The sequence below is a fragment of the Somniosus microcephalus genome, chromosome 7, assembly GCF_052327205.1.
Source record: "Somniosus microcephalus isolate GS21.2 chromosome 7, FLI_Smic_1.0, whole genome shotgun sequence".
Lineage (NCBI taxonomy): Eukaryota > Metazoa > Chordata > Chondrichthyes > Squaliformes > Somniosidae > Somniosus > Somniosus microcephalus.
The window spans coordinates 47,725,356-48,013,713 of NC_140993.1; the positions used below are offsets into that span (position 1 = coordinate 47,725,356).

Below are 288,358 nucleotides of genomic sequence, written 5' to 3' on the forward strand. Positions count from 1 at the left end.
ACAATGAAGGGATGGCCAACACATGGCGACTCACTGTTGCCAGCATTCTCATCCAGAAGAGAACAGCTGTCAGTATGCCAGGGGACCTTGATGTGTGGAACCCGAGTGGTAATTCCACCCAAGTTAAGGGAGAGAGTGCTCAATGAGCTTCACGAAGGCCATCTGGGAGGGGTGAAAATGAAAAGCCTTGCTAGGGCTTATGTGTGGTGGCCGGGGATCGATCAGCAAATCGAGGACCTGACAAAGAGCTGCTCAGGATGCCAGAAGGTCCAAAATGCACCAGCACATGCCCCTCTACACCCATGGGAGTGGCCCTCATCTCCATGGCAATGGGTGCATATTGATTTTGCTGGTCCATTCATGGACTCAATGTTTTTAATAGCCGTGGATGCGCACTTGAAATGGCCTGAGGTGATCAAAATGTCCTCCACCACCACGGAGAAAACTATTGCAGTCCTACAGACCATTTTTGCCAGGAACGGCTTGCCAGAGCAGATTTGCTCTGATAATGGACCACAGTTTGTGTCCGAAGAGTTTCGAAGATTTATGAAAAGGAATGGGGTAAGGCATTACACATCTGCCCCGTATCATCCAGCCACAAATGGATTGGCTGAGAGGTTTGTACAAACCTTTAAAAAAGCAGTAAGGGCCATGTGCGATGACGACATTCCACTGCAGCATAAGGTGGACAATTTCCTGTTAGCCTACAGAAATGCGACACATGCAGTCACCAACCAGACCCCGGCCATGATGTTCTTTAACCGAAGGTTGAGATCTCGTCTGGATTTGCTCAGACCAAATGTATGAAGAGATGTTGAGAATAAGCAATTCCAGCACATCGATGAGAAGCCGACAAGGAGCTTCAATGTAAGGCAACCAGTCTTGGCCCGCGACTACCGAACAGAGAAATGGCAACCAGGAACGATATGCACACGGCAGGGGCCACTAATGTACACAGTGGATGTTGGGGAGAACATGGTGAGACGTCATGTCGACCAGATCCTAGAGTCACAGGAACGAGTCAACCCCATGACTCGCGCACCTGGTGATGAACCCAACATACAGGTAGCATCTACCCCAGAAACAGTAGCATTGGAAGCTGATGAACCAACTGACGACAGGGGGCCTCCGCACCAAGAACAAGACACTCAGGAAAGGCGCTTTCCAGAAAGGATCAGGAAGCCGCCCCAAAGACTGAATTTATAAATGGACTATTTTCAGTTAATGTGCATGTTACAAGTGTTAATTGTTAAATGAATGTTATGGTACTGTCAATCTAAAAGGGGAGGAATTGTAGTGTATGTACCTTTAAGGGGAGAACTACTTTTTACAGCTCCTGTATACTGTAGTACCGCAGTGACCACACCTGTATATAAACCCTGAGTAGGGATCTGTACGTTTAGTTTTAGAGTAACCCTCATCCAGTAAATACCTGTTGATTGTTCCCTGCAGTCTCGTGTCTAGTTATTGAAGGACACACATCAAAATACCCGGATCTAACAACATCCAAGTGGCACAATGGCATTTTTGAGCTGCAATGGACTATTTTGAGGAAATCCTTCATCGGGACTGGGTTGCTGCTCCTTTCAGAACGTTTCACCGTCAAGGTATTGCAGGGCTGATTTTAGACCTTTGCCCCCAAGAAATGCACATTCCCCCAAGCACAGAGGTCAGGGAATAAAGGTGGCATACACCCGTTATACCATGTCTCTGAACCACTTACATTGCCCCAGGATTTCCAGGATTCGCCAGTAGGATGGAGCATGGACAGCGCCTGCGATAGGCACAGACCAAATGTAGAAATGCTGATTAGGAGGGGCAATCCCAGAGGCACACCCAGAATGTGCCTGACACTGCGTTAGTTTTGCCAAGGTGAAGTTACATCCAAGTTTCCGCACAAACGCACTAGGATAAGCTCGAATGTAAATCTCCCATGAATCAGCGTAATCAAGCAACATAATCAATTGTAATGGATCTGTGATTAGAACAGGGGATTCTCCTGCATCACAGAGGAGTGGGATTGCTAGGAAATGAGCTGTATTTCAACTTTTTTAACTAATTGATGATTTCTGCAGCAGGACAGGCCTGTGGCTTCAAGTGACTGCTGTCTTCAATTAACAAATTGATGTTTCTGCAGGAGCAAAGCGCCACCCCTCCCCAACGAGGGCAATCGTCGGAAACTCGCCTTTCCGACCTGGGGCATTGCCAGTTTCGGGCGAAGGGTCTGTTGAATTCGCGTAAAAGATCGTGGATACAAGCGTAAAGTAGTTGTGGGCGCAACTGACTTACGCAGAAGATTCCGCGATCTTTTGCGCTGTTTCATTTGATTCCGGTCAGATTAAGCGATTATCTGGGCGGAAATCTTGCGGAGACTCCCCGGGCCAATTGCTACTACCCTGTGCCAGTAACATCATGGCCCCAACTTTTTTAAAATCTATATCTGGGGTCTGGCCCATAATAGTGCTGGAGCAGCTAAGCAGCACTGCTGACTTGCAACCGGTGCTTCGGATAAAGGCTGAAATGTCCAGTTTTATTACTGGAGAGTCCTCTGCTAATAGGACCACCCTTCGTTGACACATCTCCCCCTGGCATCGAAAGGTTCATTGTGCCCCCCCCCCCCAGCCTTCTTGCAATCAGTTGGAGGCAACCATTAAAAGTGCCTCCAGTCGCTGCTGGCGCCTGTCACCCAAGAAGACGCTCCCAACAACTCATGCATTAAGAGCCAGGAGTGTCACAGAAATATTTACGCAAGCTGGCTGTGCATTACCGCTCCCATAATATTTGCGTTGATGGAGCAGGTCCCCCCATCAGTGAAGAGCATCAGAGGGATGAGCTTCAAATGGGCCAGGCGACCTTTTCCTGACCTGATTCCTGGAATCTTGTCACATTGCAGATCAAGTGTTACACAGGGGTTGCTAAGCAACCTCAGAACGGCGTGTCAGTTTCAGAACGTTGAAACACACTGCTGCTCCGGACCAGAATGGATGGTTCGGGATCCTCTTGTTGGTCTGCAAAGGGGCCCTTTTCTTTAAAAAGTTTGAATTAAACTCGACATCGGCAAGGGCCTTTGTGCCGAGATATCTGCAGGTCGATTAAAATCGGTTCCGACCAGCCTGTCGCTGTATTCTTCCAACAGCGTTGCGGAAAAACGCTGGAAGTACAGGATCGAGGTGGACCCCAGCAACGACGGCAAAAAGACATTGAAGCTGAAGGGCAGAGAGCTGCTGGCGCTGCCCCTGGAGATATTCGACCTGGGGGAGCTGCAAGTGCTGGAGATGAGCCCGGAACGCGAGAGCTGCCTGAATTATAGGGTGGGCATCGTCCCTCGGGAAATCGGGCAGCTGGCCAACCTCACCGTGCTGAAACTGGACACCAACGAGCTGAGGGAGATTCCGCCCGAGATCGGAGCGCTGCAAAAGCTGGAACGGCTGACCCTCAGCAACAACCAACTGAGCCGCCTCCCCGCCGAGACGGAGAGGTTGCAGAAGCTGCAGAGTCTGCATTTGGCCAACAATAACTTCCAGGAGCTCCCCGTCCAGGTGTGTCAGCTCCGGCGCTTGTCCTTCTTGGACGCCAGTGACAAGATCGAGTCCATTCCCCACAGCATCCGCGACCTGGAGCGCTTGGAGACCTTGCTCCTGTACTTCAACGCCTTGCGGAGCCTGCCCGACTCCATCTGCACCCTCGCAAGCCTGCGCACCCTTTGGCTGGGGAAGAATCACCTCCGGAGCCTGCCCACTCACTTCGGGCATCTGGTGAACCTCGAGTGGGGCCGCAGTCACTCTTCCTCAAACTTCGAGGACAATCCGCTGGAATCTCCCCCTCCTGAGGTATGCAGGGGTGGCCCTGAGGAGATCCGCCGCTACTTTGCGATGTGGGATGAATGAGGACCAAATGCCCGGCTCAACAACGCTGGAAACTTTGCATCGATTATTAATAGGGCTACCTACCTACCTACACTGAACTGATAAAATCCCACATAACAACAGAAAATGCTGGAAACACTCAGCAGGCCAGGCAACATCGGTGGAGAGAGAAACAGAGTCAACGTTTCGGGTAGAAACCCTTCTACAGAACTATTCTAGGAGTTCTGTAGAAGGGTTTCGACCCAAAATGTTGACTCTATTTCTCTCTCCACCCTGCTGAGTTTTTCCAGCATTTTCTGTTGTTATTTCTGATTTCCAGCATCCACATGATAAAATCCCACCATTGTTAAATAGAGCCTACTTGGGACAGAAGAAATCGATGTCTATGCATGGAACTGACAAAAGAGGACTGAAAAAATAATCAACAGCAGTACAGCAATTGAAACCTGGAAGTTCTGCTGTGTCATGTCGCCCAGGGTAATGTGTATTTGGTTCAGTAGGTCACACTCTTCGCCATGACGCTGGGGGAGAAGTTAAACTTGTGCCTGTTTCCAGGGCAACGTGAGCCAACCGTGCGCCCATGAAGAGGCCCGAGCTAAATTCGGCATCAGGCCCTCACTTGAATTAAACTGGCAGGCGATGGACATCAGTCGAGTGTCCCGGTCGGTGCAGCTTGCCAATTGATGCCTTCGGAATTTTGGCCCGCTCCTCACAGGTAGGGGCTGGAGGGAAACGAGCCTCGGTTGGCAACCAGCGTCCCATTGTATTTCTGCACCTCCTAGCTCGGCGGGAATTAAACTATAAAAAAAAGTTTTCTTACCATTTTCCGGGCGGCCTTTAAAAGACCGCTGGTTCGGCCCTTGAAGACAAATGGGTGGAGCATACGCAGCGCAAGCTCCGGTCATTTGAAGGCTAATTTTGCATCGGGTTCCTCCAGCCAGCATTGGGAGCCAGATTTGTATACGCAAAGTGCTTGTTTCAGGCGGGCCACCTAGAAGTCGCCGACTGCCAAATTACACTTGCAGGGGAGATCGAATGCAGGAGGCCACAACCCAAAATTCATTACCCCAAAGTTAATTTTTTTGCCGCCTCCTACCATGTCTACAAGCTGTACTCGAGGACTTGAGTGCACAGGAACATAAGTCGGCCATTCAGCATCTCAAGCCTATTCCACCATTCTATTAGATCATGGCTGATCTATACTTTAACTCCATTTACCCTCTTTCGATCCGTATCCATTGATACCCTTCCCTAATAAAAATCTATCATTCTCCATCTTGAAAATTTCAATTGACCCAACATCCACAGCCTTTTGTGGGAGAGAATTCCTATTCCCACTGACCATTGTGTGAAAAAGATCTTCCTGATTTCACTCCGGAATGACTTAGCTCCAATTTTAAGATAATACCCACCTGTTCTGAATTCCCCCACTAGAAGAAATACCTTCTCTGTATCTACCCTTTTGAATCCTTTTATCATTTTAAACATCTTAATCAGATCATCCCTCAACCTTCTAAACTCAAGGAACACAAGCCAGGTTTTCAAACCTGTCCTCAGAATTTAATCATTTATTGTGTGGCATTATCTTGGTGGTTTTTCACTGTACCCCCTCCAAGGCCAATATATCCTTCCCGCGGTGTGGTGTCCAGAACTGAACCAAGTGTTCCAGATGGGGTCTTGACAAGACTCTGTATAAAAGCAGCATAATTTCTCCCATTTTATATCCCAGCCCCCTGGAGATAAAAGCCAACATTACATTAGCTTTTTAAATTACGTTTTGTCCCTGTGCACTGGCTTTAAGTGATTTGTGTACCTGGACACCCAAATCCCTTTGCTCCTCCTTTATAAATTGTTTTTTGATTTGTCTTTCATTGATCCAAAGTGGATGACCTCACAGTACATTAAACTCCATCTGCCACTGTTTTGCCCAGTCACGTAATCTGACTCTGTCCCTTTGTAACTCCCTGCTGCCATCTACATGACTTACTGTGCCTCTTAACTTAATGTTATCTGCAAACTTGGTCATTGATCTATATGGTGAAAAGCTGAGGCCCCAGGATAGAACCCTGAGGGACACCAGAGATGTGAATATGGACTTACAATAGGCATTTGATAAAGTGCCACATAATGGACTTGTTAGCAAAATTTAAGACCATGGGATTAAAGAGGCACTGGCAGCAAAATTGGCTAAGAGACGGAGGGGGGAAAATTCAGTTGATTTGCGCCTCCCGTTAGTGCTGTAAGAGGGCGCTAACTGAGCGCAAAGCAACTCGCACCCGGGCGCAGCGCCACTAACACCTCCCGCGAAATTCAGCGGGAGATTAGCGGCGGCAGTAACCATTAGCGGCCCAAGCGATGACGTCATCACCGTGTGCAGCGCCCCGGCCGCGATCTTCGGTAGCGCCCCCGACTTACTGACAGCTGGGGCGACGCAAATTAAAAGGGAGGTGCCGGGCAGCCATTTTTGTTGCTGGCCACCTGCCAGCACCTGCCCCCGTTGCTGTCCCCGGCCTCCTGTGAAGCCCCCCTGCGGGGTGCCAGCTGCGCTTTTGCCGGTACTCCGATCCCTGGTGGCTCAGCGGGGCCCCGGTTGCACTGCACTAGGCCCCTCCCCTTTAATAAGGGGAGGAAGGCCTGCAGTACTGCAGCACATAGCACCACGATATTCACTGGCAGCACCCCAAGAGGGAGGTGGGCACTTCCAGTAACGCGTCACCCTCCCTCTTGGGGCACTACCAGTGAATTTTGGGCACGGGGCGCTATTTTTTTCATGGTGCTAGACGTAGCATCCCGGCGAAGTTAGTGCCCCACAGCGGGTGCGACCCAATTTTGAGTAGAGAGTAGTGATGAATGGTTGTTTTTCAGACTGGAGGGAAGTATATAGTTTTGTTCCCCAGGGGTCAGTATTAGGACTACTGCTCCTGTTTATATATATTTATGATCTGTACTTGTGTATAAAGAGCATAATTTCAAAGTTTGCAGATGCCACACAACTCGGGAATGTAGTAAACAGTGAGGTAGACTTCAGAAGGGCATAGACTGGTGAAATTGATAGACACATGGCGGATGAAATTTAATGCAGAGAAGTGTGAACTAATGCATTTTGGAAGGAAGAATTAACAAACCAGATGGTACAATTTTAAAGTGGGTGCAGAAACACAGAAACCTGGGGGGTCATATACATCTTTAAAGGTGACAGGAGAAGTTGATAAGGCTGTTAAAGTATACAGGATCCTGGACTTTATAAATGGAAGTGATGAGTACAATAGCAGGGAAGTTATGCTAAAGCTGCTCGAGCCTGTCCACCATTCAATGCGATCATGGCTGATATGTGACCTAACTCCATATATGCCTTAACACCTTTGGTTAACAAAAATCTATCAATCTCAGATTTAAAATGAACAATTGACCTAGCATATTGTGTCCAATTCTGGGCACCACACTTTAGGAAAGATGTCAAGGCCATAGAGAGGGTACAGAGGAGATTTACTAGAATGGTTACAGAGATGAGGGACTTCAGTTATGTCGAGAGACTAGAGAAGCTGGGATTGTTCTCCTTAGGGCAGAGATGGTTAAGGGTAGATTCAACAGAGGTGTTCAAAATTATGAGGGGTTCTGATAGAGTAAATAAGGAGAAACTGTTTCCACTGGCAGGAGGGACAGTAACCAGAGGACACAGATTTAAGTTCAGTGGTGATACCAGAGGGGAAATGAGAATTTTTGTTGTATGCAGCATATTGTTATGATCTGGAATGCACTGCCTGAAAGGGTGGTGAAAGCAGATTCAATAGTAACTTTCAAAAGTGAATTGGAAAAGGAAAAATTTGAAGGGCTATGGGGAAAGAGCGGGGGTAGTGGGACTAATTGAATAGCTCTTTCAAAGAGCCGGTACAGGCACGATGGGCCAAATCACCTCCTTCTGTGGTGTATAAACAGCACTTGTCACTTCCCATAAATCACTACTCACATTTGGATGTTTGGTCTGAATAGAAATCGAGCTTGACTATGATGCATTCCCTGACTGAATAACCTACTGGCTCTCACTGTTTGACTTTGATGACCAGCTGGACAATGTTTCAGTGGCCTATGAATTGTAGCACAGAAATAGTCAGCACCTTAAAGTGAGGAGGGAATGATTGGCAAAGAAAAAACGTTTTTTTTTTAAAAACTGCAAAGCATGGGGGGAAAAGGAAAACCGTACATGGGAGAGAAAAGGAAAGAGTTTGAAGGGAAAGTAAATTAAAATGAAATGATGGGAAAAAGGGTACCAAGGATTATGAACATGGACACTTTAGGATTTTGCCTGCCTCACCTTTTACTAACAACCTCAAGGTCACGTGAATTTGTATAGCTAATAAATCATTAGATCATTCTCATTTGTTGAGAACAGATCTTTTTCAGACTGCTAATCCTTAGAACACTATGCAAAGGAAAATCTGATCAGCTCGTATCAATAACAGATTTTTTAAAAAACATGGTGAACTGCTCCGAGTATCGACATCGTCAACATCTTGGAGTTGATTTTAAAGCCCCCTCACCCAGCCAGTGTGGTGTGTGGGAGTGGTTAAAATCATCTGAGTCCACTTACTGGCTTGAGCCCACACCGTTCCCACCTGGCGAGATTTTATCTTCACCGCCATTAAATTTGGCTGAGGCTCCCGCCAAATCTAAACGACGCGGCCCAATTGGGTAAACTGTGCCATGACCCTATTTTAACTCTCAAATTCAGGAGGACTGCACGGTGCCCACCCAAACAGCTTTACCATGGTGGGAGTTTGTGAATGGCCAGAATAGGCCAAGATAAGTTAAATAATTTTACTATTATGTGGAACCCATGTAGGGCAGAAGAAGCAGGAGATCTCCCTTGGGCCTCACAAGTAGTCCTAGCCCCGGCCTTATCTGTTCCTTCCCCGAGCAACATCGACTCTGCAACCCCCATCCCTGAGCACTTCCCTTATGCCGGGAACTGTTCCCTTGGTCCTCGCTCCTGCCACAACTGCCGATCCCACCCATTAGCCCAGACATCACTCCCACCAGCTTAGAGTGTGAGACAGATTTACCATTTACATGTGTCAAGATGTTAATAAAGTAAAGTAACACGTGTAAAAGATAAAGCATCTCCCCACTACTTCCATTGTTACCCCATAAGTGGCAACAACAAAGACTGCCCCAAGCTGAGACAAGTACTTTAATAGGCTAGTCACTTGTTCCAGTTATTTTTAAAGAGGTAGATAAGAAAAAACAACAACAAAAATGAAATCTGTGAAATAAGAGTTTATATTTCTTGCAAAGAATGGAGCATTATTAGGAAACCAAAGAAAATGCAACACAGCTATTACCAATGACTCACTAGGTTTTTGTGGAAAAATGCAAGGGCAATCTACAGAATGCAGAGATATTCAGTATATTTAATGATATAGAGGTGAAATTGCTGTTTAATGAAGAACAGGAGAATGCCTGCTTTTCCTTAATTATTGTTCTGCCAATGAGATCGCTTAGGAACATAGGAATGTAGAAGAAAAGACCATTACGTTCCAGCTGACCGGTCCCACTGTCTAGGAAATACTGTTTCTCACAATACCCGTGAAACATGAGGTTTCTGAAAATATCAGGTTGTTAATTATGGAGAAAAACACGCATTCATTTTGTATTCATCAAAAAGAAAAATGTTACCACTGAGAGTGCACTGTCAGAAAGAACAGCGTAGGAGCATAGAAGCACCACTTGCTTAAGAACAACCACTTTGAACACCTGAAATGCAGTTCTATTTGTCAACAAAGTACATTTTGTTTGGTGAATACGCTATCATAAAGTTCTTATGTCCTGTATGGTGATTTAAAACTTCAAACTTCCTCTGGTGATCAGGAATTCAAATAGCCGTGGTTCAGATAGGCAGTATCAACTCCAGCAAAACTCTTGAGAAAGTGAAGCTACTGGTACCAAACAGTTTAGGATCCTGGGAATCAAGATGAAGAAATTCTTTAAAACGCTTGGGAGTTAACTGAACCCTTGATGCAATCGGAGCTGTAGACCAAGAGGTAACTAGTCGTAACCTCTGTATTTGTTTTCTGTTATTTTGATGGTCCTTTCATATTCATAGATTTCTTGCCACTACCCATTCCCATGAAGAGGTGAGGTGGACCCATGCAGGAAGCTGCATCACAGATACCAGGAAAGCCTCTGAGCCCAGGTGTGCCAGGATGTCCTTGTTCACCAGGCAAACCAATTTCACCACGGGTACCATCACGCCCATTCTTGCCAATACCGGGCAAGCCTGCATCACCTGTAATAGAGAGAATATGTAGTCAGATCCTTTTAGTACAGAGAGTTGCTGGTTTTAGTTTTAGTTGCCGAGTTGCTTGAAAGTGAATAGAGATGAAACTGGATCCCAAAGCAGCATTTTTTCCCCTAAGTTGTGAAACCCATGTGCTGAGCCAAGTGCTATAGTGTTAGGCACCACCAAAATTGAACTAAACATGCTGGGGTAAAATTGGTCTTCAGAGGTAGTATAGATTAAACTAAATTTGGGTGGGGTGTAAAACAGTCTGCCGATTCACTGTCACCCATTTTGCATAATTGCTGCAGACGAATTTCACCCCCAGCCTCTCAATGATAATGACTGGTTACAGGCCTTGTAATTCTTGCATTTGAGCATTTAATAGATTTGTAAGAAATTCCCCTCAGTCTACCGGGTGGTATTAGCCACAAAATAATTTCAAGGCCAGTGTTTTTAACATTCCTACATGGAAATGTCAGTGAAAGTAAGATAACATTTCCACAGGTATAAAATCACAATGACAGAAAATTCAAAATTTAATTTTTTGAGTTGCAAAAATTTTCCTTTTTTTTTAAGATAAAAATGGACCAGAAGTGTTAGATAGAAAATGTCACAAATATTTCTGATGTATAATAAACATCTCCTTTTGACTTCCCTTAACATATTGTATATATGCATGAATTATGTGTTGATATACATTTAGATTAGTGTAAACTCATATTTCCACTTTTGAAAGCCCCTCATCACCATATATCCTTTGGAAGGCTGGCTGATCACACTTCCAGACATCTAAATGATTGCTTTCTAAACTCCGAGACTCGCTCAGGACAGAAGGGGCATCGGACCACAACTTCTTGCAACATCAGCAGTCACCACAGGGGAAAACGTGTTACTTCAAAGAGAAACAAATGGACAAAGTTGAGGCCAATTCCTCTCTTTTGATGGTTGAAGAAACCCTCCCCAGTTTCCATTTAAAATCCAAGCTTGGTATCACCAAACCACGACTTTTTGATTCCTCCAGTATTTCCTCCTACTCTTTTCAACCTTGGTGACACTGCAGCCATGTCCAATCCTGTCCTCCCTCAACATCCACACACTTTCTAAGAGAAGAGCACATTTCCAGTTATGAAGGATAAAGTTGCTAGTTAGCTGGGATTATGAGGAGTTCAGGCTCCCACGGTCTCCTGAAGTCTCGCTCAGTTGCCTCAATCATAGAGAAAAGAATTGGTTGCAGGGTTTTTTTTTGTATCTGTTTTTGGCCTTTCCCAGGAGATTGTATAGTTAGTAGATGAGGGTCAACATTATAATTGTACCACATATCTAGATGATATAGGCTTGACATCCTGATGGTCTTTTCTGTATTTAAGGTCGCTGGATAGAGATCATCAGCAGGAACCCTGGCTGATTTCCTGCCCGCGCCGCCCCCGGCCCAACCTGGTCAAATGTGCTGAGACCAATAGTAGATTTCCTGTTGCCACTCTGGTTTAGAACAGCTGATAGCACAGACTGAGGATCAAGATTAAGAGATCCGGATATTCTTTCCTACCCCCCGCCCCCCAACCCCCCCTTGTCCAGATGTTGGACAAGTGCAGCATACAAAAAATGCACTGTGCCTGTCCAGGCCTCAGAATGCCTAACTTTGGTTGCACTCATGGCACATGCCTGCCCCCTGGCAGGGATTTGTGACTAGGAGCAGGAGCAGGAACACAGGCTTAGCTGCAGATCTGAGAGGCCTGGTGCTGCAGGACTGGCTGCCAGCCTTGGGGCCTCAGGCAGATGTTCTCCAACAGCAGCCAGAAGGTGCTCCAGACCGAACGATTGTAGGGGAGGCTCCAAAAGCAGGTATACTTACAGTCTCCGCTCCTATCCCTCTCTAAAGCACCTGGGTGGTGGGCATTCCTATACGGGATCAGATCTGCTATCACTTCCGGTGTACAGAAATAACAATAAAAGCTCATGGGGAAAGGCTGCATGTAAGAGCCCTTATATACAGCAGAGAAGAGACCAACTGAACAATATGGTTCACGCGTAGGACCAAACTCTTAAAGGAACAGTCTCCATAGTGGTTTCCCCCACGTGATGGTCAACTATTTTTGTAAACTACAGTTGATCAAATGAGGAAGTGTGACAAAATGGATTTTTGTCTGTGCTGAGTCGTTTATCTTGTATTTTTGAATTGCAAGAATGAACATGTAGCTAGCACACTGGATATTTCTCAAAGGAAAACACATCAGTTTAGTAACAGTCAGATATATCCAAGGACAATAATTAATTCCAGGAGTCAATTGGCTAATCTTGTTGCAATCAGTCCCTAATTCACATTAACATTTAACCTAGGTATGGAGCAGGAAAAGGAGCATTCTGGATCCTAGAGGATCTGCTTTGGGGAATAATTGGTTACGCTGAATCAGAGAAAGATATCTCGTGTGAGCACCCAAAAATGTGACTAGAAGAATAATGAACATTAAAAATATTAACACAAGACTTTTTCTAGGCTCACAGCAAATGTCCAGCCACCTGCTTTACTGCACCTGCAAGTCAAATCTAAAGGGATTTCTTGAGTTGTGTTTCTCATTGTTTTCTCAGCTTAGAATCATGTCTTGTGGTGTGTAAATCCTGTTTATCTATTCTGCTTTGTGATCTGAACACTTGAATCATATGCACCCAATGATCCAAGGTTTCTCTGATGAGATTAGAGCTCTCCTGTTGACTATAATGAAAAGGAGACCTGATTGAGATCTGAGCTCTCCTTAATAGAATGGAATTTTCTCATGGACCATTTTTCACTCGAATGAAAGGGTTGTAATAACAGAATTTGTAACACTGAGGTTTCCTGTATTAAGTGTTTACCGGGCGGTCCTTGTGGTCCTGGTGGTCCACGTAGTCCTATTCCTTCTTCTCCCTTCTCACCCTTTTCGCCTGATGTACCTGTCATGCAGAAAGTCAGAGTTCAAGCTCAGTTCTAATAGCAGAGATCGGTATGAAAACAACTTGAAATCTTTCCATAGCTATTCATTGAAACTTAGAAAAAGTTAAGAAATGAAACAAGAAAAGATGTCTTGGTCCATCATCCCATTTTTTCCCCCCCAGAGACTGACCCCAAAAATCTGCGACCGTTATGCAGACTGCTGCCATAAGTCTAGTGGGGCTCTGCCGGAATAGCCAAGACCTGGATGCGGCGAGTCTGGGCTTTAAGCCGAGGATTCCATGATGGCCTAGTTGGGGCAGAGCCACCTCTCACCATTAGAAGGCCATTAATGTCATGAGGGTTGTGAACTCTGGAATACCAGTGTTGGCCCCATCCAGACACTCAATTGGGACCCAATGTAACGTCAATGGAGGTGCATTTGGTCACGCCAGGTGTTCCTTCCAGGAACTGGGGCCCACCTAGGGGTTCAAGCCAGAGTGGAGGCCTGAACCCCTGAAGAGGCAGACTCAGAGGCCTGCAACTGATGTCACTTTATGCGGTCTCTTTTGCTGAGGCGCAACACAGATGTATGCCCCCAGTACCAAATGCCTGTCTCTCTTGGCTCTACCCCCAATCCAAGCACTTCAGTGGAGTCAGAAGCAGCGACCAGGGGTGGTTGCATCCTGGTCTTACACCCTGGCACCCCGTGGATTTTTGGGCCCACTATTGCCTTATTGTGGAGTTCACCAACCCATTCAACCACCTAGAGTGAAAGATCTGCAACATTTCCCTATGGCCCTCATAGGTAGTGAACAGAAGCTGAAGAATATCTCTCACAACTTTGATCATTCTACACCATTGACTGTGCTGTAATCTTTGGTCATGGGGATCTACGGTTATGTGTGGAGCATGGACAGTAATATATTAATTATAAGTCAGCAGGCTAGTAAGCTACCTGGCATTATCCATTGCCACGTGTATTTTATATTTGACTTTTCTACTACCACAGTTGGGGAGAGGCTAGGAGGATACATGTTTAGAGTTGCTCCAGGGTGGAATTCAAAATAAGCTTTGCTGCCCATCCCTCACGTAATCACCATCAAGTTTGTTATTCTCATCTTTTTGGTCCTTCTGTAATACACACCATACAGGCATGTGATACCAGCAAGTGACTTCCTCCCAGTCGTTAGCCTGTACTATTTTAGAAGCTGATTGCTTGGACAAAAGTGGCCCAGGGCAACACTTAGTGGGGAAGCAGCAAACCTGTACCTCTCCCAACAGCACAGTCAAGATCAGCACATTGCCATGGCTCCCTTCCAGCCAATCAAAGTGCATATTTACCACTCTTGTCCACAACAGATTTTGTCTACTACAAGTCTATTGACAGAAACGAGGTACACTTTATGCTAAGTAGCTTACTGAAAGCTTTCATAAGTGATACAATGGGTTGAAATGGTTTTCCTACCTTTTGATCCTGGTTCACCAGGGTAACCTTGGTGACCTTTGATACCTTGTGAGCCAATAGCACCTGGGTGGCCTGCAGGTCCTGGAGGTCCAGTTGGTCCTGGAGGTCCAGTTGATCCAGGACGGCCTGGTTCCCCAGACACTACTGGCCGTCTTAGGCTGGCAGACAGCTGAGATATTTGCTCTAAAAATAAAATAGCATAAATGAGAGCTGGCCTCACAAACTGAATATTAGTCAACCTTATTAGTTATTAATATGCACTATTTAATGCAATTTATGTTCTTTCAACCATTCTTATCCCACACGAAGTTCCATTCACAGGTCACCCCTATTCCACTAATGGCTCCCCATCTCCCAGCTCTCTGATTGCAACACTTTTATCCTGGTTTACAAATCCCCACATGGATTTGCCCATCCTGTATCTGCAACCGACTCCAGCCCGACATTGATCTCCACTCCTTTAATCTTCCATCTATGGTCTGTTGTGAATCGGCTACTTCCTTTACACCACCATTGATAGTATAGCTTTCAGTCATCATCCACACTCTTTCCCTCCCCCCAGCCTATTGGAATTCCCTTGATGAAAGCTTCCTTGCCATATCTCTTCCCACTTTCAAAAGCCTCCTCAAAATCTGCTTTTTTCAATCGTGCCTTCTGCCACATGTTCTAAGCCTCCTCCCAAACACCTACTCGGTGTTTGGTTCGCCCTCCCCCACACCACCGCCTTGGTAAAATGCATCGAGACATTTTTCTACTTTAAAAAGGTGATTTATATCATTTGTATCGCTTGTGGGACTTGAGCCCACAACTTTCTGTACCAGCATTAAACCAAGGCTGACCCTTGAAGAAGAATTGCTTTGTGTGGTGAAATTGTAACCTGGTTCAGTTTAAATGTATTTTGAACTTAACGGCAGGACCTCATTAGCATCTTATTACTCCCGTTTCCTGCCCGGCAGCCGGCCAGATTGAGAGGCTGGCCATCTGCTGGGCGGAAAAGCCAGCATTAGAAGGCCACAGTCGAAGACCGCGGAGGACGGTTCCCGGCAATCGGAGAATGGTGGCGGGGGTGGGGCTCGGAGCATGGCAGCGAGGAGGGAGGGAGAGAGAAATCGCGGGGAGGGTAGAGATCGCGGGGAGGGTAGAGATTGCGGCAGAAGATTTGCTTGGAAGGCCGGAGGAAGCACTCCTGTTCCTCTTGGCCCACAAGCAGTGCTGGAAAAGCACTTAGCTGCTGGATCTGGCAGCTCACGCCTACTTTTAGCTGCCGGGTTTCCCGAGACCTGTGAAACCCAGCCGGCAGCCATTAAATGTAAACGGATCCCAAAATCCGAGGAAAGGGGCCTCATTTAAATATTATAATTACGGACCCGCTTTTCCAGAGCGGGTTACTTAGACGCCCCCAAATGTGGTTAACCCGGAACTAGGCGTGTTCGCAGCGGGTTGGGTTTGACATTTTTACCGATTTAACATCCCCCTCCGACCCTTTCCCATCAGTCATGGTGGGGTTAAAATTCCCTACACTGTCTATATTGCTAAACATATTGAAGTGATTAAGTTCATTTTATTTTACTGAGAAACCTAGGTGAAGAGCCACGAGTTGTAGTACAGGACACTACTATGGTTCAGGAGGGTAGCGGAGAGGCCAAAGTAACCCTGGAAGTAACGATCAGGCAACGCTGAACTTGTTTTTTAAAAGCATATTGGTTATAGTAAGGAGGGAAGCCTGAGGGAGGTAAGGAATTCCATTGTCAGCTAGATGGTGCAATGAATCTTGATTTCAACAAAGTGAGAATGTTCCAGTAACCTTAAACGTTCTTTGTAAATCACTTCTGCTACACCCTTGTGTTGAACCTGTGTCACTGCTTTGTGACTTCCTCGAACTCATTATTACTTTTTCTGCAACAACTATATGGTCCACTACTGACCAGATTCATTCACGTGGTAGTTTAACAAGAAGGGAAGGAAGCAAAGCCTTTGAAAACCAGTTGAATTCATTACTTTGGAACAATATTGTTGGAGAATGTTTACTCCCCAGCATTTTGGCCAGTGTTCAAGGCTTACCCGTTTTTTTTTTAAAGAGCAGATTTTTCTCCTTTGTCCATAGTAGCAGTTATTTGTTAGAGGCTGTAATTGGAAAGCTGCCGGACCCCTGACAGAGGAGGATGCTGGGAATGATTAGGGTTGGGATCGGCCTCTGCTCAGAGAATAGTTTGAGAGATTTTTCTGCCCCTCCTCCCAATCACCTCTTCAAGGCAGGCTACAGCTCCAAAGTGCCAGCAGCCTTCTGATGCTTCACCCAAGTTGCCATTCTTCAGACGTGAGCCTAGAAATTAAGTGCCCGCAGGCTTTTCAACATGGGGAGGAGAGGGGAGGGAGCACTGTAGCCCATCCTGATGCTACCCCCATCTGACCTCCACACCCAAGTACTTCTCAATACAGGTCACTCGCTAATGATCGGGAACAGGAATCTTTGTTGATTTTTCCCTGCCCCAGCTCAAGGACACTCAGCCATGAACTCATTGAACAGGCTCGAGGGGCTGAGTAATCTATTCCTGTTCCTATGATACCAACTGAAGCTGCCCTACCATTCCCCTGGCTACAGATCAACTAGCTTAGACTGGGACACAAACTTAGATAAAATCACAGAAAGGATTAAAAGGAGATGCTAGAAAATAATTTCTTTACACAGAGGAGGGTTAGAACGTGAAATTCTCTGTCACAAAACAGGCATCCCTGGTGTTCGGTGTTGCTAAAGTTAGATTACAGCAAATATTGAAGGCCACCAGCAGAAAATGTAGTGGGTGGGAATATGCCTGCCAATTTTATGCTCCCATCCATCCCAATCTCATCAGGAAATTGGAAAAGAGAGAGTGAAAAATAGAGAGAGCGAGAGGCCTTGAAATTACACTGTGCTAATAGAGCATACACATGCTTAATGAATTCACATGAAATTCATCTGGCAGTTACTTTAACAGATTGAAATGCCGCTATTAAAATAGCAGACAATGGAATTTTATACAGCTTTGCCAAGCATAATATTTTCTCAACATAATTTCAAGGCCAAAAGGGTCAGGCAGAGGGAGCACCAGACAGCTGGAGGGACAGATCTTAAACCCCTTGAAAATGAAAACTCTCAAAGTACAAGCTGAAGACGGCACCCACTCACTCACCTTGAATCATGCTCATACACACCTCCCTGATTCGGCGCTCACTTGGCTCTTTGCCCTGTGGAAGAAGATTTAGTTTAGCAGCAAAGGCACATTGGAAAGATTAAACAAAATAATTTACTCACCGCTTGCCCTTAAAGCTGCAGCACTGAACTATTGGGGTGAATTTTAAAAGGATTTTGTTGTCAATATAGTCGGGTTACATTCAGAAGTTTCTAGCAATCCTGTGACCTTAGATGAGTTCTAATGCATGACAGCTATGAGAAATAAAGTATTTAATGATAGTTTTAGCAAAAGCGCACAGTGTATTAACACAATCTCCTTTTGCCTCCGAGGCCTGACTTGGAATCCAGTCCAGACTAATGGGATATATGCAAGGATGTTATAATGGTCAGTCACAATCCAATTCCTGGTAGAAGTAAATCCACAACACAAAACTGCCTATAATTCAGCACAATTGGCAATAAATTTACAGAGTAGATTTTCCTCTTCAGTACCCAGACATAAAGGATTGGCAGGGCATAAGTATTTATCGCCCAGGCTGGAAGAGGAAAACTTGCCCACAGTCTCAATCTGCCTCCAGCTCTTGTAGTGCCTGATGTTGGAATGATGATAGTGGAGACCAGAAACACGAAGGTTAGATGCAAACAACTGGTTGTCTTGCCACAGAAACTTAACAAGTGGTAAACTTGGGTCAAAGCCAAAGAAATATGTTTGAGTACCATTGACCTCAAGGGTATCTCAAAAACTGCTCAGAAATTATCCAGGGCCCTAAACATTCCTTCCAGCTGAAACAGTGATTTACTTGCACTTCTTTCAATTTAGCATACTGTATTCGTTGCTCACGATGCGGTCTCCTCTACACTGGGTAGACCCAATGCAGATTGGGTGACTGCTTTGCGGAAGACCTCCATTCAGTCCGTAAGCGTGACCCCGGGCTTCCGGTCACCTGTCATTTTAATTCACTGGACCACTCCCACTCTGACCTCTCTATCCTTGGCCTCCTACACTGTTCCAATGAAGCTCAACATAAGCTCAATGAACAGCATCTCATCTTTCTATTAGGCACTTGCCAGCCTTCTGGACTCAACATGGAGTTCAACAATTTCAGATCATAACCTCGGCACCCATTTTTTACGGCAGCTGTTGTTGATGATTCTGCTATTCCCATTTACACCTCCTCTAGACCCATCTTCTGATTCTTTATTTGTCCCATTACCATCTCCTTTTGCCTTGTACCATCATCCCTTTTGTCATTTAATCTCTCTTGCCTTCCACCCTCTTACAGACCTTCCCTTTTGTTCTTTCCTCTGTTCGCCCCCTTTCCCTGCCTCTGTACTTGCTTAAAACCTGTTACATCTCTAACTATTTCCAGTTCTGAGGAAAGGTCATCGACCTGAAATGTTAACTCTGTTTCTCTCTCCACAGATGCTCAATATTTCCAAAATGTTCTGTTTTTATTTCGGATTGCTAGCATCCACATTATTTTGCCTTTGCTCAGAAAATCATTCTCCACAGGTAACCTTAACCCTCCTAGAAACAAGGATCTCCACAATTAATTAATGGGCTGTGTCTGCTTAAATCTGTAGCTGCAAAATATTTGTACAATCTTGCCTGAACAAAGAAACTATATTATAGATTATATTATAGAGAATGTCCAACATGGCAGCATGACAACTCTGGGTTGAGATCCTATTGATAAAGCACTCAATCTTTGTAGATGCAGTGCACACTCTTGCAGGTTATATCAGCTCCTTTTCTCGATATGCCACAACATTTTTTACATTCATTTCATTCTTGGGTTGTGGGTGTCGCTGGCAAGGCTGGCAGTTGTTGCACAGCCCTAGTTGCCCTGAGAATGTGCTGCTGGGCCTTATTCTTGAACTTTCTTAAATGAGCTGGCCTTGCAATATGGGACAAGGTTAGCTCACTGCAGAGCAGGTACATGCAGCATTTGAGGAGCAGTGGGCTCAGCAGCTTTGCACCAGGATTGTAATATCGATCCCGTAATGTACCGAGCACATCTTCCCTCGGACACTTACATGTTTACCCGGTGAGCCAGGGAGCCCGGGAACCCCTCGTACTCCTTCCAATCCTCGAGCACCGACTGCACCTGGAGGTCCCTGAAAACCAGGCCGCCCACGAGGCCCCTGCGGCCCAATCGGGCCGGATTCACCAAGAGTTCCAGACTATGGAGGTAAAACCAAAAGGCTTGACTCTGGCAGATGTGTACATTCTACTTTAATGCAACAAAACAAAAAGATAGAAATGCATTTGTAATCAGACTGGCAAATCTCAAATTAAATTCTAGATTGATTTGTATCTGATTGACAATGTAGGTCAAATATTCTGGTTTCATTTTATTCGACCCACAGTTGCACTTAATTTGTAGCTCTGTATAAAGTTTAAGACTTGAATACTGTTCCACAATCTGAATAAACCTCACACTCCAGGGCAGATTAAAGAAAATGTTCACTAAGATAATCTCCATACAATCATCCAATGCTTCTCAGTTCTTTGCAAAGCTTTTTTTTTTAAATCCCCGTTTGGATATCCAACCCATTAGCTCTCTCTTCCTCTCCTCCCTTTTTGTTTTGTTCAGTTCCATTAATACTTCACTTATCTTCCAGTTTCTAGTTCTGATGCAGGGTCTACACCCAAAATTTTCTCCTTACAGATGCCACCTGACCCGCTGTGCATTTCAAGCATTTTGTGCTTTTACCTCAGATTTTTGGCATTTGTAGTATGTTTCCTTAAAATTCCAAACCTCTATCGCTCTCCATTGTAACCTTTCTTGTCTTTCTGTTTTATTGATGCTAAAAAGCTCATAATTTAATTTTTCTTCAAAGCTGAACATCCTCCCTCCATCCCCATTATGTTGAAATTGAGACTAACCACCATCTCCTTCTCTAGCCCATGCATTGAGGAACTCAAGTCTGTGGAACTCTACCTGCCTCAGTGTCGGCTTCCTTCTACAATCTGCAAGCTTTTAAAACCCAACCTTGGCACTATCTAATCATTAGGAACATTGGAATATAGGAACAGGAGGAGGCCATTCAGCCCCTCGAGCCTGTTTCACCATTCAATGAGATCATGGCTGATCTGCGACCTAACTTCATATTGATCTTCGGCCCATATCCCTTAATAACTTTGATTAACAAAAAGCTATCAATCTTAGATTTAAAATTAATAGTTGATCTAGCACCAATTGCCATTTGCGGAAGAGAGTTCCAAACTACTACCACCCTTTGTGTGTAGAAGTGTTTCCTAATTTCACCCCTGAAAGGTCTGGCTCTAATTTTGTAGACGATGCCTCCTAGTCCTAGACTCCGCAACCAATGGAAATAGTTTCTCTCTGTCTACCCTATCTGTTCCCCTTAATATCTTGAAAACTTCGATCTGATCACCCCTTAACTTTCTAAATTCTAGGGAATACAACCCTAATTTGTGTAATCGCTCCTCATAACTTAACCCTTGAAGTCCAGGGATCATTCTGGTAAATCTACTCTGCACTCCCTCCAAGACCAATATACCCATCCTAAGGTGTGGTGCCCAGAACTGCTCACAGTACTCCAGGTGTGGTCTAACCAGGGTTTTGTATAGCTGCAGCATAACTTCTACCGCCTTGTATTCTAGTCCTCTAGATATAAAGGCCAGCATTCCATTAGCCTGTTTGATTATTTTCTGTACCTGTTCATGATATTCTAATGATTTGTGTACCTGCCCGCCCCCCCCCCCCCCCCAAACCCCAAGTCTCTTTGGACCGCCACTGGTTTTAGCTTTTCACCATTTAGAAGGTACCCTACTCTATCCTTTTTAGGTCCAAAGTGGATGGCCTCACATTTGCCTACACTTAAATCCATTTGCCACTTACTTCTTGGCTTCTCTTCTTTAGAAGGAAAAAGAAAATTGGTGGGGAGCGGTCAGGTTTTATCGTATCTGACCTTGTACCTCATGCTTAACAAAACACCATCACCACCAATCTCGAAACAATTAGAACCAATATTAAAAGGAAATCTCGAGAACTGTTTGTCCCCATTAAGTTGATACATACCTCTCCTTTCTTGCCTTGAACACCAGGAATGCCCTTTAAAAGACAAATACATAATTTTCCTCAAAAATATGAAACATCTACAAGAGAGCAATGCTTACACTGCAACAAAACCATGGGGGTAATATTTGCCTCCTACTGCATGAGGGAGCAGATCGCCCTCCCATTGCAGAACCGGCCCGATTTTCATCTCATCGCCGCTCGCCCAGGTGGCAAATGAAAATTGTCTAAAGACCCCACTTGGTCTTGATTCCCTGTGTGCAGTGCCATGGGAGAAATATACATGGAAGCTGCTCCTTAATTGGAAAAATGGGAATGTGTAGCAATTGCTGCCGCGTTATCTCCAAATAATAGCGTAATCCCGGAAATTATTACTGGACACTCAGGAAAAAACGGTATGCCAGGTGAAGATCAATCTTTAAGAATATAAAATCAGTGAGAATCGATTCCTTCCCAAACACTCAATGGTAGCCAATAATTCTCCTGTAATTGCTTGACTGAAAAATTTCAGTTTGAGCAGAAGTTTTGCTGGGGAATTTCATAGTGCAGTAAATGCCAAGAGCCACCAGGTGGAGCAAGAGTCATGGACCTATGTTTACAAAGGCTCAATATATAGGACTTGGGGACTAGGTTTGGGGAAAAATTCCATTGGTTATCACCTCCAGTTAGCGTCTGGCAGGGGCGCTAACGGGGCGCTGATGAAGTAGCGCTGGGGTGAGGCGAATCCAGAGAAGCACGACAAATCCGCCCTCCCCCGTAGCGCCGCCACTACGAGTTACTGCCGGGGACCTCAGTGCCAGGCAGATCGTGACATCAGTGAGCGTGCAACGCAACAGCGATAGGGAGAAGAGGCATCAAGCAGGCAGATGCCGGCTCCAGGGGTGCTACTTAAAGGGATCATGAGTAATGAGACCGGTGTAGGTTGCTCAAAGGTGTCACTAAACAAATGGGGATATTCAACCAGCCCGACAACTTGTGAATGTGGAACTGAGGCACAGACTATGCAACATCTCCTGCAATGCCCATCGTTAGAGGAACCCTGCACTGTTGCAGATCTTGCCGAATCCAACAACAAGGCGCAAAAATGTGTCCAGTTCTGGCTGGGCTATGTATAGACTGTCCGTGGACATGATAAGAAGACGACTGCTTCCTTGTCAGTTTGACATTGAATTAAGCTGTTGCACAGTCATTTAAAGGTTGTTTAGTATCAGGAGTGTTGTAGCTATTAACAATTAGTTACATTTATTCTCACAACATATCAAAGTGTGACACTTGCACTGGCAGTCGACCTCGCCGTCCAGGATCTACGGTGGAGGGAGCAGAGGCAGTGAGAAAGATTGGAACATGTGGCCAGAGGGAGAAGGGCCATGAGGGCTGCTTGAGTCGTCCAGCTCCTTCTCCTTGACCTGCTGCTGCTGGTTGAGATGGCTGCACAACCAGCAATGGTGAGAATGAGGTTCTGCAGCATCAATGAACCTCCCCTTTAAGAACTGGAAAGAGTCTGTGGCAATGACGACTTGTGTTTAGACTGCACCCGATATTGGTCAGCACTTCGAGTTTAACGCTACTGAGGTAGGCCATTAGCGCTTGATTTAGTGCTCCAATCCTTTCTTTGTGCAATGAGACTTAATTTTGGGTGCAGTCTGAAGCATTAGCGCCTGGCACTAATTCTCAAACTTTTCAAATGTTACCACCCATTCCTGGGCTGTAATGAATTTAGAGTCATAGGGGCCGATTTCTTGGAGCCGTCAGGTGGGCTTTCAGGCGTGTTGGGGGGGTGGGGGGGGGGGGCGGAAATCACAAAAATAGGGGGCCGCATCCCCCCCCCAACCCTGCCTGATTCCCCGCCCCGTCCGATTTTCACCCAGGCGTTTCTGTCTGACCCGAATCAGTCCCGCCCGCAGCAGGCAGGAGTGGTCTTCAGGCACCTTAATCACCATAATTGGCATCTATAATGCCATTTTAAGGGACCCTTGCTATTTTCAGCCTTTCCCCACGCCTGGTGGGAACCCCGCTGATGAAACCTGGCGTGAACAATATCGGATTGCTGACTATCAGCTGCAGGTCAATCAGGAAAGAAGAGATTTAATCAGACATCATTTTTAGGTTGCAGGACCTTGTTGTTTCAGGCTTGGGGCAACTTGTTCCAGGCTTAGGCACAGCTGTGGAAGGTTGGAGCCTCACACGCTTCTCCAGTGTGAGCTCCTGGGAAGACCCTCTCGCCACCCTCACTCAGCGCTTCCTCAACTGAGGCACCTACCAGAAGCATGGGAGGCCTTTTTTTCCTTCCCCTCTTGATATTAGAGGACCTCCAGCCCCATTCGCAAAATGACACACGCCACAACTGCAGAAGTTGCCATCAGAAATTTTATTTACAATAACCAGCTGATGACATTGTTCAAATAAACACATTTCACCCAAGTGACTACCCTTGTGACTATTAGTGCTTTATTTTCCTCTTACGCCTGCTCCTACGTAGTGGTTCACCTGTGGCTTCAGCAGATGTGGAGGCCCCTTGCTCACTTTCCTGCTGCTCCTGTCTCGACACCTTTGGCGGGCGTCCTCTGGGATGGCGAGCCTGTGAGGGCTCGCCAGCAGTTTGCTGCTCCTGCGGCTGTGCAGGGGTTGAGACCTCTATCTCCTTTGGGTGTGGACTCCGGCGGGGCTCTGACCGAGGGCTCTGCAGTGGCATGGAAGTGTGAGCACTTGGAGAGGAGCCCCCACTTCCTTGAGGTCTGCCACCAACCTCCCTCTCATGGGTCAGGTCCCCCTCAGTGCCTGCAAGTGGCTTGAGAGCAGCTTGCTGCACATCAGGGGGGCCATGGGGACCCGTTTCTACAATGGCAGTCCTACTCAGAGGGCCTGCCATGAAGGTCTGGTTTCTCTGTTCAATAGCTGACCATCGCTCCTCCAGAGATATCAGTCTATTCTGAACACTCACCTTGTTTTCAACACTCTGGCGACTTAGCTCCTCCATGGCCTCCTCTACTGTAGCCATCCTTTCCACGGAGGTTGCCATCCTTTCCATGGTGATGCGTTCATGCGCCAATGACTCCAAAAAGGCTCTGCTCATGTTCGCTATGGACTCCTCCATTCGCTCCACACTCGCAGTGACCCTGGAGACAAAACCTGCCAGAGACTCCTGCATCTGTGCATGGAGATTCATCACCTCTTCTCATGCGGATGGACCCAGAGGCAGAGGGTTGACATGCAGCTGAGCTGAGCTGGCAGAGTACTGCGCCCTCCGACGAGGGCTTTCCACTGCTGTCCCTGTCTCCACCATCTGCTGATGCTCACTTGTGAGCTGTGATACACCAGGTGACAACACTACTCTATCTAGCAAAGGTCCCACCGAGGTGTGAGTGTCTGCGCTGGTGCTGGGTGCGCTGAATTTTGCTGACGCTGCGCCCTCAGAGGTTGGAGCTTCCTCTGAGGAGTCCAGCTGCTCAGCCTCTTCCTCCTCCGCAGTGGGGACGGGGGCTCTGGATGGTCCTGTGGGGGTGTAAAGGAAAGAGTTAGAGATGTGATGCCAAGGTTACATGCACATTGGATTTTGCAGATGTTCATAAGTCCAAATGATATAGCTTCAGAATCATAACAGTGACTCATGCTATGTCAATGAGAGAGATGGAAAACTATTCTGTCACCAGCTTGCGGGACTGCCCCTGTCTCTCCTTTCCCAACTTCCGCAGCCACATCAGCCCCGACAATTTCCAGCACTCCTTCCTCCCAGGGGGTCAGGTGGGCTATTGAGGGTGGGCCTCCTCCAGTCCTGGCTCGCTCTCTGTTGTTGTGAGCTCTCTTTTCCTGCAATGAGGGAGACAAGTGGAGTTTGAGTGAGAATGAAGGAGTGAGTGTAGAGATTGCATAGCATAGATACTTAGAGGAAGACAAAGATGGTGTGAGGCTGCAAGACCAAGGGCCCTGTGTGTTGTCAGTTGTGTTCAAAGCATCAGAGTGAGAGTGTGAGGGCTGCATGGTGGAATAGTTATGTGAATGTGAGCATAGAGAGAGAAGGAATGGGTAAGGGTGCATGGATGTGACTGTGAAGTGGGATGTGGAGGAAGAGAGTGCTAAAGCTGAGTGCTGGTGGGGAAAGGCAATGGGGATCAGTTTGAGGGTGATGGAAACTTCATACTTACTTTTCCTGTACGGTGAAGGTCATGGAATCGCTTCCGACACTGTATCCAGGTTCTTCTGGTGACTCCCAGCAAGTTGACATCTGCTGTCACCATGCAGCCTTGGTCTCAGTGGGAGGCCTCTTCCTCCCTGACCTAGGGAAGAGGACCTCCCTGTGGGCCCTAACCCCATCCAGTAATGCCTGCAGTGAAGCTTCGTCGAATTTGGAGGCAGCTCAGGGTCTAGCACTGGCCACAGCTGCTGCAGACTCCTCTGCCATCCTGTGTGGTTCGTTTGGAAGCCTGCAGAGGAAGCGATGCTTGCTGTTTCTGACTGGAAATAGTCAATTAGCAAGGGTTCCCACATGCTGGAAATGAATTTGCCAATTGAGGGAAAATTGCATCAATCTAGCAGACCCATTTACATTCATGTGGGAACCCCGACATTCGGGGAACCCGACAATTCCCCACACCTGCAGGAAAATCGGCCCCATAGAGTCATAGGGCTAAAAATTCAGTTGGGCGCCGTTTGGGGCGCCAAGCTCGCCGGAATTACCGCTGCGAGCGGAGCCACTTGCGCCATCCGGATATTCAGTTTCTGCGCCCCAAATGGAAGCGGGCCACTAATCGAGGCTTCCCGCGCCCCGCTTGGGGCGCTGAAACTGAATATCGGCACGCTAAGGGCCGCAGCGCCACACGCTGCGGCACGGCAGGCTGCGGTACTGCAGGCCTTCCTCCCACTGTTAAGGGGGAGGTGCCTGCAACAGCGCGATCCCTGCTCGCGAGTGCCGGCAAATGAGCCCGGCACCAGGGAGAAGTGCCGGGCTCTCGGGAAACAGCCGGCAATGCCGTGGGGGGGGGGGGGGGTTGTAGGAGGCCGGGGACGGAGGTGCTGGCAGGCGGCCGCCGAAAAAGCGGCCGGCCGCACCTCCATCTTAACTAGCGCCACTACCGCCACAGGTAGGCCCCTGTGTACCGGTCGCTATTTGCGGCCGGCGCTGAAGAGGCGGGCGCGACCAAATATGGTCATCGGGGCGGGAGCGGGGCGCTGCGCACACCGATGACATCATCGGCGGCGGCGCAGCGCTACAGGCTAACGCCGCCATTAGCGCCCCACTAAATTTCGCCGTAGGTGTGGCCAGTGGCGCAAAAGCCACTGAGTGCCCTCTTTGGGCGCAAACTGGTGGCACAGGCCACTGAATTTCTAGGCCATAGAGTTATACAGCACAGAAAGAGGCCCTTCGGCCCATCGTGTCCGCGCCGGCCATCGGGCCCTGTCTATTCTAATCCAGCATTTTCCAGCACTTGGTCCATAGCCTTGTATGCTATGGCGTTTCAAGTGCTCATCTAAATGTTTTGAATGTTGAGGGTTCCTGCCTCTACCACCCTTTCAGGCAGTGAGTTCCAGATTCCAACCACCCTCTGGATGAAAAGGTTTTTCCTCAAATCCCCTCTAAACCTGCTGCTCCTTACCTTGAAACTATGCCCCCTGGTTACTGACCCCGCTACTAATTTTATCCAGATCATTATCACGGTGCTTGGTCAACACATTAATTTCTCCCCCTTTAACTTATTTCATAACTTACCTGCTCGCCTTTTTCTCCAGATTCGCCATTCATACCTGGTTTTCCCTTTTAAAAGTAAAATTAAAGAGATTCAATCAGGTAGTGCCCGAGTCTATCGGGGATATGATAGTGTCATTGCAGATAATCACCAGTCACAGGTGTATAAGCATTGGTATATTTGAAGGAAGTCACCCTCAGGATTATCAACCATCATTTCTTATATACATCTGAATTTTATCCAGATCATTATCGCGGTTCTCAGTCAACGCATTAATTTAGTCCAAGGTGTTTACTATGATGGATGATGAATAAATCAATTCTAATATTGCAACAGTGACTACACTTCAAAAATACTTCATTGGCTGTGAAGTGTTTTGGGAGGGTTTGAGATTGCAGAAGGTGCTATATAAATGCAAGTCCTTTCTTTCCTTAATAACAACAATAACTTGGACTTATATAGTGCCCTTATTATAGAAAATTGTTCCAAAGCACTTCACAGAGATATAATTTTAAAAAATGGATGTTGAGCCAAAGTAGGAGATATCGAGAGAGGTGACCAAAAGATTGGGCAAAGAGATGTCTTTAAGGAGGTATTAAAGGAAGAGATAGAGGTGCAGGGCCCGAGGAGTTTAGGGAGGGAATTCCAGAGTGTGGGGTCGAGGCAGCTAATGGCATGATCACCAATGGTGGGGGAGGAGGAGATACACAAGAAGCCCGAGTTAGAGGAATGGAGAGTTGTGGGGTTGTAGGGCTGGAGGAGGTTACAGAGATAGGGAGAGGCAAGGCCATGGAGGGACATAAGGGTACACATTTTAAGTTTGAGGCATTGGGGATGAGGAGCCAATGTAGGTCATCAAGGATTTGAGTAATTTGTGAGCAGGATTTGGTCGAGGATAGGATGGGGCAGCAGATATACTTAACTCTAGCACAACTCTCTCGTGGTTCAATTGGTGAATTCACCACTCGGTATACAACCGGGTTTTAAGTGGTGATTTTGCAATATCGAGGCTGTGAATGGCTAGCTGTCTGGCCCAAGTAAGCCCACAACAAACTGAGATGGCATTGCCCAATATTCCAGGATAAGGTCATTTGAAAAACTCAAAGGCTTGGATTTTCCAATTGGCATTAACCTGTTAATAATGGATGAGCAGCACTGCCGATGAGGAAGCATTGAGAAAGCTGCACAATGCTGCAAGAAGCCCAATTACTTCAAATGTGGAGCTTTAACAAGGCTTGTGTTAACCAAGAGTGCAGCCTCAAAACAGGCAGCTGTGTATTTCCCCACATGGGACTTGCTGCGAATTGGGCACACTACCCATTTCACAACCCTTGTAACCAGCCAGCAATGCTTCGCACCACTAGTGGGACTTTTTGCGAAATGCCCCCTATACAGTCCAGAGATGTTCCAGGTTTGATCCTCATTCTTTGTTGAGTTCACTGATCTCAGCAGTTACATCTGTAGAGGTGCTTCAATTGGTCGTAGCACCCCTGGGGTAGGGAGGGAGAAATAAAAACAAATCAGACCTCCTGATTACTAACCAGTGACTCCCACTGCAAAGTGCACGTGTGTTGACATCAACTGAGGATAGCAGGAGGCTTGGCTGTAATGCTGACTATCCTCTCAACACTTTAATGTCAAGTTTCAAGCACGGAGAAGAGCCACTTGGATGAGATTGGGCAACAGCTGTATTCTTGCATGAGTCAGCACCTTTAGGAAAAGGGGAAGAAACTGGGTTGGGAAGGGGGGGAATTTACATTCTCCTCCTTTAAAATCAAAACTTAACCATGGATAGGATTCTGCGATGAACAATAATAACTGAAAGACTTTCATCAGCTTTTGCTGGTTGCCTTTCTGAATGCCAACACCACTGAATGGATGCACAATTATTTTACCTCATTTCCTTTGAGACCATGAATACCAGCAGAGCCCTGAAAAGACAAAACAAACGTGAGTTTACAGTGTCTGATTAAACCATTAGCAATGACCTAATGTGATCATCAGTTTCTGGGGTTGATCAATCAGTGCAGGAAAGAACATGGCCTTGAAATGATATTCTGGGGATAAACCCTTCAAAAGAACACAGTTCTGATGATGGCAGTCTGCATCCGTGGTGTTAGCTTTTGTCCCCCCTCTTTTCAGTGCTGATGGATTGACTTTCACATAAAAAAAACCCCACAGGTGCAAGTTAAGTCCAATTTTCCCCATTTCCTTGCCTTTTACATTGTGATCCTCATCCTTGTTTTCCAATCCTTCCATGGCCTCGCCCCTCCCTATCTCTGTAATCTGCTTCAGCCCCACAACCGCCCCCCCCCCCCAACCCGGAGATATCTGCGCTCTTCTAATTCTGCCCTCCTGAGCATCCCTGATTATAATCGCTCAACCTTTGGTGGCCGTGCCTTCTGTCGCCTGGGCCCTAAGCTCTGGAATTCCCTGCCTAAACCTGTCCGCCTCGCTACCTCTCTTTCCTCCTTTAAGATGCTCCTTAAAATCTACCCCTTTGACCAAGCTCTTGGTCACCTGCCCTAATTTATCCTTATGTGACTCGGTGTCAAACTTTCTGTCTTAAAGTACTCCTGTGCATCGCCTTGGGACATTTTACTACGTTAAAGGTGCTATATAAATACAAGTTGTTGTTGAGAGCCTCTCACCATTTTAGCTATTTGCACATTCTTCTGACCTTCCATTGAGGTCTATCCATTGCCTCACTACGATGATCTGTTATACCCTGAACAAGTTCCTGCTTTTCTATTAAGCAAGTTGCAGGTGTTGCATTATTGGCAATTTTAGAAATGGGCATCATTTCCTTCAGTCAGGAAGGGGCGTGCAAAATGTTTCCCCAGAAAACGCTCATTTTTTTATACCACATTTGCTGCATTTTGCAGTTGAATTCATTAGTGTCCGTTGTAAAATGTACCGAATGCTGCACTGCTTTCTGGGCGGACAGAAAACTTTCTTGCACAGAAATTAGTTGAATCCAACTCCCGTATGACCAACTCGAGTGCAGCACCATCCATCATCGGAATGGCCCCACATGCACTCCAAAGCGAGGCTGCTGCCTACGGGCACCAGGTCAAGCCCTCCTCCCATTTGCAACAATTACTTCAACGTTAGCGTCTCCAAGAATTATGTCCCACCATTTTTAGTGGCTGATAGGTGAGCAAATGCTTCTCTTTTGAAATTAAAAGTGGGTATATAGCATCTACCCTGACTACGCCCTGGTCCCAGGTCTTTCAACCCATTAACTTCCTTTCTGTGAATGGAGAATGCATAAAAATAACCCAGAAACAGGAGGTTCAGTCCAGCCAGTCCGTGTTGGTGTATTCTCCACAGGAGCATAGTCCTAATCCCATGAGAGCAGTGGTCCCAATCTCATGAGAGCAGTTGTGTGCTCGCTCTGTTCCCATATTCCTTCGTTCACCTTTTCTTCAACCACCAAACTAACCTATTCTTAAGTGTTGACATGCTTCATTAACTAACTCTGATAGTTCATTCCAGAGCCTCAGAATCCACTGTACTGTATATAAAAGGTTTCTGCTGGTCTCTGTCCCAAATCTCTTAAATTTATTATGTCTACATCCCCTTGTTCGAAACCCCTCAATCACTGGAAACAGTCTGCTTCTACCTGCTCCGTCCCATCCCATCATAATTTTAAACAACACTATCAAATCACCCCTTAGCCCCAATTTTGAGAGTCCTTCTTTGTATTTGTATTTCCTCTATGAATCGAGTGTAGCATTCTAGTGAACCTGCACTATACTCTACTGCTTTAATGTACAAGTGGGACTCCAACTTAGTCTTAATAAGATTTTTCATAGATTCACCATTACATCTCAACTTTTATATTCTATACTAAAATGTTTGCATATCTTTAAAGGGCCTTAACTGCTTAGTTGACTAAAAATTGAACCAACATAACAAAAACAGATTATCTGGTCATTATCACATTGCTGTTTGTGGGACCTTGCTGTGCGCAAATTGGCTGCCATGTTTCCCACATTACAACAGCGACTCCACTTCAAAAGTACTTCATTAGCTATAAAGTGCTTTGAAATGTCCGGTGGTCAAGAAAGGCGCTATATAAATGCAAGTCTTTCTTTCTTTCATAGTGTTTATCTTAACACAGGTGAAAAATCTTACGCTAACCTTTAACAAATGCATAGAATACATAAATTGTACAGTATATTCTACCACTTTTTAACTTATTAATGCCTTACCTTATCTCCTCTTCCTCCAGGAAAACCAAGAGGCCCCTGAAGACCTGGACGACCACAGTCACCCTTTGATCCCTATTAATCAGAAAATACCAATTAGTTGGAAAAACAAATGAGCTATGGTCGCAAGTCAATAAGAAGCCACACTTGTACAGAATGTGGATCAGAGATAGAGTCAAAGCATAGTAGCCCCGATCTCCAACCCACATTCCTTGCAAGTGTGACTAACCATTGGAAACATGGAATCATGCAATTATACAGGCTCGAGGGGGTGAATCTGTCCCTATGTTCTTTAAATTTTAAAAGAGTTTGGGAGGCACAATGGGTTAGCACATTTTCTTTTCACCTCTGGACACTGGGCACAGGCTTGATGAGTCAAGTGGCCTGTTGTGTTGTAACATTTTATAATGTACTAGCCCAGCACAGACTATAGGATGGAAATCTCCTCTGTGGGCTGTTAGGTTGCTACATGAGATAAGTTTGGGCTGTGCCAATCTAATTCCCAGTCAGTGTGGATCTGCAGCACAAAACCTTTCAAAATATGACAGGAGGCCCATCTCATTAACAAAGCTCTGCCTGCTTGAGTGTAACCCCCGCCCTCCCAAGGAATCCTCAAGAAATCTCTGGGCAATGCAAAGAAGGAGGAGACCCAGCAAAATGGGTCTCCATCCCTTTTCTTCTGTGCAAGGGAACAGATAGCAATTACAGGAAACTCTCTTTTTACCGGCACCTAAATAACCAGAAATCTCTCTTAACCGGCAAAATTCAGGAGTAGGTTCAGGTAAGTTTTACTTCATATTAGTGGCTGTGTAACCGGGGTTCCTGCACCTGTTGCCATGCAACAGGGACGCCTGGATCTGTGGCCGTGTACGGGGCTCTCGTACCTTAGTAAGTATACTTCTCTGTAATCCGGACTTTTTGATCAACCGGCACCACGCCGGTCCCGTCAGTGCCGGATTAAAAAAAGAGTTTCCTGTAATATTAAATTAATAGCCTGGAGATTTTTGCTTGGTTACCCTTGGGACTCTGGTATAATTTCATAGTTTTCTCCTCTTTAAAGTCATGCCTCAGGTGATTAAATAAACTATAAAACACTCCAGGATAGCTCCCCCAATGGTCCAGTGAATTATTCCAACTGAGCCACACAGACGATGAAGATCCCTGGTCCAATCTTGGGTTTATATTGAGTTTGTTGATCTCAGCGGTGGAAGCACTGAAATTCATCTTAATGCTTAGGTATGGGGGTGGGGGAGAAATTAATCTAGGGTTCCCACTCCTGATTTCTATCCACTGACTCCTGCTGGAATTGAGTGTGTTTGAAGACGTTCGTGTGAGGATAGAATCAGGTTCGGCTGTGATGATCCACACCTCTCAGTGGTAGCACCCTTGCCTCGGAGGCAGAAGGTCGTGGGTTCAAGTCCCACTCCAGAGACATGAGCACAAAATCTAGGTTGACGCTCCAGTGCAGTACTGAGGGATTGCTGCACTATCGGAGGTGCAGTCTTTCAGATGCAACGTTAAACTGAGATCCAGTCTGCCCTCGGAGTTGGATGTAAAAGATCCCATGGCACTATTCCAAGATAAGCAGGGGAGTTCTCTCCGGAGTTCTGCCCAATATTTATCCCTCAACCAATATCACTAAAACAGATTCTCTGGTCATTATCTCATTGCTGTTTGTGGGATCTTGCTGTGTTCAAATTGGCTGCCGCGTTTCCTACATTACAACAGTGACTACATTTCAAAATTACTTAATTGGCTGTAAAGCGCTTTGGGATGTCCCGAGATTGTGAAAGGCACTATATAAATGCAAGTTCTTTCTTTTTCCTATTACATGATCAAATAGTCTAGCGACACTCAGTCAATGGCTACTTGGATGCTGATTGGCTGTGGCCTTACAGTCCTGCCGCAGCACAGTATTGCAGGAACCCTCTTTGCTGCTGTTTTAAACTTCAAAGAAAAAAATCTCTTTTGAAAATGGTGCCTACGCCAAGGCAATCGATACACACTTGAATATGTCCACCCTTCTATACCCTTCAGTCACATCTGGCAGGAAATCTAGGATGACACAGAGACAAAAGGAGGTGGGTGGGGAGAGGGAGAGCTGGAGAAATGCTTCACAAGCAATTTTCCACCACGTTCGAGTGGATTCACACCACTTCCTTGGCATAACTCCAGCAGAAAATCATGGCTTCAGTGTTCATAAAGATAAGTGTGACAAGTTTCTCAACAACTTCATTTAATGTATGTCAGTTCAGTTGAAACCTGGTTTTACTTACAGAAGAGCCTGGCAAACCAGGGGGTCCAGCGAGTCCTGACTCTCCAGAATTTCCCTGTAAAAAAGCAACATATTAATGTTTAGTAATGTAAAAATGCACACTTTGTATTGCAAGTCTTCCAATAGCACACATAAGACTTTCCTCAGGTAAAGTAATGGTTGAGTCTGGCAAATGGAAACTGAAGGGATATTGGGGCTGGTTTTATTATCCCGTCCGTTTTTAGGCACAGGCAGGATCTTAAATCTGGCGGAAATTAGTTCTGCCGACTTACCACCTAATTTGTGCCTTGCTCCATTATGTGGTCAGTCCTTAGGAGGGCCTTGGAAGTTCCTATTCGAAGCAGCTGATAGCTTCTTTAAAGGTATTCAAAAGGCCCATAGAAAGTGTCTTTAGTCCTTATCTGGACACTTCTTGACTAACTATTATGCTGGAATTGTGACATGCCATCCTTTATCACAGAAATCACAGAAACCTCACAATGCAGATAGAGGCCATTTCGGCCCATCGAGCCTGCACCGACACATATCCCACCCTATCCCCGTAACCCCACGTATTTAATCCCCTAACACTAAGGGTCAATTTATCATAGCCAATCATCCTAACCTGCACATCTTTGGACTGTGGGAGGAAACCGGAGCACCCGGAGGATTTATATGGTACTGCATGAGTGAGCAAGAGCCAACATCGTCTGTTTGGCCACACTTTGTCAAGATGGCACCAACCATTTCTGCAGGGCCTGTGATCTGTTTTCTCAAACGGGGTTAGGTGCTAGGTCACTCCGTCACTTGTCTGCAGACCAATGTCTAAATTCAGGGTTACCTTCCCCTTCATTTTTCCGGCTAATTTTAATCCTCTGCCATTTCAGCCTTCAGAAATGCTGCTGGTGGGTTTAGATGCCTTTTAAGGCTCTCGAAAAGCTTGCTAAAATTTTGTCTCCTCACTATGATACGACCCATTAATTGTCCCCATCCCTTTAAATTTCGCTTACATGCAATTTTCCTCTCCACTAGTGTCTTCCCTAAACCAGTCTCAGTTGGCTCTTGGAGCTCTGACGAATTATTCAAATTAGCATAGACTGGAGAATTGAGCGCTATTTGCACTTGACCATTCTGGTGGATTAGCTTCTGTTCTTAACTGTTTAGAATTAACTCTGACTGAAGGACAAAAATTGACCCTGAAGTCCGAGCAAAACAGCTGAGCTGCTGACAGTGTCAATATAATTTCACGGCATGCCAACCGATAGTGTAGTTGGACATACTCCATTACATGGTTGGTCACTGGCATATCCGTTTCATCAACTACAGAATATTTAATTATCATAGAATTCTAGAAATGTAGGCACAAATGGAGATCATTTTGGCACATCATGCCTGTGCCACTCCATTCTCCTGTCCTTTTCCCACACTGAGACTTCCTTTTCCCACACTAATACTTCGTGGGCTAAAAATTGAGTAGTGCCCCAATTGAGGCGCTGACTTTGCCGGGGCGCTCGTGCCGGAATTTGAGTGGTTGTGCCCCAAGAGGGAAGCGGGGCGCTACTGGAAGCGCCCTGCATCCCTCTTGGGGCGCTGTGAGTCAATATTGCGGCGTTATGTGCTGCACCGCGGTATTGCAGGCCTTCCTCCCCTTCTTAAAGGGGAGGGGCCTTGTACAGCGCGACCTGGGGCCAAGCTGGGCCCTCGAGGATCAGGAGTGCAGGCAAAAGAGCCCGGCACCCAAGAGAAGTGCCGGGCTCTTGGAGCGCAGATGGCACTCCGCGGAGGGGGGGGGGGGGGCGGTCAGGAGGCCAGGGACGGGAGCGCAGGTAGGTGCTGGCAGGCGGCCAGCAACAAAAATGGCCACCCCGCACCTCGCCTTTAAATTGCGCCTCCCCGGCCGCAGGTACGCCCCCCCTGACCCCGTTGGACACAGCATCCAGCGGTAAATCAGGGGGCGCTCCAGAAGATCGTGGCCGAGGCGCTGCCCACACCAATGGCATCATCGCCAGCAGCGCAGCGCCGCAGGGCACTACTGCTTAGCGCCACCACTAACCTCCCACTGAATTTTGCGGGAGGCGTGGGCAGTGCCGCGCCTGGGCGCTAGTTGGTTTGCGCCCCACTTAGCGCCCTCTTAAGGCGCTAACGGGAGGCGCTACCAACTGAATTTTTCCCCCCATATGTTTACCCAACTCCTCAACATTAATATTGTCAGCCTTGGCTCTGAGTCAGAAGGTTGTGGCTCAAGTCCCATTTCAGGGGCATGAGCACATAATCTAGGCTGATACTTCAGTGCAGTACTGAGGGAGTGCTGCCTTGTCAAAGGTGCCTTATTTCAGACATTAAACGGAGGTCCCACCTGCCTGTTCAGGTGGACGAAAAAGATTCCATGGTACTAATTAAAGAGTAGAGGGGTTCCAGTCAACATTTATCCCTCAACCAACACTGCAAAAACAGAATATTCCGGATTTTGCGGTCGGTATGACAGCGTACTCTGAGTGTACTGCCTTTGAAATGGACAGTAAGTTCGGGATAATTCCGAACTTACGATCTGTCAAGTTCCAACTTGACAGATGATCCGCATCGACATGGAAATCCTCAATGCTGGCACAGATTTGGACTAATTGCCCACCAACTGCCCAGCAATTACGCCTGAAAATGTTAAAGCTGGTGCAAACAGGCAGAGCAGCCTATTTGCACAATGCAAGGGGATACCCGTCAATAACGAATCTCCATTTTGATGAAAATCCTTTCCTTTAAATGGTTATTAGCTTTCTGCAGACTTTGACACTTAAACAGGATTTAGAAAAAAAATCAATTCAGCAATGTCTATTATTGCATTATATGTTCCTCCACAGCATGTTTTATTGTGAGGGCTCCACAGCAATCATACTTTCTCCATTTTTTCAAACTGGAACCAGCTGGTCATAAACCATCTACAGCCAAGAGGGTAGACAAGGGATTTGCTCCCTGGCCTTTCTCCAAAGCCACTCCATTTGAGTCACTGGAAGGTGTACAATCTGATTGGAGCACCGGCCCATGTGATCCCAGGTATCTTTCCGTACACAGTGCGCCTCTGGGTTCCGTGGGCCGCTACGCTGTGCTCAACTCCGCAGCGCCCGAGAGAAACTTTTCATTTAGGGCCTCGCAACAGGTAAGTGCGCATTCAATTCGGATGCCGGCAGCGTAATCCTTAATTATGCCGCCGACCGCAAAATCCGGGCCATTATTGTTACTTACCTCATTGTTGTTTGTGAAATCTTGCTGTGTGCAAATTGGCTGCCGTGTTTGCCGACATTACAACAGTAACTACACTTCAAAAGTACTTCATTGGCTGTAAAGCGCAATGGGATGTTCTGAGAGCATGAAAGTTGCTGTATAGATGCAAGTACTTTCTTTACTTGTGGTAATGTGTTCAATATTCTAATATCTCTTTGCATGAAAACATTTCTTGTAACTAAACTAACTTTGTTAGTTGAAAAAGGGAAGAGCATGGTGTTCACTGAGATAGAAGCACACAACTGAGAAATGGGACAATGAACAGAATCTTTTGGAGATTTTGTTGTCCTTCATTCATTCAACTGCAATGTGTGACACAAATCCCAACAGACTTCCAGGACTGCTAAGTCCTAAGAAATTAGTTTGCTGGACTTAGTTCAGTTTGATAGCAATAAACTAACTATAACCTTGACAACATATAACTTCCATTTAAAGCCTCATTGCCATTAAGTGACTGCCAACATACACCACATGGACTGGCCCTTGCCAGACCCAACCTAAAGACCATAGATAATACTATAACTAGGGCGAGCATCATCGGGAGAGGATGGTAGAATAAAAGGAAGGAAAGGGCGGGGGGAAATGACTTGAGGTTGCTATGTTCTTCAACGCTGCAATAATGGGCCTATGCGATTCCTGGAATCGGCCAAAATATTTACTTGGCTGAATTGGATCAGATAAAATATTCCAGTCTCGCTCCCAGTTGGTCGATTCTGAACTCATGGGCTTATTATACAATCAGAGTATACACAAGTAATGCAATAACTCAGTTTGCATGCCAGCATCACAAAGGATCCCAATTCTTGGCTTGACACAGTGCAAATGGATGACCCCACTATAAATACAGATACTTCAGAATAAGGCTGGCTGTATTGATGGCACGCTCTTTTTTTTTTAAAAAGCAAAACCAAAGATCCCACTCTAACCAATTTTCTCATCTCTTTCCTGAAACTGGTAACTCACACTGGGTTCTGCAGGGGCTGGCTATCCTCCAGCTCATTATGCAAAAGACAATCTTTCAGCAAGTGCTGGAAGGCAATTTGTGTGTGGGAGACATCACAGCCAAGCCTTGTCCTGTCCACCTGTCATCCATGTATGTGCACTTCCCAGCATGAGTTACTGAATAGAAGCTGTTATTCTTCCCTCATTAGCTGATACTTACTCTTCCTTAGCCTAAGAGCATTTGAGACCAAATGTAGCTCCTCAGCCACTGCCCTGGCTGAAATCAGCTAATTCTAGGATCTGGTCTATATAGCCCAGTTCCAAATGGGCAAGTTACTTACCAACTGAGTCATTAGGGCCCATGAAAGTTTTTGTTTCACTGTAACACTAATAATTCAGTCTCTTAAGCATTACCTATTGTGATAGAAGATTAATGACATTCCTTCCATCTTATGACACATGGTTGAGGTACTAAATGAGTACTTTGCATCTGTCTTCACCAAAGAAGAAGATGCTGCCATAGACATAGTGAAGGAGGAGGTTGAGGAGATACTGGATGGGATAAAAATTGATAAAGAGGAGGTACTAGAAAGGCTGGCTGTACTTAAAGTAGATAAGTCACCAGGACCGGATGGGATGCATCCTAGGACGTTGAGGGAAGTGAAGGACGAAATCGTGGAGGTACTGGCCATAATCTTCCAATCCTCCTTAGAAACAGGAGTGGTACCAGAGGACTGGAGAATTGCAAATGTTAAACCCTTGTTCAAAAAAGGGTGTAAAGATAAACCAAGCAACTACAGGCCAGTCAGTTTAAACTCAGTAGTGGGGAACCTGTTAGAATCAATAATCAGGGACAGTCACTTGGACAAGTGTGGACTAATTAAGGAAAGCCAACACAGATTTGTTAAAGGTAAACCATGGTTAACTAACTTGATTGAGTTTTTTGATGAGGTAACAGAGAGGGTTCATGAGGGCAGTGCGGTTGACATGGCGTACAAGGATTTCCAAAAGGCGTTCGACAAAGTGCCACATAATAGGCTGGTCAACAAAGTTGAAGCCCATGGAATAAAAGGGACAGTGGCAGCATGGATACGAAATTGGCTAAATGACAAGAAACAGAGAGTAGTAGTGAACAGTTGTTTTTCAGACTGGAGGAAGGCATACAGTGGTGTTCCCCAGGGATCGGTTCTAGGACCACTGCTTTTCTTGATACATATTAATGACTTGGATGCAGGTGTACAGGGCACAATTTCAAAATTTGCAGATGACACAAAACTTGGAAGTATAGTGAACAGTGAGGAAGATAGTTATAGACTTCAAGAGAACATAGACAGGCTGGTGGAATGGGCGGACACGTGGCAGCTTAAATTCAATGCAGGAAATTGCAAAGTGATACATTTTGGTAGAAAGAATGAAAAGAGGAAATATAAACTAAAGGGTACAATCCTAAAGGGGGTGCATGAACAGAGAGACCTAGAGGTATATGTGCACAAACTGTTGAAGGTGGCAGGGCAGGTTGAGAAAGCAGTTAAAAAAAGCTTACGGGATCCTGGGCTTCATAAATAGAGGTATAGAGTACAAGAGCATGGAAATTATGATGAACCGGTATAAAACACTGGTTCGGCCTCAACTGGAGTATTGTGTCCAATTCTGGGCACCGCACTTTAGGAAGGATATGAAGGCCTTAGAGAGGGTGCAGAAAAGATTTACGAGAATGATTCCAGAGATGAGGGACTCCAGTTACATGGATAGACTGGAGAAGCTGGAGTTGTTCTCCCTAGAGCAGAGAAGATTGAGAGAAGATTTGATGGAGGTGTTCAAGATCATGAGGGGTCTGGACAGAGTAGACGGAGAGAAACTGTTCCCATTGGCAGAGGGGTTGAGAACCAGAGGACACAGATTTAAGGTGATTGGCAAAGAACTTAAAAAAAACTTTTTTTATGCAGCGACTGGTTAGGATCTGGAATGGTGGAGGCAGATTCAATCACAGCAAAAGGGAGTTGGATAAGTGCCTGAAAGAAAAAAATTTGCAGGGCAACGGGGATAGGGTGGTGGAGTGGGACTAGCTGAGGTGCTCTTGCAGAGAGCCGGGGCGGGCTCGACGGGCCGAATGGCCTTCTTCCGTGCTGTAGCCATTCTATGATTCTATTGTGGCGGTCCCATTGGTTGTCCTTCACATTGAGTTACATAATTCCCTTTAACTTAACTTACTTATGTATGTATAACTTACTTAATTGTATGTACTTAACTTACTTATTTGTATAACTTACCAGTTGGGGCTGTTGCCCCTTTAACTTACCTGTTGGGCCGTTGCCCCTTTAAGAGGCGACCTAACGCGCTGACGTCACGCATCACGTGACGCATGCGCGTCGGCCGCCGGCCCGACTCGGGTTTCCTAGACGGTCGCTGGCACAGCCCGGCCTACCGCGACTTCAGCCGCATCGGCCAGCAGGCGGGAGCGAAGCGATCCTCCACTCCCGCGGCAAGTACCGGCACAGTCCAGCCTTGTAACCTCGGCCTCAAAGGCCAGCCTCCGTACCGGGGAGATGTACCGATGCAACGGCGCAGGTCACGTGACCGCCTAAGCGCACGCGAACGTGCTGACGTCACGATGCGGTCACGTGACGCCCAAAGCGCGGGAATATAGAGCAGAGCGTAATGAGGTCATGACGCTCCCCACGGGACTGGAAACTCAGTCCTTGTGGAGTCCCCGCTGGGACAAGACCTACAACATGGTGCTCCTGCAGTCAGCCATCTTACCCGTTACCTTACCTGCTGTAATTATCCTGTTCTGGTAAATAAACACTTATTTATAGTTCGTCGAAGTTAAACTCTTTCATTTAGTGGCGATTTACACGAACTGCTACACTATTGTACATTTTGAACAAATGCAAGAATGATACAGGCAATGCCAATGTTAACTACTTACAGGAGAGCCTTGCAGTCCTTGGGATCCCCTTTGTCCTGGGGTTCCTGGGTCACCCTTAGGAATAAAAGCACCACAGTTAACAAGTAGAGGAATATCAGAAACAGTGCAAGTGGTGTAAGATGTCATTTTACGGCCCTATCTGTTGCATTGTGGGAAGGTGCTGAAATTAAAGATGGCTGTCAGAGTAATAAGTGAGTAATTTTCTTCAACTTCATCCTTTTCACTGTGTTGAAATCAGGATTTTTACACAGTCTGCTACTCTACCTCATTCTTTCCTAGGATCTCAAAACTGTAAAATTCCTTTTTTTTTATCATTCTTTGGCATGTGGAAATTTAGTACCCATCCCTAGTTGCCCTAGTGAAGGTGGTAGTGGGCCTTCTTCTTGAACCACTGCAGTCCATGTGGTGAAGGTGCTCCCACAATGCTGTTAAGTAGGGAGTTCCTTCGCAGGTTGTCTCAAGGGGTGGAGCTGCAGAGAGGTGCAGAGACGTCACACAGGACGTGAAAAGAAAATTTGAAATAAAGATCAAAAATGGGCCACAATAATTTAGCCAATGAAGGGAAGGTCAACAGTAACCATCATTCCTTTAGTCATGGGGGGTCTATGGGTGACAGCATGGAGTCGGAGTTTGGGGAGCCCACCCTGGTGGGGATCACGGGACCCTGCTGCCCACCCGCACTCCCCGCCACCCCACCTCTCTGCTATGGACCCCAGCTTACCACAAGGTGGTGTAATTATCAGGATAAGGTGTGGAGTCGGATTTTGACCCAGCGACAATGAAGGAACGGCGATATATGACCAAGTCAGGATGATGTGTGACTTGGAGGGGAACTTGGAGGTAATGGTGTTCCCATGTCCCTTCTGCCCTTGTCCTTTTAGGTGGCGAAGGTCGCATGTTTGGAAAGTGCTGCTGAAATAACCTTGGCATCTTGTTGCAGTGCATCCTGCAGACACGACACACTGCAGCCACGGTATGCAAATTTTGTTTAAGCTTCTGTTTACGATCGTGGATTAGGTCCTGGATGTTGTTGAGCTTCTTAAATGTTATTGCAGCTGTACCCATCCAAGCAAGTGGAGAGTATTCCATCACACTCCTGACTTGTGCCTTGTTGGTGGTCGAGTCAGGGGATGAGCAACTTGCCAGGAGAATACCCAGTCTCTGACCTGCTGTAGTAGCCATGGTATTTATGTGACTGGTCCAGTTGACTTCCATGAGTCTTCCTTTCTTTCCACTATCTACAGGATTTTAAACCCCAAACCTGGCATCACCAAGTTACTTCTTGATTTACTTCACCTTCTCTCCTATTCCTTTCAACCTGGGTGGTGTCCTGTATTATATGTCTTGGCCTTTCAGCTACGTTTCTTAACAATAAAAATAAATTAACTGATGGACTTAGATGCTATGACAAACCACAGGACCACAGATTGTACTCACACTGTGCTCTAACATTTGTTATAAATATACACAATGGTATCAAAGTAAAATCAATGCTAGCGATGCAAAATCAGTGCAAATGAGATGAAATCAGTGCTAGTGACAATAAACGGTACAGCTGAAATGTCAGATTGGACTTTGAGCAGACACAATGATGTCATCATAACAGAATAATATGATTCACAAGATGTTAAAAAAAGAGATAACCTCTTGAATCCCCATCGAGTTCAAAGATATTCCCATATCCTTGGAATGACTGGTTTTGTTTGTTTGCAATTCATGCGCTGTGACATTGAGAAGCAGACTAATTTTACAGTGTTAAACCTACTCCTGCCCTGCAGTGAAACCTTAAAGAAATAGCTGGCTCAGAGAGTATGGAATCTCCCTGGACATGTTGATGCTCTGGGGGTTAACCTGCACAGTGCGTTCAGAGTTTGACCCGCAACCTCCGGCGTTGTTGTCCTTCAGACTGCCGCTTGACCAATGTTCAACTCAGGTGTTACCTCCTAGGTTATTTTTCAGGAGTTGCCCTGAGTCAACTACATAGTGCAGGACTGGAGTCACATGTAGGCCGGACCTGGTAAGGGTGGCAGGTTTTATAACAATCGGTCAGCTGGTGCTAGCCCACATATTACCAGATTTTTGAATTCAATGTCACAACTTGCCATGGTAGGTTTTAACTCAATAGCCTCTGGGTTGCTAATCCAGTAGCATAACCACTAGGCTACCGTATGTTCCTGCCCCATTGCCACATCTGACAAGAAACTGTTTGAGTAGTTTCTTTGACAATGGCTAACGTAAAAGTTAATAAGGGAGTTATAAATTCTCTAGCAGTTATGTTTGTGAGTAGCTAGGCCATATAGAACAGAAGGGCTTAGCTTCGATCCCCATTGTGTGCTGAGTTAGCTGATCTCAGTCAAGGTTGGCCTTAGCTGCTCAGGGTTAGATAGACAAAATCAGGATGCCCACTATCCAGCACCCCCTACTGGAATTGCACGTATGTAGTTGTTGGGAGTGGACAGGGTCACGCATGATGAATAGTCACTTGCGGGAGCTACCCATCAATGAGTTAAAATCTTAGGGTGGGGAGGGGGGTAAGAAAATTGTCTGAACAAAGAGGAGAAAGGCATTTAAAAAAAAAATCTATCTCATTATAGCTCCTTGGATGTCCAAGTATTTATCTGCAAGAATTCTTTAAATGATTGAAATGATACTTACAGGCTCTCCTGGGGTTCCAGGAGGTCCCATATCTCCCAGCTCACCAGTATCACCCTGTAATACATATGTATTATGATATACATAAGTGAGAGTTTTACATTACACTACACAGCTGGAAAAATGTATGGAAAACAAAGTAAAAGAAGAAAGGTGTGAGCAACAGAACAGAGAGAACATTAAGTGGGAGAGAGAAGTAAGTGAGCGACGCGTCCGGTCGCAAAGCCGGTAGCGCACCGTTATCGCCCCCCGGAGGTGCTAACGGGAAGGCACAAAGGAGGCAAATTTCTAGCCCAAAGACCTTAGTGATGGAAAGACTGGAGTGAAAGAAATTAGTGAATGAGACAAAGTGAAAGAGAAAACAGTTTGAAAGCAAAGTTTGAGGAACAAACTCAATTTAATTCATTACCACACAAATGCAATCCTGACCTCCTGCTTCAGGTCTTCTTTCTACTAATTAAGCACCTTGGGACACTTTACTGCATTAAAAGGCACTATATAAATGTAAGTTGCTGTTCTTTTTGTTTCTACACCCACCTCTATCTTTGTCTTTTTCAGCCAACCTCAATGAAACCTTTGGGAACATAACAGCACTGTGGGAGTACCTTCACCACACGGACTGCAGCGGTTCAAGGCGGCGGCTCACCACCACTTTCTCAAGGGCAATTAGGGATGGGAAATAAATGCTGACCTTGCCAGCAATGCCCAGATCCCATAAGCAAATAAAAAAATCTCTCATCTTTCTAGTCTCCAGCTCTCTGATTTGTACCTTGACTTTACCATCTTCTGACTTATTTTGCATTTTCCATGCTCATTTCTCCCATTCATGCCTTGTTTTTAACTAACCTTTTGCTTTACTAACATCTTTTCTGTTATACCTATTATATGCCCTGCAGATGTGATACTGTCCCTTTTGCGCTACAGCCCAAGACAAATTTCTCCCCTCTTATGTATTGTTCAGTCCTATTCAGGAACGAATCACTTCCCAGTGTCCTGTTCTGATGAAGGCTCCACATCCTAAACAATAACCGGTCTTATCTCTTCCTGCCCACCTTGTGTAAGAATAAATATATATATGTTTTGTATGTGTGATGGACTTGAGACTATTAATATAAGATGTATGTAACAAAGATAAATTTGATGTGTATGGATCTCCCCTGGGTAAGGCAACGGAGCGAAACTTAACAAAGGAAACCTGCATAACAGGATAACCTCCCACAGAGACACCATCGAAACTCACCATCGAAACTCAAGAGCCACTAAAAGGGGTCAACAAACAATTAACTTAATCAAGAAATAACAACAGAAAATGCTGGAAAAACTCAGCAGGCCAGGCAACATTCGTGGAGAGAAATTAGAGTCGACGTTTCGGGTCAAAACTCTTTATCAAGACTAAAGAGGCACAGGGAATGAAATAGATTAAGAGGCCAGGCTGGGAGAGAACAAAAGAGAAGAGACATTAAGAGGTATTCAAAACAAGACGAGATGGTGATAGGACTGGGGGAGACAAAAGACAGCTCTAGATTAGGTGTGAAATGCATTGGCAGAATGGGAGACAGCTGCCATGTGGGAGAGAGAAAAAAAAAGGAATGGGGGGGGGGGGGAACCAAAACAAAGGTGTGGATAAAAAAAATAAGTGAAAATGTAATGGGGGCCGAGGTTATGATCTGAAATTGTTGAACTCGATATTGAGTCCGGAAGGCTGTAAAGTGCCTAATCGGAAGATGAGGTGCTGTTCCTCGAGTTTACGGTGAGCTTCCGTGGAACAATGCAAGAGGCCAAGGACGGTGAGGTCTGAGTGGGAATGGGGCGGTGAATTAAAATGACAGGCAACCAGAAGCTCGGGGTCACCCTGACGGACTGAACGGAGGTGTTCCGCAAAGCGGTCACCCAATCTGCATTTGGTCTCCCCAATGTAGAGGAGTCCGCATCGTGAGCAGCGAATACAGTATACTAGATTGCAAGAAGTACAAGTAAGTCACTATTTCACCTGGAAGGGGTGTCTGGGGCCCTGGACAGTGGGAAGGGGGGGGGGGGGGGAAGGTATAAAGGCAGGTGTTACATCTCCTGCGCTTGCACGGGAAGGTGCCAGGTGAAAGGGAAGAGGTGCTGGGGGTGATAGAGGAGTGGACAAGGGTGTCTCGGAGGGAGCAGTCCCTACAGAATGCTGAAAGGGGAGGGGAGGGGAAGATGCGTTTGGTGGTGGGATCACTTTGGAGGTGGCGGAAATGGCGGAGGATGAAGCGTTGAATGTCGAGGCTGGTGGGGTGAAAGGTGAGGACAAGGGGAACCTGTTGTGTTGGTACCTTTCTACCTAGACACAATTTAGGACTCAGAACCCAGAGATTCAAACATGAAGTGCTTTATTGGAAGGAAAGGAAGTTCTGGAAAGTTCCGAACAAAGAGAGCTAAACTTAACCGAGAACACTCAACCATTTATCTCCTGTGACAGCGCCACCACAGGTGGGAGGAGAACACACAATACATAACATTTCCTCCCCTCTTAAATGGAAGGTCCACATTATTCCTCAACAGGTAAGTTACTTTCAATGCACTCACTAACCTAGGGTAGAGGTAGACTGCCTCAAACCATGACTTTACCCTGGGGTTTATTCTGCCCCAGTCTTGTGGGTAAGTCACTAAGCCTACAGATCCAAGAGTCTTGGAGGCCGCAGCTCTCTGACAGGATACCGGCGGTCATCGCTGGCTTCCACAGCAGTAGGCATTGACACAGGCCTAGATGGAGAAGGTGCCTGTGTCAGTCGAAAGTCAGGAGTTTGCACAGTCTCTTTGACTTCCTGTGTTGGAGAAGAGCACTGTGGCAAAAGATGCTGGTTTGCGGTATCATCCGGAAACAGTTCAGGCCAACCAGCCGTTGGAGCCTCTGTGGCTGTCTCTGCTCCTAGCAACAGTTGATCTGTGTGTCTTCTCCAGACGACGTCCTCAGCAGTCTCAACCGTGTAAGACACAGGGCCCGTCTGCGCGATCACCGTAGCAGGAACCCATTTCGGTCCAGTGTTGTAGTTTCGAGCTAGGACGTGCTCTCCCGGATGAAACCGTCTTTCCTTGGCTCTTTTCTCTCTCTTTTCAACTTGAGCTTGTTGTTGACGATGGACAACCTGCTCTGCCCTTGGAGGTTTGAGTAAGCCAAAATTTGTCAGCAACTGCCTCTTCATCATGAGCGAAGCGGGGGAAGTTTTGGTTGTGGCATGCGGCTTGTTCCTGTAGGACAACAGGAAGCTGTTCAGACATTGGTGGATTGAGCCCTTACCTTGCGATGCCTTCAAGGCGTGCTTCAAAGTTTGCACGAACCTTTCTGCCTGGCCGTTAGTAGAGGGATGATAGGACACAGACCTGATGTGTTGGACACCATTCACATGCAGGAAGGTTGCAAACTCCTGTGATACAAATTGTGGACCGTTGTCACTTACAAGTTGTTCCGGTGAGCCATAACGGCTGAATATCTCACCAAGTTTCTCAATTGTTTTCTCTGCTGTGGTAGACCTCATCACAGCAACCTCCGGCCACTTACTACGAGCGTCCACAACCACCATAAACATCTTCTCTTCGAAAGGACCGGCGAAGTCCACATGTACTCGCTGCCACACTTCTGCAGGCCAATCCCAGGGGTGTAGGGTTGCCAGCTGTGGAACATTCCGGACCCTTTGACATGGGGAACATGTTTTGGCTTTCTCCTCAATATTCCCATCGAGACCTGGCCACCAGAAGTAGCTTCTTGCCATTTCCTTCATCCGAACCATCTCACTGTGGCCTGTATGAAGTTGTTGCAGTATAGGTTCCCTCAGAGGTGGCGGAATGATGACATGGCGTCCCCAAAGAAGACAACCTGCCTGGACGGAGAGCTCATTTCTTTTTGAAACGTAAGGTTTCAAACTAGGAGAATCTCCTATAGCTCTCCCTCAAATGACACCATCCATTACCTCAGACAGGACTAGATCATTGTGGGTGTACCTTCGCACCTGAACTGCAGTGACAGGTGCTCCCTCCACTTGTCTAAAGTAGAAGATGTCTATCTGACGAGGCTCTGGGGGAGCAACAGGCAAGGGTAGCCTTGAGAGACCGTCTGCGTTGCCGTGCAAGTCTGATTTGCGATATTTGATGTCGTATGTGTGTCCTGACAACAGTAAAGCCCACCTTTGCATCCTGCTTGCAGCGAGTGATGAAATTCCGGTGTGGGGCCCGAAGATTGAAGTCAATGGACGGTGGTCCATCAGGAGTGTGAACCTTCTCCCAAACAGGTACTGATGAAATTTTCGAATTCCAAAAATGATTCCCAAGGCCTCGCGCTCGATCTGCGCATAGTTGCTCTCGGTCTTGTTCAAGGTGCGTGATGCGAAGGCGATAGGTTTCTCTTCACCCGAAGGTATGATGTGGGATATGACTGCTCCCACACCATATGGTGATGCATCACATGCTAGCTGCACGGGTAGCTTTGGGTCGAAGTGTGTCAGGACCTTCGATTTCAGCAATGCTTTCTTTGCTTGGGCGAAAGCTTCGTTGCACAGTTCAGTCCATTTCCATGTTTTGCCTTGACATAGCAACTAATGTAACGGCTTCAGCAATGTTGCCAAGTCTGGAATAAACTTCCCATAGTAGTTAAGTAGCCCCAGAAATGAACGGAACTGGCTCATATTCTGGGGTGCTGGGGCCTCCACGATCGCCTTGACCTTTGATGGCGCCTTATGCAGGCCAGTAGCGTCAATCACATGCCCCAGGTACTCAACTGAAGACTGAAAGAATTCACATTTGTCTTTACGAACTCTGAGTCCGTACTCTTTCAGTCGTTGTAGTGTCGCATCCAAGTTCAGAAGACGATCCTCCTCATTTGTCCCAGTGACAAGGATGTCGTCCAGGTAGCACTGGACTCCTGGCAGTCCACTCAAAATCTGATCCATTGCTCTTTGGAATAGAGCAGGGGGTCGACGTAATTCCAAACGGAAGGCGACAGTACCTGTATAGCCCCTTGTGTGTCACAATTGTCAGCAGCTCCTTTGATTTGTCATCGACATGCATTTGTAGATAAGCCTGGCATAAGTCTATTTTGCTGAACTTTTGCCCTCCGGCCAGGCCCGTAAAAAGATCATCAATGAGGGGAAGAGGGTACTGTTCCGCAGACAGCACCGGGTTAATAGTCACTTTAAAATCCTCGCAGATTCGAACAGATCCATCCTTTTTCAGGACAGGAACAATGGGTGTGGCCCATTTGCTCACGCGCACAGGCTCCAGCACTCCATTCTCGACTAAGGCCTCCAAGTTAGCCTCAACTTTTGGCCTAATTGCATAGGGTACAGGTCGGGCTTTGTGAAACTTCGGCTTGCTGTCAGGTTTAATGTCCAGTCTCACGCTGATCTTTTTCATGCTCCCAAGTTCCCCATTGAAGAGTTCTGCATGTTTGTTTAACACTGCAGTCAGACCTGACTCCCCTTTTGACATCATGCGGACTGCAGGCCAGTCCAGCGTGATTTTCTCTAGCCATGCACGTCCCAGTAGCGATGGGCAATTTCCCTTTACCACATATAGTGGCAGTTTTGCAGTCTGTCCGTTCAATTTAACTGTCACCTCAATGACGCCTCTCATGGCCACAGGTTCGCCGGTATACGTCTTTAGCACAATGTTTGTTGGCTGAAGGGTAAGATGCTTTAGCATTTTGTTGTAGACAGTGTCTGAAACAAGGGACACAGCCGCACCTGTGTCCACCTCCATCCGCACTGATTGTCGCTCCACCAGTGGTGACACCCAGTAGCCATTTGAATCACCTGCAACCGTCAGTGTTCTGGACCGATGGACATTCTGAACATTTTTTTATGTGTGTAGATAGCACCCTCTGGTGGCGGTTATTGTGTTAACAGTTGTATGCTGGAAAGGTCATCTGACTTTTCTTCCTGTGAGAGGTCATTTGACCTTCTTACCTTTCTTCCTGTTGACCCCAGGAAGCAGTTTTTACCAGGAAGAACCTGACTTGAGTAATGGAGAATTCCATGAGGGATTTTCAATCCAGTGTAATCTGACTTCATATGTTAGGCCAAACGCAATATCTTTTCACAAATTTGTTCAAGTAAAGCTTCAAACAGCGAAATGACTTCACGAGGAATTATTATGAATGAGTGTTTAACTTGCTGGATAGCTAGATAGGAGCACGTCTAGCGCGGCCAGTACAGTGAAAAGATATCAGTGAAAAGATAGCAATACGGCTAGCTGTGAAGAGCGGAGCAGGAGGAACCCAGAGTAAGCCCTAACCTCGTAGAGCACATCTACCTCACATCAACATGTCAGAAGATAATAACGAAAATGCTTTGCAGCAAGTAGAAGACCTTAAACAGGCAGACGAAACTGTAGAACGTGACAATCGGTCTATAAGCACCGGTTAACTACAGGTCACAAGTTGGCTCACGGTCATCGGGTGGTTCTAGAGTAAGCATAGCCATCGCCAAAGCACGGGCTAAACTAGTAGCAGCTCAAGCCAGAGCTGCGCATACGGACAGTGAAATAGAAATAAAAGTAAGTCAGGCCCGTCTCCAAGCTGAACCCCAAGCAGAACAGGCCCGGCTCCAAGCAGAACAGGCCCGGCTCCAAGTGGAACAGGCCCGACACCAAGTGGAATGCCAGGCTGAACAGGCCCGGCTCCAAGTGGAACGCCAGGCTGAACAGGCCCGACACCAAGCTGAACTGGCCAGTCACCAAGTGGAACGCCAGGCTGAACAGGCCCGTCACCAAGTGGAACGCCAGGCTGAACAGGCCCATCACCAAGTTGAACGCCAGGCTGAACAGGCCTGTCTCCAAGCCACATTGGAGGCTCTGCAGCAACAAAAAGAGATAGATGCTGCATTAGCCGAGACACAAGTATTCGAGGTAATTTTGGAGGGAGCTGATCCCGAGACAGCTTACAAACCTTTAATTCCCGTTCCGTGGCAGAGCCCACGACTGCGCACCATAGATTACGTGAGCGACCATGCCGACATACAGTTTACAGGAGAAAGGGATGGAGGCCCGCACATCTCTACAGACGCAAACACTTTGTATAACATGCCACAAGTTGCCAACCAAGGTCAAAGCAGACGGCGTGCCTCAAGCCGCAGAGTCTCCGCCAGCAGAACGGAAGACACGGTGCAAAGGAATAGGACGCCGAATAGAGAAAGTCGGAGGCAAATCCCCTCTCGGTCCCTTGAGACCCCCAACAGAGCCCCCAGCCAAGGCAACCCCGGCACAGGTCCCAGCACCTACGACCTCGCCAAATACCTTGCACGCACCCAGCTGGTGGCTTTGGGGTTAATCAAGTTTGATGACAGGCCAGAGAATTATCGGGCTTGGAAGTCCTGCTTCCACGATGCCATATCGGGCTTAGACCTGTCGGCAGGAGAAGAGCTCGGCCTCCTTATCAAGTGGTTCGGCCCAGAGTCCGCCGGACAGGCCTGCAGGATAAAAGCGGCCAATGTGGGGCAGCTGCCAGAGGGGTTGAAGGCGGCTTGGGTGAGGCTGGAAGAAAGCTACGGCTCGCCCGAAGCCATTGAAAGGGCTCTCTGACAGGTTGGCGAACTTTCCGAGGTTGACGAGTAAGGAACCCCAGAAGCTCCGCGACCTTGGAGATCTGCTGTCGGAACTCGAAGCCGCAAAGCAGAACGACTACCTACCCGGTCTATCGTACTTAGCCACTGCCAGAGGGGTAAGTCCCATCATTGAGAAGCTTCCATTTAACCTGCAGGAGAAGTGGATAACGTTTGGATCAAAGTTCAAGCTAAAGCACAACGTGGCGTTCCCACCATTCTCTGCGTTCGTTAAATTCATCCGTAAAGAAGCCAAAGCCAGGAACGACCCCAGCTTCAACTTCTTCTCCTCCCAACCAGCACTTGCCAGAAGAGACAAGTTCGACAGACATGGAAAGACACCAATGTCTGTCCACAGAATGCAAGTGTCCTCAACTGAGCACACAAAGATTCAGAAGAAACCTGAGGATATGAGCAAGCAATGCCCTATCCACAACAAGCCTCATCCTTTAAAGAAGTGCAGAGGCTTCAGGGAGATGTCCCTGGAAGATCGGAAACAATATCTTAAAGAGAACTCTATATGTTTCAGGTGCTGCTCGTCCACGAGCCATCTCGCCAAGAACTGCAAGGTGGATGCAAAATGCACTGAATGTGAAAGTGATCGGCACGTTTCAGCACTACATCCAGGCCCAGCTCCTTGGAAGTCAGAAGCGCCTCCTCCCGCATCAGAGCACGGCGGGGAGAGAGAGGGAGCTGCTGGTATGGAGATTACATCCAGGTGCACCGAGGTGTGTGGAGAAGGAGTGAGCGTAAGAGCATGCTCCAAGATATGCCTTGTTGATGTGTACCCTGCAGGATGTCGCCAGGAATCTGAAAAGATGTATGCCATACTAGATGAACAAAGCAATCGTTCTCTAGCAAGATCCGAGTTCTTCAACATCTTCAAGGTCAAAGGAAGTCCGTCGCCTTACACGCTGAAGACGTGTGCTGGACTTTCAGAAACAGCCGGCAGGAGGGCCTGCGGTTACGTTGTTGAGTCAGCCGACGGGAAGATTAGTCTCCCCCTTCCTACACTCATCGAATGTAATCAAGTCCCCGGCAACCGTTCCGAGATTCCCACTCCGAATGCAGCTCGTCATCACCGTCATCTGAGACGCATTGCAGACGAGATCCCACCTCTTGACCCGGATGCAAGCATACTTCTGTTGTTGGGAAGAGACATCCTGAGGGTACATAAGATAAGGGAGCAGATCAACGGTCCACATGACGCCCCTTTCGCCCAAAGGCTAGACCTCGGCTGGGTCGTTGTTGGAGATGTGTGCCTCAAGGGCGCTCACAAGCCATCTCAGGTGAGCACACTCAAGACTTCCATCTTGGAGAATGGTCATCCAAGCTACCTTACCCCATGCAGTAGTCAGATCCGAGTGACAGAGAAGTTCAGTCATACGGCTCAGCCTCAGAAAACCCCAGCGCTGATCTCCGCAGACAGCACACAGATGATGCTCACTGGAGAGAACCCGTGTCAGTCAGTCTTCTGTCGCACCGCCAACGACCACAAACTTGCTCCATTGATCGACGACATGAGGTTCCTCCAGATTATGGACAATGAGGTCTCTCGCGACAGCTCTAACAGCTGGGTTGCACCCTTACCCTTCCGGAACCCCAGACAACGGCTGCCGAACAACAGGGGTTATGCCTATAATCGTCTTAACTCACTCCGTCGCACTCTAGAGAAGAAGCCAGAGATGAAAGCACACTTCCTAGAATTTGTCAAGAAAATGCTTGTCAACGATCATGCAGAGATAGCTCCTCCACTCCAGGAAGGCCAAGAGTGTTGGTACCTCCCTTCCTTCGGAGTCTATCACCCCAAAAAGCCGGAACAGATCCGCGTGGTGTTTGACTCCAGTGCACCATATCAGGGCGTCTCTCTCAACGATGTACTCCTCACAGGGCCCGATCTTAACAACAGCCTCTTGGGAGTGCTCATGAGATTCAGGAAAGAGCCTGTCGCCATCACTGCCGATATCCAGCACACGTTTCATTGCTTCGTGGTGAGAGACCACAGAGACTTCCTCCGCTTCCTGTGGTATCGGGACAATGACCCTAATAGAGACATTGTGGACTACAGAATGCGTGTCCATGTCTTTGGGAATAGCCCATCCCCTGCTGTCGCCATATACGGACTAAGGAGGGCTGCCAAGGAAGAAGACGACGACTTTGGCAGTGATGTGAGAAGGTTCATCGAACGAGAGTTCTATGTCGACGACGCACTGAAGTCATTCCCGACCGAAGCAGAGGCCATCAGTACCCTCGGACGAGCCCAGGAACTACTTGCACTATCCAACCTCAGGCTGCATAAGATAGCCTCTAACAGACCAGCAGTGATGGAGGCATTCCCCCCTGAAGATCATGCTAAGGACGTCAAGGACCTAGACCTCTTCACTGATGACCTCCCCCTACAGCGTAGCCTAGGGGTGTCGTGGAACATAGCAACAGACACGTTCACGTTCCAAGTCCGAGACGCCAAGAAACCCTTCACACGTAGAGGAGTGCTCTCTACAGTCAACAGCCTATACGACCCTCTCGGCTTCTTAGCCCCCGTCACCATACAAGGCAGGCTGCTCCTCAGGGAACTCTCCACACGCGCTGAAGAGTGGGATTCACCTCTCCCTGAAGAGATGGAAGCAGAGTGGGACAGATGGAGAGACTCACTCCAAGACTTACAGGAGATCCGAATACCTCGCTGCTATTCGTCTTTCTCTCCCTTAAATGCCCAATTCAAAGAGCTTTGTGTCTTTGCAGATGCATCCGCTAAGGCCATTGCAAGTGTGGCTTATCTGAAGGTCACCACTCAAGAAGGACAAAGCAAAATCGACTTCGTCTTTGATAGAGGCAAGTTGGCGCCCCAGCCAGACCTCACCATACCCAGATTGGAACTGTGCGTAGCAGAACGCAACCTACACCCTCACAGCAGTCTAGGGAAGCTGCATCCTATCATTGACATCGACGGACCATCTCTGAGGTGGTTCTTCTTTTGTCGCCAGAGGACTCCAGTGACAAGTAGAGTTTGGACTATGTGGAGTCGTTAATGACCCCAGACGGGGAGTGTTCTGGACCGATGGACATTCTGAACATTTTATGTGTGTAGATAGCACCCTCTGGTGGCGGTTATTGTGTTAACAGTTGTATGCTGGAAAGGTCATCTGACTTTTCTTCCTGTGAGAGGTCATTTGACCTTCTTACCTTTCTTCCTGTTGACCCCAGGAAGCAGTTTTTACCAGGAAGAACCTGACTTGAGTAATGGAGAATTCCATGAGGGATTTTCAATCCAGTGTAATCTGACTTCATATGTTAGGCCAAACGCAATATCTTTTCACAAATTTGTTCAAGTAAAGCTTCAAACAGCGAAATGACTTCACGAGGAATTATTATGAATGAGTGTTTAACTTGCTGGATAGCTAGATAGGAGCACGTCTAGCGCGGCCAGTACAGTGAAAAGATATCAGTGAAAAGATAGCAATACGGCTAGCTGTGAAGAGCGGAGCAGGAGGAACCCAGAGTAAGCCCTAACCTCGTAGAGCACATCTACCTCACATCAACATGTCAGAAGATAATAACGAAAATGCTTTGCAGCAAGTAGAAGACCTTAAACAGGCAGACGAAACTGTAGAACGTGACAATCGGTCTATAAGCACCGGTTAACTACAGGTCACAAGTTGGCTCACGGTCATCGGGTGGTTCTAGAGTAAGCATAGCCATCGCCAAAGCACGGGCTAAACTAGTAGCAGCTCAAGCCAGAGCTGCGCATACGGACAGTGAAATAGAAATAAAAGTAAGTCAGGCCCGTCTCCAAGCTGAACCCCAAGCAGAACAGGCCCGGCTCCAAGCAGAACAGGCCCGGCTCCAAGTGGAACAGGCCCGACACCAAGTGGAATGCCAGGCTGAACAGGCCCGGCTCCAAGTGGAACGCCAGGCTGAACAGGCCCGACACCAAGCTGAACTGGCCAGTCACCAAGTGGAACGCCAGGCTGAACAGGCCCGTCACCAAGTGGAACGCCAGGCTGAACAGGCCCATCACCAAGTTGAACGCCAGGCTGAACAGGCCTGTCTCCAAGCCACATTGGAGGCTCTGCAGCAACAAAAAGAGATAGATGCTGCATTAGCCGAGACACAAGTATTCGAGGTAATTTTGGAGGGAGCTGATCCCGAGACAGCTTACAAACCTTTAATTCCCGTTCCGTGGCAGAGCCCACGACTGCGCACCATAGATTACGTGAGCGACCATGCCGACATACAGTTTACAGGAGAAAGGGATGGAGGCCCGCACATCTCTACAGACGCAAACACTTTGTATAACATGCCACAAGTTGCCAACCAAGGTCAAAGCAGACGGCGTGCCTCAAGCCGCAGAGTCTCCGCCAGCAGAACGGAAGACACGGTGCAAAGGAATAGGACGCCGAATAGAGAAAGTCGGAGGCAAATCCCCTCTCGGTCCCTTGAGACCCCCAACAGAGCCCCCAGCCAAGGCAACCCCGGCACAGGTCCCAGCACCTACGACCTCGCCAAATACCTTGCACGCACCCAGCTGGTGGCTTCGGGGTTAATCAAGTTTGATGACAGGCCAGAGAATTATCGGGCTTGGAAGTCCTGCTTCCACGATGCCATATCGGGCTTAGACCTGTCGGCAGGAGAAGAGCTCGGCCTCCTTATCAAGTGGTTCGGCCCAGAGTCCGCCGGACAGGCCTGCAGGATAAAAGCGGCCAATGTGGGGCAGCTGCCAGAGGGGTTGAAGGCGGCTTGGGTGAGGCTGGAAGAAAGCTACGGCTCGCCCGAAGCCATTGAAAGGGCTCTCTGACAGGTTGGCGAACTTTCCGAGGTTGACGAGTAAGGAACCCCAGAAGCTCCGCGACCTTGGAGATCTGCTGTCGGAACTCGAAGCCGCAAAGCAGAACGACTACCTACCCGGTCTATCGTACTTAGCCACTGCCAGAGGGGTAAGTCCCATCATTGAGAAGCTTCCATTTAACCTGCAGGAGAAGTGGATAACGTTTGGATCAAAGTTCAAGCTAAAGCACAACGTGGCGTTCCCACCATTCTCTGCGTTCGTTAAATTCATCCGTAAAGAAGCCAAAGCCAGGAACGACCCCAGCTTCAACTTCTTCTCCTCCCAACCAGCACTTGCCAGAAGAGACAAGTTCGACAGACATGGAAAGACACCAATGTCTGTCCACAGAATGCAAGTGTCCTCAACTGAGCACACAAAGATTCAGAAGAAACCTGAGGATATGAGCAAGCAATGCCCTATCCACAACAAGCCTCATCCTTTAAAGAAGTGCAGAGGCTTCAGGGAGATGTCCCTGGAAGATCGGAAACAATATCTTAAAGAGAACTCTATATGTTTCAGGTGCTGCTCGTCCACGAGCCATCTCGCCAAGAACTGCAAGGTGGATGCAAAATGCACTGAATGTGAAAGTGATCGGCACGTTTCAGCACTACATCCAGGCCCAGCTCCTTGGAAGTCAGAAGCGCCTCCTCCCGCATCAGAGCACGGCGGGGAGAGAGAGGGAGCTGCTGGTATGGAGATTACATCCAGGTGCACCGAGGTGTGTGGAGAAGGAGTGAGCGTAAGAGCATGCTCCAAGATATGCCTTGTTGATGTGTACCCTGCAGGATGTCGCCAGGAATCTGAAAAGATGTATGCCATACTAGATGAACAAAGCAATCGTTCTCTAGCAAGATCCGAGTTCTTCAACATCTTCAAGGTCAAAGGAAGTCCGTCGCCTTACACGCTGAAGACGTGTGCTGGACTTTCAGAAACAGCCGGCAGGAGGGCCTGCGGTTACGTTGTTGAGTCAGCCGACGGGAAGATTAGTCTCCCCCTTCCTACACTCATCGAATGTAATCAAGTCCCCGGCAACCGTTCCGAGATTCCCACTCCGAATGCAGCTCGTCATCACCGTCATCTGAGACGCATTGCAGACGAGATCCCACCTCTTGACCCGGATGCAAGCATACTTCTGTTGTTGGGAAGAGACATCCTGAGGGTACATAAGATAAGGGAGCAGATCAACGGTCCACATGACGCCCCTTTCGCCCAAAGGCTAGACCTCGGCTGGGTCGTTGTTGGAGATGTGTGCCTCAAGGGCGCTCACAAGCCATCTCAGGTGAGCACACTCAAGACTTCCATCTTGGAGAATGGTCGTCCAAGCTACCTTACCCCATGCAGTAGTCAGATCCAAGTGACAGAGAAGTTCAGTCATACGGCTCAGCCTCAGAAAACCCCAGCGCTGATCTCCGCAGACAGCACACAGATGATGCTCACTGGAGAGAACCCGTGTCAGTCAGTCTTCTGTCGCACCGCCAACGACCACAAACTTGCTCCATTGATCGACGACATGAGGTTCCTCCAGATTATGGACAATGAGGTCTCTCGCGACAGCTCTAACAGCTGGGTTGCACCCTTACCCTTCCGGAACCCCAGACGACGGCTGCCGAACAACAGGGGTTATGCCTATAATCGTCTTAACTCACTCCGTCGCACTCTAGAGAAGAAGCCAGAGATGAAAGCACACTTCCTAGAATTTGTCAAGAAAATGCTTGTCAACGATCATGCAGAGATAGCTCCTCCACTCCAGGAAGGCCAAGAGTGTTGGTACCTCCCTTCCTTCGGAGTCTATCACCCCAAAAAGCCGGAACAGATCCGCGTGGTGTTTGACTCCAGTGCACCATATCAGGGCGTCTCTCTCAACGATGTACTCCTCACAGGGCCCGATCTTAACAACAGCCTCTTGGGAGTGCTCATGAGATTCAGGAAAGAGCCTGTCGCCATCACTGCCGATATCCAGCACACGTTTCATTGCTTCGTGGTGAGAGACCACAGAGACTTCCTCCGCTTCCTGTGGTATCGGGACAATGACCCTAATAGAGACATTGTGGACTACAGAATGCGTGTCCATGTCTTTGGGAATAGCCCATCCCCTGCTGTCGCCATATACGGACTAAGGAGGGCTGCCAAGGAAGAAGACGACGACTTTGGCAGTGATGTGAGAAGGTTCATCGAACGAGAGTTCTATGTCGACGACGCACTGAAGTCATTCCCGACCGAAGCAGAGGCCATCAGTACCCTCGGACGAGCCCAGGAACTACTTGCACTATCCAACCTCAGGCTGCATAAGATAGCCTCTAACAGACCAGCAGTGATGGAGGCATTCCCCCCTGAAGATCATGCTAAGGACGTCAAGGACCTAGACCTCTTCACTGATGACCTCCCCCTACAGCGTAGCCTAGGGGTGTCGTGGAACATAGCAACAGACACGTTCACGTTCCAAGTCCGAGACGCCAAGAAACCCTTCACACGTAGAGGAGTGCTCTCTACAGTCAACAGCCTATACGACCCTCTCGGCTTCTTAGCCCCCGTCACCATACAAGGCAGGCTGCTCCTCAGGGAACTCTCCACACGCGCTGAAGAGTGGGATTCACCTCTCCCTGAAGAGATGGAAGCAGAGTGGGACAGATGGAGAGACTCACTCCAAGACTTACAGGAGATCCGAATACCTCGCTGCTATTCGTCTTTCTCTCCCTTAAATGCCCAATTCAAAGAGCTTTGTGTCTTTGCAGATGCATCCGCTAAGGCCATTGCAAGTGTGGCTTATCTGAAGGTCACCACTCAAGAAGGACAAAGCAAAATCGACTTCGTCTTTGATAGAGGCAAGTTGGCGCCCCAGCCAGACCTCACCATACCCAGATTGGAACTGTGCGTAGCAGAACGCAACCTACACCCTCACAGCAGTCTAGGGAAGCTGCATCCTATCATTGACATCGACGGACCATCTCTGAGGTGGTTCTTCTTTTGTCGCCAGAGGACTCCAGTGACAAGTAGAGTTTGGACTATGTGGAGTCGTTAATGACCCCAGACGGGGAGTGTTCTGGACCGATGGACATTCTGAACATTTTATGTGTGTAGATAGCACCCTCTGGTGGCGGTTATTGTGTTAACAGTTGTATGCTGGAAAGGTCATCTGACTTTTCTTCCTGTGAGAGGTCATTTGACCTTCTTACCTTTCTTCCTGTTGACCCCAGGAAGCAGTTTTTACCAGGAAGAACCTGACTTGAGTAATGGAGAATTCCATGAGGGATTTTCAATCCAGTGTAATCTGACTTCATATGTTAGGCCAAACGCAATATCTTTTCACAAATTTGTTCAAGTAAAGCTTCAAACAGCGAAATGACTTCACGAGGAATTATTATGAATGAGTGTTTAACTTGCTGGATAGCTAGATAGGAGCACGTCTAGCACGGCCAGTACAGTCAGTATGTGCACCTCTTCCTCCTCAGAGGTGTCGCTCCCCTCTGTTTTGCTTGTTCCATCATACTGCACTGAATGAACACTCTTTTTCCTCTCTTGTCCAAATACAGACATTTTGCTTCCATGCTTCCCAGCTCTGTCTGTTCTTTTTTTACCTCTACAGGCGCGTTCAATGTGACCCTTTTTGCCACAATTTCGGCATTCCAGCTCCGTACACCAGCAGTCATTAGCGTGATGGCCCGTTTTCCCACAACGGTAACATGTGCCGTTCCGCGCACCTTTAGGCTCAGACGACACCTTGTGAACTCTTCCTGTTGAACTCAACTGGTGAGCCTCCTTTTCCGCCATCTCCATGGAGACACTAACTTCAATGGCCTTTTCAAGAGTAAGGTTGTCCTCAGTAAGAAGGCGCTTCTGTGTGGCTGCATTTTGCAGACCACACACACGAGTCTGTCTCTAATGGTGTCCTCCAGCACCTCCTTGAACTCGCAGTGTTCTGACAACCTTTTTAAAGCAGCAATAAACATCGTCACTGATTCCCCCTCCTCTTGATTCCGTTTGTGAAATCTAAATCTCTCAGCAATAACCAGAGGTTTTGGTGAAAAATGTGCTCCAAGAATTTCCACTAGTTGCTTATATGTTTTAGTTCCTGGCTTATCTGGCTGCGCAAGGCTGCAAAGTAAATTAAATGTCTTCGGCCCGATTACACTCAAAAAGGTAGGCACGACCTTTTCATTTGCCACCGCATTCGCCAATACAAAATAGTCAAAACGTTCCGTATACGTGCTCCATTGCTCCACATTTTCATCAAAATCACCGATGTTTCCTAATATAGTAGCCATCTCACGTTTCAAATTAAAATTTCTGTTTACTCACTGCCGTAACGTTAATGTGATGCTGCAATCTCTGTTCCGAGTGTTTTGTAGTCGAAAACAAGAAAGTTCCCACAACACAGATTCATCCGATCCTCGTCGCCACTTGTTGTGTCAGTACCTTTTTACCTAGACACAATTTAGGACTCAGAACCCAGAGATTCAAACATGAAGTGCTCTATTGGAAGGAAAGGAAGTTCTGGAAAGTTCCGAACAAAGAGAGCTAAACTTAACCGAGAACACCCAACCATTTATCTCCTATGACAGCGCCACCACAGGTGGGAGGAGAACACACAATACATAACAGAGCCCTATCGTGGTTCCGTGGGGGGTGGGCAGGGGTGAGGGCATAAGTGCGGGAGATAGAATGGACACATCGAGGGCCGTGTCAACCACAGTAGAGGGGAATCCTCGGTTGAGGAAAAAGGAAGGCATGTCGGAAGCACTGGTGTGGAAGGTGGCATCGTCAGTGCAGATGCGGCGGAGACGGAGAAACTGGGAGAATGGAATAGAACTTGATTAAGAAATGGCACCAGCCACTGCAGACAGACACATGTTCAAAGGAAAGCCAATCAAGAACTGCCATGAATCTAAGACCCAGTCCTGGGGTCTTAGCAATAGACAATGGGCATAAAAAGATATAAAACAAGGAACCCAAAGGCTCTCTCTCTCTCTGGACGACCACGCAGAAGAACAAGAAGCCCTCCCTCTATAGACCAGACCAAGGAGCAAGGAAAAAAGCTTGACTCAGGGAGGTACCAGTCTGTGTAAATTACCATGTGTTGTAATCGAGTAGAGTCCATAAATACCAGTAGGCTATTGTTTTGATGTGCATGAGTGTGTGTGTTTAATAAACTTGCATGAGTGTGTGTGTTTAATAAACTTATTCCAAATTGTTTCAAAAGAATTGGTCTTGCTGTCAATTTAATGCCAGTTGAAATAAAAAGCTTACACTTGCTATGCAGCTCTAACAGTTTCAGCTTTTATTTCAGATTTCTAGCATTTGTGCCTTTGATTTTCTCACATTAAACTTCACTTACTATAACATAAGTTTAAACAAATCATAGAGGAGCATGCTGATTCAAACAAAACTAATTACAAATTGATAACAGCAGAACTAAAATTCAGAAACCTGCATAAATGAGACACCACAGCAGCCCCACAGGAACTGGAACAGAACACGATCCGCCGACTACTTTCAAATTCAGTTGCTGTGTGGCTTTTTGACATGTGGAGGAAACAAGCTGAACTCTTTTATTCAGGAGAGTTCAGCCAGAAACAATAGGTTTTGCACATGGTGTTTTACATATGCCCTCCTCTGATCTCAAATGAAATGCTGACATCTCTTTACTGCTAAAGTTGTCTCCACAAAGCTCACTATCATTAATATCAATTACTAACAACAATTTACAACTCTCTGTAACGTCCATCCGAGACTTTAATACTGCTTCCTAATATGGGGCAGCTTTTCTGATGCCATTTTCTCTCGCTCTCTTTCTCTCTCTCTTGCTTTTTCTCTATCCTATCCTCAAATGGACATAAGAAAACATTTTGTCTGGTAGGTGACTGCTTTCTCACTTCGAGCTTCCAACCTCTGTCTCTGTCACAACCGTTCTGGTCTATTTTCTCAATAACATTCTGATCATTGCTTCTCCGAACTTGCCCCTCTGAAACTGCAAGTACGCTGTCCTACACATTGAACCTCCCCGCATCATCATTATATTGGAAGCGAGACTCATCACACTGTCTCCTACTCTGAATTCATTGTTTCTCATTGTAAATAAAACAAAAGAACACCTAAAAATGCAGCAAATCTGAAATAAAAACAGAAAATGCTGGAAATACACAGCGGCTCAGTCAATTTCTTGAAGGAGCAAAGGTAGGCTGATGTTCTGGGTATATTCTAGATATATACTCTTCAGCAGACTAAGGACTCAAACAAAGCATTAACTTGTATTTTCTTTTTAGAGATGCTGATGGACCTGTTGTGTAGTTCCAGCAACTTTTAATTTTATTTTGTTGATCTCAGGATCCCAAAGCTCTGGGAGTTTGTAGTACAGCAACCTTTACTTTATTTCTCAAATATTTATTAAAAAAATAGATTACCTTTTCCCCAATTGGTCCTTTCTGTCCTGGTGATCCATGCAATCCCTTAAAAAAAAAAAAAGATATTACACATTTTCTCCCACTGGTTTAATTACAAGTCTATTGTCACCTCCTGTAATCAATAGCCTGGTATTGTGAACAGTCACAGTACTGCCAACATTCATTACTTACCTTTAAGTCCTGTGATCTGTGGAAGTATCTATTAATGCTCACATTTTAGGCAGGAAATTCAAACGTGCAGAAAGCTGCATTTAAATTTCCTACAAGTGTTTTAAAAAAAACTTCAGCTCACAGCACCGGTTAGTGAATCAGAAACATTCACAACACTAGTCACTGATTGTAATTATGCTGTTTTTTCCCTCAAATTTTAGTAAAGAGCAACTTACACTTTATCATGTCTCTCAGAAGTATCATAAAAATGCTTCACACAATGAATTACTTTGGAAATGTTGTCACTGGTTTTAGGTTTTAACAGCCAATTTATATGCAGCAAAATACCACGAACAGCAATAGGATAAATGGCCAGTGAACATTTTGGTAGTTTTAGTTGAGGAACAAATAGTGGCTAGGGTGCTGGGAGAACTCGCTGCTCCTTTTCAAAATAGTGCCACGGGATCCTTAATGTCCAGCTGAACCACAGGAATGGGAAGATGGGACCTCAGCTTAACATCTCATCTGAAGAAAGGTACCTCCAGTATTGCACTAGAATGTCAACCTAGATATTATAGGTTCAGGTCCAGTGGTGGGACTTGAATCCATGGCTTTCTGGCTTAGAGCCGAGAATGCTCAATCAGCTTGACAATTTCAAACTGATATAAGCAAAGGAAATAAATCATTCATCCAAGTAATTTTTTTTGTCACAGTATAAATACTTACAGGTAAACCCGGAGCCCCAGTTTCCCCCATTCGGCCTGGTAATCCAGCATCACCCTATATTAAAGACATAAGAGCATAAGTATTTGTAGGAGCAGTTAATGGCCATTACCCAACAGGCTTGACCCTTTTTACATTGAGATCATCTACCCAAGGTGGGGGAGGGGCGGCGTGGCAGGTTGTGGGGGGGGGGGGGGGGGGGGTACTGCACAATTCTGGAGGCAAGTGCCAGCACCACCTCAGACATTGGCACTCCACGTGGCTTAGGTAGTGAGTTTGAGCGGTGTGCACGTGGCAAATCACAGAGAACCAGTGATCAACAGCGGGTACTGGTAGCAGGAACAGCACAAGAGACAGCTCACCGAAGGGCGAGGTTCTGTCTCAGCTCTGCTCAGGAAAATACAGGTGATGACTACAGGGACCCAGCCATGTAAAGAAAGTTACTAGCATCACACAAACTGCTGTAAGAGTTATTGGAAGGCCTGCCAAGGAGTTTCACCACTAATATTGACAGTAAGGAGGAGTTTACTTCCAGTCTGTGTCCTTCAGCACTCTGCAAGCATTTGCTGTTTCCCTTTAAATAATAGGCCATAATTTGCTGTAGCAGGGCAATGAATGGCGTCCACCATTAGTTAGACTTGCCCTTGCCCGTTAAATCATGAGATACCTTGCGCCGCAAGTTGCTGAAAGTGCGAGCTGATAATGTCGCAGTGAGTGAAACCGGGCATCTGAGACTTGAGTGAACAGGTACAACTGTGTATCTCCTTAACCAATCAGGTTGAAGGATTGTGAAATTAACAGCACAAGGACTGAGAAGGAAGTATAAATTAGAGAGAAAAAACAACAGAAAATGCTGGAAAACTCAGCAGGCCCGGCAACATCCGTGGAGAGAGAAATAGAGTCAACGTTCGCTCTCCACGGATGTTGCCTGGCCTGCTGAGTTTCTCCAGCATTTTCTGTTGTTATTTCGGATTTCCAGCATCCGCAGTATTTTGCTATCGCATAAATTAGAGAGGGTGAATTCAATGTCAAATCAGGTACAGAAAGAGAATTGAATAGACGGAAAGGACAATTAGATTAAGAGAGAGAAAGAAATGAGACAGAACAGAAAAGTTAAAAAAATTCTAATTTTAAATTTTACATTTTAAAAAATCTCAAATGTTTTTTTTTAAATCCATGCTTGTAATAATTAATTTTCAGTGCCAGCGAGGTTGTTTGGCAGTAGTTAACACTTATCACGTCATTAAAAGGGTACTTAGACTGAAAGAGATAAGACCTAACCTTCTGTGGCGAGTTTAGTTCGTATCTACCTCACAAATGCAGCAACTTCACAGTGTTCAATGCATTTAAATGGTGAGCCAGGCGGCGAGATGCCGTTTTTGAAAAACGAATGACCACTTTTGATTTCCGCATTTCGCCACACATCTGACCGCATTTGAAGTTGGGCATAAATAACGGAGAGTGCCATTAGCCTCACTGTTATTTTGACAACAAATGATGGCCCATTAAAAATGTATTTGTGTAGCAGAGCTATTGTCAATTTAGCAACCAAGTGTAGCATCAACAGAATTCTTGTTGTTACCTTTGTGCCTTCAGCTCCAACATTCCCATCCCGTCCAGGATGCCCAGTAACACCCTAAAATACGAACAACAAATGAAAGTAAATTGTGGCTCCACCGTCTATTGTTTCTTTTTTCTTTTGAAAATGTCTCTCTTCTGAAGCCGGTGACTCCTTCTCAGGTTGCAGTTCCACAGACACTTGCCCCAGTGCCCAATATTCATGTGTGGACCTTGATGGGGAGTGTCAGCAGAATATTTGATCTGTGGGGGGGCATCGCAGCCAAGCCTTATCCTGTCCTGACCTGTCCTGTACACACGCCCGCTTCGTAGCAAAAGCCACAGGATAGCAATCTGGAGCAAGAACCCTGGAGGATTTTCACCTCCATTGCAAGACCCAGTGCGACACCACAAAGATTGGCCTAGCTGAGGTCAGCTAACTCAACACCGAGTTGGAATCGAACCTAGGACCTTCCTGGTTAGCTACTGAATGGGCAATAAAAACAGAAAATGCTGGAAATACTCAGGTCAGGCAGCATCTGCGGAAAGAGAAACAGAGTTAACGTTTCAGAACGAAGGGTCATCGACCTGAAACGTTAACTCGGTTTCTCTCTCCGCAGATGCTGCCTGACCTGCTGAGTATTTCCAGCATTTTCTGTTTTTATTTCAGATTTCCAGCATCCGCAGTATTTTGCTTTTACTAAATGGGCAAACTCGCTGAGCCATCAGGGGAGCCCTACACTGTTGTTTTATTTGCAATTAATTTATATCCTATTGGGTACCAGGCTTCTGGTGGATGCCAATGCACCACTGAAATGCAGAGCACATTATTTAGTAAAATTTTGTAAAACCCCTTCCTGCCACTCCATGATGCAGCACACTCACATGCGACCCTACATCACGGCCCTCATGGGATCAGCTCCTAGTGACCCACTATCACCTCACATTTCCACCTCTTTCCCAATTTTAAACAAACAAGTTATAAAGTGGCTCAGTTGGCATTTAGTTGAGGACACAGCAATGATGCAAATGGTGGACTAATATGTCATTCATGGAGGTATTTTAGCGTAGGGATTAGAAACCTAGAGGTCCAATTCAAACTACTAATTTCTGGACTATTACCAGATAAAAACAACTGGTTCACTAATGTCCTTCAGGGAAGGCAATTTCCAAATGCCTACCTGGTCTGGCCTACTCATCTTCCCACACTATTAATGCCTGCTGACATGGCCTAGCAAGTCACTAAAAATTGGTAATGAATGTGGCCTTGCCAATATCACCCACCTCCTGAAAACAATTTTTAAAAAGTGAATACTGCACGCCTGTCAGCAAGAAGCTGTCTTTTTAACCAATATACTGGACACGACACAGGTACACTGCCAATCTAGCTGTTATTCTGTACTTAACTTTAATTTGATGTTAGAGCTCTCAACAATGCCACTTTTCCTATTCCAGCCAGCTTCCCCTCGCCTGCTTTACTGCATGTAAATGGAGCAGAGACGTGGGGTTGATTACCCAGGATTTTTTTTTTTTTAATTCGTTGACAGGATGTGGGCCTCTCTGACAAGGCCAGCATTTATTGCCCATTGCTAATTGCCCTCGAGAAGGAGGTCAGCTACCTTCTTACGAACATACATGCAAACATACGAATTAGGAGCAGGAGTAGGCCACTCAGCCCTTCGAGCCTGCTCCGCCATTCAATACGATCATGGCTGATCTGATTACTCCACATTCCTGCCTACCCCCGATAACTTTTCACCCCCTTGCTGACCAACAATCTATCTACCTCTGCCTTAAAAATATTCAAAGACTGCTGCCACCGCCCTCTGAGGAAGAGAGTTCCAAAGACTCACGACTCAGAAATTTTTTTTTCCTCGTCTGTGTCTTAAATGGGCGACCCCTTATTTTTAAACAGTGACCCCTAGTTCTAGATTCTCCCACAAGAGGAAACATCCTCTCCACATCCACCCTGTCCAGACCCCTCAGGATCTTATATGTTTCAATCAAGTCACATCTTATACTTCTAAACTCCAGCGGATACAAGCCCAGCCTGTCCAACCTTTCCTCATAAGACAACCCGCCCATTCCAGGTATTAGCCTAGTAAACCTTCTCTGAACTGCTTCCAATGCATTTATATCCTTCCTTAAATAAGGAGACCAATACTGTACACAGTACTCCAGATGTGGTCTCACCAATGCCCTGTATAACTGAAGCATAACCTCCCTACTTTTGTATTCCCCTCACAATAAATGATAACATTCTATTAGCTTTGCTAATTATGTGCTGTACCTACATAGTAACCTTTTGCGATTCATGCACTAGGACACCCAGATCCCTCTGCATCTCAGAGCTCTGCAATCTCTCACCATTTAGATAATATGCTTCTTTTTTATTCTTCCTGCCAGAATGGACAACTTCACATTTTCCCACATTATACTCCATTTGCCAGATCTTTGCCCACTTACTTAACCTATCTATATCCCTTTGTAGCCTCCTTATGTCACACAGAATCACAGAAACCCCACAGTGCAGATAGAGGCCATTTCGGCCCATCGAGCCTGCACCGACACATATCCCACCCGATCCCCGTAACCCCTACACCAACACATATCCCACCCTATCTCCGTAACCCCACACATTTTAATCCCCCTAACACTAAGGGTCAATTTATCATAGCCAATCAACCTAACCTGCACATCTTTGGACTGTGGGAGGAAACCGGAGCACCCGGAGGAATTTACTTTCCTACCTATCTTTGTGTCATCAGCAAATTTAGCAACCATACCTTCGGTCCCTTCATCCAAGTCATTTATATAAATTGTAAAAAGTTGAGGCCCCAGCACTGACCCCTATGACACACCACTCGTTACATCTTGCCAATCAGAAAATGACCCATTTATGCCTACTCTCTGTTTCCTGTTAGCTAGCCAATCTTCTATCCATGCCAATATGTTACCCTCTACACCATGAGCTTTTATTTTCCGCAATACCTTTGATGTGGCACCTTATCAAATGCCTTCTGGAAATCTAAGTACAGTACATCCACCGGTTCCCCTTTATCCATAGCACATGTTACTTCCTCAAAGAACTCCAATAATTTGGTTAAACATGATTTCCCTTGCACAAAACCATGTTGACTCTGCCTGATTACTTTGAACTTTTCAAAAGGCCCTTCTACAACATCTTTAATAATAGATTCTAACATCTTCCCTATGACAGATGTTAAGCTAACTGGCCTGTAGTTTCCTGCTTCTGTCTCCCTCACCTTATGAATAAAGGAGTTACATTCGCTATTTTCCAATCTAATGGAACCTTCCCCAAATCTAGGAAATTTTGGAAAATTAAAAACAATGCCTCAACTATCTCACTAGCCACTTCTTTTAAGGCCCTCGGATGAAGTCCATCAGGACCTGAGGACTTGTCAGCCCGCAGCTCCAACAATTTGCTCAGTACCACTTCCCTGGTGATTGTAATTTTCTTGAATTCCTCCCTCCCTTCCATTTCCTGATTCACAGCTATTTCTGGGTTGTTACTTGTATCCTCTATAGTGAAGACCGATGCAAAATACCTGTTCAATTCAACAGCCATCTCCTTATTTTCCATTATTAATTCCCCAGACTCACTTTCTATAGGACCAACACTCACTTTGTTAACTCTTTCCTTTTTTAAATATCTATAGAAACTCTTACTGTTTTTATATTTCTAGCTAGCTTTCTCTCATATTCTAATTTTTCTCTCCTTATTAATCTTTTAGTCATTCTTTGCTGTTTTTTATATTCTGTCCAATCTTCTGACCTGCCACCCATCTTTGCGCAATTATATGCTTTTTCTTTAAGTTTAATACTATCTTTAACTTTTTTAGTTAATCACGGATGGTGGGTCCACCCCTTGGAATTTTTCTTTCTTGTTGGAATGTATATATTCTGTGTATTTTGAAATATCCCCTTAAATATCTGCCACTGCAACTCTATTGACCTATCCCTTAACCTAATTTGCCAGTTCACATTAGCTAGCTCTGCTTTCATGCCCACATAATTGCCCTTATTAAAGTTTAAAAAACTAGTCTTGGACCCACTCTTCTCTCTCTCTCAAACTGAATGTAAAATTCAATCATATTATGATCGTTGCTGCCTAGGGGTGCCTTCACTATGAGGTCATTAATTAATTCTTGACAATTGAGTGGCTTGCTAGGCCATTTCAGAGGGCAGTTAAGAGTTAATCACATTGGGGGTCTGGAGTCACAAGTAGGCCAGACCAGGTAAGGACAGCAGATTTTTTTCCCCTAGGAGGGCATTAGTGAACCAATTGGGTTTTTATGACAATCTGGTAGTTTCATAGTCACCATTACTGACACTAGCTTTTTAATTCCAGATTTATTTAATTAACTGAATTTAAATTCCCCAGCTGCTATGGAAGGATTATTTGAACTCGCATCTCCAGATTACTAGTCCAGTAACATAACCACTATGCTACCGTACCATTATTTAGGTGATTTCCTTCCTTACTGCAACTGACACAATCAACCACCAGGAGAGGGGTGGCAGTGTACCCTGAAACAGAGGCTTCAAGCCTTCTCTTTGGAAGGAGAGGGCCTAGTAGTGTCCACCGTTCCATCTCTTCAGCCCCCATACTGTTTCCTGAAGAGACTGTTGCTCACTCAGAGCCCTTTCGTTGCCTTGTTAAAAAATTCTTCAGGGCACATCTGCCCACTTTAAAGCAGGCAGCTCCTCATTGAGGTGTTGAGTGCCACCTTGTTTCCTTTGGTAGGAGCGGCAGACTGTGTGTTGTGAGGTAATCCACTCGGAGCCTAATTAATGAGCCCTGACCCAGGAAGGATTGGTGTAGCAGGCGGAAATCCGTCCTCAATCCTGTTCTGGCCGCTAATCCAAGCTAGAGAAAAATCCAGCCCCAAGTCTGTGACTGCCTCTCCGCAGCACAACTCATCAATGTTGCGTTTTTCCAAATTAGATATTACTTTTCTGCAGCCTCAACTGCTGTCTAAGAGGTAAACACCTGGAAATCACGCAGAGGGTTGTTGGTGGAACCTCCCCCCAAGAAATTGAATAAATATCTCAAAACCGCCATTTACACCAATCTCTCGCCAAAGTTTCAGGGTCAAAGCCTCTATCTCTGTGTTATGTAGACCAGGGAGGCCCAAGCTTTGAGCCACCCTGGTATGTGCAGAAATAATTAACGCCTACTAGGGGATGGATTCCAAAATTGGTCACAGTGCCCGTGAATCAGAGAAGGAAACAACAGCCTTGGTTCCTATTTTTGATCACCATCTCCCCCTGCTGGTAGTGTGCATGCAGTGAGGACAGAATAGGGCCCAGCTGCAATATCCTCCACAGTCAGATAGCTCTGTCATAGTTCACATGTGAATAATGGCTGCTTGGGCACCCAGCCAACCACTGCGTGTGCAACTCTATCCCAGTAAGGGGAGGGGAGTTGGGGCACGTTCAGGAAAAGAGGGAGGGAGAAAATTATATATTATTTTCATAAAATAATATGATAGTCATTACAAAGTTAGCCCGACAATGTTAAATACTTACAGGTTCGCCTTTAGATCCGGGAGTACCGTATGGCCCTCGAGGCCCCTCTGAACCCTAGAAAACAAATAATAACTGCAAAAAGGATTCAGTGCACACAAACGTGTAGCTATCTTTGGAGTTTATGGTCTTTATTCTTTTTTTATGTTCTGCTTTATTTTTGAAGTGCCAATTTGAACCTGGGCTGTGCCAAGTTAGCTCTTTTCCGCCAGACAGCAGTGGGAGTCCTCATGCTGATCGCAATTGTTGTGTATGTACCTTTAAGGGAATAACTGGTCTCAGACTGCAGTACCGGCAGTGACCACCCCTGTATAAAAGGCCCTAGCAGGCTTCTGTAGTTTCAGTTTCCAGGTTGTCTCCATTCAGTAAAGACTTGTTATAATCAACTCCTGCAGTCTGTGTCTCAATTATACACGGACATAATACTGGCGACGAGTAAGAAACGAACTTACCTGCAACTCGGCAGCACCTCAGACAACGTTATTGAAGGTTGAAGCCAGAAGAAAAAAACAAAAATAATCCAAAGAAACTCGAGAAACGGGCGTCAACCGTGGGCAACCGCCCTCCAAATCATCGAATTGAAAAGTGCAGGAGAGACAGTCGAGAGCCAGGCTTGGTTCTCCAGTCTGTGGTTTCCCAGCTAATCGGGCTGGTGGCAGGTAGTGCACTGATCCTTCCTGGGCTGCAGCGGGCTAGAGCTCGATCGGGTGGCTCTGCAACGGGGCCAGGCAGCGAGTCGGGAAGCAAAGAGAGAGAGAGAGGGTGGAGCACACAGGGCACGGCCGGTGCTTCGAAGCCGGGCAGCGTTCAGACCTAAGAGGAGGGAGGGAAGTGTCCCAGAGGGTCCGCTCCACGACGGGAACGGTTCTTCAATTAACGGAGCAAATATTGAAGCGCGATAGAAAAATAAAAATACCGCGGAGAGCGGCGTTGGCAGCAGCGATCGGGGCGGCGCGAAGACCATAGGGCGTCGCCATTACAGGATAGTAAAATAAATATAATCGCCAGCAACAGCGTTGGCAGCAGCGGCAGCGGCGGGAAAGCGCGGGAGGCGCCATCTTAACTCGGCGGGGAAGAAGGAAAAGCACGGGAGGCGCCATTTTGATCCATCGGGGACGAAGGCAAAGCGCGGGAGGTGCCATCTTAGATTTTCAAGATGCCAAAGACTGGCGATATCACTGCCTTCGATAATGCAATAGAAGACTGGACCACGTATGTGGAAAGAGTCGAGGTATATTGCGAGGCAAACGAAATAGCCGATGAGAAAAAGGCATCGGTATTGCTAAATTTAATGGGCGCAAGAACGTACGGCCTATTGCGGGACCTGATTACTCCAGCCAAACCGAAGGCGAAGAGTTTTAACGAAATTGTTGCTATCCTACAGGAACACCTAAATCCTACACCGCTGCTGATAGCAGAAAGATTTAAATTCCACAGGAGAAATCAGCATAAAAATGAGAGCAATGCTGATTACCTTACGGAACTACGCAAGCTATCAAAGCACTGCCAGTTCGGAGCAGGACTGGCAGATACCTTACGGGACAAATTTGTCTGTGGACTCCTGAGTGAAGGAACCCAGAAGAGGTTACTCTCAGAGAAAGAGCTGACGCTAGAAAAGGCTTTCAGCGTGGCAGTATCGTACGAAGCAGCAGCAAGGGGAGCTGCGGAAATACAACAAAAGCCACAGGAATACGGCACCCACGAAATGACACGGGGATTTGCAAAATGTTATCGCTGCGGCAGAACAAACCATGACCAGAAGGACTGCTGGTCCAAGGACAAAATATGCAGGCAATGCGGAAAGATGGGACACATTGCACGAGTTTGCAGGTCTGGGAAGAAGACCAACGACAACAAAAAGGCTACTAAGGAACCGTACAGGAAAATACAAAAGATGACGGACAGTAGTTCCGAAGACCAGATGAGCGATAGTGAATCCGGGAACAAGAGACTAAGCTGTCTCAAACTTCACAACGTAATCGCAAAAGAGGATCTCCGAACCATTTGGGTCACCCTCACGATAGCAGGGTCCCAAGTCAAAATGGAATTGGATACAGGATCAGCGCTAACCGTCATCAATCGACAAGACTACGAGCGGCTATTCTCACACATACCCTTGAGAGAGACATCCATTGTCTTGAGTACGTATACGGGGCAAAAAGTATACCCCAGAGGAAAAATAAGGGTGCCCGTCGAATACAACGGCAAGAAAATATGGAAATTGTATCTCTACATTCTGCAAGATGGTGGACCACTGTTATTGGGACGTGAATGGATCAGAAAGATAAGTTTAGACTGGCACTCCATTCAGGCACTGACGGTGGCTGGTAAAAAGGATGACGACGTCACTCCTGGACGATTGTCAACAATCTTAACTGACGCCAAAGAGGTATTTCAACAAGAACTGGGCACTCTTAAAGGCATAACCGCCTCGATAAAAATAGAAGAGAATGCAATTCCCAAGTTTTTCAAAGCAAGACCGGTACCATATGCAATTCGCCCAGCCGTCGAGGCAGAGCTGGAGAATCTGGAGAATGCAGGCATGTTATCTAAGGTAGACTGGAGCGAGTGGGCGACACCCATCATTCCTGTCATGAAGAAAACGTTAAACAATAAGTCTGAGGAGCCAAGGAAGGTTCGCATCTGTGGGGACTTCAAGGTGACAGTGAACCCAGTCCTTCACACAGTACAATATCCTCTTCCAAGGATAGAAGATATCTTCGCCTCACTATCTGGAGGGAAGCGTTTTACAAAAATTGACCTAGCACAAGCATATTTGCAGATGGAGGTTGAAGAATCCTCCAGGAAGTATCTCACGATAAACACTCACAAAGGTCTTTACCAGTATAATCGACTGGTATTCGGAGTAGCATCAGCTCCAGCTATATGGCAAAGAGTGATGGAACAAGTCCTGCAAGGGATTCCGGGGACTCAGTGTTACTTAGACGACATCCTAGTGACAGGTGAAGATGACAGTGAACACCTTGCCAACCTAGAGCAGGTGCTTACTAGACGACGTGAACATGGGCTACGAGCCAATCGCCCCAAGTGCGAGTTTTTTAAGAAACAGATATCGTATTGTGGCCACGTGATTGATGAAGAGGGGTTACGTAAGTCCCCTGACAAAATTGAAGCGGTAGTTAAGGCTTCAGCGCCTGAAAATGTGTCGCAACTGAGGTCATTCCTCGGATTGGTGAATTACTACCATAAGTTTTTGCCGAATTTGTCCACAATTCTGCATCCACTGAACGCCCTACTACGAACGGGAGTAGCATGGAAATGGAGCGATGAATGTAAGCGGGCCTTTCAGAAGAGTAAGGACCTAATCACTTCAAGAGAAGTATTGGCTCACTGCAACCCATCACTACCAATGAGACTGGCGTGTGATGCGTCTCCCTACGGCATTGGGGCGGTACTGTCACATAAATTCCTTGATGGTTCAGAGAGGCCGATAGCTTTTGCGTCACGCTCGTTAACTTCAGCCGAGCGTAACTACGCCCAGATTGACAGAGAGGCCCTCAGCCTGGTGTGGGGGGTGAAGAAGTTCAATCACTACCTGCACGGTCAGAAATTTACTCTACTAACTGATCATCAACCTCTCATCTCCATTTTCAACCCTCAGAAGGGCGTACCGATAATGACGGCACAACGGCGACAGAGGTGGTCCCTTTTCCTAGGGGCACACCAATATGACATCGAGTACAAAGGAACTAAACAGCATGGGAATGCTGATGGATTGTCGCGCCTACCGTTGCCGACAGTGGAAGAAGAACTGGCAGTGGATCCAGTGGAGTTATTCCACTCGACTATAGTCGAATGTCTCCCTGTGACGAATGCAAACATAGAAAAGGAAACAAGAAATGACCCGACACTCTCCTGGGTCTATGATTTAACGGTGAAGGGATGGCCAGCACATGGCGAACCACTGCTGCCAGCATTCTCGCCGAGAAGAGAACAGCTGTCAGTGTGCAGAGGAACCTTGATGTGTGGATCCAGAGTAGTAATTCATGAGGGTCATCTGGGAGGGGTAAAAATGAAGAACTTAGCCAGAGCGTTTGTGTGGTGGCCGGGATTCGATAGAGAAATCGAAGAGATGACCAAGAGCTGTACAGGATGCCAGAAGGTCCAAAACGCCCCACCACAAGCCCCTCTACATCCATGGGAGTGGCCCTCATCTCCATGGCAAAGGGTGCACATTGATTTTGCTGGTCCCTTTATGGACTCGATGTTTTTAATTGCGGTGGATGCACATTCAAAGTGGCCAGAGGTAATAAAAATGTCCTCAACCACCACAGAAAAAACTATCACAGTCTTACGAACCATATTCGCCAGGCATGGGCTGCCTGAACAGATTTGCTCTGACAATGGACCACAGTTTGTATCTGAAGAGTTCCGGAGGTTCTTAAAGAACAATGGCGTTAAGCATTACACATCCGCCCCATATCATCCAGCTACTAATGGATTGGCCGAGAGGTTTGTTCAAACATTCAAGAAGGCTATCAAGGCAATGTGTAATGAAGATATACCCCTACAACACAAGGTGGATAACTTCTTGTTTGCCTACCGGAATGCGACACATGCGGTTACCAACCAAACTCCAGCCATGATGTTCTTCAATCGAAGACTACAATGCCGCTTGGATTTGGTTAAGCCAAACGTCAGAAGAGATGTGGAGAACAGGCAGTTTCAGAATATGAATGAAAGGCCGACCAGGAGTTTTAAGATAGGTCAACCAGTTTTGGCCCGGGACTACCGCACAGAGAAATGGCAGCCAGGAACGATCTGTACACGGCAAGGACCTCTAATGTATACCGTGGACGTTGGAGAGAGCATTGTAAGTCGCCATGCTGACCAGATTCTAGAGTCACTGGAAAACGTCAACTCCACACCACGATCTGATACACCTGGCGATGAAACCGAAGGACCAATTGCATCTACCGCAGAATCGGTGATATTGGAAGCAGACGAACCAAACAACGACATTGATCCCTACGCAACCTTGCCAGAAGAACCTGATATCCCAAAGAGGCGTTATCCAGACAGAATCAGGAAGCCTCCTCAAAGACTGAACTTATAATTGCTTAACTTCAACCAATGTATCTAGCAACCGTAATTGTAATTAGTTATTATTTAGTTGTTAAATGAATGTTATGTACTGTTTATCTAAAAGGGGAGGAATTGTTGTGTATGTACCTTTAAGGGAATAACTGGTCTCAGACTGCAGTACCGGCAGTGGCCACCCCTGTATAAAAGGCCCTAGCAGGCTTCTGTAGTTTCAGTTTCCAGGTTGTCTCCATTCAGTAAAGACTTGTTATAATCAACTCCTGCAGTCCGTGTCTCAATTATACACGGACATAATAGCAATCCTTCGGTTCAGGGAGAAAGCAAATTAACCAAGGTGGTCACTCTTGCTATTTAGTGATCCTGCTGGAATCTGGATGTTGGGTGATACTAGGATTGGGCTCGATTCTAATGCCATCCTCCAGCAGTTGAATAGCCTAGCAACACTCGCAGGTGAAGGCAAGTATGATTTTCAGGGAGGAGCTGGCAGCTGTGGAATTGTATCCCAACATATGTCAACGCCCTCAGGACGGAAAATTGGGACAGCGAGAGAATTCTTTTTTTTTTTTTTTAAATCAACTTTTTATTTTTACTTTAAATTTAATTTAGATTTCTGCCTTGTAGTCACTTACCAGATATTCACTATTTTCCAGAAAAATGATCATAACCAACAAATTATCCTATTTTACAATAGAGAATATTGCACATTTGTGTGTAAGCATTGATTCAAATAATAAAAAAGGAGAGCTGAATAAAAACTTACTTCTGCACCTTTGAGGCCTGGTTCTCCGTTTCCACCTCTTGGACCTTCTGGCCCCTATAATAGAAGACTGATTGATGATACTCTTTCAACCACTTATAGTTGTTCTTTATTAACAGGGGGCACGGATATCTGAGCAATACTGTTGTCCAAACTTGACTGTATTTCTAAATATATTTTAACATAGGTTCAAAAATAAATGTGGTTTCTGTGGTGTATGTAACCTGTTCCACCTTAAGAGAACTACCTTAAGAGATGTACTACTTTCTCTTGGCTGCTGTATACTGTAATACCGGTGGTGACCACACCGGTATATAAGTGTTGTGTAGGGATTTGCTGGGCAGTTCAGCCCTGACCTCCGAATAGTAAAGACCTGTTAAAGTTATTCTTGTGGTCTGTGTCCAGTGATTTATAATAAGCATAACTGGGACACACAGACTTAACAGTTTCTATTTATTTTGCCACCTTCTTTTTCATCTCCACAAGTTACAGGAAACTTTGTGCTATCCGGCACCGACGGGACCGAGCGGTTGCCGTTCCCTCAAAACTGCCTGGACAAACCAGCATTAATGTTGAAGCATACGGAGCTTTTCAGCTCCGTATCTGGCAACAAACACTGTTGCTTAGCAACAGCTTCTAAACAGTTGGCCGTACCTTGGAAGCGTCTCTGTAGCTTAGCAACAGCTTGAGAGACTTTGCAGAGCCTGACTGTTGAAAAAAAAAACTAACAAAATGGCTCCTGATTTTTGCTGGTGGCTCGAGCGTGCCGGACATTTAGCCTCCGGATAACACAAAGTTTCCTGTATATTCCCATAATAATCGCTTTCTCTGAAAAAAGATCTGAGTATTCAACTCCCTCAGTGAGTGGAGGGAGAGTGAAAAATCCCTGTATGAGGGTGGACCCCATGGTCATAGACAGTCTAACTCACTTACTAATTAATATATGGTCTGAGATCTGTCAGTCAAACTGCTAAGTCACTGGCTACTGTTCCTGAGTGTTAGCTTGCCTCAGTTAGCATCACTCCCACCTCTGGATCCGAATGTAGTTTTGGTTTAATTCCCCCATATTAAGACTTGAGCACATAATCTAGGCGGGCACTCAACTGCACTATTGTCAGAAGGGCTGTCCTTTGGATGGACATTTAACCCAAGTTAACTGTCCCATTGCCTATGCCAAGCTACAATCTGCCTGTACAGAGGCATGTTACAGTTGTAAGGGTAAGGCTAAGGCTGTGAGATCAAATGGAGCAAAGGGCTTTTTACATCTGAACATACCGTATGAAATCAGATGAGATTCCCAGTGAGACAGAGCAAAATGGCCCTTCATCTGGCCTACTCAATGGATGCCAACTGTCTACTGTCTGATCTACTGATTCAGTTCGTACTTGTGCCAAGCTACTGAGAAGGTACCAACATATTCTGGTTGAGAAATGTAGGTTAAAAGGAGCAGTCTCGGGGGCTGGATGGCCTTTTCTCAATCTATACTTTCTAATGGTTTTAGGTTCTAATCTGTGGCCTGCCTATAGAAAAAGAAATTGCACTATGGATCACTGCACCTTTAACTTAAAAGGAGCATAAAATAATTGAATACTTACAGTAGGCCCAGCTGATCCTGGAGGCCCCAGCAAACCATTAAATCCCGGAATGCCCTGAATGAAAATAAAAATCACTTTAATTTTTGGGAAGTTTTATATTCTATGTTTCCTTCTTGAACACTGTTTGAAAGCTAGCTAGAAGCCTCTTTTGTTGTAGAATGCTTTTAACAGTGAGTTTATATGTGTTCTCCCTGTTGTGAGGAGCCATATAAAGGACAGTGTATTACAAATCATGCTGTATGAGAGAACATTATAAAACAGTATTTAATGGCTGTATTAAAACTTGAAAGTTACAGAATTAATAAAGGTTTGAGACTGTTTTAATCCAGTAATCGTTATCCTGATAGTAATTGACAACAGGGCGTGTAATGCTGGCTACAAATCACACCCAGCCAAAGCTTAAATGTTGCTAAATGGCTCATGGGCAAACTGTGGGACTTCACAATAAAACAACAGTAATTAACAAAAAGGTTGACTTCAAAATATTTTAAGTAGATTTGGGCAATTAGCAGCTCTAGATAATTCAACTCAAGAGGTGAGGTGAGAGTGACTGCCCTTGACATCAAGGCAGCATTTGATCGAGTGTGGCATCAAGGAGCCCTAGCAAAACTGAAGTCAATGGGAATCAAGGGGAAAACTCTCCATTGGTTGGAATCATACCTAGCACAAAGGAAGTTGGCTGTGGTTGTTGGAGGTCATTCATTTCAATCACATGACATCACTGCAGAAGTTCCTCAGGGCAGTGTCCTAGGCCCAACCATCTTCAGCTGTTTCATCAATGACCTTCCCTCTATCATAAGGTCAGAAGTGGGGATGTTCGCTGATGATTGCACACTGTTCAGCACCATTCGAGACTCGTCAGATACTGACGCAGTCCGTGTCCATATGCAGCAAGACCTGGACAACATTCAGACTTGGGCTGACAAGTGGCAAGTAACATTCGCACCACACAAGTGCCAGGCAATGACCATCTCCAACAAGCGAGACTCTAACCATCTCCCCTTGACATTCAATGGCATTACCATCGCTGAATCCCCCACTATCAACATGCTGGGGGTTACTATTGATCAGAAACTGAACTGGACCAGCCATATAAATACTGTGGCTACAAGAGCAGGCCAGAGGCTGGGAATTCTGCGGCGAGTGTCTCACCTCCTGACTCCCCAAAGCCTTTCCACCATCTACAAGGCACAAGTCAGGAGTGTGATGGAATACTCTCCACTTGCCTGGATGAGTGCAGCTCCAACAACACTCAAGAAGCTCGACACCATTCAGGATAAAGCAGCCCGCTTGATTGGCACTCCATCCACCACCTTCAACATTCACTCCCTCCACCACCGGCGCACTGTGGCTGCAGTGTGTACCATCTACAAGTACCAGGCTCTGACCCCCGACCTCCAATCTTCCTTCTCCCTTCTCCGGCCCGACCTCCAATCTCTCTCTCCCAGCTCCCGATCTCTGATCCCTCTCCACTCAGGCTCCGAATCCCAAGCTACAATCTCTCTCCATTCAGGCTCTGAACCCTGTCCTCCAATCTCTCTCCTCCCAGGCTCTGGCCCCTAATCTCTGCTCTGCTCCCCCCCACCCCCTCCAAGGCTCTGTCCCTCTCCCAGGATTTGGCCCCCGACCTCTGACCTATGATCACACTCCCTAAGGCTCCAGCCCATGATCTCCTTATCCCCAGAATCTGGCCCCAAACCTCCAATCTCCCTCCGCCCAGGCTCCAGCCCCCGACCTCCCTCCCCGATAGGCTCAGGCCCCCGGCTTTTGATCTCTCTCTCCCACAGATCTCCGTCAACCCAGGCTCTGGCCTCTGATCTGCCTCGCACACTCCCCCCCACCCCCGGCAACCCCCGCTCATAAGATCCCTGACCTCCAGGCCTCACCCCCACCTGTGCAAGGCAGTTACCCTATGCACAAATTGGCCACTGCCTGCTGATTATACCGCTCCCGTCGCCACCGTTAGCTCCACCCAAGACCCGGTATTCCCTCCACCGAGGTACACGCTCGTCCCCCACCTATCCACGATCCCAAGACCCCACCCCTGGAGGCCATCATCTACATTTGCTCTGTCAACGTCCCAAACTTCCTTCACTTCCCTGATTAGAGCTCCTCCCGCAGCACCATCTCTATAGGAATGATGAAGATCAAGGCCCAACATCTGGACCTCACTATTTGTGCATAGGGTAACTGCCTTGTGCAGGTGGGGGTGAGGCTTCCTAATTGTAAGCCGATATAGTTACGACCAAGGTTGAAATCCATGAGACATTCCAACTCATTTGCCATCATGTAATCAGAGACTTGTCAGCCAGACAATTAGGTGAGATTCCCTTCATGAAAGAAGGTAACAAATCCATGGCTAATGCAGTGGATATAGAATATCTGCTGTCTGATATAGTTATTTGAGTCAGTCAGTCGACTAAGAACGCTGTCAAAATGCACAGCTTGAAATCGTTGCCATGACAACCACTGGGGACAAAATTTTGGACACAGCTCTCAAAGATTAAAGAGAAGAATCTTTTCACAAAGGATGTGCTATGGGAATAGGAATCTGGGAGGGTTTTTTTTTTTTTAAATTAAAGCCTCTATGAAGGGCACCATTAAGACTAAGAAACAAATTAGGCTGCAAGTCAATAAGAATTAGTGATTACCTTTGGTTTTAAAAGTCTTTAGTTTGTAAGAGGAGGGATGGCAGAAATATTAAATAATTATTTTGCGTCAGTATTTACCAGAGAGCTAGAACAGGTGGACAGGACATTGGATGATGAGATTAGTAATCAGATAAGCGCATTTAACATTTTAAAAAAGGGGATATATTAAATAAATTAATCAAACTCAATGAGGATAAAACTCCTGGTTCGGATGGATTGGTTCCACGCATTTTAAAATAATTTAGGGAAGAGATAGCAGAGGCATTACTACATATATTTAATAATACATTAGAAAAAGGTGTAGTGCCAGAGGACTGGCGGATAGCTAACGTTATACCGATATTTAAGAAGGGGGATAGAACATGTCCAGGGAATTATAGACCAGTCAGCTTAACATCAGTGATAGGAAAAATAATGGAATCCCTACTAAAGGAGAAAATAGAAGAACATCTAGAAACCAAAAATATAATAATGAATAATCAACATGGATTTCAAAAGGGAAAGTCTTGCTTGACCAACCTTATTGAATTTTTTGAAGAGGTAACAGAGAGTAGACAATGGTAATGCAGTAGATGTAATTTTTCTAGATTTTCAAAAGGCTTTCGCTAGACTGATGAACAAGATCAGAAAATGCGGAGTCAGGGGACAAGTAACAGAATGGATTGCTAGCTGGCTTCAGGACAGAAAGCAGAATAGGAGTAAAGGGTAGTTATTCACAGTGGCAGAAGGTGGGTAGTGATGTTCCACAAGGATCAGTGCTGGGACCACTGCTGTTAACAATTTACATTAACGATTTCAACTTAGGAATCAAAAACACAATTTCTAAATTTGCGGATGACACCAAATTGGGGGGGATAGTCAATACTGAGGAGGACTGCAACACGTTACAGGAGGATATTAATAAACTTGCAGAATGGGCATATAATTGGCAAATGAAGTTCAACACAGATAAATGTGAGCTATTACATTTTGGTAGTAAGAATAGGGAGGTCACTTATCACTTGGAGGGTGAGAGTCTAGGTGGGATAGAGGAACAAAGGGATTTAGGAGTACAAAGACACAAATCACAAAGTTGTGACACAGGTTAGCAAGGCCATAATAAAAGCAAACCAAGCACTAGGGTTTATTTCTAGAGGGATAGAAAAGTAGGGAAGTTATGCTAAACCTGCATCGAACCTTGGTTAGACCACACAGAGTACTGCGTGCAGTTCTGGTCGCCATATTATAAAAAGGATATAAAGGCACTGGAGAGGGTGCAGAGAAGGTTTACAAGGATGATACCAGAAATGCGAGGGTATACATATCAGGAAAAGATGAAAGGCTTGTGGGGAAGAGCACAACTAGAGGCCATCAATATAAGATAGTCACCAAGAAATCCAATAGGGAATTCAGAAGAAACCTCTTTACCTAAAGAGTGGTGAGACTGTGGAACTCGCTACCACAGGGAGTGGCTGAGGCAAATAGTATAGATGCATTTAAGGGGAGGCTAGACAAGCATATGAGGGAAAAGGGAATTGATGGTTATGCTGATAGATTTAGATGAGGAAAGATGGGAGGAGGCTCGAGTGGAGCATAAACGCCAGCATGGACTGGTGGGCCGAATGGCCTGTTTCTGTGCCGTATATCCTATTTAATCCTATGTAAAATTGAGGGCAGTATGGAGTCCCACAGTTTTAAAGTAGTGGGAAAGAATGACTTATGAGTAGGATTTAATAATGAATTAACAATGTGATAGTTAGTACTGGCCTTTGCAAGACCTGTTGATATGCTCTCCTGTGTGGAATATTGTGTGTCACATAATTCTTGGGATAAAGAGGTGACTCTGTAACTCTTGTCAGATTTTGTGACTCAACCTGGGTTGCCACAGGTGGAGGCCAGTTGGTTCCCCTAGAGCAAGGGTTTCTTATACCTCCTGTATTGGAAAGGCCTAGGAGAAGACTATTCATCCAAAATTATAGCTAAAGAAAATGGAGGAAAATCATCCTAAAAAAAAATACAATTTTCAGGAGAGGTTTCCAGAGTGTAGAGATGTAGTGACTGAATGAGCAGCCTCCAGTGAAGCAAGCAAAGGATGCAACCAGGACGATATGACTCACATGAGGTAGAATGAGGCCATGGAAGGATTTAAACACTAGGATGAGAATTCAGGAAGTCAGTTTGTTTGGACACAGGGATGATGGGTTGTGGAACTTTTTGCAAGAGAGGTGCCTGATTGTGGAGTTCCGGATTCATTGAAATTTCTGAAGGCAGGGATGCCGGTGAGGAGAACATTGCAGGCGTCAATCCAAGCAGTATTGGTGGCAGTAAACAGCTTAGCTCAGGGTCTAATAGGTTGCACATCTGGATTTGTCCCGAGAGGCCAGCTAGGGAGGATGATGAAGTGAGTGTCAGTAGCACTTGGGTGCTGCTGGGAGCCGAAAAGGAAGACTTCAGTTTAGATTGAGCTGAAACAACTGGTGTCTTATCTAGTTCTTGATGTTTCTGGTCCGGCAACACCTCGATTTAAAAATTCTCATCCTTATTTACAAATCCCTCCATGGCCTCGCCCCTTCCTATCTCTGTAACCTCCTCCAGCCCCGTAGTGTGCTCCTCCTGCACTATGTGGGAAGTCAGGGACACTTCCTGTGTCCCTGATGAACATGTGTGCAGGAAGTGTATCCAGCTGCAGCTACTGACAGACTGCATTGCGGTGCTGGAGCTGCGAATGGATACATACTGGAGCATTCGCGATGCTGAGGACGTCGTGGATAGCATGTTTAATTAGTTGGTCACACCGCAGGTAAAGGTTGCACAGGCAGAAAGGGAATGGGTGACCACCAGGCAGATTAGTAGATGCAGGCAGGTAGTGCAGGAGTCCCCTGTGGTCATCCCCCTCTCAAACAGATATACCACTTTGGATATTGTTGAGGGGGATGGCTTATCAGAGGAAGGCAGCAGCAGCCAACTTCCTGGCACCAGGGGTGGTTCTGCTGCACAGGACGGGAGGAAAAAGAGGGGTAGAGCTATAGTAATAGGGGATTCTATTGTAAGGGGAAAGGATAGGCGTTTCTGCGGCCGCAAACGAGACACCAGGATGGTGTGTTGCCTCCTTGGTGCAAGGGTCAAGGATGTCTCAGAGCGGCTGCAGAACATTTTGGAAGGGGAGGGTGAACAGCCAGTTGTCGTGGTGCATATAGGTACCAACGATATAGGTAAAAAACGGGATGAGGTCCTAAAAGCTGAATATAGGGAGTTAGGAGGTAAATTAAAAAATAGGACCTCAAAAGGTAGTAATCTCAGGATTGCTACCAGTGCCACATGCTAGTCAGAGTAGAAATAGAAGGATATTTCAGATGAATACGTGGCTAGAGGAATGGTGCAAGGGGGCGGGATTCAAATTCCTGGGACATTGGAACCGGTTCTGGGGGGAGGTGGGACCAGTACAAACCGGACGGTTTGCACCTGGGCAGGACCGGGACCAATGTCCTAGGGGGAGTGTTTGCTAGTGCACTGGGGGAGGGTTTAAACTAAAATGGCAGGGGGTTGGGAACCTGAGCAGGGAGACAGAGGAAAGGGAAACAAGGATAGAAGCAAAAGACAGGAAAGAGAAAAACAAAGGTGGCAGTCAGAGAATTCAAGAGTTTAAATCAAACATGACCACAGTAAATAATAATTCTAAAACGTCTAAGAGCGTTAAAAAAACAAGCCTGAAGGCTTTGGGGGGAAAATTCAGTTGGTTGCGCCACCCGTTAGCGCCTTAAGAGGCTGCTAAGTGGGGTGCAAACCAACTGGCGCCCGGGCGTGGCACTGCCCATGCCTCCCGCAAAATTCAGCGGGAGGTTAGTGGTGGCGATGACATAATCGGTGTGCGCAGCGCCCCGCTCACGCCCCGGCCTCGATCTTCGGGAGCGCCCCCTGATTTACCGCCGGATGCTATGTCCAACAGGGTCAGGGTGGCGTACCTGCGGCCGGGGAGGCGCAAATTAAAGGCGAGGTGCGGGGTGGCCATTTTTGTTGTTCACCACCTGCCAGCACCTGCCTGCGCTCCAGTCCCCAGCCTCCGGAACCCCCCCCCCTTGCCAGCGCAGAGTGCCGGCTGCGCTCCAGGAGCCCGGCACTTCTCTTGGGTGCCGGGCTCTTTTGCCTGCACTCCCAATCCCCGGGGGCCCAGCTGGGCCCCAGATTGCGCTGCACAAGGCCTCTCCCCTTTAAGGGGAGGAAGGCCTGCAATACTGCAGCGCAACGTGCAGCAGCGTGTATTCACTCGCAGCGCCCTAAAAGGGAGGCGGGGCGCCTCAAGTAGCGTGCCACTTCCCTTTGGGGCACAACCGACCAATTTCCGGCGCGGGGGTGCCCCAGCGAAGTTAGCGCCCCAAACGGGGCTATACTGAATTTCTCCCCCTTTGTGTCTTAATGCAAGGAGCATTCGTAATAAGGTGGATGAATTAGCTGCACAAATAGAGGTAAACGAATATGATATGATTAGGATTACGGAAACATGGCTCCAGGGTGACCAAGGCTGGGAACTCAACATCCAAGGGTATTCAATATTCAGGAAAGATAGGCAAAAAGGAAAAGGAGGTGGGGTAGCATTGCTGGTTAAAGAGGGGATTAACACAATTGTAAGGAAGGATATTTGCTCTGATGTGGAATCTGTATGGGTAGAACTGAGAAATACCAAGGGGCAGAAAACATTAGTGGGAGTGGTACATAGACCCCCAAACAGTAATGCGGAGTTTGGGGATGGCATTAAAAGGGAAATTAGAGAAGCGTGCAATAAGGGCACAGCAGTTATCATGGGTGACTTTAATCTACATATAGATTGGGCTAACCAAATTAGTAACAATACTGTGGAGGAGGAATTCCTGGAGTGTATATGGGATGGTTTCCTGGACCAACATGTCGAGGAACCAACTAGAGATCAGGCCATCTTAGACTGAGTATTATGTAATGAGAAAGGATTAATTCGCAATCTTGTTGTGCGAGGCCCCTTGGGTTGGAGCGATCATAATATGATAGAATTCTTCATTAAGATGGAGAGTGAAGTAGTTGAATCAGAGACTAGGGTTGTGAATTTAAATAAAGGAAACTACGATGGTATGAGGCGCGAGTTGGGTAGGATTGATTGGGGAATGTCACTCAAAGGGTTGACGATGGATAGGCAATGGCAAACACTCAAAGATCGCATGGATGAACTACAGAATTTGTTCATCCCAGTTTGGCATAAAAATAAAACAAAAAAGGTGACTCAATCGTGGCTAACAAGGGAAATTAGGGATAGCGTAAGATCCAAGGAGAGGACATATAAATTGGCCAGAAAAAGCAGTAAACCTGAGGATTGGGAGCAGTTTAGGATTCAACAAAGGAAGACAAAGGGATTAATTAAGAGGGGGAAAAGAGAGTATGAGAGTAAGCTTGCATGGGACATAAAAATTAACTGTAAATCTTTTATAGATACGTGAAGAGAAAAAGATTGGTGAAGTCAAGCATAGGTCCCTTGCAGTCAGAATCAGGGGAATTTATAATGGGGAACAAAGAAATGGCTGACCAATTAAATACATTTTTTGGTTCTGTCTTCACAAAGGAGGACACAAATAACCTCCCAGAGATGTCGGGGAACATAGGGTCTAATGAGAGGGAGGAACTGAATGAAATCAGTATTTGTAGGGAAATGGTGTTAGGGAAATTGACGGGATTGAAGGCTGATAAATCCCCAGGGCCTGATCATCTACATCTTAGGGTACGTAAGGAAGTGGCCCTAGAAATAGTAGATGCATTGCTGGTCATCTTCCAAAATTCGATAGATTCTGGAACAGTACCCATGGATTGGAGGGTAGCTAATGTTACCCCACTATTCAAAAAAGGTGGTAGAGAGAAAATGGGAAAATATAGACCGGTAAGCCTGACATCAGTAGTGGAGATAATGCTAGAGTCCATTATAAATGATGTAATAGCAGAGCACTTGGAAAACAGTGACAGGATTGGACAAAGTCAACATGGATTTACAACAGGTAAATCGTGTTTGACTAATCTACTGGAGTTTTTTGAGGATGTAATTGGTAAAATAGATAAGGGAGAACCAGTGGATGTGGCGTATTTGGACTTTCAGAAGGCTTTCGATAAGGTCCCGCACAAGAGATTAGCATGTAAAGTGGGATTGGGGGCAAGGTATTGACTTGGATAGAGAACTGGTTGGCAGACAGAAAGCAAAGAGTTGGAATAAACAGGTCTTTTTCTGAGTGGCAGGCAGTGACTAGTGGGGTACCGCAGGGATCGGTCCTTGGACCCCAGCTATTCACAATATATATTAATGATCTGGACGAGGGAACTAGATGTAATATCTCCAAGTTTGCAGACAACACAAAGCTGGGTGGGCGTGTGTGCTGTGAGGAGGATGCCGAGAAACTCCAGTATGATTTGGACAGGTTGGGTGATTGGGCAGAAGCATGGCAGATGTGGATAAATGCGAGGTTATCCACTTTGGTGGCAAAAACAGGAAGGCAGATTATCTGAATGGCAGTAGATTGGGAGAAGGGGAAGTGCAACGAGACCTGGGTGTCCTTGTGCACCAGTCACTGAAGGTAAGCATGCAGGTGCAGCAGGCGGTTAAGGCGGCAAATGGTATGTTGGCCTTCGTAGCGAGAGAGTTCGAGTACAGGAACAAGGATGTCTTGCTGCAGTTGTACAGGGCCTTGGTGAGACCACACCTTGAGTATTGTGTGCAGTTTTGGTCGCCTTATCTGAGGAAGGATGTTCTTGCCATGGAGGGAGTGCAGCAAAGATTCACCAGGCTGATACCTGGGATGGCAGGAATGACGTATGAGGAGAGATTGGGTCAATTGGGCTTATACTCGCTGGAGTTTAGAAGAATGAGAGGGGATCTCATTGAAACTTATAAAATTCTAACAAGACTAGACAGACTAGATGCAGGAAGGATGTTCCTGATGGCCGGGGAGTCCAGAACCAGGGGTCACAGTCTAAGGATAAGGGGTAAGCCATTTAGAACAGAGATGAGGAGGAATTTTTTCACCCAGAGAGTGGTGAACCTGTGGAATTCTCTACCACAGAAGGCAGTAGAGGACAATTCATTAAATATATTCAAGAAGGAGTTAGATATATTTCTTAAGGCTAAAGGGATCAAGGGATATGGAGAGAAGGCAGGGACAGGGTACTGAATTTGAATGATCAGCCATGATCTCATTGAATGGCGGAGCAGGCTCGAGGGGCCAAATGGCCTACTCCTGCTCTTATCTTCTATCTTTCTATGTACAACCAATGTTCCCCCTTATATTATTTTGGGAGCGTGGCCCCTTCAAAGATTTGTGAAACTTTACCCTGAAAATGCTGCGTAGGACCGGCAGAGAGGTGTGCGGCTTGCGCACCTTAGAAAACATTGCTTACAACCCTCCGAGATCATTGTATTCCTCCAATTCTGGCCTCTTGTGCATCCCCGATTTTAATCGCTCCACCATTGGTGGCCGTGCCTTCAGCTGCCTGGAACCTAAGCTCGAGAAGTCCCTCCCTAAGCCTCTCCGCTTCTCTATCTCTGTCCTCCTTTACTGGGATGGGAACACCATCACCTCCAAGTTCCCCTCCAAGTCACACACCACCCTGACTTGGAAGTATATCGCCAATCCTTCATTGTCGCTGGGTCAAAGTCCTGGAACTCCCTACCTAACAGCACTGTGGGAGTACCTTCACCACACGGACTGCAGCGGTTCAAGGCGGCGGCTCACCACCACCTTCTCAAGGGCAATTAGGGATGAGCAATAAATGCTGGCCTTGCCAGCGATGCCCACATTCCATAAACAAATTTTTAAAAACTACTTTAAAGGCCCTATATAAATACAAATTGTTGTTATAGTCAGGCAGTGAGAAAGCCTTGGTGGCAGTTAAGAAAATGATTTGGGTGTCATTGGCATACATATAGAAACTAATGCAATTTTTCTGGATGGTGCCACCAGAGGGTAACATGTAAAAGTGGAAAAGAGGTGAGGGGGGTTAAGGGTATAACCTTTGTGGTTCGCCAAAGGTGACTGCAAGGACATGACAGTAAACCACTGAGGAGATGTATTGACTGTGTTGGGACATAAGAAGGGGAACTATGAGAACTGCTGCAGGAATGGTTGGGAGAGGAGGAGCAGTGAAGGAGAAAGAAGTGATAAACAATGTTGAAGGCAGCACAGAGATTGCAGAGAAACAGGAGAGGAGGGAAACTGCTGGAAGAAAAATATTTTAAAAGAATAGAGAGCGAATTAAGTGAAACATTGGAACCTTTTTCCACTGATACTAACATGTACCATGATGGCGAGAACAGCGAGGGATATTTCACTGCAGGTGTAGCTGACTATAAAATGACTGGCAATTACAATATACAGCCTCTGTGGAAAATGTAGTCATGCCAACTCGCGAGACACGTGCTTTTCAATGAAAATCCTCCCCAACTCGCGATTTAACTCAGGAAACTCGCGAGTTGAATGGTTGATTAATTCCAAACCAGAACTTCTTTACAGAAAAAGAAGCAAACTCTGCCTGTATGCCTCCTGTGCCTCGAGTCTATATATAATGCTGCAATTCTGAAAGGGGACGGGCTCCAGTTACCTGGACACTGATTGATTGACAGGTACGTTTCGATGGAATCTTCACAAAGCATAAAGGAGGCGTGACCGTGCCAGGAAGACACTGACCGATTGACTTTGCAGGATGATCAAGCGGGGGGGGAAGGGCAGTGCTAACTGCTTGTCCGCTGGTTGAGTTGAGATCTTATATGACAGCACATTTTCAATTCCGGCCCCGGGGTGGTCTTGCTCCTGGCCGATGACCTCGGGTATGGGGACCCAGGTTGCTTCAGGCACTGGAGCTCCCGGACCCCCAAACTGGGCCGACAGGCAGCGGTGGGCTGGAGATTCAGCGATTTCCATAGTGCGTCCAGTGTCTCCAGCCTATCCCGATGAAAGCGGGGTTCCCGTGGACTGGGAGTGGGATAGGATCAATAATCTGCCTTGATTAAAATGCAACAATCTGCATAGTCCAATATGCATTAATCTGGTTAATATACAATAATTAATCTGCAATTAATATGTAGTAAACTGCAATGATTAATGTGCAAACATCTGATTAATATGCCATAATGAATCTGCGATGATTAATTTGCAACAATCTGCATAGATTAATATGCAACAATCTGATTAATATGCAATAATTAATCTGCAATGAATATGAATCATCTGCAATTATTAATATGCCATAGTGTGCACTGATATGAAATTTTGATCTTTCTTATATGATAGCAAATTTTCAATGCGGGTTAAGTATGCAGCATATAAGATGGGTGTCAAACCAGTTCTTTATGGTTCAAAACTATGAGGTGTGCAACAGAAGGCTTCCTTTAATCCATGTGTGAAATCCAGAAACCAAGCTGTGAGGAGAGTTGTAGCAAAAAGGGGAAACAGTTTATGAAAGTAGGTGCAGGAAATATGAACACTAAATCCTGCACAAAGAAAGAGACGAGGCAGCTAAATATTCTGGCACCAATTTTCAGATGCAGTAATATAGTTTTTGTAAAGAACTGTGAACTGTTGGAGATTAAATAAAGCCACTTGTGGAGGTTTATAATCCAACTGTCAATCTATATTGGTTTATGTTTGAAAAAATATCAACTCACGATTTCTTACCACATGTTTTGATGTTTAAGAGTTTGTCTTATGATTTATGAGACAGTGGGGTTGGCATTACTGAAAATGTTATTAATATATTACATGCTACTCACTTTGCTTCCTTTATCGCCTGGCCCACCGGGAAAGCCTCTAGGTCCTCGAGAACCCTGTAAGAAACAATTACATCTCAGAGTGAAGTAAATACTACAATGGAATAAAAACAAGGGGCCTGAAATTCTGTGGTCACTACTCCGCTGCTGGAAGTGTGGTGAGGTGAGACTTCCATCCGTTCTTCGAAATCATTTGACCCCGTCCCTAATCCTGGAGACAGAATAATTTTAATATTTGTGGCAGTCCGTGTCTACAATAGAGGCACCTGGCCTGAGGAGGTGCTGGAAAATCGGAGTAGCTTCCTGCTGCTCCAATGGAAGCAGACAGAGGCCTACAACAGGCCAAAGATTAGAAGTCAAAAATGAACGAGGGAACGAGGACATCCCTCTGCTCTCAGCAGCCATGGGATCTGCTGGGCCTATAGGATGCTATGCTGTGCAGAATTGACAGAGCCTCCCCTGAACGCTCTGGTAGATGCAAGAGGAGGAGGCGTAAGAAGCCGCTGCCACATCCTCTGCCAGATCAGAATTTGTGGTGGAGTGTAAATGGAGCAGAAACCGGATGGATCCAAGTTCTGCCCCAGGTTCCTGCTCTCTGCAGGTAAAACTCTTGATTAATCTTTCCCCAACATCAGATTTTCTGACCCCAAAATTTAAAATAAAAAAGTTTTCAGTTTAAAATTATTACCTTTGTCATCCTAACTAATCTGTGCACCATACCAAACTTCTTTTTACATTCTGGGGTTTATTTTAACCCGATCCACATGGTGCAAACTGGGCAGATAAACAGTTAAAATCCATTGGGTGATTTATCCACCGCTGTCCCTCCCAGGTTACACTGTTTCCGATTTTTACCGGCACTTCTGGACAGGTGGCCTAGCTGCCCAAAGCTAGGCAGAATCCTTCTTTAAATTTGCAGATCGGGGTCCAATGACGGTGGCATAGTGGTTAGCACTGTTGCCTCACAGCGCCAGAGACCCGGGTTCAAATCCGGCCTCGGGCGACTGTCTGTGTGGAGTTTGCACATTCTCCCTGTGTCTGCGTGGGTTTCCTCCGGGTGCTCCGGTTTCCTCCCACAGTCCAAAGATGTGCGGGTTAGGTTGATTGGCTATGATAAATTGACCCTTAGTGTTAGGGGGATTAAATACGTGGGGTTACAGGGATAGGGTGGGATATGTGTCGGTGCAGGCTCGATAGGCCGAAATGGCCTCTATCTGCACTGTGGGGATTCTGTGAGTTCTGTGAGACGTCACCGAGCCCCAACTGCATTTTTAACTCTGGCCTAAGCAGGGAAGCCGCTGCAGCTTTCCTGCCAGGTGAAGGCCTATCAGAAAAGGATTGGAAGCAGAAGAGGCCGTTCAAGGTAAGTTTCTTAATTTTCTTTGTGGGGCCAAGAGGAGCAGGAGTGCTCCTCCGAGCCCCACAAGAAAAGGTTAAGCCTCCACTTGCTCGGTGTCCCTTCCCCTTTCCTATCGCGGGATGCTTGGTTTCCGCCAGGCGTGCAGCATTAAAATCACTCCCCTAAGTACTTGAATTTAAGCCCATTTGGGATACACAAAACCCACGATGATGTGGGGAGGGTGGGTGGGGTGAGTTAATTTTGGTCTTTATAGAGTTCCCAGTGCAGAACTTTGCACACTGACAGTGCATGTCAGGAATTCAACCGTGCATCCAATTTGTGGCCATCACAATTTTCCACCCATTAAAAGTACTGAATGAATAATCTATGGGGGTAAATCAAGATTGTGCCAAAATTCTGGACATGCATACATTCCCACCATGCAAAGCTCTATGCTGAGAGTGATAATGAGGAAAGTTTATCCCTATGTGGCTTTATATCATGAATGGACCAGCTATGGAGCTCCCATCAGTATAGATACAGGTGCGCCCCTCTCTCCCATAACTGTCGCATTTTCCCTACTGAGCAGTGACAGCGATGCTTGCCTTGAACTGGTCTTTGTTACTGGTCACATAAAAATATGTTGAGAAAAATTCTGTGCATATTGTAATAAGCAAAGCACACACAGTATGAAGGCATAACATGTTGCTGATTGCATTGGGGTTTAAAAATTTTATTTTCAATGGGTCTAACATTTCAACAGATGGAAGAAAAGGCTAACTTAAAATCTGAAAGAGTAAACCAAGATACCTGCCCTACGCACTATGGTTTGAAATCAATATCCAACATATATGAGGCTAGAAATAATTGCTGTGGGTGTTATTATACAAACGTTTAACGTTCTGTATCAAATTCCTCTCTCCTCTACTTAAAATAAACCACTTAACACTTTTGTTAAAACGGCAGAGTGAGGAACTTGATATGAGCATGTTAAGCATTTGTACAATAACATCCCAGATAGTAAATTTTAGGCTATGATGTTTATTAAGATGAATGGGAATTTAAATTCATTCAGAAAAAGTACCTTAAAAGAAAATCCAGTGCGTATTCTAGCATATGCTTCAATTGGATGATATCACATACATACCTCAGATCCAGGAGCCCCTCCAACACCTTGTGGCCCAGAAAAACCATGCTCCCCCTGTGTTTAGAAGCAACAACATGAATTAAAGCACATACTGGATAAATCTGCTTGGCGCTGACACTGGGTGACTAAACTGGGAAAGTGTTTCATTTCTGAGCAGGGAAACCCATCACTTTGATGAATGCAAAATTCATCAGAAACTTGAACCTACAAGATTCATATTTGGGACCGGAGCTGCCCACTGTGCAACTCAGCCATTCGGATCAGGAAGGTCCCAGTTTTGTTCCTCGGTCTGTGCTCAATACCTTTCCAAACAGCTTTCTCTCCTGAAGGTGTTGACTTTCTTTTGGGGTACAAGGGCCAGATATCTTTCCTTACCTCACTCCAAGAAGTCTTTCTTTATGTGTGAGCCTACGCACTGACTATTAGTAGGCTATTTCACCATGGGGTGATATTATAATCATGCCTGTTCCTGCTCTAGTCCACAGATATGCATAGGCTCATTGATGTTTACAGCACAGAAGGAGACTAGTTGGCCTGCAATGTGCATGCTGGCTCTTTGTTAGAGCAAAAGGTGCTGGATAGTTATCAGGAGCAGAGGACCTAGCTAATCTTTCCCTTTCTTAACACAGGACCAGCACTACTACCTGTAGCACTACCACCACTCCGACTGAGAACAACTGACTCAGCAAAGGCCAGAGATCGAACCTGGGACTTTCAGGATTGGTACTGCTCAGCTACTCACTGCCTTACTTAGTTATACCTTGGTCTGTGCTAAGTTAGCAGAGTTCAGCTGGGGTAGAGGTGAATTGCCTCAGCAGTCCTGCCTTAGAGAGGGCAGGGAGGGAGAAAATCAGTCAAGGATCCTAATGATAGTATCTATCCTATGACCATTGTCATAGAGTCATAGAGTTATACAGCACGGATAGAGGCCCTTCGGCCCATCGTGTCCGCGCCGGCCATCAAGCCCTGTCTAATCTAATCCCATATTCCAGCATTTGGTCCGTAGCCTTGTATGCTGTGGCATTTCAAGTGCTCATCCAAATGCTTCTTAAATGTTGTGAGGGTTCCTGCCTCCACAACCCTTTCAGGCAGTGAGTTCCAGACTCCAACCACCCTCTGGGTGAAAAAGTTCTCTCTCAAATCCCCTCTAAACCTCCCGCCCTTTACCTTGAATCTATGCCCCCTAGTTATTGACCCCTCTACTAAGGGAAAAAGCTCCTCAGCATCCATCCTATCTATGCCCCTCATAATTTTGTACACCTCAATCATGTCCCCCCTCAGCCTCCTCTGCTCCAAGGAAAACAAACCCAATCTGCCCAGTCTCTCTTCATAGCTAATCGTTGCTAGAAACTGCCCAAATATGGCATTGGGTGACAACAACATCAGGCTCAGCTATGTCATCCCCTCCACTGGTCAAAAAGCCTGCAGTATCTGGATTCAATAAAGTGTCCACTTGTACGAAACCCCTGGAATCATATTATAGCGGGAGTCAGAAACTTCCAGATCGAAGTGGTTAAAACTGGGGTGGAGGGAGGGAACACGGTATATCACCATTTGCTTACAACAAAACAAAGTGAAGCAGATAATGAAAATCTTCCTTCCATTTACACTCAATCCACCATAAATCCAATGGCTCTGTCACAATTGTAATTTCAAAATTTCTACAAGCTCATGTCTTCCAATACAATAAAGCCAGTAAATATTCATCCTAATAAGTTTGCAACAACAATGTATTAATATTTCTTTCAGGGAAATGAAATGTATTTAAGTTCAGTTCTGAAGACGGTGAAAGTTCAATATTACAGTTATTTAAACCTTTTGATCATTTTGGCTCTGGAGAAAGTATAGAGAAGAGCAATGAGCATGATCCTTGGCCTAAGTGTATTGAGCGATGGAGACAGACTTTGTTGGATTTTCTGGAGAGAAGTAGACTTAGAGGGGATCTGATCCAGGTCTGTAACATTGAAAAGGGCATTGATAGCATATAGTTGGGTAAATTATTTAAGGTGCTAGGGCTCAGTGGAACTAGGATCCATTCACTTAAATTTAGGAAGTAGGGACTGAGGTTTGAGCAGTGAGCGTTTTATTTTTCTCAGAGAGGGATCAAACTATGAATGTCATTCTGGTAATGGGAACTGACATCTAGCAGTTCTTCAAGAGAGCATTTTTTTAGAAAACAACTAAGTCGTAGCAGAAGGAAGGTAAGCTTTGGGGATATAATTAACTGGGGCTTGTCTAATCGCCTTTGAGGCATCAGAGAGGAATTTTTGACAAAGGTTCCTAAATTGGCTTCTTTTTGCCTGTCCAAATAAGTAGGAGGGGGGGGAAAAGGCTGGAGATATGGAGATGATTCCAGTAAGCAGTGGGGAGAGTGCATATGGGCCTTTTCGCATCCCGAGTAAATAAAGTTAACATTAGAGTAATTCAGTATTTTATATATTTTCTCTAACTTGGAGAAATGTACTGTATCACTCGAGGAAAATTGGCTCTGTTCACATACCTTTGGACCCTCCTTCCCGGCCTCTCCAGAACTACCCTTTTGGCCTTTATGGCCCTAGAAGAAAAAAGGTCGTTAGTTTAAGAATCAATATTTCTGAGCAGGCTCGTGGCACAGTGTGCAGGGGAACCAAAATACGGCATCATAGGATGGAGGAGCACAGGGTTGATCCACTTCACGTCCGAGCTCCCAGTTATGCTCCCCTGTTGGAGTAGAAACCAGACACATCTTCACAAAAGGGGAGGGACAATTGGAGTCATTTCCTTGCCAGTGTGATTGCAAGATGAAGGGTGGCACTGGCAGGAGGTCTGGGAGCATGATGACCACTCAAACACAGGAAGTGTATGGTCCAGCAACACATGTGCAGGTGGAAAAACAGAAACACCTCATCAAAAAGGATTTGTCTCTCCAAAACCTCGCATCACAGAGTGAAAACTCTGTGCCGCCATTAGCAAAGCAAAATTCAAATTTATCAAAACAGGAAGGCAAGCTGGCCTTTAAATGTCATCTTGGCTCAGTTGGTAGTATCCGCACCTCGGAGTCAGAAGGCTGTGGTTTCAAGCCCCACTCCAGGCCCTGAGCATATAATTTAGGCTACCACTTTAGAGCTCCCCTGTCAGAGGTCTGTCTTTGGATGAGTCATTAAACTGAGGCTCTTTCTGTCCATTCAGGTGGATGTTAAAGATTCCATGGCATTACTCAAAGAAGAGCAATGAGCCAATCTGCGTCCAAACCAACATGCCTCCCTCCGCTTAAAGCACCAAAACACAGAACCTTCCCTCAAGACCGGTGATAGGCTAGATTATTAATGGATAAGGACAGAACCAATTCATTTGACCTTTTCTTTTACCACGCTTTCTTATGTGATAGGTTTCAGGGCATTTACCAGGATGAAAAGTCCTCAATAATTGTATTTATACGAGTTGGAGTAGCATAATGTAAATGAATTGTTGTTTACCTTAAACCCTAGTAGCCCAGAGGGCCCAGGAGGACCTGGAGGACAGGACATTGTACACTGAGAAGTAGAACAAAGACTCTCTTAGTTATGTTGCACAAAAATAACATCAGACTAAAGAAATTCAAACACACAAATCATTGTTCAAGTAAGTGATTTATGTCCCACACATGGGAGATACAAGAAGTTTCCTTGTTTCATATACAATTGCAATAGCTATCAGGTGTGGGCATCTTCCAATCCCCATCCACCTTACCAATTGACAAATAAAGTGGCCCATCTAACCAATAGAGTGATCCAACTGACCAATAGAATGGCCCCGTCTGCAGCATCTACCATGATCCACTTCCCCAGTATCCAGCATTGCCTCCCGCTGTCCTGATCCAGAACTAAGGACAAGAAAAGGACCTGCAATGGTTTCACTTGGTTGTTTTTCTATAATTCGCTCTTCTCCAATGTTGAATTATTTTTTTTCTTATATCTCATGTGATAGGTCAAAATGGCTGGAGTGTTAGCAAGGGTTCCAGGACTAGGCCAAAGACAACTGGTGCATGCTTTCTTTTAAAAGTAGCAGCCTCCTTAGGATATTTGGATGCAATTAGAGTCTTATGATTTCCATCAATTAAGAAGTTTCAAATTGAGCTTACAGTTTTGGGGCGTGCAGTGGGTGTAGCAACAGAGTGATGCCTCTCCTGCCTCATTTCCACCTATTTGCTGGGCCTGTACCTACTACAGTAAGTGCAAGTTCAACTCGCCTCAGCCTACTGGTGAAGCCAGAGAAAATGTAAAGGTTAAAGATACCCAACAAAACTGGTTAGTCCTGACCTCTGTGCCTGGGGACATAGGTGTTCTTTTCAGGTAAAAGTCACGAAATTCAGCCCCTGCACCCTTGATCACTGCCTAATTCAACTGTCTTCATATTCCTTAACATCCTTAAATAAGTTTCCAGTTCCTTTTCAAACATGTTAATTGACTCTGCGTCCATGGCCTTTTGGACATTGTCCTCCATACACTTGCAATCCTTTGTGCTAAGAAATTCTCTCTGGCTGAGTTAAAATTTTAAAATTACATTTCCTGATTTACTTTTGCCAGTTTCATTTAAAAAAAAACTTCTCCAGCTTGACCATGTCTGATCTGATGAAGGGTCTCACCAGAAATGTTAACCAATCTTTCTCTTCCAGGTTCTGGTTGACCTGATGTGTATTTCTTGTTTTTTCTGTTTTAATTTTCTTTTTGGTCAGTCAGTTACATGTGAAAACCCATCACCATGGTCAAGGGTCTCCAAACTAAGATACTGCGAAATCCACACAGGGAATGCACACTATATCTCTCTGTGGTGACACAAGCATAGGAACAAAGACAACAAAGGGAAATGACTGCCAGGAGGGGGGATTTTGGCCTACACCAACCTGGAAGGAGAGAGCTTCACGGTGGGCACATTTCTGTGCCAAAACTACTCAAAATGAGGGCCTGGAATAAATAACTGGTGAGGGGTAAGCCTGGTACATAGCATTGTACTCGGATGCCTAAAACATCAAGGTGACTGGCAGATCGAATGCTGTTCTACATAGATGTTTATTTTTGAGCACCCTTTGCACTTACCACAACATCTCCACTTCCATCTCCTCCTGCCGTGCCAGGTGCGCCCTTTGCAAAGGAGAGAAGCAGCATTTAGTCATTTGTATTAAATTTAAAACAAACATGAAAACTGCAGCTTAATAAACAATTTTTGTTAATAATTAAAGTATTTTGTGCAATTTTGTTTTTGCTGCAGATTGGATCCATGCGTGTCACTGGGCTTTTTACACTTTGTTCAAGTGGACATGATGCATAAGCCTGGACAGTGAGGGTCAAGAGGCTACTTAATTATGGGAGGCAGTACAGTAGAGCTGTTCACAGAACAAAGTTAATGTATGTTTTGAGTAATTCAGGTTTTTAAAAAAACTGGATCTCCCTTAGTAGGTCTTCTACATGGAACCGACACACAATCGACAACAAATATATGTACCAGACAACTACCACTGGAAACACCTAAAGAGTGAAATATGAAAAGGATAATGCAGAACTTACTTTGGGTCCTGGAGGTCCAGGCACGCCAACTGCTCCTTTTGTTCCAGGGTCACCCTAACATTCAAAATAAAACATACAACTAAGATTCCTGTGATTTTGTAACCCCACAGTCAACAGAAGAATCGTCATTCTGGAGTTTGTCCAACAACGCACATGTTCACACAATCGAATTCAAGTACACAGACAAACTACATAGTGCGACATGCAGCTCCCTACTCGTGTGGTATTTAATAGAGGAACAACAAAAATCAAATTAGAAAGTGCAAGAAATGTAAATTAAAAAAATACATACTAAGCCCGGCATGATTGCATGGAAAAAAAGAAAAAGACTTGCATTGATATAGCGCCTTTTACGACCTCAGGACGTTCCAAGACACTTTACACCAATGAAGTACTTTTGAAGTGTAGGCACTGTTGTAATGTAGGAAACGCAGCAACCAATTTGCGTACAGCAAGCTCCCACAAACAGCAATGTGATAATGACCAGATAATTTGTTTTTGTGATGTTGATCGAGGGATAAATATTGGCCAGGACACCAGGGAGAACTCTCCTGCTATTCTTCAAAATAGTGCCATGGGATCTTTTACGTCCACCTGAGGGGGCAGACAGGGCCTCGGTTTACAGTCATCTGAAAGACAGCACCTCCAACAGTGCAGCACTCCCTCAGTACTGCACTGAATTATGTGCTCCAATCCCTGGAGTGGGACTTGAACCCACAACCATCTGACCTCAGAGGCGAGTGTGCTGCCCACAGCCAAAGCAACCAGCTCCTCCAAGGTGGGGAAGAATGTAACTTCAAGTCTACACTCCCACACACATTGAGTTTTCAATCGCCACTGAGCTGGCGATCTGCACTTTTACACAGATAGGAAAAATGTAGTAAGCTGTGCAATTCTGTACATCTTGATTTATTGGTTTCAGAGCTGCACTAACTAGGCCCTATTCAGCTGCCTGTCAAGCCTCTTGCATTGAAATACAAAGGCCCGGATTTTGCAGTCAGCAGCAAACGAATGGCACTCGCCGTTCATTGTTTACAGTTGCTCAGAGACACTTAGTAGGCTTTTGCACGGCAATTTACGGTAATTAGAGAGCCATTTTAGCGCGGCGCCTTCTACGGGAATCTGGGACCTGTGTGAACAGGGAAAGCAATAGCGTATCTCTTCAGCCAATCAGATTGAAAAATCCTTACTGAGGCATGCAGAGTCCAATCCAGGAGCTGTAAGTTAGAATATTTAATTCAATGTAAAATCATGTACAGAAAGCGAAATAAAGAGTTAAAGAAAGATGGGATTAAGAGAGAGAGATAAAAGAGACAGAAAGAAAAAGTAATTTTTTAAAAAATTCTTTAAAAATCTCCAACAATAATTAAAATCTGAAGGAATGAGACCCCATGCTTGTAAAAATTAATTTTCAATGGTTTTTTGGTAGTAATGAAGAATTATCACACCGTTAAAAATTCACTTGCACTTTAATGGACCAGCCTGAGCTTTTTCTGGCATGTTTAGTGGGTATCTGGTGGGTAAGTACCACAACTTTACACCCTTCATGTGTTTGAATGCCGAATCTCTCAGCGAGGCACCCATGTCGCGAAGCTTGTGGAGGAGTAGGGCAACTCGGACAGCAACTTCCTGATTTCCGCGTTTAACTGCGCATGTGCAGACGCTGGAAGTTGCTGTCCGATTTACCCCGTAATAACAGTGAATAGCCTCACCGTTATTTCTACTGCAAAATCCGGGCCATAGAAGTCACAACATAGAAACAGGACATTCAACCCAACCATGCCTAGGTTTACTCTCCATATGAGCAAATAGTCCTAATCACATTTAGCCACCCTGTTCTATGCTCCTTCATTCTCTTTTCTTTCATCCACCTCTCCAATCTCATCTTGAATGTTGACATAGTTTCTGCCTGAACCATTAACCCTTGAAGTGAATTTCACAGCCACACACCACTAAAGAAGTTGCTCTATCGTCCCTTGTTTTTGACCCCGTTAGCCAAGGATGATGTGTGGAGTTGACAGACCCAAGCAACTTATGTTGTACATGTTACATGTAACAAGTTGTACGTTACATTTTTTAAAAAATGTGACTTGAAAACACCAATGACCAAACCAAATTAAAGAAATCTATCTATATATATAAACCGGTTGGTTTGTCTGTCCATCTGTCGGTCTGTCTGTATGTCCGCTATACACTCAAAAGTTATAGAGCGTACCTACACATATGTTATATCAAAAGAAAGGTTATGATCAGGGGCGTGTCAAAGGTGTATTTACTTTTTGGTCAGACAAAAATTGTTCTGACAGTATACAAAAAACGTTCAAAATTCCGCTCATTAGCGGTTGACCAATCCTACCGCTTATTAGCGTTGAGTGACGTGATGGTTGACCAATCCTACAGTTCAGTGACCTGATGGTTGACCAATCGGTGCATCACGGGCGGGACCTAATCCTGCAGCCTCCCAAAACTTCGCCACTATTTTTTCCCCCGCTTTTCCTCAAAGCTGCGTCGGCCCGCCGGAGCGGGAGGTGAGTTGGGGTCACTCGGGCTGGGCCTGACAACCACTCGGCCCGAGACACAGAGCGGGCGGCGGAGCGGCAGCGGCCGGCCGTCAACCGCTGCACCAGGAGCTCAACTGGGGTCAGTCTCGGCCCGACAGCCCGGCCGGGCCTAAAGCGCTAGGCCGCGTACGGCCACCGCGGCCGGGCTCAATTTTCCAAGCCCTTCCCCGGGTGCCAAAAAAGCTGGAGGGAGGGAGGGAGGGGAGAGGAGAGGGGGAGGAGAGGAGGAGAGGGAGAGGGAGGGAGAGAGAGAGGGGACAGACAGGGGCAGGGAGAGAGATGGGGGGAGAGAGAGAGAGGGGACAGAGAAAAGGGGCAGGGAGAGAGAGGGCCAGCGAGAGAGAGGGGGAGGGAGAGAGAGAGGGTCAGGGAGGGAAAGAGTGACAGAGCGCGGGAGCGGCAGCGGCTGGCCGTCAACCGCGCGGCCCTCTAAACTGCCCTGAAGAGAAAGAAAGGTTTAGTGTTTCAGGAGGGACAGACACTTCATTAGAATTTGGACCCTGTCTTTAAGCTTTCTGACACTGACTGGACTGCTGTGCATTTTCTGTTTTAATTTCTTATTTTCTTCCACTTGAGCGACTTTTTGCTGGATATTCCGATGCCATAATTTTGTTGCAGCTTAAATTAGGTGGCCAGAGTTGTTAAATGGGCAGTTTTCTCACCCCTCCAGAAATGCAAGGTTTGCATCCATATCTGATGGCAATCAACAGGCTATTCATGCTGACAAAGGCTCTGGGAAGCTGCGGCTATAGACCCAATGGTACCACTAGGATGCGTAAATGCTTGATTAACCTCAATTGGGCAAGATATGTGGTGGCAGGGTCACCCACCTCAAACAGGCAAGCGTTTCAATTATATATTAATTTGAGGGGGTATCGGTACCTCACACAATTCCTCACTGTTCTGGTGTGCAGGAGCCAGATGTGAAAAATGTCCATTTAAAATAGGCATCTAGGGTTTTTAGATGGTGGTGAGTACACTGGCGGGAATGGAAAGGACACAGTGATAGAAAAGTAAGTGTATTTTAGCCTTTTTTTTTTTTTTTAAACTGTTTTTCTTCCTCTTTGTTTGATATTTTCTTTTCCCTGCTGGCTCTTAGATTCTCATAAGCCTTTGTCACAATTATTGTAAATTATTAATTTTTTTCCCTCAGGCCCATTCCTGACACGAATGGGAATCCTCCTATCTGACGGGTTTGTTTAAAAAAAAAGAGGGCCTATTGAGGGATGCCAGGCAGGTCAGGCATGCTCATGAAAGATGTTATTCTCCCACCCATCAGTACCCACAGGTCGGTGGGTACAGAATCTACAGACTTTGGCAGGTAATTTATACTAATGATTCTGGGGGCTGGAGTACAAGGGGGTGGAAGTTATGCTACAGTTGTATAAAGCTCTGATTAGGCCACATCTGGAAAACTGCGTTCAGTTCTGGGCACTGCACCTCCGGAAGGATATTTTGGTCTTTGATGGAGCGGAGCGCAGCATGATACCGAGGCTAAAAGGATTAAGTTATGAGGAAAGGTTGCATAGACTCGGCTTGTATTCCCTTGAATATAGATTAATGGGTGATATAATTGAGGTGTTTAGAGGGTAGATAGAGAGAAACTATTTCCTCTGTTGGGGGGAGCCCAGAACAAGGGGGAATAACCTTAAAATTAAAGCTAGGTAGTGGTGATGTCAGGAAACGCTTCACACAAAGCCTAGTAGAAATCTGGAACTCTCTCCCCCAAAAAGCTGTTGAGGGTAGGTCAATTGAAAATTTAAAAACAGTGATTGATAGATTTCTGTTAAGCAAGGGTTTTAAGGGTTATATAACCAAGGCGAGCAAATGGACTGAAGATACATATCAGCCATTATCTAATTGAATGGCAGAACAGACTCAAGAGGCTGAATAGCCTATTCCTGCTGCTATGTTCCAATGGCACCACTAGTATATTGGTGGCCGTGCCTTCTATTGCCTAGGCCCCAAGCTCTGGAATTCCCTCGCTTCCTCTCTTTCCTCCTTTAAGACGCTCTTTAAACCTACCTCTTTGACCAAGCTTTTGGTCACCTGCCCTAATTTATCCTTATGTGGATCGGTGTCAAATTTGTTGTCTTAAAATACTCCTGTGCAGCGCCTTGGGATGTTTTACTACGTTAAATAGCTATATAAATACAAGTTGTTGTTGTTATTGAGTGCTTGATAAACCTCAATTACTTATCCAAGTAATAATTGATTGCTTATCCTCAGAAGCAGCTCAATCAGCAGGGAAGCTGTTGCAGTGTTGTAACATCTACTGCAAGGAAACCTGCAGCTACCATACAGCAAAGGGCTGGCATGTCCAGTAAGAGTAACAAAACAGCTGTGACCTGGAACTTGGCAGCTCACCCTTGCTACAACATTGAGCTGTTGGGATGGTGCTGTGGAGTGGCACAGAAGGCTACCCTCTTCGCAATCACCTCAGGCAGCACCACCTCCAAGGTCAGGTGCCCTGTCACTTGTATACAGCCTCATGCCTGCACCTTGGGTTTCCCTCTCCCTCAGTCTCTTCTCAGTCCTCTGCCATTTCAGTCTTGCCAAAGGCTGCTAATGGGTTTTCAGATGCCTTTTGAGGCTTTCTAAAAAGGCTTTTAGAATTGCTGTCCTCGCATTGTGACACTCACTTTTTAAATTGTCTCCATCTTTTAAATTTAATTTACAAGAAACTTTCCCATCACTAGTTTGCTCCATACATCTATCGGATCTACATTTATAACTATGATAGTGAGCTGAACTTGGAAGACTGGGCATGAACAGTCCATTTCCCTTTCAGTCTGTCTAAACAAGGTAAATAACACCAAATGTCGAAAAATCTAATCATGAATTCTATGAAGTTATCTGCTTACAGGCTGCCCTGGAAGTCCAGGGTCCCCAGGGAGTCCATTTTCACCAGATGATCCCTGAAAAATGAGAAGATAGCAGACGATGAGAGCGCAGCCAGTAAGAAGCATTTCATGAATTCCCTCCAGTCATTTTGAAAGATCTGTAAAGCAAATGGTGTCGATTAGTTTACTGGTCTTTTCTCATTCCATGGTTTCTAATGCTCTTAGAAATTTCTGTCAGAAAATCATGGGACCGGGCAATCAAGTAGTATTCAGATTCAACTGTTTCACCTCCTGTGAAACCATATGATGTAAGTAGTCTAAGATTGGATTAGGACTGTACCAGTTTGAAGATAATAGCTGCAGTTGGCACAATGCCACAGAATCCAATCCTCTTCTTATCCTCACAATTTTATAGCCTACAGTAAACTCAGCTTACTTGCTGGTGCCCAGCAGCAGATTTAAATGAGCGAAGCCCACACAAACTGGATCCTATGGTTTCTGCTGAAACCTGGAGTATCCCTGTGCATATACAGACATTGTGGGGTAATTTTCATCAATCCCTCCAGGAGGGAAACGGGTGGGTTCAGGTCGACCGCCCGGTTTACACCTCGCCTGAAGCTAATGGAGAGTAAAATCAGGCGGAGTGTAAATCAGACATCTGACCCGAACCCACACACCATGTTAGGTTAAAATGACCCCCTATGAGTCTGTTGATGTAGTTACGATGTACCAGTGCTGGGACTGCTGTTCATTGGATGCTGATCACCCTATATCCAAAAAAGAGCTGACTCCACATCATAATGTGATGTCAACTCATTTAGTGAATTTTCAGGCACTCCCTGCATAGTGTATGATATGCTGGGAATAACAGAGGGTTGGAGGCAGGAATGTCAGATGCCATCAGCCAGTGAAGGCCTGCTGGATTCCCATGAAACAGCAGGATTTTCGTGTGTCCCAAATGTGGTAGAGACTTAGGGCTGAATTTTCCGGGGTGGTAGCGGACGAGATCGGTGGCAGGTCAGGTGGGAAAAGTTGTTTTTTTTGACAGCGGGTCGGGAACCCGCTGTCAAAGCGCTCCCACGCGCTTTTCCCCCAGGCGCATCTGTCATCGTGGAGCCGACCAGACTGGCAGCGGCGGGTGACCCAATTCAAATCATTATGAGGTACTTTACAGGCACTTAACTGCCTTTTCCCCCAAACTTTTTAAATTTCCCTACATGGCTCTGGGTTTCACGCAGCTCGGGAACAATGTCTGTCAGCCTGAGGCGTGCGCTCCGTGGCCATTGCTCCAGCTGATGGCTTGACAGCATGGAACACAAACCAAAATAAAAACATGTTGATTACATCAGCTAACGGATTGATGGAGATTCTGTACTACTTGAAAAGCTACTGGTAAATGTTAATTCAGAAATTCCTGAAAGGATGTAAATAGTGAGGGAAAAACATTTTTCACTGGCCATTCTTGGCTGTGCCTTCCAATTCAACAGTAATTGCAGTGAATTGATCTGCCCTATAAAAAATGACATACCATTTAAATATATTTTTGTGTTGTTTCTGGTCAGGCTTTTCTCACAGTATATGGTGATTGTCCAGTTATACATTAAATCAGGTCAGCAACTGTAACAATTTTATTCTCATCACTCATTCCACTGGTTCAATTTGCTTTCAGTCCTTGAATATGACTAATTTAATTTTTCAGTCTGAGACTGTAGGGTGAATTTCTGCGAAGGTTCTCTCACTTGTCCATTATTAACTTCAGCGGAAGAACTGCAGAAATCCCAGAAACACATTGTAAGCCCCACTTACATTGTTTGTCAGAGTTTCTGCAGCTCTTCCGCTGAACTTGCATAAGATTGTAAATCCACCCCTTTACAATTAAATTTAAAATCTGCTTAATTTTATGTATTACCTATACACACACACATCTCTTTTATTTGTACCAGTTACTGATACAAAAGTCTATAGATTTGTGACTAAAGCACCAATAACTTACCAATTAATATACTTTTTAAATTATGTTCTTGATCATATATGTAGATGGAGTCATATTACTTAATATTTAAATATTTCCTTGTCACTCATATATAACTTTAATTATATTATTGTACAGTAAAGATTCAACACCTACTATGTTAGATTAAACTTAAAATTTAATGTGGCCAGGGTCCCTTTAAGGATCCTGGTTTAAAACGCGTCATGAATGACGACACCAGACCCGCGCCATCTAATTGGGCCGGGTAACGTGCTGTGCGGGCTTAATAGGCCCTATTAAGATAAGTTCATTTTCTACAGCGGGATGGAACCAGCCATGGGGTTTGGGACCCGCCACGGACACCGGCTGCACTGGACCTGCCAAGGTAAGGAAAACCCCAGCCTCAGGTTCACATGTACGTATTTGGTCGCAGAAATCCAGAAAAATGGAGACCAGTAAAAAAGGGTGGCCCTATAAGGACAAGGCCAGCTTGAATCAAAATTTAACATTTTTGAGGCAGTTTTCACCTTCAGTGCCCATTGGGAATGATACGCCGGGGCTCCAATTCCATTAACTGCATCTTTTCTGGGGTCATAAAGGAGCCTTGTGCACAGTCTCTGAACATGACAGTGCTTCGGACTCACAAGGGAGACGAAGAGAGCATTGAGCACATGACAGACCTTAAGCCCCCACATCCAATAATACAGTATCATTAGGCATCCACCATCGCATTGTCGAGTACATGCACAGTGACACTCTTCACTTCAAAAGGCAGTATAACGTTGGCAGTGCCAGTGAGGAACATGTTTCACATACCTTGGGGAAAATTTTAACTTTAAGTGAAAGCGTAAAATGGGTGATAATGAATTAGCCACCCGATTGTGTCTTCGAGGGAAAGGAATATCAAGTGTGTTGTATAATGGGCATGTAATTCGATATAGCCCATTTTACACCATTGTCCAAAGTTAAAATTACCCCCTTGTTTGGACCAGAACTCAAGTGTAAAATGGGCAAAAACCTGTTAAAATACCCACTTTTATTAGAATATACAGTCCTTCCAAACCAACCATTTTACATATGCCAACAAAACACATGTAACAGCCAATGCTCCATATATGTGAAAGAAAGGAACAGCATAAAGCCTAGCATACAAGACACTCCTTTATTACGCACCTATCATTATAGTAAAAATACTTAGTAGTTTCACTGGTGAAAACTATAACTACAGGTACAGAAAATGTACTTTATTGCACAGTAATTACAATAGAAATATTATATAATTATTCTGTTGTATAACAACTTCCTACATAAGATTTTGACATTGTATTCATTTAAACAATTAGCCATATTTATACAGATAAGAAAAGATATAAACTATGGAAAGTTTAGCTTTAAGCCAATTATCATGGAGGCTTCTCCCAGTCTGTCCAAGTTATAGCAGTCGAGTGGGATGAAGCCCCTAGGAAATCCCCCCCCGCCCCCCCCCCCCAATCATGTGATGAAATGGATGAGGGGAACTAAATTTACAAGTACAAACTGAAGGAAGATTTTTTAGGCATATGTGTATGTTGTATTTATTTAGAAATATGTTGAATTAATGTGGAATGATTTTTTTTCCTTCCCTAATCTCCTGTTCCTCCCGAGGATGAGGTCTCAACAAGCTAACCATCACCACTTTGGTAATTTCATCTCTGGCCTTTCCGCTCTTGTTTCCAAGTTCCAAATAGACCATCTTGTCTGCTCTTCTTCCTCCCTGCATCTTCACTGTGTTGAAATCAACACTCCTACACATATTTCACCAAGTAATTCTTTACCAAAATCTCCAAACTGGAACTGCTTACCTCCTTCAGTCTTCACTTCCTCCAACAACCTGCAGCTTCTAAACCTGATCTTGGTCTCATCCGACCACTACTGTTTAATTTACCTTTTTTTTTTTAAATTTTGGTGATGATCTACACTATGTGACATTAGTCTCTCAATAAAAATTAACTTGAATCACAGGTACAAGTAATGTTCCTCTACCACAATAACTTCAATTTCTGAATTTCTAAAGAAGATGATATCTTTCTTCTTTGCATGAAGAATGATTCCACAATCCCACTATAATCAAAGGAAGCATGGACATTGATAGCAGTAACAATACTGAAGCTCCAATTCTCCCAACCCACCCCAGTTGCTTGTGGTCCCCTCCTGGTAGTTTGCGATCATGGACTCGCTCCTTAAACTTTATGCAAATCATGTCAAGAATTACAGTTAATCCCATGTAAAGACCTTATTTACTTACTGGGATTCCAATTTTCATTGGCCCCTGTTGAAAGACAAAAAGAGAAGGCCTTGTTAAACATAATTCAATTATACAACATAAATTATTGTTTTTTTTTAAACCAATACTGGGTGTTTTACACCTAAATGTCAATCGGAATGTCGGAAATATTTGAACTGCAGCCAGCCATACAGAGTGTTGAATGTATTGCCATGTCTATTGACTTTTTCTGATGTAGTCAGGTGATGATGTTCAGACAAGAACTTCACAGCATAAGTTGTTGCTAGGGTAAGAACAGTAAGCCAAAATAATGGGAAGCATAATGTGAACCGGGAGTTTCCCAGAAGAATTTACTACACACAATTACATAACCACATATCAAGAAGATGCTATTTGGGAAATACTGGAATCAAACAGTGGGTTTATCAACACACAGCTTCTGGCTCCTTCATATAAGTAAAATATTTGGTTACTGTATTCAATAGTTGTTACACATATTTGGGAAATGAACTATGACATAACGGAGTCTAACTCATCCTTCTGTAGGTACCTACAGAGGCAATTATCAAGTTGCATGCTCATCCAAGTTAGCCAATAAAAGAACCAAAGCCAGTGATATAACTACACAAACTATGCCTGGCCTCTATTGTTAGACTCTGAGCTTTCACCGTTAGGAAGGGGAATTACAAATTTGATCTAGCTTGATTGTTCACTATGATAAAGGGTTCAATTGTCAAGAATTAAGAAATTGGGAGGTTAAGGATAGAAGGAAAGTTAGACTGGTAACAGGATTATGGATTAAGATAAGATAATTATGGGAAGGCCATTCAAGTAAACAGTCCAGACTCAAATATTTCAATGCTCCCCTCACAGACCTCCCATCTTCGACCCTCTGTTGACTTCGGCTCTTTTAAGGCCCTCCTTAAAACCCACAACTTTGACAAAGCTATTGGCACCCCACGTAATGTCTCCATGTTTGGCTCAGAGTGCATTTTAGTTTGATTATGCCTCTGTGAAGCACCTTGGGATGCTAAAGGCGCTATTTAAATGCAAGTTGCTGTTGTGAAAACAAATTGAGGGGTATGATGCGAGGCAGGCTTATTGAGCCTAATGACCCTTTTCTGTTCTTAAAAATGTCTTGTGTTCTTATCGTGCAACAGAAGGTTCTGGGAACAAATAGTGCAGCTCATAGACGTGTTTAAGTCCAGTAGATCATAAACAAACTCTGGGGCAGCAGCAGCTTTAAAAGTAGTTTGGCAGAATCCAACATTACATAGTATTTGTTTCTACTTCAGTATTAATTACTCAGGTCAGTCACTGATCATTAGCATTCAGTAAAACCATCATTGGTTTAGTCTCTCATGCTCAGGCCCCCAGGCAAAACAACCTCAAAAACCTTCACTGTGGAATAGCATTACAAAGATTAATACTTACTGGTGGACCTTCTGGACCAGGCATGCCAGGAGGACCCTTCAAAAAAAAAAATTGGAAAAATATTACATTAGAACATTACAGATCACAGTTATGCAAATCTCATTAGTTTATGCAATAAAGGAATTCCTGTCTCTTAGATGTTCTCTGGCTGACATACGGTAAGTGAACCACTCTATGTTACTGCTGATGTTATTCTTGAAAGAGCAACCTAACAGGATTCACTATAGTTTCTCTCCTTTTTTCCTAGCGGCCCTTCGCTGTCACTGCAATGTGTCAGGATCTCTTTGCATATATGCTAACTGTCTGCGTTTGACATACTCTCTACATGCCAGCATTTGTAGACAAAAATAAGCTCCACTCTTAGCCTCTCATCACAAGACTGCTCTGGAACTCCTGTTGCTGCACCAATTTTGCTCCAAACTCTCATGAGATCAGAAGTTCCCACTTCAGTGTGAAACGGCATTCAAAATCAGAGCAGCAACTACAGGAGGTAGGTAGTCCCAGAGCGGTGCTGTGGAGGGAATCCAAGAACAGTGCCCGAGAGGGGAAAGTATCACTGGTGAGGAAGAAGGAGAAAATAAAGTCTGAGGGTAGCACTGGTAGGGAGAGGAGAGGGGCAGCATGTTGGTGGGGAGGGGGAGCAAAGGAAGCCCAAGTGATGCTGATTGGGGGAGGGAGGGGGGAGAGAAGGGAAATGAGGAAAGCCTGAGAGTGGCGCTTGTGAGGGAAGGAGAGGGGGAAGATTGAGAGTAGCACCGGTGAAAGAGAGCAAGAGGAAGAAGCTTGAAAGCAGCACTTGTGGATGGAAGGAACGAGAGGAACCCTGAGTGCAGTGTTGAGAAGGTGTGTGCCAGTGTGAACTGGGTGGGGCTAGGAAAGTGCAAGCATAAACGGGAAGGAGTGCTAGAATGAACTGAAGGGTGTCTTTATGAACTGGGGATGTTGGAGGAGGAAAGGCCCTTTGTGGACATGGGAAGAAGTCGTGTTGGGGATAGCCCTTGTAAACTGAACTCAAGGAGAAGTCAGGATCTGGGGCTGTTGGAAGGGGAGAGCGTTTAATAATAATCAGAATACATTGTTTCTCATGTAACCCTTCAACATTTTCCAGGAAAAGCACAGCCTCTAGCCTCCCCAGGTCTTGGAAGAACTAAGTACAATGTTAAATTTGCTGCGTATATCCAACAACACTGGGGTTAAAACCTTCATTTGCTATTCAACAATTGATTAAAAAAAATAATAAACTTAACTAAAAAAAATTTCTGTCAGTAAAAGATTATCGGCTGAAGAAAAAAGTTAAGATATATGAAGACATTTCCAAATGACAAAGAAATTAGTTTTCAACTGACCAACTGTTCCTTCATTTTCAGACTTTAAAAAAGCACAATTCCCATGTATATGTTATAAGAACATAAGAAATAGGAGCAGGAGTAGGCCAATCGGCCCCTCGAGCCTGCTCCGCCATTCAATAAGATCATGGCTGATCTGATCCTAACCGCCAATCCACTATCACAGAACCATCTCCTGAATCTAACAGAATTAGACACACGAAATAGGAGCAGGATCAGGCTACACGGCCCCTGGGCCTGCTCCGCTACCCACAGGGCCATGACCGATCCGAACCTAGACTCATGTCCAAATTCCTGCCCGCTCCCCGTAACCCTTAATTCCCTTTACTTCTAGGAAACTGTCTATTTCTGTTTTAAATTTATGTAATGATGTAGCTTCTACAGATTTTTGGGGCAGCATATTCCATGGACCTACCACCCTCTGAGTGAAGTAGTTCCTCCTCATCTCAGTTTTGAAAGAGCAGCCCCTTATTCTAAGACTATGCCCCCTAGTTCTAGTTTCACCCATCATCGGGAACATCCTCCCCGCATCCACCCGATCCAACCCCTTCACAATCTTATATGTTTCAATAAGATCGCCTCTCATTCTTCTGAACTCCAATGGGTAGAGTCCCAATCTACTCAACCTCTCCTTATATGTCCATCCCCTCATCCCCGGGATTAACCGAGTGAACCTTCTTTGTACTGACTCGAGAGCAAGTATGTCCTTTCTTAAGTATGGACACCAAAACTGTACGCAGTTATCCAGGTGCGGTCTCACCAATACCTTGTACAACTGAAGCAATACCTCCCTGTTTTTATATTCTATCCCCCTAGCAATGAAAGCCAACATTCCATTGGCCTTCTTAATCACTTGCTGCACCTGCATACTAACCTTTTGAGTTTCGTGCACCAGGACCCCCAGATCCCTTTGTACTTCAGTACTTTCCAGTTTCTTGCCATTAAGATAATAACTTGCTCTACGATTTTTCCTGCCAAAGTGCATAACCTCACACTTTCCAGTATTGTATTCCATCTGCCAAATCTCTGCCCACTTACTTAGCCTGTCTATGTCCCCTTGCAGGTTTTTTATGTCCTCCTCACTCACTACTTTCCCTCCCATCTTAGTATCATCTGCAAACTTTGATATGTTACACTCGGTCCCCTCCTCCAAATCGTTAATATAGATTGTAAAGAGTTGGGGACCCAGCACTGACCCCTGTGGAACACCACTAGTTACTGATTGCCAGTCTGAGAATGAACCATTTATCCCAACTCTCTGCCTTCTGTTAGATAGCCAATCCTCTATCCATGCCAGAATATTACCCCCAATCCCGTGATTTTTTATCTTAAGCAATAATCTTGTGTGGCACCTTGTCAAATGCCTTTTGGAAGTCTAAATACACTACGTCCACTGGTTCCCCTTTATCCATCCTATATGTTACTTCCTCAAAGAACTCCAGCAAATTTGTCAAACATGACTTCCCCTTCATAAAACCATGCTGACTTTGTCCTATTAAATTATGATTATCCAAATGTCCTGTTACTGTCTCCTTAATAATGGACTCCAAAATTTTACCTACCACAGATGTTAGGCTAACCAGTCTATAGTTTCCAGCCTTCTGTCTACTGCCCTATATAATCGAAAATGCATCAAATTATGTGCAAAAATAATTTAACATTTTAAGAGAGGGGGAAATTTCCTCAATTCTGATTTCAACACTTGTATTCCTCTTCAGACTTCCAGATATTTCTCTTCTTGTTCCTCTAATATGTGAAGAAATGTTGGGCATACCTACAGCTTAAGTTAGAAGCCCATGTTCCATTGCATCTTACCTCTTTCCACATATATTTAGGCCAGTTTTGGAATTGTCAACTTTTTCTGGGCCTTGTCATCTTTTTGAAGCTGTTGGCCAGCTTTGTTGGTTTTTCTCGGTTGGCATTTATGCTTTTCCAGTCCAAATCACATGGCACACTAATAAAATTTTGATTATCACGTAAATCGAGCGGGCATTGGGTGGAAAATCCAGGGGCTTCTTCACGGTGCTAAGCCAGAAGTATGTCATAAAAGTAGGGGGAGAGGGGGCAATCCCAGGAGGTGACCACAGAGGGGGAATTTATTGTATGGTCAGGAGACGCATTCATTAGAAAAGTAGTAATTTCCTTAAGGACTGCTGGTTTGGCCGCTTAACGCTGTTCAGAGGAAGGTGAAAATTGTTTAACGTGTCTTAGAACCCTGATTTAAATATTTTAATGAAGATCCTGCCTGCTTTAAACGGGAATGTTGGCCGTCTAAATCGAAGCCAGCTCGAAAATTGCATCAGGCAAGACTTGGGCGTGAAATCGGCGCAAAGTGTTTTTTAAGATTGTCAATCTGCTACTCACACTGAAAAGCGAGGCAGCAGGCAAATGAATATTGCTCCCTACCTGTTTAATGCATTCTGCAAACATTCTCATTTGGCTGTAAATTATCTATGTAAAGTGTTGTTATGACATTGGTAGTGGTGAAAACATTTGAGGACACGTAAATCATGAGACAGGCATTTACTTTTCGCAAGAACAATAAGAATTAACCTCGACTTTGCCCAACAAGTACTTCAAAATTATCAGTTCCACTGATCATTAAAAGACTATGGTGCAGTAACAGCACTGTGATACACTGTTGGATGGTTCCCAAATGCTGGAATCTTGGAAACATCATGCCAAGGAAGGACAGGGATGTATACTGAAGGACGTAAGGTTAGATAGATATTGTGGAATTTTAACAAGTGACAAGGTCTATATCTAAAGTGCACTATTAACTCTCCCTAACCCCACCCCACCCCCCCTAAAAAAAGCTATATATATGAACATAAGAACATAAGAAATAGGAGCAGGAGTAGACCATTTGGCCCTTCGAGCCTGCTTCGCCATTCACTAAGATCATGGCTGATCTTCTACCTCATCTCCACTTTCCTGAACTATCCCCATATCCCTTGATTCCCTTAATATTCAAAAATCTATCGATCTCTGTCTTGAATATACTTAACGACTGAGCCTCCACAGCCCTCTAGAGAACTCCAAAGATTCACCACCCTCTGAGTGAAGAAATTTCTCCTCATCTCAGTCTTAAATGGCCAACCCCTTATTCTGAGACTGTGACCCCTGGTTCTAGACTCCCCAGCCAGGGGAAACATCCTCCCTGCATCTACCCTCTCAAGCCCTGTAAGCTCTAGCTTTACTGAACATTATTACATACCCTTGAAAATCCAAGTATGATATCTAATGGCTTTTCTATTCCAAATGTCTGTTAGTTCAACAATATGCTTAATTAAAGCCAACTGTAGTTTGCTACCACATTTCAGTGTTACATGTGTTCTTAGGTTGCAGCAGGAAATGGCCTTATGCTGTCAATTAGCAGCTAATACACATGGGAGTGTTTTGCTGTAATCTTTACCATTCACCCTGACAACGATTCATAAACTGCTATTGATAGAAGCAGAAATTGAATTTGTAGCTCGCTCTATTCAAACTACTGTAAAGGTCATTTGTTTAATGGGGCAACCTTCATTATTACCTTAATGGCAAGATTACAGTATAATGAAGAAAAGAAATGAGACGTCTTAACATTTGAATAATCGGAAGGTGACTCATTACATTGACATAAATGTCTCTCGTATTGGTTATTGGCTTCTCTCTGATAAGTTTATTTCTTTTTCAATTAAAAAAAATGTCACTCTGCTTGTCATCCACTTCTTTCTCCTTCTGGTTTTCCAAAGCCATATTCCAGGGGAGGGGGAAGAGCAGGCAGCTGACCTGCTTCCAGATTATGGGTATTGAGGTGATGTAGTAATTTGAAGCACCAATGCACAGCACCGTTTAATGGCTGGATTCAGGTATGATTCCCGCTTTGCCCCATCCTACTGAGTTCCTGATCTCAGCTATGCTGCTGTGAAGAGGTGCGATTGCAGGTCAATCATCTCCTCATGGGAGCGGGAGTGGATAAACTCAGAGGGAGAGTCATCACAGGCTCTTGTTTTATACCTCCTTGAGGCCAGTAAAGAACAACATTAGAAGAAGTTTGGGAGCAGGACATAAATGGCCTGATGAAACCTATAGGAAGAATAAAAAGAGCTAATTCTAAGTTAGCCACTTGAAGGCATAGAAGAATGGTTCTGGAACGATATCAATTTTTCTCCAGTTCTGTGAAGAAATATATGACCTTACCTCACATCATTGCCGTTGAGTTTGTGAACTCAGTGAAATGACAGAACAATGAATGTCTTTTTGGGTATATGAGCGTGTTAATCATTCTTACGTAGACTTTGTCAATTGGAACTTTGGCATTCAAGGGGAAGCTACATAAGCACATGAGGGAGAAAGGAATATGATATGTTGATGGGGTTAGATGTAGAGGGGTGGGGGGAGGCTCATGTGGAGCATAAACACTGGCATGGACCTGTTGGGCCGAATGGCCTGTTTCTGTGCTGGGAATTTTCCGGTGGCCGTGCATGTGAGTTTGGAGGCGGGTCGGCAGTAAACTTTGCAGAAGCTGGGAGGGGGTTTGGAACGCGCGGTGATCCCGCATCCTCGTGCCTTTAACTCGGGCACGTTTGCCAGCGCACCACAGACCCGAACGGCAGAGGCGGGCGACCTAATTAATCTCATTAACTCCTTGTTGTGAGACCCTTAACAGGGATTTTAAGTAGGCCTTTTGAATTTCACTGGATGACCACGGGAATCACGCAGCTCAGGAACCACGTCTGTGTAGCTGAGGCGGAGGCTCAGTGGCCATTGATCGAGGTCATTAATGTAGAGCATGGAAATCCCAATAAATACTCCCACATGACACCTGATTACTTGCCTATGGGAAAGGCTCTTGCCGATTCCATTTTGTGCACAGATTTAGGTGTTTACAGTTTGCAAGTCTTTTCTGCAACCTCAGAAGCCAGTCTCACCACATTGCTAGTAACTATCACAACACTGACAGATTGCTCCTCTGATCTCCAATTGACCTACCATCTATTACATCAGCATGGGTGCCCCTTATACTGTCTCTCCTTGGTCCTCAGAATCGGACTACGACGAGCCCCAACACCAGCAGCAGCAGGCACAGCAGCAGCAGCAGCAACAATACCAACAACCTTCTCCTCAATGACCTGATGCTGCACAGGACAGAGGTCATCAGCGCAGGGCTGCAGCATGCCAGAGGCGACACCCCCAACACAGGGTATACAGGCAGAGAATGAGCTTCCTCAACATGACTGAGCCGCAGTGCCAAAGGAGTCTCAGGCTATCGCACCAGGTCATTGCAGACATTTGCAGCTTGCTGGGGCAAAACCTGCAGCCCAGAGCAGCTGGTGGACACTCCTTACCAGTGGCTGTCAAAGTCACCAGTGCCTTCAACTTCTTCACCTATGTGTGAGCAATAAGATCTTGCAATATCGTCCCTGCACACTACTAGATGAACCTTTAAATGCAATGTGGCCAAGGCTGCTTTAAATACCCCCACTGGAAATGCGTCATCGATGACGTCATCAGACCCGCACTATTTAATAGGGCTGGGAAACGCACATGTCTGCCTTAATAGGGGCCATTAACTGAAAGTCGCTCTGAGGAGCGGGATCATCAGAACAACGCAGTTCCGACTCGCCACGTGGCCTGCACGCACCCGGTCCGACTCGGTAAGGAAAATTCTGACCTTCGTAATACTTTCTAACAAATCTGTATCCCATCAGTTCATGGTCACCTGCACTGGTTCTCTGATGAGCCAATGAACCATAGAGGTTTACAGCACAGTAGGTGGTCACCTGTGTAGTTTTTTTCTAGATCCAGAATTAATCCCACTGCCCTGCTCTCCCACATATATTTATATCTACCGCTGTTTCCAATATCCATCCGATTTTCCATTTAAGGGTGCAATGGTTCTGACTCGACCACTGTCTGTGACAAAGCTCCACCAACACATTGCATAAAGAAATCTCCACTAACCTCTCTTAGTGACAATGTTAAACTGATGACTTTCCAACCAAAGGAAATAGCCTTTTCCTTTTCATCCGACTGAAACCTTCATCATAATTATAAAAATGCTTATTAAGTTCCTTCTTAGCCTCCTCTGCTCCAGTGGAATAGTCTCAGTATCTCAAATTTCTCCAGATAACTATAATTTCCTATCCCTGATATCACCCTGAAGAATCTACACTGTATGCTTTCTACAGCTTTAATGTCCTTTTGGAACGCCCCAAACTATATGAGCATGTTAATCATTCTTATGTGGACTTAGTCAATTGGAAGTTTGGCCTTTAAGAATCAATGGCTGAGTAGGAGATGTACTACCTGGTATGGTAGTACATCTCCTGACAAACATATCAGATGGGTTCCAGACTTACTCATGCTATTGGCTGACCTCAGCTATGGTGGTGTCACAACTGGCCTCAGTGTCTCTGGGCTAAGGGAGATAAAAAAAAGTCATGATCCTCACTCCTGATCATTATTCAATGACCCGCTATTGGAAAGTGCAGATACATGGATGTCAGATGACGGCAGGGTCAGGGTCAGTAATGATACTACTCCTCCGTTATGGCCAAGTGGTCTTCTGATACTCATTGCCAAGGCTCAGACAAGGAGAACTGCCAATTGGGCAAGGTAGTGAAGGACAGCTGATACCTGTGACATCATACCCAGGCATGAGTCAGTGTCTTCAGAAGAGGAGGAGAAAGAGAAGCAAACTGGGAAAAGAGTGAGAACATGTCTTGTTAAACTTACTGAGAAATTTTCTGCTTCAGTGTTCCAGGCACTTGCATAGAGTGCGTTTCAACAAATCGCACACCTCCAGACCATGATTTTCCATCCATTAAACTTTCCAGCCTGCTCTTTGACTACACCTGGGGCTCCAAAGTAGAGAATCCCCCACTGTCTTTAATACTTAAAGAATGTGAAGCGCCTTCAGATGTTCAGCCACCTTAAAAGGTCCTTTGTGAGTGTAAGTTATTGCTGTAGTATTTCTAGATCCAAATAACATCATTCCAGTTTCCTGGTTTTATTGAACATTAAAACTTTACAGGAGCTTATTTTTGCTAATGTTAATTGATAACAGACAAATATATATTTTGAAAACTGACATGAAGTCTCAATATATTTGAGATAGGTAGGCCAGCTTACCAAAATCGAGACCTGAGAATTTCCTTGGGATCCTTGCAAATAAATAATTTGCGATTCTCCCAGCGTGGTTTTAGTAGCTGCCTGAAGATCATCAGATTCCTCATTAAAAAGGTTCAGCTCAGCATCTGGTAAAACAGCAAATGCTGCAGCATGCTGCTGTAATTGGTAATTAGCTCGGCTTCTGGGCACTTTCAGCGAGATGAAAGAGAAGAATTTTCATTAGCTCCCCTGCTGAGATTGTCAATGATACATCAGGCTGCTATACCGAGGTGGTGGTGCAGAATCACCCCCTGGGCCAGAATAATGAAACTCCTTTGTGTCTGTGCGTTGACTTATATTATGCTTGAAGATATGGGAAAGTGGACATTTTTCAATGTCTCGCCCAGCGCCTGTTACTGAGATCTCTCGGGTGATGTGCAGCAGAAAGCAATCAGTGGGTCAGTTGATGCAGTGTTGCATGGAGATCCACCTCAGCATGAGAGGGAGGGGCTTCCCAAGATACAGGAGCTCACCTGGCTATCATCAAGCATGGGATGACATTGATGAAACCTTGGAATAAATTGTACTGTTTCCTGACTAAAAATGAGTGTGCTAATAAGCATCACAGCGATGAGAGAAGGAACAGATGGTACGCAGATGTTATGGCTTCAACGTGGAATTCCCAGACAGGCTTAGTTACTGCAACATCCAGGAGCAGTTTACAATAACAGCTCCTCTGCCACATTGTATCAATGTGTTTTTCCTTTGATTTTTTTTTAAATCCGAATAAATTTTATCCTTATGATAATTTTGAGTAAAATGATTGCTAGCACTGATCAATAGTACTAGCATCATTAGTGGTACCAGCACAATCTCTTCTATTTCAGGCCCTGCAGACCATGTCCCATATTTACCCAATGTTCTGTCTTTCCTTTTCGAAGGTGGTGGTTCATATTGGGTGAGCAGCTCCACTACTGAGATAGCAAAGGGCTGATAGCACCTGTGAAACCGTGCAGGCCATTCTTGTGTGTAACCCTAGACATCAAGTCTATTCCACTAAGGGAGAAGTGCCAAAGTTAAGTCTGATCTTGTCCTCACTGGCGCTGTCCAACAGAGGTAATGGGATAGCGACCGGGAGCAGGACCCCTTGGTTGATTTCCTTTCATCTTTCCCTTAGCTTGTAGGTGCCGTGTTCCCTGACTGCTTCCCTGGCTGAACTCCGCACAGAATGACAACATTTTATAAGCATGCTGTGAAATAGCAACACCTCATATCAAATGTAGAGCTAAAGTTCAAACACCTGGGAATCAAACTCAACAATTAACCATCCCTTCAAGAGGTCCTGTGGAAATCCCAGATCTTCTCCTAATCCTTATCACTATAATCTTTAATGCTTATTATGGCTAGCCACATATTTGAACTGTGTGAAAAATATGTTATAATTCAGATTTCCACCTCCACAACTCTTCTTCTGTATCTTTTCTTGAGGCTATTTTCTGCCACCATTCTCTGAAGCAAGCAGTACACTGTTCTACACAGCTCTGTCAATCTGTTGTTGTTAATGACATGTCTCTCAATGAAGGCAGATAGCATTAAGCTAGGCAGCATACTAGGACAATATTCCTTTATAAGGCCCCCTCCTATTCCCCGCTCAGTCCCTTATATCCTTCTAATGAGGGCCTCTCATCACTGCCTTGTAACTGACAGTCACTGTGAATCTGTTGTTAACAGGCCTAAGGGCCATTTATTGTCCTTCAGTGGGGTTTTACTGGGAATAGTGACTCAAGATTAACATCTTTTGTTCCACTGAGTCCCTTATATCCCTCTATAAAGGCCCTGCTCAGTACCTTATCTCCCTCTATAATGGCACCTCTCATTCTCCACTCAGTACCTCGTATCGCTCTGAGTGCAGGAGTTGGCCAAAAAATGGCGAATAACAAGAACTTCGGCTAGTCTATATAATTAGCTTCTGATTTTCTTAGTGATCATGGTTGTGGAATGGAATATGAAACTTAAGGAAGAAGAGACCATACTCCAAGCAGCCATATTATGGATCCTATCCCTAGATATATATAAACTTTTGAAGGTGCGTGTCTCTTTGTTGATTCCACAAATAAGCCGAGTTTTCTGGAGTCTGTTAAAAGAACACCATTGAGTGCAGATTATACACATTCCCTTTGAACTTTAAATAGCAGCAAAAATAAAAGCACCTTTCACAAATGCGGATCATCATTTTTATCACTTACCACTCGACCTTCCGGACCCATTGGTCCTATTGGACCTGGCCGTCCCTAGTGAAAATAAAGACAGCAATGATTAAGAATTAACACTAAACCCTCTGAAAACAAATGAAATCAAGGTAAATGTCCAAGGCCCATAGCACAGGACAATTAAAAGGTTGGGTTTAAAAGCCTGAAATTTGTAAGAGGACAGAGAGACATAAGTTTGAAGTCTTCGGAAAGAACAGGTTAAAGTAGTGCAACGAGATTTAATTTCAATACAGTGAAAGGTAGAAGGAGGAAGAACAGCATGTAGGATAGAGTCTTTGCAGCTTCGAAGGAACAAGACAGGAAAGTTTGGATCAGTATTAACCATAAAAGAATTCAGAAAACAAAGACAAAAACATTTGGAAGGGGCGAGAAATGTTGGGGACTAGAGATGAGAATGGTATTGACTATTAGATGAAAAGCTTTTTACTGCATGTGAGAGGAGTCTGTAGAGTACACAGACATGGGGACACTATTCACGTCTTGATTGAACCTAACCTTTATTAAGAGTTAAATGTTACTGAGGGGAAAGAAGTGTTTTCAGAAAAAAAAGAAACCAAGGGGGAGAAATTCGGTATCGCCCCATTTGGGGCGTAAGTATTGGCCGGGTATGAAATTTTGCGTCTGGTAAATTGGCCTGCTTCGCCCCAGGAGGTGCTTGGAGCGCTAAAACAGGCGCTGCACGACTGTCTTAAGGTGATAAGCCGGAGGAGCGAGGCACTATCTCCGAGGGCGGGTGCAGCGCAGGTGCGGCCAGTTAGCGATTGGACACAGACACGCTGGCGCCGGTCAGCTCTTAAAAGGGAGGGTCGATCTGGAATTGCAGCCACACCCTGCGCTTCGGAGCCCTGAATCTCGGCCTGGACAGACCTGTTGCCACATCCTTAAGCAAAGGACTATGAAGAGGGCCAGGGAGCGAGCGCAGCGGTTCAGCGAGGGGGCCTTGGAGGTTCTGGTTGGCGCGGTGGAGCACAGGCGATCTCTCCTGTACCCGGACAGCGGCAGGAGGCCGCTGCCCAGTGACGATCGAAAAGCTTGGAGGGAGGTGGCTCACAGAGTGACCTCCAGTAGCATGGTGCCTAGGACCCCTGTGCAATGCAGGAAGAAGTTCAACGACCTCACTCGGGTCGTCAGGGTGAGGGCCCTTTTCAGAATCCTCTTCATCCCTGCATGTCGACCTCACTTTATGGCCAAAGGGACCTGAAAGCCCCAATGCCCAGCCCTCAACCAGCACCAATGGCCCTTTCAGGAAATTCACAGGCACATTCAGCACTTTACACACTGTAAGGGCTATTCGACCATGGGAGGCATTGCAGCCAAGATCAGGGCTGCACACTGTAAGGGCTATTCCACCATGGGAGGCATTGCAGACAAGATCAGGGCTGCACACTAAGGGCTATTCCACCATGGGAGGCATTGCAGCCAAGATCAGGACTGCACACTGTAAGGGCTATTCCACCATGGGAGACATTGCAGCCAAGATCAGGGCTGCACACTGTACTCAGAGCCTGTCCTTTCTCTTGCAGGTCAAGCTGGCGCATAACAGGAGGCAGCAGCAACGGACCGGGGGAGGCCGGCCTCACCTTCAAGCCCTGACCGATCTGGAGCAGCGAGTCCAGCGGATTATGGCAGGCCGGATGATTGGCCCCGTCACCACTGGAGATGCCGACCCCGTTATGGACAGCAATGGTAAGGTCATCACCTTTTTGACCTCTCTCCTTCCACTTGTTCCTCACACCAGCATCCTTTGCCACCTTCGAGCCAAATCAGTACATTGCAGCACTCATGCCTCCCTTGCTGCCACCCTGTCCTCACGCTAAAGCCACTCTTGTACCTCCCTGCTTTCAGATGCTGATTCACCAGGTGAGGAGGCGGGCCCTCAAGCTGCCACTGTGAGTGATTCTGAAGGTGACGAGGAGGAGGAAGCCGGACCATCAGTGCCACCCTCAGCCGAGGCAGCCCATGGCCATAATGGGGACTCGTCTTCCCTGGAGGGGAGCAGGGGGGGAATGGTCTGATGAGGGTGAAGCTCCAGGACCCAGCGGGCTGCAGCAACGTGAGGGGGGGTAGGGAAGCTCGGCGGCCTTCTCCCCAGAGGGAGAGTCTGGCCTCGAGTCCTGCTACATTGAGCGCAGAAGAGGTGCGGCTCCTCGCTGAAATGAGCGCCCAGGCGGAATACAGGCACACTGAGCTCATGGCTGTAGTGGCAAGGATGCCCGAATCCATTGAGTCACTGGCAAGGAGTGTCCAAGACTTCGGCGCAGCACAGGCAAGGAGTCTCCAGGACTTCGGCGCAGCACAGACGGCTGCCACACAATTGCTTAGTGTTGCAATGCAGTCAGTGGCTGGTCTCATGCAGACGCAGATTGAGGCCACACGAGCACCGACTGCTGCCATCCTCGCTGAATCGGGCAGGATTCGCCGGGGCCCTCATCGCGCCGCAGCAGGCCAGCAATCTGTGCTTCAGCAGATTGCTCCGCATGCTGCAGTGCTGCCCCGTGGGAGTGCCAGTGTGTCAGCCGAACAGGGAGTTGCTGTCCTCTCTCATGATGACAGCATTCCTGCTGCCAGCACGGTCACTTCTCCACTGCAGCTGCTACCACCTGTAGGACAGACTGGTGCTGCCCATGCAGTGTTGGAGCAGTCAGCAGCCAGGCCCTCCAGGCCCAGAGCTGGTCCAGGTCGTCCCTCAAGGGCATCTGCAGTCTCAGTTTCTGACACTCAGCAGCCTTCCCACAGCCTTGCTGCAGCCACTGGGGTCCCATTGCGGAGGAGCTGCAGGGTGGGAAGGGGACAATCTCGCAAGTGAAGCAGATCACCATCAAAGGGCAAAAAGTAGGAGGTGTGGCAATATGTTGTTAATTGTTTAATTGAAGGCTGAGGATCGTGGTCATATTTTTGTTACTGTTTTGGTCATTGTCTCTAGGTTGTGAGAGCCAGTTATGTATGTGACTGTTTTTTTGGGGGTTTCTCTCTGTTACTTTGTCATGCGGGAAGGGCACATAGTTTGTTAAATAAAGAAGTGTCTTTATTCAGAATGTGCATGTTTGCTCTTTGAACTATTTGTTGCCTTGACCGGCTTAGGGGTTGCGGCACGGTTCCATTCATGTTCTTTGAATGGCAGAAGCCATTCCCTCAGAGGGGGCCTAGAAGCGACTTGCTATAAGCCGCTGATGGACGGCCCTTGCACTTTGTGCCTCCCTCCCGTCTTGGTGCTGCTGCTCCTCCTCCTCCTCCTCTGCTGGTGCTCCAATGTCTGGTGGCAGTGGCTGAGTCCTGAGGATTGCCAGGTTATGCAGCATGCAGCACACAACAACGAAATGGGAGACTCGCTCAGGTGAGTACTGAAGGGCTCCTCCGGAATGGTCCAGACAGTGGAACCATTGCTTGAGCACGCCGATTGTGTGCTCAACGATGTTCCTGGTAGCTTGATGGCTCTCATTGTATCGTTCTTCAGCAGGGGTGCTGGGCGAACGGAGCGGGGTCATCAGCCAGGTGCACAGAGGATAGCCCTGGTCCCCGAGAAGCCAGCCTCCTGGGTGAGCCGGGGCCTCGAAAAGGTCTGCCACAGAAGTCTGGTGCAGGATGAAGGCGTCGTGGCTGCTGCCTGGAAAGCGGGCATTGACAGCGACTATCAGCTGTCTGTGGTCACAGACCAACAAATGGAACCCCTTCCGGTTGCGGTAATCCTCGGCATTCTCTTGCAGCGCCCCCAAAGCCACGTGCGTGCAGTGAATGGCGTCCTGGACCATGGGGAAGCCCGCTATTCTTGCAAAGCCCATTGCGCGCTCTTGCCGCTTGTCCGGGGTCATGGGGAAGGAGATGTACTGACGTCTCCTTTTAAAGAGGGCATTCGTGACTTGACGGATGCAGCAATGCACCGCGAACTGGGAGATATTGGCAATGTCCCCAGTAGCGGATTGAAAGGAGCCGGTGGCACAGAAGTTGAGAGCCACTGTTACCTTCACTGCCACCAACAGAGACGTCCTGCTCCTCAGTTGAGGCTGCAGATCTGGCTGAAGCAGGTGGCAGAGCTCAGTGACCACCTCCTTGCTGAATCGCAGCCTCCGAAAACACTGCTCCTCAGACATATTGAGGTATGAGAACTGTTGGCGGAAAACCCTGGGACGGTAAGGTCTCGTGTGCCGACACCTGTTGGCCCTCCTCCGTCTGGCCATGATTGGCACTCTCTGCGTCTCTGTGCCCTCTCAATGTAATGGAGAAGCCCAACATTCCCATCCATTGCAGCCCCCATAGTCAGAAGCCAAAAGTACCTCAGCGAGCGCTGACTCAATGCAGAAAGCTCTCTCCCTTTGTCTCTCTGCAAATCCCTCTCTCTCTCTCTGAAGGAGTGGTCCAAAAATGGCTACCACAAAGAAGCCAGGAAGAGCCCCCTTTAAATAGCGCCCCCCCAGCCCCACAGTGACTGGGAATCGTTCCAGTCAAAGAGTTGTTGGGAGCGACAGGCGGAAAGGAGGGGGCCGCCACTGAATTTCCGGTCCGGGGCGCCCCAAGGGCGTTGCACTCTGAAATGACATCAGGATCTGTGTGCGCAGCTTAGCGGGCGTTGCAGTTTAGCGCCACCGCTAAATGTCCGCTGAATTTCGGGAGAGGCGCAGGTCTCGCCGCGCCCGGGCACTAGCTGGCTCGCGCCCCACTTATCGCCCTCTTAAGGCGCTAACGGGTGGCGCAACCAACTGAATTTCTCCCCCCAAGTATCTTGGGAGCTGTCTCAGCACTGGAAGAGATGCGAGTTCCATTTGAGGTCAGAGGAGATTCTGAGATCAAGAATATCAATAGATAAAGAAGGATTTAAGGTGGAGCTATCAAGGGAAAAAAGGTGGCATCTGCTGTTCAGATTGTTAAGATTCATGAAGAAACTGTGGGGGTGAAATGAATGAAATCCATCTACCCAGTATGAAGGAAACGCAGAAACTAGTTGCATAAGTACCCTAACAATGAGGTATCTAGGAATGACCTGTAGTACTTACATTCATTCCTGGAAGGCCCGGCTTTCCCGGTTGTCCTGAGAATCCAACATCACCACGCTCCCCTTTCTGACCCTGCAATGGAACAAATTGACATGTTGCTTAATTAGGCCATTGTTGTTAATTGAACTTCACCAAGAATATCCACAAGCTGTGTATCTCACTGGTAACAGAGTTATTGGTGTTTTTTCAAACTGGGACCTATGGGTTTTAGATGATAGTCTTTCAAAACAAGAGAAAAGAATAAACATTTCAAATTCAGAAAAAAGGGAGACCTGAGGCTTGAGTGGGGACAAAGAATCATTGATTTGTTTTAAGGATGTGTCAACCAAAATGGCGTCAGCTATTACATATTAAAAGTCTTGCACCTGCACGTATTTCTTGTTATACAACTCTTCCTTTTAACTATCATGTTTAACTTACTGTGAGCATGGCCACAGGAGATTCATTGGTATAAAAAGAAAACATTGTAGTGATCGTTTTATGTCCTGCTGTATAAAATGTCTGTGCCATTCTATGGTAATTAACAGGAGCAACAAGAAGTTACTGTAAAACTGGATTCCCCAACTAATCACTACACGTTTTTTATTTACTTGCTATTATGGCCCAGAAATTCGGGTCTCCACGGGTGAGTACGCACAAGGTACTCACCCGTAGGCCCAATGGAAGTGCCGGTTTCGTGCATGCACTGCGCATGCGCGGGAAACCGGAACTTCCGTTCCCTGAAAGGAAGGGGTTCAGAGGTCGAACGCGTGCGCCGGAGAGGCAGCGCGTGCACCTGGAACTTACTTTTTTTTGCAGGGTTCTCCGTGAGGGAAGTCTCCAGCAGTTACACTTTTAAAAAGCAGGCGCAAGGCCTGCTTTTATCAAGGTAAGTGGTGAATTAATTAAAATGAAAACATTTTTTCCACAGGTTTATTATTTTTAAATACTTTAAAGAAAGGTAAGTTTATTTTTAGCCCTGTTAGAAAATGTAATTAATTTTTTCAAAAATTTAAATTATTGTTTAATAGTTATTTCATGTAATTTATAGTTATATTAAAAATGTGATTTAACAAAAAAATTATTTGAAGTTTTAGTGATGTTTTGGGGCTTATAGTATTTATAGGTTTAACAGCTCTTCCTGTCAAACTTATGAATGAAGCATTCCCTGCTACCATTGGCTCTCCATGGCCCACATGATCCCAGGGGACGCATCGAACTAACTGCGCCCCTGGGATACGCAAGCACTGCACGCCGGCAGTTGGAGGAGGCCCAGGATCGGAATCCCACCCGGGCCCACAGCTCAACGGCTGGCGCACTAGGTAAGTGCAGGTCGGAGGCTTGCACCCACGGGAAGCCCCCGACCCGAATTTCTGGGCCAATATGTCCTTTCTTATGTTTCAAAGAGCTAATGATGTACAGGACAATAATCAGATTGAAAATCAGAAGTTCTAAATGGTGCAAAACAGTTAAATGAATAATGATTTTGCCATGTAATTTAATTCACTTAACTCTTCTATTCTTTTATCCATTTTAACCATTGTATCAAGTTTGGCAATAAGATAACAATGGAATGCAAACTATAACTACAACAACAACTTGTATTTATATAGCGCCTTTAACATAGTAAAACCTCCCAAGGCGCTTCACGGGAGTGTTATCAAACAAAATTTGACGCTGAGCCACATAACGAGCTATTAGGGCAGGTGACCAAAAGCTTGGTCAAAAAGGTAGGTTTTAAGGAGTGTCTTAAAGGAGGAAAGAGGGATAGAGAGATGGAGATTGCAGTTACAGTACTGGAAAAACAATCACAGTTGTTCTGGATAACAGAAACTGTATTTATGTCATTTGCTTTCATTACAATATACACATTACGGGGCAGCATGACAAATCTTTAAAAACTAAAGGACCTTTATAAACAGATTAATCACATCTAGCAATATCCCACAGTATTTGACAGTTAATCATTTTTTTTTTTTTTTTTTTTTTTTTAACAGTTCATCAAGAAACACTTGCCTTTTAGCGAGAGACACTGGATGAACTGTGTGGACCTGCTAATAGAATGCTAACAAAGTTTGTGCATTAGCACTTGATGAGCTTTTCAAACCTAAACATAAGCGCTTGTCACACTGATTGCCGAAATGTCTTGCACCCTAGCATCTGATGACGTGAAAAAGACTCTGTCAGTGATTTGGTTACTAAGCAATTTTCATACCTTGGCAACAACACTTGTAAAAAGATACATTGACTGGCAAAAAGGACAACACACATCGACTTTCACGAGGCAGCACCACACTTAAATGAATAAATCCAGACTTTTGCAATTCATTTAAACGTTTTATTTATTGAACAGTTATTCATTTAACAGGAACAGCTATCGTTGGAAAAGGAAGAAAAAGGGATTTGTGCATGGACATTTTATTCTCTCATCAGTTATTCATTTAAGTGGGCTTTGACTATAGTAGAATTGCCAGAGTTGGCATGGATATCTCTGGACATCACTGACATCAAAGAATGAAAATACAAAAGGACTTCAACATGGGACATAATAATGTAAGGACAAACTAGATGATTTGGTGATACTGATTTTCTGCCAGAACTGACAGGGAATATGGGTGTGCGTATTCACATGTGAGTAGTCAAAGGTCATGCAAATTAAGGGATAGACCATCTGACATATTTCCCTTCATTTGCACTTTAGCAATACTGGCTGCTAAGAATACCTGTGACTTCCTGGCATCTGGAGTTGCTAGGTCTAGAGCATTCTATAAATCGATAAACTGAAGCAGATTAGGGACAGACTTAAATTAAATTCAACGCTTTAAGGCCAGCCACACAGGTATGCCACAGCCATTTTGAGATCCCAAGCTGGCTTCCCAACAAAGGTAGGAATCCTGTCGGGAATCTGCCAACATTATTCAAATAACCATGACATCGGAAAATCGGCCAGTGAGCAAGGCGCGCCATTATGGTGGGCGGAAATACTGGCTCACTGAAAACGTGTTGGAATTCCACCAAAGTAGTAAATCCCAGCCTTGCTGTCTAATCTGCAGAGCAACATGAAAGTGAACTTTCCAGGATTCCATTCTATGGGTGGGCCAATTAGAGAATCAGGCATGGTGGTCAGTGTGCCTAACTTGTGGTGCTCCCCATTTTCCAGCCAATGAAATTAGTTACAATGTAAACCATAGCAAGCTGTTTCACCATGTCCAGAACAGTAGAAGCCGAGGACAGGCTTGAAAGGGGGGTGAATTCAAAACTAATCGGCAGAAATATCTGTGGGTAAGAAGTCAATCTATGGCAAAGGCTCAGTAGGGGGATGGTGGAAGCAGTTAGTATTGATTAATTCAAATGAAAATTAGATAGACTTCTTTCAGGAAATAACATTTTGATAGGCAAAATATGAGTAATTTGAGAGATGACTTATGGTAGGTGCAGCATGGCTTGGGAGGAACAGGTGACTTTGGAACTATGGTTCACTAAACTCTTCACCACTGGGGTTTTCCTCTCCTCATGTCTGGGTCTGTTGTAGACTAATTGATAGAGATTGATTAGTCAACAACTCCATTATCATTGTATCATGCAACTACCAGGATGGTAGATGGCGAACTAGATGGATCTTTGTCTTTTTTCATCTGGCAATTCTTTTGTTCCCATGGATCTAGAAAATCAGGAGCTTCCAAATTGAGCACGGAGGTTCATGAGTCCAACTTTCCAATCAGAACTCCCGTCGAGCAAAATGGAATGAGGCATGAAGTCTGTTTAAATCGCCCACAAAACTCTGAAATTGTATTGGTCATATCACATACAAGGGGGAAGATACTAATATACTGAGGGGGCAAAATTGGGTGCCTTTGCGCCTCCCGTTAGCGCCCCGGGGGACGCTAACGGTGGGCAAATGGCTTTGTGACCAGGCTCGGTGCTGACATCGACTCCCGCCATAATCCCGGAGATCATGATGTCATTGCCATGCGTATCGCCACGGTAGCGCCCCGGTCCCAAAATTCACTTCCGCCCCCTGCAGCAGCGCAGGTTGAAAACACCGACAGCTGCAGGAGGTGTGCATCGGGCGGCTGGCCACTTCGGGGTGATGATTAAAGGCGAGGTGGCCAAGGTAAGTAAAAAAAAAACGTACCTTTCTTGTTCCTGTTTTTTTCACGGGTTCCTGCCCGCGATTGATCAGCCCGGCACTCTGCTTGAGTGTCGGGCTGATTGTACAGGATCGCAGCTGCCTTGGTGGTCCAGGTAGGTACTTTTTATATTGCAGAGCCTGCAGCGATGGCCCTTCCCTTTAAGGGAGGGAAGGAGCCTTTGAATGCGGCAGTGCTGCACGGCCCAGTGTGCAGCGCTGCTTAAGTCTCCACCCCGCCTGCTGTTGATTGCGCTCCAAGAAGGAAGTGGAGCGCTTGATTTAGCATTCCACTTCCTTCCTGCAGCATAAAACCAAATTTTTTAAAGTTTAAAAACATTCGCGCCTGGCGCTAATTTTCTCAACTTTTAATATTTATCGCCCCAAATGGGGCTATAATGAATTTCTCCCCCCTCCCCCCAACATGTTTGCTGAAGTTATTTTATATGTTTTAGGAGAGATGTTTACAGCAGTCAGGATAGTATACCTGCATCAATAGCTTCTCATGGTATCTCCTTCTAAAATATGATTAGATTTTGCAGAATTTAGCCAACTTTCACTAATTGTGTTCTTACGCTTTACGTAAAACTTCAGATAGTTGCCACTAACTTAATGACCCTTGAAAACAAACAGTACTTACCGGAAGGCCTGACCGACCAGGAGCGCCTGCTCCGCCCTGCAAAATGAAAGTTAAACATAATCACTTTTACAGATATTAAACTGTATTTCCTACATATTTAATTATTTTGGGAATTAACTTTGTACCCAAATGAAGGATGTTAGCCACGGAGAGTAGAGCACTTCACCCAAATCTGTCACCCAGTAACAGCACCAAGCATCCCTCACAGGTATAGCAGAGGCAAGAGTAAGTTCCCTTTGCTCTATCTCAATAAATAGTCCCGAGCTCTGAACAGCACTGCCTATTGTGCCAGTGTAAGACTGAATTAATAACGTGAAGTTTTTCTTGAATTCCCTCAGGGGTTGGGGGGAATTTTTACAAAAGGTGATCATCTTGGAAGCTCACTTGGAGGTGGCTGCCTTCATCATGAGATTGAATCAATGCTCTTCTGAAATTTGCTTTCTTGTTCCTACTAAATTGCAACAATGCCACATTCTTCCCTGTTCCTACGTTCTCACTGTGCTGAAATTGAGACACGTCACAATTCTCCTACTCACTTTTCCATAGGACCTCAAAACTGTGGAACTTCCTTTCTCCTACTATCTTTATATTATTAAAGTCCAAGCTTGATATAACAAAATTGTTGTTTCCTGATTTACCTTGTCCTTTCCCCTACTATTTACCGTTTGTGGTGTTCTGCTAATGGGCCTTGGCCTTTCACCTTGGTTTCCCAATCAAAAGAATATTGCACCTGACCTGTGGAACGAACATGCTCGATAGGCCCAAATAGCCTATTCTCATTCTGTACTTTGTTAAGTTCCTATCTAGGCTCAGACAGTAGATTCTTCCTATTGTTACGCATATAATGGCCCAGAAATTCGGCTCTCCACGGGTGAGTACGCACGGGGTACTCACCCGTAGGCCGAATGGAAGTGTGGGTTTCCTGCATGCACTGCGCATGCGCGGGAAACCGGCACTTCTGATCCCCTGAACGAAGGGGTTCAGAGGTCGAACGCGCGCGCAGGGGAGGCTGCGCGTGCGCTTTGAACTTAGGTTTTTTTTGTAGGTTTTCACGCGAGGTTAAGCCTGTAGGATTTACACATTTAAAAAGCAGGCGTAAGGCCTGCTTTTTACAAGGTAAGTGGTCAATTAATTAAAATTAAAACATTTTTTCCCACAGGTTTATTATTTTTAAATACTTTAAAGCAAGGCAAGTTTATTTTTAGCCCCGTTTTTTTATAAAATTATTTTTTCAAAAATTTAAATTATTGTTTAAAATAGTTATTTAATGTAATTTGTAGTTTATTGAAAAAGTGTGATTTAAAAAAAATAATTATTTGAAGGTTTAATGCTATTTTGAGGTCCGTAGTATTCATAAGTTTAGACAGGTCTTCCTGTCAATCTTATGAATGGGCTTTTCCCTCCTCCGATTGGCTGCCCATGGCTCACGTGATCCCAGGGGACGCATCGCACTAACTATGCCCCTGGGACACGCAAGCACTGCGCGCCGGCAGCTGGGACAGGCCCCGGAGCGGAATTCCACGGGGCCCTACAGCTCAACTGCCGGCGCGCAAGGTAAGTGCAGGTCGGGGGCTTGCACCCACGGGAAGCCCCCGACCCGAATTCCTGGGCCTATAATTTGTAATCCTTCCAGAACAAGAGGGCATAATCTTAAAATTAGAGCTAGGCCATTTAGGAGTGCAATCAAGAAGCACTTTATTACACAAAGGGCAGTGGAAATCGCTCCCCTTGTGGATGCTGGGTCAATTGAAATTTTTAGACTGAGATCGATAGATTTTTGTTACATAAGGGTATCAAGGGATATGGATCAAAGGCGGGTAAATGGAGTTGAGGTACAGATCAGCCATAATCTAATTAAAATGGCAGAACAGGCCCCAGGAGTTCAATTGCCTACTACTGTTCCTATGTTCACAGGTGCACAAGGAGGACTGTCCTTGGCAAATGTATGCATCAGGAATTGTAAGCTATATTCTCAATGCATATATTGAAATTTGTCCTTGTTTTAAATCCAGTTTGGAGATTTGATCAGGCCCGTTTATATCAGCTATTGTAGAATCTGCAGTTTAACAGCCAGATCTATACTGACTTGGTATCAGAGGAACTAAGTCCCATCCCTTTATAGTGAGCTCACCGAAGCACAAGTGCAAACAAAATGCTTCAGTTTCATCTTAAACCAAACTACATGTGTTGCCAATGCTAGAAAAACTTAGAAAACCTCTCTGTTTCTAGTCTTTAAGAAATCAGTCTGGTACTTTGGAATTACAAAGCTTGAAAGACTTACATCAACTCCAGCTCTTCCATCCAGCCCAGGTGATCCTGGAAGCCCTGGAGATCCTGAAGAACCTGGCAAGCCTGGTGGACCTGGTACACCTGGTGAACCAGGTGGACCTGCCTTTCCATAGTCGGGTCTTGGACCCCTGAATCCAAAATCAGGCTAAAGGAAAGGAAAAACATCAATGAGAATTAGTAAACTCCCATGCTTTTACGAGGAAGGTTTCTCTAAAATCTACCGCAGCAAGTGTGCCACAATTGCACAGAAAGACCTGCGCTTGGCCTACATTTGGGAAAATGGTGAAGGTTGAACTTGAAGAAATGGTAAAATGTCCTCATTTCTCCAATTAGAAGGTCAGTGTCTATTCCATGAGAGTCTTTGAGCTTTCCTTAAGAATTTGACCTTAATCTCCTTAAAAGCACATGAGGCATGCAATGTTTAAATCACCAGCACTCATGACAGCAAACAATTCCAAAATAAATCTCGAGCAGAATCCTTCTGAAGTTTGAGATAATAAAAATGGAAAGTTTGGTGAATTGTAGTGGTTACATTTTATTCATCTGTTGCTTACAGCCCAGTTTTGTCGAGATATTGTTCAACTGCATTCCAATTGAAACAAACTAAATTTCACTGATAATTTTTTTTCTAAACCAACTATAGTTTTCCCTAATCTCTGCCAGTAGTACTGAATAAGTATGAGGCGGGGGTAATAAATTAAGCGTTACTTCTAAAGTTCCTTTAGAGTGGAACAAAGTTTTTCAAAACTTTTGATCCTAATGTATCCATTTATATACCCCTGCAGAAAAGACATGCTCCACACCCACGACTCCCCACACACTATAGGGAAGGAACTGATCTAAGTTGGTTCCCCAAAAGGAAAAGAAAATCAAGGGAAGATTCTCTGTATAAAACTGTTACGCGGCTCCAAGCACCTGTATACAGAGCAACATTGGGAAGATGCCCCGGGATAGATTGGTTGCCTGCCTCCTTGAATGTGTAGGATACAGGGAAACTTTCACAGTTTCAGTCCGATACCAACCCGGAGAAGTCTTCACAAACAAATACACATGGGGTGAAATCGGTCTTCAGGGGTAGCACAAAATGGACGACAGCAATTCAACAGCTTATTTTACACCTGCCCGATTTTCTTCCCATTGACATCAGTAAATAGGGCGGGGCATAAAACGGGCTGCTGATTCATTATCACCCGCTTTGCTTTACTGTCAAATACCAATTTCACCCCCATAGTGAACAGAGGAGTTAATTCCACCATTATTCACCGACTAACTTGTTTTTGAGGAAAACTACATTAAAGTAGTATTTAAATTTTAACAGCGTAGTTCAATTTTTAGCCCTTTTCTCCTTGATATAAAAATGTGACATTTTTATATATATAAATTAAGGACATAATAGATTCCAATCTCTTTTTTCTTTTGGCGAATTTTAGACTGGGACTTTCCGCTTCAGCGCTTCTGGTACAGGCTGGGAATGCTTATCAGGAAAATTCCACACCCTGAACAGTTAATTTTATGTACATTAAAATTAATGGTCATAACATCACAGGCTGGCAGTGAATCAGCCCCTGAAATGTGCTGCCGGCCTGTGCCAAGTAACAGCTAATTGGGCAAGGAGCTGAAGGAGTGCTGGTGCCTATGTGTTCATCCACACTAATGGTTCAGCAGCTTCAGGGGAGAAAGTTAGGAGACTGCAGGAATAAAAACAGCTGACAGCTTCTAGGCAGAAAATTGGGTCATTAAAAATTAAAAGGGATTTTTCATCTTTGTCTAAAATTATCTTTTACTTTCTTTTGGAAAATAGGTGCTTGTTAAACAAAACTTTGTACCCCTCATGAAATTTCTACTGTAAATATGTAAAATAGAAATGAAATTAAAATTTTGCAGTCACTGGACACATTTCTTCAAACAGTTCAAACCATTTTGTCCCAAACCTTTTACTCTACTCAGAGTGTACAGACAAGCATGCAACTACTTAAAGAGACAGCACCTCACCTCTTGTTGGTCTTCTGCTGGATGTAGGTTGCATCACTTACACTAACTGGAAAGCTCCCGCACAAGATTTTAGGGAATGTTTTGTGTTGCACTGTATTTCTGTGTGTGTGCATACATGTCCGAGTAGGCCTTACTCTGTATACATGGGTATCTGTGTCAATAAGTATGGCTGCATATTGATTTCATTGTATGTGTGTTTGTCTGCACCTGGGAGCCTCATACAGGTTTGACCCTGGCCGGTTGGGTTTCCCGGGCTTCAGGAAACCTGACAGTTCAAGGGAGGAGAGGACAGCTCTGGGGAAAAGGTAAGTGCCTTTACAGCACGGTTTGTGGGCCAGGAGGAGCAGGAGTGCTTCCCCTGGCCCCCCCCAAGCCTACCTCCTTCCCATGCGGACTCCTCCCATCCAAAGACTCCTCCCTCACCCCGGATCAGGGATCGGAACCCCCGGGATGGGGGTTCGCACCCCCCTGGGATTGAGGGTTGGACCCCCCCTCCGGGGACGTGGAACGGACCCCCTCCTCCCGCTACGCTCCCACTAGCAGCTGCAGGCCCCTTACCTGTGGCTGCTGTCTGCTCCAGAGTGCTTTTCGACCGAAACTCCTCGCCCCCCCCCCCCAACTACCACTTACCAAACCCGCCCCAGTTAATAGCGCGGCCTATGTGTTTGTCTATGCTGTTGTTTATTTGTGCCTCTCTGTTGACCTGTTTATATCTGTGTCTCCATCTGTCTGTTATTATATTATTGGGAATCAATGAACGCTGCCTTAGAACAACCATAGCCTGGAAGCTAAATAATATTAATGTAAATATATATGTGTGTACACATATTTATATACCCTTGACACAGACGTGCCACCTAACAGGCCCTTGCAGTGGAGGGGTGGGAACACAGGTTGAGGCCTATGAGGGGTGTGTCTTGGGGCTGGTTGATGGCCTCTGTGCTCTCTCGTTGCTGCTCTCCAACAGCAAGTCAGAAGGCCTCCTGGCTGAAGGAGGGAGAGAGCGGGAACCAAGGTTCTCTGATGGCTTTGATGCAGGCAGTGGACAGAAGGAGCAACATCCTTTTTCCTCCAGGATCAGGACGTCCTCCAGGCTTCTGCTGAAAAGGCAGTGGGAGGACATCGCTCAGGACATCAATGCCAGCAGCATTGCCCCAAGAACATCGCTGCAATGCAGAAAAAAAATTCCAAGGATCTAACTAGAGTTGTTAAGGTAAGAAGTCTGATCTCATACTTTATCATCACAGCTGCACTAATCACAGTCTCATTAGTTACAACAGTCACAGCATTCACAACACTGCCCTCCTTCACTACCCTGCAATGTCCTGCAAGCACTGCACCACACTCCACTGAACATTCTTTTCCTCATGCTCGCATACTCAGCACTATTGACTTCGCTTACCCACAACTCACATCACACATACTGTCAGCTATTCCACCATGACAGCCACGTTCTTCAAACACCTCTCAAGACTCTCAATTAACACACATTAATCTTTCTTGTAGGAGAAGGTTGCACACAACAGCAAGCAAAAGGCTGCCACCAGAGGAGGAAGAGCATGTCTGCAAACCAGCTCCCCTCTTGAAGAGACCATCCTGGCAATAATGGGAAGAAGCAGAAGGAGGTCCTGGCCACTGGAGATGCTGGATGAGACACCACACAGGGTTTCTTTATACCTAATCCTCTTTGTCTCTTTTCACTTTTCCCTTACCCCAAGCACTGCATGAAAAGTTGCATATGCATTCAACAGCCACTTCTTTCTCTCCACTCTCCTCACACCACAAGATAACCCTGCCTCCGTTCTTTCATTTAAACTGCTGAGAATGTCGACACCCCTCAGCCAGTGGAGGAAGAGGAGCGCCGTGTTGTTGAAGATGCGCCGTCACTTAATCTGACTCTCGCAAGCACCACCTCAGACACTGACACCATGCGGACTTTAGAGGCTAGATTAGACATCGAATGAGGATGTAATTGTGCTGATCTGGCATAGACTCAACAACAGCTGTCAGGGCTGTCAGCAACATGATGGGCACCATTGTCGTGTTCATGGAGCTGACCAGTTGGACAGAATGCTCTGCACAAAGCCTTGCAACAAGCTTAAAGTTGGACTCCTTCATGCCCTGGACCGTTGTGTGCAAGCTCACTGTCAGGGTACCCAGTGTAGCTAGCATTTCCCGGTGTATGCCCGTCAGCCTTCTTCGGTAGCCTAGACCCTCGAAGCCGGCATCGAAGACCTCTGCGGGAAAGCAAGGCACTAAAGAGCAGAGGGATTTAGGGATCCATGTGCAGAAATCAATAAAAGCTAGTGGAAAGGGACAAAAAATAATTGAAATGGCTAATGGAATTTTAGCATTTATCTCAAGGGGGGCTGGAGAACAAAGGGGTGGAAGTTATGCTACAGTTGTATAAAGCTCTGGTTCGACCACATCTGGAAAACTGCGTTCAGTTCTAGGCACCACGCCTCAGGAACATAAGAAGTAGGAGCAGGAGTAGGCCATACGGCCCCTCGGGCCTGCTCCGTCATTCAATAGGATCATGGCTGATCCGAATCTAGACTCACGTCCACTTCCCTGCCCTCTCCCCGTAACCCCTAATTCCCTTATCTGCTAGGAAACTGTCTATCTCCATTTTAAACTTATTTAATGTTGCAGCTTCCACAGCTCTCTGGGGTAGCAAATTCCATAGATTTACTACCCTCTGAGTGAAGAAGTTTCTCCTCATCTCAGTTTTGAAAGGGCAGCCCCTTATTCTTAGATTATGCCCCCTAGTTCTAGTCTCACCCATCAGTGGAAACATCCTCCCCGCATCCACCTGATCAAGCCCCCTCACAATCTTATATGTTTCGATAAGATCGCCTCTCATTCTTCTGAACTCCAATGAGTAGAGTCCCAACCTACTCAACCTTTCCTCATACGTCAACCCCATCATCTCCGGAATCAACCGAGTGAACCTTCTCTGAACCGCCTCGAGAGCAAGTATATCTTTTCTTAAATATGGAAACCAAAACTGCACGCAGTATTCCAGGTGTGGCCTCACCAATACCCTGTATAACTGCAGCAAGACTTCCCTGTTTTTATACCCCATCCCCCTTGCAATAAAAGCCAATATTCCATCGGCCTTCCTGATCACCTGCTGCACCTGCATACTAACTTTGTGTTTCATGCACCAGGACCCCCAGATCCCTTTGTACTGTAGCACTTTGCAGTTTCTCTCCATTTAGATAATAACTTGCTCTTTGATTTTTTCTGCCAAAGTGCATAACCTCACACTTTCCAACATTATATTGCATCTGCCAAATCTCTGCCCACTCACTTAGCCTGTCTATGTCCTTTTGCAGGTTTTTTATGTCATCCTCACTCATTGCTTTCCCTCCCATCTTTGTATTGTCGGCAAACTTGGAAATGTTGCACTCGGTCCCTTCCTCCAAATCGTTAATATAGATTGTAAAGAGTTGGGGTCCCAGCACTGACCCCTGCAGAACACCACTAGTTACTGATTGCCAGCCCGAGAATGAACCATTTATCCCAACTCTTTGTTTTCTGTTAGATAGCCAATCTTCCACCCATGCCAGTATATTACCCCCAATCCTGTGATTTCTTATCTTGATCAGTAATCTTTTGTGTGGAACCTTGTCAAATGCCTTTTGGAAGTCCAAATACACTACATCCACTGGTTCCCCTTTATCCACCCTGTATGTTACATCCTCAAAGAATTCGAGCAAATTTGTCAAACATGACTTCCCCTTCATAAAACCATGCTGACTCTGTCCTATTAAATTATGTTTATCCAAATGCTCTGTTACTGTTTCCTTAATAATGGACTCCAACATTTTGCCAACCACAGATGTTAGGCTAACTGGTCTATAGTTTCCAGCTTTTTGTCTACTTCCCTTCTTAAATAAGGGTGTTACATTAGCAGTTTTCCAATCTGCCGGGACCTTTCCTGAGTCCTGGGAGTTCTGGAAAATAATCACCAATGCATCCACAATCCCTACCGCCACTTCTCTCAAGACCCTAGGATGTAGGCCATCAGGTCCGGGTGATTTATCCGCCTTAAGTCCCATTATTTTACTGAGTACCATCTCCTTAGTGATTTTAATCGTCTTTAGCTCCTCCCCCCCCTCCCCCATTGCCCCCTGTTTGTCCAGTGTTGGGATATTTTGTGTGTCCTCTACTGTAAAGACTGATACAAAATATTTGTTCAGCGTCTTTGCCATCTCCATGTTCCCCACCACTAGTTTCCCGGTCCCATCCTCTAAGGGACCAACGTTCACTTTAGCCACCCTTTTTCTTTTTATATAGCTGTAGAAACTCTTGCTATCTGTTTTTATATTTTTTGCTAGTTTACTTTCATAATCTATCTTCCCTTTCTTAATTAATCTTTTAGTTATTGTTTGCTGGCTTTTAAATGCTTCCCAATCTTCTATCCTCCCACTAGATTTGGCTACTTTATATGCCCTTGTTTTCAGTCAGATACTATCCTTTATTACTTTACTAAGCCACGGATGGCTGTCTTTTCTTTTACTCCCCTTTTTCCTCAGTGGAATATATTTATCTTGAAAGATGTGAAATATCTCCTTGAATGTAGACCACTGCTCTTGTACCGTCTTACACTTTAATCTGTTTTCCCAGTCCACTTTAGTCAATTCTACTCTCATACCTTCATAGTCTCCTTTATTTAAGCTCAGTATGCTGGTTTGAGATCCAACTCTCTCACCCTCAAACTGAATTTGGAATTCAACCATATTATGGTCACTCATTCCAAGGGGATCCTTTACTAGGACATTTTTTATTAATCCTGTTTCATTACACAGGACCAGATCTAAGATTGCCTGTCCCCTGGTTGGTTCAGTTACATACTGCTCAAGGAACGCATCCCTAATACACTCGATGAACTCTTCCTCAAGGCTGCCATGCCCAATTTGATTAGTCCAGTCAATATGAAAGTTAAAATCCCCCATGATTATAGCTGTTCCCTTATTACAAGCCCCAACTATTTCCTGATTTATTGTCCGACCAACAGAGTTGCAACTGTTAGGAGGCCTATAGACTACGCCCACTAGTGACTTTTTCCCCTTCTTATTCCTTATCTCCACCCAAACTATTTCACTATCCTGATCCTTTGACCCAATATCATTTCTAACTATTGCAGTGATTCCATCCTTGATTAACATAGCAACCCCACCTCCCTTTCCTTCCTTTCTGTCCTTCCTAATTGTCAAATACCCTTGTATGTTTAGTTCCCAGTCATGATTATCTTGCAGCCATGTTTCCGTAATGGCCACTAGATCATACCCATGTGTAGTTATTTGTACTGTCAACTCGTCAATTTTGTTACGAATGCTGCGTGCATTCAGATAAAGAACTTTCAAATATGTTTTCGGATATATTGGCCTTGGAGGAGGTGCGGTGCAGATTCAACAGAATGATACCAGGGCTAAAAGAGTTAAATTATGAGGACAGGTTGCATAGACTAGGCTTGTATTCTCGTGAGTATACAAGATTAAGGGGTGATCGAATTGAGGTGTGCAAGATGATTAGACGAGTTGATAGGGTTGATAGAGAGAAACCATTACCTCTGGTGGGGAAGTCCCGAACAAGGGGGCACAGCCTTAAAAGCACTTCTTCACACAAATGGTAATGAAAATCTGGAACTCTTTCCCCAGAAAGCTGTCGAGGCTAGGTCAATAGAAAATTTCTATTTGATAGATTTTTGTTAGATAAGGGATATGGAACCAAGGCGGGTAAATGGAGTTGAGATACAGATCAACCATGATCTAATTGAATGGCGGAATAGGGGCTGAATGGCCTACTCCTGTTTCTATGTAATCTCGCCCTCCATCGACCTGGTGCCCATGGCATCCTATGCCCCTGTCCTAGCTCTTGTGCTCCAAGAAGATCCCTCCCCTCACCTAGACTCTGAAGTATGCATGGTTACAATCCCTGAACTGGTGCATGCTAGGGTCAGAACGAGGGAAGCTGGCATTCTATTCCTGGAGTGGCAGAGGTATCTCCACATTTCCAGCACCTGAAATGAAAGAGTACGATAAGGGTTAGCATTTAGTGTGAAGGCAGAGCAGAGGAAGAAACGGCTAGTGAAAGCAGTTACAGATTTTCATGCATAGTGTGATGGGAGAGATAGTAGTAAGAAGAGAAAAAGAGGATAAGGTATGATGAAAGCCTGAGTGATGTCTCCTCCAGCATAAACATGACTCTCCCCCGCCTGTGTTGGTCCACACATTTTCTTCCACAAGGGAGAGTGTGTGCAGGCGGGCACGGCCTCCTCCAGTGGCAGCCTCCTGGTGTAGGTTGTTCTTGGCCTTCTCCTGCAAGAAAGACGGAACTGTTTTAGTGACAGTCTTAAGGTGTTTAGAGAATGTGTCGGTCATGGTGGAATAGTTGGTATGCAATGTGTACGATAGGAGCTGTGGAGAAGCAAGGGCTGCAATAGTGGTGAGTATATGAGTATGAGGAGAAGGAACTGGAGTGAAGTGTGATGCAGTGATTGTTGGAGAGTGAAGGGACATGGAGGAGGGATGTATTGTGAGTAGTAAGGCTGGAGGTGGTGGATGTGTGAGCAGAGACTAAGAGAGCAGTATCCTTACCTTGACAACTCTGGTGAGGTCATTGAACTTTATCTGGCATTGCAGCCCTGCCCTGGAAGCTAAGCTCCTGGCATTGACCTCCTCAGCATCCTATTCTCACTGGCAGTGGAGGCTGATTGGAGGGCATTCTGCTCCCTGGGAGGCGGGGGGAATGACAGGATCTCCCTCCTCCTGTCCACCACCTGAACCAGGGCCTCCAATGTGGCATCAGAGAAGCTGAGCACCCTGTCTAGACTCCTTCCAGCTATTTTAACCCTTTGACAATGTTTCCCTGCTGCCTGCAGCCAGAGGGCATTTCCTCTTTAAGAAGTGTTGGCTGCCTTTAAGTGGCATCAAAGACGTCCAATTTCCCACTCAGCAAGGAGGCGTGCAGCCAATGAGTGGTGGCACTGGCTACGTGGCGGAATAACTTTAATGGGGTCACAGCACGAACTTAACGCGCTGTCTCGGACTGTGTGAACAGGTTCGTGCAGCATTCCTCCCATTCCCTGCACGCCCATTTTTAGGCCCAATCGAATTTCTGGGTCCTTATGTTTTAATCTCTCCATGGCCTCACCCCTCCCTATCCTCAGCCCCCCGCCACCTCCCAAACTCTCCGATTCTGGCCACTTGCGTATCCCTCCTCCTTCATCGCACCCATGGGGGCTGTGCCTTCTGCCGCTTGGGTCCCACTCTCTGAATTTATTTCCCTAAATCGCCATCTCCTTCCCTCCCTTCACTAAATCCTACCTCTTTGACTAAGCTTTTGGTCAGCCTTCCTAATTTTTCATTCTGTGGCTTGGTGTCAATTTTTCCTCACACCTCTGGGAGGCACCTCGGGTTGTTTTTCTACGTTAAAGCCCTGGTTGATAGTGCATCATGAAGAATTCCAAACAAAATAAGTTAAGTAAAACAACTGGTCCCTCAGCACCATCACCATTTTCCTTCTCTGAATTGAAACAGAGATAGTTTCAAAATAGAAAATTAACAAAAAAGAGAGACCTGGAGTCTTCATTTTCTCTGATTGCTCGTTAGTTAATGTATTCATGTAAAATTACTTGGTATGGTATTTTGCTACAATCTCTTTCTTAAAACCAGAGGAATTTTCAAAGAGATCGATAAAAGAGATACTGTCTCCTAAACCTAAACTATATTAAAATGTAATTAATTAATGGCAGTTCTACAGCTCATGCAGGCAACCAAACAAACTAGGTTTTCGAATAGGAATCGTACCAAAGTATTTGCATGCATTCTATTCTATAGATTCATGCGTAAATCGTGATGCTGCTAAGAACTTTATTTATCACACACTGGTTCTATAAGCTATTGAAACTGTCAATTGCAACCACTAGAATGAGTTACGGAATACCTCGGAATTAGGGATAATTCTCTGAGGGAGAAAAATTGGAAAAAGTAACGGTTAGCACAGTCTTAAAAGTGTGAAACACATTTACTTCTTGGGACAAAGATGAGAAAAATATGCAAAGTACAGTGAGGTCAGGAACTGGGGGCGGTCAGCCATTTTGGGATCTGAATTCTATCTGATAAGTATGAATATTAGGTCCTCCTATTAACCCACAAATTCTGAGATTTATTTAATTCAGTTTCACAACTTGCCACTGTGTGATTTGAACTCATGGTTGCTAACCCAGTACCATAGCCAGTATGTAACTGTATCACATATAGTACTGTATCTGAAGTTTCGTTCACCAAACAAGATGAGCCTGATGTCCTGCCAAATGGCGCAACAGGATTTTTTTTTTTTTTTTTTTTAAATGGCTAGGTGTATTTGCCAAATGTTAAACTTGGCTGGTTGCCCTGTTCCAACTCAAAGCTTTCTTTATTTTTTTAACCCAAACAGATTTCTCCCCTCCTCTCTTGAAGTGCTGACCTAGATAGGGGTACTGTTCCACTGGTACCAGCCACCATCTGGCACCTCACCCAAGTGCTCATTCTTAACATGTAGCCTAGACAATGAGCAGCAGATTTTCCGTTAGACCCTTAGAGCAGTGCAGCTTTCGTGGAGTAGAACTTCTGCCTGTGCCCAAGACCTCAGTCAGTTCTCCGAGGTCAGTTTGAAGGTCAGGATCAGGATCAAGGTAATTACCATCATTTTGTTGGGCTTCTGGTAATGTTTGCATGGTCGCTGGGTCAGCCGCAGCTCTTTAAATGCCTCCTCTCTGCCTCCTTAGCAATGCTGGCCGCCAAAAACGAATCAGCATTCTTAGCGCCCAGCATTGCTATGGTGCAAAGGACGGGATGTATGTTGTATGATGTATTCCCATCATTTGCATCTCATTACAATGCACCCGCCCACATTTGGAAGCATGTATTGTATGCCCAACATCACCTCCAGTGAGAAATTACAGAATTGGCACAAGGTAGCGGGGAGCTGGCACAACGGTTTGCCACACGATTTTCCTCCCCTGTTCACTGCAGTCACATCTTTGTGCAGTTGCCAAAGAAAGTCTGTTAGGGCTATGACATATCAGCCCAATTACATCCTCACTCAATATATACATAATCAAGCACGAATCACTGAATACCAATCAGGAAACCGTAGCTATATTTTAACCCTCAATGGACTAAATGATGCTAACATTTGTTGCATCATCTCTGATTTCCCAGCTCAGATCAACCAATTTAGTGTAGTCCAGTGATCAAACATGAGATCTTCCTAGTCTACATGGATCTTTGGACAATGTCTTTACAACTGAGAAATTAGGGGGCTTTTTTATTAAATTTTATATACATATCTTGACTGCCTCCTTCAAAGATGCCATTCAGTGGTGGGAAAGGACTTTAGAACTCATTCACTTCTCATTTAGTAGGTAACTTGATATTCCATATTTATCTAAGTTGAGATTTCATTCTTCAAGAGTTATTATGATACATGAGTTATTATATTAATTTAAAAGGAGCATGTCGGCATACGGAATCCTTCCAATGTAAGACCTCAGCCCTTTCAAACAAGCACATATGTTTCCCTTTAACTGTAGGTTATCTGGCTTCCCCAATCCGTCAACAGGTTGAGCCATACCAGAGCAAGATGATCTCAGGTTGGATTCCCAGTGTATTCTGAGTTAGCCAATTGCATCCTCACTCAACTATGGTTCCCACTGCAAATTGCTGTTCAGTGACCCATGCTGGGAACAGCATGTAGATGTTGATGTCAAGATCAGTTGCTATGTTTCTCCATGGTCTACTATCTGATGTTCAGTGTCTTAGTGTGTGTGTACATGAAGAAAGGCCACTTGGGTGAAGTACTGGCGAACCATCAGCTCCTGTGGCACTGTACTCCAGCATGAGTCAGTGGCTTCAGGAAAGGAGGGGAGTGAGGGGTGGGGAAGTAAATGAAAGACAATGGGAGTTACACTGCTGCTGGCAAGAGGAGAAAGCATTAGAAGGCCACCTCTTGGAATAGTCTCACTTACACCAATATGGGTGCAGGCTGGCTCATTAAATATTTCAGCCTGGCACTGGTGCCAAAGGTACAGTATAACAGCAGAATAAAATAACTTTAAAGTATTGAAACATAAGATTCTGAGGGGGATGTATCGATTTGTATGTGGGTTCAATGACGACACATTCATGAAAGAGATGTCTTTTTATCTAAAGTATGTTCAACTCAGTTAAACAGCATTACAGGAGACACCATCTTAGAGATCCATCTAAAACGAAAGTAAAACTAAACTGCTTGTCTCTCACATGCCCTCTGCTGGTCAGGCATAAGTAATCAATCAGGCAAACATGCTGGTAAGGCATCATAATCAAACCGGCAAATACCATCACTATTTGCTGACATCATTACATCTCCCTTTCTTAAAACAAAAGTATTTTACTTTTAACTAACAACATGTTTTCTTTGTATTAATCTGCATTTTAACTAACACTTAATGAACTTACATTATCATTATCAAGGTTTTTTAACCTTGCTTTGTGTGTTCACATGAAATATGTCAATACACTAGAACTTGAAGAAAGAATAAGATAACATTACTTCCTTCTATAACAAGAGTCCTTAAATTTGCTCAGTCTCTCAGGAGGCTTCACGTGTCTTGAGGATTTTCTGATCGATTGTCCTTGAATCTAAGTTGTTGCCTCCGATGATGATTTCTCAGCTGTGTGATTAGGTTGTTCAACAGTATCAGTCTTTTGACCTGCTGTGGCTGGTCCCCTGAGATGATCGACGATTTCTTCGCAGAACAGCACCCTCATCTGTCTGAATGGTGTATGATCTTGGTTGAACTTCACTCAGGACAGTTCCCTTCGGAGTCCATATGTTTGTTTTGTCTTTGAACCTTACTTGGTCACCAGTGTGGAGTTCAGGTAGGTTTTGTGTTCCTCTGTCATAGTAGCACTTTTGCTTTTCTTTCTGTTGTTCTTTGAACTTCCTCACTTTCTCCCCCTCTTTTGTTTTCAGGAGGTTCTCCGGGATGGGTAGGTTTGACCTTAGCCGACGTCCCATAAGGAGTTGGGCTTGTGACATACCACACTCGAGCGGCGTTGTGCGGTATACAAGCATGCTCTGGTAGAAGTCAGTTCCACTGTCTTTTGCCTTGTACATCAGTCTTTTCACTGTCTGGACCGATTTTTCCACTAGTCCATTGGACTGTGGAAAGTGAGGACTTGACGTTGTGTGGACAAAGTCCCACTCTTTGGCAAAGTGTCAGAAACTTGCATTGTAAAACTGGGGTCCGTTGTCTGTGAAGACCTCGCTTGCCACGCCATGTCTGGAGAATATGGCTTTCATACATGTTATCACAGCATCTGCAGTGGTGGTGTACAGTCTACAAACCTCTGGATACAGGGAGTAATAGTCTGTGACTACAAGATAGTCCTTCCCTTGACATACGAATAGGTCAGCGCCTACCTTCTGGCAAGGTCTGTCTGGCGCTGGGTGTGGCTTTAGTGGTTCTACCGGATTGCTTCCTCCATATTTCAGGCATATTGTGCAGTTTGACACCTCATTTGTCACATCTTGGTTGATTCGTGGCCAGTACATCACCTCTCGTGCTCTTTTCTTACACTTTTCGATTCCCAGATGTCCTCCATGGATCCTTTTTAGCATCTCTTTTCTCCGACTCTTTGGGATAACTATTTTACTTCCTTTGTAGGTGATGTCTTCGACCACTGATAGTTCCGCCCTGCAGTTCCAGTACTCTGCCATGTCAGGTGAGCAGTCTTGCTTCATGTTGGGCCATCCATCCAAGATGCTTTTCCTCAGTCGTCTCATTGTTTCATCTTTGTTTGTCTCAGTCTTTATGAGCTCCATTTTTGCATCTGCTATGGGCAGTGCACTTGTGATCATGTCCACGTAGGCGTTCACTTTTTCATCCATTTTGGTGTTTGCGGGCTCACTTGGGTCTACAGCTCTGGACAACATGTCTGCTGTATACATCAGCTTACCCGGTGTGTACGCAACATTCAGTGTATAGCGTTGCAGCCTGATCATCATTCTTTGTATTCTAAGCGGACAGCTATTTAGTGGCTTTTGGAACAATGCAATCAAGGGCTTATGGTCAGTCTCTACACTGATTGCTTGTCCTGCCACAAACTGGTGAAATCTTTCACAGGCGTATGTGATGCTGAGCAGCTCCTTTTCTATTTGAGCATATCGCGTCTCCGCATCGGTCATTGAGCGCGATGCATATGCAATAGGTTGCCAGTAGTCATATTTTTGCAGAAGAACAGCACCGAGCCCGCTCTGTGATGCATCTGATGATATCTTGATGGGTCTCGCTGGGTCATAAAACCTCAGAACTGGTTCCTCTGTGAGCAGTTTCTTTAGATCGCTCCATGACTTCTCATGCTCATGATTCCATTCCCATTCTATGCTCTTTTCAGTTAGTCTTCTCAGTGGCGCCATCTTTTCTGAGAGGTTGGATATGAATTTACCCATGTAGTTGATCATTCCATTAAACCTCTGCACGTCCTTTTTGCATTGTGGCTTTGGCATATTCTCAATGGCGGACACCTTTCTGGGATCTGGTCTGATGCCCTCACTGCTAAGGATATCTCCCACGAATGTCAGTTCTGTCACCCCGAGCTGGCATTTCTCTCTATTCAGCTTCAGGTTTGTTTTCCTTGTTGCTTCCAGCACTTTTTTCAGTCTCTCGTCATGCTCAGTTCTCGTGGTTCCCCTTACTATGATGTCATCCATCGATGTATCAACTCCCTCCAGATGCTCATAGATCATATGGATTGTTTTGTGATACACTTCAGGAGCTGAGGCAATGCCAAATGGTAACCTTAGGAATCTGTATCTGCCAAATGGACTGTTGAACGTGCACAGTTTTGAACTTGCTTTGTCCAGTTTCATCTGCCAAATTCCTGATTATGCATCTAACTTGCTGAAATACTTTGCATTTGCAAACTGTGACATGATTTCCTCACGTGTAGGAAGCTTGAAGTGCTCTCTCTTTATTGCTCTGTTTAGATCTCTTGGATCCAGGCAAATTCTGAGCTTTCCATTCTTTTTGTCCACAATGACGAGGGAACTCACCCACTCAGTTGGCTCATCTATCTTCTGAATCACGTCCAGGCTTTCCATCCTGTCCAACTCTGCCTTCAGTTGCTTTTGAAGAGCAAACAGAACTTTTCTGCATGGATGTATGACCGTTGGCATACTTTTATCTACTCTGATCGTGTGTTCTCCTGGAATGCAGCCTAGACCCTGAAATAGGTCGTTGTACTCTTTCATGAGTTCATCATAGACTGTCTCTCCTTCGCTTTCCACAACGAGGACTCTCTTTACTAGGTTCAGTCTCTCACAGGCTTTTAAACCTAGTATAGCTTGCACATCCTTTGGCACCACGATTAATGCTAACGTGTGCTCTTTGTCCTTGTGTGTCACTTGGACAATGCATCTTCCTTTCACTGGTATATCAGTACCTGAGTATCCTGTCACTTTCACTTTTATTCCATGTATCTTTGGTCTGGGTCTAATTTTCTTAAAATCAGTCTCTGATATCACATTAACTTGTGCTCCAGTATCCAATTTAAATGGAATGTGTATGTCATTCACTTTTAGTGTCAACATCCAGTCTCTTTTTTCTTCTTTGTTTTCAGACACAACATCCACATTGAACTCCTCTATCTCGCTTTCATCTACTGCATGGACCTTGCTTTGTTGCGCTTGGTTCTTGCAGCAACGGGCATAATGGTTGTTTTTGTTGCAACTATTGCATTTTTTACCATATGCTGGACACTTTTTTGGTGGATGCTGTGTACCGCATCGACTACATGACTTTCGATTGACCCTTTCATTTTTGTTCACTGGCCACGCCTCTTTTTTCACATTGGCGCTCTTTTTGTTAAACGGTTTGTGTCCGTTCTTACTCACTGCATCCACGTTGCAGCTATTGTCACTGAACAGCTCCTTTGCCTGCGACTTCACAGTCTCTGTAGCCCTACACAGTGCTATGGCTTTTCCCAGGTCTAGATCTTGCTCTCTTAGCAGTCTTTCCCTTAGACCATTATCTGGAATACCACACACTGTCTTTTATCAGTGAGTCTGTCAGTCCCCCAAATTCACATGTTTTGCTTTGGTTTCTCAGTTCAGTCACATACTGATCAATAGTCTCTCCCGTTTTCTGTACACATGTGAAAAATCTGTGCCTCTCAAACGTCACGTTACGTTTAGGTATGCAGTAGGCCTCAAACTGTTCCATTATTTTATCTAGCTTCATTTTGTCTCCATCAGCAGCGAATGTGAAGTTATTATACACCTCCAGTGCTTCATCACCCACAACATGTAAGAACACTGACGCTTTCATTTTATCACTTTTCTTGTCAGCTCCGATTGCTGATAAATACAACTCCAAACGTTGTTTGAACCTTCTCCAATTTTCAGCCACATTACCTGTCAACTGAAGCTTCGCCGGTGGGTGTAATCCTACCATTTTTTCACTTCGTTAGCTATTCTCCAATGGTAAGTAACGATGTTCTCTTTTGGCTTGCTAATATGTGGAGAGCTGATTTAACTTCAGATTTTTCCTCTTCATCTCTTTCAATCACTTCTGACACCATGTATTGACTTGTAAGTGGGTTCAATGACGACACATTCATGAAAGAGATATCTTTTTATCTAAAGTATGTTCAACTCAGTTAAACAGCATTACAGGAGACACCATCTTAGAGATCCATCTAAAACGAAAGTAAAACTAAACTGCTTGTCTCTCACATGCCCTCTGCTGGTCAGGCATAAGTAATCAAACAGGCAAATACCATCACTATTTGCCGATATCATTACAGGGGATTGACAGGGTGGATGCTGAGAGGATGTTTCCCCTAGTGGGGGTATCTAGAACTAGGGGGCATAGTTTCAGAATAAGGGGTTGCTCATTTAAGACGGAGATGAGGAGGAATTTCTTCTCTCTGAGTGTCGTGAATCTTTGGAATTCTCTACCCCAGAGAGCTGTGGAGGCGGAGTCATTGAATATATTCTAGGCGGAGATTGACAGACATTTGAACTACAAGGGAGTCAAGGGGTATGGGGAGAGAGCGGGAAAGTGGTGTTGAGACCCAGATTGGATCAACCATGATCTTATTGAATGGTGGAGCAGGCTCGAGGGGCCGATTGGCCTACTCCTGCTCCTTATGTTCTTATTCTGAACAGGGAACTCCCTCAACAGCTCAGCTGCTAGATGCACGACCCAGTGTCAAACTGAGCCGTATAGAGCAGGCACGTTTTAGACTCAACTCCATTCTGTGGTGAGGTTCCTGATCTCAAATGGTGCAAACATATTGTCACTACAATAACTTCAGTGTCCCGGGGCTAGATGGTTGCTGTTCCTGATGGCTATCCAGTAATTTTTCCATCTCCCTCCCGGATAAATTGTGTGTGGATATCAAGTGAGGGCAAAGTCAGAATGTCACCATTAAGAACATAAGAAATAGGAGCAGGAGGAGGCCATTCGGCCCCTCGAGCCTGCTCCGCCATTCAATAAGATCATGGCTGATCTGATCTTGGCCTCAACTGCACTTCCCTGCCCGCTCCCCATAACCCTTGACTCCCCTGTAGCACATGGTTGAATACTCTGCTAACATTCACTATTTAGGCTCAAACATGATGAGTGGCCTCTTGGGTGAGGTGCCAGAGAGTAGTTGTTGCCCATGGACCCATGCTGTAACATCAGTGCCTTCAGGGAAGGGGGGAATAAAAATTAAAGAGGATTTACCTGGTGTTTCTGTAAATATTTTTCATTTCCTAAGATATACAAAACAGTGACTACACTTCAAAAATAATTAATTGGCTGTAAGTCACTCTGGAAAGTCCGGAGGTCATAAAAACTGCTAAATAAATTCAAATTCTTTCTATATATACACACAAGGGCCTGCATTTTCCGATGCCTACGGGTGTGTATGAGCTGTGTACACAGCCGTAGGGACCTCACAAGTGCTGGACCCCTGCCCTGGAGAAGGGCCTCTGCGGGGGGGAAGAGTTCCACTTTCTGCAGAACCTCCGCCCGCTGAAAACCCTTAGAAATCTTACGCCTGGTAAAAGCAGGCGGAAGGCCTGCTTTAACCAGCACAAGAGTTTTAAAAATATATTTTTTTTCCCGCTCATTTATAATTTTAAAAAGGTAAGTTTATTTTTAGCCCCGTAAAACACTAAGGCCTAGAAATTCAGTTGGGCGCGCCAGCCGTTAGCGCTCGAGATCTACTCCTCCTAAGGCGCTAGGCGCTTAGCGCCCGGGCGCAGCGCGATCTGCGCCTCGCCCCAACTTCAGTACATATTTAGTGCCGGCGCAAAGTCTTAGCGCGTGCCCTGCTGCGCGCGCAGATCATGACGTCATTTACTAGTGCAACGCCCTTTGTGCGCCCCGAACCGGAACTTCACTTGCGCCGCCCCATTGTGCGCCGGGCGGCCCGAACGACTGTGAAGTGGAACGGTACACAGCCGAGGCCGGGCCGCGGGGAGCGCTAATTAAAGGGCACTTACCCTGCACTATAAAGGGCAGCCATTTTGCAGCATTCACTCTTGTGCAACGGTTTTTTGGAGAGAGACTAAGGAGGAGAGCTTACTGGTTTGGACCAACACTAGGACAGGTATTTTTGGCTCAGGCCAGAGCTTAGCAATTATCTTTGCCTTCATTGAGAGCTCAGTGTTTGCCAGCATATAATGGGGGCTGCATTGGGTGCCAACGCTGACTTTCAGCCTTATGCCAGAAGGGCTTACAGACGCCGTGAGAGAGTGGCAGCCCTGGCTAGACGCAGAGGGGGCAACAGGCGTCGCCAACTGAGGCCTTACCCACCCAGGGTATACCGCCAGCAGTCCTCCTATCTGACCATGTCTGCCGCGATGTGTGTAAGGAGGCTGCGATTCAGAAGGGAGGTGGTTGCAGACATCTGCCAGCTGCTTCAGAGAGATCTGCAGCCACAGCTGATGCGCAGGACGTCTCTGTCGGTGGCAGTGAAGGTGACGGTGGCTCTCAACTTCTATGCCACCGGCTCCTTCCAATCCGCTGCTGGGGACATCGCTAACATCTCCCAGTTCGCCGTGCATTGCTGCATCCGCCAGGTGACTGAAGCCCTTTTCACAAGGAGACATCAATTCATCTCCTTCCCCATGACCCTGGACAAGCAGCAGCAGCGTGCAGTGGGATTTGCAAGAATAGCGGGCTTCCCCATGGTGCAGGGCGCCATTGACTGCACGCATGTGGCTTTGCGGGCACCTCTGGAGCATGCCGAGAATTACCGCAACCGGAAGGGCTACCATACCCTCAACGTACAGCTGGTGTGTGACCACAGGCAGCGCATCCTAGCTGTTAATGCCCGCTTTCCAGGCAGCAGCCACGATGCCTTTATCCTGCGACAGACAACTGTGGCTGACATGTTCCAGGCACAGCCTCCCCCAAGAGGATGGCTTATCGGGGACAAAGGCTATTCTTTGTGTACCTGGCTCATGACCCCGCTCCGCGCGCCCACGACCCCTGCTGAAGAGGCATACAACGAGAGCCATCAAGCGACTAGGAACATCATAGAACAAACAATCGGCGTCCTCAAGCAACGGTTCCGCTGTCTCGATCGCTCCGGGGGAGCCCTCCAGTATTCGCAGGACCGAGTCTCCCAATTCGTTGTCGTTTGCTGCATGCTGCACAACCTGGCTATCCGCAGGACTCAGGCACTGCCACCTCACGTTGGACCCCCACCTCAGGAGGAGGAGCAGGAGGAGCATGAGGAGGAGGAGGACGAGGAGTACCAGCCCAGGAGGGAGGCACAAGGTCCAAGGGCCGCCCGTCAGCGGATTATTGAACATCACTTCTAGGCCCCCTGTCAGGGAATGGCTTGTGCCAATGAAAGAACATGATTGCAGCCGCTCCGCAAGCCCTCAGCCGGTTAAGGCAACAAACACTTCAAAGATCAAACATGGACAATGTTAATAAATAAAATGCTTTATTGTACAAACTCAGGGCCCCTCCCACATGAAAACCAAAAACAGACGAAACCCCAAAAAACACTCAAACACATTACTCGCTCCCACAACCTGGAGAGGATTAACAAAACAGTGCAACTAAAATGGCCGTCATCCTCGGCCTTCGTAAATAACAAACATCACATCCTCGGCCTTCAAAAAACAAACATCCAATTCTCGGCCTCAAAAAACAAACACAACTGGCCACACATTCGACTTTTTGGCCCGCTAGGTCGATGCCTTGGCCATCTTTGTGTGGCCCCTGCCCGCCCTGCTGCTCCTCCTCAAAGTAAGGCCATTGGCTGCTGCAAGGCTGGGGGCAGGCTCCAGAGGGGCACATGTCGTGACGGCAGATGCCCTTGGGGGTCGGCCTAGTCGAGGTCTGGCCGTCGAGCGGGCGGCTGTTGAATGCTGCAGCTGTGGCTGGCCAGCATCAGTCGCTGCAGCAGCTCCTGGCAGCTCCAATGGGGGAGTGGCAGTGGCGGCTGGAGGAATGGGGGCAAGCTGGCGGATGGCAGGCGCTCGCCGGTCGCCTGAGACACTGGCACTCGCCCGGGCCAGCACTGCAGCATGCGCACCAATCTGCCGAGGGACAGACCACTGTGCTGCTGCAGCGCGCCGGGTGCCCTGGCGATGCCTGGCTGACACAGCGTGTGGGGCAGCAGTGAGTGCCCGTGTTGACCTGTTCAGTGGCCTCATCAGAGCACCCAGTGTCTGCACGGCACCACCGATCAGCTGCCCACTCGCTGCCTGAGCTGCCCCGAATGCCGCACGACTCGCTGCCTGATCTGCCCCGAATGCCGCCCGACTCGCTGCCTGCTCTGCCCCGAATTCCGCCAAACTGATGGCCTGTGAGGCCCCGACGTCGGTGACACTCCGAGAGAGGGACTCGATGGCCTCAGGCAACCGTGCCACTACCCCCATGAGCTCCGTGTACCGGCGCTCCGAGTCCGCGGACAAGTCCTCGAGGCGTTCCATCTCCTCGGCGAAGACCATCTCCGGACTGGAGGCCAGACTCTCCCTCTGGGGAGAAGGCCGCCGAGCTGGCCGACCCTTCCTGCGTTGCTGGAGGCCGCTGTGCCCAGCAATTGGACTCCCCTCCGACCCTTCCCCCCTCTGGGGAGAAGGCCGCCGACCTGGCACCCCCCTCCCGCATTTCTGCAGGCCACAGGTCCCATGAGCTCACCTCCCCTCCGACACTTCGGCGACGCTCCCCTCCAGGGAAGACGTGTCCCCTACATTGGCATGGGTTGCCACGGCTGAGGGTTCCCCTGATGGGCCGCCTTCCTCTTGCTCCTCCTCCTCCTCCTCTGAGGGGCTGTCACTGGCAAGTTCAGGGACCTCCTCCTCACCATCTGAAACCAGGAAGGCACAAGAGTAGCTTTAGAGTGAGGAGAGGGCGTCAGCGAGGGAGGCACGAGTGGTGGCATTCAGCGCATTGGTCGGACAGTGGCAAAGGATGTAGATCTGATGGGCAAGTGGGACGAGAGAGGTCCAAACGTGGGTGTCCTTACCATTGGTGCCCAGAACAGGGTTGGCATCTCCACATGCAACAGGGCCAATCACCCGGCCACCCATGATGCGCTCCACGCGATGTTGAAGCTCGGCGAGCGGCTGGATCTGGGGTCGGCCTCCCCCGGTCGCAGTCCGGCTCTTCCGATTATTAGCCAGCTTGGCCTGCAAGAGAAAGGACGGCCTCTAAGTACAGTGTGTAGCCCTGATCTTGTCTGCAATGCCTCCCATGGTCGAATAGCTTGGACAGTGTGTAAAGTGCTGAATGTGCAATTGATTTTCATGCCAGTCCCATAGCTGCTGGATGAGGGCTGGCCATTAGGGATTTCAGGTCCCTTTGCCCATAATGTGAGGTGCACATGCAAGGATGAGGAGGTCACTGGAAAGGGTACTCACCCTGACAATCCGCGTGAGGTCATTAAACTTTTTGCGGCATTGGACACCGGTCCTGGGGACCTCGCTGTTGCCTGACACCTTGCTGGCGACATGCCTCCAGGCTCTCCGGTAGGCGCGGAGCGGCGCACTCCTGCCATTGTCCGGGTACAAAATATGGCGCCTCTTCTCCACACCACCAACCAGCACACTCAGATCACGCCCTGAGAAGCGCTGCGCTCGTTCACGGGCCCTCTGCATGGCTTCAGGCGCTATTTGGGTCCAGCAGCAGTGTTCAGGCCTAGCTGGAGGGCTCCACTATCCAGGGCGTGGCAGCAGACAAAGTCGACCCTTCCCCCTTAAGAGCTGGCCGGCGCCAGGGTGTCTGCTGTCAATCACTAGATGGCCGCACCTGCGCTGCGCCCGGCCTGGGCGCTCTCGCTCAGCACCTCCGGCTTAGCGCCTAAAGAGAGGCGTCCAGCACCAGTTTTAGCGCTCGAGCAAACTCTTAGGACGAAGCTAATGAATATCGCAGAAGTGGCCTCGATTTGGCGGCGGGCGCAAACTTTAGCAGCCGCCCGACTTTAACGCCCCAAAAGTGGCTACAATGAATTTCTAGGCCTAATTCTTTTTCAAAAAATTAAATTTTCGTTTAAAATATTTAATTTAATGTAATTTTAACTCATTTTAAAAATGTGATTTAAAAAAAATTATTGAATGTTTTAGTGTCTTTTTTCAGTGATCCCCATTTATATTTGACAGATCTATCTGTCAAAAGTATGAAGGGGGAATTCCCTTCTTTCATTGGCTGGCCTGGCCCACGTGATCCCAGGGGCGCTGGCGAACCGCATGCGCCCCTAGGATTCGTGGGCCCTGCGTATTTCGACTGTGGAGAGGCCCAGGAGCGGAAGTGTCCAGACCTCGGGAGCCCTCAGGTAAGGACGTAGATTTGTTTCCGATGGGAGGCATCCGCACGCAGGAAGCCGCCTATCGGAAATTACGGGCCAATGTGTTACTGCTGTTGCTGTCTCCCTAAGTTTATATCAGGCCTTATATTTTTTTTTTCTTCTTCATATGTGATAAAGTCCAAAATAATAAAATGCATTTAAAAAATAAAGATGCGGAAGAGGCAAAAATAGAGGGGTACAAAATTATGGAATTGTTAGCAATGGTGCATGCCCTCCAGTGGAGGACAGAAGCAATGTCCAATCAGCTGAACAGTCAGTGCCGGAATCATTCACAGGTATTCAGGGGGCAGTTTCGGATACCCAGAATTTGCTTCAAAAAGTTCAACAGAAGAGCTAAGGAACTGTCATAAATAAGGGGAGATGGGGAGACAGACATGGGACAACAGGTAAGAAAGTGAGAGATGTACAGATCAACTTGAATTCCAAAGTCCATTCCCATGCTCCTGAACAGGAAACCATGAACTTTCAAATCCAATTCCTGGGAATGGGAGGGAGAAAAGGAGGGCAACTTGGCACAGCCAAATCACTTGTAGTCTCAGTTAAATATTTAATAATAAAGGGAAAATGTGAATTGAATGCATAACTGAAGTTGTGAAATAAAATCAATACATTTTTCGCAGATGTCCGACACATACACGACCAATATTTGGGACTTTATTAAAATCAGTGGCGAGGAGATTCCCTAACGGCTCAGTTGAAAAGTCCACTTCCCAGTGCGGAATGGATCTGGGTAGATCACAGCAATGTTCCCTTTAATTTTTTTGGGGAGCATGGCCCCTTTATCAGGCTGCACAGCTCATTCAAATTTCCGCGCTTGCGTGGTTTTTTCCCCATTGTAAAGCCGGCAAACGGCCTACGTGGGACCTCCAGAGCACTGTGCGGCCATGCAGTTTAACGGGAATATTGGATCCCAGGTTTAATGTCTCAGTCTCTGCTGCGTAGGTTAATCATTGCCAGGCAGTAGATGAGATAATTGGTCTGTGTGTGCCTGGGATCATAATAAAGTGGCCAGGTTTCCTGATCCTGACTGGTATTCAATGCCCTCCTGTTGAAAGTGCACAATTGTGGATGTTGGGTGAGAATAGGGTACCGCTCATGATGCAATAGCTACTCATTATCTAGATTCACACATGAAGAATGCCTGCTCAGGTTGGCTGGTACCCACGGAACAGTCGGTGCCTTCAGATGCATCGGGAGAAAAAACTAGTGCTTGCCTTACATGCTGACACCGTGGAGACATTCATGCCTTTGTATTTTCCTTGACAATTTTCTCCCATCCCCTCCTCTTCCTTTCTTATAGGTCCTTGCTGGGATCCAGTTCACAGAGCAGTTATTGAACCTAGGAGTTTGCTGGTCTATATGGCAGTGCACTAATTGGCTGAGCTACTTGGGAAGCACCAGTCACATCCTTTAGATCCTGTCTCATTGATCATTAGTCTAGCAGAATGGGAAGACAAGTGGCAGATGGAATTTAATACAGAGAAGTGTGAGGCGATGTATTTTGCCAGAAGGAACAGAGAGAGGCAATATACACTTAATGGCATAGTTTTAAAGAGTGTGCAGGGACAGAGGGACCTGGGAGTTAATGTGCATAGGTCCCTGGAGGGTGGCGGGACATAGAGAGAGTGGTTAACAAAGCATATGGGATCTTGGGCTTCATAAATAGAGGTATTGAGTACAAAAGTAGAGAAGTTATGCTGAATCTTTATAAAGCGCTGGTTAGGCCACAACTGGAGTATTGCGTCCAGTTCTGGTCACCACACTTTAGGAAGGATGTGAAGACCCTTGAGAGGGTGCAGAGGAGATTTACCAGAATGGTTCTGGGAATGGGGGGATCTTAGATACAAGGACAGGTTGGAGAAGTTGGATTTGTTTTTATTAGAGCAAAGAAGGTTGAGGGGTGATTTGATAGAGGTGTACAAGATTATGACGGGTTTGGGTAGGCTAGACGGGGAAAGGCTGTTCCCACCAGTTGATGGTACATGGACATGGGGACACAGATTTAAGGTTTAGGGCAAGAGATACAGGGGGGGTGCGAGGAAAAACCTTTTTACGCAGCGAGTGGTGAGGACCTGGAACTCGCTGCCAACAAGTGGTGGAAGCGGAGACACTCAATGTTTTCAAGGGGAGACTTATTAGGCACTTAAGGGAAATAAACTTGCAGGGCTACAGGGATAGAGCGGGGGAATGGGACTGACTGGATTGCTCTACAGAGAGCCGGCACGGACTCGATGGGCCGAATGGCCTCCTTCTGTGCTGTTATGACTCTATGGCCTAGGAATTGGGTTGGGGCGCCAAAGTGGCGCAAAAGTCGCCTGAGCGCAGGATTTAGCGCAGCGATCGGAGTAATACCGATCGCCAGAAATTCAGTTTCAGTGCCACTCGAGGGACACGGGGCGAGGCTCGAGGCGCTCCGCATCCCTCTTAGGGCGTTGAAACTGATTATCGCAGCGCAACGTGCCGCAGCGCCACACGCTGCGGCACGGCACGCTGCGGTACTGCAGGCCTTCCTCCCACTGTTAAGGGGGAGGTGCCTGCAACAGCGCGATCCCCACTAACGTGTGCCGGCAAATGAGCCCGGCACCAAGGAGAAGTGCCGGGTTCTCGGGAAACAGCCGGCAATGCCGCGGGGGGGGGGGGGTGCTTAGGAGGCCGGGGACGGAGGTGCTGGCAGGCGGCCGCCGAAAAAGCGGCCGCCCCGCACCTCCACCTTAACTTGCACTGCTGCCGGCACAGTAAGGCCCCGTGAACCGGGTGTGGGTAGCGAACGGCGCAACTGTGGCGTTCGCTACCAAATATCGCGAACGGGGCACAAATAGGGCGCTGTGCACACCGATGATGTCATCGGTGGCGGCGCAGCACAAATGCCTAACGCCACCATTAGTGCCCCTACTGAATATCGCGGGAGACGCAGCCAGTGGCGCTACAGCCACTGACTGCCTCTTTAGGCGCTAACAGGTGGCGCTACTCACCGAATTTCTCCCCCTATGACTCTAGTCACAGAGATGGCAACTGCAATATATGATCTGAAGGAAGGTACCTCCACCAGTGAAAAAGACCAGCTCATACCTATTGGGTTCTTAGTGTGGACTCAATATCCTCACTAATAAATTATAACTTAGTTATGTGGATTTTCCACTGATTTAAAATAACGTGCACCCAGTAAGCACTTTATCCTAGTAGAAAAAATCCCGTCAGAACAACTTAATGAACTGAATTATCACAAGAATCATTATATTAATCAATCCTACATATTAACGAAAGACATATTCATATGCAGGCACAAATTAACATAACATATGGCTTAACATACTTTGAGAAGAAAAGAAAGACTTGCATTTACATAGTGCCTTTCATGACCACCGGACGTCTCAAAACGCTTTACAGCCAATAAAGTACTTTTGAAGTGGAGTCACTGTTGTAGTGTGGGAAATGCAGCAGCTAATTTGCGCACAGCAAGGTCCCACAAACAGCAATGTGGTAATGACCAGATAATCTGTTTTTTTGTTATGTTGGTTGAGGGATAAATATTGGTCAGGATACCGGGGATAACTCCCCTGCTTTTCTTCGAAATCATGCCATGGGATCTTTTACATCCACCTGAGTGAGCAGACGGGACCTCGGTTTAATGTCTCAACCAAAAAAACACACCTCCGACAGTGCAGTACTCCCTCAGCACTGCACTGGAGTGTCAGCCTAGCTTTATGTGCGCAAGTCCCTGGAATGTGCGCAAGTCCCTGGAGTGGGGCTTGAACCCACAACCTTCTGAAACAGAGGTGAGTGTGCTACCAACTGAGTCACGGCTCACAGCAGAGGTCTTATTGACACAGATATATTGTAAAGGAGGAAGGTCTTCAAAAATCAAAAGGAAAGTTCGGCCCATTCGGTTTGCTCTTGAAATGAGGACTCGCAGTAGATGACATGGACAGAAACATATGCTGACTTTTACCTCTACTTTGAACATCTAATATCAAATGTATTTTTTCATAAGCTTTCTCCTCTCCTGAAGGTGGTGACTCATACAGGGCTATGGCTCTCGTTTAAGTTTTTTTTTATTGTAACCATTTTCAGTTGCAACACAGTCATACATTTCTATTTTGCTACAGAAAATGTAGCTCAGTGGATATGATACAGATTGATAGGGAGTAAGCCCTTATATGATCTATGGCTCGACAGACTACCTCACCCGAGTGATCACTCTTCATGTGGAGCCCAAGGCAGTGAGTATTGCCAGGCCATTAAAGGATGTGAGCCATTATATTGAGTCTTAATCAATCCCCACACCTTACAAGAAGGTTTTAATGCCTCTAGTCCATCTGAAAAACAATTGAACACAATTTAATAACAGACACTTTTCTATTGGCGGAATAAAATTGAAGGGAATGTCATTCTCAGCACCATTCTCCTGCACTTCTCAGCATTCAGCTTCAAAGAGGCACTGAAGAAGGCCAGGGTCCCAGGAGATGCATGGGCTGAGGAAACCAAGGGTATTGAGAAGAAAGTACAGGGTTTTATAACCTCACCAAAAAGATTGTAAGTGCCAAATTGCAAACAATTGTGATTCAGAATAACTAGCAACACTAAAATTTCTTGTAATGTTGTGAAAAATGTAAGATCCATCTTGATTTAATCCATGTTATTTTTTAATTGTGATTCTATAATGTGTTATTTGAATCCCAATCTAATTTAGTAAAAATTCAATCCAGAAATTATATGTGGTAATAATCTGCCCATATCCAATATATACTAATATATAAGAAAGAGGAGGAAGGCAAACTGAGGAGAAACACACAAAGAAAGTCAGTCAAAGAGAGGAGACACAAATCGCAGAGAAAGATAGACATGGCAGGTGGTGGGGGGGGTGGTGATGCGGGAGAGAGACCAGCAAATTGAGGGGAAAGAGATGCACAAAGAAAGGAAAGGGACATACGCATGGAGACAGATGGAATGAAAAAGTCAAACTCAAAGTGACAGAAATGAAGGAAGAAAGCCAAAAAGCAGAGCGAGAGATACACACAAAGAGAGGAGAGAGAAAAACCACAGAGACAATGGGGAGAAGTGGAGAAAGAGAGAGAGAGAGAGAGAGAGAGAGAGAGAGAGAGAGAAATGGAGAGAGGGAGAGAAAGAACCAGCAGAGACAGACTAATAACTTCACAGAAAAGTGAGAGAGACAGAGAGAGATCCAATTTACAGATGGCAACAGGAGCTGAGCATTTTTTTACCTGTTGTATGGATAGCTCTGTGCAGGCCTCACGGTGAGCTCGTTGTGGATCACAATGAATCAGCATCCACTGCAGCTCAAACTAGAAGGAAAGAAGAACTGTTACAAATGAAAGGAAAAGGGTAGAGCAGTTCTAATGTTCATTGTGACATGTAAGATAACACATTTTTTTTGTTTGTGCATTCCCCACACAGTAAGTTTCTGATGCGCGTCATACTGATGGTGATGGGCATTGACCAGGTACCAGCTATTTCCACAGATAGCAGAAAACATCTGCACTCCCGTCAGCAAAGGTCACTCTCACACACAAACTCATTCCTAACAGTTCAGGAGTATCATTCCTAGAACATATCGCAGGGGCAGGTACGTACTATTTTTTTCAGTGGGTGTTTGCAATGAGCTTGCCAGACCAAACAATCTACTTCAAAAGGGCTATTTTTCCAAGTATCTTCTTCTTCTTAGGCAGTCCCTCAAAGTCATTTTTCAAGTATGAATTTCACAATAAGGCAATATTAGAAACATTCTTACTTCCATTAATCTAACAAATCAAATAAAGCAAATAAATAGAAAAAAAGTTTTCAGATAAAAACTTTAAAGCCCCAGATCCAAGAACCAGTTATGTGTCGCTAGTTTATCAAAAACATTGCTACTATTCACTACAATATTCCTCCCTAAACCTCTCCGCCTCTCTTTCCTCATTTAAGATGCTCTTTAAAACCTGCCTCTTTTCCAAGATTTTGGTCATCTGCCCCAATATCTCCCTTATGTGGTTCGGTGTCAAATTTTATGTAATAACATTCCTGTGAAGCGCCTTGGGGTGTTTTACTACATTAAAAGGTGCTGTATACATACAAGTTGTTGCTGAACATTTCAAAGTGCTGACCCAACCAGTCAGTTTTCACTGGGCGCATTACAGAACTGACAAGCTCTGGAGGAATGTTCTGTGGCCTATCAAGTGATCTAAGGCACTTTCTTTCGAAAGGAGTGGCCCGCTTAAAAATAAATGATATTATTTCATTAAAAAGTCATAAAATTGGAAAGCCCTGTACATTCTCCCTGCACCCGCTACTGCATGGGATAGCAGAGTTGTCACCAACTGCCCTGGGGACTTCCTGTCACTACTGCTGTGCTGCTCGTCTTACAGGTCTTCTTCACTCCTTGCCAATCAGATCTTGTGCAGAAAGACTTATATACCTGCATCACCTGCCAGGTCGGAAACCTATGCAGAGCTCACAGATCTACCAGTCTTTCTTGAGGTAACTTAATTTTAATTTTGCTTCCAAAAACGATTTTTGTCATCACTGCCTCTTTATGCCGCTGCAGACCTTTCAATTCTGCAGCAGCTCCGTAGTTCATGCCCCCTCAAATGGCGAGCTCCCAATGAGTGGCATCCAGAAAGCTGGGAACTTGCTGTATTTATTTAAATTAAGCTTATCCCAAAAAATTGTGGCGGGATCGGCCATGTCTAGTCAGGCAGCTACAAATCGCAGCCCATCATATTTCATCTCAGGATTTTGCCAAGCAGAAAATCTAGGCTCCAGTGTTTAACCCAGGGGTAGGCAGTTAGACATGCACCATTTCTAGTGTTTATCCCAGAGGTAACTACTCTACAGTTACCCTTCTACACTTGTAATAAGCATGAGGTAAGAATTCCTCTGGTCAGTATAAGTTGTATTATCATAACTGCTTTTACAATGTGTTTATAATTTTACCAGAAATATTGAACAGATGTAATCTTAATAAACACTCTTGCGATGTTGCTATATTTAGTGATGAGGGTAATTCTTAGCTCCATGTTAGAGAAAAGTAGTAGAAAATAGTCCTGACTGGAGAAGGCCTGATGCCTGTCCCACTTATTGATAACGGATTTTACACAGGGGTCTTTCAACAGGCTTTAAGCCCTTAATTAATATATTCAAGTGGCCTAACGCCTGTTTTAGGCGGCCATCTATGACGCCACGAATTTAGCAGTGGGCACAACACATACCAATTTCTAAAGGATCCTAATTTTAAAAAACCTTTACTTTGATAGGCTTAACAAGCTGGGTCAATTTATTCTAGAGCAGAGTAGACTTAGAGGCAAAATAACAACAGAAAATGCTGGAAAAACTCAGATGGCCAGGCAACATCCGTGGCCTTTGTCTCCACTAGTCCTATCACCATCTCATCTCATTTTGAATACCTCTTAATGTCTCTTCTCTTTCGCTCTCTCCCAGCCTGGTCTCTTAATCTATTTCATTTCCTGTGCCTCTTTAGTCTTGACAAAGGGTTCATCCGAAACATTGACTCTAATTTCTCTCCACGGATGTTGCCTGGCCTGCTGAGTTTTTCCAGCATTTTCTGTTGTTATTTCGGATTTCCAGCATCTGCAGTATTTTGCTATCGTAGACTTAGAGGCATCTTGATAGAGATTAATACAATCATAAAAGGGCTGTATTGCATGCCTACTGATAGATCATTCCAGTTTGACAGATTGGGGAGGATCAGGGAACATGTGTTTAATCGACGCAAAAGTAGGAATAGACTAGTGTACATGGCCAGCTGGGGTTGCAGGTGATGACACTCTGCATGCCTTCAAGAGGGAGCTGGGACAGTTCTTGGCTGGGGCTGAGATCGCATCGTATAGAAGCTAAGTGGATTAACAGATAATGAAATGTGTGGTCCATGTGCTGTCCTGTACTGGTTTTGATCACCTGACGGGGTCGGAGAGGAATTTTATGGTACAGAACTCATAGGAATCCAACAGAAAGGCTTCTTCCAGCCCAGTGTGAGATTCAGCAACAAGCTACGAGTTGAATTTGTGATAAAAAGGGAAAATAACTGCAAGGAGTTGGGCCCCAACCTATCACTAAACCCTGGAGAGGAAGCTTCTCGCTTGAAGAAAGAATTTAAATCAAACATGGCCACAGTAAATAATAATTCTAAAAGGTCTAAGAGTGTTAAAAAAACAAGCCTGAAGGCTTTGTCTCTTAATGCGAGGAGCATTCGTAATAAGGTGGATGAATTAGCTACGCAAATAGATGTAAACGGATAGGATATGATTGGCATTACGGAAACATGGCTCCAGGGTGACCAAGGCTGGGAACTCAACATCCAGGGGTATTCAATATTCAGGAAAGACAGGCAAAAAGGAAAAGGAGGTGGGGTAGCATTGCTGGTTAAAGAGGAGATTAACACAATTGTAAGGAAGGATATTAGCTCTGATGATGTGGAATCTGTATGGGTAGAGCTGAGAAATACCAAGGGACAGAAAATGTTATTGGGAGTTGTATACAGACCCCCAAACAGTAATGCGGAGGTTGGAGATGGCATTAAACGGGAAATTAGAGACGCATGCAATAAGGGCACAGCAGTTATCATGGGTGACTTTAATTTACATATAGATTGGGCTAACCAAATTAGTAACAATACTGTGGAGGAGGGATTCCTGGAGTGTATATGGGATAGTTTCCTGGACCAATATATCGAGGAACCAACTAGGGATCAGGCCATCTTAGACTGGGTATTATGTAATGAGAAAGGAATAATTAGCAATCTTGTTGTGCGAGGCCCCTTGGGGTGGAGCGATCATATTATGATCGAATTCTTCATTAAGATGGAGAGTGAGGTATTTGACTCAGGGACTGGGGTCCTGAATTTAAATAAAGGAAACTACGATGGTATGAGGCACGAGTTGGGTAGGATGGCTTGGGGAATGTTACTTAAAGGGTTGACGGCGGACAGGCAATGGCAAACATTTAAAGATCGCATGGATGAACTACAGAATTTGTTCATCCCTGTTTGGCATAAAAATAAAACAAAAAGGGTGACTCAACTGTGGCTAACAAGGGAAATTAGGGATAGCATAAGATCCAAGGAGAGGACATATAAATTGGCCAGAAAAAGCAGCAAACCTGAGGATTGGGAGCCGTTTAGAATTCAGCAAAGGAGGGCAAATGGATTAATTAGGAGGGGGAAAATAGAGTATGAGAATAAGCTTGCAGGGAACATGAAAACTGATTGTAAAGCTTCTATAAATATGTGAAGACAAAAAGATTGGTGAAGTCAAGCGTAGGTGCCGTGCAGTCAGAATCAGGGGAATTTATAATGGGGAACAAAGAAATGGCAGACCAATTAAATACATACTCTGGTTCTGTCTTCACAAAGGAGGACACAAATAATCTCCCAGAGATGTCGGGGAACATAGGGTCTAATGAGAGGGTGGAACTGAATGAAATCAGTATTTGTAGGGAAATGGTGTTAGGGAAATTGACGGGATTGAAGGCCGATAAATCCCCAGGGCCTGGTAATCTACATCCTAGGGCACTTAAGGAAGTGGCCCTAGAAATAGTAGATGCATCTACTATTTCTAGGGCCACTTCCTTAAGTACCGCAGGGATCGATCCTTGGACCCCAGCTATTCACAATATCTATTAATGATCTAGACGAGGGAACTAGATGTAATATCTCCAAGTTTGCAGACGACACAAAGCTGGGTGGGCATGTGTGCTGTGAGGAGGATGCCGAGAAACTACAGGATGATTTGGACAGGTTGGGTGATTGGGCAGATGCATGGCAGATGCAGTATAATGTGGATAAATGTGAGGTTATCCACTTTGGTGGCAAAAACAGGAAGGCAGATTATTATCTGAACGGCAATAGATTGGGAGAAGGGGAAGTGCAACTAGACCTGGGTGTCCTTGTGCACCAGTCACTGAAGGTAAGCATGCAGGTGCAGCAAGCGGTTAAGAAGGCAAATGGTACGTTGGACTTCGTAGCAAGAGGGTTTGAGTACAGGAACAAGGATGTCTTGCTGCAGTTGTACAGGGCCTTGGTGAGACCACACCTTGTGTATTGTGTGCAGTTTTGGTCGCCTTATCTGAGGAAGGATGTTCTTGCCATGGAGGGAGTGCAGCAAAGATTCACCAGACTGATACCTGGGATGGCAGGAATGATGTATGAGGAGAGATTGGGTCGATTGGGCTTATACTCGCTGGAGTTTAGAAGAATGAGAGGGGATCTCATTGAAACTTATAAAATTCTAACAGGACTAGACAGACTAGATGCAGGAAGGATGTTCCCGATGGCGGGGGAGTCCAGAACCAGGGGTCACAGTCTAAAGATAAGGGGTAAGCCATTTAGGACAGAGATGAGGAGGAATTTCTTCACCCAGAGAGAGTGGTGAACATGTGGAATTCTCTACCACAGAAGGCAGTTGAGGCCAATTCATTAAATATATTCAAGAAGAAGTTAGATATATTTCTTAATGCTAAAGGGATCAATGGATATGGGGAGAAGGCAGGGACAGGGTACTGAGTTTGGATGGTCAGCCATGATCTCACTGAATGGCGGAGCAGGCTCGAGGGGCCGAATGGCCTACTCCTGCTCCTATCTTCTATGCTTCTATGTACTTAAGTGGCAAATAAACATGGTGCATGGCATTAAAATTGGATGTTTAGAAAATGGCTGATACATCACAAACATAGGTTGTTCCATCATGCCGAAAACAGGCACCTGTTATATAATGGATGAATGAGGATAGTGTGAGATTTCAGACAACAGTTGCTGGAAAGTATTACCTGAAATCTGAGTCTGAGAACACACCATCATTTATCCAGGGTTCAACAGCTACGCTAATTGGATTGCACACAAGAAAGCAGCTGGTCCTGAAGCTCCACACGTAAAACTGGCGGAAACACCATTCAAATGAGGTATGATGTTTGTCCATGTTGCAATCAGATGGATGGCAATGCCTAGCTTGAGTAATGCTGCTCACCACATCACTTATTACCTGCTGCCAACCTGCCAAGACCTTAAAACTGCAATTGGATGCTGTCGAATGATGAATTAGTGACCAGCCTTCTTGAGGGGAGGTAAGCAGATTCTCTGAGGGTTCCCTTGACACATCTGGCAATGGAAACTTGGAACCAAATCTACCTCCATGACAGACTCAACTTAATCCTATTCCTGAGCTAGGCAGCTCCACATTGACTGAGCAGCCAACTGGCTCACTACCTAAACCTGCAGGCACAGACCTGTCACTGAGGGCTGGGATTCTTCCCACTTGGCTCCAGATAAGCCTACAAACAAGATCCTGGCTGGACCAAAACATGGGAAGCTTCCCAGTGCTTTGCACTGGTAGACCGTGTAATTTTAGCTAATTAAACTCCAGAGTTCAATTGGAAGTTCCTGAGCCTTAGCTCTGCCAACCTGCACCTAAACTCTCTAGACTTAGGCAAGTGTGGAATGTCCCTAAGGAGAAAGAGTGCACTCAATATTGGGCAAAGGGAAATTATACCAGCAAGGATTTCTCAGTAGTTTGATTTTAGACAAAACAAACAAAATAGAAAGATTATCTCACCACTACTGATACTTTGGGGTTTGCATCCAGTCGTCCTATCAGAGTATCACCATCTACATTCACGGTGCCCTTTGGCTTAATGGGCTGAGATGCTACTCGATGGCAGTCCACGAATAGGCTGACTGTATCCCTCTCCACACCCACCAGGATCTTATGCCAGTCAGTATCAAAGATCTGCGAAACCTCTTGGAAAATGGCTGATTGCAAGCTGCCATCCAGGCCGGCTAAATAAAACTCCAAGGACTGGGTGTTGCCATTCAGCCTCAGGCCTACTTGCTCGTAGCCGTTTTCATCCACAATCTGCCACAAGTTCCACACTTTATTAACTGTGTTTTTTACCATCCGGAAGGTGGTGACAAATGAATACTCTTCAGGCAGCCCTCGTGGGTAGATCATTCTGGAAGAAATCAAATAATCCCTTTACATTACATAGAGTAAAATGATTTAGTCTCTACAGATTGTCAGATTCAGTCAATTAGTATGATCATTGTTTTATTTATCTTTTTCTCTGTTTTTTTTGTTTCTTGTTATTCTTTTTCTCCTGCTGTCACTAGCTCATGCTGACATTCCAGTGTATTATCAGTATAGTATCTGTTGTGTATGTACCTTTAAGACAATAACTGGTCGCAGACTGCAGTACCGGCAGTGACCACGCCTGTATAAAAGGCGCTAGAGAGCCTCTGTTGTTTAGATTCGTTATGGACTTCCACCAGTAAACATCTGTTTGTTTTCTCTCCTGCTAGTCCGTGTTTAAATCATTCACGGACTTAACACTGGCGACGAGGAAAGAAACGAACTTACCTGCAACTCAGCAGCAGCTCAGACGACGTTGTTGAAGGTCGGAGCCAGAAGAAAGGAAAAAAAGAGGCCATTGAAACTCGAGAAACGGGCGTCGACCATCAATCGTCGGGTTCAAGGCTTTGCAGGAGCGACTTTCCAGAGCCAGGCTGGGTTCCTCGGTCCGTGGTTTCCCAGCTAATCGGGCTGGTGGCAGGTAGTGCTCTGATCCTTCCTGGGCTGCGGCGGGCTGAAGCTTGATCGGGTGGCCTTTCAACGGGGCCGGGCAGCGAGTCGGGAAGCAAGGAGAGTGGAGCATACAGGGCGCGGCCGGTGTTTCGAAGCTGGGCAGCGTTCGGACCTCAGAAGAGGGAGGGAAGTGTCCCAGAGGGTCCGCTCCACGACGGGAAGATAATAAAAGAAAACGAATTAATATTTAACGCGCAGGAAACCGTGGAAAGCAGCGCTAACAACAGTGGGGAAGAAGACAAAGCGCGGGAGGCGCCATTTTAGATTTGCAAGATGCCGAAGACTGGCTGTATCACTGCTTTTGATAATACATTAGAGGACTGGACCACGTATGTGGAAAGAGTAGAGGTATATTTCGAGGCAAACGATATAGCGGAGGGGAAAAAGGCATCGATATTGTTAAACGTAATGGGCGCTAGAACGTACGGCCTATTGCGGGATCTGATTACTCCAGCCAAACCGAAGGCGAAGAGTTTTAACGAAATTGTTGCTGTTCTACAGGAGCACTTAAACCCTGCACCGCTGTTGATAGCAGAAAGATTTAAATTCCACAGGAGAACTCAGCACAAAGATGAGAGCAATGCTGAGTATCTTACGGAACTGCGCAAGCTATCAAAGCACTGCCAGTTCGGAGCAGGACTGGCAGATACCCTACGGGACAAATTTGTCTGTGGACTCCTGAGTGAAGGAACACAGAAGAAGTTACTCACAGAAAAAGAGCTGACGCTAGATCAGGCTTTCAGCGTGGCAGTATCGTATGAAGCAGCAGCCAGGGAAGCTGCAGAAATTCAACAAAAACCACAGGAATACGGCACCCACGAAATGACACGGGGATTTGCAAAATGTTATCGCTGCGGCAGAACTAACCATGACCAGAAGGACTGCTGGTCCAAAGACAAAATATGCAGACAATGCGGGAAGATTGGACACATTGCACGAGTTTGTAGGTCTGGGAAGAAGACCAGCGACAACGAAAAGGCTACTAAGGAACCGTACAAGGAAGTACAAAAGATGACAGACAGTAGTTCCAAAGACCAGATGAGCGATAGTGAATCCGGAAACAGGAGACTAAGCTGTCTCAAACTTCACAATGTAATCGCAAAAGAGGATCACCGAACCATTTGGGTCACTCTCACGATAGCAGGGTCCCAAGTTAAAATGGAATTGGATACAGGATCAGCGCTAACCGTCATGAATCGACGAGACTACGAGCGGCTATTTTCACACATACCCTTGAGAGAGACATCCATCGTCTTGACGACGTATACGGGGCAAAAAGTATACCCCAGAGGAAAAATAAGGGTGCCTGTCGAATACAATGGCAAGAAAATACGGAAATTGTATCTCTACATACTGCCAAATGGTGGACCACCGTTATTGGGACGGGAATGGATCAGGAAGATAAACTTGGATTGGCATTCCATTCATGCAATGACGGTAAAAAAGATGACGACGTCACTCCTGGACGATTGTCAACAATCTTAGCTAACGCCAAAGAGGTATTTCAACAAGAACTGGGCACGCTTAAAGGCGTAACCGCCTCGTTAAAAAAAGAGAATGCAGTTCCCAAGTTTTTCAAAGCGAGGCCGGTACCATATGCAATTCGCCCAGCTGTCGAGGTAGAGCTGGAGAATCTGGAGAAGGCAGGTGTGTTGTCTCAGGTCGACTGGAGTGAGTGGGCAACACCCATCGTTCCTGTCATGAAGAAAACATTAAGCAATAAGTCCGGAGAGCCAAGGAAGAGTCGCATCTGTGGGGATTTCAAGGCGACGGTGAACCCTGTCCTTCACACAGTACAATATCCTCTTCCAAGGATAGAAGACATCTTCGCCTCACTGTCTGGAGGGAAACGTTTTACAAAAATTGACCTAGCACAAGCATATTTGCAGATGGAGGTTGAAGAGTCCTCTAGGAAGTATCTCACGATAAACACTCACAAAGGTCTTTACCAGTATCATCGATTGGTATTCGGAGTAGCATCGGCTCCGGCGATATGGCAAAGAGCGACGGAACAAGTCCTGCAAGGGATTCCGGGGACTCTGTTACTTGGACGACATCCTTGTAACAGGTGAAGATGACAGTGAACACCTTAACAACCTAGAACAGGTGCTCACTAGACTACGGGAACATGGGTTGCGAGCCAACCGCCCCAAGTGCGAATTTTTTAAGAAACAGATATCGTATTGTGGCCACGTGATTGATGAAGAGGGATTACATAAGTCCCCTGACAAAATTGAAGCGGTTGTCAAGGCCCCAGCGCCTGAAAACGTGTCGCAACCGAGGTCATTCCTCGGGTTGGTGAATTGCTATCATAAGTTTTTGCCGAATTTGTCAACAATTCTGCACCCACTGAACGCCCTGCTACGAACGGGGGTAGCATGGAAATGGAGCGATGATTGTAAACGTGCTTTTCAGAAGAGTAAGGACTTAATCACTTCGAAGGAAGTATTGGCTCACTACAACCCAGCACTGCCAATCAGGCTGGCGTGTGATGCGTCTCCCTACGGCATTGGGGCGGTACTGTCACATAAATTCCTTGATGGTTTGGAGAGGCCGATAGCTTTTGCGTCACGCTCGTTAACTTCTGCCGAGTGTAACTACGCCCAGATTGACAGAGAGGCCCTCAGCCAAGTGTGGGGGGTGAAGAAGTTCAATCACTATCTGCACGGTCAAAAATTTACTCTACTAACCGATCATCAACCTCTTGTCTCCATTTTCAACCCTCAGAAGGGCGTACCGATAATGACAGCACAACGGCTGCAGAGATGGTCCCTTTTCCTAGGGGCACACCAATATGACATCGAGTACAAAGGAACTAAACAGCATGGAAATGCTGATGGATTGTCACGTCTACCATTGCCGACGGTGGAAGAAGACCTTGCAGTGGACCCAATGGAGTTATTCCACTCGACCATAGTCGAATATCTCCCTGTGACGAATGTAAACATAGAAAAGGAAACACGGAATGACCCGACACTATCGCGGGTCTATGATTTAACGGTGAAGGGATGGCCAGCACATGGCGAACCACTGCTGCCAGCATTCTCGCCGAGAAGAGAACAGCTGTCAGTGTGCAGAGGAACCTTCATGTGTGGATCCAGAGTAGTAATTCCACCTAAGTTGACGGATAGAGTGCTCAATGAGCTTCATGAGGGTCATCTGGGTGGGGTAAAAATGAAGAGCTTAGCCAGAGCGTTTGTGTGGTGGCTGGGAATCGATAGAGAAATCGAAGAGATGACCAAGAGCTGTGCAGGATGCCAGAAGGTCCAAAACGCCCCACCACAAGCTCCTCTGCATCCATGGGAGTGGCCCTCATCTCCATGGCAAAGGGTGCACATTGATTTTGCTGGTCCCTGTAACGTCTGTGGGTTGTATAGCGAAGTAATACACAGACTACAAGAGTAACTTTAACAGGACTTTACTATTCGAAGGTCAGGGCGAATCTGCCCAATAAATTCTGCCACAGCACTTATATACCGGTGTGGTCACCGTCGGTATTACAGTATACAGCAGCCAGGATAAAGTAGTGCCACACCTAAAATAGTTCTCTTAAAGGTAGAACAGTTACATACACTACAGTCCCTTCATGGACTCGGTGTTTTTAATTGCGGTGGATGCACAAAGTGGCCAGAGGTAATAAAAATGTCCTCAACCACCACGGAAAAAACTATCACAGTTTTACGAACCATATTCGCCAGGAATGGGCTGCCTGAACAGATTTGCTCTGACAATGGACCACAGTTTGTGTCTGAAGAGTTCCGGAGGTTCTTAAAGAACAATGGTGTTAAGCATTACACATCTGCCCCATATCATCCAGCCACTAATGGATTGGCCGAGAGGTTTGTCCAAACATTCAAGAAGGCTATCAAGGCAATGTGTAATGAAGATATACCCCTACAACACAAGGTGGACAACTTGTTTGCCTACCGGAATGCGACACATGCGGTTACCAACCAAACTCCAGCCATGATGTTCTTCAATCGAAGACTACGATGCCGCTTGGATTTGGTTAAGCCAAACGTCCGAAGAGATGTGGAGAACAGGCAGTTTCAGAATATGAATGAAAGGCCGACCAGGAGTTTTAAGATAGGTCAACCAGTTTTGGCCCGGGACTACCGCACTGAGAAATGGCAGCCAGGAACGATTTGTACACGACAAGGACCTCTCATGTATACCGTGGACGTTGGGGAGAGCATTGTAAGACGCCATGCTGACCAGATTCTAGAGTCACTGGAAAACATCAACTCCACACCACGATCTGATACACCTGGTAATGAAATTGACGTTCCAATTGCAGCTACCGCAGAACCGGTAATATTGGAAGATGAACCAAACAACGACATTGATTCCGACTCAACAGTGCCAGAAGAACCTGTTACCCCAAAGAGGCGTTATCCAGACAGAATCAGGAAGCCTCCTCAAAGACTGAACTTATAATTGCTTAAACTTAACCACTGTATCTAGTAACCGTAATTGTGATTGTAATTCGTTATCATTTAGTTGTTAAATGAATGTTATGTACTGTTTATCTAAAAGGGGAGGAATTGTTGTGTATGTACCTTTAAGAGAATAACTGGTCTCAGACTGCAGTACCGGCAGTGACCACCCCTGTATAAAAGGCGCTAGAGAGCCTCTGTTGTTTAGATTCGTTATGGACTTCCACCAGTAAACATCTGTTTGTTTTCTCTCCTGCTAGTCCGTGTTTAAATCATTCACGGACTTAACTATCAGAGCAGCCATTCTTCGTGTAAATGTTGGCAGACATGTTATGCTCTTGCCTAATGTCCACAGACATGCACTTCTGCCAGAGATCTCTGGATAATGATCAATAACAGGAACCCCAGCCATTTTCCCCTTGCAAGCCCGGGACTTTGAAACCAATTGTCCAATTTCTTTTAAAAGCTGAATGCAGCCCCTGAGGGCCAGAGACAAGTGTTTTGGGAGGGACGGAAGGGTGGTCGGGGGGAGGGGGCAGCAACAAGGCACTCCCCCACCTGTGCAGTCAGGCTGCATTCTGTGGCAGTCCAGGGCAAGCAGATACCCAAGATGCAACTATAATGACACGGGTGCCCTGTTCAAATGAGGTGGCTTCCCACTTACCTTGCATATTCCAGGGGTGGGGGGGGGGGGGTTTCAATCAATCCCAAATTATTGTTGAGATACTTGCCTGAGTATGGTTAGGCCATGTACGTCTGCGTGTGATGGAATGAATAAACCTGCAGGCAAGTGAAGGAGCCTTTGAAAGCTGGCAATATGAGCATTTGCTGCATGAGGTGGGTACAAGGGAGGGCGATAAGAGGACAGCAGTGCACATTGCCTGTTAGACGATGGTGGCCAAGTACTCAGGGGCCATCAACTACACCCCGGATTCTTGGAAGCCCTTCCTGGCTCTTGGGAGATGTTTTGTGTCCTGATGCACTGATGCCTCCTTTCCTTGGTGAAGGTAATGATCGTGCTGCCCCTTGCAAACAAGAGCACAGAAATTGCAAACTCTGCTGTGCCACAAGGTGTGCGATGGGGTGGGGTTGGTCTTCTGCCCGCTTCTTTTCCCTCACCTTGACCCTGTCACCAGGACAGGCTTATTTAAATAATAGGGCACAGCCAGTACAACTGGGGCATCTGGCCAAGGGCCTGATGTGATTTTGAAGTAGCACCTTCCTGCTTTGTTGGGAGGGGAGGGGTGTAGACCAGCTAGGCCTACGTGCCAAAACTTAGACCTCGCTGGTCCCATGCTGGTCTGCCTGTCTCCAAACATCAATCGGTCTCTCTTAGGTCAGTTGCTGATTATGGCATTGGCACACCCACATGCTGCCCTGCATGGCAAGTACACAGGAACCTGTTTCCACCCATTCTGGCAGCAAAGAAAAGTTCTAATGGGGAGGAGTTGGCGCTTCTCCCTCCTTCGTGACTTCAGTTTTGGGGAGGCAATGGTGCGATGCTGGGCTGGCCCGCAAATCCCACCAGTTCCAACTACTATTGGGTCCACAATGATAACTCCTGCAACCAAGGGACTGATTTGGTATATGTCAACACTGGTGTAAAAGTTTAATCCATGCCCAGAGGAAGAGTCAATGCCTGTGGAATAATTAGACTGCAGGTTATCCATCTCTCCTTCATAAAGGCAGAGCCAAGAGCAGAACTCAACATGTGTAAAATCATAGGCACTAATCCAGGCAATACACTGTGGCAATTCAAAAGTAAAACTGTGAACTGTATATTTTTGTACACCAGCATTCATAGCAATTTTAGGACAATCTATAGCAGTGTGGGACACACTTTAATTAGTGATGACGATTGGATAGTTGTAACATATGTCAGAAGTTAGATTTATATCTGCAACCTGAGAGTATGGAATCTCATTCAACATGAGGCCATCCGGCTTTTAGACACATTCTCATTATTGGACCACGAGAGAGCTGGGACTCAAACTCAAAATCAGTGTTGCCCGCAACCATACACCTGGGAATTGCATGGGAATTCTCTGGTGCGAAACCAGTGTTAACTGCTAAAAGCAGTCGTTTAACCCCATTTCTCCTCGGTTTCCGCTGATCTCCCACCAAAGTTACAGCAGGAGACTGGGAGAACCCTGTTGAATTTCAGGGTCATGCCATTATTGGGCCGCCATAGATAATGGACCTAACCTACTATGAGACCACTATTAGACACCTATTCACAAATAGCCCACTCGAGCGCATTCTCCTTCCAAGGAATCACTAGCAGATAGGAGCAAATTTACCTCTAGACACCCAGCAAGATACCAACAGCAACTGGACTCATTGTAGGACATTCAGCAGCAGCCAATTACATTCACTGGGCCATTATAGATTGTGGACCTACATGCACCATATGATTCACAATCATTTAGATGCATACGCACCATGAGCATCAGGCTAAAAGACACAAATATTTAGATGGATACTCAGCACTGGACTAATGTGTAACCATAAATAGCACATATCATCATCTATACAGTTTGCCTGTGTCTCTCATATGCCAGAAATGTACAAGTGCTTAAATTCCCACATATTAATAACAGCCTTTGTACAGTCAAATATTTTTCTGCAATCCTTTGTATCTCACACTTAGGACTTAATGCACGTTTACAAAGAATAAGTTACATTCTTGCTGGATTACATCACCAAAGTTGATGTAAACATTTCAGCACATAGATTTTAGATTTTAGCATTTTTACTGATTTATAAAAAATTCTATAAGCTCTAAGATTTATTAAGTGGCAGCCACAGAATACCAATTATTGGGCCAGAATTTAAGGTGAAGCTCACAGCGCTCACCGTTATTTATACGCAAATCGGACAGCAAATTCAGGCAAGCGCAGATGCACAATTAAACGTGACAAACTGGAAGTTGCTGTCCGAGATGTGCCACTCCACTGCGAACTGCGCAAAGATGAAATCTCGCTGTCTAGCTCTCCATTCAAATGTATTGAACGATATAAAGTTCATGTAATTAAGTCATAGGTACGGACTAAACTCACCACAGAAAGTTAGGGCTTGTCAATTACAAGTACTCTTTTTAATGGCGTGATAGGTCTTAATTACTGCCAAAAAAACCTCTCTGCCCTGAAAATTTACTTTTACAAGTGTGGAATCTCATTCCTTCAGATGTTAATTGTTATTGAAGATTTAAAAAAAATTAAATTCAAGATTTTGTTTTTACTTTTTCCATTCGGTCTCTTTTTTCTCTCTCTTAATCTAATCTTTATTTTTTTCTATACCTGATTTGACATTGAATTCACTATTCTAACTTCTACTTCCTGGTACAGACTCCATGCTGTTCATTAACAATACTTCAAGCTGATTGGTTAAGGAGACACACAGTTGCTTGACCTGTTCGCACAGGTCCCAGATGCCCTGTAGAGGGCACCGCGCCATTTAGCTTATCTAGCTTCCAGCAACTTCCAGTGCAAGAGGTCATAGAAATGAAATTGGCAAGGGCAAGTCTAACGACTGCCATTTGTTCACCGGCTACAATAAATTTTGGCCCATTGTCTTCAGACACACATTAATGGGAGAGCAGAAATAGTGTCACGGCAGATTTTAGCACTGTGTTCCAAGCACTTCTATATCCAGTACAGTGCAAATTAGCGTTAGGAAGAGAGGTCAAGGTTCTAATTAAAGACTAGCAGCCCACACTTAACTTTCAGAGGAGTGCAAGCTTTCATGAGCTTTTAATTAAGAAGTAGGAAAGAGGAACAAAAGAAATAAATTTGAAAAGATTGATGTGTGTAGATGATCACCCAAAAGTGTACACATTCTCACTTTATTCAACACTTCTGTAACATTTGAATTATCACCTAAAATCACAATTCTCTCTATTTTCATTTCCACTTATCTTGCCTTCTTACTGAAACTCAAGTTTCCTCTTTCTCTGACTCTTTCTCCTTCCATTAGATGACCCAAGAATGCAGAGCCAGACCTGTCAAGATATCAGGAGCTACTGGACTCACCAGTATACATTACTGTAACTGCTGCAGCTCCACATCTAAAGAAAAGGTATGTGTTATGTCCAGTCTGATATCCCTGCTGCTCATTTAGCTTCCTTGAATTACACAACTTTGATCTCCAGTTGCTGAAGATAGCTTTCGCTCAGCTAACTAATTTCGCTCAGCTAACTAAATTTATCTGCTATCTCCATCAGCCTCCGAATTTCAATAACAATTTAGAACTGTTACATTCTCTGTCAAACAGAGCACCCTGGAGATAACTCCCCCTCTGATTTCTCTCAACCCTGGGGAAGGAAGCACCTAGATTTTATTCAGCATCTTCCGCAGGGCAACATAGCTGAGACTGGCGACATAGTGTGGGAATCATGGGCAGGTATCCACGTATCACTACTTCATAACTCAACAGGCTGGTATTCCAACACACTGCACCGTGGTACTGTCCTGCAGAGGACCTTACCATGAGGTATAAAGATCCCCACTTAGTTCACCATCACAGTCTGTACATCAGAACTGATTTATTTTAAACTGCTTCTCAGGAACTTCCTACCATTGAAATGAAAAGGTACAAAACTACACAAAGTAAATTTGCTCTTAAAGGGGCATCATCCTCTTGATAAAACAACTGGGTGATCGCTGGTGACTCCACGATCTGGCACTCCCACTAGGGAGCAGTGCTTGCAGGGAACACATCTGAGAATTGTGGGCATGCAGCCCGTGATTTTCCATCCATATTAGAGGTAAGCTTCTGGAAAGTATCACACCCAACTGAGAGTGCAGGATTGTGCAATTTCTGCATCATTTTGACACATTTGCAAATAACAGGTGCACTTGATTGGTGATCCACTGAGCTAGATTGTATCGCAAACCATACTTGTTCGTTAAAAAAACACAATTAATAAAAGCTGGATAAATTAAATAATCCGGATACAAACTGCATTGCAATAATTTCCCAATAGTCTATAATAGGGCTGCAGAAAATTCACTTTCAGATGAGGCCCTTCCAGGAATACAAGGTTTGCCTGAATAGCATAATTGCAACAAGATGTTATGAAGGAAATAATGCAATCAAAATATCTAACGATTGTTAGTCATTTTACAATATTACCTTCCATTAGAGTAATCTCACTGACCAACATTACACGATCCATTGTTGTGGGATTGTCATTCGCGGACAAAATATTACATGTCCTGTAATAGTGCGATTGTGACTCATTGACTAATATTACATGTCCTGTAATAGTGCGATTGTAATATTAGTCAATGAGTCACATGTCCTGTAATCATAACCTATATTGCACCTCCTGTAATAGTGAGACTGCCATTCACTAACCAATATTACAGTAGTACTAAAATTAAAATTGAACGCAAATAGTAATATAGAGGCTAATTTTTGAACTGTTCATTATAAAGATGCATAAATAAGCTAGCCGTGCTGTGGAGAAGAAATAGATGATGATTGGAATTCCCTCAGATCTGCTCTCAGTCCACTGCTGTGACTTCACTGAAAGCCCTTGTTTTCATGCATAAACAGCTTTTCCGCCCCACTTCCAGCAAAGGAACGGCGGCAAAGAAGGAGCAGCTCCTAGGAAATTGTACAGCCAATGACGTGAAGCAATGTTTTGTGTGTGGGGAAGTGGGGTGGAGGAAAATCTGGTTTACCCTCGGTCAGTGATGGCAACAAAACTCACCTTGACAGAGCAAACTATTTCCAAATAGTCTAGCATGGGCTTGCTTGTGAGAAATGGAAAGAAATATTATTTGTATTAAACACATTGGTGGATATTTTTGCCATACCCAGGTTAAAACAGTGCTGGCCATAATCTTTAATCTTGGTAATTGCTTCCAATTAGTTTCCCTTTAAAATGAATTTGCAGAGACCAGGAATGCTGGTCAGGAGAGCTACCTAAATGGGAACAAACCAAAGACAATTCAACATGTGCGAACTCACACAGAGTTTGACTATTCTTTCCTACCTTGTTGGAATTTCAAAGTTTGCCTCTCTGTCAAGTCTGAAGGCAATCTGAAGTGGTGTCGAACCTTCCACTCTCCTGACACCCCGCAGTGGAATGGTATCCAATTGGAATTGGGTAATGAGATCAAATCCTGAGAGTACAGGGAAGCAAAAGAATATCAGATGGGTTTTCAGTCTTTAAATGGGGCATCCCTAATGTCACTCTGCCCATTTTACTAAATGGGTTGTAGAACGTATATAAGGAATGTTTGGCATCACAACCTAGGAGTAACCATTACATTAATAGATGCTATGCATTATAAATGAAAGCTTTGACAACCGCACAATTTGAGACGATGGTTACAGCATTGTCAGCAGTCAGCATACACTGCCAAGTCGGACGATTTGCAGCCTTTTTAAAACCTTCAGATTCACACAGGAATACTAAATGTAGGCTTATCTTGAAGATTAAAAACCTGCAAATTATGAGACTCATAATAAAGCAACTCTGTGTTTGTAATAATTATTGATTGTTGCTCAAAACAGCACAGTGGCCAGGATATTCCTCCATGGCAGCCAGGTTCCCGTACTCATTGGCGGCAATACTCATCCCAGGGGAGTTCAGCAATCTTGTTGTGCGAGGCCCCTTGGGTCAGAGCGATCATAATATGATCGAATTCTTCATTAAGATGGAGAGTGAAGTAGTTGACTCAGAGACTAAGGTCCTGAATTTAAATAAAGGAACTATGATGGCATGAGACGCGAGTTGGGTAGGATTGATTGGGGAATGTCACTCAAAGGGTTGATGGTGGATGGGCAATGGCAAACATTCAAAGATCGCATGGATGAACTACAGAATTTGTTTATCCCAGTTTTGCATAAAAATAAATCAAAAAAGGTGACTCAACCATGGCTTACAAGGGAAATTAGGGATAACATAAGATCCAAGGAGAGGACATATAAATTGGCCCAAAAAAGCAGCAAACCTGAGGATTGGGAGCAGTTTAGGATTCAGCAAAGGAGGACAAAGGGATTAATTAAGAGGGCGAAAATAGATGATGAAAGTAAACTTGCAGGGAACATAAAAACGGACTGTAAAAGCTTTTATAAATATGTGAAGAGAAAAAGATTGGTGAAGTCAAGCGTAGGTCCCTTACAGTCAGAATCAGGGGAACTGATAATGGGGAACAAAGAAATGGCTGACCAATTAAATACATATTTTGGTTCTGTCTTCACAAAGGAGGACACAAATAACCTCCCAGAGATGTCAGGGAATATAGGGAATAATGAGAGGGAGGAACTGAATGAAATCAGTATTTGTAGGGAAATGGTGTTGGGGAAGTTGACGGGATTGAAGGCCGATAAATCCCCAGGGCCTGATAATCTACATCCTAGGGTACTTAAGGAAGTGGCCCTGGAGATAGCAGATGCATTGCTGGTCATCTTCCAGAACTCGATAGACTCTGGAACAGTACCCATGGATTGGAGGGTAGCTAATGTTACCCCACTATTCAAAAAAGGTGGTAGAGAAAAAGCGGGGAATTATAGACCGGTAAGCCTGACATCGGTAGTGGGGAAAATGCTAGAGTCCATTATAAAAGATGTAATAGCAGAGCACTTGGAAAGCAGTGACAGGATCGGACAAAGTCAACATGGATTTACAAAAGGTAAATCGTGCTTGACTAATCTACTGGAATTTTTTGAGGATGAAACTGGTAAAATAGATAAGGGAGAACCAGTGGATGTGGTGTATTTGAACTTTCAGAAGGCTTCGATAAGGTCCCGTATAAGAGATTAGCTTGCAAAATTAAGGCACATGGGATTGGGGGCAAGGTATTGACTTGGATCGAGAACTGGTTGGCAGATAGAACGCAAAGAGTTGGAATAAACGGGTCGTTTTCCGAGTGGCAGGCAGTGACTAGTGGGGTACCACAAGGATCGGTCCTAGGACCCCAGCTGTTCACAATATATATTGATCTGGACGAGGGAATTGGATGTAGTATCTCCAAATTTGCAGACGACACAAAGCTGGGTGGGAGGGTATTCTGTGAGGAGGATGTCATGAAACTCCAGTAAGATTTGGACAGGTTGGGTGATTGGGCAGAAACATGGCAAATGCACTATAATGTGGATAAATGTGAGGTTGTCCACTTTGGTGGCAAAAACAGGAAGGCAGATTATTATTTGAATGGCAATAGATTGGGAGAAGGGGAAGTGCAAAGAGACCTGGGTGTTCTTGTGCACCAGTCGCTGAAGGTAAGCATGCAGGTGCAGCAGGCGGTTAAGAAGGCAAATGGTATGTTGGCCTTCGTAGCGAGAGGGTTCGAGTACAGGAACAAGGATGTCTTGCTGCAGTTGTACAGGGCCTTGGTGAGACCGCACCTTGAGTATTGTGTGCAGTTTTGGTCGCCTTATCTGAGGAAGGATGTTCTTGCCATGGAAGGAGTGCAGCGAAGATTCACCAGGCTGATACCTGGGATGGCAGGAATGACGTATGAGGAGAGATTGTGTCGATTGGGCTTGTACTCACTGGAGTTTAGAAGATTGAGAGGGGATCTCATCGAAACCTATAAAATTCTGTCAGGCCTGGACAGACTAGATGCAGGAAGGATGTTCCTGATGGCCAGGGAGTCCAGAACTAGGGGTCATAGTCTAAGGATAAGGGGTAAGCCATTTAGGACTGAGATGAGGAGGAATTTCTTCACCCAGAGAGTGGTGAACCTGTGGAATTCTCTGCCACAGAGGGCGGTGGAGGCCAGTTCATTAAATATATTCAAGAAGGAGTTGGATATATTTCTTAAGGCTAAAGGGATATGGGGAGAAGGCAGGGACAGGGTACTGAATTTGGATGATCAGCCATGGTCTCATTGAATGGCGGAACAGGCTCGAGGGGCCGAATGGCCTACTCCTGCTCCTATCTTCTATGTTTCTATGTCAGCCCCATTGTGAGATTTGTGCTAGGATGTCCACCTGCGTTGGAGAGCCCAACTGAGTGGGCGGGGAGGGAGAAAGAAAAATGGCTTCTGCAGGCCCTAGCAACTGCAGCAGCGGAGTGAGATTGGCTGCTGTGCAGCAGCTGATGAGGAGTTCACTTTCATATGTTTTTAAAATCAGGATCCCAAAGAGAATTTGAGGCCCTTCAAATTTCTTTTGCTCTGAATCTGTGCTAGAATCCACAGCCTGGATTGACACAAAGGTTCATCCTTAGATAATGAGTTATGTATTCTGCCACAAGAGCTATCAGGTGCATTTCTGGGCAAAGTTCCTCTTAAAGTTTGCAAACTTGCCTGGTAAGTCATCTTGTCCAATTCTAATATTAGGACACACAGTGCTGTCATCCAGGCCATTGAAGTTCAGTCTGTGTTCTACTGCTGGATAAAAGAAAAAATAATTAGACCAGTGGCTAGTATATTTTAAAAAATCAATTAGATACAGATGTATGTGTAGTGTATGTAACAGTCATAAATCGAAGGGATTACAACCGGCTATTCTCACATATACCCTTGAGAGATACCAAGTTCGTATTGCAGACATACACGGGGCATAAAGTATACCCCATGGGAAAGATAAGAGTCAAGGTGAGAGACAGGGGCAAAGAACGCCCAGGAATGGACTTATATGTACTACCTGAGGGAGGACCACCACTTCTAGGATGGGAGTGGATCAAGAAAATAGACATGGAATGGCACTACCTAAAAGCAATAACGAGTGAGGACTCGGGGCAGACAATCAGCTCAGACTCTGAAACGGATGACGATAAGACCAGCCCAAGTATGAAAGACAAGTCTAAAATGGACTTGCTGACTAAGGTTGGTAGAACGAATGCGTACATAAAGGCTTATGCTCCAGAGGAGAACAAAGTTTCAGAACAGAATTCCTCTGAACAACAACAACATAGTTGGACAGAGAATTCTGAGTCTGTTCAAGTTACAGACATATATATTACTGAGGAACATCGAGCTCGAACGCAAACTTATTTCAGATTACGACAGCAATTAGAACAATTGAGTTGCCGTCTCGAGCAAGAGATGAAAGCAATGAAAAAGTTCTATGATACCGAATGGGAGAATCTGGGAAGACAACAGAAGCAGCTGAGGGAGAAAAGGGAGCAGGAGCACACAAACCGTCTGCACGAGGAGGCCAAACGAATCAAAGCTGATTCGGCTGCTGAAGGTGCGTGCTCTAATCTGGTGGAACAAGATGTGCCGCAACTGAAGGCGCTTGTTAGCAGGTTGCAGGCAGAAAAGGCGGAATTGGTCGACATGACTTCCGAGCTCCTACTGAAGTTGGGTGCAGCATCACCGGACGATTCAATTGTGGAAATTCGAATGGTGGGGGCTGCGGATGATGGCGAAGTAGAAACAGCAAAGGAGCCCCAGGGCAAGGTTCTAAACAGCCCTGCAGCTAATGGAAAATGGATGATGGCAGAAGAGTTAACAGTCAGCCAACTCCTCCAGGGCAAGGTTATAAACAGCCCTGCAGCGAATGGGAAAGGGATGATGGCAGAAGAGTTAACAGTCAGCCAACTCCTTCATATGCTGAAGGATAAGACTCTAAAATGGGAAAAACTTAAACACGAGCCTCAATCTTCAAAAGGGAAGGGGTTCGGGGCCCTCAAAAGTTATTGAAAAAGCTGAGGTGGCAACACAGAGTGAGAAGTCTGCAGCAGAACAGCCCTTGGATGCCAAAAGTACGCTGACGCACGTCAAGGTAGAACAACAGAATGCTGAAACAGCTATTTCAGTAGAGGGATTGAATAGTCCGATCAATCAATCTCCGAATGAAGTTGAAGTATTGAAATCACAAATGAGGTCATTAGTAAAAGACTTGCAGGAAGCCCAGAAAAAGCGGGATGAAGCTGAATGTATGAAGAAGTCTTTTCAGGACAGTTGTAGGGATTTGGAACAAAAATCGGCTAACGTCCAGCTGGGTAAGGAGGAAATAGAAGACCCTCTCGCTGGCCTAGCTCAGGACGACACCGAATATTACCATGACCTGTTGAGTGACACTGAATATTACGAGGACCTGGTCTGCCCAACTTGTGCCGAAAACTCCCAAAGTACAGAAATCAGGATGAATCACTTAAAGTCTAAGGAACATAGGGAGATGGTGGCATTACAGCTGGCAGCTGACAAGGGAGCCCAGAGAGTCTCCAAGAAGCAGAAAAGGAAAAGACGAAACAGAAGATGATAACCATCTGAACCATTATCACCTCTACCAGATCACACACGTGGTCCCTCAGAACGGAGCCAAATCAGTTGGGAAGTAGGGGAACTTCCCAAGGCAATCCAATTGTTTTTTTTTTTTTAAAGTCAGCAATGCTGGTTCAGAAGTTACAAAGTTCAAGCTGTTAAGTTAGGGAAGGACTATTGGACGAGTCACTTCCGCAACGTGAACCGACTACACCACCGGGAACTGCTACACCACGGAGGCGTTGTCCGGACTGAGTCAAGAAGCGCAGGAGACGCCTCCACCGAGACTGAATCTGTGAACTGTTTTCCGCAGAGACTGAATCTGTGAACTGTTTTCCGCAGAGACTATATCTGTAAACTGTTTTATATGAAGTTGAATACATGTATGTTTAATGGGGAATAAGTATGTTGTAAGCTAAAAAGGGAGGATTGTAGTGTATGTAACCGTCTACCTTTAAGAGAACTATTGTATGTAACCGTCCACCTTTAAGAGAACTATTTTAGGGGTTGCACTACTTTATTTTGGCTTCTGTATACTGTAATACCGGTGGTGACCACACCGGTCTATAAGTGCTGTGTCAGGATTTATTGGGCAGATTCGCCCTGACCTTCGAATAGTAAAGTCCTGTTAAAGTTACTCTTGTAGTCTGTGTATTACTTCGCTATACAACCCACAGACTTTACAGTATGGTATTAACATTCAGTGTAATTGTAGAGTTAAGAGTCAGAAGATTATGGGTTCGAGTTCCACTAAAGGGACTTGATCACCTAATCTCAGCTGACACTTCAGTGCAGTACTGATGGAGTGCTGCACTGTCAGAGGTGCCGTCTTCAGTATGAGACGTTAAACCAGTCTGTCCTCTCAAGTGGATGTTAAAGATCCCACGGCATTATTCAAATAAGAGCAGAGGAGTTCTCCCAGTCGTGAAAGGCGCTATATAAATGCAAGCTCTATTTATTTAAATGATTAAATGGTTTTTAAAAAGAGGCTGGGAGGTTAGGGCAGTGTGTATCTTTTTTTGTAACTATTGGAGAAGAGAAATGTTTGTTTTGAATACTGGACTATAGATTTAAGTAAAACTAGAGGGAAATTGGATGAAGAATCTAAATGGGATAAAGGCTCACCAGCTGGAATTATAAACAAAGTGTTTTTTGTGAATACACTAATCAGGAAGAACTGATTAACAGTCCATAGATTGTAAGTGGAAGGGAATTAATGAGTTCCACAGACTAGATGTCCTGGGTAAGTAGGAGTAGATGCAATAAGTCTGGACTCATACACAGTACGGATGCGGGTTGGTACAGGTAGTCCATAAATTAGTCAAGGGTTTGAGGTGAGAGGAGGGCTGCCTAACAGACAACAAGCTTTTCCTTGTATCCTATCCAGGAGTGCTATCCATAAACCCATGGCAATAATAACCTCTAAACTGTGAAATTCTTGGAACTGGATGGCAGTGAGCACATGCTTATATGGCACTCGAAATACACGTGCAATTACAATTTGGAGCATTGGCTGCAGCTTTCCATTAATTTCACCAGAAAGGCACAGCCAGATACCAACTGCAAAACACATGGTTAATTGTGAATTAAAGATTATCTGCTTATACCTGGTAAACACGACCTTTGCCTGAGGGGGGTCGGAGAGGAATTATCCAGATTTTTTTTTCCCCCTTATTATCCCAGGACATTTTTTCTGTTTTTTACCTTCTCCCAGGAGGTTACATGGCTGCTGGGGGCTGTGGTGGATGGCAGCATGGGGTAGGAAGTGTCCAGTCATGCTGCTCCAGGCATTGTGAGTGTGGGGCAAGCTTTATGGACCAGCTAGTCTTTTCCTGCCCGTCAGTTTTGTACATTTGTAATATTTTTTCCAGCATCACAGAAGTCTAATGCATTCTTATTAAATGACATTTTACTTACTACACAATACTGGAGACCAAAATACTGTCTGTAAGGTTGCAAAAGTGAAAATACACAGCTTCACCATGAATCCCTCCTGTCTTTTCCTGGTTCAAGGCAAAATTAAAAATTAAACAAATGTCAAAAATCATTAAACCAACAGCAACATCATATGTAATTGAATGATAATAGTTATTATCAAAGAGGTTGTCTTCAAGGGAAAGTGTTTCGAAGACAACTCTTTTTAGGGGGCTGGAAGAAGCGCAATTGGAGCCGTTTGTTATTTTCATCATGATGGTATCAGCCACATAACAGTCATTTCAGTCTGATTTATGTCATGCTTGTAAACAAAAAGAATATAGGTGACGTAATAAAACTCACTACGCACTTGGTTTGAGTATAAAGCAAGGCTTTAATCAACTTGTTTCAGAACATGGAGGTCTAGTTGTACTTCACTAGTTCCTGTTTTACAAAATGTCCCTGGGCAAGCTGGGCCCATGCCCAAGTATTTATAATCCTTGGACGGCGCCACCAGCTGGCCGTCCAGCATTATTTCATGAGTAGTTCTTTACAATGATGAGATTTATAACAATAGATTTGTCAAACACTTTCTCATGAAGATAATACCCCATTAATGCTATTCATTTTCAAAATAATGTTCATAAATTAAACATATATCAAAATGGCAAAAAAGGTGCATGTATCATCTAAAATATAATCTAAATATATAAAGAGACTCTTATTTTTCATATACTGCCACATCCAGTTCGGTTTTGGAGCAAGAATATGCAGAGCCACAGAGTGGCAGAGTATAGGGTTGAGTCCTCCTCTCTAAGGTTCTGATGCCAGATGCATTGAGAGAACAAGCATAGCAGAGGCCAAGTATTTGTTTTTGTGGGGCTGAGGGGTTACGGGGTGCTGGATGAGATAGGGATCCTAAGCCTACCATTAGGCAACTATGACGTTGACAATTGGCCAAAAGCATCATTGGGAGCAGCATGGTTGGCTTGCTCTCTCCCAGAGGGTTCCAGTGAGGCTAGAAAGTAGGGAACCTGCCTGTCCCTGTAGGAAGGTTGATATTTTTAAAAGCCACAGTTGCCTTAACTAGGTTTTTATACTCCCTACTGTGTAACTATGCTCAACATCTGTCCATTGCAATAAAAAGAACAGAAAACAGGGTTTTAATGAAACTATTAAGTATTGTGTACAATGCCAACTGGTGAGTTATTCAATATTGGATTTGCTCTGATATTTTATGAGGTTATCAGGCCTCCTCAACTGAATGGCAGTTTTGTAACTCACTGCTGCCATCTGTTGTCCTGTGTGTAACTGACTCCCAGCAATTTATAATTTGTGCAACTTTCTGCCAGCCAGCTATATATGAGGTTTCCAACCTATGGGCCAGAAGTTACATGTGGCCTTCAAGCCCTGGTCCTGAAAGCCCAGGCTGCTCAGTTCTATTTGCACGTATATTACTTATTTGCAGTTTTGTCCTGTTTGAGTTTTTGTGGAGGTTTAGAAAAAAAGGTTTTTAGTGCTTTTGCCTCATAGGAACATAGAAACAGGAGTAAGCCGTTCAGTGTTTCGAGCCTGTTCCGTCATTCAATTAGATCATGACTGATCCGTACCTCAACTCCGTTTACCTGGATTTGCTCCCTTGATATCCTTAACCCAATAAAAATCTATCAATCTCAATCTTAAAAATTTCTATTGACCCAACAACCACAGCCTTTTGGGGGAGAGTGTTCCAGATTGCCACTAACCTTTGTATGAAAAAGTGCTTTGTCATTTCACTCCTCAATGGCCTAGCTCCAATTTTAAGATTATGCCCTCTTGTTCTGGATTCTCCCACCAGAAGAAATCATTTCTCTGTATCTACTCTATCAAATCTGTTTATCATTTTAAACTCTTGGATTAGGGCACCCCTCAATCTTCCAAACTCAAGGGAATGTAAACCAAGTTTATGCAACCTGTCCTCATAATTCAACCCTTTAAGCTCTGGTCTCAATCTGGTGAATCTGTGCTGTACCCTCTCCAAGGTCAATAAATCTTTGCTGAGATTTAGTGCCCAAATCTGAATGCAATACTCCAGATGGAACTTGACCAAGGCTCTGTACAACTGAGACATCACTTCCTCACTTTTGAATTACAACCCCCTGAGATAAAGACCAACAGTCCATTAGCCTTTTTGTACCCGTTAAATACCTTTCAGTGATTTGTGTACATGGACACCCAAGTCCCTGTGCTCCTCCATAGCTCCTGGTCTCTCACCATTAAGAAAATATTCTGATTTGTCTTTCTCTGATCCAAAGTGGTTGACCTCACACTTCCCCACATTGAACTCCATCTGCCATAGTTTTATTCAGTCACTTAGTCTGTCTATGTCCCTTTGTAACTTCCTGCTCCCATCTACATAACGTACTGTGCCCAACTTAGTGCCATCTTCAACTTGGATATACAACTCTCTATTCCTTCATCAAGTCTTTAATATGTATGCTGTAAAGCTGAGGCCACAGTACTGATCACTGGGGAACACCATTTGTCACATCCCTTCAATCCAAGAACATTCCTTTTACCCCTATTCTCTATCTCCTACATCCGAGCCAATTACTGACCCATGTCACAAGGTCTCCATTGCTGTGTGTTCTTATTTTTGCCATAATCTCTTGTGCAGGATCTTATCAAATGCCTACGGACATCCACATAGACAACACCCATAGACATTCCCCTATACACTATGTTAGAAATCTCCTCAAAAAACTCAACTAGATTAGTGAGACATGACCTACCCTTCGCAAATACATGCTGACTCGCTTTTATCAGTTAATACTTGTCCAAATGCTTAGTCACTCTGTCCCTGATAAATCCTAAATCATAATACTAAGATCTATTAGTATCAGCAATTTGAGATATATGTAATTAATAGGAACATGGATTTAATCTTTCGATGTAGCCCCTGGGCCCCCATTGTACACACATACTCAACCCATGAAGCCAAAAGATTGGATTCCTTTGTTCCATTTGAATCACTGCCAGCAATTTAGTATCATCTGTGTAATTCAATGCACACAATTCATTATCCTTTATTTAGCTCACTACCAACTATCTTCTATTTAATGCATAGAAAAATATGTTTCCCAAAATATGATTATATATTTTGTTCCCTTTCCAAGTCTTCTACCAGACAGGATGGCCAGATGTGGTCTATGACTAACCTGAAACATGACGTGTGCTAAGTGTAGCAAGCTTGGGAGGAAAATGGTGACTTTGGACCCGTGGTTCCCACAGCTCCCGACAACTGGGTGTTTTTCTCGTGTCATTTCTGGGTCTGTTGTAGACTAATTGATAGAGATTGATTGCTCTGATTAGTCAACAACTCCATTATCATTATATCATGCAACTACCAGGATTGTAGAGGATCAACTAGATAGACCTTGGTCTTTTTTTTCTAGCAATTCCTATGTTCCTATGTGGTGTCCTACCATCTTCTCCATGACCACTGTCAATATCACAATGCAAATGCCACCTTCCTTCCGCTACTTAAAGGAATAGCAGTCGTGCATGACACGTCTATTCACTCACCTACAGATAGGAAACAGCATTGAGAGCCATTATGAGACAGTTCACGACCAAAACCAACACCACCATGGCAACAAGGTAAATGAAAAAGATGGAGAAATAGCAGCAACAAAAAAGTGAAATTTAAAAGCAAACTCCACAGAATCATCTAACTAGATGATGAACCCGAATGATAACAAGTCAAACCCATGCCAAAAATCTGATTGTCTTCAATTTCCGTTTCAAAAATCAGTTTGATTCAGGTGAGTTCATTGTGGTCCAACTGAAGACCTGTTTGGACCCAAGGACCAGTGTTTGAAATAGAAGTACATGACACAGAAACAGGCCAACCAGCCCAGTCAGTCTGTATGGACGTTTATCTTCCACGTGAGCAAATACTCCTAATCATATTTATCTGGCCTGCTCCCATATCCCTATATCCCCTTTTCCTTCATTCACCTGTCCAATCTAAATTAAGAATTGACTTAGTTTATGCCTCTGGAGTTGATCTGATATTTGGCTACAATCAGAAAGCTTATTTCAACAACAACAACAACAACTTGTATTTATATAGCACCTTCAACATAGTTAAACGTCCCAAGGCGCTTCACGGGAGCGTTATTAAACAACATTTGACACCGAGCCACATAAGGAGATATTAGGGCAGGTGATCGAAAACTTGGTCAAAGAGGCAGGTTTTAAGGAACGTCTCAAAGGAGGGAAGAGGAATAGTGAGGGGAAGAGGTTTAGTCAGGGAATTCCAGAATTTAGGGCCTTGGTACCACTACCAATTGGCGGAGCGATTGAAATTGGGGATTCTGAGGAGGCCAGAATTGGAGGAGATATACCCTATAGTTTCATCTAGACATATAGCATCCACTGTCTGATGTGACTAAACTTTAAACTTACATTTTTGGCTGTGTTCGTTTTTTTTTAAAAAGACATTCATCAGAAGCCATAACACTTTAAACACCAACTAGCAGAACAGTTACAGAAGTTTGCAGTTAGGCTCTTTAAACTCTAGCTCTGCAAAGCTCTTTCTCGGTTGTTTTACTTTTAACCTCTGGTAGAAATTAAGCCGTTTAATCATACAAACGACATGATTTATGGTTTTCATCCTCACTTAATACTCAACAAATCCTTTGTATTATAACGTCACATTATATTTACATTTATTTGCGAACGCAAGCTAAATGCCCATTAGATTATTTTCCTCTGTGAATTTGCCCCGTGAGGTTTGTTGATATAATGCTGTAACTTTTTATGGGTTTAAGGATGCTTGAGTAGAACCGTGACCTTTACGAAAATAATCGCGGCCCATAATTTAAATCAATCGAAAATTCATTGAGATGTCGTTTTAGACAATATGATTCGCTGCAATTATTTTAAAATTGCAAATATATTAATTGGTTAAAAGTTATATGTAGCACAGCTAAAAAATTTTTTTAATGGATTGGAAGTCCTACCTTGATCCGTGAAACAAATCCAATCCCATTCTCGTTTCAAATTAGCAACCAGGCAAGTGGTAGAGAAGTAGAGAAGGCGAAGCTTTAGAAGCGATTCATTTGCGCCGTGCAAGGATGCGGCGGAGGGAGTGCAGGCGCAGAGCGAGACTCAGTCGGAGGTGAGCTGGACTGCCCCCTGGCAAAAGGCTGGGACCTTGCACCATCCCATTGGCTGCCAGTCTCATCAGACTTCGCTGGCTCCAACCTTTCTCAATAAACTCTCCCGCCTCTGTCCCACCGCGTTGAGTACAAAGGTAGCCAAGGGAAGGTTTTAATTTGCTTCAGCTTTTATGGTGTATTTGCATAGCTGTAAAACAGATTCTTCATCCACCGTACAACCCAGTTTCTGCTTAATGCATAGAATATTGCTTTTGATCTGGGGCTTGGGAATAATTGGTGTGTGCTGGGAACTATAAGTGGAAACTCGATTAGATTTTACTAATTGTCAATAAGCAATATAAGGTTAATTGAATTGAAAGCGAGAAAGAACTTGCATTTATATAGCGCCTTTCACGACCTCAGGACGTCCCAAAGCGCTTTACAGCCAATTATGTACTTTTGAAGCGTGGTCACTGTTGCAATGTAGGAAACGCAGCAGCCAATTTGTGCACAACAAGGTCCCACAAACAGCAATGTGATAATGACCAGATAATCTGTTTACTGAGGTTGGTTGAGGGATAAATATTGGGCAGGACACCGGGGAGAAATCCCCTGCTCTTCTTCAAAACAGTTTTTTTTAAATTTGCTTATGGGATCTGGGCGTCGCTGGCAAGGCCAGCATTTATTGCCCATCCCTAGTGGCCCTTGAGAAGGTGCTGGTGAGCCGCCTTCTTGAACCACTGGAGTCCGTGGGATCTTTTACGTCCACCTGAGAGGGCAGACGTTTTAATGTCTCATCTGAAAAATGGCACCTTTGGCAGTGCAGCACTCCCTCAGTACAGGTGAAGAGATGCCCTAAATTCTACACTTTACCTATCAGTTATAGTTGATTGGATTCGAACAATGTTAATTATGAATCTTGACTGAAATATAATGAGGAGGTGGGAGATGGAGCAGGGTATCTGGAACTGTGGAAAATTCACTAAAATATTGACCATATTTCCCTTAGCCAGGTCAATAACCAGGGGGCATAGATTTAAAGTAATTGGTAGGAGGATTAGAGGGGATTTGAGGAGAAATCTTTTCACCCAGAGAGTGGTGGGGGTCTGGAACTCACTGCCTGAAAGGGTGGTAGAGGTAGAAACCCTCATCACATTTAAAAAGTACTTGGATATGCACTTGAAGTGCCGTAACCTACAAGGCTACGGATCAAGTGCTAGAAAGTGGGATTAGGGTGGATAGCTCTTTGTCGGCCGGCACGGACAAGATGGGCCGAATGGCCTCCTTCTGTGCTGTAAATTTTTATGATTCTATATTAATATCAGTATAGAAACTAATGATAAGACAGGCTGCCCTGCACAGAGAGGAGTTGAAGTCTGGAGCTGAGCAAGGGAACCTCTGTCAGATGACAAGCTTCTTCCTGTACCCTATCCAGGAGTGAAAGAGAGGTGTTGGAAGGTATTCACATTTTGAACAGATGTGAGCTTTAAGAGAGCTATAAGTTGTTTCAAGAAGCTCTCCAGTGACTGACCTGGTTAAGACAGTGACTAGCTCAGCCATAAATAATAGCAAAACCTCAGATTTAGGTCCTGGTCTGCGCTCTGTTAGCTGACCTCATCTGAGGTGGTGGCAAGTTACTGTAATTAACCTCATCACCAGCATAATGAGACAAAAATCAGCCAAGGTGTCCACTCATGAATGTTAGTCTGTGACCCCCTGCTGGAAGTAAACATGTGTGGACACCAGACGAAGACAGGATCAGCTTCAGCTTTGATTCCCCCCACCCCCGCCCCTCCCCCTCTCCCCCCCGTCCCTCCGTATCTTGACAACACTCACTGTTTGGACTCACACATGAAGAATGGTAACTTGGGTTATGTACCAGAGGTGGAGCTGTACCACAGCAAGGCATTAACACTTTTCAGGATAAAAGGATGGAAAGGGTGAATATTGGCAGAAAAAAAGGATTTTAAAAAGCTGTTTTGGAGAAAGGAAAAGGTGCGGAAATAATTCAAGCTTCCTAGAGATCATTTTAACAATGAAAAAAATATGGGAGTTCCATTCAAGGTCAGAGGGGAGATTGCAAGGATGGAGCCATTAACTGCAAGAGGCCGTGGTTGCTGGCTAGATTGTGAGGGACATTACAAGATCATAAGGTAGATGCAGATGAGGGAGATCATTTAGTTCATCCTAGCTCATCCATTCAGAGAAAGACATACACATTATTTAACTAACTCTTGAATTAATCCAAGGTGTTCACCATGACTAATTCGCTCGGAAGACCATTCCAAGTGTTAATCACTATTTGAAAAAGTTCTTCCTAACATCTGCCCTAAACTTTGCTTTCACCAATTTTAAACTAGGTCTCCTGGTTCTATTGTCCTAGCAGACTTTGAAGTAATACTCCAGATTAACCTTATCTATGCCACTTAGCATCTTATACACTTGTATAAGATCTCTTTTCAGTCACCTCATTTCAAGGCAAAAGGCCTCCAGTTTCTCCAGTCTTTCCTCATTACTCAATCCTTTGATGCTAAGGATCAGTTTTGTGGTTCTTCTTTGCACCACCTCCATGGTTTGAATATTTCCTTAAGTGTTGGTGACCAAAACTGAGTACAGCACTCGAGCTGTGTTCTGATCATGGCACTGCACAGTTTTAGAATGATACCTTCCAGCTTATAGTCAACCAACCGATTTAGGATGCTAGAGGGATGGTAGAGACTGAGGATTCCAATGGAAATGAGTTCTGCCAGATTGTGCTAGTTTATGGACTCACTCTACCATCTCGTCAGGCCTGGGGTAAGTGTTTGAAGCCCTCAAATGAAGTAGAGCTGATCATCATTACAGTATACAAAAGGGGGTGGGGATGGCCACCACAATCATACAAAATTGACAGGCAGCAAAAGACCAGCTGATCCATCAAGCCTGCTTCATACTCATGATGGCTCGAGCATCATGAAAGAAACAAAGATTTGCATTTATATAGCGCCTTTCACGACCACGGGATGTCTCAAAGCACTGTACAGCCAATGAAGTACTTTTGAAGTGTAGTCACTGTTGTAATGTAGGAAACACAGCAGCCAATTTGCGCACAGCAAGCTCCCACAAACAGCAATGTGATAAAGACCAGATAATCTGCTTTTTTATCGATTGAGGGATAACTATTGGCCAGGACACCGGCGATAACTCCCTTGCTCTTCTTCGAAATCATGCCATGGGATCTTTTACATCCACCTGAGAGAGCAGACGGGGCCTTGGTTTAGCGTCTTATCCGAAAGACGCACCTCCGACAGTGCAGCACTCCCTCAGCCTAGATTTTTGTGCTCAAGTCCCTGGAGTGGGACTGTGAACCCACAACCTTCTGACTCAGAGACGAGAGTGCTATCCACTGAGCCAAAGCTAACACATCCTGACTAAACACTTCCTCCCTACTGCCCCCAAACCCACAGCCATGTAATCTTCTGGGAGAGGCAAGAAAACAGCCAAAAAAATCCAGGGCCAATAAGGAAAAAAATACACTGGAAAATTCCTCTCCGACTCCCTCAGGTGATCAAAACCTGTTCAGGAGATCACATGGACCAAGTGTTACCTGTAAAGACACCTACCTTCTGTATGATGTGATAGCTTCCCAAGTCAAGAACCTGTCCAGTTCGCTCTTGAAGGCATACAGAGAGCCAACACCCACCATACCAGTCAGTAATGTATTCCAGAGGCTCACTACTCTCTTGGAAAAGAAGAAACATCTAACATCCAATCTATTCCTACTCTTATCATAGTTTAAACTCGGGCCCCCTGGTCCTCCCCAATCATTGGAATAATCTATCAATAGACATGCTAGCCAGCCCTTTCATTATTTTATAGACCTCTATCAGGTCACCTCTAAGTCTACACTGTTTTAAAGTAAATAGACCAAGGTCCTTGAGCCTATCTGTGTAGCTGAGATTCTTTGAGCTAGAAATCACACCATTTTCCAACCTACATGCATGCTGGACGCGAGTATTCAGGATGACGTGTGAGACATTGGCAGGAACATGGCCTCAGACAGAGCTGCAGGTGGGAGGGCCTTTAAAAGGCCCATAAAACTTTAAGGTAACTGTACTAGGCTTTTTAAAGGCCCTTCTTGTAGTTTTTAAAACAATTATTTTCCTCCAGCTGGTACTTGAGCTTTCATGACCTTTTGTACCAGTTACTGTTATTCATTTATTTTGCCCCGTGCTCCCTTTATTGGCACCAGAGGGTTTGCCCCCAATCCTTTGCGTTGACATGTCCAGAGGAAAAGGGGACCAGCAGAAAGATGTAAGTTAGGTCAGGGTGCCCAAGAGGTGCTCTGTGGTTTCCTGTCTGCCAACACCTCAACTGCACCCTATATTTGCAGAGGTAGCAAACCTCACCTTGGGAGACATTGTTGGTAGAGGTTTCTCATCCCAATAAAAGCTACACCAGCAGACCCCCGGTGTCATCACAATGAGATGTGAATCCTGTCTTACCCTTATACGGGAAAGTTCATCGGAAGCATCCCAATGACAACATACCATCCTTTACATGTATTGCATGAAAGAAGGTAAGGTGATTTGGAGTCAGCATTACCTGTTTGACTGCACCTGCCAAGTTGCCACCAACCATTTGTATGGGCCCTGACAAATCCACCTGTGAATGACTGTGGAAACCTGCCTTCTCACAAGCCACAGCTGACTGTTAGTTTCCCTGTACATGTGCAAGATTATGCTCCACGATAGCCACAGGTGTCCTTGCAGGAGATGGCAAAGTTCAGTATCGTTTCTGGATTGGCCGATTCAATTTGAGTTACAGACAATTTCTTTCTCTTATCAATGTTTTATTCTTATCCCCTTCTGACATTGCACGTGAAGTTGTGAATGATTATTGAAATGAGGACAAAGGGATAATTGAGGGATTCAGCAGGTCCTAAAGCATTGGCTACCAAATTAGAATTGCTTTACACTTGAAGATGAAAATCACCCCTGTTAAGTGTTACATTTACTTTTACTCCTAGATCCATTTCTGATTCAACTTTAACTAATTCTAAAACCTCTACAGTATATTTACAACATCTATTTTTTCTACCTTGCAGTTATTTGTTTTATATTTCATCCTAATTGCAAATTTTATCTAATTGTTCTGTAGGTACCTGTCTGCTTCACTGATCGCAGCACTCCCGCCACTCCCCCACCGCCAGTTTAATATTACCTGAGAACTTATCATAGAATCAGGGGGCTGAATTTTCTCAATGCGGAGCCTTTGGAGCCGGGACTCCCATTTGTCGGGTTTTAGTCCCGCCTCCATCGACTTGTGGCCAACCCACGCTATTTTCCCTTGCTTGGACCTTGTTAAGCCTACCCAGCGGGCTTAGCAGGCCAATTAAGGGAAAGCCGGTTACAGGTGATGTCAGCGAGTGACGTTTCATCTGTCAAGCACTTTTGACAGATGAAATGTCAGCATTTGACGGCTCTGTGAAGCTGGCAAACACTGACAATCTGTCCTCTAAGATGAGCCCTTCCACTCAGGCTCACTTACAGATCTCTCCTGAGCAGAAAGCAGAGGCTGCAACTTTTGACAGTTCAGCGGCCATTCTGTTTTCTGTGCTGGTGAGATGAGGGACTCCCGCGACCTGAAGGGTTGAAGCCTGCAGGAAGAAGTAAAGGTAAGTTAAACGGAAACGGTAGCATAGTGGTAATGTCACTTCTAGTAATCCAGAAGCCTGGACTAATGATCCACAGATGTGAGTTCAAATCCCACCACAGCAGCTGGGGAATTTAAATTCAGTTAATTAAATAAATCTGGAATAAAAAGCTAGTATCAATAATGGTAACCATGAAACTATCGGATTGTTGTAAAAACCCATCTGGTTCACTAATGTCCTTTAGGGAAAGGAATCTGCCGTCCTTACCTGGTCTGGCCTATATGTGACTCCAGACCCACAGCAATGTGTTTGACTCTTAACTGCCCTCTGAAATGGCCGAGCAAGTCACTCAGTTGTAACTAACCGCTAGGAAACAAAATAATAAGAATGAAACCAAACAGATCACCCGGCATCGACTTCAGCACCGGCTACAGATATGGCAACGGCACACCAAGCCCAGTCAACTGTGCAAAGTCCTCCTCAACAACATCTGGGGACTTGTGCCAAAATTGGGAGAGCTGTCCCACAGACTAGTCAAGCAACAGCCTGACAAAGTCATACTCACAGAATCATACCTTTCAGCCAATGTCCCGAACTCCTCCATCACCATCCCTGGGTATGTACTGTCCCACATACCTGGGGTGGTGGCACAGTGGTATACAGTTGGGAAGGAGTGGCCCTGGGAGTCCTCAACATTGACTCCGGACCCCATGAAGTCTCATGGCTTCAGGTCAAGTATGGGCAAGGAAACCTCCTGCTGATTACCACTTACCGCCCTCCCTCAGCTGATGAATCAGTACTCCTCCATGTTGAACACCACTTGGAAGAAGCACTGAGAGTAGCAAGGGCACAGAATGTACGCTGGGTGGGGGACTTCAATGTCCATCACCAAGAATGGCTCGGTAGCATCACTACTGGCCGAGTCCTGAAGGACATAACTGCCAGTCTGGGCCTGCGACAGGTAGTGAGTGAACCAACAAGAAGGAAAAACCTACTTGACTTCGTCCTCACCAATGTACCTGTCGAAGATGCATCTGTCCATGTCATTGTGGAGACGAAGTCCCGTCTTCACACTGAGAACATCCTCCATCGTGTTGTGTGGCACTACCACCGTGCTAAATGGGATAGATCTAGCAGCTCAAAACTGGGCATCCATGAGGCGCTGTGGGCCATCAGCAGCAACAGAATTGTATTCCACCACAATCTGTAACCTCATGGCCCGGCATATCCCTCACTCTACCATTACCACCAAGCCAGGGGACCAACCCTGGTTCAACAACGAGTGTAGAAGAGCATGCCAGGAGCAGCACCAAGCGTACCTAAAAATGAGTTGCCAACCTGGGGAAGCTGCAACACAGGACTACATGCATGCTAAAAAGCGGAAGCAACATGCTATAGACAGGGCTAAGCGATCCCACAATCAACGGATCAGGTCAAAGCTCTGCAGTCCTGCCACATCCAGTCGTGAATGGTGGTGGACCAGTAAACAAATAACGGGAGGAGGAGGCTCCGAGAATATCCCCATCCTCAATGATGGTGGAGCCCAGCACGTGAGTGCAAAAGACAAGGCTGAAGCATTTGCAACCAATTTCAGCCAGAAGTGCCGAGTGGATGATTCATATCAGCCTAATCCTGAGGTTCCCATCATCACAGAAGCCATTCTTCAGCCAATTCGATTCACTCCACGTGATATCAAGAAACGGCTGAGTGCATTGAATACAGCAAAGGCTATGGGCCGCGACAAAATCCCGTGCTGAAGACTTGTGCTCCAGAACTAGCCGCGACTCTAGCCAAGCTGTTCCAGTACAGCTACAACACTGGCATCTATCCGGCAATGTGGAAAACTGCCCAGGTATGTCCTGTCCACAAAAAGCAGGACAAATCCAACCCAGCCAATTAACGCCCCATCAGTCTACTCTCAATCATCAGCAAAGTGATGGAAGGTGTCATTGACAGTGCTATCAAGCGACACTTACTCAGCAATAACCTGCTCACTGATGCCCAGTTTGGGTTCCGCCAAGACTCGGCCCTCGACTCTCTGTTCTCAAAATCATTGCAGCCCTGGTCCAAACATGGACAAAGGAGCTGAATTCCAGAGGTGAGGTGAGAGTGATTGCCCTTGACATCATGGCAGCATTTGACCGAGTCTGGCATCAAGGAGCCCTAGTAAAACTGAACTCAATGGGAATCGGGGAAAATGCTCCATTGGCTGGAGTCATACCTAGCACAAAGGAAGATGGTTGTGGTGGTTGAAGGTCAATCATCACAGCCCCAGGATATCGCTGCAGGACTTCCTCAGGGCAGTGTCCTAGGCCCAACCATTTCAGCTGCTTTATAAATGACCTTCCCTCCAACATAAGGTCAGAAATGGGGGTGTTCGCTGATGACTGCACAGTGTTCAGCGCTGTAAGTTTTGCAAAATTCAGGCAGTTCCACCCCCCCGAAGATTATTTAATTAAAAGAGACCCTGGTTGGACTGATTTTAAAAATCCAGGGGCACACAAAATGGCTGCGGTCAACCTCGTGACCAAAAGCCTGTAAGTTCCAATTGTGGACTCTGTGACAAGCTAACAGCTTGGGTATTTTTGATGTCTGCGAGATCACGAAACCAGACAGAACTTTTACATTTATGTATTGGGAGCACTCAGGCCCCCGTTTACAGGCCATCAAGCTTGTTTACTCAAACAATCCAAACGATCAGCGGAGCCATCCAGGTTAGGCTGGCCCCATCAAGGAATCTGTTGAACAAAGGAGAGCAGTTATGGGACCGTTAGAAGCTATTACCGGCCATCTAAGTCGATGGGCCAAGATCGACACCTTTTGTTCAATTCCAACCCGCTCAAATCAGACAAAGGATGAGCTGATTTAGCGTGTGAGATAAGGGCTACCGAGAGGAGTATAACTATAGCCCCTCAGGAAGCCATGCTCTCTCTCTCTCCTCGCCTCCTGCGCCCTGCCTGCCACCACCCCAGGAAGAGGACCTACGAAGAAGAGCCCGTCCCGAGAGGTGAAATACCCTGCCAGAGACTATTTTATTACTGGGGTATTTTCACCTGGACGGTACCCTGTGCAGCATTGAAACCACGTGGCATCGAAAGGCAGCAGGACAAAGAAGCAAGATTCTCATCTGTTTAAATGACTCGGACTGGTGAGCATGGAATTCTGGCCCCTCATAAGATAGCCTAGCGAGGTTGAGAGGGTGGGAGTTAAGGGGATTGCTAAAATTGTCATTTTAGTCATTTTCCCTCAATGTGCCATTTATTTCCTATCCCTGTTAAGTGTAAGTGTACTGCATCCATATTATCCTTTGTATAGAATCGTTCTCTGGTAATAAAATCTTGGTTTTTCTTTGCACCAAACCACTGGTCTGCTCGTTTCCTATATCGCTACCTGCAAATAAGTCCGGTGGTCAGAACTCAAAAAGTGGCGAGCGATTCAAGCCGCTCAAAGCGGGTAGTCAGAGGCATAACTGATGAACCCAAGACACCCACACAGTAAAACCCCTTACAGAATGGCGACCGCAGCAGGACCATCGGCAGCAGTAAGCGATATGGCAGACTGTGGTGCGGAGGAAGGAACGGCTATGGAAGAGAGGTTGTCCGATTATGTTTTTAGAAAGGTGAATATCACCAAGAAGTGGATAAGCACTCTGTTAAAGGCTGAGCATCCGATAGATGCTGCCGCCCAGTGGACAGAGAGTAAGAAACATAAAAGGTCAATAGAGAAAGCAGTGTGGCTAATGTGCTACAAGAAGCAGGTCCTACTGTTGGACGGAGTTGTAGCAGCACAGACTGCCAAGCTTAAGGAAGTAGCCCTGGAAGTCCAGGATAAGTAAATAGAGATTCAGGATAAGGCCCTAGCGGAGGAGAAATTGTTAATTACCCTTAAGACGCTAAATCAGGAATGAGCGCAGACGGCAAGGGACCACCAGGCCAAAATAGAGCGCCTGGAGTGCCAGATTAGTGAAGGCAAAAGTAACACGAGGCACAAGCTGGTGTATCTGGAGTGCCAAGTTACCGAGGCCAAGAATAGTGAGATAAGGTTGCGGGAGAAGAATGCCCGCCTTACCCAAGAAATACGAGAGCAGGAGGAGAAAGTTAAGGAGGTTAAGGCAGCATATAGGTATGCGAGAGAACAGGGGTTTGAAGACGCAGATCATGGCCCCTTCAGAGAGGAAATTGAAAATCTGAGCCTGGCCCTAAGGAAGGCAAAAGGCATGGTGTGCCTCCTAAGCCTGAAGGCAGACCAGTCGGACTTTACCGGCAACCCAAGCAGAACAGTCCCACAGGCAGCGCCTGGGGACGAGCTAGTCAGGGAACCAGAGGTTTCATGGCCACCACCCATAGCGCCGAACTTTCAGCAGGTCTGGCAGCAAAGGAGGGTGGAAGGTGAAGTGGTAGGGGAGGTACAGCAGCCCCCGTTAGATAGGTCGGGACCGGGACCGATGTGCCCCATCCGACAGCAGAGGTACGGCCCGCCTGGGGAGGACGATGAACCCGGGGCCATCCAAAATCAATTTGTCTTACCTCATGGCACCCAACAGCTCAGGGCTATGGTGAGTCATATCCCCAAGCTCTCCGAAATGGGAGGCCCCTCACTACACTTTCGAGAGGTAGAGCAGGCAGCCTGCGTCAACGATTGCGATGACGCAGAGCAGGCCAAGATGTTGCTATTCTCTCTGGAGGGTAAGCTCCTCCAGACCCTTTCGGATGAGTGCAAAAAAGGGCAGAAGGGGTATGGCGATTTGAGAGATGAGGTACTGGAGGCCATGGGTATGAACGACGGCAGTCCGTTCTCCCGAGTGGAGAGGACGGTACAGCTCGCAGGGGAGGCACCGCAGGCGTTCACAGACAGGCTGTGGCAAGTCTACAATAGCACGTGTCTGGGAGTGGTGGATCGGGCATTCCTGACCCGGCCGCAGTTGACCCACTGGCTTCGTTGCCTGGTGTCGAACTGCCTACCCCAGATCCGAGCCAAGGCCGAGGCCTGGTTCGACCCCCGAAGCCCCCAAACTACCGAAGAGACCGTAATCCGTCAGCTCACGGTAGCCTATAAAAACGGCAGAAGTAACGAGGTGCCCCAGTAAAATGGCAAAGTTTATGAGGTTAAACCTGGGGTCCAAAATAAGAAAGAGTGGCACCAGGAAGGGAACCGTCCCTCTCAAATCAAGCTAAATTGCTATGGGTGCGGGAAGGACGGCCATTGGCGCAAGGATTGTAAAAATCCTTGGAAGGATAATAAAGGGAAGAATTCACCACCCCCAGCCCAAAAGTGTGGAGATGCCGGTGTTGGACTGGGGTGCGCTCCAAAAGCTTGTGATTTCAAATAAAACTGTTGGACTATAACCTGGTGTTGTGTGACTTCTTACATTTGCCCAGCCCAAAAGGCAGAGGCAGGAGTCCCCACGGTCGAATCACTGTTAGAGTCGATGCGGGTTTTCCTGATCAGCCAGGGAAAAGTAGCAGCCACCACCGGTGCTTTGACCTCGTCTGCCCCATCCAACTCCCAGCAATGACTAGAACCAGCGCAGCCTGTCGACCTGTGTCCCCGCGAAAATGCTGAGGGGAGCAGGCCCTATGTTAAGATAGGGGTGAAGACGGTGCAGGGGAGATATTCGGCGGACACTGGAGCTTCCAGCACGGTGGTCCATTCGGAAGACCTGACCAATTCACTCCGGTCTAACAAGGTCCCATTTAGCTTAATGGGATCCACAGGGAACGAGCAGGCTGGGGAAAGGTCAAAACCTTTGGCCATAGATTTAGGATCCCTCCATACCACGTGGGAGGGTAACCAAAAGACCGATGAGGTGGCCAAGCAGGGGGACAGGGAAGGAGAGTTCTGGGACCCCTGTAGAGCAGGCCCGGTAGCAGCAATCCGGGACAAGGGAGGCACACAGTGGGTAGCTTTGGCCCCGGACCAAAAGCAGGTCTACGAGTAGGCAGCAGGGAGCATGGGGAAGCAGCATCGGAATAACCGATTGCTGCTCGAACCTAACAAAAGTCACCAGTGGGAGATAGGGGACCAGATAATGGTGAGGAACTATGCCCGAGTGGGGAGTTTAGAGCCACTGTATATGGGACCCTATAGCATAGTAGATAAAGCCAGCCATGGTGTATGCAGTAAAATTGCCCCGGCGCACAAAATGGTTTCATGTAAACCAATGCAAGCTGTTCAGGCCAGAGGCAAAGAAACAGGCAGCCGGGATCCAACCCGAGGTTAAAAATCCCCCGCCCGCAGCAAGTTCAAGTACACAGGCTGTGCAAGCAGGCGCAGTCGCATGCGTCAGGGGAGGAGTCACCCAGCCCCCTGTTCAGGCCACTCCCACCATCTTCTGGGATTCAGGTGGGGAGGAGGAGGAGCCCGGGCCAGATGACCCCGTCTACAACACAAGTTTCGAACCTGAAGGCGGAGACCCTCAGCCACAGGCAGCCGGCAGCGAGGGATTACCTGTCCCCAGCTTAGGTTTGGGAGGGGTGGGACTCAAGGGAGAGGACCCTCAGCCAGCGGTCGTGGGAAACCCACAGGCCACGCCCACAAAGGCTGGGGTCCGAGTAAAAGGTCCACTCACCAAGGTGGCCCCACCAGTAGCCCTCCCTAGAAGGTCCCCTCGGACACCCCAGCCCAGAAAGGTATGGTCACCGGCTCCCCAGCTTAAAATGACAGCCTCCCGAGCCAGGGAGAAGCCGAAAGACAAAGGTCCCCAGCTAGCAGCTACAGACTGCAAGGAACCGGAAGTGCAGATCAGTGCAGCCACGCCACAGGGAGCAGCCTGCAACAACCCAGACAGGAATTAGGCTGGCCGCTCGGAGACGGGCGGCAGATGTATATAGATTTAGTAGTTTAAGTTTATAGTGTTAAGTTAGGCTATTTTAATTTAATTCTAAGTAAGGAACAGTTAGTTTCAATTTAAGTATGAAGCCGTCTCAGAGTATTGTCTATGTGAGTCGAGGCCGCGGGACCCGACCATACGTCACCCGAGCCAGCGAGTCTCCAGGGAACCTGGCTAGATGCCTTTATGTCTATTGCAGGAAATTTCAGAATGTATGGAGGCGTAATCCTGCTCGCCCTGCTCGGGCTGAGCATCGGTAGGAGAGGGGACGTCGAGGACCACCACATCTTCGGGTGTTCGGGGAACAGGGTGCCGGTGGCGGTCGACGGTAGCGGCATATGGGAGGCGGAGGAGACCACCGCTTACTTCCACGAGGGAATGTGGCCGGGGTGGCTGGGATCCAATTCGTCCCAGTACTCCAGCCAGACCGGGTTCACCTACGGGGACGCCTCCCTCCTGTGCCCCAGGATACGGATCGTTACTCCCGGGATTAGCGTCACCGTGGGCAAAAGGATATGTTTAACATGCAAGGGACACGTTCCCCTGGATAGGTGGTGGTGGCTCAGGAAATTAAGTAAAGGCATGGGGAACCCCAGAGTTGAGTGGGAACGGTTGGGGAATGACACTCACCGGACTATCACAGGGACCCACGGGGGGTTAAGTGTGTGCTGGGATAAATGGTGGGAACCGGATCAGGGGATCTATGTCTGTATGTGGGGATCAGAGAAAGCCTGCCCCACAGGCATTTCCATCATTTTCTGCAGCCAGTGGCAGGATAACGGGAGGGGGATGGACTGGGAGTCTCGCCTGGACGCATGCGCGATCCCATACTCCCCAATCTCAGTTAATGCCACTGAACTAGTGACCCGCCCCCGACAGCCCCTGCCCACGACCGCAACGTCACGGACGATAGTAGAGGGATTCCCCGCCACCACCAAGGGACCAGGGAACAGCTTGGTGCTAGTACCTACAGACCAGGTGCTGTATCAAAGGGTGCACTACGCGGTAGCCTCCGTGATTTTAAACCTCACCGAGGTACATCTACCCGTGTGGTGCCCCACAGAGACCGCGCAGTTGTATCAAGTCCTCTTAAAGGATATGTTCCATAAATTTCATGAGTTTGATTTTTCAGACGTTGACAGAACCGGACTATACATCCACGAGCTTTTGGATGGGATTGGGAGACAAAGAAGGGATGCTTTTATCAGATTCCCCCTCTCCCAGAACACCTCACCAAATTGCTGAAAGCCGTTTTAGTGTCACAAAAACACTTCTATACTCTGGAACAGAAGACTGTCCAGATAGGGGCCGACATTTTAGATATTATGACCCCACCCTGGTGGGACGTTTTTGAAAATATAGAGGTCCCATCCTGGATCCGTATGGCATCCCACATCCTGGTGGTGTATCAGTTAGGGATAGTTCTCTACCTGGTGTGCATCCAGTGTAGGAGAAAGGGTCCCAGATTAGTGTTTAAAACTCAAAAGGTGTGGAAGGAACATTATGCCCGGGTGGAAGAAGAGAAACCCGTTTGAGTTTTGCGTCGCATCACTTAAGCGTGCTGGTCGTTGTTTGTTATTTTTAATAAAGATTGTTTCTTCATTTTATTGCGTTATTTTAATAAAGATTGTGACTGTTTGATACTACAGAATAAAAAAATTGTAATGTACCAAGTGGTGCAGGGGTGTTGGACCCCTCCGCACTTGGATTTTGTAATGAACCGTATTTTCATCAATAGATGCCTATCGCACACTGCGCTTTCTCTAAGTACGGGAAATACATGTGTCGAGGGATTATGGATAGGTAAATACAGGGGAAGGTTGATTATGGATGTAGTGTATGTGCCTTTAAGAGCCCCAGGTGTGCTGTAATGCCAGTAATGGCCACTCGGCTATATAAGCCTGTATATTGTGTATATCCGTTAGAACCCCCCCCCCAGACTTTGCTTAGTAAACACCTATGAACCAACTCCTGTCTTCAGTGTCTTTATCAACACACGGACACTACAGTGGCGACGAAGTGGAAACAGACTTACCTGCAATTCGGCAGCACCTCAAGGACATTGATTTCTCGGGCATCCAGAAGACTCAAGAAAGTGAGAGAAGCTGTGGTTTCACCAGCTGGCCAAGCTGGTGGCAGGTACTGTGCTAATCCTTCCTGGGCATCAGGCTGGGGCTCCAGCGGCTAGCTCTACAGCTGAGACAGGCAGCGAAATCGGAGGCAAGCAATAACGGACTGGGAGGGAGCACTCGGGAGACGGCCGGCGCTGCAAGCAGGTCAGCGTTCAGACCTGGACCGGCGGGAACGAGTCTCCAACTGTAAATAAATTTAAAAAATGAATGGAAACCGCGGGAAAAAGCGTTGTCATCAGCAGCAGCGTCGGGAAAGCGCGGGAAGCACCATATCTTTGCTGCAGAAAAGAAAGAAAAGCGCGGGAAGCGCCATATCTTTTCTGAAATGCCTAAGTCTGGCAATATTGATGCTTTTGATAGCGAAATAGAGGATTGGACCACATACGTGGAAAGAGTAGAGGTATATTGCACTGCAAATGGAATAGAAGATGAAAAAAAAGCTTCAGTACTGCTGAACCTAATGGGCGCAAAGGCATACGGGCTGTTACGAAATTTAATCACTCCAGCCAAACCAAAGGACAAGAATTTTAAAGAAATTGTTGATACCCTGCAAGAGCACTTAAACCCAACACCGCTGCTGATAGCGGAACGATTCAAATTCTTCAAGAGAAATCAACACAAGAATGAAAGTAATGCTGATTACCTAACCAAATTAAGAAAGCTATCAAAGTACTGCCAATTTGTGGCAGGACTAGCAGATTATCTTTGAGACAAATTCGTCTGCGGTCTCTTAAGTGAAGGAACAAAAAAAGGCTGCTTTCTGAAAAAGGTTTAACATTGGACAAAGCTTTCAGTATGGCTGTATCATACGAAGCAGCAGCAAGAGGAGCTGCAGAGATACAACAAAAGACACAGGACTTCGGCACCCATGAAATGACACAGGGATTCGAAGGATGTTATCGCTGCGGCAGATCCACCCATAACCAGAGGGACTGCTGGTTCAAGGACAAAGCATACAGGCAATGCGGAAAGATTGGACACATTGCACGGGTATGCCGATCTGGACAAAATAAATCCACAGACAGAAAAAACAAAATCAATAAAGGAAAGTACAGGAAGGTACAAATGATGACGGACAGTAGCTCCGAAGACCAGAAGAGCGATAGCGACTCCGAAAACAAGAGACTAAGCTGTCTCAAATTACATAATGTACTTGCCAAAGATGATTACCAAACCATTTGGGTTAGCCTCACGATAGCAGGGTCCCCAGTTAAAATGGAACTAGATACAGGATCAGCTCTAACCATAATAAATCGACGGGATTACGAGAGGCTATTTTCGCATATACCTCTAAAAGACACAACCATTATCTTAAAAACATATACGGGCCAGAAAGTATACCCCAAAGGAAAAATAAGGGTGCCTGTTGTATACAACGGCAAAGAAATACAAAAGTTGTATTTATACATTCTACAAGATGGTGGTCCACCGTTGTTGGGACGTGAATGGATCAGAAAGATACGTTTAGACTGGCACTCCATTCAGGCACTGACGGTGACCAGTAAGAAAAAAAACAATGATGACATCATACCTGAACGATTGAAAGACATCTTGGCCAACGCCAAAGAAGTGTTTCAAGAGAAACTAGGAACCTTGAAAGGCATCACCGCCTCAATAAAAGTGGAAGATGCAGCAATTCCCAAATTTTTTAAGGCAAGACCGGTGCCATATGCAATTCGTCCAGCAGTCGAGGCAGAGCTGGAGAATTTGGAAAAGGCAGGCATATTATCCAAAATAGATTGGAGCGAGTGGGCAACACCCATCGTTCCAGTCATGAAAAAAGCATTGAATAATGATAAATCTGAAGAACAGAGAAAAATTCGCATCTGTGGAGACTTCAAGGTGACTGTAAACCCAGTCCTTCACACAGTACAGTATCCTCTTCCGAGGATAGAAGATATTTTCGCCTCACTATCCGGAGGGAAACGTTTCACCAAAATTGACTTGGCACAGGCATATCTACAGATGGAGGTTGAGGAGGCCTCTAAAAAGTATCTCACGATAAACACACACAAAGGCCTGTACCAGTACAATCGACTGGTTTTTGGAGTAGCATCAGCTCCAGCTATCTGGCAAAGAGCTATGGAGCAAGTCCTGCAAGGGATTCCAGGGACTCAATGCTACCTAGACGACATCCTTGTAACAGGAGAAAACGACAACAAGCACCTTGCCAATTTGGAGCAGGTGCTCACTAGGCTGAGAGAACGGGGCCTACGAGCAAATCGCCCTAAGTGCGAATTTTTCCAAAATCAGATATCATATTGTGGCCACATAATTAATAAGGAAGGGTTGCATAAGTCACCTGAAAAAATTGAAGCGGTCATAAAAGCCCCAGCACCTGAAAATGTTTCACAATTAAGGTCGTTCCTGGGATTAATAAATTACTATCATAAATTTTTACCGAACTTATCAACTCTTCTACACCCTCTTAATGAACTTCTACAAACAGGAGTGATTTGGAAATGGAACGAAGACTGTAAACGTGCCTTCCATAAATGCAAAGACTTAATCACATTCAAGAAGTTTTGGCTCATTACAACCCATCACTGCCAATCAGACTGGCGTGTGATGCATCCCCTTACGGCATAGGAGCAGTATTATCCCATAAATTCCCTGATGGCTCAGAATGGCCGATAGCTTTTGCGTCACACTCATTAAACTCAGCTGAGCGTAACTATGCCCAAATCGACAGGGAAGCACTCAGCCTGGTATGGGGAGTGAAGAAATTCAACCATTACCTACACGGACAAAAATTTACCTTGTTAACTGATCATCAACCCCTCATCTCCATATTCAACCCTAAAAAGGGTGTTGCCATTATGACAGCGCAAAGGCTACAGAGGTGGTCCCTTTTTCTAGGGGCACACCAATACAACATAGAATACAAAGGATCAAAACAGCATGGGAATGCTGACGGTTTATCGCGCCTACCGTTGCCAATGGTAGAAGAGGCACCTACAGTAGACCCAGTGGAGATGTTCCACTCTACCATAGTGGAATGTCTACCAGTAACAAATTCTGCCATTGAAAGGGAGACGAGAAATGACCCGACTCTCTCACGGGTCTACGATTTAACAGTGAAGGGATGGCCAGCACATGGCGAACCACTGTTGCCAGCATTCTCGCAAAGAAGAGAACAGCTGTCAGTGTGCCGAGGAACCTTGATGTGTGGATCCAGAGTGGTGATTCCACCCAAACTCCAGGATAAAGTGCTAAAGGAGCTTCACGAGGGGCATCTGGGTGGAGTGAAAATGAAGAACCTAGCTAGGGCGTTTGTGTGGTGGCCAGGTATCGATGGAGACATCGAAGAAATTACCAAGAGCTGCCTAGGATGCCAGAAGGTCCAAAACGCTCCACCACAAGCCCCTCTACATCCATGGGAGTGGCCCTCATCTCCCTGGCAAAGGGTGCACATCGACTTTGCTGGTCCATTTATGGATTCAATGTTCTTAATCGCGGTTGATGCACACTCCAAGTGGCCGGAGGTAATAAAGATGTCCTCCACCACCACGGAAAAAACCATCACAGTATTAAGGACCATATTTGCCAGGAATGGGCTGCCGGAACAGATATGTTCTGATAATGGACCGCAATTTGTGTCCGAAGAATTCAGGAAGTTCTTAAAAAACAATGGGGTTAAGCACTACACGTCCGCCCCATACCATCCCACCACCAATGGATTGGCTGAAAGGTTTGTCCAGACCTTCAAGAAGGCCATAAAGGCCATGGGTAATGAAGACATAAAACTTCAGCACAAGGTGGATAACTTCTTATTCGCATACAGGAATGCAACACATATGGTTACCAACCAAACTCCCGCCATGATGTTCTTCAATAGAAGCCTAAGATGCCGGCTGGATTTGGTCAAGCCCAACATCAGAAGGGACGTGGAGAACCGACAGTTTCAAGGCATGAATGAAAGGCCAACTAGAACCTTCCAGATAGGTCAACAAGTTTTGGCCCGGGACTACCGTACCGAGAAATGGCAGCCTGGAACTATCTGCACACGACTAGGACCACTGATGTATACCGTGGACATCGGAGAAAGCATAATAAGGCGCCATGCTGACCAAATCATAGAGTCATCCGAAAAGGGACAACCTACACCACAACTCTATACGTCTAACGATGAAGTAGAGATACCCATATCTACCTCCGATCCGGTGATACTGGAACCCGATGAACCCGACACTGGCATTCAAGCCGAATCAGCCTTGCCAAAAGAACCTACTACACCACCAGAAACTACTACACCCCCGAGGCGTTATCCGGACCGAGTCAGGAAGCCTCCTGAGAGACTGACTTATAATTAATTAACTACAGCAATGTATTTATTATTTTTCTTATAACATGTAATTAATAATTACTTAAAATATGTACTGGTTAGCTAAAAGGGGAGGAATTGTAGTGTATGTGCCTTTAAGAGCCCCAGGTGTGCTGTAATGCCGGTAATGGCCACTCGGCTATATAAGCCTGTATATTGTGTATATCCGTTAGAACCCCCCCCAGACTTTGCTTAGTAAACACCTATGAACCAACTCCTGTCTTCAGTATCTTTATCAACACACGGACACTACAATGGAGGGTCCGAAAATTTTGCTCAATTTTGGAACATGGATACTGCAAGCAAGATTTAGTATCCTAGGGGGGACTGTAAGTTTTGCAAAATTCAGGCAGTTCCCCCCCCTCCCCCAAAGATTATTTAATTACAAGAGACCCTGGTTGGACTGATTTTAAAAATCCAGGGGCACACAAAATGGCTGCGGTCAACCTCGTGACCAAAAGCCTGTAAGCTCCAATTGTGGACTCTGTGACAAGCTAACAGCTTGGGTATTTTTGATGTCTGTGAGATCACGAAACCAGACAGAGCTTTTACATTTATGTATTGGGAGCAAACTCAGTTACATTCAGGCCCCCGTTTACAGACCATCAAGCTTGTTTACTCAAACGATCCAAACGATCAGCGGAGCCATCCAGGTTAGGCTGGCCCCATCAAGGAAACTGTTGAACACAGGAGAGCAGTTATGGGACCGTTAGAAGCTACTACCGGCCATCTAAGTCGATGGGCCAAGATCGACACCTTTTGTTCAATTCCAACCCGCTCAAATCAGACAAAGAATGAGCTGATTTAGCGCGTGAGATAAGGGCTACTGAGAGGAGTATAACTATAGCCCCTCAGGAAGCCATGCTCTCTCTCTCGCCTCGCCTCCCGCGCCCTGCCTGCCACCACCCCAGGAAGAGAACCTACGAAGAAGAGTCCGTCCCGTGAGGTGAAATACCCTGCCAGAGACTATTTCATTACTGGGGTATTTTCACCTGGACGGTACCCTGTGCAGCATTGAAACCACGTGTCATCGAAAGGCAGCAAGGCAAAGAAGCAAGATTCTCATCTGTTTAAATGACTCGGACTGGTGGGCATGGAATTCTGGCTCCTCATAAGATAGCCTAGCGAGGTTTAAAGGGTGGGAGTTAAGGGGATTGCTAAAATTGTCATTTTGGTCATTTTCCCTCGATGTGCCATTTATTTCCCATCCCTGTTAAGTGTAAGTGTACTGCTTCCATATTATCCTTTGTATAGAAACGTTCTCTGGTAATAAAATCTTGGTGTGGAGATGCCGGTGTTGGACTGGGGTGGAGAAATGTAAGAAGTCACACAACACCAGGTTATAGTCCAACAGTTTTATTTGAAATCACAAGCTTTCGGAGCGCTGCTCCTTCACCTGACGAAGGAGCAGCGCTCCGAAAGCTTGTGATTTCAAATAAAACTGTTGGACTATAACCTGGTGTTGTGTGACTTCTTACAATAAAATCTTGGTTTTTCTTTGCACCAAACCATTGGTCTGCTCGTTTTCTATATCGCTACCTGCAAATAAGTCCGGTGGTCAGAACTCAAAAAGGGGTGAGCGATTCGAGCCGCTCAAAGGGGGTAGTCAGAGGCATAACTGACGAACCCAAGACAGCCACACAGTAAAACCCCTTACAGCGCCATTCACAACTCCACAGATAATGAAGCAGTCCATGCCCGCATGCAACAAGACCTGGACGACGTTCAGGCTTGGGCTGATAAGTGGCAGGAAACATTCGCGCCACAGAAGTGCCAGGCAATGACTATCTCCAACAAGCGAGAGTCTAACCACCTCCCCTTGACATTCAATGGTATTACCATTGCCGAATACCCAACTATCAACATCCTGGGGGTCACCATTAACCAGAAACTTAACTGGACCAGCCACATAAATACTGTGGCAACAAGAGCAGGTCAGAGGCTAGTGTCTCACCTCCGGACTCCCCAAAGCCTTTCCACCATCTACAAGGCACAAGTAAGGAGTGTGATGGAATACTCGCCACTTGCCTAGATGAGTGCAGCTCCAACAACACTCAAGAAGCTTGACACCATCCAGAACAAAGTAGCCCGCTTGATTGGCACCCCATCCACCACCTTAAACATTCACTCCATCCACCACCAGCGTACCATGGCTGCAGTGTGTACCATCTACAAGATGCACTGCAGCAACTCGCCAAGGCTTCTTTGGCAGCACCTCCCAAACCCGCGACCTCTTCCACCTAGAAGGACAAGGGCAGCAGACGCATGGGAACACCACCACCTCCAAGTTTCCCTCCAAGTCACACATCATCCTGACTTAGAAGTATATCGCTGATCTTTCGTTGCTGGGTCAAAATCCTGGAACTCCCTACCTAACAGCACTGTGGGAGTACCTTCACCTCACGGACTGCTGCGGTTCAAGAAGGTGGCTCACCACCACCTTCTCAAGGGTAACTAGGGATGGGCAATAAATGCTGGCATTGCCAGCAATGCCCTGATCCCATAAACAAATTTAAAAAAACACTTTTCACTCACGTCACACACTCACCTCTCCACACTTGCAGCCATTACTCACCTGCACACTGGATATCTCGACCCCTCCGACCCCTGCAGACCCACGGCTCGCCTCGGTGACCCTGGCGTGGTTCGGAGCCGTCGGGAAGCCCATACTTCAGGGCTGAAAATAGGGATTCTCCAAAAAACTGCATGTTAACTACCTGTTAACAGGCAGTTAATTAGCACTAATCCCCTTCCCGCCTCGGGGAGGCGGCTCCCAGCGCGGGTCAGGTACCCGCCTCCTGGGACGATGGCGCGGAGGCGGGTTGGGGCGGGATGGTTACCTGCCCCCAGATTCTGCCATTTTCCCAGCAGTCCCGCCTCCTTACCTGCCTCCCCAGGGCTGGCAAAATCACCCCCATAGCATCATAGAATGGTTACCACATGGAAGAAGGCCATTCGGCCTGTCGAGTCCGTGCCAGCTCTCTGCAAAAGCACTTCAGCTAGTCCCACTTCCCCGCTTTTTCCCCGTAGCCCTACAAATTATTTTGTTTCAGATACTTATCCAACTCAATCTTGAAAGCCGTGATTGAATCTGCCTCCACCACCCTTTCAGGCAGTGCATTCCAGATCCTAACCACTCGCTGATTTAAAAAGTTTCTACTTACGTCGCCTTTGGTTCTTTTGCTAATCACCTTAAATCTGTGTCCTCTGTTTCTGGGAACAGTTTCTCTCTATCTACTCTGTCCAGACCCCTCATGAATTTGAACACATCTATCAATTCTCGTCTCAATCTTCTCTGCTCTAAGGAGAACAACTCCAGCTTCTCCAGTCTATCAACGTAACTGAAGTCCCTCATCCCTGGAATCATTCTCGTAAATCTTTTCTGCACCCACTCTAAGGCCTTCACATCCTTCCTAAAGTGCACTGTCCAGAATTGGACACAATACTCCAGTTGAGGCCAAACCAGTGTTTTCTACAGGTTCATCATAATTTCTACGCTTTTGTACTCTATACCTCTATTCATGAAGCCCAGGATCCCATAAGCTTTTTTAACTGCTTTCTCAATCTACCTTGCCACCTTCAATGATTTGTGCATATATATCCCTAAGTCTCTCTGTTCATGCACCCCTTTAGGATTGTAACCTTGAGTTTATATTTCCTCTCCTTATTCTTTCTACCAAAATGTATCACTTTGTATTTTTTTGCGTTAAATTTCATCTGCCATGTGTCAGCCCATTACACCAGCCTGTCTATGGCCTCTTGAAGTCTATCACTATCCTCCTCACTGTTCACTATACTTCCAAGTTTTGTATCATCTGCAAATTTTGAAATTGTGCCCTGTACACCCACATCCAAGTCATTAATATATATCAAGAAAAGCAGTGACCAGTTTGTGTTGAGAGTTTCTGCATCTAAGTGATTAATGTAGATTACAATCATAGAATTATAGAAATTGATGGCACAGAATAAAGCCATTCTACCCATTGTATCTGTGCCGGCCGAAAAAGATCCATTCAGCTTAATCCCACTTTCCAGCTCTTGGTCCATAGCCCTGTAGGTTATGGCACTTCCAGTGCATATCCAAGTAAGTTTTAAATGCGATGAGGGTTTCTGCCTCTAATACCCTTTCAGGCAGTGAGTTCCAGATCCCCACCACCCTCTGGGTGAAAAATGTTCTCCTCAACTCACCTCTAAACCTTCTACCAATTACTTTAAATCTATGCCTCCTGGCTATTGACCTCTCCGCAAAGGGAAATAGGCCCTTCCTATACACTCTATCTAGGCCCCACATAATTTTATACACCTCAATTAAGTCTCCCCTCAGCCTCCTCTATTCCAAAGAAAACAACCCCAGCCTATCCAATCTTTCCTCATAGCTAAAATTCTCCAGTCCTGGCAACATCCTCGTAAATCTCCTCTGTACCCTCTCTAGTGCAATCACATCATTCCTGTAATGTGGTGATCAGAACTGTATGCAGTACTCTAGGGGTGGCCTAACTAGTGTTTTATACAGTACAAGCATAACCTCCCTGCTCTTATATTCTATGCCTTGGCTAATAAAGGAAACATATCCTGTTTGCCTTCTACCTCTCCTGCTCCCTTCAGGAATCTGTGGACATGCACTCCAAGGTCCCTCTGTTCCTCTATATTTCTCAGTATCCTACCATTTATTGTGTATTCCCTTGCCTTGTTAGCCCTCCCCAAATGCATTACCTCATTTTCCGGATTGAATTCCATTTGTCAATTTTCTGCCCACCTGACCAGTCCATTGATATCTTCCTGCAGGCAACAGCTTTCTTCCTCACTATCAACCAATTTTTGTATCATCTGCAAACTTCTTAATCATACCCCCTACAATGAAGTCTAAATCATTGTGAGACACCACAAAAAACAAGGGGCCTAGTACTGAGCCCTGCATAAACACCCCTCTACCATTACACTTTGTTTCTATGCCACTGAGCCGATTTTGGATCCAACTTGCCACTTTTCCTTGGATCCCATGGGCTTTTACTTTTCTGACCAGTCTGCCATGTGGGACCTTATCAAAAGCCTTGCTAAAATCCATGTAGACTACATGAAACACACTACCCTCATCGACCCTCCTCAAAATGTTTTATCAAGTTAGTCAGACACGACCTTCCCTTAACAAATCTATGCTGACTGCTCTTGATTAATCTGTGCCTTTCTAAATGACGATTCATACAGTCCCTCAGAATTTTTTCTGATAATTTTCCCACCAATGTGGTTATGCTGACTGGCCTGTAATTACTCAGTCTATCCCTTTCTCCCTTTTTAAACAACCGTACAACATTAGCAGTCCTCCAGTCCCCTGGTACCACACCTGTAGCCAGAGAGGATTGGAAAATGATGGTCAGAGCCGCTGCTATTTCCTCCCTTGCTTCTCTTAACAGCCTAGGATTCATTTCATCTGGACCTGCCAATTTATCTACTTTCAAAGATGCTAAACCCCTTAATACTTCCTCTCACACTATGTTTATCTCATCTAATATTTCACACTCCTCCTCGTTAACTACAATGTCTGCATCGTCCCTCTCTTTTGTTAAGACAGACGCAACATCTTCTTTAAGAACCATAGCCATGTCTTTTGCCTCAACACACAGGTTACCTTCTTGGTCTCTAATAGGCCCGACTCTTCCCTTAGTTATCCTCTTGCTCTTTATGCATTTATAAAACATCTTTGGGTTTTCCTTGATTTTACTTGCCAATATTTTTTCATGCCCTCGCTTTGCTTTCCTAATTTCCTTTTTAATTTCACTCCTGCACTTTCTATACTCCTCTAGGCTTTCTGCAGTATTGAGCTCTTGGTTTCTGATATAAGCTCCCCTTTTTTGCCTTAATATCCCCTTATACCCCTTGACATCCAGGGGGCTCTAGATTTGGGAGTCCCACCCTTTTAAGAACAGTAGTGACCATAGCACTAAACACTGCACACTCTGGCAGCAGACAGCAGACAAACTTCGCAAGTGGAGAAATGGCTACAAGAGGACCAGAGAAGGCACAGAGTTCTCTGATGCAGCATTGGAGGCCATACTCTAGGTAGTGAACAGGAGGAGGAAGATCCTGTTCCCTCCAGGAGGCAGGAGGTTCTCTAGGCAACACCTCCGCCACCAGTGGGAAGCGGTCGCTGAGGAGGTCAATGTCAGGAGCTTAGCTCTCCGGGAATGGCTGTGATGCCGAAAGAAGTTCAATGACTTCACCAGAGTTGTCAAGGTAAAAATCTTACCTCTCAGCTCAATTATTCATTCCTTACATTGCACTGAATAATCAGAATATGCCCCTCTCCCGCTTCCTTTCACTCTTATACAATTACTGCACCACACTTTATTCTACCTCCTTCTCCTACTCACATACTCTACACTTCCTACTCTCACCACTATAGCAGCCCTAACTCCCTCGCACCTTGAAGGGATAATTACTAGTCCTAGCCCTTTTTGGGCTACCCTGGATCAGGCGTATTCCCCAGACGTTCATCTTCAATTAAAATTAGAGATAACCGAATTCTATAAGATGCTTAATTGGGTCTAAAGATCCAGGCTATTTCTTTCTAAAGGAAAGGAATGACTTGAAGATGTTACTGTCCTCCAGATAGCACTTTTAATAAGTTTAACTAGACTGTAACCTTCCGGATATTATGAGGGTCCGGAAACCGCCCCCCCCCCACAGAATTCTGTAACTCCTCACAAAAGAGTGTACAGAAATTGAGTTTGTGAGTTTGATACAGAAATACTATGTGAGACAATTCTAAAAATATATAGATTTATTAAAGAACCGACCTGTAGCTAACAGCTGGTTATTCAATCGCAACTTTAACAGTTCAAAATACAGATAGGTTACAATTCTTATTCTCAGAGATCCTTATTCTCAAATCTTAACTATAGAAATGTAAAAATGTAACACTTATTTCTAATCCAGGATATCCACCAAAATCAAATAAAAGTACCATTTCACACAGAATCACACAGAAACCCCACAGTGCAGATAGAGGCCATTTCGGCCCATCGAGCCTGCACCGACACATATCCCACCCAATCCCCGTAACCCCTGCACGAACACATATCCAACCCTATCCCCGTAACCCCACATATTTAATCCCCCTAACACTAAGGGTCAATTTATCATAGCCAATCAACCTAACCTGCACATCTTTGGACTGTGGGAGGAAACCGGAGCACCCGGTGATCCCCGAGACGCAAAGAGTTAAAAACTTACAGAGGCTGCCTCTGAAGAGTGAGAGAATCGCTTGCCCCTTCCAGCAACTTCTGTTTTCATATCTGAAAGTTCTATATTTTATACTCTTTCTCAGTGGTATATCCTTTGAAGTTTTCTGCTGATGTAAGCTAATTATCCCTAGTCATCCTTCTGTTGACTTCTTTGTACTCTTACTGTCAATTCAGCTGTTAACTTGCAGACTTCTGTCTCTACCTTTAGGTGTTCAAAGCCTATCATAAAAAACAATATGACAGTAGTTTTTTATTTGATGCCATTTTTACGAAGGACTTCTATTCAATTCTTAAATCACCTTAGCTAGTTGTAAGCAGACTTAGTGTCTCCTAACTGTTCCAAGTTCAATACAAAAACCAAGCAATTACTTGGTGTATCTATTGATGTAATATTTACAAAGTCTTCTGTTTGTACCTTTTACAATATGTAAATCAAAAGCACTTCAACCGAGTACTTGATTGTTTCCCTAGCCATCTCAATTGGTTGTATTACAAACTTATGTCTCCTGTCTTTCATTTGATGTTACTTTTACAAAGGCACATGGTTTTTTAATATTCTGTGTTTCTGTTCAAAGTGTTAGTTTATAACATTTTAAACTGGGTAATGGTATTGTGTTTCTCCCAAACGGCAGACTTTCTGGAAGCAACTCTTTGCTTCTTCAATAGGGCCATTGTTTTAGTATCGACAACCAATTCCCATTTCAAAAGCTTGTATGGTGTTTACAGCTTTGTATTAACACTTCATCTTATCTCAGAAGCCTGTATTTCTGTTTACAGTTTGTGTCATTGAGGCTTTTAGATTTTTAACCCCAGTTTGTCATGTTTTAATAAAGTCAGAATTCTGTTCATAGGAGGGTGTATTTTTCTGAAATATGGCTATTCCTTTACAACCTCACATCTTCCACACAACATATTTGACCATGACAGGCACCTTCTTTAACCTCACCTTACAAAGTTGTCACTAACACTCTCCCTTCTTTCTTGCAGGAGAAGTTTGTGCACAAATTGTGACAGGAGGAGGAAGCTAAGCCCTCTTTTACATCCTCTGACCTGTGGAAGAAAATATGATGGCCATCACAAGCAGGAGGGGAGTCATGGCTGTGGTGAGTGGCAATGCTGGAAGAGATGTCGTTCAGGATTTCTTCCCACCTTATCCTCTTTCTCCTCCTTTCTTACTTTTATCTCTCCCTACACACTCTGCATGACAAATTGCAGATACTTTCACCAGCCACTTCTCTTTCTCTGCTCTCTCCCTTCACATTAAAAGCTAAACCTTGTCCCCCTCTTTCATTTCAATTGCTGAAAATGTGGACACCCAGGATGAATGAATCATGACTTTTGCCAGAAAACCAGGAACAGCCCTGCATGATGCTTTGCCTGTGGTCATAGAACAGCTGAACATTGAGGAAGTGGAATCCCTTTCTATTCAGAAAGGTGCCAGCCTGGTGATGGGGAGCACACAAGGCAATATGGGTACAGTCTATGGCATCTTGCACCCTGGAGAAGCCTGCAATGCAGGCAAAGGCTCTTTCTCCTGCTTTGCTCTATCCATTGGGAAAGAGATATAACTGTTCCTCCTGAGATAGAGAGCCTCGGTGACCTCGCTGATACAGCGGTGAACAGCAAACTGTCACTGATGTCACCTGCTGCAGCCTGGAAGGAGCCTGTTGCATAAAAGTTAAAGGCCATGCCCTGGTGTGAAGCTTGAGTTGTGGTTGCAGCAGGTGACATAGCTCGTCATAGCCTCCTTGGTGAAGCGAAGACTCCTTACACATTGCTCCTCAGTGAAGTTAAGGTAGGGGAAATGCTCCCTGAAGACCCACTGCCTCCTCACTCTTCTCTTAGCTGCTTCTGCTCTCTCCTGTCTTCTTGGCTGTTCCCCTTCATCCTCCAGCCCAAAAGGCAGACTTACCAGACCACCATGACTGCAGTGAACTGTTTTGAAGGCATACAAAAACAGTCCAGCACCAGCAAAAAGATGTTAGCAGACGTCAGTTGTAGAAGGCAGAAAATAGGTCATAAAAGGCCCAGAAGTTAACCAGCAGCCTGAAAGGACAAGCCATTAACTAACCTGTATGTAGTGGATGAGCCTATAAATAGCACCGTTGATGAGTCCTTGCTGCCTGTTAACATCATGAGTTGCTGGGTGAGTTTATCACATGGTGAGTCAGGCCCTGGAGTAGACCAATTTCACACAAGAGTCCTAAAGAAAAGTGTAGGACCCTTAGTTAAATATTTTATTGAACCTTTTTAATGCTTCCGGTGCACCCTAGACATTGACAGAGGAGCCCGATCCAATATGGTGCATAGTACACTTGAAACGTGGAATAAGTGCGTGTACATTGCCTGCCATATTGGATGCTTAAGCACCCATTTTACACAATGGACAATGTGCCATCAAAGTGCTTTGCGCATTGGTCTGTTGAGCCACACTTGCAAACACCACAGAATGTAACTCTTTCCAATGCTTGTAGGTCACAGTCATCTTTGTTCTGAAGTGACTTGTATTATTAATGATGGCTTGCAGCACATTGTGTTTTTAAAAGAGCAAGTTGTTTACAATGTAATATAATTGACAATTTTTTTTTAGGCAGCCAACACATTGCACCAGAGAGTCAAACAAGATTTTCATTCCTGCCTGTGAATACTTAAACAATAAGTTCCTGATAGGTCCATCAAGAAGCCAGAGCAGAGTTGAACTGCTTTCCCAAGGGAGAAAGGGTAAATCTAAGGATGAGTCAACTTGACCTGCACTCATGCATCTCTTATTAGCATTGGCAGGATCTGAGTGCTTTACATAAACTTGGAGCAGATTGTCAATAGTTGTTATCAACTCGCAACGTAAGAGAACTGCTGTTAAAAACAACAGAAAGATACCTCTTACATCTCTCCAGCAATTGAAAACAAGCTTTACACTCAGCCACCCAAAAACATGCTCCTAGATGTTTGAAGATTTTCCCTGTTCATCTACCCTTGATCAAAGGATGGTGCTGGGTGACCTAAAAATAACTAAAAAATTGACTTATTGACATGATGATCACGGAGCATTTGCAGCAATGTACTGTAATACTCTACCAACCTGCCCCCGCCACACAGTACTGCCCCCCGATTATCAAAATCCACGACAAGGCTTTGGACTACGTGAACCACTTTCCATACCTCGAGAGCCTACTGTCAACAAGGGCAGACGTCAATGACAAAGTCCAACACTGCCTTCAGAGTGCCAGTGCAGCCTTCGGTCGCCTGAGGAAGAGAGTGTTTGCAGACCAGGACCTCAAACCCGGCACTAAGCTCATGGTCTACAGAGCAGCAGTGATACCTGCCCTGCTGTATGCCTCAGAGACATGGACCATGTACAGCAGGCACCTCAAAGCACTGGAGAGGTACCACCAATGCTGCCTCCGCAAGATCCTGCAAATCCATTGGCAGGATAGGTGCACCAACGTCAATGTTCTTGCTCAGGCCAACATCTCCAGCATCGAAGCTTTGACCACACTCAATCAGCTCTGATGGACGGGTCACATTGTCTGCATGCCCGATACGAGACTTCCAAAACAAGCGCTCTACTCGGAGCTCCGGCATGGCAAGAGAGCCCCAGTTGGGCAGAGGAAATGCTTCAAGGACACCCTCAAAGCCTCCTTGAAAAAGTGTAACATCCCCACCGACACCTGGGAATCTCTGGCCCAAGACCGCACAAAGTGGTGGAGAAGCATCCGGGAAGGCGCCGAACACCTCGAGTCTCTTCGCCGGGAGCAAGCGGAAGCCAAGTGCAGGCAGCGCAAGGAGCGCACGTCAACCCAAGCACCTCACCCACCCGCCCCTTCAACCTCCGTCTGCCCCACCTGTGACAGAGACTGTAGGTCCCGCATTGGACTCATCAGTCACCTGCGAACTCATTTTTAATGTGGAAGCAAGTCATCCTCAGTTCCGAGGGACTGCCTAAGAAGAACTGTAATAGTGCTGTACTTTGGAATGGTAGGATGTGGTATAGATCCACAATTTTCATCATCTGTGTGGTGCCTACGCTCAGACATGCAGGCAAGGGAAAGTAATCTATTTCCATATAGAGAACATATGAAATATCAATGTTCTCATGAACCCTTGAGCACCTACCAGGGATTTGGCAGGCGGTTATCTGCCCACTGAAATTATCATCTATCATCATATTTTTGACTGGATCAGTCTGGTTTTTGAAAGAAAGAACAAACGTGCATTTATATAGAACCTTTCACACCTTCAGGCTGTGTCAAAGCAACTCACAGCCAATTAATTACTTTTGAAGTGTAGGCACCATGTTGTTAGGTCATTGGCACACAGCAAGGTGTACAAACAGCAATTAAATAAATGACCAAGCAGTCTGTTTTTTGGTAGTGTTAGGTTAAGGGATAAACATTGGCTAGCTCATTGGGAGAATTCTCGTGCTCTTTTGCATATAGTGCCATTGCATCTTTTACATCTACCTAAGGAGGTAGACAGGGTCTCGGTTTAACATTTCGTCCGAAAGATAATGGCCCAGAACTTCGGGTCTCCACGGCTGAGTACGCACTGGGTACTCACGCGTAGGCCCAACAAAAGCGCTGGTTCCGTGCATGCCCTGCACATGCGCGGGAAACCGGAACTCCCGTTCCCCTGAAAGAAGGGGTTCAGAGGTCGAACGCGTGCGCTGGAGAGGCATCACGTGCGCCTGGAACTTACGGGTTTTTTTAAGCTTTCTCCGGGAGGGTAAGTCTCCAGGAGTTACACTTTAAAAAAGTAGGCGCAAGGCCTGGTAAGTGGTGAATTAAGTGAAATTTGGTAAAATATTTTTCCACAGGTTTATTATTTTTAAATACTTTAAAGAAAGGTAAGTTTATTTTTAGTCCCGTTAGAAAATGTAATTAATTTTTTCAAAAATTTTAATTATTGTTTAAAATATTTATTTTATGTAATTTATAGTTATTTTTAAAATGTGATTTTAAAAAATGTATTTGAAGATTTAGTGATGTTTTGGGGCTTATAGTATTTATAGGTTTGACAGCTCTTCCTGTCAAACTTATGAATGAAGCATTCCCTGCTATCATTGGCTCTCCATGGCCCACGTGATCCCAGGGGACGCATTGAACTAACTGCGCCCCTGGGATATGCAAGCACTGCACGCCTGCAGTTGGAGGAGGCCCAGGATCGGAATCCCACGCGGGCCCACAGCTCAATGGCCAGCGCGCTAGGTAAGTGCAGGTCAGAGGCTTGCACCCGCGGGAAGCCTCCGACCCAAATTTCTGGGCCATTGTAGTAGTCCCTGTGCACTGCACTGAAACTGTCAGATTAGATTAATATACTCAAGTCCTGGAGTAGGGCATAAACCCACAACCTTGCACCTCAGAGCAAGAGTGTTACCACTGAGCCAAACTAACACTTCAGTGAACTTTTTGGAAATTTCTAAAATATATATTAGTTAAACACCAAAATGTTTTTAGTTCATTATTTTTTTCTTGCTTATTTCTGTGTGTTATGATGCAGAGGCATCAGTTGTTAAGGTTACCAATGAATTTTCATCAACAAACAAAAGATCAAACTCAAGCCATGATTACACCCCATGCCCTACTCATCATTTCACTTGCTTGGGTTTTCACTTGACAAAAGGTGACTGTCCACTACCCACCTTCTCTTAAAAGGGCAAAGCAGGAAACTTAAAAGGGTAAAAGTTCGTTCTGGCCCATTTTTGCGCGGATAACTGATGGCGTGCTTCCAGAGCACGCCCCAACTAGGAGGCCCGAGGCTCTCCAGTAATTGGGCCTTGGGCCTGATTGTAATAATAGGGGGGAGCTGCCGTCACCTGTCGCCCCTCCAGAAGCAGCTGACCCATGTGGCTGGCTCAAATTTGGGCCACCTACCTTGCTGGCCGTGGCCCTCAGGTAAGTCCTAGGAGTGGGAGGGAAGGAGACCATGAGGGAAGTGACTGTGGGCCGGCAATGGCCCTCGGGTGTGTTGTGGGCCAGCTAGAGCGTTCTTGCTTCCCTCGGCTCCACAGGAAGGTTTAACAAAAAACAAATTTATCTTGATGGTGGTGGCTGCTGCTTCAGCCACAGCAATGGCTGTAAAAAGCTGAAGCGAGCGGGTTCAGTGCCAGCACTGCCCAATTTCCTGCAGGCGGCCAAAAACAGGTGTGGGGCCCCTCAGTTATGTATGCAATGGGCCTAACGCCTGTTTCAGGTGGGCATCATTGGTGCTTGGGCAGCCACCTGTAACAATATGACGACGCCCGAACCCCCTGGCACACCGTAAATTGGTCCATTTTCCGTCCGCAACATGGACCAATTTCTACCCCAAAGAATAGAAGTTAGAAACACAGGAGTCCTCTTGGTGGAAGTGATAACATTTATTTGAACCATTTTATTTACTGCAGGCTCCACAAGTTACCAGTAGGTGGAGTGCTACTGCAAACATTGCAGAAGAATCTGTGCTGACTTATCCTTCAGCAATGAAGGAGCCTTCAGTACGTTCACAAACCTGCAGGCGTTCTTCTGTCATATAACACTTGTAAACTGATTTTGTATTAATGAATACAATGGAAAAGTGGCGAACCACACATCATGGTCTACTTTATAGTTTCCTCTGGTCATTGTGTGTTGGTGAGATTGTAAACATAGCCGAAAGATTTTTTTTTGTGTTCCCTTTGTCTAGCAAAATCACTCTAAAAGAATTGGTTGATAATTTCACTAGAAATAATGACCAGAGAAAATCTTCACCCCATGCTTTATTTTTTTTTAATTGATTCTTTTGAGTGTCACTTTTATCGGAATATCTAGGAACAGGAGTTGGCCATTAGTTCCATTGAGCCTACTCTTCAGTTTTCTTAACCATGGCAGCTCTATCTCTTTTAATTCCAATTTCTTGCCCTCTCTCCAGATCCATTAATATCTGTGCTTCCCGAGTAATTTATATCTACCTTTCAAACCCTTTGATTGATTCTGCATCTATGGCCTTACGGGGTAGCGAATTCCACATTCACTCAAACTTTTGTGTTTTTCCGAATTTAATTTTAACCTGCTTCATTTGAATTCTAAGGTTATGTTGCCTTGATCTGAATTCTCCTACAAGAGAGAAGAGTTGTTTCCTATGTACTTTCTCAATACCCTTCATTATTTTCATCTCCTTAGTCAGATTGCCCCTTAACTTCCTCATCTCTATGGAATATAACCCAGGTTTACCCAATCTCTCATCATAGCTAAGTCCCATCAACTGAAGCATCATCCTGACCAACCGTCACTGGACTCCTGCCAACGCCGCTATACCCTTCATAAGGTGAGGTTCCCAAATCGCAAGACAATGCTCCAATCATGTCTGAATTTTGAAGTGTAGTTATTCTTGTCATGTAGGCAAATGTAGCAGTCAACATGTACACAGCAAGATCCCACAGATCAGCGGCAAAAGTGCTACCACTGAGCCAAGAGTGACATCACTAGCCTGCTACCCTACCCTGCCTCTGCCCTACTCTTGGGATCTAGGCCTGCCCAAACCATAGTATTATTTTGTACAATGAATATCTGGTAAGACTTACTGATAATAAACACCCATTCATTCAGCTTGTTAGACTTCAATATAAATTCCCTCTGAAGGTTATGGGCTCAAGTCTTGAGCACTTAATGCTTCATTTCAGTACTGAGGGAGTGCTGTCCTATGCTGTCTTTTGAATGAGATGCTAAACTCTGCCAATTTAGGTGGATGTAAAAGATCCCAAGGTAAAACATCCAGAAATGAGATCAAGTAAAGGAACATTTCTGGACAAGTATACAGATTTGCTAAAAAAAACCTTTGCAGCAAACCACATAACTATTGCTATAGCAACTCTAACTGGATCAAAGCAAGGTCACATAGATTTACATAAAAGGGAACATCTGTGTATTTTTTTCTTACAGATAAAGAGAGGAAGAATGAGGAGAGTCACAACAACAGAAATTGGCTGAAACCAGAGACAGACAGACAGACAGACAGAAAGAGTGGAAGACAAATAGAGAGATAAAAGGGAAACAGAAAGAATTAGCGAATATAGCTGAGAAATTACTTTTAGCAATATTAGCAGCTGAAAGTTCCTATGATATTCCACTATCCATTATTTTAGCAGAGATGTTAAACCATTTAAAATAGATGGATTAATGTCTGCATTAAAATAGTGGACATAGGAATGTCATCATAGAGATGTATTTACCCCAAATTTCTGTGAGGCCCACTGGTACACACCTGACAGGAGTTCTTAGGAGGCAGGAGCCTCCATCTATCCCAAACATGGTTCATGGCGTTGGGGGGTTATGTGGTGGAATGAACATAAGAACATAAGAAATAGGAGCAGGAGCAGGCCATTCGGCCCCTCAAACCTGCTCCGCCAGTCAATAAGATCATGGCTTATCTGATCTTGGCTTCAATGCCACTTTCCCACCCGCTCTAACCCAAACTCCCCTGTAGCTCAAATATCTGTCTATCTCCGCTTTGAATATATTCCACAGATCTCTGGGGTAGAGAATTACAAAGAGTTACAACCCTCTAAGAGAAGAAATTCCTCCTCATCTCCGTTTTAAATGGGCGACCCCTTATTCTGAAACTTTGCCCCTAGTTCTAGATTCCCCCACGAGGGAAACATCCTCTCTGCATCTACCCTGTCAAGCCCCCTCAGAATCTTATATGTTTCAATAAGATCACCTCTCATTCTTCTTGAGTATAGGCCCAACCTGTTCAACCTTTCTTCTTAAGAAAATCCCTTCATCTCAGGAATCAACCTAGTGAACCTTCTCTGAACTGCCTCCAATGCAAGTATAGCCCTCCTTAAATAAGGAGCCCAAAACTGCACGCAGTGCTCGAGGCGTGGTCTCACCAACGCCCTGTACAGTTGTAGCAAGTGGGTGGGAATTGTCAAGGCCAGGGGAGGGAATTCCCACCAATGGAAATTAGCTCAGCCCTGGCCTCCTTACCACCAAAGGCTCTGTAAGTCGGCCTGCTGACACTCAGAGCAGCAGGTGCTGGGCCCGCCTGGGGATCCTGGCCTGAACCTCCAAAATAATTTGCCTCGGTAAATTGGGGCCTAAAAAATGACCCCATTGGGGGTGATTTTGCCGGCACTCAGGTGTCGGGTTTGGAGGCGGGACTGCTGGCAAAATCAAAAAGATTGGCAGCTGTCCTGAACCCGCTTCCAACCTGCCTCCAACCGATCTTCCCGGGAGTCGGGTCCCCGATTTGCGCAGGGACCCGACTCCTAGCGGCAGGAAGAGGATTTTTGCCACTTAACTGCTTGTTAACAGGTAGTTAACAGGCAGTTAAAAGGCTTTTTCCAATTTTGCCAGGTCGACTGCAGGCTTCCCGATGTCCGAACACCACGCCAGGGTAAGTGTGGTGTGCTGTGGGCCGACTATAATGTTTCTTCATTGATGACAGCTGCAGGAGTGGTGTGAAGGATCCAATGGTACACTGGTGAGTTTCAGAGGTAAGGAAATGCTGGGAAAATAATTTTTATTGTATTTAGACTTTTCTGTAGGTAATAAGGTTTGAAGTGTTTGTGTAGTCCCACCTCATTGGGAGAACCTCTCTCACCAGTGACAGATCGCTTCTGTAACCTCACCGGCAGCTGCCACCTGTTTTATCCTAAGAAGAAAGTCTCTGGAGAGCCTGGGTGCAAGGGCTCACTTTGTACAGTGATTGGCAGTGTTTGCAGCACCTCAATGCTGTCAAACACTAAAAAAATCATCTCAAACAAAAATGAGCATGTCCCCTTTAAGAAAACCGGCAGATGACACGTCAACTGATGTCATCTGACACCGGCTTTCTCTTAATTGGCCGGCAAGCCCGCAGGGCGGGCTTAACAAAGCCAGTTGACGCAAAATAGCGTCTGTGCGTCGAGCGTCATTGTGGGCGGGATCGGAACCCACAAGTCAGCTGACCCACTCCCAACTCGCCTCTTCAGGTAAGATCCCGGCCCATGTGTCTGTGGTGCCAGCAGCATTAATAGTAATGGCCATTGTAACAGTTTGCCCCTTCCCTCACCAACACAGTGGGTATCCAAGATCCGTCCATAGTAGCATGGGCCTGCCAGTGTGATGCTATTGAGGTGACCTATGAGGACACTTTGGCAGTGTTACAAGCAGAGGTGGCTACTCCTCTACACTTACGCAGGCAGAGCGGTTCCACCTATTTGCAGGCCTCCTAAGCGTTTGGCTGCTAATGTCGGCAGTAGGAATTTCTAGCTAGGGAGACAAGCAGAGAGGAAGCTACAGGAAGAGTCACAGTGCCATCCATTTTGCTTTAATTTTGTTTGTGACCAACAATGCAGGAGGCCAAGTAGCTTTTTGAGCAAGAGAAGGAAAAAAATGAAACACCGAGATCTGAGATAAAAGTAAAAAAATTCTGGAAACGCACAGTGGGTCAGGCAGCAAGAGGTTTCAGGTGGAGACCTGCCATCACAATTGATATCGGAAGACAGGAGAACAACGTTATCAGGCTTGTCAAAACAAAGAGATGAGTCAAGAGCAGATAAAAGGCATGAATTAAAAGGCAACAGGCAAAAGGCTATCTGCAATATAAAGTGATAGCTGAAACAAAATGAGAACATGTTGGAAACACTCAGCAAGTCAGGCATAGCATCTGTGCAGAGAAGTGACAAGTTAATGCTTCAGGCCCAACACTTCATCAGAGCTCGTAAAGTGTTGATAAAGGGTTATGCCTGAAACGTTAACTTGTCACTTCTCTCCACAGCTGCTGATGATTTGCTGTGTGTTTCCAGCATTTTCTGTTTTTGTTTCAGGTTTCCAGGATCTGCAGTATTTTATTAATAGCCTCTGAACAGAGTTTTAAAAAGCTAGCTGAAAAGAGGTGATAAGTGCTGGATATAAAAAGAAAGACTTGCATTATATAGTGGGCTGGATTTTATCAATGGAGGTGTGTAAGAGGCGGGACTACAACTTTTGGGGTTGTAGTCCCGCCTCCATCGAGTTGTGGCCAACCCACTCGGTTTTCACTTGATTGACCTTGTTGAGCCCACCCAGTGGGCTCAGCAGGCCAATTAAGGGCCACCCAGAAACAGGTGACATCACAGATTGACATTTCATCTGTCAAGACCTTTTGACCGATGAAATATCAGCGTTTGACAGCTCTTTGAAGCTGTCAAACACTGACAATCTGTTCTCCAAGTTAATTCCTTCCTCTCAGACTGATTTAGAGATCTCTCCAGAACAGAAAGCTGAATGCTGCAGATTTTGACAGCTCGCGGCCATTCTGCTTTCTGTGCCAGTGAGATGAGGGACTCCCGAGACCTGAAGGAAGGAAGGCTGCAAAGGTAAGTAAAACTTCTTTAAACACTTTACACGCACCCATCACTCACCTGAACACTGGACATTTCGAACTCTCCAAGTCCTTCAGCCCGACGGTCCGCCTCGCTAACTTGGCGTGGTTTGGAGCTGTCGGGAAGCCCACATTTTAGGGATAAAAATAGGGATTAGGCTAAAAACTGCCTGTTAACTACCTGTTAACAGGCAGTTAATTGGCACTAATCCCCTTTCTGCCTCGGGGAGGCGGCTCCCAGTACAGGTCGGGTACCCGCCTCCTGTGAAATGGGCATGGAGGCGGGTTGGGGGCGGGATGGGTTCGTGCCCCCCGATTTCGCGATTTTAACCCCCCACACGCCTCCAATCCCGCCTCAACGGCCCGATGAAATTCGAGCCCAGTGCCTTTCACAACCACCAGACGTCCCAAAACGCTTTACAGCTAATGAAGTACTATTTTGGAGTGCAGTCACTGTTGTAATGTAGGAAACACGGCAGCCAATTTGCGCTCAGCAAGCTTCCACAAACAGCAATATGATAATGACAGATAATCTGTTTTAGTGATGTTGGTTGAGTGATAAAATTCGCCAGGACACCAGGGATAACTCCCCTGCTCTTCTTCAAAATAGTGCCATGGGATCTTTTACGTCCACCTGAGAGAGAAGACAGGGTCTCGATTTAGCATCTCATTGAAAGACAGCACCTCCGACAGTGCAGCGCTCCCTCAGTACGGCACTGCAGTGTCAATCTAGATTTTTGTGCTCAAGTCTCTGGAGCGGGAGTTGAACCCACAACCTTCTGACCCAGAGGTGAGGGTGCTATCAACTGAGTCATTGGCTGACACAAAGGTCATCTCAGTCTGACACCCCTAGTCTTTCTCTGATTCCCTGTTACTGTAGTTACTGCCCCATCTCGCCCACCCACTCTAAGCTCATAATTTCCTTCTGCTCCCTCCATACCCTTCCCATTTAAGCAACCCTCCAGACCCCATGCTTGCCAATATTTTTAATAGACTCCACTCCCTTTGAAAATTTCTGTTATGATTCCCTTCCTCAAAAAAGCCTTAACCCATCTATCTTCTCCAATTACCACCTCATTTCTAACCTCATTTTCAAATGTATTGGCCCAGTAATTCCTGTCACAACGCGTGAGTACGGACGGGGTACTCACGCGTGTGCCAGGAGGAATTGCCGGTTTTCAGCATGCACAGCGCATGCGCTGAAAACCGGCATTTCCTGTCCTCTGACCCAAGGGGTTAAGAGGCTGAACGCATGCGCGGTATTGGGCAGCGCGTGCGACTTGGATTTCCTGTATTTTTACAGATTTGCGCATGTGTAAAGGGCTCCGGTTTTTACGCATTGAAAAACCACACGTAAGTACTTAGTTTTACAGGTAAGTGGTCTTTTAGTACAATTTAGAATTTTTTTTTCCACAGGTTTATTATTTTTAAAGAATCTACAGTAAGGTAAGTTTAGTTTTAGACCCTATTTTTTAAAAATTTATTTTTTTCAAAAATGTGATTAATTGTTTAAAATAGTTTTAAAAAGTTATTCATAGTTAATTTAATTATTGGGATGCTTTTTAAAATTTTATTTAAAGTTTAAGTAGTGTTTTGGGGTGCCGTACTTTTCATGAGTTTGACAGTCTTTACAATCAAACTTATGAATGAAGTTTCCCCTCCCCTGATTGGTTGTACAGTGCTCACCTGATCCCAGCCGGCACATCGCACTAACTACGCCGCTGGGTCAGGTTAGCACAGCGCGCCGACATCAGAACCTGGCCACTGACAGGAAATCCACTGCGGGCCAGGTTTCAGATGTCGGCGCGCCGGGTAAGTGCACATCGGGGGCTTGCACGCGCGGCAAGCCCCCGACACCAAGTTCTGGGCCATTGTCTCCCCCGCAGCACTATCCTTTCAGTCCAGCCAGGTTCTGCCCTGCTTACAGCTCTGAGACAGTCCTGGCCAAAGTCAGGAATAACATCCTTTATGAATGTGACTGTGGTGCATTATCGCTCCTCAAGCTCTCCACAGCATTGATATGGTCGCCCTTGCCATCCTTGTGCATTGCTTCCCGTTTGTTGCCAGTTCTGTATTACTGCTTTTGTGTGGTTCCGCTCCTATCTGTTTGATTGCAGCCATTGGTCCTCCAGAAATGGCTTCCCTCTCAGCCACCGCACAGTCACCTTAATGATCAATCTTTGGCACCCTCCACTTCCTCTTCTGCATTCTGCCCTTTGGTGACATCTTCTGCATGTCAGCTTCTACATATGTGCTGATGACACCCAGCTGTACCTCTTTACCTTTTTGAGAAAACCAAAGTGATAGATTCCGTTCTCATGCCCATCCCCAACCGTTTGCTCCAGCTTGGTGTTCTGCTTGGCCCAGAGCTGAACTGCAAATTCAGCATCCTGTTCATTATCAAAACATCTTAATTTCAGCTCCAGAACATTGCGCGGCTCCTCTTCAACTAAACTATTGCTGTAAACCTCTATCCACACATTTGTCATCTCTAAACCCAAGTTCTTCAATGTTCTCCTAGTTTACTTCCATCCTCCACCTTTCTATAAACTCCAACTTGTTCAAAACACAGTTGCCCATATCCTGCCCCACTTGCCCACCACCTCTGCCTTCACTCGCCTACATTGGCTCCCTGACACCTAAAACATTGAATTTAATAACCTTGCCTTTGTCTTCAAATCCAGCCCCATCCCAGGCAAAATGAAGAAAAAATTTGTGGTAGAAAATGGTTTCAAAATAGAGAGTCCAAGTAGGCAGCAATTATGTTCAGTGCTGAAACCTCAAAGATATAGTGGAATTATCAGATTTTGATTGAAATAAGCAACAACAAAAAAACACTCTCCAATACCTGCACCTTCCCCCCTGACCTTGAATACCCCACCGCCACCCCCCACCCTCCCCACCCGAGGCTGAGCAAGGATCATGAATCCCCTTCCTCATTAGCAGTAAGTCTTGGATTGTCCTCAACCCCCCTCCCCTGCTCAAATTCCCATTTGTTCCCCATTGGCTGCACCTTTCCCACCAAGCCCCTTCTTTCACGCTGGAGGCATTTCCTGTTCCAACTCATCCACTGGCTGTCAATCCCTTCCGCCACCCCTACCAGCCCCCCAGCTGGTTAATGAAGAGGCTCATGTGGAGTATAAACACAGGCATGGACCATTTGGGCCAAATGGCCTGTTTCTGTGCTGTACATTCTATGTAATAATCTCCCAACAGTATTTACCATCCACAGAGTTTCCTCCCTCCCCCATCTTTCTTACCCAGCCCCCATGCCTTCTTCCGTACTCCACCCTTTTCCATCCCCACCCATCACTCTCCCACAATCCCCTTTCTTGCCTTTTTTTTTACATTTCTGTTCTGGAGAGATCTCTAAATCATCCTGAGAGGAAGGAATTAACTTGGAGTACAGACTGTCAGTGCTGGACAGCTTCAAAGAGCTGTGAAACACTGATATTTCATCTGTCAAAAGGTCTTAACAGATGAAATATCAATCTGTGACGTCACCTGTTGCCGGGTGGCCCTTAATTGGTCTGCTGAGCCCGCTGGGCGGGCTCAACAAGGTCAATCAAGTCAAAATCGCGTGGGTTGGCTACAGCTCGATGGAGGCGGGACTACAACCCCGAAAATTGTAGTCCCGCCTCCTACCCGCCTCCTCAATGAAAATCCAGCCTTAGCTTTTTAATCCAGACTTATTTAATTAACTGAATTTAAATTCCCCAAATTTGAACTCGTGTCTCCAGATCAATCGTCCAGGTCTCTGGATTACTAGTCCAGTAACATAACCACAATACCCCACCGACTCCTCAGCGCTTTTTATTTGCCTCCTCCCCACCATCTGCTTCCTCCTCCTTCTCCTCCACTTCCTCCTCCTTGCCTCCCACATCTCTCTCCCCTACACTAGCTCCATCATCTTCACCCTTTCACTCTGGGTGACCTGAAAAATGCAAAATGCATGGATTGATTTCATCTCACTTGTGCCTTGACCTTACGTTTGCATTTTTTTATTCCTTGAAACCACTTTATTAGGAGCAAGCTAGGAAATCTTTAGAGTGACAATTGAGAGTGCAACTGAGCTTTAAACTAATAAGCCTGTCTTGGCAACTGGCACATTGTGTTTCCACTCACCATGCATATGTAACATTTTGTCCTGCTGATTAATCAGCATTCTGCATTGTTGAGACTATTGAAAGGGAACCAGTCGTCCTACCAGCATCTACTTTATCTAGAAAGATATCAGTGTGAGAGCTTTTTCCCTTAGTCTGACAAGGAAGGGGCCAGGGATAAGTATTTTTATTGCATTATATGGCTGGCCACACATCATTCATCACTTAAGAGAGCAAGCAGGCAATCTATTCCTGCCAAATGTATCTGGATGGGTTGGGAATGGGGATGAAGATGGCGATGGAGATAGGGATGGAGATGGGTTAGGTTGGGGATGGGAATGGAGATGGGTTGGGAATGGGGTTGGGGATGGAGATGTGGAAAGATGAGAAGGGAGAACTGCCACTTTACCTGTAGGTGCAGATCACTTCAGTTATTTTCTACATATCTTACCAATGCAGGTCAGCGAAATTGCAGGTGTGCTCCTCATGATTTTTCATCCATTCTAGGGTGATTTTAAGACTGTATACTTCTGGAATGGAGCCTCACCAACTGGGATCGCTATTTGGTAAATTGTGGACACATTCTCCACTGTAAGGAGATTTTATGAATGTGTTGTCCTGGCATGAAGCCTCAGTTGCTGGAGGTGCGAATCGGGCAATCATAGGCACGTTCCCCAGAAGTGTCTGCCCGTAAGTTGGCCCTCATATTTTGCAGTAACAAGTGTGCTGTTGACAAGTCTGTTCACTGCTTTTGGCATTTTATTGATTAATTTGCTGAATTGTTCATCTTAAGTGGTTTACTCCTATTTTGTCAACAAAACAGGAAACTTTTGACAAATTCAGAAAATGAGTCAATGAACTATTAATTTATAATTAGCCAAGAGAAAATGACTGTTTGTGTAAACAGTGTTCATAAATCAAGAAATGGTCAATAAATCAGCCTACAGGGAGGAGGTCCAGCATCTCGTGAAGTGGTGCGCCGATAACAACCTGGCCCTTAACACCAAGAAAACAAAAGAAATCATTGTGGACTTCAGGAAGTCCAAAGGCGGAAGTCACACCCCCATCCACATCAATGGGTCTGTGGTGGAAAGGGTGGACAGCTTTAAGTTCCTCGGAGTCAACATCACGGAAGACCTCTCCTGGTCCCTCAACACCTCCTCTCTGGTGAAGAAGGCCCAGCAGCGCCTATATTTCCTAAGGAGGCTGAAGGGATGTAATCTGTCACCCCTGATCCTCTCTAACTTTTACCGCTGCACTATAGAGAGCATCCTGATGAACTGTATCACAGTATGGTATGGCAGCTGTAGCTACTATGACCGGAAGGCCCTGCAGCGGGTAGTCAAAACTGCCCAACGCATTACCGGCACCCGGCTACCGACCATAGAGCACATATACCAGAAACGCTGTCTACGGAGGTCACGGTCCATCATCAAAGACCCTACCCACCCCAGCCACAGTCTGTTCGCCCTCCTGCCATCTGGGAGACGCTACAGATGCATTCGCACCCGTACGACCAGATTTAGGAACAGCTTCTTTCCCAGGGCTGTCATCCTACTGAACTCCACAAATAAACTCTAAAGCCTGCACATCTGCCAATGCACTTTATTATGGTTATATTCATGTTAATATACTACAAGCCAAATGTATGTTGAATGTTTAAATGTCTTAATCCAAATGTACACTCTCGGGAGCCGCAAGCGTACATTTCGTTGTACTGCACTTGTGCACTAACAATGACAATAAAAGTTGATTTGATTTGATTTTTGATTTGATTAAACAGTGCTAAATTTTGATCGTTAGTCGATATTTTTTTTTGATTTCACTTTTGCACCAGAAGTTTATAAATTCCAGACTTGTTGATCATTTTCAGTTTTCCATTCTCAGTGGGTTTTTTTGTTTTTTTTTAAAATTCGTTTATGGGATGTGGGCGCCGCTGGCAAGGCCAGCATTTATTACCCATCCTTAATTGCCCTAATCCCTAAGTGTCCTGAGATAGGTGGCGGAGCGCCCGCCCACTTTGGCCAGGAGGTCACATGTAATATGAAAATCAGGATCCTATGACGTACAAAGGACCTCGATTGCAATGTTGAGGCGCAGGTTCACTCTGTACACCTGTACTGGTGTTGAGTGGCCTAGCCAGCGGTCCTTAAAACGCACACGTTTTTTAAAACTTTTATTTTATGGGGGGCCAGAGGCAGAAGCAGGCTGCTCCTCCAGGGCCCACTAACAAAAATCCAGTCCACTGCCAGCCTGTGTGCGGCATATCCCGCAGGATCATCTCCTTCTTTCCCCCCCCACCCACCACCCCCCACCTAAAGCTCCGACCACTGGTTGGCTGCATTTATGTCCACCGATTTCCTGCTCACCCAAACTGCCTTTGCAATGCTGGTTTGGTGCATGTAGCTTGCCAGCGGCATGTCAATGAGGCCCGGGCTTCAAAAATAGCTCAGGCATCACGGTAGTAATAATGGGCAGGCTTTAGGCACAGACCGCCCATTGCATGCTTCAAATTAAAATCTGCCCCTGTGGAGTGCAGACTGGACCCTCTCCCTTCCCTCCTCCACACATTGGCATAAATACACACAGGCCCTTAGGTATCTTTTCAGAAGGAACCATATAGTGAGAAGTGACGCTTGATCAATACTTTCTAAACTTTGCCAATCTTTGGTAACTCATTTTAATTACCCTTGATAGTAAGTCTATCTTGGAGAACTCATTTTAATCAGAATTGATTAACATCTAATTTTTGTAAGGACATTTTAGGAACCTAAAAAGTTTAGATCAGAGATCAATCTTGAGCAGTAAGAAATTGTCATATGCACAGCTGAGCAAAGCATAACAGTAGCCAAAAAGCATCAATCAGCTCTTGGTTTCCAAGGGTTGGAACTTCCCCTCCATTGTCACAGGCATATAGTCAAAGACATAACTGTTTGAACCCTCACCCCTGAACCTCCTCACTATGGACCCTCCCCTCACCCTCCCCCACTATGAACCCTCCCCTCACCCTCCCCCACTATGGACCCTCCTCTCACCCTCCCCCACTATGGACCCTCACCCCTCAACCTCCCCACTATGAACCCTCACCCCTTGACCTCCCCACTATGGACCCTCCCCTCACCCTCCCCACTATGGACCCTCCCCTCACCCTCCCCCACTATGGACCCTCACCCCTCAACCTCCCCACTATGAACCCTCACCCCTTGACCTCCCCACTATGGACCCTCCCCTCACCCTCCCCACTATGGACCCTCCCCTCACCCTCCCCCACTATGGACCCTCACCCCTCAACCTCCCCACTATGAACCCTCACCCCTTGACCACCCCACTATGAACCCTCACCCCTTGACCACCCCACTATGAACCCTCACCCCTCCCCCTCCCCCACTATCAATCATTGTGTGGTGAGGAATAACGTGCATTATGCACTATCAAGGATGTATCTCAGCACTGAGTTCATGCATGTTTATTAAAGGGGAGCTGCAAACTACATTTAAGGTGTCTTTCAGGGGGTCCTGCTGATTTGAAAAGAAATGCTTTGCTACCTGGAGAAAGTCACAGATTTCATCCAGGCACTACTTCAGGTCTACATTGTGTTGATTATCAATGGATAGGCAACCAAGGAGAACAAAGGTGCATATGGGTAACCAACACTCTAACCTTATTTCAGTAGTCCAATTAACATGAGAATAGAATTGATGTTGTACAAATATTAGTGCACCAGCATTTGTATGAGATTGCTTTATCCATTATTTCAACAGAGACACTCACCTCTTCATGGAAACTGCAGATTCTCCAAATTCTTGATTCTAATGAAGCCGGCGGCAGGACCACAGCAAATTGGTCTGCTGGTTTATTGATTGCGAGTTGTGGGCGCCAATTGCAGCTCCAGAGGCAGCTTGCCAGTTGTGGGAGGGGGAGAAAACTCGGTCAGCTGGGAAATCTGGCCGAGGCCCTCAGGTGAATCCAGGTGGTGGGAAGCAATCAGGAGGGGGAGCACTCCTGCTCCTCCTGGCTCCACAATAATAAAAAAGTTAAAACTTACCATTTGGGTGGCAGCCTCCTGTAGTCCCTTTAAGAGCCACTGGTTTGGCCGCTGAGCACCAGAAGAAACTGATTGCTCATGCCTGGCGCCAGCTGCGGTCATTCGCTATTGAACTTTGCAAAGGGGTCACAAAACAGGCGTTAGTCTCCCGATTTGCATATGCAAAGAGCCTAGTGCCTAGTGACTTATGAAGAAAGGTTGAGCAGGTTGGGCCTATACTCATTGGAGTTTAGAAGAATGAGAGGTGATCTTATTGAAACATATAAGATACTGAGGGGGCTCAACAAGGTAGATGCAGAGAGGATGTTTCCCCTCGTGGGGAAATCTAGAACTCGGGGGCACAGTTTTAGAATAAAGGGTCGCCCTTTTAGAACTGAGATGAGGAGGAATTTCTTCTCTCAGAGGGTGGTAAATCTGTGGAATTCTCTGCCCCAGAGAGCCGTGGAGGCTGGGTCATTAAATACATTTAAGGTGGAGATAGACAGATTTTTGCAAGATAAGGGAGTGAAGGGTTATGGGGAGTGGGCGTGGAAGTGGCTTTGAGCCCAAGATCAGTCATGATCTTATTGAATGGCGGAGCAGGCTCGAGGGGCCAAGTGGCCTATTCCTGCTCCTATTTCTTATGTTCTTATGCCAATTTCCTTAACCAATATAGCGAACAGCGCACTTCCAGCGTGGATTGAGCTCCCACATGCCACCCGCCATATTGGGCTGTTAGGCGTCCATGTTACGCCAGTAAAACGGGCGCAGCGCAATCCAATTTTTAGGCCCAGAAGTCTGCTTTATAAATTTGTTTTTCTTCACTTACATTTGTGCAATCATGGCATCTATACCCTGTCTCAGCAGTTAGAAATTGTTGTATCAAGAGCTGAGCATCAATTAGCTTTTGGTTTCTAAGGGTCTATAGGCATAAGTTTGTATTCAGAGGCATAGCTTTCCCTCCCACCTCAATCATTGCGGTCAGAAATAATTTGCGCTTTGCGCTCATTGTGCACTATTAATAAAGTCATTTACATATCAATTGGTTTCATGCACAGTTATTAATGGGAGTTGCAAAAAAAGAGAGTAGGTGATTGTCGTACAATGTTTGTCACTTTGCTGGTACAGTTTCCATTTGCTAAATTAGTTGGGCTCCGGTCTCTATTTTGAAAAGCATTGTTTGCCAGTTGAAAAAGGAGCAATAGCTAATACTAATACGATGACGAAAGGTCATCGACCTGAAACGTTAACTCTGTTTCTCTCTCCACAGATGGTTGTGGTGGTTAGAGGTCAATCATCACAGCCCCAGGACATTGCTGCAGGAGTTCCTCAGGGCAGTGTCCTAGGCCCAACCATCTTCAGCTGCTTCATCAATGATCTTCCCTCCATCATAAGGTCAGAAGTGGGGATGTTCGCTGATGACTGCACAGTGTTCAGTGCCATTCACAACTCCTCAGATAATGAAGCTGTCCATGCCCACATGCAACAAGACCTGCACGACGCTCAGGATTGGGCTGATAAGTGGCAGGTAACATTCGCGCCACAGAAGTGCCAGCAATGACTAACTCCAAAAAGCGAGAGTCTAACCCCCTCCCCTTGACATTCAACGGCATTACCATCGCCGAATCCCCCACCATCAACATCCTGGGCCAGCCACATAAATACTGTGGCAACAAGAGCAGTTCAGAGGTTAGGTATTCTGTGGCGAGTGTCTCACCTCCTAACTCCCCAAAGCCTTTCCACCATCTACAAGGCACAAGTCAGGAGTGTGATGGAATACTCTTCACTTGCCTGGATGGGTGCAGCTCCAACAACACTCAATAGCTCGACACCATCCAGGACAAAGCAGCCCGCTTGATTGGCACCCCATCCACCACCTTAAACATTCACTCCCTCCACCACCGGCGTACCGTGGCTGCAGTGCGTACCATCTACAAGATGCACTGCAGCAACTCGCCAAGGCTTCTTCGGCAGCACCTCCCAAACCCACAACCTCTTCCACCTAGAAGGACAAGGGCAGCAGGTGCATGGGAACATCACCACCTCCAAGTTCCCCTCCAAGTCTCACACCATCCTGACTTGGAAGTATATCGCCGATCCTTCATTGTCGCTGGATCAAAATCCTGGAACTCCCTCCTAACAGCACTGTGGGAGTACCTTCACCACATGGACTGCAGCGGTTCAAGAAGGCGGCTCACCACCATGTTAGGGATCGGCAATAAATGCTGGCCTTTACAGCGACGCCCACATCCCATAAACAAATTTTAAAAATGTTGCTGCCTGACCTGCTGAGTATTCCCTGCATTTTCTGTTTTTATAACAGCTAATGCTCACAGATTGGTCAAGTGCCAATCATCAATGGAAAGGTGCCAAATGGGATAACTATGTAATTGAGTAAGCTAACCCTCTGCATATTTTACTTGTCAAATTCACAAAGACCTTGAAGTTACACACTAGAAATATTATTGTGTTAAAACGTAACGCGTTTATAGGAAATTTCTTTGTTCGCTATTTAATAGAGGTATTAACCAGGTTAACACCTCCGCTAAAATAGTAGACAAAGGAATTTCATATGAATGTGTAATCATTTGTAGGCTAATAGTCACAAAGTTTTTTTTCAAGGCTGTTGTCTCTGCAAGCTTATGTATATTTATTTCTAACATGTACAATGGGCATCAGGAGTCTGTGAGGGTAATTTTAACTTAACCCACATGGTGGAAAGCTGATGGGATCAGGTCGGCTGCCCAGTTGACACCCCACCCAATTTTACCTTCTAATGATGTGGTGGCCAATCAGTATCCCGCCAGGCAGATTAAGTTATAGTTAACCCCAGCTGTGTTTTCTTCTAAGTACAAGTCTGTTGCTCCTGTGAAGGTTCCTGAAATAGGGAGGGGCAAGACTGTGTAGAGATTTAAACATGAGAATTTTTATTTTGAGGTGTTGGTGGACTGGGCTCCAGTGTAGGTCAGCAAGGACAGGGATGATGGGTGAGCAAGACTTGGTGTGGCATAGGATACGGTGTGCAGAGTTTTGGATGAGCTGAATGTGATGAAATATATTCCATTCATCACTGCCTGTTTTCTGTGTCTTGTAACTGCCTGCTTTCTGTGTCTTTTCCCTTCCCCCAGTCCTCATGTATTATGTATTGGAATGTGCTGGAATTGGTTGTGTGCAGGGCTCCGCCCATACCTGGCTCCTTTGTAACCTAAGTCAGTCGGGCATCAGCCTCCTGAAGGAAGACATCTCTCTAGTTTACGTGTTATGTTCTAAGTTAATAAAAGCCTTACTTTTGTTCTGCTAACTTCGAGTCTCGGAATAATTGAGGCACATCAATTTTATTAACTTAAATTTTCAACACTATGGATCAACTCCTGAAACCCGAACGTTTGGATTTGGATCAACATGCTCCGGACGCATCAGCACGCTTCGGACACTGGTTTGACTGTATGGAATTCTTCCTGGACAATTCCGCAGCCGTCAAAGACGCTACGGACACTGCGAAGATGAGACTCGGAATGCTACGGAATTGGGTAAGCCACCGGGTTTACCCCCTCATCCAAGACGCCGATACATACCTGGCCGCCTGCAACATCTTAAAGGCGCATTACCAGCAGCCTACGAATGAGGTGTATGCTAGGCATCTACTCGCTACTCGCGCACAGCGACCTGGGGAATCGGTGGAGGAGTTCCTAAGCATCCTGAAAAAGCTTGGCAAGGACTGTAAGTGCCGAGATGTAAAAGCCGCAGTGTACACCGACGAGCTTGTTCGCGATGCCTTTATCACAGGCCTCAGCTCCACTCACATCCGGCAAAGACTGCTGGAAAAAACGGAGTGGGACCTGAAACAGGCTGCGGGCACCGCGCGGTCCCTGGAGATGGCCCAGAGAAACTCGGACGCCTACTCTTCAGCCCGCGCCGCCCACGCCGCCACGTGTGCGCCGAGGGCGCCGCCATCTTGGAAGGCACCTTCCCCGCCCGGCAGCCCGACACTGGCGGGGCCCAGCTCTCCCCCCAGAAGCCCTACGACAGCCGCGACGCGTCAAGGACCCAACTGCTACTTCTGCGGGCAGCCAAAGCACACCAGAAACCTGTGCCCGGTGAAAGGCACCACCTGCTTTAAGTGCGGTAAGAAGGGGCACTTCGGGAAGGTGTGCAGAGGGAACCCCGCCGGAAAACCAACCGCCGGAAAACCAGCCACCGCCGCCTGTGCGCCGTGGGAGCGGCCATCTTGGACGCCATCTTGCCCGACCTCGTGGGGTCCGCCATCTTATGAGCAGACAGCGTGGATGCCATCTTGTCTCGATCAGGGCCCTACAGTGGCATCGGTCACAGTGGACCAGACCAGGCCGCCTCCGCTATCCAAATCAATGGTGGACATCGAGGTAAACGGGTGCCGGGTTAAATGCTTAATTGACAGTGGAAGCACGGAGAGTTTTATCCACCCTGAACTGGCACAACAACTCTCCCTAAAGGTGGTCCCTGCTCAGGGTACCATCTCTATGGCCGATAAAACCCAGACATCGACCATTCTGGGTTACTGCACGGTACAATTGTGCGTTAACGGAACTGTGTATGATAATTTTAAAGTATTAATCATGAAGAATCTATGTGCGAGCGTGATCTTGGGTTTGGATTTCCAGTGCAACCACCAAAGCATCACGCTCAAGTACGGTGGGTCCCAGCCGCCCCTCACAGTGTGCGGTCTGGCTACCCTGAAGGTAAAGCCGCCTTCGCTATTCGCGAACCTTACCCCTAACTGCCGGCCAATAGCGACCAAAAGCAGGAGGTACAGCTGGGAGGACAGGCGGTTTATCGCGACCGAGGTAGACAGGCTCCTGAAAGAGCGCATTATTGAACACAGCAACAGCCCGTGGCGCGCCCAAGTGGTAGTGGTAAGGGGTAGCGAGAAGAAACGGATGGTGATCGACTATAGTCAAACGATCAACAGGTACACCCTACTAGACGCCTACCCGCTACCCCGCATATCAGAAATGGTGAACCAAATCGCCCAATACCGGGTGTTCTCCACCATCGACCTCAAGTCAGCGTACCACCAGCTCCCTATCAGACCAGAGGACCGCCCATACACCGCATTCGAGGCGAACGGACGCCTCTACCAATTCCTCAGAGTCCCTTTGGGGTGACGAACGGGGTCTCGGTCTTTCAGAGAGAGATGGATCGCATGGTCGATGACCACCACTTGCAGGCAACCTTCCCCTACCTCGACAACGTCACCATCTGCGGTCACAACCAGCAGGATCACGACTCGAGCCTCGAGAGGTTCCTGAAAACCGCACAAAAACTCAACCTCACCTATAACGAGGACAAGTGCGTTTTCAACACCACGCACCTCTGCATACTGGGCAGCGTGGTGGAGAATGGGGAAATCGGACCAGACCCCGACCGATTGCGCCCCCTACGGGAGCTGCCCCTGCCCAACACTCCCAAAGCCCTGAAAAGGTGCCTGGGGTTATTTTCTTACTATTCCCAATGGGTCCCCAACTACTCCGACAAAGCCCGCCCCCTCTTGAAAGCATCCTCTTTTCCGCTCTCTGCTGAGGCCCACGCCGCCTTCAAAAGCATTAAGCAGGATATTGAGCGGGCCACGCTACAGGCAGTGGACGAGAACACTCCATTTCAAGTGGAAAGTGATGCGTCCGACTTTGCCTTGGCGGCCACCCTCAACCAGGCAGGGCGGCCCGTAGCTTTCTTCTCGAGGACCCTCCAAGGGCCCGAGATCAGACACTCCTCCGTGGAAAAGGAGGCCCAAGCCATCGTGGAGGCAGTGCGCCACTGGCGCCACTACCTAGCCGGCAAACGCTTCACCCTACTTACCGACCAGCGGTCGGTAGCGTTTATGTTCAACAATAAACAGAGGGGGAAGATTAAAAATGATAAGATTCTTAGGTGGCGGATCGAGCTCTCCACTTTCGAGTACGACATCATTTACCGGCCAAGGGCCCTTAACGAATCCCCTGACGCCCTCTCACGAGGGATGTGTGCCAGCGCCACCGAGGATCGGCTACAGACCCTCCACAACGACCTCTGCCACCCAGGGGTCACGCAGCTGTTCCACTTCATAAAGTCCCGTAACTTACCCTACTCGATTGAGGAAGTTCGGTCTCTGACCAGGAACTGCCGCACTTGCGCTGAGTGCAAGCCTCGGTTCTACCGCCCAGATAGAGCCCACTTAATCAAAGCTACACGGCCCTTCGAGCGGCTCAGCTTAGATTTCAAGGGCCCCCTCCCGTCCGTCGACCGCAATGTTTACTTCCTGAACATTGTGGACGAATACTCCCGTTTCCCATTCGCCTTCCCCTGCCCAGACATGACCAGCGCCACGGTCATTAAATGCCTCAACAGCCTGTTCTGCCTGTTCGGTATGCCGAGCTATATCCACACGGATAGGGGGGCGTCCTTCATGAGTGAAGAGCTACGTCAGTACATGCTGTCCAAGGGGATCGCCACGAGCCGTACCACCAGCTACAACCCCCGGGGTAACGGCCAGGTGGAGCGAGAGAACGGGACAGTGTGGAAAGCAGTCACTCTAGCTCTAAGGACCAAGGGCCTCCCTATCTCCCGCTGGCAGGAAGTCCTCTCGGATGTGCTCCATTCGATACGGTCACTATTGTGTACGGCCACTAATGCCACGCCTCATGAACGAATGTTTGTCTTTCCTCGGAAATCCACCTCAGGCGTATCCATGCCGTCATGGCTCTCCACCCCAGGTCCGGTACTCGTGCGAAGGCATGTGAGGGGCCACAAGACGGACACTCTCGTGGAGCCAGTACACCTACTCCACGCCAACCCCCAATACGCATATGTCCGGCACGCCAACGGAAGGGAGGACACCGTGTCCATAAAAGACGTCGCCCCAGCCGGCATCGACAACAACCACGGCAATAGCAGCGACGACGATCACAGCAACCCTTACCCACCCACTACTCTTTCATCACCCCCGGAAGAACATCGACCAACGGCACCCCCACCAACTACCCCTTCAACAACCCCGGCGGCACCCCCGGCAGAGACCCAGGAGGCTACCGGGGACACCCAGCCGACACCCGCGGCACCACAACAGCCACGTCGGTCGCAGAGGACTATCAAACCCCCAAACAGACTAAATCTATAGAAGGGGTGAATGTGATGAAACATATTCCATTCATCACTGCCTGTTTTCTGTGTCTTGTAACTGCCTGCTTTCTGTGTCTTTTCCCTTCCCCCAGTCCTCATGTATTATGTATTGGAATGTGCTGGAATTGGTTGTGTGCAGGGCTCCGCCCATACCTGGCTCCTTTGTAACCTAAGTCAGTCGGGCATCAGCCTCCTGAAGGAAGACATCTCTCTAGTTTACGTGTTATGTTCTAAGTTAATAAAAGCCTTACTTTTGTTCTGCTAACTTCGAGTCTCGGAATAATTGAGGCACATCACTGAAGTTTATGGAGGGTAGAGAATGGGAGGCCGGCCGGGAGAGCATTGGAATCGGCAATTCTTGAGGTGACAAAAGCATGGATGAGCATTTGAGCAGCAAATGGCTGAGTCGTGGGCAGTGGCGGATGATGTTACAGAGATGGAAGTAAGCGGCCTTTGTGAGAGAGAGAGCATAATGGGGTCAGAAGCTCAGCTTGGGGCCGAATAGGATCCTGAGATTGCAAACAGCCTGAGACATTAGTCAGGGAGGAGAATGGAATTTGTGGCGGGTGCCGAAACTAACGGCTTCAGTCGTTCCAACATTTAAATGGAGGAAATTGAGACTTATTTCCACTGTACCCTGCCTGTAAAATCCTTCCTAAAATGGAGTCCCCAGGACTACATGCAATACTGCAACTGTTTTACACAAATTCAATGTAATTTCTTTGCTTTTGTATTCAACACTTCAATATGTAAAGGCCAGAATCTAATTTATCATATTTGTGGCCTTTTATACCTGCACGCCTACCGTTGAATGTCTTTGTATGTCCATCGATCTCACTTACTGTCAATGTTCTTTCACCTAAAATATACTATACATTTCTTTGCATTGATCTGTGTCTGCTACCTAACTGCCTACTCTTGCAATCCCACGCATTCTACCTCACAGTCTGCCATGTCTTCTAACTTCAAAATCATTCCTCTTGTGCCTATGTCCAAATAATTTGCATAAATGGAAAACAAAAGAGGTTCCAGCACAGATCCCTGGGATGCACCGTTACCCATATCCCACCAATTCGAAAAACATTGATTTAAATCTATTCTGCCTTTTTTACCTTCGTCATCTCTCCATTTAGGAACATAGGAACAGGAGTAGGCCAGTCAGCCTCTCGAGCTTGTTCCGCCATTCAATGAGATCATGGCTGACCTGCAACCTAACTCCAAATACCAGCCTTTGGCACATATCCATTAACACCTTTGGTTAACAAAAAGCTATCAATCTCAGATTTATAAGTCAAGCGTAGGTCCCTTGCAGTCAGAATCAGGGGAATTTATAATAGGGAGCAAAGAAATGGCAGACCAACTAAATACATATTTTGGTTCTGTCTTCACAAAGGAGGACACAAATAACCTCCCTGAAATACCGCGGAACATAGCGTCTGATGAAAGGCTGGAACTGAAAGAAATCAGTATTTGTAGGGAAATGGTGTTAGCAAAATTGATGGGACTGAAGGCCGATAAATCCCCAGGGCCTGATAATCTACATCCCAGGGTACTTAAGAAAGTGGCCCTAGAAATAGTAGATGCATTGCTGGTCATCTTCCAGTACTCACTAGACTCTGGAACAGTACCCATGGATTGGAGGGTAGCTAATGTTACCCCACTATTCATAAAAGGTGGCAGAGAAAAAGCGGGGAATTATAGACCGGTAAGCCTGACATCGGTAGTGGGGAAAATGCTAGAGTCCATTATAAAAGATGTAATAGCAGAGCACTTGGAAAGCAGTGACAGGATCGGACAAAGTCAACATGGATTTACAAAAGGTAAATCATGCTTGACTAATCTACTGGAATTTTTTGAGGATGTAACTGGTAAAATAGATAAGGGAGAACCAGTGGATGTGGTGTATTTGGACTTTCAGAAGGCTTTCGATAAGGTCCCGCATAAGAGATTAGCGTGCAAAATTAAGGCACATGGGATTGGGGGCAAGGTATTGACTTGGATAGAGAACTGGTTGGCGGACAGAAAGCAAAGAGTTGGAATAAACGGGTCGTTTTCCGAGTGGCAGGCAGTGACTAGTGGGGTACCGCAAGGATCGGTCCTAGGACCCCAGCTGTTCACAATATATATTAATGATCTGGACGAGGGAATTGGATGTAATGTCTCCAAATTTTCAGACGACACAAAGCTGGGTGGGAGGGTATGCTGTGAGGAGGATGTCATGAAACTCCAGTACGATTTGGACAGGTTGGGTGATTGGGCAGAAACATGGCAAATGCACTATAATGTGGATAAATGTGAGGTTATCCACTTTGGTGGCAAAAACAGGAAGGCAGATTATTATTTGAATGGCAATAGATTGGGAGAAGGGGAAGTGCAAAGAGACCTGGGTGTTCTTGTGCACCAGTCGCTGAAGGTAAGCATGCAGGTGCAGCAGGCGGTTAAGAAGGCAAATGGTATGTTGGCCTTCGTAGCAAGAGGGTTCGAGTACAAGAACAAGGATGTCTTGCTGCAGTTGTACAGGGCCTTGGTGAGACCACACCTTGAGTATTGAGTAAAAGCCAAATTGGATTCCTGCCAAACTATAGAACATCCGATCATATCTTCACCCTACAGACCCTAATTGACAAACACGTTCACCATAACAAAAGCAAAATCTACGCATGCTTTGTAGATTTCCAGAAGGCCTTCGACTCCATCTGGCATGACGGTTTATTCCTGAAACTTATCGAAAGCGGGGTAGGAGGGAAAACATATGATGTAATTAAATCAATGTATACAAACAATAAATGTGCAGTTAAAATTGGAGACAAACAAACAAAATACTTCCCACAGGGGTGGGGGGTGATGCAGGGCTCGCCAATCTCACCGACACTCTTTAATATTTACATTAATGGATTGGCAAAACTACTTGAACAATCTACAGCACCCGGCCTCACCCTATATGAATCCAAGGTTAAATTCCTCCTCTATGCCGACAACCTGGTTCTGCTGTCACCAACTAAGGAGGGTCTACAGCAGAACCTGGACCTGCTGGAGTCGTACTGCCAGACTTGGGCCCTGACAATAAATCCCCAAAAAACCAAAGTCCTTGTGTTCCAGCAAAGATCCAAACAACATGGACCCACAATAAATTTCACAGTAGGAACAACCAAAATTGAACAAACCACTCACTACACATACTTGGGCTTAAAAACCAGTTCTACGGGAAACTTCAAACTGGCTGTGAATGAACTGAAAGAGAAAGCAAGAAGGGCTTTCTATGCCATCAAAAAATCAATCCAAATAGAAATCCCAATTAGCATTTGGCTCAAAATTTTCAAATCAGTAATTGAACCAATTGCACTCTATGGCAGTGAGGTCTGGGGACCACTAACACAACAAGATTTTGCAAAATGGGACAAACACCCAATTGAGATCCTACATGCGGAATTCTGTAAAAGTATCCTCCGGACTCAAAGGAAAACAGTAAACAACGCATGCAGGGCGGAACTAGGCCAATACCCATTAATCATCACTATCCAAAAAAGAGCCACCAAATTTTGGAATCACCTCCAAATGAGCAACCCCCAATGCTATCACTACGACGCCCTGAAATGCCAAGAGCTGACCATAAAGAAGAATACCCTCAGTCAACTAGTCCTGGGACTCAATAAAGTAACTAATAACAATACTAACAATAACCAGTCCCAGGACAGTGACAGGGTAACACAAAGAATTCGACCCAACACAATCGTCGCTAAGCAAAAGGAAAAATATCTGTCATATTGGGCAGAAACAACAAAAACCCAAAGCAAACTCAATTGCTACTTGGCCCTAAACAGACAATACAACATAGCTGATTACCTGACCATGGTAAAGGATAACAAACTGAGAAGAACCTTGACAAGGTACAGACTTAGCGAACATAGCCTAGCGATCGAAAAAGGCAGACACAGGCAGACCAGGCTGCCAAGAGAAGACAGGATATGCTCTCACTGCAGTCAGGGAGTAGTTGAGACAGAGATGCACTTCCTCACAGCCTGTGGAAAATATCAGGGCATCAGAGAGAATTTCTACCAAAAATTCTCACAAATATGCCCTGAATTCAGAAATCTGACTGACAACCAAAAACTCCCATTCCTACTGGGGGAGGAGAGAAGCTGTGTAACACTGGCGGCACACTATGTTACAGCTTGCCATGAACAGAGGGACAACCAGTAAACTAAGACAAGAGTATATATAAACAAGGCGAATGTATATTTATAAACTCAGGGATATACCTGTTTATACACTGTATGAATGGAACCGCGTTTATGTGTTCAACCATAAATGTATTTTGATGCTTTGGCAACATAAGATGTACCTTATCATGCCAATAAAACGATTTGTATTGTATTGTGTGCAGTTTTGTTCACCTTACCTAAGGAAGGACGTTCTTGCCATGGAGGGAGTGCAGCGAAGATTCACCAGGCTGATACCTGGGATGGCAGGAATGACGTACGAGGAGAGATTGTGTCAATTGGGCTTATACTCACTGGAGTTTAGAAGATTGAGAGGGGATCTCATCGAAACCTATAAAATTCTGTCAGGTCTGGACAGACTAGGTGCAGAAAGGATGTTTCTGATGGCCGGGGAGTCCAGAACCAGGGGTCATAGTGTAAGGATAAGGGGTAAGCCATTTAGGACTGAAATGAGGAGGAATTTCTTCATCCAGAGAGTGGTGAACCTGTGGAATTCTCTGCCACAGAGGGCGGTGGAGGCCAGTTCATTAAATATATTCAAGAAAGAGTTGGATATATTTCTTGAGGCTAAAGGGATCAAGGGATATGGGGAGAAGGCAGGGACAGGGTACTGAATTTGGATGATCAGCCATGATCTCATTGAATGGCAGAGCAGGCTCGAAGGGCTGAATGGCCTACTCCTGCTCCTATCTTCTATGTTTCTATGTAATGAACAATTGATCGAGCGTCAATTACCGTTTGTGGCAGAGTTCCAATCTTCTACCGAACTTCTCTATTTATCTGGCTGCAATCCCTTTAACATCATGCACCTTCTGTTTCATAACAAGTCTCTTATGTGGTACCTTATCCAATCTCTCCTCATAGAATCATAGAATGGTTACAACACGGAAGAAGGCCATTCGGCCCATCGAGCCCGTGTCAGCTCACTGCAAGAACACTTCAGCTAGTTCCACCCCTCCGCCCTTTCCCCGTAGCCCTGCAAATTTCTTTCCTTCAGATACTTATCCAACTCCCTTTTGAAAGCCATGTTTGAATTTGCCCCCACCAACCTGTCCAGCAGTGCATTCCAGATCTTAACCACTCGCTGCGTAAAAAAGTTTTTTCTTCTGTCGCCTTTGGTTCTTTTGCCAATCACCTTAAATCTGTGTCCTCTGGTTCTTGAGCCTTCTGCCAATGGAGAGAGTTTCCCTCTATCTACTCTGTCCAGACCCCTCATGATTTTCAACACTTCTAACAAATCTCCTCTCAATCTTCTCTGCTCCAAGGAGAACAATCCCAGGTTCTCCAGTCTATCAACGTAACTGAAGTCCCTCATTCTTGAAATCATTTCGTAAATCTTTTCTACACCCTCTCTAAGGCCTTCACATCCTTCCTAAAGTGTGGTGCCCAGAATTGTACACAGTACTCCAGTTGGGGCCGAACCAGTGTTTTATAAACGTGCATCATACTTTCCACACTTTTGTACTGACAGGGGGAGAAATTCGGTATCGCCCCGTTTAGGGCGTAATTATCGGCCGGGCGCAAAGTTTAGCGCCTGGCGCTAATTATCACCTCCGACTGCAAACTTGGCTTCTATCACCCCTGGAGGTGATTGGAGCGCTAAATCAGGCACTACACACCTCTCTTAAGGCGCTAACGCTGAGGAGCGAGGCGCTACCTCAGAGCCCTGGCGAAGCTCATGTGATGTCAGTCAGCAATGGAACACAGACACACTGGCGCCGGCCAGTTCTTAAAGAGGAGGGTTGATCTTGCTCTCCATCCACACCCTGCTCATTGCTGCCTTGAATCTTGGCCTGGAGAGACCTGTACATCAAATCTGCTGGAAAGAACAGTGGAGAGGCCCAGGGAAAGAGCTCAGAGTGCAGCCCCCACAGTCTCTTCTAAATCAATGCAAGGAAGGTCAAATCAAAATGAACCTGCAAAGTGCTGCTCAGTACCCAAAACTCCTTCACACAGCGCTGAATCTCTCCAGAAGTCTCTCTCTCTCTCTCAGAATGTATGGTGCAAAAATGTTGCTGACAAAAAAAGGCAGGAAGCGGTCGCCTTTAAATAGCGCTCCCCCAGACCCTTCCCGACTGCAAAACGCTCCCCTCGACCTGTCGTTGCTAGCAGCAGGCTATAAGGCAGGGGGCGCCACTCAATATCCAGTCCGGGGCACTACCGGGGCGTTGCACACTTGACTGACGTCACGATCTGCGGGCACAGGAGATGGTGGCGGTAGTGTTTAGTGCTGTCGCAAAATGTCTGGTCAATTTCGCGAGCGGCGCAAACATCGGCGCGCCTGGGCGCTAGTTGCTTTGAGCCCCATTAGCACCCGGGAGGCACAAAACAACCAAATTTTTCCCCCTATACGCCTATTCATGAAGCCCAGGATCCCATAAGCCTTTTTAACCACTTTCTCAACCTGCCCTGTCACTTTCAACGATTTGTGCACACATACCCCCAGGTCTCTCTGTTCGTACACCCTTTCAGGACTGTACCATTTCGTTTATATGTCCTCTCCTCATTCTTTCTACCAAAGTGCATCACTTTTCTGCATTTAATTTCATCTGCCATGTGTCCGCACATTCATCCAGCTTGTACATGTGTTCTTGGAGTCTATCACTATCCTCCTCACTGTTCACTATACTTCCAAGTTTTGTGTCATCTGAAAATGTTGAAATTGTGCCCTGTACACCCACGTCCAAGTCATTGATATATATCAAGAAAAGAACCGACTCCTAGGGAGCACCATTGTATACCTGCCTCCAGTCTGAAAAACAACCGTTCACCACTACTCTGTTTCCTATCACTTAGCCAATTCCGTATCCATGCTGCCACTGTCCCTTTATTCCATGGGCTTCAACTTTGCTGGCAAGTCTATTATTGTAGTGTATGTGCCTTTAAGAGCCCCAGGTGTGCTGTAATGCCGGTAATGGCCACTCGGGCTATATAAGCCTGTATATTGTGTATATCTGTTAGAACCCCCCCAGACTTTGCTTAGTAAACACCTATGAACCAACTCCTGTCTTCAGTGTCTTTATCAACACACGGACACTACAGTGGCGACGAAGTGGAAACGGACTTACCTGCAATTCGGCAGCACCTCCAGGACATCGATTACTCGGGCGTCCAGAAGACTCAAGAAAGTGAGAGAAGCTGTGGTTTCACCAGCTGACCAAGCTGGTGGCAGGTACTGCGCTAATCCTTCCCGGGCGTCAGGCTGGGGCTCCAGCGGCTGGCTCTACAGCTGAGACAGGCAGCGAAATCGGAGGCAAGCAATAACGGACTGGGAGGGAGCACTCGGGACACGGCCGGCGCGGCAAGCAGGTCAGCGTTCAGACCTGCAGAGAAAGTCCGGCGGGAATGAGTCTCCAACTGTAAACAAAAAAAAACAAAGAACGGAAACCGCAGGAAACAGCGTTGTCATCGGCAGCAGCGGTGGGAAAGCACGGGAAGCGCCATATCTTTTCTGAAATGCCTAAGTCTGGCAATACTGATGCTTTTGATAGCGAAATAGAGGATTGGACCACATACGTGGAAAGAGTAGAGGTATATTGCACTGCAAATGGAATAGAAGATGAAAAAAAAGCCTCAGTACTGCTGAACCTAATGGGCGCAAAGGCATACGGGCTGTTACAAAATGTAGTCACTCCAGCCAAACCAAAGGACAAGAATTTTAAAGAAATTGTTGATACCCTGCAGGAGCACTTAAACCCAACACCGCTGCTGATAGCGGAACGATTCAAATTCTTCAAGAGAAATCAACACAAGAATGAAAGTAACGCTGATTACCTAACCGAATTAAGAAAGCTATCAAAGTACTGCCAATTCGGGGCAGGACTAGCAGATTATCTTCGAGACAAATTCGTTTGCGGTCTCTTAAGTGAAGGAACACAAAAAAGGCTGCTTTCTGAAAAAGATTTAACATTGGACAAAGCTTTCCGTATGGCTGTATCATACGAAGCAGCAGCAAGAGGAGCTGCAGAGATACAACAAAAGACACAGAACTTCGGCACCCATGAAATGACACAGGGTTTCGAAAGATGTTATCGCTGCGGCAGATCCACACATAACCAGAAGGACTGCTGGTTCAAGGACAAAGCATGCAGGCAATGCGGAAAGATTGGACACATTGCACAGGTATGCCGATCTGGACAAAATAAATCCACAGACAGAAAAAAAAAAATTAATAAAGGAATGTACAGGAAGGTACAAATGATGACGGACAGTAGCTCCGAAGACCAGAAGAGCGATAGCGACTCCGAAAACAAGAGACTAAGCTGTCTCAAATTACATAATGTACTTGCCAAAGATGATTACCAAACCATTTGTGTTACCCTCACGATAGCAGGGTCCCCTGTTAAAATGGAGCTAGATACAGGATCAGCTCTAACCATAATAAATCGACGGGATTACGAGAGGCTATTTTCGCATATACCTCTAAAAGACACATCCATTACCTTAAAAACATATACAGGGCAGAAAGTATACCCCAAAGGAAAAATAAGGGTGCCTGTTGTATACAACGGCAAAGAAATACAAAAGTTGTATTTATACATTCTACAAGATGGTGGTCCACCGTTGTTGGGATGTGAATGGATCAGAAAGATACGTTTAGACTGGCACTCCATTCAGGCACTGACGGTGACCAGTAAGAAAATAAACAATGATGACATCATACCTGAACGATTGAAAGACATCTTGGCCAACGCCAAAGAAGTGTTTCAAGAGAAACTAGGAACCTTGAAAGGCATCACCGCCTCAATAAAAGTGGAAGATGCAGCAATTCCCAAATTTTTTAAGGCAACACCGGTGCCATACGCAATTCATCCAGCAGTCGAGGCAGAGCTGGAGAATTTGGAAAAGGCAGGCGTATTATCCAAAATAGAATGGAGCGAGTGGGCAACACCCATCGTTCCAGTCATGAAAAAAGCATTAAATAATGATAAATCTGAAGAAGAGAGCTATGGAGCAAGTCCTGCAAGGGATTCCAGGGACTCAATGCTACCTAGACGACATCCTTGTAACAGGAGAAAACGACAACGAGCACCTTGCCAATTTGGAGCAGGTGCTCACTAGGCTGAAAGAACGGGGCCTACGAGTAAATCGCCCCAAGTGCGAATTTTTCCAAAATCAGATATCATATTGTGGCCACATAATTAATAAGGAAGGGTTGCATAAGTCACCTGAAAAAATTGAAGCGGTCATAAAAGCCCCAGCACCTGAAAATGTTTCACAATTAAGGTCGTTCCTGGGATTAATAAATTACTATCATAAATTTTTACCGAACTTATCAACTCTTCTACACCCTCTTAATGAACTTCTACAAACAGGAGTGATTTGGAAATGGAACGAAGACTGTAAACGTGCCTTCCATAAATGCAAAGACTTAATCACATCCGAAGAAGTTTTGGCTCATTACAACCCATCACTGCCAATCAGACTGGCGTGCGATGCATCCCCTTACGGCATAGGAGCAGTATTATCCCATAAATTCCCTGATGGCTCAGAATGGCCGATAGCTTTTGCGTCACGCTCATTAAACTCAGCTGAGCGTAACTATGCCCAAATCGACATGGAAGCACTCAGCCTGGTATGGGGAGTGAAGAAATTCAACCATTACCTACACGGACAAAAATTTACCTTGTTGACTGAACATCAACCCCTCATCTCCATATTCAACCCTAAAAAGGGTTTTCCCATTATGACAGCGCAAAGGCTACAGAGGTGGTCCCTTTTTCTAGGGGCACACCAATACAACATAGAATACAAAGGATCAAAACAGCATGGGAATGCTGACGGTTTATCACGCCTACCGTTGCCAACGGTAGAAGAGGCACCTACAGTAGGCCCAGTAGAGATGTTCCACTCTACCATAGTGGAATGTCTACCAGTAACAAATTCTGCCATTGAAAGGGAGACGAGAAATGACCCGACTCTCTCACGGGTCTACGATTTAACAGTGAAGGGATGGCCAGCACATGGCGAACCACTGTTGCCAGCATTCTCGCAAAGAAGAGAACAGCTGTCAGTGTGCCGAGGAACCTTGATGTGTGGATCCAGAGTGGTGATTCCACCCAAACTCCAGGATAAAGTGCTAAAGGAGCTTCACGAGGGGCATCTGGGTGGAGTGAAAATGAAGAACCTAGCTAGGGCGTTTGTATGGTGGCCAGGTATCGATGGAGACATCGAAGAAATGACCAAGAGCTGCCTAGGATGCCAGAAGGTCCAAAACGCTCCACCACAAGCCCCTCTACATCCATGGGAGTGGCCCTTATCTCCCTGGCAAAGGGTGCACATCGACTTTGCTGGTCCATTTATGGACTCAATGTTCTTAATCGCGGTTGATGCACACTCCAAGTGGCCGGAGGTAATAAAGATGTCCTCCACCACCACGGAAAAAACCATCACAGTATTAAGGACCATATTTGCCAGGAATGGGCTGCCGGAACAGATATGTTCTGATAATGGACTGCAATTTGTGTCCGAAGAATTCAGAAAGTTCTTAAAAAACAATGGGGTTAAGCACTACACGTCTGCCCCATACCATCCCGCCACCAATGGATTGGCTGTAAGGTTTGTCCAGACCTTCAAGAAGGCCATAAAGGCCATGGGTAATGAGGACATAAAACTTCAGCACAAGGTGGATAACTTCTTATTCACATACAGGAATGCAACACATATGGTTACCAACCAAACTCCCGCCATGATGTTCTTCAATAGAAACCTAAGATGCCGGCTGGATTTGGTCAAGCCCAACATCAGAAGGGACGTGGAGAACCGGCAGTTTCAAGGCATGAATGAAAGGCCAACTAGAACCTTCCAGATAGGTCAACAAGTTTTGGCCCGGGACTACCGTACCGAGAAATGGCAGCCTGGAACTATCTGCACACGACTAGGACCACTGATGTATACCGTGGACATCGGGGAAAGCATAATAAGGCGCCATGCTGACCAAATCATAAAGTCATCCGAAAAGGCACAACCTACACCACAACTCTATACGCCGAACGATGAAGTAGAGATACCCATATCTACCTCCGATCCGGTGATACTGGAACCCGATGAACCCGACACTGGCATTCAAGCCGAATCAGCCTTGCCAAAAGAACCTACTACACCACCAGAAACTACTACACCCCCGAGGCGTTATCCGGACCTAGTCAGGAAGCCTCCTGAGAGACTGACTTATAATTAATTAACTACAGCAATGTGTATATTATTTTTCTTATAACATGTAATTAATAATTACTTAAAATATGATGTACTGGTTAACTAAAAGGGGAGGAATTGTAGTGTATGTGCCTTTAAGAGCCCCAGGTGTGCTGTAATGCCGGTAATGGCCACTCGGGCTATATAAGCCTGTATATTGTGTATATCCGTTAGAACCCCCCCCAGGCTTTGCTTAGTAAACACCTATGAACCAACTCCTGTCTTCAGTGTCTTTATCAACACACGGACACTACAATTATGTGGCACTTTGTCAAACGCCTTTTGGAAATCCATGTACACCACGTCCACTGCATTGCCCTCATCAACCCTCTCTGTTACCTCATCAAAGAACTCAATCAAGTTAGTTAAGCATGATTTGCCTTTAATAAATCCGTGCTGGCTTTCCTTAATTAATCCACACTTGTCCAAGTGACTGTTAATTTTGTCCCTGATCACTGTTTCTAAAAGCTTCCCCACTACCGAGGCTAAACTGACTGGCCTGTAATTGCTGGGTTTATCTTTACACCCTTTTTTGAACAATGGTGTAACATTTGCAATTCTCTAGTCCCCTGGCACCACCCTCGTATCTAAGGAGGATTGGAATATTATGGCCAGTACCTGCGTGATTTCTTCCTTCACTTCCCTCAGCATCCTAGGATACATCCCAACCGGCACTGGTGACTTATCTACTTTAAGTACAGCCAGCCTTTCTAGTACCTCTTCTTTATCAATTTTTATCCTATGAAGTATCTCCACTACCTCCTCCTTTACTATGTCTATGGCAGCATCCTCTTCCTTGTTGAAGACAGATGTAAAGTACTCATTTAGTACCTCAGCCATACCCTCTGCCTCCATGCATAGGTCTCCTTTTTGGTCCCTAATCACCCCACTACTTACTACCCTTTTAATATTTATATGCCTGTAGAAGACTTTTGGATTATCTTTTATGTTGGCTGCCATTCTATTCTCATACCCTCTCTTTGCCCCTCTGATTTACTTTTTCACTTCTCCTCTGACCTTTCTATATATAGCCTGATTCCCAGATGTATTTGCAACCTGACATCTGTCATACACGCTCTTTTTCTGCTTCATTATATTCTCTATCTCATTCGTCATCCAGGGAGCCCTGACTTTAGTTGCCCTGCTTTTCCCCCTAGTGGGAATGTATCGCAACTGTACCTGAACTATTTACTCTTTAAAGGTAGCCCATTGTCCCATTACAGTTTTGCCTGCCAATCTTTGATTCTTTGAAAGTTAACATGCAGGTACTGCAAGCAATTAAGAAAGCAAATGGTATGTTGGCCTTTATTACAAGAGGATTTGAGTATAAGAGTAAAGATGTCTTATTGCAATTATATAGGGCCCTGGTGAGACCACACCTGGAGTATTGTGTACAGTTTTGGTCTCCTTACCAAAGGAAAGATATTCTTGCCTTAGAGGGAGTGCAACGAAGATTCACCAGACTGATTCCTGGGATGGGGGGGGGTTGTCCTATGAGGAGAGATTGAGTAGGCTAGGCCAATATTCTCTGGAGTTTAGAAGAATGAGAGGTGATTTGAAACATACAAAATTCTTACAGGGCTTGACAGGGTAGATGCAGGGAGGATGTTTCCCCTGGCTGGGGAGTCTAGAACCAGGGGTCACAGTCTCAGAATAAGGGGTCGGCCATTTAGGACTGAGATGAGGAGAAATTTCTTCACTCAGAGGGTGGTGAATCTTTGGAATTCTCTACCCCAGAGGGCTGTGGAGGCTCAGTCGTTGAGTATATTTAAGACAGAGATTGATAGATTTTTCGATACTAAGGGAATCAAGGGATATGGGGATAGTGCAGGAAAGTGGAGTTGAGGTAGAAGATCAGCCATGATCTTATTGAATGGCAGAGCAGGCTCGAGGGGCCGAATGGCCTACTCCTGCTCCTATTTCTTATGTTCTTATGTTCTTACCCAGGCCAGATCCATTCTCATCCCACTGAAATTGGCCTTCCCCCAGTTAAACATTTTTACTCTAGATTGCTCCCTGTCCTTTTCCAGAGCTAATCTAAACCTTATGATCACTGTTCCCTAAATGTTCACCTACTGACACTTGCTCCACTTGACCTACCTCATTCCCCAGAACCAGATCTAGCAATGCCTCCTCTCTCGTCGGGCTGGAAACATACTGATCAAGAAACTTCTCCTGAACACGCTTCAGAACTTCTTCCCCTTCTCTGCCCTTTACACTGTTACAATCCCAGTCTATATTAGGATAGTTGAAGTCCCCCATTATCACTACTCTATAGTTCTTGCACCTCTCTGTAATTTCTCTGCAAATTTGCTCCTCCATATCTTTCCCACTATTTGGTGGTCTATAGAATACACCTAGTAGTGTAATGGCACCTCAATTATTTCTTAATTCTAGCCATATAGATTCTGTCCTTGACCCCTCTATTTGTGTCTGGAGTTCACTTACCTTGTTTACTACGCTTCGTGCATTCACATACACACACTGTAAACCCATCTTAGACCATCCTGTATTCACTCTTAGTTTGACCTCCCCGAATACTTTACTATTTCTTAATTTAGTGCTCTCTGCCTCTCCCAATCCTTTGAGCACGTTATTTCCTCTTTCTAATGTTACATCCTGGTGCCCATCCCACTGCCAAATTAGTTTAAACCCTCCGCAACAGCACTAGCAAACCTCCCAGCGAGGATATTGGTTCCGGCCTTGTTGAGGTGCAACCCGTCCGGCCTGTACAGGTCCCACCTCCCCCAGAACCGGCCCCAATGCCCCAGGAATCTAAAGCACTCCCTCCTGCACCATCTCTCCAGCCACGCATTCATCTGCGCTATCCTCCTACTTCTATACTCACTAGCGTGTGGCACAGGGAGTAATCCAGAGATTACTTCCTTTGAGGTCCTGCTTTTTAATCTCTTTCCTAGCTCCCTAAAATCTACCTGCAGGACATCATTCCTCTTTCTACCTATGTTGTTGGTACTGATATGGACCACAACCTCTGGCTATTCACTCTCCCCCCTCAGAATGTTCTGCAGCTGCACGGTGACATCCTTGACCCTAGCAGCAGGGAGGCAACATACCATCCTAGAGTCACATCTACAGCTGCAGAAACACCTGTCTGCTCCCCTAACTATTGAATCTCCTACCAATATTGCATTCCCACTCTTCTTCCACCTGCACCCGCCCGCCACCACCCATACAGCTGAGCCACCCGTGGTGCCGCAGACTTGGCTCTAGCTATACTCCCCAGAGGAACCACCCCCCTCACCAGTACTCAGAATCAAATGAAGAGCGAGATGCACTCAGGGGACTCCTGCACTACCTGCCTGGTCTTCCTCTTCTGTCTGGTGGTCACCCATTCCCTCTCTGCCTGCACACTCTTTATCTGTGGGGTGACCACCTCCTGAAACATGCTAGCCACGAAGATCACGGATGCGCTGCAGTGACGCCAGCTGCTGCTCAAGCTCCAAAATCCGGAGCTCAAGCTCCTTCAGCTGACGATACTTCCTGCACATGTGTTTGTCCAGGACACGGGAAAAGTCCTGGAGTCCCCACATGGCACAAGATGTGCATTCCACATGACTGAGCTGCCCTGCCATGCCTTTACTTAATAGACTATTAACTAGAAACACTTACCAGCTACTCACCAATCAGCTCCTTTCCTGGTTGTGACGTCACTTTAGCTGTTTTGCAGTTATTGCTTTTGTTGTTGTTTTCGCTGGAGGTCCTCTGCCTCCTCGCTGCCGCAGTCACCACTGCTCCAGTCTGCGCGCTGTTTGGGCCTCCCGCTCGATTTATACACCGCCTCCTTCAAACGATTATATATACTTTTCATTTTTTGTTTTAATTAGTTAGTTTAGTTTAAGTTATTAATTCCATAAAGTTATAGTAGTTAATATTCTCCCAGTTCTAAATTTAATCTACTTACCTAACCTAGAGAGCAAAAGAATTGTAATACTCACCAACCAATCCCCTACCTACAGTCCTGTGATCTCACTCCTTGGTTTTTTTAAGTCGCTGCTCAGCTCCCTTTATACCGCTGCTGCCACTCCCGCTCCCGTCCGCGCTGTGTCCTGGGCCTGCTCCTCTCAGCTCCCTTTATACCACCACCTCCGCTGCCACTCCCGCTCCCGTTCAGGTCCGCGCTGTGTCCTGGGCCTGCTCCTCTCAGCTCCCTTTATACCGCTGCTGCCACTCCCGCTCCCGCCCGCACTGTGTCCTGTGCCTGCTCCTCTCAGCTCCCTTTATACCGCTGCTGCCACTCCCGCTCCCGTCCGCGCTGTGTCCTGGGCCTGCTCCTCTCAGCTCCCTTTATACCGCTGCTGCCACTCCCGCTCCCGTCCGCGCTGTGTCCTGGGCCTGCTCCTCTCAGCTCCCTTTATACCGCTGCCGCCTCCGCTGACGCCGCTATAGAAATATCTTCTGAAAATGCTGTAGAAAACAACATGGCAGTAAGAGCAGGCCTGTTATGTTGGGCACTAAAATTGAAGATATCTGTAGAAACAGCCAGCATGAATTAGTTTATGACAGCCATGAAGAATCTTTTCATGAAATGAGAATAAGCCAGGCGTGGCATGGACTTGAACATGGAAAGGTGTCCTTTCTGCTGAGCAGGTCAAGTGATTTGTTGCAGCAATTCATTATCGCTAAGATCTGCTGAAACCACTCCAACCATGGGTACTGACGTTCTGATCAGGAAACAACAAAAACAAAGTTGTATTTATATAGTGACTTTAATGTCATAAAATGTCCCAAGGCACTTCACAGGAGTATTTTAAGACAAAAAATTTGACCAAGTCACATAAGGAGAAATTAGGGCAGGAGACCAAAAGCTTGGTCAAAGAGGTAGGTTTTAAGGAGTGTCTTAAAGGAGGAAAGAGAGGTAGAGAGGCGGAGAGGTTTAGGCAGGGATTCCCAGAGCTTAGGGCCTAGGCAACAGAAGGCACGGCCACCAATGGTTGAGCAATTATAAGCAGGGACGCTCAAGAGGGCAGAATTAAAGGAGAAATTACTGCAGGCCAGGGGTCTGCATGGGTCAGCAGGGCATGACCCCACCCCATCGCTCTGAGCACCTACACGCAGGCCTCTGCTGGAGTTTCAGCTGCCAAACAGTCCAAAGAGCGGCGAGCTGTGTTCGGACGCCTGTTTGGCATCCGCCGCTCACTTGCCAAATTCAAATGAGGCCATAGCCTCAAAATGGGAACAGCATGTACAGTAATCTGGGATGTTATGATTAAGATTATCCACCAGGTGGTGCTGTAGCCAATGCTGCTGCTAATGTCAGAGGTTTCCTTCCTGTTAAGGTCAGAGGTTTGCTTCCTGTCAAGGTCAGCAAAGGTGCAATGCCTGGATGCAAGCCTGCCGGGTTGTTTCGTAGTCGCTTAATAAAGTACTCTTATTAATCCTAATACCTCGCCTCTTCGAGCCCTTGTCTCACTACATGGATTTATCACATTTGGCGACGAGGCAACTAAAGGACCCTGCATAAAGAAGAAAAGTCTGCCGGGACGTTTAAGCAACAAAATCACGAGCTAAAGTTAGCTACAAGCTGGAAGAGAGCATGGCTGCCACAGTAGGAGCGGTTTCCGCTTTTGATATTCAAGTACAAACCTGGGAAGAATACTGTGAAGTGTTGGGTTATTTTTTCGAAACAAATGAAATAAATGATGCCGGAAAAAGGAAAGCCATTCTGCTTAGTTCAGTGGGAAGCCAAACCTACAGTTTGATGAAAAATCTGCTCAGTCCTGAAAAGCCTGGAGACAAATCATTTGTTGAATTAGTGGCTTTGCTAAAAGAACATTTCAACCCTAAGCCTAGTGAGATTGTACAGCGGTTCAAGTTTAATTCAAGGAACAGGAAAGAGGAAGAGAGCGTAATGGGCTATGTAGTGGTGTTGCGTAAATTAGCACAAGATTGCAATTATGGGAACAACCTGAAGGAAATGCTGCGAGATAGGCTAGTTTGCGGAATTATGGATGACCGAATGCAGCGTAGATTATTATCCGAGACTGGGCTTACTTATGAAAAAGCATTGGAACTTGCTCAAGCCATAGAGACAGCGAACCGAGATGTAAAAGAAATACAGGGTTCAGACAGGGCTAATGCTACGCAAGTTGCAGGTCAGGTTGTTGTGCACAAGTTGAACATGCGTCAGAAACCACAACGTGAGCATGTGAAGGCATGTTATAGATGCAAGGGCGATCACCTGGCGAGTGAATGCCGGTTTCTGGAGGAAAAGTGCTGCAAGTGTGGGAAACAACGACACATAAAATGAGCTTGCAGGGTGAAATCACCTGTGGAGGAATCCAAACCAAAAGAGGGAGGACAGCAAAACCAAGGGAGAGAAGTGAAAAAACATGGAGCACACCACATCAGCGGGGAAGCTGAGGAAGAAGAGGATATGTTCATAATGTATAGCATGTTAGAGAACATTCCAAAAGTGGCTCCTATCACATTGCAACTGACAGTAAATGACTCTAAGGTGAACTTTGAAGTGGATACAGGGTGCGGCGTGACCATAATGAACAAGGCAGAGTACTCAAAATTGTGGAACTGTGCAAAAGTTCCAGAATTAAAGCCTTGCTCCCTGCATCTTAAAACATATACAGGTGAACGAGTAGCGACATTAGGTACAGCTAATGTAACTGTGCAACACAGGGGCACAGTGGAACAGCTACCTGTAGTTATAGTATCGGGTACCGGACCAAACCTGTTAGGTTGGGGCTGGATAAAAGAACTTAAATTAGACTGGGGAGCAGTACATCAAATAGATGCGGGCAAACAGTTGACTTTGCAAGAAGTGTTGAGTGAACATGAGAATGTGTTCAAGGAGGAACTTGGCACCTTTAATGGCCCCCCAGCTAAGACTTATGTAGACAAGGAGGCACCGCCAAGGTTTTTTAAACAACAACCTGTGCCTTATGCCATGAAGCCAAAGGTAGAGGCTGAGCTTGACCGTCTATTGAGAGAGAACATACTGGAGCCAGTGAAATGTTCGGAATGGGCAGCTCCCATAGTACCTGTTTTAAAACCGGACAATTCGGTAAGACTCTGTGGAGACTATAAATTGACAGTCAATCGGGTGTCCAAACTAGAGCAGTATCCGATTCTCAAAACAGAGGATCTCTTTGCAAACCTGGCTGGAGGAAAGAAATTCACAAATTTGGATATGAGTCATGCCTACTTGCAGATTACATTGGATGACGACTCAAAGAAGAATGTCACCATAAATACACACAAGGGCCTGTTTACATATAACTGCTTACCGTTTGGTGTCTCATCTAGTCCAGCTATCTTCCTGAGGACAATCGAAGGTGTACTGCAAGGGATTCCACATGTTTCCATCTATCTGGATGACATTCTGGTGACGGGAAGAGCCGACCAGGAGCATCTGAGCACTCTGAGAGAGGTACTACAGAGATTGGAGAGGGCAGGGTTCCAGCTCAAGAGGAGTAAGTGCACTTTCCTGGGGAATGAGGCAGTGTTCCTGGGACACAGAGTGGACACCACCGGGCTCCATCCACTCAAGGAGAAGGTACAAGCACTGCAGGACGCCCCTGCTCCTACAAATGTGGCAGAGTTAAAAGCTTACCTGGGACTGCTGAACTATTATAACAGGTTTTTACCAAACTTGTCAACTGTGTTAGCACCTCTTCACAAACTGCTGCACAAGGAGACACAGTGGCAGTGGGGAGAGGAGCAGGGGGTTTCATTTGAACAGTCCAAGAAACTGATGCTGTCGTCAGATGTGCTGGTTCACTACAATGCAGAGAAAGACATCATTCTCTCTTGTGACACTTCACCTTACGGGGTGGGGGCAGTTCTTTCACACTGCATGGAAGATGGAACTGAAAGACCAATAGGGTTTATGTCCCGAACTCTAACACCAGCGGAAAAAAACTAGTCCCAGTTAGACAAAGAGGGGTTAGCAGTAATGTTTGGGTTACAGAGGTTCCACAAGTATATATATGGCAGGAAGTTCACCATATGCACCGATCATAAACCTCTTCTTTCTCTTTTCAACGAAATGAAAGCAGTTCCACAGATGGTGTCACCCCGGATCCAGAGGTGGGCAGTGACATTGAGGGCATATGAGTATGTCATCGTCTACAAGGCGGGCAAGTACCATGGGAACGCAGATGCCTTGAGCCGTCTTCCACTGCCAGGCACACCTATCCGTGCAGCTCCAGAGGACAGAGTTTTGATGTTGGAGGACACGGACACGGCACTTGTGACTGCAGAGCAAGTAAGAACATGGACAGGTAATGATCCAGTACTGCCTAGAGTTCGAGAATATGTGGTGAGGGAATGGCCACAGCATTCGGAAGGGGCAGACTTCACACCCTACAGTGTCAGGAAAACAGAGCTGAGTGTGCAGGATGGTTGCATGTTGTGGGGAGCACGAGTGATTATTCCACAGCCAGCACGACAGTTTATCCTAGAGCAATTACATTAGTGTCATCCTGGGGTCTCGCGTATGAAAGTCTTGGCTAGGAGTTACTTGTGGTGGCCAAAGCTAGATGAGGAGATAGAAAATCTAGTCAAGACATGCAGCACTTGTCAGGAACACCGGAAGGCACCAGCAGCGGCTCCTCTCCACCCCTGGGCATGGCCGGATAAACCATGGAGAAGATTGCACTTAGATTATGCGGGTCCATTCATGGGGAAGATGTTCCTCATAATCATTGATGCACATTCCAAATGGATGGATGTTTATCCTGTAAATTCTGCTTCCGCCACTACTACTATAGACTGCCTGCGCCGGAGATTCAGAAATCAAGGGCTACCGGAGATCGTGGTGAGTGACAATGCCACTTGTTTTGTGTGTACAGAGACAAAAGAGTTCTTGAGAAAAAATGGCATAGTGCAGGTGACCTCGGCTCCATATCATCCGTCCTCGAATGGACTTGCGGAGAGAGCCGTACAAACATTTAAGGAGATGATGAAAAAAAGTGCAGAAGGGAGTTTAGCAGCCAAAGTGTCACGGGTTCTGTTCAGCTACAGAATAACACCTCAATCCACCACAGGACTCTCTCCTGCTGAGATGTTATTAGGTCGTAGACTAGGCTCCACTCTTGACCTTGTCCACCCAGACCTAAAAAGGAAAATGGAAAACAGACAAAACAAACAAAAAGAGAACCATGACAAAAGAACAAACAGCCGAAGTTTTGGAGAAGGAGATGCCATCCTTACCAGGAATTTCAGTTACGGACCAAAGTGTATTCCTGGCTTCATAGACTCAATGACAGGTCCAGTATCAAACAAGGTCATGTTGGGAGATGGTAGGGTAACATAGAAACATAGAAACATAGAAGATAGGAGCAGGAGCAGGCCATTCGGCCCTTCGAGCCTGCTCCGCCATTCAATGAGATCATGGCTGATCATTCAATTTCAGTACCCTGTCCCTGCCTTCGCCCCATATCCCTTGATCCCTTTAGCCTCAAGAAATATATCCAACTCTTTCTTGAATATATTTAATGAACTGGCCTCCACCGCCCTCTGTGGCAGAGAATTCCACAGGTTCACCACTCTCTGGGTGAAGAAATTCCTCCTCATTTCAGTCCTAAATGGCTTACCCCTTATCCTTAGACTATGACCCCTGGTTCTGGACTCCCCGGCCATCAGAAACACCCTTTCTGCATCTAGTCTGTCCAGACATGACAGAATTTTATAGGTTTCAATGAGATCCCCTCTCAATCTTCTAAACTCCAGTGAGTATAAGCCCAATCGACACAATCTCTCCTCATACGTCATTCCTGCCATCCCAGGTATCAGCCTGGTGAATCTTCGCTGCACTCCCTCCATGGCAAGAACGTCCTTCCTCAGGTAAGGTGACCAAAACTGCACACAATACTCAAGGTGCGGTCTCACCAAGGCCCTGTACAACTGTAGCAAGACATCCTTGTTCCTGTACTCGAACCCTCTTGCTACGAAGGCCAACATACCATTTGCCTTCTTAACCGCCTGCTGCACCTGCATGCTTACCTTCAGCGACTGGTGCACAAGAACACCCAGGTCTCTTTGCACTTCCCCTTCTCTCAATCTATTGCCATTCAAAAATAATCTGCCTTCCTGTTTTTGCCACCAAAGTGGATAACCTCACATTTATCCACATTATAGTGCATTTGCCATGTTTCTGCCCAATCACCCAACCTGTCCAAATCGTACTGGAGTTTCACGACATCCTCCTCACAGCTTACCCTCCCACCCAGCTTTGTGTCGTCTGCAAATTTGGAGATATTACATCCAATTCCCTCGTCCAGATCATTAATATATATTGTGAACAGCTGGGGTCCAAGGACCGATCCTTGCGGTACCCCACTAGTCACTGCCTGCCACTCGGAAAACGACCCGTTTATTCCAACTCTTTGCTTTCTGTCCGCCAACCAGTTCTCTATCCAAGTCAATACCTTGCCCCCAATCCCATGTGCCTTAATTTTGCACGCTAATCTCTTATGTGGGACCTTATCGAAAGCCTTCTGAAAGTCCAAATACACCACATCCACTGGTTCTCCCTTATCTATTTTACCAGTTACATCCTCAAAAAATTCCAGTAGATTAGTCAAGCATGATTTACCTTTTGTAAATCCATGTTGACTTTGTCCGATCCTGTCACTGTTTTCCAAGTGCTCTGCTATTACATCTTTTATAATAGACTCTAGCATTTTCCCCACTATCGATGTCAGGCTTACCGGTCTATAATTCCCCACTTTTTCTCTACCACCTTGAATAGTGGGGTAACATTAGCTACCCTCCAATCCATGGGTACTGTTCCAGAGTCTATCGAGTTCTGGAAGATGACCAGCAATGCATCTACTATCTCTAGGGCCACTTCCTTAAGTACCCTGGGATGTAGACCATCAGGCCCTGGGGATTTATCGGCCTTCAGTCCCATCAATTTTCCTAACACCATTTCCCTACAAATACTGATTTCTTTCAGTTCCTCCCTTTCATCAGACCCTATGTTCCCCGGCATCTCTGGGAGGTTATTTGTGTCCTCCTTAGTACGCAGACATGTAGATCAGATACTTCCCAGACAAGGGGAAATTGAAATGAAGGTTCCAGATGCAATGACTGAAGACAGGGTTGCCCCCAGTTATCCAAGTGCATCTGTGGTGCCACCACCAGGGACAGGAACCTATCCGTCAAGAGGAAACCATCATTGCAGAGTCAGATACTCTGAGCACTGCTCAGGAGCAGCTAGTGGCTTCACCACAAACAAGCAGGGACTTTATTGTTAGACGTTCACAAAGCCACCAGAGAGATTGATACTGAACTGTTAAATTCGTCAAGTATGGAACATGATGAATGGAGACTCCTTGTGTGACCCTCAGGAATGGTTGTTTGTTAAGAAATTCATACTGAAATCTTAAGGGTAGAGGGATATAGTAAGCTGGGATGTTATGATTAAGGTTATCCACCAGGTGGTGCTGTAGCCAATGCTGCTGCTAAGGTCAGAGGTTTGCTTCCTGTTAAGGTCAGAGGTTTGCTTCCTGTCAAGGTCAGCAAAGGTGCAATGCCTGGATGCAAGCCTGCTGGGTTGTTTCGCAGTCGTTTAATAAAGTACTCTTATTAATCCTAATACCTCGCCTCTTCGCGTCCTTGTCTCACTACATGGATTTATCACAGCATGGCTGGCTGTTTTTCAGACTGGAGGATGGTAGACAGTGGTGTTCCCCAAGGGTCAGTGCTGGGCCACTGCTTTTTTTGATATATATAAATTACCTGGATATTGGAATACTGAGTAGAATTTCTAAATTTGCCGATGACACCAAACTTGGGGGTGTTGCAAACAGTAATGCTGATACCAATCAACTGCAACAGGACATAGAAAGGCTAGCAGAATGGGCAGACAACTGGCAGATGGAATTTAAACAAAGAAGTGAGGTTTTACCAGAAGAAACAGGGAGAGGCAATATACACTTAATGGCACAGTTTTAAAGAGTGTGCAGGGACAGAGGGACCTGGGAGTTAATGTGCATCAGTCCCTGAAGGTGGCAGGACATATTGAGAGAGTGGTTAACAAAGCATATGGGATATTGGGCTTCATAAGTAGAGGTATTGAGTACAAAAGTAGAGAAGTTATGCTGAATCTTTATAAAGTGCTGGTTAGGACACAACTGGAGTATTGCGTCCAGTCCTGGTCACCACACTTTAGGAAGGATGTGAAGGCCCTTGAGAGGGTGCAGAGGAGATTTACCAGAATGGTTCCAGGGATGGGGGATCTTAGCTACAAGGGCAGGTTGGAGAAACTAGATTTATTTTCATTAGAGCAAAGGAGGTTGAGGGGTGATTTGATAGAGGTGTACAAGATTATGATGGGTTTGGATAGGCTAGACGGGGAAAGGCTATTCACGTACAGATTTGGGTCAAGCAAGGCTGTGTCATCGCACCAATGCTCTTCTCGATCTTCCTGGCTGCAATGCTCCATCTCACCCTCAGTAAGCGCTCCGCTGGAGTTGAGCTAATCAACAAAACAAACGGGAAACTGTTCAACCTGCGTCGCCTCCAGTCCAGATCCAAGGTTGTCCCATCCTCTGTTATCGAATTACAGTATGCAAACGACGCTTGCGTCTGCGCACACTCTGAGGCCAAACTCCAAACCATCGTCAACACCTTTACCGAAGCTTACGAGAGCATGGGCCTTACACTAAACATCCGTAAGACAAAGATCCTCTATCAACTTGCCCCCGCCACACAGTACTGCTCCCCGATTATCAAAATCCATGATGAGGCCTTGGACAACGTGGACCACTTTCCATACCTCGGGAGCCTACTGTCAACAAGGGCAGATGTTGATGACAAAGTCCAACACCTCCTTCAGTGTGCCAGTTAAGGCTTCGGTCGCCTGAGGAAGAGAGTGTTTGAAGACCAGGACCTCAAACCCAACACCAAGCTTATGGTCTACAGAGCAATAGTGATACCTGCCCTCCTGTATGCTTCAGAGACATGGACCATGTACAGCAGGCACCTGAAAGCACTGGAGAGGTACCACCAACGCTGCCTCCGCAAGATCCTGCTAATCCATTGGCAGGATAGGTGCACCAATGTCAGTGTTCTCGCTCAGGCCAACATCCCCAGCATCGAAGCTTTGACCATGCTCGATCAGCTCCGATGGACGGACCACATCATCCGCATGCCCGATGCATGACTCCCAAAACAAGCGCTCTACTCGGAGCTCCGTCATGGCAAGGGAGCCCCAGGTGGGCAGAGGAAACGCTTCAAGGACACCCTCAAAGCGTCCTGGAAAAAGTGCAACATCCCCACTGACACCTGGGAATCCCTGGCCCAACATGGCACAAAGTGGAGGAGAAGCATCCGGGAAGGCACCGAGCACCTTGAGTCTCTTCACCGGGAGCAAGCGGAAGCCAAGCGCAAACAGTGGAAGGAGCGCACGTTAACCCAAGCACCCTACCCACCTGCCCCTTCAACCACCGTCTGCCCCACCTGTGTCAGAGACTGTAGGTCCCGCATTGGACTCATCAGTCACCTGAGAACTCATTTTTAACGTGGAAGCAAGTCATTCTCGGTTCCGAGGGACTGCCTAAGAAGAAGAAGAAGTTCACACTATTTGCTGGTACAAGGACTAGGGGAAACATATTTAAGATTTTGGGCAAGAGATAAAGGGGGGATGTGAGGAAAAGCATTTTTACGCAGCGAGCGGTGATGACCTGGAACTCGCTGACGACGGAAGTGCTGGAAGTGGAGACACTCAATGTTTTCAAGGGGAGACTGGATAGGCACTTGAGGGAAATAAACTTGCAGGGCTACGGGGATAGAGCGGGGGAATGGGACTGAATGGATTGCTCTACAGAGAGCCGGCACGGACTCGATGGGCCGAATGGCCTCCTTCTGTGCAGTTATGACTCTATGACTCTAGGCCAGCTGCCTCTTTGATCAGCGTGCTCCGCCAGTCGGCCATACAAAAGTCACAATCGATCCCAGTGAGTACGGAAATGAACAGAAGATGCTGCGGGATGTTGTGCCACATGAAATCACATACCGTGTTCCTGACATTTTATCTGTGAGAACGTAGCTCTATTATTTCATTGTTATCTGAACATTGGCTGCATTAGCAACATCTTTGACCTTTTATTATTTACACAGGTGTTGTATGTCTTGATTTGGCATTCCTGGTGGTAGATTCACTCCCAAAGAAGGAGCTTGCATTTATTTGAGCATTGTAGGAATTGACGAATTCCTAACAAATAACGGAGATCGACACAGGAGAACAAGTAAACAGGTCTTTACTAAACGGAAACTCCACGAGGACTGCCTGAGCAGCCCCGTGGTTTGCGACGTGACGTCATCGCGTTTACCCGCGTTTTCCCGTGCTCTTAAAGGGGCCACGCCCCGTACATGCAAACTCTATATACAAAACACAGTAATGCCTAACACAATGGTACAGGTTTAGGCTGGTGTTAGAACATCGTTAAAGAGAATTATATACAGTTAACCAGAGTCATTCAGTGGTTCTGCCACATGCGCCCCCCCAGAATTCGCTTTAACGGACAAAGTCAAACGGTGAGGGGGTCTGACTAGCCTGTCAGAACGACTCCTGTACTCTCGAGGTGGAGGCTGCTGGGCAGCTGGCGGTCTGGCGGGCGGTCGCACTTGGTCTGCTGTAACGACGATGGGTGGTCGACCCTATCTCGGCAGTTGTGCTGTCTCGACAGGGCGGTCGAGGTCCAAATGCGCTGGCTTTAAGCGGTCGACCGAAATGTGGTCCGGTTTACCACCGACATCAACCGTGAAGGTTTTGTCCCCTGCTTCCAACACGCGGAAGGGACCGGTATATGAGGTCTTGAGCGGATCCCTATGTGCGTCATGGCGAATGAAAATGTATTCAGCCTTGTGAAGCTCCGTGGGAACGTGTGACCTCTGCAGCCCGTGGTGCGAAGTGGGCACCGGTGCGAAACATCTGGCCGCCTCTTGGTGACTAGCAAGCTGGGCAGATGCAGACCATGGCTCTGTCGATGTTGGTAGGAAGTCCCCTGGGACTCACAGCGGCTGACCATACACAAGCTCCGCTGATGAAGAGTGAAGGTCTTCTTTGGGGGCCATGCGAAGGCCCAACTGGACCCACGGTAGCTTGTCGCCCATCCAGCATCCTGGAGGCTGGCCCTCAGTGCGGCTTTCATTGACCGGTGGAAGCATTCGCAGAGGCCATTCACCTGTGGGTGGTAGGCTGTGGTGCGATGTAATTGGGCCACTGCATTCCAGAGTTCGGAGGAAAACTGCGGTCCCCTGTCTGACGAAATATCTGCGGACACTCCGAAACGGGCGATCCAGCAGGAAATGAACGCCCTGGCCACGTCCGCCGAAGTAGTGGATGACAGGGGGACCGCCTCCGGCCATCTGGTGGTGCGGTCAACCATGGTCAGGATATGTGAAAAACCATGGGAGGGTGGGAGTGGTCCTACCAGGTCCACATTGACATGGTCAAAACGTCGCTCCGGAACTGTGAAGGTGGCCAACGAAGCTTTGATGTGGCGCTGTACCTTCGCCTTTTGGCAGACTACGCAGGTGTTAGCCCAGTCGCGGACATCCTTATGCATGCCATGCCATACGAATTTCGCCGACATCAGTTTCTGAGAGGCCTTCATTCCCGGGTGTGACAACCCATGTATGGCGTCGAACACTTTGCGGCGCCAGACGACCGGCACGACAGGGCGAGGATCCTGTACGGAGAGGTTACACAACAACGTGGTACCTGCCGAATGGAACTTGACGTCGGCCAACTGGAGGCCAGTGATGGCCATTCTGTAAGCCTGGACTTCCGGGTCTGAGGCTTGGTCCACTGCCATGCGGGCGTAGTCGATGCCCAAATGAACTGTATTGACGATCGCGCGGGAGAGGCAGTCTGCCACCAGGTTGTCCTTACCGGCCATGTGCTGTATATCCGTGGTGAATTCGGATATGTAGGTCAGTTGACGCTGCTGTCGGGCTGACCACGGTTCGGCGGTCTTGGCCATTGCAAAGGTTAGCGGCTTATGGTCCACAAAGGCGGTGAAAGGACGTCCTTCCAGTAGGTACCGAAAATGGCGGATGGCCAGAAAAAGGGCGAGCAACTCCCGGTCGAACGTGCTGTATGTTCTCTCGTTCTGCCGTAGTTGACGGCTGAAGAATGCCAACGGCTGCCACGTCCCATTCACCCACTGCTGCTGCACGGCATCGACTGCGTAGTCCGACGCGTCGGTGGTGAGGGCGATGGTGGCTCCTGGCAGCAGGTGCGCCAGCATAGTCGCGTTGGCCAAGGCGCTTTTGGTGTTGGCAAACGTTTGGACCATGTCATCCGTCCAGTTCACCGGGTTCTTGCCAGTCTTGCCCTTGAGGGCATCGTACAGGGGCTGCATGAGTAGTGCCGCCTTAGGCACGAAACGGTGTTAAAAGTTTACCATGCCTAGGAATTCCTGCAGGGCCTTTATGTTCTGCGGGCGTGGAAAGGATGTCACCGCCTCTACCTTCGAAGGTAAAGGAACCGTTCCCTCTGAGGTGATGCGACGCCCCAGGAAGTCAATTTGGTGCAGGCCAAACTGACACTTGGCCGGGTGGAAAATCAGGCCGTGTTGGCTGAGGCAGCAAAAAAGGGTGCGTAGGTGACAGGTATGTTCTTCTTTAGTAGGACTGGCAATACGAATGTCATCCAGTTAGACGAAGAGGAACTTGAGGTCCCGTAGCACGGAGTCCATCAGGCGTTGGAAAGCCTGGGCGGCGTTCTTTAACCCAAACAGCATTTGTAAAAACTCGAAGAGGCTGAATGGGGTGATGACTGCAGTCTTCTGGGCGTCTTGTGGATGAACTGGGACCTGGTGGTAGCCCCTGATGAGGTCGACTTTTGAGAACACGGTGTTCCCTGCCAAATGGGCAGAGAAATCCTGAATGTGGGGGATCGGGTACCGATCAGGAGTGGTGGCATCGTTGAGGCGTCGATAGTCGCCGCATGGCCGCCATCCGCCGCCAGGCTTCGGGACGATATGGAGGGGTGAAGACCAGGGACTATTCGACCGGCGAATAATCCCTAACCGTTCCATGGTAGCGAACTCCGCCTTTGCGACCACCAGCTTGCCAGGTTCCAGGCGCCTGGCCCGCACCTAGACCAGGTGGCCTTTGGTGGTGATGTGGTGTTCCACACCATGCTTCGTTGCTGTGGAAGAGAACGTGGGTCTTGTCAGGTCGGGGAATTGGCCGAGCAGGCGAGCGAACTCATCAGGAGTCGGGAACGCACAGGAGACGGTGCGTGGCATAGTGTTACTGCGGTAACACGGAAGAGAATTAAAAGTTGCTGCATTGATCAGCCGCCAGTTCCTAACGTCGACCAGGAGGCTGTTGGCGCACAGGAAATCTGCGCTGAGGAGGGGCTGGGAAACTTTGGCCGTAACAAACCCCAGTGAAAACATTGCCCCCCGAGGCACACCTCCACTCGCCGTCTGCCGAAGTTTTGAATAGCTCCGCCATTGACCGCTTCAAGGGTGGGGCCGTGGTTCCCTGTCTGCACATCGAGGGCGGACGTGGGCAAAATGCTGCACTGCGCTCCGGTGTCGCACAGAAATCGACGACTGGAGAGAGTATCAGTGATGAACAGCAATTTTCCCGCGCTGCCGATCGCCATCACGGCCGCGGGGTGCCCGTTAGACCCGTTCCTCGGTGGTTGTTTGTTTTTCTTTTCGGGAAAACTGCAGGGAGGGCGGCAACGCTTCACCTTCACGCTGAACTGCACGTGGTAGAAACACAGCCCAGCAGGCTGACGAGCTGGGGCGGCGTCTGCGGGCGATAGGTACCTCATGGCGGCGCAGTACTGCCGAGTTACAGCGAAAATTTTGTCAGCCTCCGCAGTGAGTGTTGCGCAGTCCTCAATTTCAGTGCTGGCCAGGGCAGCTTGTACCTGTTCAGGCAGTTGGCTGAGGAAAATCTCGTGGAATAGGAAACATTCCCGTTCTGAGCCCAGGAGTGTGAGCATTTGGCTCATCAACTCTGAAGGCTTGGAGTCCCCGAGCCCGGGCATAGCGAGTAATCGACGGGCGCGCTCCGATTTTGTGAGCCCGAAAATCTGTAGTAACCGCGCCTTGAGGGTTTCATACTTGCGCTCCATTGGAGGGTTTTTGTGGAGGCTGACGATCCGAGCGGCGGTAGAGCTGTCGAGTGCGGAGACCACATAAAGATATTTGGTCTGATCCACATCGATGTTCCTCAGGGCGAACTGGGTCTCGACCTGAATAAACCACGAGCGCGCTTGCTGCTCCCAGAACTGCGGTAGTTTCAGCGAAATGGCGTTTGCTTCCATGCTGCGCTCTTCCTTTCTGAAAACGTTCACAAAAACGGGGTCACCAATGTAGGAAAACAAATAACGGAGATCGACACAGGAGAACAAGTAAACAGGTCTTTACTGAACGGAAACGCCACGAGGACTGCCTGGGCAGCCCCGTGATTTGCGACGTGACGTCATCGCGTTTACCCGCATTTTCCCGCGCTCTTAAAGGGGCCACGCCCCGTACATGCAAACTCTATATACAAAACACAGTAATGCCTAACACAATGGTACAGGTTTAGGCTGGTGTTAGAATGTCGTTAAAGAGAATTATATACAGTTAACCAGAGTCATTCAGTGGTTCTGCCACAGCATCTTATTATATTCTCAGCAACATCCCAGAGCACTTTACAACCCCATGACATTTTACAAGAAAGTTGCAATTCTACTGCGAATAACATGCTCGATTAAAATAGGTAATACGATTGTTTTCATTTTGCATGTTTTTAAAAATTTGTTCTCGGCATGCGGGATATGCTGGCAAGGCCGCATTTATTGCTCGTCCCTAATTGCCCTGAAAAGTTGAAACCAGACTTTCCCCTTGAAGTGCTGCAGTCCTTGTAGTGATGGGGTGTAGGTGGTTTTTTACACTCTTTTAACCCAGATCCTGCCGCTGGTCACCAAGAGATGTAAATGGTTTTGATCCTAGCCCAATTGCTAGATGGACGGTTCGAATCGCCCCCGCCTTATGAAAGTTCTATACCCAGGAATTATTATTCAGAGTGTAAATGAAATAAGTCATGGTCAGGAATGCTTCGGTGAAAAATCAAACTTGTATTTATTTGGTCTAACATACACTGGCTAAAACATGCACTACTAAAGGAAATCACAATCACTGTGGAGAATAAAATCTAGATTACGATCAACATACATACAGTACAAAACTGGAGACTACAACAAGCAGTAATTCCCTTTTGCCACGGTGGACGCTAATTCCACCCCTACCAACGAATTACCCAGTCGCATAAACCCCTTCGCCTGACTGAACCAAACGAAGCTCCCCCCTGAGAATAGCCCAAAAACTTCACTTCTGAGAGACTATGCTTACCTCGGTTTCGATCACTCTGCTCGTCGGCTTTCTCTGGTACTTCTTGTCTTGTTGGAGCAGGAGCGGGAGAGAGAGAATGGTGGAAAAAAATCTATCTTTATAGATAGTCTGCCTGTCTTTTCCCACCAATCTTAAAAATCCATTTGCTTCTGAGCACTCTGGTGCTTAATCTGTGATGAGTCATCCTCAGACCTATGCGTATTGGATTAATGGTCCTAAGTCTGGGACATATCTTTCGGTCTTTGTATTGGGAAATCTGGCTTCCTTCTGGCTGGGTGAGCTAGTGGGTTCATTGTTCTGCTTCTCTTCTGAGATGGAGGTGAGAAGTCCTTTTGCATATTAGAATGGCTTTTCTAATCAATATCAATGGCCCCTTCCTTTTTCCAGAACTGTTGGGCGGACCCATACATACTGGATGAGTTCTTTTGTCACAGCCAACTGCCGTGCATTCTCTGGAGTTTTAACAAACCAGTCTTTCACGTATCTGCACAGGGCGATCCCATAACAGGGAAAGTACCCTCAGAAAAATCCCATAAAGTCCACAAAAAAATATTCTTGACTGAATCCAATCTTCAGAGACTTTGCGATCTCTTCAGGGGCTCCCACAATAGTGTTAGTAGGGAATTCCAGGATTCTGACCCAGTGAAGATGAATTAATTGTGAAACAAGTCCAATTCATGATTGTTTGTGACGTGATGTCAAGAAACGGCTGAAGACACTGGATACTGCAAAGGCTATGGGCCCTGACAACATTCCGGCAATAGTACTGAAGACTTGTGCTCCAGAACTAGCTGCGCCCCTAGCCAAGCTGTTCCAGTACAGCTACAACACTGGCATCTACCCGGCAATGTGGAAAATTGCCCAAGTATGTCCTGTCTACAAAAAGCAGGACAAATCCGACCCGGCCAATTACCGTCCCATCAGTCTACTCTCAATCATCAACAAAGTGATGGAAGGTGTCATCGACAGTGCTATCAAGCGGCACTTACTCAGAAATAACCTACTAACTGGCGCCCAGTTTGGGTTCCGCCAGGGCCACTCAGCTCCTGACCTCATTACAGCCTTGGTCCAAACATGGACAAAAGAGCTGAACTCAAGAGGTGAGGTGAGAGTGACTGCCCTTGACATCAAGGCAGCATTTGATCGAGTGTGGCATCAAGGAGCCCTAGCAAAACTGAAGTCAATGGGAATCAAGGGGAAAACTCTCCATTGGTTGGAATCATACCTAGCACAAAGGAAGTTAGCTGTGGTTGTTGGAGGTCATTCATCTCAATCACATGACATCACTGCAGGAGTTCCTCAGGGCAGTGTCCTAGGCCCAACCATCTTCAGCTGTTTCATCAATGACCTTCCCTCTATCATAAGGTCAGAAGTGGGGATGTTCGCTGATGATTGCACACTGTTCAGCACCATTCGAGACTCGTCAGATACTGACGCAGTCCGTGTCCATATGCAGCAAGACCTGGACAACATTCAGACTTGGGCTGACAAGTGGCAAGTAACATTCGCACCACACAAGTGCCAGGCAATGACCATCTCCAACAAGCGAGACTCTAACCATCTCCCCATGACATTTAATGGCATTACCATCGCTGAATCCCCCACTATCAACATCCTGGGGGTTACCATTGATCAGAAACTGAACTGGACCAGCCATATAAATACTGTGGCTACAAGAGCAGGCCAGAGGCTGGGAATTCTGTGGCGAGTGTCTCACCTCCTGACTCCCCAAAGCCTTTCCACCATCTACAAGGCACAAGTCAGGAGTGTGATGGAATACTCTCCACTTGCCTGGATGAGTGCAGCTCCAACAACACTCAAGAAGCTCGACACTATTCAGGATAAAGCAGCCCACTTGATTGGCACTCCATCCACCGCCTTCAACATTCACTCCCTCCACCACCGGCGCACTGTGGCTGCAGTGTGTACTATCTACAAGATGCACTGAAGCAACTCGCCAAAGCTCCTTCAACAGCACCTTCCAAACCCGCGACCTCTACCACTTAGAAGGACAAGGGCAGCAGATGCATGGGAACATCACCACCTACAAGTTCCCCTCCAAGCCACACACCATCCTGACTTGGGCCTGCATCGCTGTTCCTTCACTGTCGCTGGGCCAAAATCCTGGAACTCCCTTCCTAACAGCATTGTGGGTGTACGTACACCATATGGACTGCAGCGGTTCAAGAAGGTGGCTCACCACCATCTTCTCAAGGGCAATTAGGGATGGGCACTAAATGCAGGCCTAGCCAGCGACGCCCACATGCCATCAAGGAATTTTTAAAAAGAGGGAACTTGGAGGTGATGGTGTTCCCACATTACTGCTCTTATCCTTTTTGGTAGGAAAGATCGCAGGCGGGTGCTATCAAAGCAACCTTGGTGATTAGTTGCAGCTAAAGTTCACCAGTGGTAGAGGAGATGGATATTAAGTCCAGAGGCAGGGACAGCTATCAAGTGAACTGATCTGTCCTGGATGGTTTCAACATTTTTGAGTGTTAATGCAGCTGACTTCATTTAGGCAAGTGGTGAATATTCCTTCACACTCCTCACTTGAGCCTTGTAGAGGGTAGAGAGACACTGAGGTGTCAAGACGTGAGCCACTCATCACAGCGTACCCACACTCTGCCCTGCATATGGCCACGGGGTTGATATGGCTGGTTCAGTTCATCTTCTGTTGAATGGTGACCACCAGGATGTTGCTGGTGGAGCCATTGAAGGGCAAGAGGTGATGGCAGGGCTTTCTCTTGGTTGAGATGGTCATTTACCTGGCATTTGCGTGGTGCGAATGTCCTTCTCTTCTTAGGCAGTCTCTCGGAACCGAGGATGACTTGCTTCCACACAAAAAGGGTGCTCTCAGGTGACTGATGAGCCCAATGTGGGACCTACAGTCTCTGTCACAGGTGGGGCAGACAGTGGTTGAAGGTGCTTGGGTTGATGTGCGCTCCTTCCGCTGTTTGCGCTTGGCTTCCGCTTGCTCCCGGCGAAGAGACTCGAGGTGCTTGGCGTCTTCCCGGATGCTTCTCCTGCACTTTGTGTGGTCTTGGGTCAGGGATTCCCAGGTGTCAGTGGGGATGTTACACTTTTTCAAGGAGGCTTTGAGGGTGTCCTTGAAGTGTTTCCTCTGCCCACCTGGGGCTCTTTTGCCATGCCGGAGCTCCGAGTAGAGCGCTTGTTTTGGGAGTCTCGTATTGGGCATGTGGACGATGTAGCCCGTCCATCAGAGCTGATCGAGCGTGGTCAGAGCTTCGATGCTGGGGATGTTGGCCTGAGCGAGGACATTGACATTGGTGCGCCTATCCTGCCAATAGATTTGCAGGATCTTGCGAAGGCAGCATTGGTGGTGCCTCTCCAGTACTTTGAGGTGCCTGCTGTACATGGCCCATGTCTCTGAAGCATACAGGAGGTGGGTATCACTACTGCTCTGTAGACCATGAGCTTGGTGCCGGGTTTGAGATCCTGGTCTTCAAACACTCTCTTCCCCAGGCGACCGAAGGCTGCACTGGCACACTGAAGGCGGTGTTGGACTTGGTCATCGATGTCTGCCCTTGTTGACAGTAGACTCCCGAGGTATGGAAAGTGGTCCACGTTGTCCAAGGCCTTGTCATGGATTTTGATAATTGGGGGGCAGTACTGTGTGGCGGGGGCAGTTTGGTAGAGGACCTTTGTCTTACGGGTGTTTAGTGTAAGACCCATGCTCTCGTACACTTTGGTGAAGGTGTTGACAATGGTTTGGAGTTTGACCTCAGAGTGTGGACAGACGCAAGCGTCATCTGCATACTGTAATTCGATGACAGAGGATGGGACGACCTTGGATCTGGACTGGAGACGACGGAGGCTGAACAGTTTCCCATTTGTTCTGTAGATTAGCTCCACTCCAGCGGGGAGCTTACTGAGGGTGAGATGGAGCATTGCAGCAAGGAAGATCAAGAAGTGCGTTGGTGCGATGACACAGCCTTGCTTGACCCTGGTCCGTACGTGAATTGGGTCTGTGGTGGATCCGTTGGTCAGGATCACGGCTTGCATGTCATCGTGAAGCAGGCGGAGGATGGTGACAAACTTTTTAGTGGCAGCCGAATTTGAGGAGGACACTCCATAATTCCTCACGATTGACAGTATCGAAGCCCTTTGTGAGGTCAAAGAAGGCCATGTACAGTGGTTGGTGTTGTTCCCTGCATTCCTCTTGTAATTGGCGCGCGGTGAAGATCATGTCCATTGTGCCCCTTTAGTGGGTGGAATCCGCATTGCGTCTCTGGGAGGAGCTCTTCTGCCACTGGGAGAAGGCGATTGAGGAGCATTCTTGCGATGACTTTCCCTGTGGCAGACAGCAGGGAAACTCCTCTGTAATTACCTCAATCGGACTGGTCACCTTTCTTGAAGATCGTCATGATTATGGCATCTCTGAGATCCCCTGGCATGCTCTCCTCCTTCCAAATAAATGAAATGAGTTAATGTATTCGCACCAATAGCGCTTCTCCGCCATGCTTTAGCGCCTCGGCGGGGATTCCATCTGCTCCTGAGGCCTTGTTGTTCTTCAGTTTTCAGATGGCCTTTTCAACCTCATGCCGGGCTGGGGTTGTGCTGAGGTGGTGGTGGGTAGCATGCTGCGGGATGGAGCTGAGGACACTCGTGTCGAAGACAGAGTCTCGGTTAAGGGGATCTTCGATGTGCTCCTTCCAGCGGGCACTGACTGCCTCTCTCTCCTTGATGAGTACCTCTCCGTTCTTGGCCCGCAGTGTAGGACCTTGGGCCGTAGGTGTTCTTGACTGCGCTAAAGAATCCACGCATGCACGAATGTTAGCTGCCACTTGTCAGCCCAAGACTGGATAGTATCCAGGTATGGCTTTAGGCTGGAATGGGAAACTTCATTGTTGTAGGAGTTGTAAATGAGCTGAACATTATGTAATAGTCAACGAAGAAACCCACCCCTACACTTATGATGGAGGACAGGTTATTGATAAAATAGCTGAAGATGACTGGGCTGCGATGCTTGTCTGTTAATCACAACAGTTTCCTTTGCATCAGGTAGAACTCCAGCCATTAGAAGTTTTTTCCATTGACCCCAGTAACTTCAGTTTTCTTATGACTCTTCATCGACCTGAAACGTTAACTCTGTTTCTCTCTCCACAAATAGCGCCTGACCTGCTGAGTATTTCCAGCATTTTCTGTTTTTATTGTAGATTTCCCGCATTTTGCTTTTGTATTGATGAGTAGGTGTCACTTGATGGCATTATTGATGACTCTACCATCACTTTACTGATAATTGGGAGGAGGCTGTTAAACAGTACTTGGCCGGATTAGATTTATGCTGTGCTTTTGTGGAAAGGACATGCCTGGGCAATTTTCCACATTTTCGAACTGGTCGCAGATGCTCAGCAGTCTGTGGACCAACAGCGGGTCCGAGCAAAAGACGGCGACGCGTCCATGTACAGGGAGGCCTTAACCTGAGTGCCTCCGCTGCCTGGGATCGTCACCCCTCTTATGCCCGAATCCCTCCTGATGGACTCGGCAAAGGGTTCGATACAACAGACGAACAAGACAGAGGAGAGAGGACAGCCCTGCCTGACTCCAGATTTGATCGGGAAGCTTTCTGATTCCCATCCGTTGATTAGAACTGCGCTACTGATGTCTGTGTAGAGCAGTTGGATCCAATTGCGGATTCCCTCCCCAAACCCCATTTTGGAGAGCACGTCCAACATGTACGTGTGCGATATTCTGGCGAAAGCCTTCTCCTGGTCCAAGCTGATTAAGCAGGTGTCCACCCCCCTGCCCGCACATAGGCGATCGTATCTCTGAGTAGCGCGAGGCTACCAGAGATCTTCCTGCCGGGTACGGCGCAGGTCTGATCCAGGTGGATCACCAGCTCCAGAGCAGACTTGACCCTGTTGGCGATGACCTTGGACAGAATTTTGTAATCCACATTAAGCAGCGAAATGGGCCACCAGTTTCTGATTTCTTCCCTCTCCCCCTTCTGCTTGTAGATGAGGGTGATGATGCCTTTCCTCATCGAAGCATACCCCGTACACTTCCAGCAGGTCTGGGCCCATCCAGTCCCACAGAGCCGAATACAACTTGATAGGTAGGCCATCACTTCCGGGAGTTTTACTCGTCTCGAAGGACCGGACGGCCTTTGTCAGCTCGTCCAGAGTTAGCGGGTGATCCAGACTCTCCCGCTTGCTGTCATCTAGCACCTCCGAGAGAGACGACAGGAAAGATTGGGAGGCCGCGCTGTCTGTGGGCTTCGCGTCGTACAGCCCAGCATAAAAGGATTTGCTGATCCTTCGTATGTCAGGCTGCGAGGACGTCACAGAGCCGTCTTCTTCCTTCAGGCTGTCGATCACAGGGCTCCCTCTGTGTACCTTTTGGAAGAAGAAACGCGAGCACGTCTCATCCTGCTCCACGGAGCGGACTCTGGAGCGGAAGATGATCTTGGAGGAGTCTGAGGCATAGAGCGAGTCTTGCTGGCCCTTCACCTCTTGGAGTTCCTCCCCGACATCGACCCCCATTGACTGCAGCAGGAGCAGATTCTGCATACTTTTCTGGAGTCGGGACATTTCCCTCTGTCTCTCTCTCGCCTTCTGAACACCTTTGAGGATGAAGAACCTCTTGATGTTCGTCTTGATCGTTTCCCACCAGTGCGCCGGGGAATCAAAGAGGGGTTTCACGGTTCTCCAACCTTTGTAATCCCTTTTGAGTTCCTCAATGTTTTCTGGGGTCAACAGTTTGACGTTCAGCTTCCATATCCCTCTGCCCACTTTCTGGTCTTCCTGTGGGTGACAGTCGGCCAGTAAGAGGCAGCTGCTGGAAGATCATCAACTCGGTGAAAGACGCCCTTTGGTCTGCCCGAAACTTGCTGGTCTTCCAGAGCAAGGAGTTGTCCACGACCGAGTGTTGCAGACTGGTACATTCCAAGGTCCAGGAGTACGTGTTGAGGGACGCACTAAAGGTTGGTGCCACCGCCGCAAAGGCGCGATGGGGAAGGGCCACAGTTTAAGGTCCTCCCGCTAGTGTACACCAAGGGGCTGAAACCAGTAGAGAACCCTCCTCGGGCCGTATGATGTACAAGTGTGTAAACTGTAAATGCACTTGTAATCTGTTGATTTAAAGACAGTACCATGTACTGCATTCATGTGTATTATGCCATATGTAATACGATTGGTGGATTGTAATGTAATGTATTTTGACAAGTGTTGGAATGTATCTTGGCCCCCTCGGGCTGTATAACTTATAAAATATGTAATGAAAATGTACCTGTTTGTGTAAAGAGAGGACCATGTACTGCTTTCATCTGTAATATGATTTGTGGAGTGCATTGTAATGTATTGCAACAAGCTTTGATATATATAATGATAACTGTAATGTAATTTGTAAATTGAGTGCCATGTACTGAAGTTAATTTGTATTGTACCAAATGTGGACTGTATTGTCATGTACATGAACAAAGATTTTTATGAATAAAGTATATATTTTTGGAAAAAAAAAAATCCACATTTTCGGATAGGTGCCAGTGTCATAGATGTACTAGAACAGCTTGGTTAGGTGAGCGGCTAGCTCAGGTGCACAGGTTTCAAGCAGTACAGCCAGGACGTTGTCAAGGCCCATAACTTTTGCTGTTATTATATATAAGATATGACAATACATTGACATTTGTGTATATTAAAAACAGAACAGCAATCTTTTCAATTCAGTCAGAGAACTGCAGCTTGAAGATGTTGAGGCCGATTAACTTGTCCACGCTCTACACGTGTGCTAATGATTTTTTTTTTTAAGTCACATTTTAAAAATAACTATAAATTACATTAAATTAAATATTATTAAAAAAATTTGAAAAAAATAATTAAAGTTTTTTATGGGGCTAAAAATATTCTTACCTTTTAAAAAGTATTTTTAAATTATAAGTGAGTGAAACATTTTTTTTTACTTTTTTCAACTCTTATGTTTTTACCAGGCGTAAGATTTCTAAGGGTTTTCAGCGGGTGGAGATTCTGCAGAAAGCGAAACTCTCTGCCTGCGGAGGCCCTTCTCCAGGGCAGCTGGAGTTCTTGACAGATCGGAATTGCCGGTTTTCAGCGCATGTGCTTGGCATGCCTGAAACCGGCATTTCCGATGTCCCTACGGGTGCGTACACAGCTCGTACACAGCGTAGTCATCAGAAAATATGGGCCTATATCTGCCCCCATTGTTACCTTGGCACCATTGCGTTAGTCTGTTAGAGAAGAGTGTCCTGGGAGCCTTGGGAACTCTGCGCTAGGACTATTTTTTTTAGCATTGTGGCATTAATTTTTGGAAGAGAAAACACCTTTCTAGAGGGCGTGTTGCCAGCTTTCATAGCTGAAAGGGCCATGGATCTTGATCTCTAACAGCTAGGCCAGGATTTTCATTGGGCCGTGGAGGCGTGATTGGAGGCATGTGGGGGGTTAAAATTGCGAAAACTGGTGGTCGGGACACCCCCCCCGCCTGGTTCCCGACTCCGAGCAACTTTAACTCAGTCGTGTCTAATGGTCCCGACTCCGTCCCACCTCCAACAGGCGGGATAGGCCGTTAAGGCCCTTAACAAGCACTAAATAGTCTCTATAATCCTATTTTGAAAGGCCCTTGCGAATTTAATCCTTTTCCCATGTGAAACACGCCTGGTGGGAAACACGATGGTGAAACCTGGCGGGAGCACTATTGGATTGCTGACTATCAGCTGCAGGTCAAACATTAAAGAGGAGATTTTATCAGCCATCATTTGCAGGTGGCAGGACTTTGTTGTCTCAGGTCTGGGGGAACTTTTAGAAGGCATAACCATAGCTGTGGAAGTTTGGAGCCTGACAGCCATCTCCAGTGTGACCTCCTGGGAAACCCCTCTCGCCACCCTCACTGAGCGCTTCCTCAACTGAGGCATATACCAGAAGCATGGGAACCATTTATTTCCTTCCCTTCTGGGCATTAGATGAGCTCGAGCAACAGCCGCGGCACCAGCAGAACCAGGAACAACAGCAGCACCAACAGCAGCAGCAGCAACAGGAGTGCCAGGCTGCTGCTCACCCACCTGAAGCTGCACAGGCCAGAAGGGGCCAGTGCTTGGAAGCCCGTCGGCGCAGGAGATACCCCCCAAAATAGGGTCTACAGACACAGCGTCAGCTACCTCAACATGTCTGAGCAGCAGTGCCAAAGGCGGCTCCGACTTTTGCGAGATGTAGTGAGTGACATCTGCGCAATGCTGCAACAAAGTGAGAGTCAAGTAGTGAGTGTAGTGATTCCATAGCATCGATACTTAGAAGGAAACAAAGATGGAGTGAGGTGGCAAAACCAAGGGCCCTCCCTGTGTGTTGTCAGTTGTTTGCAAAGCATCAGAGTGATAGGGAGTGTGGTAAACCACTGTTGTTAGTATTGTTGTTCACTGTTGTTTACTCTTGCACATTGTTGTACTTGTCTGTGTATGCCTCAGCTGACTCCGCCCCTGGCTCCACCCTCATGGCCGGGTATAAAGGTGACTGCTCGGCAGCCCCCTGCCCTTTTGGATACCAGGCAACCACGAGAGGCATGCTCTGTTCTTTGGTAATAAAAGCCTGTTTGTTACACTCTCAACTTCCAGTCTTTTGTAGTAATTGATAGCGCATCAATTTTATTACCAAAGTTAAATGTTGGCTCCGAATGCTGATCAACCGATGGCGCAAAACGCTGAGCAGCAGGCGCTGCTGCGAGCCCTCAGACCAACATGCCTGGACCTAGACCCCCAAGAAGCGGGTTCATCGACTAAATTCGCACAATGGCTGCGTTGCTTTGAGGCGTATCTGGAAGCCTCAACCGTGACTCTCGATGAAAATAAACTGAAAATCCTGGCCTCGAAGGTGAGCCACCAAGTCTATACTTTAATCCAAGATGCGACGACCTACGCGGCGGCTATCGACCTACTGAAAGGGCAGTATGCACGCCCGGTTAACACGGTCTATGCCAGGCACCTTTTAAGATCTCGCAGACAGCAGCCCGGGGAATCGGTGGAGGCCTTCCTACGGGCACTGCGGGTACTCAGACGCGGCTGCGACTGCAAGGAAGTATCGGCCGCGGCACATGCGGAGGGACTGATACGAGACGCTTTCGTTGCGGGTCTAAGGTCCGACTACTCCCGGCAGAGGCTGCTGGAGAAGGGTGAAATAGACCTGACAAAGGCAGTGTCCCTCGCGCTCTCGCTCGACGCGGCCCACAGAAATATGGACGCTTTCTCCCCTAATCGCCCCGCGCCGTGGACGCCGCAATCTTGGGCCATGGGACCGCCACCTCTGACTGCTGCAGCGATGTCCAAGGCACAAAAATGCTATTTTTGTGGCCAAGCTAAACACCCTAGAGCACGCTGCCCCGCGAAGAATGCTACCTGCTCCGGCTGCGGGAAGAAAGGTCACTACGTTAGCGCCTGCAAAGGGAAGACCGCTAACGCCAGCAGCGCCACGTGCGAACCGTGGGCGCAGCCATCTTGTCCGCCATCTTGGGCTCCCCCAGCCGTGTGGGGATCGGGACCGTGGGCACCGCCATTTTGTCCGCCATCTTGGACGCCTCCGACTTCGGTTACGGGGGACCCGGACTCCACCACCGCCTCATCGGACGACCGCATCGACGCGCTTGAACATACGCTGGCTTCCGTGACGCTGGATCAATCTCTCCCGCATCAACTGTCCAGGTCCATGATGGACATTACGGTAAACGGCCGCGCCACTACCTGCCTTTTTGACAGCGGGAGCACGGAGAGTTTTATACACCCCGACACGGTGCGCAGTTACTCTCTCCCGGTCCTGCCGACGCGTCATCGCATCTCTATGGCTTCCAAAGCCCAGTCAGCGGACGTCGGTGGCTACTGTATGGTGACTCTTTCAGTGCGGGGTACTGAATACAAAAATGTTAAACTTCTGGTCCTGCCCCATCTCTGCGCTGCCGTCCTACTGGGGTTGGATTTTCAGTGACACCTTAAGAGTGTCACTTTAGCGTACGGTGGACCCCTCCCCCCTCTCACAGTCTGCAGCAGCAGTTTTTAAATCGCCCGCCGCGCGCCATTTGCAGCCTCTCCACCCCTAAAGTCTCCCCCACCTCCTTGTTCGCTAACCTCACCCGCGAATGTAAGCCCATCGCTACCAAAAGTAAGCGTTACAGTGCCGGGGATAGGGGTTTCATTAAATCCGAGGTAGCGAGACTCCTGAAGGAAGGGATTATCGAGAGCAGCAATAGCCCATGGCGAGCACAAGTGGTGGTGGTGAAGGCTGGCGGCAAACAGCGCCTAGTTATTGACTACAGCCAGACGATCAACCGCTACACCCAGCTGGATGCATATCCACTCCCCCGCATATCTGACATGGTCAATCAGATAGCACAATACCGGGTGTTCTCGACGATTGATCTGAAGTCGGCATACCACCAGCTCCCCATCAGGGCTGAGGACCGCCAGTACACAGCTTTTGAAGCTGACGGTCGGCTCTATCACTTTCTCAGAGTTCCCTTCAGCGTCACCAACGGAGTTTCTGTCTTCCAACGGGAGATGGACCGGATGGTTGACCAGAACGCGCTCCAGGCCACTTTCCCATATCTAGACAACGTCACCATCTGCGGCCACGACCAGCAGGACCACGACGTTAACCTAGAGAAATTCCTCTGGACAGCCCAGCGGCTGAATCTCACATACAACAAAGACAAATGTATGTTTCGTACTACGCGCCTTGCTATTCTTGGCTGCGTAGTGGAGAACGGAGTCATCGGCCCAGACCCCAATAGAATGCGCCCCCTTATGGAGCTCCCCCTCCCCCACTGCCAGAAAGCACTGAAGAGATGCCTGGGGTTTTTCTCTTACTATGCTCAGTGGGTGCCCAACTATGCGGATAAAGCCCGACCCCTCATCAAGTCCGCCTCCTTCCCCCTGACAGCAGAGGCCTGTGCAGCCTTCACTCTCATAAAAGGAGACATTGCGAAGGCCACAATGCACGCTGTGGATGAGTCCCTCCCTTTTCAAGTGGAGAGCGACGCATCCGACTTTGCCCTAGCTGCAACCCTTAACGAGGCGGGGAGACCCGTGGCCTTTTTCTCAAGGACCCTCCAGGGCCCCGAGATTCGACACTCCTCTGTCGAAAAGGAGGCCCAGGCCATTGTGGAAGCCGTGCGACATTGGCGGCATTACCTGGCCGGAAAACGATTTACCCTGCTCACTGACCAGCGTTCAGTGGCTTTTATGTTTCATAATAAGCAGCGGGGCAAAATCAAGAATGACAAGATCTTAAGGTGGAGAATCGAACTCTCCACCTACAATTACGATATCTTGTACCGGCCCAGGAAACTCAATGAGCCCCCAGATGCCCTATCACGTGGTACGTGCGCCAACGCGCAGGTTGATAGACTACAGACCCTCCACAATGACCTCTGCCACCCGGGGGTCACCAGGTTCTTCCATTTTATCAAATCCCGTAACCTGCCCTACTCCATCGAGGAGGTCAGGACCATGGCCAGGAACTGCCAGATCTGTGCCGAGTGCAAGCCGCATTTTTATAGGCCAGACAGAGCGAGCCTGATCAAAGCCACGCGCCCCTTCGAGCGGCTGAGCATCAATTTTAAAGGGCCCCTCCCCTCCTCTGACCGCAATGTGTACTTCCTCAATATAATTGATGAGTACTCCCGTTTCCCGTTTGCCATCCCTTGCTCGGACATGACCAGTACCACGGTCATTAAATGTCTGAATGACCTCTTCGCCTTGTTCGGTTTCCCTAACTATATCCATAGCGACAGGGGCTCATCCTTTATGAGCGACGAACTTCGGCAGTACCTGCTCGCGAGAGGCATTGCTACAAGCAGGACCACCAGCTACAACCCCCGGGGGAACGGCCAGGTGGAAAGGGAGAATGCGACAGTCTGGAAGGCAGTCCTTTTAAACTTAAAATCTAAGGGCCTTCCAACCTCCCGCTGGCAGGAGGTCCTCCCTGCGGCGCTCCATTCCATTCGGTTGCTGCTCTGTACAGCCACCAATGCCACTCCTCACGAGAGAATGTTCTCCTTCCCCAGGAAGTCCACGTCGGGGATTTCGCTACCAACATGGCTGACTTCTCCAGGACCCGTCCTACTGCGGAAGCACATGAGGACCCATAAGGCGGCCCCCCTCAGTCATAGAGTCATAGAGTAATACAGCACGGATAGAGGCCCTTCGGCCCATCGTGTCCATGCCGGCCATCAAGCCCTGTCTAATCTAATCCCATATTCCAGCATTTGGCCCGTAGCCTTGTATGCTATGGCATTTCAAATGCTCATCCAAATGCTTCTTAAATGTTGTGAGGGTTTCTGCCTCCACAACCCTTTCAGGCAGTGAGTTCCAGACTCCAACCACCCTCTGGGTGAAAAAGTTCTTTCTCAAATCCCCTCTAAACCTCCCGCCCTTTACCTTGAATCTATGCCCCCTAGTTATTGACCCCTCTACTAAGGGGAAAAGCTCCTCAGCATCCATCCTATCTATGCCCCTCACAATTTTGTACACCTCAATCATGTCCCCCCTCAGCCTCCTCTGCTCCAAGGAAAACAAACCCAATCTGCCCAGTCTCTCTTCATAGCTGAAGCGCTCCAGCCCTGGTAACATCCTGGTGAACCTCCTCTGCACCCTCTCTAACGCGATCACATCTTTCCTGTAGTGTGGCGACCAGAACTGCACACAGTATTCCAGCTGTGGCCTAACCAGTGTTTTATACAGCTCCATCATAACCTCCTTGCTCTTATATTCTATGCCTCGGCTAACGAAGGCAAGTATCCCATATGCCTTTTTTACCACCTTATCCACCTGTTCCGCCACCTTCAGGGATCTGTGTACCTGCACACCCAGATCCCTCTGACCCTCCGTCTTGCCTAGGGTCTTTCCCTTCATTGTGTATTCCCTTGCCTTGTTAGACCCCCCAAAGTGCATCACCTCGCACTTTTCCGGGTTAAATTCCATTTGCCACTGTTCCGCCCATCTGACCAACCCATCTATATCGTTCTGCAGACTGAGGCTACCCTCCTCGCTATTTATCACCCTACCAATTTTAGTATCATCCGCGAATTTACTGATCATACCCTTTACATTCATATCCAAGTCATTAATGTAGACCACAAACAGCAAGGGACCCAGCACCGATCCCTGTGGTACCCCACTGGCCACAGGTTTCCAGTCACAAAAACAACCTTCGACCATCACCCTCTGCCTTCTGCCACTAAGCCAGTTTTGTATCCAATGTGCCAAGGCACCCTGGATTCCATGGGCTCTTACCTTCTTGACCAGTCTCCTGTGCGGGACTTTATCGAAGGCCTTACTGAAATCCATGTATACCACATCCACTGCGTTACCCTCATCCACACACCTAGTCACCCCCTCAAAAAATTCAATCAAATTAGTCAGACATGATCTTCCCTTGACAAAGCCATGTTGACTATCCCTGATTAATCCTTGCCTCTCCAAGTGGAGACAAATTTTGTCCCTCAGGATTTTTTCCAGTAATTTTCCTACCACTGATGTTAGGCTCACTGGCCTGTAGTTCCCCGGTTTTTCCCTACTACCCTTCTTGAATAATGGTACTACATTAGCGGTTCTCCAGTCCTCTGGCACATCCCCTGTGGCCAGAGAGGTCCTGAATATATGTGTTAGAGCCCCCGCAATCTCCTCCTTTGCCTCACACAGCAGCCTGGGGTACATTTCATCCGGGCCTGGGGATTTATCCATTT

At 46.2% G+C, this 288,358-nt stretch overlaps 2 protein-coding genes across 3 annotated transcripts; one reads left to right on the plus strand and one right to left on the minus strand.

The window, feature by feature from the left end:
- Positions 1 to 3,041: 3,041 nt before the first annotated feature.
- On the plus strand, positions 3,042 to 4,083 carry LOC147114629 (uncharacterized; the record flags this gene model as incomplete). Its single annotated transcript, XM_085993932.1, has 1 exon — positions 3,042 to 4,083. A coding segment is annotated over one exon (846 nt), but the record flags the coding sequence as incomplete, so codon positions are not given.
- Positions 4,084 to 9,125: 5,042 nt separating this feature from the next.
- col9a1c (collagen, type IX, alpha 1c) lies at positions 9,126 to 190,448 on the minus strand. 2 transcript variants are annotated; one of them, XM_085992462.1, is made up of 37 exons: positions 190,041 to 190,448; positions 185,038 to 185,123; positions 181,216 to 181,296; positions 177,951 to 178,080; positions 166,488 to 166,884; positions 160,149 to 160,229; positions 132,072 to 132,224; positions 129,791 to 129,826; positions 125,043 to 125,114; positions 120,031 to 120,075; positions 109,341 to 109,376; positions 107,928 to 107,951; positions 103,693 to 103,746; positions 98,268 to 98,321; positions 97,800 to 97,844; positions 96,201 to 96,257; positions 95,246 to 95,299; positions 92,746 to 92,799; positions 90,263 to 90,316; positions 77,864 to 77,917; positions 76,272 to 76,325; positions 70,451 to 70,504; positions 64,923 to 64,976; positions 63,344 to 63,397; positions 62,468 to 62,512; positions 43,686 to 43,739; positions 41,031 to 41,084; positions 33,906 to 33,959; positions 31,633 to 31,704; positions 29,311 to 29,346; positions 27,439 to 27,483; positions 21,738 to 21,770; positions 19,726 to 19,872; positions 17,687 to 17,741; positions 14,517 to 14,699; positions 12,994 to 13,071; positions 9,126 to 10,149 (listed from the first exon to the last, which is right to left on the minus strand). In XM_085992462.1, exons 1-37 carry the CDS (start codon positions 190,067 to 190,069, stop codon positions 9,938 to 9,940), a joined length of 2,880 nt encoding a protein of 959 aa, XP_085848588.1. In that variant the 5' UTR covers positions 190,070 to 190,448; the 3' UTR covers positions 9,126 to 9,937. The 2 variants fall into 2 exon arrangements, with proteins under 2 accessions (XP_085848588.1, XP_085848587.1); XM_085992461.1 differs by having other exon boundaries at positions 181,216 to 181,299.
- Positions 190,449 to 288,358: the final 97,910 nt, after the last annotated feature.

Excerpts from the sequence above, each read along its gene's own strand:
- col9a1c (XM_085992461.1), bottom strand. The coding sequence starts at position 190,069 with ATGGGATTGGATTTGTTTCACGGATCAAG. Across the intron at positions 90,317-92,745 it reads GAGGGGCTCCTGGATCTGAG|GGTTCTCGAGGACCTAGAGG; the intron begins GTATGTATGTGA and ends TGTTTCTTACAG. Across the intron at positions 14,700-17,686 it reads GTGTATGAGCATGATTCAAG|AGCAAATATCTCAGCTGTCT; the intron begins GTGAGTGAGTGG and ends TTTTATTTTTAG.